The sequence below is a fragment of the Pleuronectes platessa genome, chromosome 7, assembly GCF_947347685.1.
Source record: "Pleuronectes platessa chromosome 7, fPlePla1.1, whole genome shotgun sequence".
NCBI classification, from domain to species: Eukaryota; Metazoa; Chordata; class Actinopteri; order Pleuronectiformes; family Pleuronectidae; genus Pleuronectes; species Pleuronectes platessa.
In genome coordinates, this window is record NC_070632.1 from 21,185,554 (window position 1) to 21,442,566 (window position 257,013).

The 257,013-nt window shown below is 40.5% G+C and overlaps 12 protein-coding genes, 3 long non-coding RNA genes and 1 other non-coding gene across 20 annotated transcripts; 12 read left to right on the plus strand and 4 right to left on the minus strand.

Moving 5' to 3' along the window:
- Window positions 1-20,865: 20,865 nt before the first annotated feature.
- LOC128444919 (uncharacterized) lies at window positions 20,866-36,898 on the plus strand. The gene is made up of 6 exons (XR_008339203.1): window positions 20,866-20,903; window positions 23,450-23,596; window positions 32,494-32,562; window positions 34,245-34,321; window positions 34,859-34,898; window positions 36,297-36,898. It is a non-coding gene; the product is annotated as an uncharacterized LOC128444919 (long non-coding RNA).
- A 1,073-nt stretch (window positions 36,899-37,971) lies between these two features.
- hsd17b12a (hydroxysteroid (17-beta) dehydrogenase 12a) lies at window positions 37,972-56,883 on the plus strand. 2 transcript variants are annotated; one of them, XM_053426527.1, is made up of 11 exons: window positions 37,972-38,282; window positions 49,439-49,485; window positions 50,013-50,088; window positions 51,545-51,652; window positions 52,516-52,580; window positions 52,843-52,887; window positions 53,247-53,281; window positions 54,078-54,159; window positions 54,343-54,408; window positions 54,957-55,106; window positions 55,483-56,883. In XM_053426527.1, the coding sequence occupies exons 1-11, from the start codon at window positions 38,105-38,107 to the stop codon at window positions 55,624-55,626; spliced, it is 996 nt and encodes a 331-aa protein (XP_053282502.1). In that variant the 5' UTR covers window positions 37,972-38,104; the 3' UTR covers window positions 55,627-56,883. The 2 variants fall into 2 exon arrangements, with proteins under 2 accessions (XP_053282502.1, XP_053282503.1); XM_053426528.1 differs by lacking the exon at window positions 37,972-38,282 and adding an exon at window positions 40,242-40,443.
- Window positions 56,884-58,036: 1,153 nt separating this feature from the next.
- Window positions 58,037-67,770, plus strand: alkbh3 (alkB homolog 3, alpha-ketoglutarate dependent dioxygenase). The gene is made up of 10 exons (XM_053426530.1): window positions 58,037-58,137; window positions 58,929-59,014; window positions 59,623-59,732; window positions 59,853-59,887; window positions 60,017-60,064; window positions 60,576-60,679; window positions 62,679-62,767; window positions 63,019-63,228; window positions 63,763-63,861; window positions 66,580-67,770. The coding sequence occupies exons 2-10, from the start codon at window positions 58,939-58,941 to the stop codon at window positions 66,703-66,705; spliced, it is 897 nt and encodes a 298-aa protein (XP_053282505.1). The 5' UTR covers window positions 58,037-58,137; window positions 58,929-58,938; the 3' UTR covers window positions 66,706-67,770.
- Window positions 67,771-84,048: 16,278 nt separating this feature from the next.
- Window positions 84,049-85,599, plus strand: c7h11orf96 (chromosome 7 C11orf96 homolog). Its single transcript, XM_053426531.1, has one exon. The coding sequence runs from the start codon at window positions 84,494-84,496 to the stop codon at window positions 84,872-84,874; it is 381 nt and encodes a 126-aa protein (XP_053282506.1). The 5' UTR covers window positions 84,049-84,493; the 3' UTR covers window positions 84,875-85,599.
- A 5,259-nt stretch (window positions 85,600-90,858) lies between these two features.
- ticrr (TopBP1-interacting, checkpoint, and replication regulator) lies at window positions 90,859-103,820 on the plus strand. Its single transcript, XM_053427869.1, has 21 exons — window positions 90,859-91,907; window positions 92,371-92,608; window positions 93,009-93,241; window positions 93,530-93,764; window positions 94,101-94,239; window positions 94,365-94,492; window positions 94,689-94,892; window positions 95,050-95,195; window positions 95,448-95,548; window positions 95,831-95,924; window positions 96,043-96,125; window positions 96,286-96,516; window positions 96,634-96,721; window positions 97,016-97,088; window positions 97,231-97,362; window positions 97,507-97,597; window positions 97,715-97,773; window positions 97,976-98,244; window positions 98,488-100,672; window positions 100,782-100,904; window positions 103,155-103,820. Exons 1-21 carry the CDS (start codon window positions 91,233-91,235, stop codon window positions 103,271-103,273), a joined length of 5,646 nt encoding a protein of 1,881 aa, XP_053283844.1. The 5' UTR covers window positions 90,859-91,232; the 3' UTR covers window positions 103,274-103,820.
- A 10,836-nt stretch (window positions 103,821-114,656) lies between these two features.
- LOC128444217 (creatine kinase U-type, mitochondrial) lies at window positions 114,657-127,603 on the plus strand. Its single transcript, XM_053426553.1, has 9 exons — window positions 114,657-114,931; window positions 118,230-118,428; window positions 118,750-118,845; window positions 118,936-119,157; window positions 119,766-119,851; window positions 122,439-122,562; window positions 123,980-124,114; window positions 124,814-124,939; window positions 126,718-127,603. The coding sequence occupies exons 1-9, from the start codon at window positions 114,783-114,785 to the stop codon at window positions 126,826-126,828; spliced, it is 1,248 nt and encodes a 415-aa protein (XP_053282528.1). The 5' UTR covers window positions 114,657-114,782; the 3' UTR covers window positions 126,829-127,603.
- LOC128444219 (uncharacterized) lies at window positions 116,775-118,890 on the minus strand. The gene is made up of 2 exons (XR_008339122.1): window positions 118,733-118,890; window positions 116,775-118,445 (listed from the first exon to the last, which is right to left on the minus strand). It is a non-coding gene; the product is annotated as an uncharacterized LOC128444219 (long non-coding RNA).
- LOC128444218 (uncharacterized) lies at window positions 124,164-130,724 on the minus strand. The gene is made up of 2 exons (XR_008339121.1): window positions 130,494-130,724; window positions 124,164-124,948 (listed from the first exon to the last, which is right to left on the minus strand). It is a non-coding gene; the product is annotated as an uncharacterized LOC128444218 (long non-coding RNA).
- Window positions 130,725-131,813: 1,089 nt separating this feature from the next.
- On the plus strand, window positions 131,814-139,455 carry pdia3 (protein disulfide isomerase family A, member 3). The gene is made up of 13 exons (XM_053426555.1): window positions 131,814-132,161; window positions 133,465-133,543; window positions 133,655-133,772; window positions 133,878-133,985; window positions 134,090-134,219; window positions 134,369-134,485; window positions 135,700-135,825; window positions 135,932-136,114; window positions 137,053-137,161; window positions 137,805-137,933; window positions 138,254-138,333; window positions 138,688-138,745; window positions 138,835-139,455. Exons 1-13 carry the CDS (start codon window positions 132,028-132,030, stop codon window positions 138,961-138,963), a joined length of 1,500 nt encoding a protein of 499 aa, XP_053282530.1. The 5' UTR covers window positions 131,814-132,027; the 3' UTR covers window positions 138,964-139,455.
- Window positions 139,456-140,625: 1,170 nt separating this feature from the next.
- Window positions 140,626-146,190, plus strand: isg20 (interferon stimulated exonuclease gene). Its single transcript, XM_053426556.1, has 4 exons — window positions 140,626-140,707; window positions 141,763-142,327; window positions 142,453-142,653; window positions 145,461-146,190. Exons 1-4 carry the CDS (start codon window positions 140,676-140,678, stop codon window positions 145,659-145,661), a joined length of 999 nt encoding a protein of 332 aa, XP_053282531.1. The 5' UTR covers window positions 140,626-140,675; the 3' UTR covers window positions 145,662-146,190.
- A 5,197-nt stretch (window positions 146,191-151,387) lies between these two features.
- rlbp1b (retinaldehyde binding protein 1b) lies at window positions 151,388-156,520 on the plus strand (the record flags this gene model as incomplete). The annotated part of the gene is made up of 6 exons (XM_053426560.1): window positions 151,388-151,522; window positions 152,366-152,570; window positions 153,339-153,517; window positions 153,850-154,008; window positions 154,129-154,239; window positions 155,647-156,520. Coding segments are annotated over 6 exons (918 nt in total), but the record flags the coding sequence as incomplete, so codon positions are not given.
- LOC128444222 (monoacylglycerol lipase ABHD2) lies at window positions 154,296-170,889 on the minus strand. 3 transcript variants are annotated; one of them, XM_053426559.1, is made up of 12 exons: window positions 170,778-170,889; window positions 170,511-170,660; window positions 170,102-170,160; window positions 168,620-168,853; window positions 167,612-167,787; window positions 167,122-167,289; window positions 166,626-166,809; window positions 166,341-166,433; window positions 165,357-165,458; window positions 165,199-165,268; window positions 162,457-162,541; window positions 154,296-159,648 (listed from the first exon to the last, which is right to left on the minus strand). In XM_053426559.1, the coding sequence occupies exons 4-12, from the start codon at window positions 168,832-168,834 to the stop codon at window positions 159,437-159,439; spliced, it is 1,305 nt and encodes a 434-aa protein (XP_053282534.1). In that variant the 5' UTR covers window positions 168,835-168,853; window positions 170,102-170,160; window positions 170,511-170,660; window positions 170,778-170,889; the 3' UTR covers window positions 154,296-159,436. The 3 variants fall into 3 exon arrangements, with proteins under 3 accessions (XP_053282534.1, XP_053282532.1, XP_053282533.1); XM_053426557.1 differs by having other exon boundaries at window positions 170,370-170,660; XM_053426558.1 differs by having other exon boundaries at window positions 170,335-170,660.
- A 5,073-nt stretch (window positions 170,890-175,962) lies between these two features.
- On the plus strand, window positions 175,963-201,897 carry mfge8b (milk fat globule EGF and factor V/VIII domain containing b). Of its 2 annotated transcripts, XM_053426551.1 has the most exons (11): window positions 175,963-176,143; window positions 185,875-185,997; window positions 186,113-186,244; window positions 187,055-187,087; window positions 192,918-193,031; window positions 193,366-193,547; window positions 193,792-193,947; window positions 194,336-194,480; window positions 196,152-196,336; window positions 196,426-196,581; window positions 198,804-201,897. In XM_053426551.1, exons 1-11 carry the CDS (start codon window positions 176,074-176,076, stop codon window positions 198,945-198,947), a joined length of 1,440 nt encoding a protein of 479 aa, XP_053282526.1. In that variant the 5' UTR covers window positions 175,963-176,073; the 3' UTR covers window positions 198,948-201,897. The 2 variants fall into 2 exon arrangements, with proteins under 2 accessions (XP_053282526.1, XP_053282527.1); XM_053426552.1 differs by lacking the exon at window positions 187,055-187,087.
- An 8,659-nt stretch (window positions 201,898-210,556) lies between these two features.
- hapln3 (hyaluronan and proteoglycan link protein 3) lies at window positions 210,557-217,678 on the plus strand. The gene is made up of 5 exons (XM_053426995.1): window positions 210,557-210,623; window positions 211,349-211,495; window positions 212,394-212,792; window positions 215,535-215,837; window positions 215,920-217,678. Exons 1-5 carry the CDS (start codon window positions 210,602-210,604, stop codon window positions 216,195-216,197), a joined length of 1,149 nt encoding a protein of 382 aa, XP_053282970.1. The 5' UTR covers window positions 210,557-210,601; the 3' UTR covers window positions 216,198-217,678.
- On the plus strand, window positions 213,773-213,911 carry LOC128445319 (U4 spliceosomal RNA). Its single transcript, XR_008339403.1, has one exon. It is a non-coding gene; the product is annotated as a U4 spliceosomal RNA (small nuclear RNA).
- Window positions 217,679-220,381: 2,703 nt separating the features above from the next.
- Window positions 220,382-238,979, minus strand: acanb (aggrecan b). Its single transcript, XM_053427579.1, has 19 exons — window positions 238,855-238,979; window positions 233,439-233,517; window positions 231,970-232,353; window positions 231,375-231,549; window positions 231,006-231,133; window positions 230,616-230,909; window positions 230,253-230,501; window positions 229,633-229,807; window positions 229,363-229,490; window positions 228,951-229,244; window positions 227,787-227,897; window positions 227,524-227,631; window positions 225,946-227,055; window positions 225,723-225,827; window positions 225,423-225,581; window positions 224,667-224,749; window positions 224,340-224,484; window positions 223,760-223,942; window positions 220,382-222,662 (listed from the first exon to the last, which is right to left on the minus strand). The coding sequence occupies exons 2-19, from the start codon at window positions 233,509-233,511 to the stop codon at window positions 222,571-222,573; spliced, it is 3,996 nt and encodes a 1,331-aa protein (XP_053283554.1). The 5' UTR covers window positions 233,512-233,517; window positions 238,855-238,979; the 3' UTR covers window positions 220,382-222,570.
- Between the last annotated feature and the right edge of the window lie 18,034 nt (window positions 238,980-257,013).

Consider the following 257,013-nt stretch of genomic DNA (forward strand, 5'->3'; position numbering starts at 1 on the left):
CTTCCATTGCAGTTCGCCTTCTTTGCGGGGGGAAGTGCGGCTGCACGGGCAATAACCAAGCATGGAGAGCAAACACATACAGTACACACACACTAACAAATTGGGGGAGAGGTGGGGGGCGAGCGTGCGTGTGTGCGTGCGATGCACATGTGACAAAGCGGTTCATAAATAATCAGCAGCTCTATTCATGCGGATCCCTCTCTTAGGGTGGTTTATTGTGTTCAGCAGGGCTCCCAACCAAGGATATGATGCTGAGCATGGCTGGTAGCCTATTGGAGGGGGAGGCTGGTAGGTAGAGGGGTAGGAGGTATGTAAACCTAAGTGGTGGTGATGTGTCTGTGTGTGTGCTGTGTAAAAAGGGGAGGGGTTGGGGTTCTATAAATAGCACTATAGCTCTGCTTCCATTGACATCATTTAGGCAGGAGAGATGGAAAAATAAATAGGGGGAGTGGAGGGGGGAGAGGGCGCAGGGATCCTTAATCTCGGCTTGAATTCAAACAAAACCTGGCCAGCCGTCCCTCTGTACATACTCTCAACAAAACGGTTCTACGACCCCGGTGAAGGTTCCTCTTTACCTGAGGCCTTCTCCAGCTTCTGTTGAATTCCTTTTTTAAGTGAGTGAATTATTTTATACAGCAAACCTAAACAAAAGGATTGACTTTATTCAATTTTATTATTCAGACAAAGCAATGATGGTTTAAAACACCAAGCGTCAACAATTTTAGATTAAACCAGACAAAATCCCGAAAGAAGACAGTTAAACATTTTGTATAATGATATCGAACATATTTATAGTAAACCATTCTATGTTAATTGGTTTTACTCATGATGGTTCATACCCTGGCATAGGATCCACTGATTCCTTCTTCTTAGAGTGTGTATGCTTTCCCTCATTCACTGGGGCCCAATAGTAAACATCAGACCAAAACACCCACTGTTTCCTAGAAGGACGCAGCCCACGAGTTGGAATGGAAAGCCACAAGGCACACGGGAGGGGACATCAAACAAATTAAAAGGACCTGTGTGTATACAACAGACAGACACACCAGAAGAGATCCAAGTGGAAAAGACCCTTGTACACCCAAGGCAAATGTTTTGGAGGATATTATTATTGTATTGACATGGTAAAAAAAAAAAAAAAAAAAGACAGGGCGGAGAATTGAAGCTCAATAGGGTGTACAGAGGCAGAGTTATTTTCATTTCATTATCAGGACTAACATATCCGCTCAAACAGGCTGACTGACTCATGTGTTTATGTTATTATGGAGGAGGAAAGCAGGACAGCACACTGTTTTTCCATGGTCGGAGTGTCTTAGTCACACCCAGGATCTATCTGTCTAATTCTGTCGTCAGCTTTTGCACTGACCTCTGAATGCTGCGTGACTTTCACCAGATGACGTCTTCTATGATACATATCTCCCCATGTGCGTCTCCCCCCCCCCAATCCTGCAATCACATGTCTTCAAGTCCGACCGTCTGTTACTGCAACAACGCTTGGTTACTTGTTATTGTTTGGTCTTGTGTTTCTCTCGCTTAATGTTCTCATTGATTTCTGTGATAAAAGTTTTCCCCCTCCATTCACAGAGGGATCAGAGGTCAGCTGCAGATATTTACAGTCTCCAGAGCAGGACTACCACAAGGTCACCTTATGAAAACCCTGACCAGTTTGACTGACATCTATTGTCCACAGTTACCTAAGGTTAGTGGTACAGTCATGCATATACGGGCATAGACAGAGCATCTTCCCTCTTTCTTGTTGATCACACACTCTATTCCCTTCTGCCAAACAGCACTCACACCCTTTCTTTAGTTTGTTTGGCTCATAATTCTCACAGCCAGAACCTGAAAGGTTTAGTGCTGTGAGAATTATGAATCATAACCATAAGGCTTAATTCAATCTTAATGGTGAAGTATTTTTCGTCTATTATTTTGTCTCTGCCTGTCACTCTCCCTCCCTCCATGTTATGTATCTCCTCCTTCCGTCTTCATTGTTTTTCTTCTTCTTCTCCTCATAACTCACACACCATTTCTTTGGAAAAGAAATAAAGAAAACTAAATGATAAACAAATGTCAAGTTTCAATTCAGTACCAAACATCTGCCTGTGTGTAGCTGTGTGATTGTTAATTCATGAAATGGAGACTCAAATCGGTTTACACTGTCACGTTATGGGGATTTGTCTTTCTTATGGAGACACAAATCAAATCCCCACAATGTACATAAGGTGAAGACATGTTTTAAAGTGGGGTTAAAGTTAAGGTTATGCAAGTAGTAACTATATGGTTATGGTTAGAGTAAGTAATACAAATTCAAAGTAAGTCAATGTAATGGCGTATGAAGTCATGGCGACACGGCCACGAGTGCGTGTGTGTGTTGGGTCGCCATGCAGGCATCAATGACAATGTGGCTTTCCTTTACGTGTATATTTTTGTATGTTTCACTTTAGCGGTCACCAATCAAGTAAACTTAATAGAGTATCTATCATAATTTATAACTACAGGTAAGATATTCCAGCAGAAAGATAATGTTTGAATATAATTTGTCAAACATCCTGTAGTGTAGAGCGTGTAATGAGATTCAGCACCACGGACAGCTCCTAAAGACGAACCTCAGCTCTTGACAGAACTCTTCATCTGAAACAGTTTTCAGACGATGTATTTATTACCTTAAAACATTAAATATTAATATTATTATATATAAATCTGAATGGCATCATTGGCATTGTCCAGTACATCATTATTCATCTATTTAAATCGTATAAATGTTCCAAAGCAGCAATGATAACATATTTTTTGATAAAGAACAATGTTGAGTCCTTTAAATCCATTTGTCCGTGTAGTATTTGTGAAGGGGTAGGAAGTAGTGTAAATTGGAGGACCGCCAGAGAACCCAGGATTTTTTTCTGGATGTCCTCATTATCAATGTCTGTCTGCCCGCCTATCTGTCTGTCTGCCTGTCTGTCTGTTGACAGGAGGCACCACAGAGAGACAGACAGAGACAAAGATGAACATATCTGACCTGTTTGCCCTGATTACTAAAGTAATTATTGCGTTGTTCTTTTATTCACATATCGATTTGTCTGGTCTGGCTCTCGACCCCAATCGGTTTGGAAATGGTGGCAGGGGGAGATTTGAGGAGGTTGTTGGTGGGTAAAAATCTGGGTAAAACATGCGATACACATGCACACACACACACACACACACACACACACACACACACACACACACACACACACACACACACACACACACACACACACACACATACACACCCTTCACCCCAAACGCCCGTAGAACACCACTCACAAGCCCCACCCCTCTCTCCCTCCCTGCCAGCTGAATTCATCTGATACTATTTTTGAAAGTCGGTGTCTCTAAGGGATACCTAATGACGCAATGACGTCAATGCAGGTCAATAGAACACTGCTGGATAAGAGGACCAGGGAGAGAGACACGCATAGAGAGGGAGATAAAGGGAGAGAAGGAGAGGTCTGGTTGTTGAGACACTTCTCCAAAGCGATCACTCTGTTGAATCGGGAGTGTTTCTCCACTCCCTTAGATTTCCACAATTATTTTCTTCAAATATGAATTAACTGTATTTCTCTGCTTTTCCGGTGCTTTTACTTTACCTCAGTCCTCGTTGCTTTTTAAATTACCCAAGGTTTTTATTTTTCGCTTCCCGGCTGCAGATTTGCGCCGATAACAAGCGCGGACCTTTTACTCGAGCTTCCCCTGCCCCATTCATGCTTTCCGTCTCAGTCTGGCAGTCATTCACACACGCGTGCGCGCGCACACACACACACATACACACACAGTAGAGTCGTGTGGCGCGCCTCCTCCCCAAATGCGTAAAGTCCCACTGATTTGGCGCGCTCTTTCCATCAGCTGGCTGGCTCACTTTTGTAACTCTGTGTACCCCCCCCCCCCCTCCTCCTCTTCATCCACCGCCACCTTTCCACTCCCAAACCCTGCACCCCCTCCCAGCACCACTACCACCCAACCCTTCTTCCATTTGCTCCCTGAATCCTGAATGGCAGTGCCAAATATTTCAGTCTCCGACAGAAGTGGGAGACGACGCTCATCGGACTGACCTGCTTTTTCTGTCCTGACGCAGGAGGAGAGGGTGTCAGCTGCCCTGCTCTCTCCCTCTGTCTCCACTGTCTGCCTGAGTCTGTTAAAAAGAGTTTAAAAAAAGAGGGAAAAAATCAAAAGGTAAGTGTGTTCTTTTGTAGATGATCGCGAATCCTGAGCCAGAATGTGATGTACTAGTCAGGGGAGTTTTACAGTTACACCATGCCTGGAAATTACCGCTTGATCTCTCAGGAGCAGGAATGCAGAATGTCAGGGAACGCGCACCCAAAGTCCGGCTAGTCTGAATACATGTCTTTGACCCAATGATCTCAATAATCTCAGCTTGTCTGTAATTTGATTGAAAAGCATACATGCCCGTTTGTGACAATTTTATCAAATAATATCTCCTATTTGCTGCCCATGAAACACACATGAGTGTTGTGGGACAAAGGGCAATCCGGCGTTTGCAACCGACCATGCTATAAACACAGCAGTGGGAACTGTATTCAGGAAGTTTTTTTTTATTGTGTGTGCGTGTTGGCATCGGAGGGATTTTGCAGACACTCCAAGAGAGCGGGCTGCGGTAATGCGTAGGAGTTTTCACGTGTTGGGGATCCTCTGCTTTAGGCTGCCTGCTCTGCTCAGATGCCTTAGTAACAACTATTGGAGAGACAGAGAGAGGAGGAAAGTTTGGGAGAATATAAATTATTTTGATTCTGCTTCCAGGCGTAAAATCGGTGACGTGTCCGGCTGTTATGGCAACACTGGTTTCTACCAGAGAGAGTGTGACAGCGCGTCATTCATGTATATTTGTAACAAGACAGAGCTCGTTCTTTAATTTCATGTGCCTTAGTTCCCCCCTTGTAAACAACTTTTTGCAGCGGACTTGTGTCAATCCAAACGTGTTGCCAGCCACCCAAGGGTTACATGTTATCTCCTTTTTTTTTACAAGGCAGCAGTGTAAGGTGCATTTCCAAATACTGTATTATATCCAACTTGTGTGGTGTGAATGACACTATGTTTTCAGTGGCAACGGAGGAGGTTGTGGACGTTAGAAACATCGACACAAAAGACAGACCGAGCTGTTCAGCACCACGGACAGCACCTCATGCGCATATCGAAGCCGAGTTCAGAAGAACTAGGTAGAACTTTGTTTTAGGAGTTCTACCAGTTTCACAGAAGAATTTATCCACAAAGTCAATTTATTCAGCCACCATCATAATGTAAAGATGCGTAGTTTCAGTGTGGGTAGTCTGTGTTCATCTGTGAGTTGGTTTGCCAAAGTCAGTGTGGTTCTCTGCACATCTCGTTCTCATATTTAGTTGTAATATGAGTCTTGTAGACTATTTTAGAGCTCTCTCGGTCTCAGATGAAGTCAGACAAAGACTTCAGTAATAAACAAGTCTGCTGCAACTTGATGGAGTCAGGAGTGCATACTTTTTAAAGGTGGTGTGGGTGGTTAAGGATGTAGAATAAGGTGGATCTCTGGCGGAGTTTGTCGACACCTGGCGTTGGTTTAGCGTTGGCTCTGAGGAACCTCGCCTGCAATTCCCATTGATACTAGTACTCCCTGTTTGGATGATTGTGGACTACTGGGAACAGTGATTGTGGTCACTTTCTCTGTGTAGGGAGGTTTGTGGGGTTGGTGCTTGTGCTTGTGTCGGTATATGAGATATTTGACAATCGTCTCGTCTTTTTGGCTTGACTGACTCATTGGCTCAAAAAAGAGCCAAACCAGAAGAAAGATAACTAAATATTTAGGGCATCAAACTGACCGTGTTCTCTTTGATTCTTAACTGTGGTGATTTGGTGTAGATGAGGACCTGCTCAATCCGCTGAGTGTGCGTGTGTGTGTGCATGTCCCTATACATGCACTCGCCAGCAGTCACGGACATACAGTTGGCCTACAGGCAGGGATAAAAATAGCACAAACCGATGCGTCGGGCGCAGCCCTTTCCCTCCTCACAGTCGACTTTTCGAGGCTGCCACTGATTGCAGTCTAACCAATTCCATCTCTAAAAATCCCTCCACTCCATCCTCCTCAGTGCACAGCACCCCATCCCATCCCGAAAAGTCTCATGAATCTCCACGCGGCACGAGCACAGATGGACGGCGTGGGGTGCAGTATGGAGAGGGACTTACAATAAAGGCGCTATAGATGTGAAAGGGGAGGTGGGGTGAGAAACGGAACATACTGTAGAGGGATGTTTGTTTTGTGCGCCTTTGCGTGTGCGTTCCCCGTGGGTCTATTTCCATGGATGAGCGGGGTCTAGTGCGTGGGCACGACCGAGTGAATACATTGGATGGAGGAGGCAGCGGCTCGGTTCGCTGTGTTTTCCTCTCCTCTCTCCCCTCGGCTCCAAGATGCAGTGTTGTGTTCGCCAAATGCAGTGGTTGCCGGGATAAAAAAAAAAAAAAAAACACATAGCCAGACCAAAACAGCACCAAGGCTTAGAGACAGGGGAGGGAAGGAGGGGGGTGGAAACCCAGATGCTAGAGGAGGGTTTTTACAAGGAGATAACCCGCTCCATAGATACACTTTCCGAGTCTACACCACCCTCTGTAATATCCTCCTATATTTTTGTCATTAATTTTTCTCTCCATGGCCCATTTTGCGAGAAGCTGATCACAGAGCGGCAACGTCTTTAATCAGGCTCCACGGGCTGTAAAGTGAGAGAATCTGAACGTGACGTCAATGCCTAGTAACTGACGCAGCCCTTCAACAAAAATGGCCTTTTTTATTTATTATTTTCTTTCCTTCTCGTCAGCAAAGCTTAATTGCAAATTTTCTCACAACGCCCCATCGGCTGAAAGAACAAATCGTTTTATGCGCGTTCCTTAGTATTTGGAGCTGTATGTCTTTTTTGCGTTCATGAGTTTCTCGCTGCTGAAGTGACACCGGGACGAGAAGCTTCTGATGAAGGCGACAAGACATCAGATAGTCGATGATACTGGCGGCGACGACGAGTTCCACACTTCAGATGTTTAGGAAGGGGGAAGTGTAGTGAGATTTCTGGGAGAGACGGAGGTTGTGGTGCGGCTGGTGGATGCACACAGGGTTCCAAAAAAAAAAATATGACTGCAATGATGCAACGGAGGGATATCGGGGCTCTTGTGCAGAGTTGGAGAGGCAAAATTAATCTCCCTTACTTGCACTTCACGTAACGTTTTTAAGCGATGCCGTTGTGAGTGTTTTTTCTTATTATTATTATCCTTCCTTTCACTGTGACCTAAAAATAGAAGCATAGTTTTGATGGTGCGCCAGAAATAGACTGACCGGTATCACTTGTATAAAAAAAGGAGGCGATCCCGAGAAAACTTGGACGTGCCACTGTAAGCCTACACATAATAACTAATGGAGGACTTAATCTGTTGCATTTCTGGCTCACTTGGCACTGAAATCTCAACCTTTTCTCTCTGTCTCTCTCGCCAGTCTAGGAAGAGGACTCGCTGCACCATGGTGAGTGAGACTCGTGCATATGAAACGTTAAAATTCCGTGTACTTTTGTGTTGTTGTTTTTCTGCGTATGCTGCATGCTTTTGCTACTCCTCTCCTGTCTCATGCACGCTAATACACATTAGACTCCCTGTCGTGCAGACGTGGGCTCTATACGGGTGTGCTTTATTTTTGACTGTAGAACTACAGCATATAGAGCAAACCTTCCTGCAGAGCAGGAATCATCCCTTTTGGTAAATAAGCAAGTGCAAAACTCCCTTTGTCTGTTGGCGCTGTTGAGTATCTATCACATATTTATTTATTTTTTGGTTAACCGCGAAAGTGAGGGGAACCCTTTTCTGATGAGTGCTCAAGGACTTCTTTCCCACCGTTTTCTTGTCTTTTTTGTTTATTTAGAGGAGTCGTACTGACAGAGGAGTGCCGCTGGATGAGGAGGAAGAAGAGGAGGAGGAAGAGAAGGAGAGACTGGAGTGAAGGAGCTGTTGCTGCAGCAGAGAACCGGCGCACCGCATCACGGGGGAAACCCAGGAGCTGTCCAGCAGCAATGGTGCTGAAACCACACCAAGTGGCGGTAGTGGGCTGTTACTGGTGATTGTTTTGGCTGTTTGTATGCATTTGCGTGTGTGCGCGCGTGCGAGTGGCTGCGGAGGGGGGTTGTTTCCTGGCAGGCAAAAGCTTTATTTACTCCTGTTTGGAAACCAACATGCATCTATTTCCGAGCGACTACCTCTTTTATTGAAGCGACGCCCGAGGAGACATAATGACGCGCCACCGCCTCTTTTATAATTGGAGGGGAGACATTTGGGACGAAAATTGTGTTATAACGGAGCCTTTTCCCGCCCGTGCAGTTTGAACAGAGAGAGTGAGAGAGAGAGACAACGATAGAGAGAGGGGGAGAGAGAGACAATGTTAGAGAGTGAGAAAGAGAGAGACAATGATATAGAGTGAGTAAGAGAGAGGTAGCAGCCGGACTGACTTGGATCAACTCTTCCTCTCCAGCTCACGTCAGTCCCGTAATTTCCTCCCGTGTCTGACCAAACCATGAAGGAATCAGTCTGATTTCTTCAGCCTCTCCAAAAGCGCGGCGTCTTTCCCTTTGCGCTAAAGTGTTCAGCAGGTGTCAGGTTTGTCGTACACGCCCGACATTTGCATAAAAGTAGTAAAAATAGCTGCGATGCTCAGTGTTTGAGCCCGACAAGACGTCCCGGACTCCAGTGTTGTTGTGTGGCTTTAGTTCCGAAGATCTTCCCACAACTACTTCCGTGCAGGAAACGAAAGGAGCGTCGGAGGAGTTTGAAGGATGGAGGCCACTCGTTCAAATAAGCACCAGCGGTGAATTGGCTACTTGGACCCAAGAGAAGATTGAATAGGCTGCAGGCGTTTGCACAGCTCGGCAGCCCGACTGGGACACATGGCGGACCTGCGCGCTCGCACCCTTCAATCCCTGTCTGTGCAGGTCTGCACGCAGGCTACGAGACTATCGTGCCAGAGGTGCATAGAAAATAAAAAAAACAATGACCACCTGTCTTATGATGTGCAAAATCCTACTTACACTTCACCTGCGATACACCCCACATACATACGCGCGCGCACACAAATAAAGAAACACTAAATTCCTCATCGCTCAAAAACAGAGCAAACACACCGACTCGAGAACGAAAACAAAGGTCTTGCTCAATAATTCAAAAGCGCGCGTGTAATTTCGGTGGAAACAACACGGATCCCCGAGTCGTGACTGCTAAAGTGAGTAATGTGCGCGTTGGCTGCGTCAGGAGAGAGGCAGTCACTGTGCAGTTCAGACGGTGGGGGGAGAATCGTGACTGACTGGGCTGCAAATGGAGAGACCACCCAATAATAATAATACTAACAATACAAATATATACATCCACAGTGGGGAGGGTGGGGGGGTGGGGGGCATAGCGGGATGGATAGGGTGGGGGTCGTGGAGTTCTAGGGTGGGCTTTCAGATTTTTGATAAGCACTAACCCCCCTTCAATCCCAAATATCTCCTTTCTTTTCCCTGGGCTTGTTATTTTAGTCCTGAGCCCTCACTGCCTGCTGGCACGCTGGCAGACCAACTAAAATGCAGACGAGTTTCATCAGTGACAGTGAGGCGGGGAGAGAGAGAGAGAGAGAGAGAGAGAGAGAGAGAGAGAGAGAGAGAGAGAGAGAGAGAGAGAGAGAGAGAGAGAGAGAGAGAGAGAGAGAGAGAGAGAGAGAGAGAGAAAGAAAGAGGAGGATGAAAGGAGGGAGGGAGGGAGCGAGGGAGAGGGGGATATATTGGTTCGACATCACACCTTGTACAACCAAGGGAGGGGGGTATAAGAGGGGGTCTTAATCCAGATCGTGACCCGGCCTCCACCTCGGTATATGTGCAATAAGTTGCAGGTGCAGAGGGGAAGTTGAGGCTTGTTTATATTATAGGAGGATGTTGCAATGGCCACTGAACTAAATGAATGGAACCGTTTTAGGGGGAAATCAGGTAAGTTTATTCTATCTATTCCATTATTCCATTGCTAAATTTGACTAAAGAAATCATATTAAAGATGGTTTGAACTCAGAGTGTGAGAGTGAGTGCTGTATGAACTCTCTTGACTGTGATGCTAAGTAACGTGTTGTGGTTTTTGTTAAGTTAAATCCGATGCAGCAATATGTTACTGTGATTGTGTTTGGTCTCAAGCTTAAAAAGCACCGGGGCTCTGGGCTGAAGTTGCAGTCCGGAGCTGGAGACCCCCCTGCGATATGTTTTACATTGGTCCCCTCCGGTGAACTCTTTAGGTGGCCAGGAGTCGCCTCAGATGCTTCTTGGTCTGTTGTGACGCGGGGTGGAGTTTCTGTGCGAAGCTTCCCACACTTTGCATTTCTGAATTTCAATGTCATATCATTTTCTTTGCTTGGATATGTTTGCATCTGCAACGAGGACAGAATAGAGCTCGTTCTTTGTGATGAGGTGAAAATGGCCCAATGTCGCTTTCCTAGATCTGTATCAGTATTTTCATACTGGCAATGAGTAATGTTGTGTTATTTATCACGATATAAACCGTTTTGAACCACGCTCCGTCAGCGCAGCCTCGCTTCAGACGCCCCCTGCAAGCGCGTAAAAAAGAAGAAAAATGTAAATGCATCTTCAGGAACAGTCGCAATAAACGCTGATGCCCCATATCAATGCACATAAGTCCACACTCTCCTGGTATAGAACACAATTTGGTTAGCGCTGTCTATTTTTTTTTTTCTTTCAAAAAGGGGGGTCCCTATATGAGCGAGACGCCGATTGGTTGATGACGAGGTTTGGTTTGCTCCAATCAGATCCCTCCCTGTTCTCTATTTATTGCCAGGAGTTTACAGCCTTGCTCCCTCCTCATCCAGAGCTCTGGAGCGGCTGCAGAGAGCCAGCACTTCACTATAGGGAGACACACACCCTCACGGACCAGGGAATATTATACACGGAGAGAGGGAGAGAGGGAGAGAGGGAGATAGGGAGAGAGGGAGCACACTGACAACAGAACGCATCGATGCACAGCTTCCAGTGATCACACGGGCTTTGCACACAACCGAGCGCGGTTGGATAAAAAACAGGAAAGGAAGAAAAAGCAAGGAGAGGAAATTATGAGGGAGAGAGAGGAAGCAAGTGTGGAGGGATGGATGAGGGAGGAGAGCCGAGATAGAGGAGAATTCAAACTGGTGAAGGAGTGGAGGAAATCAAAGCGCAAGGACCTTGGACAGTATCTCGGTTGCAGCGGCAGCATCCTTGGCACCCGGAGCCCCCCTTCTTTCTCTCTTTCTCTCCATCCTCCATCCATCCATCCTCTCCTCCTAGTGTGTGTGCGCGCATGTGTGTTGGAGGGACACACTCGCCTCGGGTTGCCGATGGCTGGAGATACAATCAACCGAGCTGGGATGGGAGATACGTTCACGGAAGCGAAAAGAAGAGCAGGTGTCACGGAGTCTCCGTCGGAGCAGCAGATGATCATGTCCTTCACGAATCTTTTTGCGGTCTGGGCTTGCTGTTCATAACTATTAATCTGGGAAGCCCTTACCCCAAAAAGCATTTGCGGAGGGCGCAATCGCCGAGACTTCGACATCGGTAGACGCGGCTCCACTCTTGGAATTTTACAACCTTTCATTTTCTAAAGGGCTTGTTTCCTTTTTCTGCTCGAATTTTATTTTTGAAATATTGTTGTCGTTACTTACTCTTGTCATTTCCGTCATTGCCATAGCAGGGGCGCTTTTGTCAGGGTTGTTTTTCAGCCTTATGCGTGTGTCATCTTTTTTTTCTTCTCGTCAACAGTTTAGGTCTTTGTTAGAAATTGTGGCACAGCTCTGCAGCCAAGTCGCACCCAAGTTTTTGCTCAAACTCTTGCGTGCCACAATGTGCAGAGGTGAAAAAGCTATTGTTTTTGGTGTTTATATCAAAAACAAAAAACATGTTGTCGGACCCAAAACTTGAAACAATGTGAGATTTAGTCATCAATGCAGCCAAATACACCCCCAGAACCCGGGAGACAGTGGCCCCTGCAGAGCAGAGCAAAGTGTAAACACGGGGAGACCCTTTTCAAGGCACACAAGTTGCACGTGGGCCAAACATGGGAGGTGTGTGTGTGTGTGTGTGCGTGTGTGTGTTGTTGGAGGGTGGGGTGCCACTTGGACGTCACGGAACCCCCCAACCCGTCCCCAAAATGTTAGAAACACAAAACACACACACACACACACACACACACACAGACACACACAAACACACACACACACACATACAGACACACACACACACACACACACACACACACACACACACACACACCTGTAAGGACGATATGCAAGGGATTCCCCAGCAAGGCCATCATCCTGTCATAGGGAGAGGATGAGGAACAGCTGCAATCGCTGCCTCATATGGGACAGAGTGACTCTATGTGTGTGTGTGTGTGTGCGTGTGTGTGTGTGTGTGGGTGCGAACACACACCAAGCAAACGCAAAAGTGTCTCCCTCCCAGTTTTGTGAATCCACCTCAAGCATCGTAACCCCCCTCCCCCCGCCCCAGACACACACACACACACACATACAGACAGACACACAGACACGACTTCGCCCGTTCACTCAATGGACTCAAAACAAAAACAAAGAGAGGAGAAGAAACCGAAAATGTCTGCAGCTTGTCGGTCCCCTCCATATAGTTCTGCGGCACAGCAAAAGCTGCCAGAGAGAGAGAGTATATTTGTGTGTAACAGCGATCTCAGCGATGAAAACAAAACCCAGAGATGAGCATTTCCCACTTTAAAAGACAGAGTAAAAAGAGCAAAGGGAGTTGCAACTCAATTAGGGCAAGAGAAGAAGAAGTGACGCGCAGCTTGTTGTAGATTCGTTGTCCCGAAACTGTACCACAGAGCATTAATGTGAATAATCATAATTCATGTTGCATTATAGGGCCAAATAGGAGGCTCAATAATAAATTATCTCCGGGGTGGAATATGAGCCCCCTCCCCTTTTACGCAGCAAGCCATAGGAGGTACAGGCCCTGAAGCTTGGCGAGAAAATATAACGTCATGACGGGAAAAAAAGTGCACGTCATGGAGCAGAAAGTGATGCCAATGAAATCAGAATAAGAGCGTGGTTAGATGGGTGGTCAACTCTGCGTTTTGGCGACGACGTAGAGTTTGCAGAAAAGACAATTGGAGAGTTAAAAAAAGGCGAGCAAGACGCACACGCCTTTTCTTTAAAGGAAGAAAATGAAAAATAAAAAAACCAACAGGTGTGTCTGTAATTTCCGCGAGTGACGTGGTGTAACCCAAGCCCTGACCCGGTGAGGTCCGCGCAGGCTGCAGCTGCGTGAACCCGCCTGTTCCACGTTGGTCACCGGGAGATACGCATCCACGCAAGCGTCCCAAAACGTATTGTAGCGCAGGACCACTAACGAGCTTTACGTGACAAAGCAAAACCACAGCGTGACCTCTGACCTGTCTTTCTCTGTGGCGTTTTTAATGCTTAAAGCCAGAGTTGCGTGCAGGTCACGGGAGGCTCTCTGTTTAATGACTGCGGTCGTGAGTTAACCTTTTCTGTCTCTTATGGTTGACATATAGACTCTTGGATTTACTGTATGGATTTGTACCAGTGCTGTCTATCTTTTCTGATATAGTTCCTGTTTGTGTCACACATGTGTGTGTGTGAGGTTCTTTTTCTGTATTACCAGCAACAAAAATTGATTTCACTGTTAGAAAATGAATCAACACGGGAGGTCCTTTGAAAAATGTATTTAATAACAGTAAAATACCACAGGATAAAACTAAACCTAAAACAAATGAAAGACAGCTATTTAAAAAATATATAAATACTTCATGGATAAATACAAAAGGTTTAAAAAAATTCATTTTAAACTTGTTGAAATCACTAAAATGTTCCCAGGTAGATAATAACCTGCATCACTTTAACAAAACAGACGATTGTTCTTGAAGTGGGGCTACTAAAATCCAAATGTCTTTTTTGGGAAATCGCACATTTCCTTGGTCACTTTCCTTTACTTTACTTATAGCAGCCATTTAACCCTCCTTGTTTAATAACGGTCTTCCCGGCCATTGGGCTGCTCAGGCTCACCAATGAGGGCTGCTGGTCCTTCTTGAGGGTCAGGTGGTTCACCCGGAGCTGGTTCTCTTGTATGTGCTGCCAGCGGCTGGGTAGAGCTCACGATCAAATCAGGAAGCCACTGACTGGGAGGGGACAACTGGTGTGGCTGGTCTGATTTGGGGGGTTCTCTTTTGACCACTAACGAGACCACCACGGCAGAGGTGCCAGCTTGGCTCGTTTGTTGTAACCTGCCTGATTCCTTTCTGGTCTGTGCTGTGAATGCTTCTTAGCTGTCCACAGGTAGTGAGTGTGTCTCCCAAAAACACCACATAGTGCGGGGTCATCCCTCGGGACAGGTGCCTTTAACACTGCTCTTTTCAGATGGTCAAAGGCTTGATGGCAGTCTGGAGACTCACTAACCGGAGCTGCCTTTTTCTTTGCATGTGTGGGGGTACCACGGGTCAGGGCATTTAATGGTCTTGCGATCTTGGAAAAAGCAGGTATGAAAAAGTGATAATACCCAGTAAAGCCAAGCAAAGATTTTCTGCACAGGTGTCGCGCATGAATTTTAAAATCAAGTGAAAACACAACAACATCATCCAAATAAATCAACAGGGTTTTCAAATTGCATCCGTTCAAGCTCGTACAGGCCGAAAGGTGTGGTAAAGAAAGTCTTCTCTCTGTCAGAAGGTAAATTCCATACCTGCCAATAGCTGCTTCCCAGGTCCAGTGTGGAAAACCATCTGGCAGCTTTGAGTTCAGTCAATAACTCCTCGATGCAGGGTAGGGGGTAGGCGTCCTATAGTCTACACAGAATCTGCAGCTTCCATCCCTTTTCTTGACAAGTACAACAGTGGCTGCCCAAGGGCTTGCACTCTCCCTCACCACACAACTGTCCAGGATGTTCTGCAGCAGGTTTGTAGCTTGGTATCTGGTGTCTCACAATCCCAGTGCGGTTTGAAAAACACTTTTGTCCAACGCTGTAGCAGGCTTGCCATCTACCCCTGTCGGTCGGGAGTCTGCTCGCTTCCTTGAAAAGACATCACAGGATGTAACTTAATGTAAATATTGACTCCCTCTGTGACCCCTACCAGCCTTACCCCTAACTTCAGTACGTCTGGCGCCACACTGTTGAGAATCAGCTCCTGTTCCCCTTGTATGTCAGCTGTAGCCATTTCTGTCACTTGGGCCAATGGCTGGCGCTGAGGGATCTCTACTGGTAAGGGATGGGGTTGCAGATCTAGATCTAGATTTAGTGTGGCGAGGGTTCTGTGGTTTTACTACGTCTGAAGATGAAAATTTACTTCAATTGGATCAGATTCTGCTGCAACAAAGTTTACCCCTGAGCCTCTAGAAGTGTTTTGTGGACTCAACACTTCACCCACCCCTCCATCGGCATAATGGTGAGACGATGATGAGTGAATTTTCTTTTAATCTGTGAACTATCCCTTTTAAAAAGCACACTTTTTGGTCAATCCTTGCATGAGGTCCAGATAGTCTCAGCTGTGTAGTGTAAAAACAGCAAACACAAAAACTACTTAGACCGTGCAACGTATGGCAACACACTTTCACACTGCAGACTGCATCTGTGCAGACGGTTACATTTCACCATGCGTCTTTTTGTTTTTTTCTGTCTTACAGGATGCAACAACAAGCAAAACTAAAACAGAAGGACAAAGGTGGAAACCTGGTGACTTGTGTCGACCCCGCTTCTGCTGCTGCTGCTGCTGCCCATGATGATGATGATGATGACGATGACGCCGTTGGAGCCTCCAGCTGTGCGCCTGAGGAGAAACATGTGGAGACCCGCACTTATGGATGTTTTCAACGAGGAGTGCACGGACAGAAAAAAAAGGACACTGAACTCCCCCTTCTCCCTCATCCCGACAACAGGTAATTTACGGCCCGAGATATGTAAGATAATGAGGAGGATGACGTCAAACCCGAATCACACCATAATTTGCACTTTGCGTATATAAGGCTCGTTCGTTGCATGTGTCTTGCGCAGAGGCTCACGGTGCTTGGATTTCCTAGTCTTCTTCTTTTATATCAACTTATCGCAGACCTAAAATGGTCTACAAACGCCATGAATTGCTTTGTTTCCCTTTGTTTAATTATTCTCTTTAACGTGGAGGATTGATGTCGCTGTGATGCACTGAAACGCTCTGTAAACTCATCCAAAAAACGATGCGTAAAGTTATAATAAAAAAGCCATGTAGCACACCTGGGAAATCTTGACAATTGTTGGTGGTGTGTGTTGGCGAGTTAAGTGTCCTGTCATGTCTGGTGTAATATCCACAATGAGATTAGTGTGTATGGTTTTTTGTTTTGTTGTCCTGAATCTTCAACACAACTTAACCATCAGAAAAATCAATACTATATCGTATCATATTTACTACACTATATAGCAAAAACATGGGTCCAGGCCCATGTTTATAATGTGTGAAATCAGCTAGTTGCTGTTAGATTCAGTGGCTGGCTTATTGAGCTGTGTCTTGGGTGTCAAAGATGGACAAAAGTGTATCCAGTGATTATAAATGTCTATTGGAGTGAGGGTCCGTGTGTGTGACTGACTGTAGCGTGCACTGTATTTGCTTTTGCCCTCTTTGGGTTTTGGCAGCATGCCGTAGCTGTAAAGTCTCCTCCCAAGTACCTGCTCTATCACTAGTCAGTGTGAGTCATCATTTCGTAGACGGGTCACGCCACACCTCATCACATTACCTCTTCTCGTCCTTGTCCCAGCACTGTCGTTAGGAGCACAGTCCATGTGGCTATTCGAATAATAAAAAAAATCCCTCCCTGGTTCTTCACGCGGGGTTTGTTCGTTATTTTCCATTTGCACTGTCGATTCAGCAGGGGAGATCAAATATAAGTGCATAAAAAATAGGATCATGTCGTTGTATGAGTGTTGATTTGATAAGTGTCATTAGACTTGACCTCTGCGGAAACCTTTCATTTGATAGTGCGTTCATGTGCTCCATGTAAGCCCCTGCCGATCGGTTTGATAATCATGTGCTCTTACTCTTTGCCCAATAACAGCAACTAAATTGATTTTCACATATGTTTTAGCATGTGTGTATGTGCTGTGTAGATAAAAAAAAACACCAGTGTAAAAGTAGTTAATAAACAGTTGGCTACAACATACATTTTTGTAACATAACACATATTTGAATTTTCAATCCACAACCCATTGTAAATATAAATTGTCATGACAGCAGGGTTGGGTCATATCTTTCTGTCCAGAAAGTGAACAGAGCCAAAGTTATGCTAAATTGTTTTCATTCACTATTTCTATACACATTCCAAGTTGGCTATCGACATGTAGAGTTTTTTAGTTTTTAAGTTTCCATCCCTGATATATTTGCCTTCATCCAAATACATCAGAGGAAATAATGGGTTTTTCTTTACATTTAAATGACCAGTGTCACCATTCATCAGGATAATCCACCAAACACAATGACAATGTAAAGTGTCAATTCTCTGGGCACATTAAGAAAATTCCATTTACCTCCACTGTGTTTGAATTGAGGCAAAAATATCTGAAATGGAAATATCTAAACCAAAACAATCTGCATTTCTACAATACACGTATGGTATTTATGAATAATCATTGTGTTCAAAACGATCAAAATAACTGACCACAACTGAAATTTCCTTCTGTTTGTTCAGAGCATTGACAATTTTACATAGAGAGTGCCCCTAATCATCAGGATAATCCACCACACACACTGTCAACAGATGTCACTGGGATTATTCCTTTGGTAGAGTAACGTTGCTGTGAAATTTTGAATTTGTTTTCTCTCCAAAGGCTGTAAACTAAACTCCAGTGGCAGAAATCTCAGAGTGGAGGTCAAAACCTGGACAGATACAATCAAAAATATCTACGCAGTGAGAGACCCCTATGAAAAAATGTTTAATGGGATATTTGGTAAATTAACCTTTTAAATGTACATAAAATAACTGGTTAGGTAGAGTCCTCATTTGCTTGTGTTTGTAGTCGCAGCACAAAGCAACAGTATTTTGTCTGTAGGCTGTAGGAGCTTTACTCAAATTATTTGTTGTTTATTTTGGTGTTTGCCTCATTGTCCTTACTCGTATCACTTCAGTAAGTATGCTCACGTCGTTGCCTCCCTCTTGTGAACTGCGCTCAGAATATTTCCGACATTGAATCACTATGATTCTCAATCAAACTGAGGGAATTGGTCAGAGTTTGTGTCCAACAGTTTAAGCTGCTAACCTGATGTTAACACTCTGGAATCATGTATCTGTAGTGAAATATTATACTGTTTATGCCTGCTTTAACTCATTCATTTAAACACTGCTTAGAGTGAGTACAGGTGAAGGCACAGTAAAACAGTGATTAGAGGATATACCCATAATCTAATCATTAAGCTTCCATTATGTTGTCTCATGACGTTTGACTATTTAACTGCTTAAACAGCTCTAAATATACCACATCAATAATTACTGTGAAATACAGCATTTGCTGGACTTTTAATTTCCCCTCATACCATCTAAAGTATATCACGCAGTACGTTTTACCTGAAACAAAGTGTTAAGCGAGCGTTTCTAGCCTGACGTCACCCCCACCTGCGTATGACAAATCACAGCATGTGCCTAAATACCCAGTGACAATCTTTCCTTCTTGTTCACAACAAGCTGCCAGTGCAAAGTTATTTATAGGGAGATGACATCACGGTTAAAACTGAGACCAACGGGCTTTGAAGCCGCAGGATGCAAAAAGTCAGAGTTACGAACAACACTGCGCGAACAATTCAGCGCACACAGTATACATTGAATATAGATAGTATTTATTCATGCAATTTTATTGATATTTATTTATGAATTTATCTTAAAGGTATATCTTGGGAGAGATCAGAGTGTGGCTTAACCGACTTTTTTACATCTGCACATGTTGACGCAACCACATATGTGGTTGACTTATTCCTTAAATTGATCAGAGATATCAGAGATAGATTTTTTGTTCCATGAGCAAAGCATAATTTGAAATGCAGTAGCAATTTCTTCCAATACAATTATTACTAAATTTCTTTTGCGAGGGAATCAATGTTTGCCCTGGTCTTCACCCAAGACCCACCACGTCAAGCCTCTATGTTGAACTGAAGTCGTGTTAAGATCAGATGTGGGCATTAATTGTTTGTGTGTGTGTGTGTGTGTGTGTGTGTGTGTGTGTGTGTGTGTGTGTGTGTGTTGGGGGGGGGGGGGGGTTTGTTTCATTTGAATTTAGTTTTTGTTCTCTAGATCGAGACAGGCATTGTTGGTGTGTGTAGGTGGACCAGAACATTACACAATCAACCATCCATTTTTTTTTGTGTGTGTGTGTTTAAGATATATGCGATCTACCATACCAGCCACAAAAAAACATTTCATTTTCTTTCTGGTGGTGAAATAAGGATATAAGGGTGTGATCATAAAGGAAGAGGCTGGGAAAAGTTTACATTTATCTAAAGCTCAACTTATATAATTAAATGTAAGTATCACTTGTATAGTCAGAGCCTGATCTATCTCAGTCTTCTATGTGCAGCCACAGTTTGACCTCTGACAAGCTCTGCAGCATTGGCAGATCTAGTATTTTTCTAAGGCTTCTTTCACACTACTACATCATCGTTTGAAAACGTTGCTACAGATGCACTTCCTGTCCACACTACTCCAGAGCTATAGAGCCGTTGAGAATTTTAGGTTTGAAAAAGCTTTTGGCCCTGTTTTTGTATGAATACACCAGGAAAGCATTTAAGTCTGGATGGGCAGAAACAGGGATGTTTGGAAACAATAACAAAGAAACTCAAAACGCAATTTTTTTTTGTCCTTCCAGTCCTATCAATGACCCTCTTTCAGGCGTGTTACTGACCCTGTTGTCTTTGCTAACAGCTGTTGTGAAGTTAAATTCTACATTTAAAAATGAACTCTTTGCATGCGTTGGAGACGAGCTATCATTCGAGCAATCTATAAACAATTCTGTAACTAACAATTAATTTAAATACTACTGGTGCAGTATTGTGTTGGGGCTTTTACCACCATGTCAGCCATGTACTCAAACTGCACGACCCAACTGAAATGACATGTGTCCAGATAAAGACCATAATGAGCAAAGTGAAAGTTTCAAGGATCTCTTTTAAAAGCCTGCGGTGAAGTTTTGGCCTTTTGTCCCCAGTGAGTTGTTTAAACAAGCTTCCTTTGGTGAAAACGTTTAACTCAAGTTACACAGAAACCGGAAAATGTTTACCCTCCTCTTAAAACTTGACAGTTGAGATGCACCAGGCTTAACATTTCAAAGAATAAAAAAAAGAAATTCATTTTCCTGATAGTAATCCTATAAAGATATTACAGCGGAACTTTTCATTCATTTTCTCCATTCAACGGACAGACTACTTTTTTATGGACTTAATAAAAAAAAAATCTGGGCTAAATCGACATCAGACATGGCATAGACGTATGCCAGTCTATGAACAAATCAATGTCAAGGTTTAGATAGATGCAGCCAATGATGACAAGAGGTACGCATGTGATACAAACGCATATTCTGCTCTCTGAATTTGAATGTGAAATCTAAAACCAGAGTTGGGCAAGTTACTGAAAATTAGTACTTAGTTACAGTTACTAGTTACTTCTTTTAAAAGTAATTGAATTACTTCACCAGTTACTGTATATCAAAAGTAATTAGTTACTAGGCAAAGTAACTTTTAAGTTACTTCTGTTATTTATTGTGAAAATGTTTTATTGTGAAAATGTTACATGATTTTATCTTGAAACGGTTCCGGTAGAGTCGCGGACATCCTGTGATGACTACAACGGCGCTACGGAAAAGGTTTATGTTTTTAGCAACCCTCCGAAGGTGCACAATGTCTTACGGTGTCCACGGTTGTTTTAAGGTGTTTCTAAGTTGTTCAAAGTTGTATTAAGGTGTACGGTGTTACAAGGACGGCTCAAATAAACGACCAGAACATCAGTTTAAGTCTCGACCATCTTTCGGGGGATCTGGTTCACTTGTCTTCTTGTCTGCAAGTGTTCAGTTTTCTCAAAAGAGAGTAACGCAAGTAACGAACTCATTTAAATTTCAGAAATTGTAACTGCGCTACTTGATTTAAAAAAATACTTCGTTACATGCTCATTACCGCTAAAAGTAGTGGAATTACAGTAACGCGTTACTTTGTAGCGCGTTACTCCCAACACTGTCTAAAACTAACCAGATCCATGTAATATAACAAAGACAAGAACCTTGGTTCGGGCTTTCTCGTGTGAAAACGCCCTCATTTACTTCATAAAGGTCCATAGGACTATAAAGTAGTGGCCTATTGTTTTGATAGGTAAGTATAATAGTGCGTCTGTCACAAAATACACTGTGTGTTGTGACAAGGAGGTTGAACTTTAATGAATCATTGCTGCTATAGTATCAGTGAGAAACACTCAAGTGAAATTACAGATCATAGTGACATATGAAATGATCAATACATGCAAAGTGTCTGTCTTTACTTCCCTGTGTATAACCTCTCTAAAGGCTGATGTAATCTAAGTTTCACCATATTCTAATGGTAATTGTGCAAAATGCAACATCAGGCATAAGTAGTATTTGTGTACACATTAGTTTTGTTGGTTACAATAATGCAGTATCTTTTCAATGAAATGCAGCAAATTTCCCCCGAGGGTCTAACGTATCTTTGGGGATTAGGGAAGAACCTGTCCAGGAATGTTTGATCATCACTGTCTTTAATATTGTAAAACATTCACGTTTTCACTGATTCACGTTTCTCTGACTTCTCAGGTCCACATGTAGGAAAGCCTTTCTGTTCATGCTATTTTTTGTTATATCTAAAGACCCTTTCTGCATATTATGATAATCTGTTTGTATTGAGACTTTATGTCCTCAATGTGTTTTGTGTGAATGCATGTTGGGGGGGGGGGTCTTGTGGAGTTTCTGTAGGTCTTCGTCTTGTTGCATTGAGAACTGGATTGTACTCTCCCTTTCACCATTTGGCTGGTGGAGTAAAGTTATGGTTGTGTGTGTGTGTGTGTGTGTGTGTGTGTGTGTGTGTGTGTGTGTGTGTGTGTGTTTGTGGTGTGGGGAGTGGATCGTCACCACCACTCCTGGTCGTGACTCAGAGCTCACAATGCTTTTCGCTCCTCTCTTGAGCATTTTATTTATTTTTAGCTGAGCAACGTTTTACACCCGAGCTGTAGGCCTGCTCACAAGATGAGACACACACCTGCATGGAGGCACACACACACTCACACTCACGACACCAAAACTGTTCATCGACACGTTCCTACGTTTTTTGTTTCCTAGTCAGAAAGGTCAAGGAATTATTTGTCATTTGCCTAATATTGCTTATGTCAAAATGTATTTGTCTGTGTGTGTGTGTGTGTGTGTCTGATCAGTTTGCAGTTTGTACACCTCCCTCTCACCAATCACCCTTGTTTTCCTTCTTACCCTTTATTATTGTTAAATGTTTTATTAACCAGCAACTTCTTATGAAATTGGAAGAGTTGGTTCTATTTGGTTTCACCCCCGAAAAATGAAGGTAAATGGAAGATATGATATATATAAGGAAACAGTTAAAACTCTTTTCAGCAGCCAATTTGTCAGAAATAACAGAAATTTCCAAAAATGTCTGCTGTCTTGTTTTATGGAGACATTTCTGATGAACAGACGTGATTGATATAGACTGCACTGACAAACACTCCAGTTGAAACATCAGCAGTAGCAAATCTTGGGTTCGAATTAGCAGCAAAGCAAAAAAAAGAGAGATAAATAAATGAGATAAATATAAGGTGAAAGTGGTATAAAGTGAACATTTGAAATTGTGCTGAAATAGACTAACAACAAAAACTGAGATATTTATAGAATGTAAACGCATTTAATGCACTATCAACCTGAATGGTACTCAGTGAAGCGCATACCTCCACTAAGGCCCAACACCCTCATAGAAATCAGTAACCTAAACATGCCTGAATTATGTCTTTTTTTAAACACCCTATCTGAAAATGAAAAAGAAATCCAGGATCCTCCTCCTGATCCAGATCTTACTTACAAACAAACCAACAACAAACAGAAAGGGTGAAAACATAACCTCCTTGGTGGAGATGAAAAAGGGGGTTTCATGAATCATTTCATATTATTACATGCACTAATACTGTACCTGCAACTCTCATCTGATTCTTTGTCCTAACACAAACCTTCTTGCTCCAATATTTTGTATAATTTCTTGCTATTTGTTCCTCTTGATTTTTTTCCTCTTTTTTCTTCATTTTCATCCTAATACCTTATCTCTCCTCCTGTCTCACTTGTGATTCCTTTCTTTCCATACCTCTCTCTCCGTCTTTATTGTCCTCTCACATTCACTCCGTGTCTCTCAGGGTCCTGAGGTGAGGATTGATGCAGGGGAAATCCTGACTGACTGAAACACGTCTGATGACGTCCGCTCTCCTTCCTCCTTCTTTTGCCCCCTGCCTCTTCAGTTTTCTCCTCCTCAGTCTCCCCTTCTCTTGTGCCACAGGATATAGGTACATCCACACTTCCCCCACAGAAACTCATTTAAACATGTAGGATGGGAGGCTTGATGAAACACACTCTCTAGCCTCCAATGTGATCAAACAATCATAATTAAGCACTTGCTTCAACTCCTCTGCCTTGCAAAACACCCCTATTATTACATTTGTTTATTCAAAACCAATTATGTTTGAATTGTGACACAAAGAGATTTTTGTAGTGATGCACAACATCAAGAGCAGGAGACAAAATTAGTAAAATGAACTAAATCCTTCAATTTAGCTGTGTTTGACAAAGTAATGGTTCAAAGACATGCTCCCAAAATTAGTTGTTGTACTTTGTATTTCTACAAAATAAAAGTCACCAGTCAAACTCAACTTGATTCATATCCAGTGTTTTTCTGTTCATTAATGTGACTAATGTAACTGGTGTGAGTTAAATTTAGATATTGTTGAGATTTCAAGCAGAAATGTTACGTCTGATAAATCGAACCGATGAAACCATATAAGAGAGGAACGCAGGTAGTCCGATGAAGCTCCTGTCATAGCGTCTGTCTTTACAAAGTCAACTGTGTTCAGTTCAAATGTTTAATTCAGTCAATAGTTTATGTTTAATATAGAGGTCATCTTAGAAGGTAAAGTGTCCTGAGACAAAAGGGCTTTCATTGCAGACACGTGAACATTTCACAATAGAAGTACACAGGAGGCTTAAAAAAGATACTTAGAAAACAGGACCCAATTTTTTAACCCATAAATTAAAGCACATCTTTCTCCAACATCTTTCTCCACCATCTTGTCACACAACTGGAAAGCAAGTAGATTTTATTTTTTTTAATGAAATATTTTACACCTTTAACTCTAGATCTTTGAATGTGAAATTTGTTTGTGTGGGTGTGGACCAGTTTGGAAGTCAATATGAAAAAAAAAGAAGATTTATATTGCAAGCACGTACTTAGACTGTATGATCCTTTCTTGTGTTTTATCATAATTTTATAGCTTTTAAAAGTTGATAGCATGCACAGATAATAAGGTATTTCTTTATATGTTGGTCTTTAAGTGTGTTCTTACCATGACTGCAGGTATGACTGAGGTGTTACATATGACAGATTATCAAAGATTTTTATTCTTGCTGATTGAATATTTCCAATTTCATTACAGAACTGCTGAATTGATTAGCTAAGTGGCTATTTTGTTATCAATTAATTGTATTAGTCATTTGTCAAAGGAACATATTTGCTGCTTTCAGCTTCTAAAATTCATCAAACTTACTGATCATCTTTGTGATATAACTGGGTGGGGACCCGTAATTCCCAGCGTCGTCTGATGTCAGATGGTAGTGATGATTAGCCTGGATGCCAGACGAACTTAGCCCCGCCCACAACATTTTAGGTCGGGCAGTTCGGTCTGGAGTCGCTCCGTTGAGGAAAAATTATGCCCGACCGGGCCAATCAGATTGTCAGGGCGGGCTTTATACGATGATTGACAGATGATCAACGGTAACGTAATCAACCACGTCATCACAGTGCCCTTGGGTTGAATTCGTTTTCAACAAACATGCCTGCCGCTGGCGAGCTGAGATGTGTAGATGCTGCCATTGAGTCTGTTTTAGAAGACATCGACAGCGCATTCAGTTTGAAAGAGGAACACAGAACGTGGAGGCTACGCCAAAGCACCGCGCTAATCCCTATCGCCCCGGCGCTTGGCTGTTCACACCGGACACTGAAGCGATGCTGAACAGCCGGGCAGCGCTAATAATATCACCCGTTGATCCAGTAGATCGCTGCACGGCTTTGTGCCAGTCACACCGGAGGCTGAAGCACCGCGCTGCGCCAAGGCTGCCTCGCGGTGCTTCAGCCTCCGGTGTGACCGGCACAAAGTTTTAACATGGGAGTGGATGGGAGCCAGCTGTTATTTAAGGCTTGGCGCTGCGCTGAAGCGTCCGGTGTGAACCCGGCGTTAGTAAATAACTCACAATGCGTTGCTTAGCATACGTCACATACTACGTTGCTCTGATTGGTTGTAGGTCTATCCAATTGAGCGAAGAATAATTTTACTTCCTGGTCAGTTGAAACACGCCTCATAATCACAGCCCAATGGAGCGGTCTCAGACTCACATTCTGACTAGAATTGTGAGTCTGACAACGTCAGGCTAAGTGATGATGATCTCTTAAAAACAATCTAACCTTGACTGGTTCTCGCAGATCCACAGCAATAACAAGGCTCCCTTGCTCTCCCATAATAATGTGTTATCAAAAACACACAAGAAACTGCATTCAAATGAGAAAATATTTTTAATTTGGCAATCTTGTTTTGGTTTTCCCACTCTTCTCCCACTGTAGCTTACTTATATTTAACTTTTTAAATTTTATTGTTCAACTTATTTATTTAATTTCACAGAGGAAACTAAAAACTGAGATGCCCCCTCTCTTTATCATAAGATATAAACTGTGTGTCGTGGATATCTTCCTCTGTCATAAAGCCCGACTGTTTGTCTAACTAGATACAGAGAAGATAGATGTTTTTCCAGTATTGCTGTCGCATGTCGTCTGCTTAGTGGATAATGAAACACTCTTATAGATCCCCTCTCCTTTACGTGGTGACAATGAGAATTGTTGCCGGTTTGTGGTGTCATTTCTTGCCTGGATGCTTTGGCTCAAACCTTTGTGTTAATAATTAATACAGATTAGCGCTCTCATTCAATGACTAAAGCAAACTCTGCCTTGTCTACATTTCCAATCAGATCACGCTGTCATTACCTGCTGAGGGGTTTGTCTGATTATTTTGTGACTACTAAAGGAAACTTCCCCTTAACTCGTCCACAAACATTGTGAACATGTCCAACTGTTTACTGACATCGCTGTCTTTTATCATTTATACATAATTTTATCCCATTCAGTAGTTTTTTGAACTATTTGAAGATAGCTAAATTGAATGCGGCAGCACAGTGGTGCAAGGGTTAGTACTCTCGCCTGTACCAGCCAGGGTCTTTCTGTGTGGAGTTTACATGTCCTCCTTGTGTCTGCGTGGGTTTTCCCAGGTTACTCCAGTTTCCACACACATGTAGATTGGGGTTCGGGTAACTGGACACTCTAAATTGCCTGTAGATGTGAATGTGTGAGGGAATAGTTGTTTATCTCTATATGATACGCTGGCGACCCGTCCAGGGTATACCCGCCTCTCGTCCAATGGCAGCTGGGATTGGCTCCATTTCCCCCTGTGACCCTTAAAGGATAGGTAGTATAGATAATGGATGGATGGATGATGTTAATTTGGTCCTTTTTACACACATATAACTCTCTAGTTAGAAAAGTGAAGTATGTTTAGCTTCCACAACCTATATTCAGGAGACCTTGTATAGATATATAGAGGAGAATGGGGAAGGAGTGTGTCCGCAATCAAACAAAGAGAGAGAGTGTTTGTGTTAAATTTAAGGTCAATTGTATTGGCTCCTGACGTAAGACACCAGCACAAATACATGCAAACACCCACAAGACAATAAACACATTAAAAAAATCACACACTTAGCCCATGCTCACACAGCGACACAGCTGAACGGGCTGCTTCGGTGGCCGTAGATATATATTATGAATCATCACAGCATCCAGATGATACACACACACACACACACACGCTCAAGTAAAAGTCCAAGTAAAGTGCAGAGCTGATAACTTAAGGTTATAGGAGCTCAAAACTATTGATGAGATGACACAACTTTTAATTTAGTCAGTTCAAACTATGAAGCCATACTATTAATGTACCTTCAGATATTTCAATGAAGACAACATAACTGTGATACAAACTTACACACACACACACACACACACACACACACATAAACATACACATACACACACACACACACACACACACACATACACACACATACACATACACACAGACACACACACAAACACTTATGTCAAGAATATACAATTTCACAACCAAATTCTCGCTCGTATGCTGACGCACTCGTGCAGACACTTAATGAATCACTCTCACACTTTCTATTCTATCTTGGTCCCTCTCTCTCTCTCTATCACACACACACACACACACACACACACACACATACACACAAACACACACACTATTTATTTATTGTCTTTATATGATTTTTTCTTTATACATATATCAAGCCAGATTCTCTGTGTATTATTTGCATGAAAAAAACATTTTATAAGAGCTTGACTACTTAAAGGTTGAAGAAGAAAACAAGCAAAGGGACCTAAGTGTGTGAAGTGTACTAAGTGAACCTGTAGGTACTATTTTCTATCAGTCCTTAATGGTTTAAAACAAGCAGAACAGAACAGATTTCTTTTTGAGTCGACTTTTTAGCATCCTTCTCTTATTTGAAGTGATCGTGTACACTATTTATTGAATGTAATCCTGCCAGTCGGCTGTTAGTGAAATCAGAAGCACATGCAGACATAAATATTGTAAAGATGATTTAACACAAATAATGTTAAATGTTTTGTCCAACTTGGAAATGATTCCAGCAGATTATCAAATATGTTTGTTTAAAGGAATTATTATTTCATTGACCAGTGACACAGATTTTTTTCCAGAATATATCTAAGTGCAAAACACAGAGAATCCTGATGGGATTAAGCCTTTGGAAAAGATTGTATGTCTGTTATGTGCTCAATAATTCTCACAAAAAATACTATAGTATAATGAAATAAAACACTATGAATAATAAAGTCGATACATTTATAGTCTTAACATGTTGAAATATAATAGTGACTAGTTTATGGTTTATCTCGAGTCTGTTCACACGTCAGTCTTATCAACTGTTGCTGCTTTTGTTCAGACTTCATCATTTAACATCTCCAGATTTGAAAAAGAAGGTAATGCAAAAACGTGTGTGTTATTGTCTTGTCACTTTTTTCAGAAACACATTTTAAACACAAGAACAGGATTTGACAAGACAACTTAACATTAACTTGAAGGAATGTTTACGAATGAACTTATCCTAAAACACACTTTACACCTACAAAGGAAGATTTCTGATTATTTACTATATTTATTATTACTTTACTTAAATTTATTATCTGTTAGATTTAGGAAGTTTAAACTTTTCTTCTCTTTAGATCATTGTATCCTCTTCACACCAACAATTATGGAGGTATGAAGTTGTTGAATGAATTTGAAATATGTTTTTATTCAGTTTTAAAAATCAATGAAGAAGCTTGAATATATATTATAAAAACGGTTATAGTCTCACAGCTATTCCATAACTTTTTCATTTGAAAAATCAAAACCGGAATATTATATGTATTTAAGATAATGTTTTATAGACACAGGTAATCAAATGTTGATTTAGTCCTGTTTTCCTTCATCTCACTTTTTCTTTGTTTTCACTTTGGAAAAAATGTGGAAAAGAGCAGTTCTGAGTATCGGAGTTCTGATATGTTAAAGTAAGAGCTGCTTTCAGAGAACATTGCAGAGAAAACTGCAGGACGTCTTCTTTCCAGGAAAATAGAAATGCACATTTGTTTTTAACCCGAAAATGGTGCAATTTTATGTGTTTATGCAATCTGCTCCGAACTTGTTTCATAAGCACATAAGCATAAAGGTCATATACGTTTCTCAGCCTCAAAAAGGCATTTGTATAAACAGCAACTGGGATAAAAACATCACAACAGTTTGAATTAGTACTTAAGAGTTTTCATGTGATGAAAGCAACAATCTAATACTAATACCGGCCCTGACACCACCCTGGGATACTGCAACACACAGATCCTTCACTCTGCCACATAGATTGTTCGGGGGAATGAGATATCTATTTCAAGTGTTTCCAACAATTAGTTTTTATTCTAAATATACAACAAAAATATCTCCATTTGGTTTGATTTGAAATCTGGAAAATTAGCAGAACACTGCACATATGTCCCTCTGTGGTCTTTCCACAACAACAGGAATATTATCAGTGCGGCACTGTCTGCCAGAGTCAGGTGCAAACAGAAAATAAAATAAATCAGAATCAGAATCGGAATTATTTTATTTGCCAAGTATGTTTGCACATACAGGAAATTGCTTTGGTGTTGTTTGTTGGTGCACTCAACATAAAACAACAATATAAAAACAACAATATAGTGACCAAACTTCCATGAAGTAATGAATGAAAAGCCTTTAATCTGTCACACAGATCATAATGATGGTCAATAACTAATGAAAGAACAAGAGCAAGAAAAGAATCCTACATCCTAATTAAAACAAAAATCCTTGTATCGCAATGTAACTGAGCTCATTTCGACATTAATCCAACTTTTGCCTTTCTTCTAGATACTGTTTTTTGTGGTAATTTATTCTCACAAAATAAATATATACAGTCTTAACTTTACATGTCACTTGCTAACATTACAATAAAACTAATGACAATTTGTTATTTTCTTATCTTTTTTGAGAAACACAATGTGCTTGAACAAGCAACAAATTTTAAACAAATTCAATAATATTATATAGCTGTAAACTATTTAAATGTGCAGCTTACTGAATCAGGAATTATGAATGAATGTTGAACATATAATTGGCCTCTTTGTGTAAATTGCGGCCCCTGATTTGGAAAACTACTATGTAGTTTCATGTCATTCTTGAGTGGTTGAGAACAATTTAAATGACACTGGTTTTACTGAGATCGTCACCAGTTTCTTTCTCAGCTTCATATTGTGATTCATGAATTAAAGCTTTTAGCTAATGTTTACATTCCCATTAATTTCCGCTTAGAGAGTCTTTTGCTGCATAAATATTTGGAGGCATTTGCCATGGACACTTCAAATCTTTCTAAGTGTGAGGATTTTAGTAGAAGACTTTAAAGAAATATTAACTTTACCATTATGGCAAATATCAAATCAGCTTGGACATAAACATAGACTTAAATTCTAAAAAGGTCTTATTCAATAACCGCATTTCATTGGTGTTTTTAAAGGCAGAAACCACCACTGATTAGCTTTATTTACTTTCAATGTAAATAGTTTAAAGCCAAGAATTTCAAATATCAGTTTCTCCTGTCCGTGTTTATCTAGTCATTCAACACGGATGTTTTTTCACCATAGGAAACAAAAACCTTTCGAATGAGACTTTCACTTGTGACATTTTAAATGGCTTTAATGTTTGTTTAGTAAGATCATATTTAGAGGAGTTGACACTGACAGGCTGTGTGCTCACCTGCTCAACAGCTACTTTGCACAAAACCTTTTGACAATTTTATTAAAGTAAAAAACAGTAGATTTTCTAAAATATTAAAGCCTTAAATTTGAGAAAGTCAAAGCTTCACTTTTTCTCCACAAACACATAAACGCACTGAGGGGAAAAGTTTAATTCTTCTCCTGAAACGTTTTTTCAAATTCTTATCTCCAGCTATTGTGAGTAAGAGGCCATTTTAAATATCCAGTGTTCTTCTTTGTGTGACTTAATAATTTCCCAATCCAAACAAAACGATGCTTTAAATATGTTCAGCCGCCCACAGCAGAAAAACAAGAGCTACAAACACAGGTGAAGTGAGGCTTGTTTAAACTGATATGTATGGTAATCCTTGAAGATGCACGTCCGCCATTTTGTTGAGACCAATGTAGTCAGGCATGTGAGGGCTCCAGCTCAGGGGTCACTGACAGATAAAAGGTGTTTATATAATAGTTCACATGTGTTTTCTCTCCACATGTCTGGTGTGTGTTGTGTTATTTAAAGCCCTGCATTCAGAGGCAGTGCAGCGTCAGTCAAGTCTCCTCATGTCTGACAGAAAATGGCTGACTGTACAGCTGAAGGCACAGAGCTCCGGAGAGGCAGAGCTGCAGCAGAACGCTTGTGTCAAAGAGGCAGATTTCAAACTCTCAAAAATCACAACTGATGCCTAAATTCACATGATTGAATAGGGAAATTATAGGCTGAGGAAAACTCACAGATTATCAACTTTGTGTTTGTAGAAATGTAATGCATGTGGTGATTTCCTTTGTTCATATGAAAGATTGAATTTTGGGAAAAATCAACATGTTTCACATTAAAATATCTACATAGCCAAGTAGCAGCAAAATAATTGAAATAAGAGAAAATATTACAAAAGAGGAAAATAAAATAAAAACATATTTTTATATTAGAATAGATCAGACACACTAGATTATAGTTGTATGAAATTTGTTTTGACTGGATCAATTTAAACACTTATAAACATAATGTGAAGATACACAGATAAAAAGGAAGGAGTTAACTGGTTTTACAGTGGTAGTTAGGTCATGTGTGGTGCATAATAACGTGCATCAATACCAGTGTGTAATGCAGTTAAGATAAATACAAAGTGCACGTTTTCATTGTGCCACACATCAGCTGTCGTGAGTGTCACTGACAAATAATGGTTGATAAGTACTGTTTCATTTAATGTACCATAGTTGTGTGTAAGGATTTATATGTATTTGACATTAATAAGATACCCAGTTGTGTGTGTGTGTGTGTGTGTAGATGTGTTTCAACTCACGATTTCTGCGACATCTCTTTTTGTGTGTGTGTGTGTGTGTGTGTTTGTGTGTGTGTGTTAAACACAGTTTGTTTTTAACATACACTGTATGTTTATATATATCTTTTTTTTCCGTGGATTTACTTTTGTGCAAGTGTCTGTGTGTTTCACCCTAACGTGGCAGTAGATGCAGAATCAGTCTTGTCCAAAGAGGAGAACTTTGTGCAGTCTGTCATGTGGGCCAGGGGAGTTGAATAGGGGGGGTTGACAGGTTGTGTGCTGTCCCACAGAGGAGTCCTCACCTTGTTACCTGCACTTACACCGACTGTCTGTTAATTACAGACACAACTGTCTGTATTTTTAGTGGCAGCTTATTTGTTACAAGCTTTTTTCGGATATTGTTAATGCATGCATTAAAAACAAGTGTGTGCTCTCTGCTGAAAATGTATTTTTTGTGTTTTCATAGAGCTGAAATGATAATCGTAAGAGTGGAGAAAGTGGAAACAGCACTGAGATCCAGGAAACGTCTGGGAAGGTAAATGTGTGACTTAATATTTATGAATATTGAAAAGAAATGTTCATCTTTTCACATGAAAACAAAAGGTATTCATCCCTCAAGCATTAAACTCTTCACACAGTTCTCACTGAAAATCAATTCACAAAGGTCTTAAACTAAAACCACATTTCATGTGATAGTTAGACACTTCTCAGGTAAATACAAAAGTGAACATGACTTGAAATTTCCAAAGCTATAGGCTCTATCTTTTCTGTCTAAATAGGTTAGAAAAACATCTGGTTTTAACTGGTTTAAACATCTTTTTACCCCTTGTAAGTTTATTTGACCGTTCAACCATTCAGCTGCTAAAGGAAAGCAGCAGAATAAGAGAATTTTGTGTTGTACATTTTGTGATTTAAAGAAAACCGATTTTCTGAATGATTAGTAAACCTAACTACAATGTAGTCCCCTCATCATAACATACAACAGCTGGGTAAATCTTTACCCTAGAAAATTGATTATTGCTCCTATATTTGTACAAATATCAATGAAAAGAGTTTATTTGACAATGTTTTTTTACAGCCTGTTCCAGTGTCAGCCTTTCTGCATTAAAGCTGCTGGTTGCTTAGACCAGTTTATTAGGTACATGCAGGTCAGTTGAATTGAACTGACATGCAATTAAACCTCTTTACATGAATTGAATCAAAACTATTACAGTGATGTTGATTCAAATATTTGAAGATTGTAATTTGTCCTGAAGATTTAATGTTTTAGCCAGAAATCATTCCTATAAACAGTGTGTAAAAAATAGAATAAAATAAAAAACCTCTCATACAATACAATTCAACAGCAGCACAAACATGTTATGAAGTTGAATCAACTCATCCACAATATTTTCAACAATCACTTAACATTAAAGCCTAAATGAAAGAACACTATTTACTGCTGCACTGTTGTATTAGTATAAGGTTTACCTAATAAACTGGCATCTTCACTTATGATTATTTTGATGGCAAAAAAATATAATATTAAATATCCCCACCCACAAATGCTTGTTCAGTCAGAAAAATTTATTTAATCTGAAACATATATATTTATGAAATTTAGATGAGAGGAGATGATGACAAGTTTGGTCTGTGTGACTACTTTGAAAACTGCTTCAGTAAAACCCTGTCCAGACATCCAGCATGTTTAAAACAGATTATGTTCACAGACTAATATCCAGTTTTAATTTAAAGACATATCAGACAACAGAAGTGTGTGTGTGTATGTGTGTGTTTGTGTGTGTGTGTGTGTGTGTGAAAGAGAGAGAGAGAGAAAGAGCGAGAGAGATTGAAATGAGAGACAGTACGAGCAGTGATATACATGTATTCTAAAAGCAAAATATGGAACAGTGTGTATGAATCTGTGGTCGATTTTCAGACACATAGGCTAAATAAATCTGTGATGCATATATGTACACATTCTCTTTACGTTGCATTAGGATTAAATCTCACTTAAACTGGAACAAAATTGTATGTAAATGTAGAGGGAAATATCTGACACAAATACTCACTTATGCCAACAAGCCACAAGGGTGTGAGTTTATCAGTCTCGTGTGTGTGTATGTCTGTGTGTGTGTGTGAGTGTGTGTGTGTGTGTGTGTGAGTGTTGATGACCAGGTCAGTTTAAAGTTGTTTTTTTATGTAATGTCTTTATTTATTTCCTCGCATGATAAACAGATAAGCAGGATGATGAGACAGAAGCCACTTGGGTGCCTGCTCTTAACAGGGCTACTGGATGTAACACACACATACAGGTGAATATATTAAATATTTCACGTTTTATTTCATACAACAACAAATCACAGTAATAAATTAAGTAAAGCTTCTTATACATTGGTATAGTTTTTGTAATTGATATAAAAAAATGAAAAGTCTCATGTGACCTACAGCTAAGCTAAACAATTAATAAAAACTTCATGTAAAAGAAAAATATTTTTACATATTACTCTGGGTCATTTCTCTGTTGCCCATTTAGTATTATTAATGTAAAAGTTACCAGTGATGATTTCCCAGCGCTTTACACGTTTGAAAGGCTACATTTTGTTTATTAAACTGCTTTATTGATGGAATTATAGTAGTCACCACTGATATTCTCTGTAATGATACTGTTATCATTGTGAGGCATTTTGAAAAGTTACAGACATGAAAATATAAGATATTGCTTTGTTAAAGGAGAACTGTATGTTTTTGCAGAGAATAATTGAGACTCATTTGGAGATGTGTGTGTGTGTGTGTGTGTGTGTGTGTGTGTGTGTGTGTGTGTGTGTGTGTGTGTGTGTGTGTTTCCATAGATGCAGCTGCTGTCCTCTTTCGGATCAATCAGGAATGTAGGTGAGTAAAATAAATGCCTGTTGCTATATTATCGGAGGCGGTTGTCAAATACTTGTAATGATTCTTTTGACTTGATAAATCGGACCTGTCACTCAGTACAGCTAAAAGAGAAGAGGTTATGTGCGACTAAGCAGTTATTCAGTTTGAGCAGATTTACTTAGTTTTCACTCCTGAGTATTGCGACTGTCAAGGCAATATTCTGAATGTGCAAAATGGGAATTTGGCTGTATATGTGCTGCTTTGAAGTTGATGGGATGCTTCGATGGATATTTATTTTTATTTACAAAAGCGCATGTTGTGTCACAAACGTTAATGGTGCACCAACAACAAACGAGAGACTGACAGAATGCTATTGACTGTGGGGTGGACAGTAAAGGACAGGGCAGGAGAGCTCTGCTCGCTGGTCTCTGTCATATTCGGGTCTGAGGCTGATACAGATGCTGAAACCGCTGTGCAGGGCAGGAGTCGATCATCTACTTATGATAAGTTAATGTTAATACTCAGGGGGCTTAGTTTCTGGTGGTCGCTGTCCACTGCTGCGGCGCTGAAATACGCATTTCAGCACCACGTCGGTGGACAGCGACACACAAAAGGCACAGAATTAAGTTAAAAGAAAACGGTGCAATTCAAAGTCTGCCAAAGTCTGCACTACAAAATATTCTTACAAAATCCCACTTAATATATAGTTTTTCTTAAAATTGTATTGTTGAAATCAGTGATGGTAGTCTGTGAGTCTGTTTAGTATTCTGTGAGATGAGAAATTAACAGTACGACTACTATTTGTTCGTTTCAAAATTCCAGTAATATTTGCTCACCTTAAATTCTGTTTCAGGATTATTAACATTAAGAAAACACGAGAAAAAAACAACCACTGAACTTATGGAATTTATGGACAAAGATGATAGTCAGTAACTATGATGGATGGGACAATTTGTCACTGCAGTGTCAGAGTGGACAGTTGGACTCGGCGGCGTGAAGGGAAAATTGGGGCAAGTGTTGACGCTGATATAGTGAAGTAGAGGGAGTGTGTGTTTGTGTGTTTGTGTGTGTGTGTGTGTGGGGGGGGGGGGGGGGCAGGAACTTTATGTGAGAAAAGCTTTGCGTTGTAGGATTTGGGGGAGCTGGTGTGTGTGCTCAGGGCCATCAATACTTAGAGGGTTAAATACACTTTTCAAGAGCACAAAACCTGAAACGAGACAACAGCAGAGGTGGTCGTTTCTGGTATTGTTGTGGCAAAAGCAGGTAGAACTAGACCCCAACAAAATATTATGCCACAAAATAATGTGATATAAGTAGTAGTGTGTAAAGGGATGCTTTAGTGAGCAGTTTGTACACTTTCTCAGGTTACACAGAAAAACAAAATTAAAACTTAATCTACATTTTCTCTATCGTTTTCAGCTGCTGGGCTGTGAGGACACGACATGAAGGTGGACTCACCAAATGTGTGTGTGTGTGTGTGTGTGTGTGTGTGTGTGTGTGTGTGTGTCATGTAAAAATGAATCATCTTTAATGTTATCAGTTCATACCCACTTTGAGGCTACGTTTTTCGCTCCAACATAATTCTTCTGGCTGTGTTACATTGTACTGTAAATGTTGTGTATTACCTATTTCGATGTGGAAATTCGGACAAATATTTCTGTGTAATAACTCGGCCAACATCACAGCCTGTAATTTGATAAATGTTTATTAACGTGGAGATTAATTTAAATTATTTTGTGCGTAAGGATATTCCAGAAATCTAAATGACTTTGTGTACATTTTATTTTGTGACAGATCACATTTTATAAATGTATTCTTACTTTGAATGGCTGGTCAGTGATCAGTTTCATTTTCATCCCGTTTGCAAATGTTGCACAAGTTACTGCTGCTGCCTTCCCCGGTCTCCTCCATCTCTCTCCACTTGTGTCAGAGAATCTGAGCAGCTGCATGACGACTTTCAGCATGTGGACTCAGTTTCATACTCTCCATCCTCTGCTGAGTACACGACAAGCTTTACTTAGTACCACACAGCCTCGGTTTGTCAGGATTTCATGTTTAGTTTCAGTGTGTCTTTGTGCACGAGAGAGGGGGGCAGGGAGAGGGAGCATGGCGGCACAGGGGGGAGCGTTGGAGTGTATTGCGCCCAGCCTCTCTCTGGGTCGGAGTGGGGAACCGAGAGCGCAGACATGAGGAGAAAGTCGTGACAGTGGGTTGTGCTGGAACAGCCGGCATCTGTGAACACTACTGGATTAATATAGTATGGATGTGATTTTTTGAATAGATGTGATATGAACATAAAATAAAGGGATGGAAATCCGCATGTCTGTCTCTGCGCTTATGTAACACACACATGCACAAATCACATCTCATCTCCCCCTCCTCAATGTTTTGGAAAGGGGGAACTTACAACTTCGATGGAAATCTCGCGAGATTCAAAAAAATAAATCGAAAGCTGTGTTGGGGATTGTAGTTTTTTTCTAGCCGTGTGGCCTGAATTTGCTCTTTGCAGCAGAGGCGAGAGTTTAAGAGAAATCTGGCCCAACACGAGTCAATCTATGCACCAAGATGGCTCAGTGCGCATTTCAGTGGTTTATCAGCAGTATGATGCAGTCAGAATACCTAAAATAGACGAGTGACTCATGTCTAGGTGGGAGCAGGCTGACCTCACAGACTGGCAGCATTTAAACCAGTGAACTGCCTCCAAACGCGCTCGAAGGGGCGGGAGGACGAGTGCATTTTTCACCAATAAGGGCATCCTTTCATTCATAAAGTGGTGTGGGCAGTTTTTTTTCTCCGAAAGCGTGGGTTCGGAGGGTTTCATAATCCTGACTGAGACTGACAAACCTGTTCCGGCCACAGCCAATGGCAGCCTCCGGATGGGAGCTGCCGTAAGGCTCACCCAATCGCTGCTCGTCCCGGTCTCCCTTCATACAGAAAGTCGAAGGAACGGGGGATGCTCCGAGCTTGATTGACGTGTATATGTGCGAACCGGCGGGGCGGATCGGCCGGGAGGCGGCCAGTGGGGAGCAGAGGGGGCGGGGCGGAGCGCGAGGTGGGCGGTGCACTTTAAATTAGGCTAGACAAGTGCTGGGGGAGTGTGTGTGATGCTACAACCTCCTTACAAAGGGACTCTCTCTCACGTTGTGGCTGGGAAATTAGAGCACATTGACTAAAAAATTGAGGTCTCCACACACACTCTCACGCACCCACGCCGAGTCACCGCAGCCATGGAGTGGATGAACGCCGAGGAGACGCTCCGCAGGGCCGAGACGCCTCTCTTCTGGGTCGGCGCCTTCACCGTGGCCTCCCTGGCGCTGTGGCTGCTCTACAGGCTGCTCTCAGGCTTCAGGATCTGGGTCCTGGGGAATGGGCAGCTGCTCTCCCCGAAGCTGGGCAAATGGGCAGGTGAGTGGTGTCACAGCAGCTTCCCACGCCAACCGACACGGTCACGAAGTAGACAGGTGGACTCGACGGCGATTGAGCTCAAACTTCACACTGGCACAGAAAGGGCTGCGTTTCTGGTGCGTAAATGAGTGGTTTAATTCAAGGGGAGGCTGCTGTTGCGTAACAGGCGCGGGTAAACCGCTGTTTGACCAGATAATGCTCCTTATTAGCTCAATTGGATGGGTTTTTTCTTCTTCTTCTCTGGCGTCAAGCATTTTCACCGTCTGCTGCCAGGGGCTCCAATCAGAGGTTTCACCCACACTTGGAGAGGTAATGGGGGTGGGGGGATTGCCCCACATTGTTGAGCCAGGAGCCAAATTGCGCAGGCTATGCGCACTTTTCTAAGAGAGCTGTTTAATGTGTGTGAGCTCCTAACCGGCGCACTACTGAACCACATTGACCCATCCGCATAATGTAGGACAAACCCTCATGCTCAATTAAAACGTGACCTACATCCAGATCATTTTCTCTGCGTCCGACTTTTTTGACAAATGTGTCACTCTAGGTAGTTTTTCATACTTGTGTTGAATCACGTTTAGCGTCACTTTGTCTATCAATATATGCAGGTGCTGTTTTTGTCATGCTCTGTGCTTGTTTCGTCGGTGGATCAACCCTTCCTCCCAGTCACATTTACCTGTCCCAGTCCGTTTGCCCCACATATTGTGAGATGAGATTACCACGTCATTCATCGGATGTGACTCACTATAATGTACTTTTTCAACGTGCTTGGTAAAATATCCCAGAGGTGCCATTCAGATCTGAGTGAATATTCTTTTTGTTTAGCGACTAGTCTCATAGGAATCGCCCTGCCATGGTTTGACCAACTTCTCCGCTCTCCTATTTTGTGAAGACCGCTGCGTCTGGAGCCTCCTGCTGCGCAATTTGTCGAGCACTCCCCCTTTTGCATCGGGATAGGTTGATAAAATCTAACAAAAATAAATATGTATTTCTTTAATGAACAAAAAACAGGCGATCCGGACCAAATTAATCCTTGTTTTTTTTCTCAGAAGCCATTTAGTTTGTCTGCTCCGCATCGCGACGCACTTTGCCTTCAAATCGTCGTTTTTTAAAGGTGTGTGTGTGTGGGGGGGGGGGGGGGGGGGTTTAATTGATGCCCTGGATAAAACGCAAGGCGCAACTATAAGCTGGTCCCTGACTAACGTGCGTGTTTTATCAGTGATTGTGCTGGAATATGCGGAGGAATACCAATGCACACCGATGAGTCATGCACTTCCTCCTCACTTCGTCATCCATTGGTCATATATAAATTGTGACGTCCTCTCTCCCCCACAGCAACACACACTCTCTCTACCTGTATATCAGAGGGTTAACCTAACCCTAACCCTACACTTTTCATAAGCAAAACGACTCATGTCCTTGTTGTTTTAGCAGAATCAGATTGTGATGCAGCTTCTCTATTACATCAACTATAATGGATAAATATGAAATATTCTGTGCTACATTAGCGCTAAGCATTAGAGTGTTGAGGATCCTTTTAAAGCGGTAGCAGTTTTAAATACCCATTCTATAAAAATAATTCACATTGGACTGGTATCAAAGCTCCATGGAAACTGTTGCACAACTCTTCTGCACCATACAGATTTCTTTTTCTCTCAGGTACCTTTTTCATTAAGCTCACATGCCTCTCCCAGAAACCAGTTTTGGCCCCCTGGCCTGTCGGTCGAGTCCTTGATTCTTATTTCTATTCACAGCAGCTGGGGCCGTGTGTGTCAGGGTGAGGGAGGGTGCATGGAGGCCAGGGATGAGGTGTTCTCCTCAGCTGGTTGGACCAGATGTGCAGGTCTGGTCAGGTTGTTGGCAGTGGTGTGACTCTCTACGTAATCACTTGTGTCAAATCACGGTTTACCCGTCTCCACCTTTTTAATAGGAGGACAGAGGCACATGTTGCGACAAGTTCGACTCCCCATACCACTAAGACCAGCTTGTGGTGTTCTTTATTCCAATTCGCAATCATGTGAACATGAGTGAGAATAGTATTGTGCCATTAACACCTTCAAGACAGATTTTTTAAATTTTTTTTTATTTTGGAGGATTTTCATACATGTTCTTCCACTTCTGTCCTCATTCAACTCTTTTCCTGTGGGGATGTACAGTTTCGTATGTAAGCATGTACCAACATTTTTTGTATCTAGACTTGTAAGGGAATTTGTGATGAGTGTGAAAAAACCAAAGCTAACAAGAATTAAAGTCATGATACCTATAAGGTTCTTAGACAGACACTCTTTTTAGACACGTGCTGCCTGCAGGAGACGGCTTGTTTGTCCTGCTCAGGCAGGTTTGTGAGATATGCGGTTGGGGTCTTGTTAGTCCAGTAAAGGGATAAGAAACAACTTCCTTTTTTGGAAGGTTCAATTACATTTGTCGGTATTTGATGTATTTTCAATCTTGAGTTTGAGTAGAAATTTGAATGTCACATAACATGCAGCCATTGCTTGCACAGCAGAGGAGAGCAGAGCAGAGAAGGGATTTCTCTGGAGTTTCTCTGCCAGTGAATGGTCTTTCCCTGGTTGGGACACCTAGTGGCACAACAGGGGCACTACAGCATGAGTCAAGGTGGCTTCCCCAGCCTCTCTTCAGCAGTGTGCGCGCACATCATCTCTTCTTCTTCCAGCCCAATATATATCTGCAGCTCAGTTTTTTGTCATTATGCCCTGAGCAGAGAAATGGCAGTTCCCTGGATCATGATGAATTTTTTTGGGTGCAGATTTTGGTAAAGAGAATAATTGATGCATCTGTGAGCCACAAACTGGCTTGTGAAGATATTCAACCATTGAATAAACATTTAAAGTCTTATCCCAATATTTCACAGTATCACTTTGCAGCACTTTTCTGATGAAGGGCTCAATATCCCTGCTTTTATTTCCAGTGGATCAGCTTTTCACTCTGTAGTGTAGTGCTTAGTTTTCTCCTCACAGCTCTGCTCCCTCCTCAACTCTTAGCCCCCAGCTCTCTCTGTCTCTCTGTGTGTGTCCAGCAATAAACATTTTTGGTTTGCAAATTTATAAATACAAGATGGAGGTTACAGGGCAACGCTGATTATTACAGAGAATAACTGTCCATGTGATTTTATGAATAGGGATTAGGCTTCATTCATGGTAAGGAAAATGCACACGTGTGTCTCCACTTGTTCATCCTTGTGAATGTGCTTCCCCCTAGTGCTTTGTGTGTGTGGGCGGAGAGAGAGAGAGAGAGAACACTGCTGGTCATGTGATGAACACGCTCTGTGACACGTGCCAGATGCTGGGATGCTGGGTTAAAAAAAAGAGCGCTCTCTGCATCTCCCTCATTTAAAGCTCCTCTTAACCCTCCCACTCTCACTCCATCTTACCATCCAGCCTGTGTTGTTTGTTTACCGATACTGCATCATGCAGTCTTTAAAAATGGTTTTTCACGAGCAAGTTCAATTTTTTTCTACATTTATCTATATTTTTTTATCTCACCTCTTTGTCTCACAAACGAATCCCTCCATCCATTAAATTAATAATTTCCATGAAATGATATCAGTGATGACCACTACTGATATTATTTTGAATTGTGAATATACACAGTAGAAGTTTGAATTGTAATTATGCTATTTATCAAGAAAAGAGAAAAAAACATTCACTCATTTTGTTATGTGACTTTAAAATCATTACACAGGTTTTTCTGGCCACAGCTGAGATTATCATGAACGATTTATATCGAGTAACTTGGTCATTATTTTTTAGTGCTTTTTTTTTTCAAAGCAAAGCAACGCATTAGTTAAATGGGCATGGGCTGCATCAAACAATAATGCGCATTATATTTAAGTCCTTCAATTGTTTTCTTGTGAAGGTTGATGTATAAAATATTCCTCTAACTACTTGTGAATCCCACAACGGACTAAAGCCACACTTATTGTCAATGAAATAACTTCTTAGGATTTCAGAGGTTGAGACAAAGAACCTTTTCGATATTGAACACTGGTTCAAAGAGTTTTATGATTATCAAAATAGTTGTTAGCCTAACTGAATAATCTTATCAGTAGAAATAGGCATTTAGACGCTTGAACTAGGAATTTGGAATTTTAAGTGATTTTTAGTGTGAGATATTAGAGCAACTCCTAATCCCAGTTAGCAGAAAGCTGCTTTGTTCTTGTGAATCTGGATTTCTGTATGTCGACGCCTCCAGCAGAAGAATGTAGTCATGTTGTGGTCTCATCTGTAAAACCACAAACATTCGTAACTTACAAATAACGGGCATTTCAAATGGTATCGAAACAAAAGTGGCCTAAGAGGTTTTCGATTGGGGGGGGAAGAGGTTTTTGATACTGACAGTTTTGGTCAACGTTATGAATCCTGGCTGACCTTTTGATTTTGACAGATAAAATATGTTCAGACGAGGTATCAGCCTCATAACAATCACATGTACAATGTGCATTTGTTTGCAATGGGACAAAATTTCAGTTTTATCCACCTGAGGAACTAGGTACTAGTTATTTTTTAAAGTATAATTTCCTTTCTAGAGAATCAACCAGTTTGAAGTTATTTTCTAAGATGCAGGGAGGTACGTGATGCAACATGCATTTTTCTGTCATGCATCGTGCTGTTCATGGATGTTGTCACCAGAAAAATTACGGCAGGTGATCTCACTGATAAACATCCTCCAGCCGGAGACGACTGACAGACTAATGAAGTGAAGGCAGCTGCTGCAGGCTTTGTCTTGAGCTGAGAACCTCCACAACCGTACAGTCTGTTCTCAACAATGGCACACAAGGCCAAACAGAGAAGTTTGTTCCCTGCCCAAGAATCACCTTGTCTCAGTGCAAGTAGTTGTGAAGAAGGAAACTATTGATTTTTGAACAAGGCATGTGGGAGGGAGGGAGGGAGACTATTTTTGCTCTGTACCCAAATATAGATGCCGGTTCTATCTTGAGCACCACTGAAGTACATGTTCTCCTTTTTTTTTCTGTCTCTCACCCTCCCTCCCTTCAGTTCTCCCTCTCCCCCAGGCCGATCAAGCTTTTATTTTTGTAGACTTTTATATTACCCATGTGACTTTTTATCCCCTGCTATTTAAAGCTGTGTGTGTATGTGTGTTTGAATATAGAAGGTGGGCGGTTTGAGAATGGTGTGTGTTTGGGTGAGTGAAGGGGGGGGGGGGGGGGGGCTGGATGTCTTTCGATCTTCTGCTGCATCCCTCCCTCCCTCCTATCTTTTTCCTCTTTCTTGCTCTCTCACTGAGGCGGGAGGGGCTGCTGCACGTTGATAGGCGAGTTTGGGGTGCGACAGATTACATAACAGTACGTAACGAGCGCAGGGCATACAAGGACCGCAGTCTCTCCTCACTGAGAATCTTAATTGGGGATTTTGGTGGTGGTGGGGAGGGCAGAGAGGGGAGGGTTTTGTATTTTGTCTGTGTGCATCCTCATTTCAGCACTGTCTTGCAGTCTCTTTGCATAGGAAGTGGTATTTTCCAAAAATCTTCATCCCCCCTGTGTGAAACAGAAGATCATTATAAACCTCTATAAACTAAGTAGTAGATGTGGCTGGTTTCCTCGTGTGCGCATCTTTTTATATTGACAAGAAAAAATTGGTGAATGAATAGAGATCTGAATCTTCATATTCATTAAAAATGATCTTTATAATGAGCTTTTCAATGAAGTACCAAAACAGAATTCCATCAACTTGTGTTGTGTGGGCATTGATATATGATTCAGATTCTTCTGATGCTTTCCAGGATGAACTATAATCAAAGATTTGTCACAAGTATCAGCAGATGTCTGATCATCCTTTTCTTTTTCCAATGCTCATTACATCAGTTTGCAGTACTGGTATGGGGGGTGTTAAGGTGGATGGGTGAGGATGCAGCAGCATCCTGGTCCTTGTCGTCGTGGTGATTGTGTGATGGCTGTGGTGGGGGATCTTGTTGGTATTCAGGTGCTGCGGCAGGCAGGCAGCTCCCAGACGAGGCAGAGCTGGCGCGCTGCTATTTTTACTCCTCCTGCTGCTTTTTTTAGACGCTCGGAATATAGTGAGCAGGAAGCAGCAGGGGCTGCTCCACTGCTGAGGGGAGGAGAGGGGAGGGGGACAGAAAAGGCTGGGGGATGTCAATACCTCTGGACGTGATGTGCAGCACCGAAGCACACTGGAGGAGCTGTAGTGCAAACGCGCCCCCGTCAGGGCGCTCGGAGAGTCAGCAGGGAACCATGTTCTCTATCTCAGCTCCGGAGCGTCAGTGCTGCGGTAATGAATGAGAGGCAGTGGAGCTCACATCCCCTCTGACAGTACACATGTTTGTACTTCTATCTTAGTGAGGACAATTCTTGACAACACATAACCTAAACCCCTTTATCACAACATAACAATCCAAATGAAATGCCTAAACCTAATTCTAACCCTAAAACAAAGTCCTAACCCTCAAAAAGCCTGAAGGTGAGGATTGGTCAAAATGTCCTCTTTCCAAAAATGGCCTCACTCTGTAGGGCCTATGATTCTAAAAGTAGAGGAACACGCACATTCATGGATCCACACATTCCAAATCCATCCATTACTTTTTTCTTTCTTTTGCACACTCTCATACGTGGGTTCCCCATCAACACACATTCACCTCTTTTGTGGCCAGTGCATGCCTGAGTCTTCTCTGAGCGTCATAGCTCTACTTTTAGTCACGTGCTTGCTTGCGTAGGTCTCTTTTTGTTAATCTGCATTTGTGTCCTAGATGTAACGTGTTACTCACGTGAAAGTCCTAATATGTGTGTGATATTGGAGGGTTTATTCTGCTTGTACACGAGTGAAAGAGTTACATAGGTGACTTGTTTCCCCTCATTTAAATTTGCAGTTGTATAAAAGTTCATAATTGAAGGGTTTCCAACAACTGGCATCAAATCGCGTCCTGTTGTACTGTAGGTGTGGCTGATCATGATTTGTAAGTCTTTCTCCCATAAATCCATAAATTATTTGGGTGACAGGCCTTTAGAACATCCCAGAATACTCCATGTTCTTGTATTTGTTTCACTAACGATGGATGTTGGCAACTCAAAAGCAAAACGCCTCTAACTCCAAAAGAACTCTGTGTCCTCATCCCACTGTACTCGGTCCTCCTGCCCCTAAACACACACTTCACTCCACGTTTATTGAGAAAATCGCACTATTATATAATGGGTGGGAGGAGTGTAGTCCTTCATAGGAAGAGGATTGGGGTGATGGGGTATAAGTCCTGGGGAGGTTTTGGCTGTGGGGGACACAGTGGAAACGTATATGTCCTCAAAGAAGTGGCGATAAAAAGTTCTCTGTTTATTCCTCTCCCCCCCCCTTTCCATCCACCTCCTTATGTTTCTCTCAAGTAAACGGTCGGATTATTTGCGAACTGTCTCCACTCCATCTTTCCTCCCACTCCCACACATCCAACCGACAAAGTCTCACTTTCGCTATTCCACTTTCACACTGTTTAACACCTTTCACTTTAATTCCTTTAATTTTACTCTTTTAATTCCATTGCACTGGTTTAGGTCATCTAGTTCATATTTTCAGTTGACAGCTCTGTTACACAAATATCTGTATTGAATCATTTGAAAGAGCAGAGTTGGAAAATGTTTTTTTTCCCACTTGAAATTCACCTTTGACTAATGAGAAGATTTAAGCCATCACCTGTTTTGGAAGAATTTACGAGCTTATGATGCAGAGGAGAGTGACACTTCATTTGCTTTCCACTATTCTGAAAATACACAGCCTGACTGGTTTCACTCAGAAAAGCATTTAACTGTCATGCTGTAGTTTAAAAGGTTGTGGACTGCATGCGTTTCAAGCATACAGGACATTCTTGCACATTCCCCCCTGATGTGGAAGTTCAGTGATGCTGCATGCATTTCGCCAGACAACACATTCTTACACGCAGGTGCAGCTATCAACCTGAACATCAGTCATGCAGGCCAGAGAGACTAGCATTCCAACTGCATGCCTTTTCTTTTGCGTATATATTAACTGAATGGAATGTGTTGAGTGCGCTGTCGTTCATTGTGCTTGCAAAATCAGTTTCCCCGTGTATTCAAATCGGGATCTTGACCCGCACCTATTTGCCATCTCATTTCTAATCGACAACAATTGTGCAGGCCCTTTTAAATTAGTGACATCAGATACATCAAAGCGCATGCCTGTTCGTTGTCATAAAAAAAGAAGCCCGTCCATATTGTTGCATTGTCTTTGCGGTCTCCCACTATCGAATAATAACCAGGCGTTACTCCATATGATGCAGAGTAGTGTTAACGGGGCAGTGAAATATAGCAAGTGATAGAAAAGCTCCAAAAAAGTTTGTGTAAAGGACAGATAAAAAAAACAAAATGAAATCAGAAGAAAATCCAGCTCATAACCGAAAAGAATAGTGATGTAAATTCTAATAAAGAAAACGGTGGGGCTCATTTTTTGATAATAGTGCAGCTCTACACACATTCACTTCTCTTCACTTAGTTTTACTCCTTCACCTTAAACCCTCATGATTTATCTTTTTTACAGTTTCTGACAAACTGCCATGTTCGGCTCAAATGACTGTTTGTTTGTTTGTTTGTTTGTTTGTTTGTTTTTACTGAGCTCGGTACATCCATTGTTTGTTATCATGCAACATAACATATGAAACAATCTGAGGCTCAACTTTTTTTTTTTATCCTGAGGACTGTTGAGGAATTTCTGACCATCCTCGCACATTCCCTCTGTACACCATTAGGAGAATAGAGCCTGTCTAATTCCACACATTCTCCCTTCTCTCTACCCAAGGTCAGGTTCTAGGTAAAGGGCCAACTAGCAGTGCATTGTAGTGTACATTGATGGACTTTCAAATCTAATTCACATGCCCCAGACAGAGAGGTACCAACTGTAACTCTTTCCTAAGTTTACACCGGTGGCAAGACGTTAGGACACAGTGTGATTTAGGAATGCATACTTTAGGCTTAATTATCCAATGGGATGCGAACACCTTCATGTGACAGAGATTCTAGACATTCATGTATGATGTGCTGTTAGAATGGGTGACGCAAGTAGAGGGAGATATACTGGGATGCTGTGGGAGACATCTTCACACTTGGAGGGGGTGATAATTGCTCGTGTTACTCTGTTCGCGTTTGTATATTGTATGAGAGTTCTCCTTTCACCAGCATCAAGAAAACTTCCATAACAAGGACAATTTATTTTGTACTCTTAAACATAATTTAGATGAATGAATGAATTTGAGAAACATTAGGTTTTCACCTGTATTTAGCCAAAATAGCATGTGTGATTTAGATGAAGCTTATTATTCATTTCATAAAGAACTGGCTTTATGAGGAAGTAGTTGCTGTTTCACCCACCCAGCCATTTTACTTTGCAGTGAACGCAGCCTCCTCATCCTCCGTCTGCCCCCACCTGCATTAGCAGAGAGCCTCACTTGGTACAGCCTGCGCCCATTGAGGCTTTTCTGCCACGGAGTCTTTCATTCTTAACACGGGGGAGGTTTAAAAATAACAGGGATTCTGCTCTCTCTTTTTATTTTTTCTGCTTTTGACTTTGTGCAACACTCTGTTTCTCTCTCTCTCTCTCTCTCTTTTGCACTTCCCTTCTCTCATTCACTCACTTGCCCCCCCCCCACCCCTTCATCCCCACTGCCATCTCTATTCTATCTGTTTCTCCTTTACTCGTTCTCTCGCTTTGCTCCAGTTCTATTTTTAGCCACCCCCAGGATCCCTCCTCATCCCCTCGTCTCCCCCCCTACCCTGCCTACCCCACCTCACCCTACTCCTCCCGCTCCATGTTCGTCATCGCTCCCTCCTCTCTGCATCCCCTCTCTCATCTCTTTTTTTTTTCCTGCTCTCCAGCTCTTTGTCAGAAAATGTCCTCTACCTCTATTAATCTTTCATCAAGCCTTTGCTAATAATATATTCATGATGCATAGCCATCCGTGTGTATGCTTGTACATTCATGTGTGCCCCCCTCTCACCACCACCACCACCACCTTTTTTTTGTCTTGTGTCTGTCGCTCTACCTCTCTTGTTCTTCTTTCTTGCACCCTCCATCTCTCACCAACCTCCCCCATTCTTCCGTCAGTCAAGCAGGGGTTGATGGGCAGTGAAGGTTTTAAAAATAGCCCCTGCTTTGCTTGACAAGGTGAGGAGAACTCTGAACACAAGACGAACATCAGTTCCTCTCCTTCTCCCCTTGCTGCTTCCTCTTTCTCGCTGCTTCTAAGAATTCTTTCCTCTTCTTTTACCAAAGTGTTGCGTTCTCTGTTTAGCCACCATTGTCTTTTCTCCATCTAAACTATAAAAACATGTCCGAATACTAAACTGTTAAGCGATTTGATGCGGCATTAATTTGCAAGAAACCCTAATATAATACCTCACCAGCTGCTCCTGTTGAGGTATCAGTGGTTGTGGGCGGCTTTCTGATTCCTATACTTTCTTCTGTCTTCATTCTGCTGTTATCTACATCACCTCATCTATTCTCCACCTCTATCTCATTTCTCTCTGTTGACTTTGTGAATCAGCCTTTGTGATTTCTCTCCTATCGGCACCATCTTGGGTTGTATTATATGTATCTCTGCTGTGAAATCAAACCGCACTTTGAGAATGAACACCCCTGTAGGCACCTCGTTCAAAAGAAAAACGTAATTTGACTGATCAAACGGTGGTCATTATTCAGAGGTTACTCGGCTCCATCAGAGCCTTTGCCAACAAGCAGGAGAATAGTATGCGGGGTGTGTCCTTTGCTTAACTTCATAACAATGATAACTGAAAGTGGACCAACCTGAAGCGTATGTGCGTCATAAGCCTCAGAACAAAGAGGTGCAGATTTTTGTGCGTTTTTATGTGCGACTGGTACAGGCTGAGATTTGTGTGTTTTATCTGTGACTGACATAATGGATACCTTGCATACATTATCATGTCTTTTATAATGAGTCAGACTAGGACAACTCGCTGAGCTCTTATGTAGAATTGGTAAACTGAAGATAAAAACTCAAAATCAAACAATAGTTTACATTTTTCATAAATCTGCAATGAATATGAGGAATTTTGAGCTTTTTCTTAACTTTTGGAAGATCTAATCATTAGGTAAACAAGATTTTGATATGGAACCAATACTGACCATTTTTTTTAAACTTTTCTTTCTCAATAGTTGTGACGGGAGCCACGGATGGAATTGGGAAATCCTATGCGGAGGAGGTGAGGCTCATTGACCCTTATTTATTTAATTTCTTTCACGGGAAAGCGGTGACTCATGCACACACACAGTGTTCACTTATAGGCCACGGTAGGGGAGAGCCCTTACAGGTGGTGAGAGAGAGTCCTCACATATGCACACACTTCAACACAGGCTCATACAGAGGTAACAAGCTCACGTTGAATAGGGGCTACCCTGCCACGTGTTGGGCTCACAGTGTGTTGCTGTTGGTGCTACCTCTTGCCACGCAATGGCAGGCCTCCATTACACAATGCAAAGTTTAAAATTTGTTTGCAGAAACACACCCGTTCAATGTTGGTATACCCAAAGATCAACCCGGCTGAGCTGAAGATCTCGTGTTGAATCAGCTACGTCACGGTCAAAACATGGCCAGAATGGGGTGAAAACTCACAAAGTCAACTCCTACACTTGAGCGAGTGGGCACAAGAAAAAAATTAGTTTTACCTGCTAATCATGTTCATGTGATGTGTGTGTGTATATATTTAATTTACCCTTTCTTCCGTCCTAGCTGGCTCGCCGTGGATTCGCCATGATGTTGATCAGTCGCTCTCAGGACAAGCTGGATGACGTGGCCAGGTCACTTGGTAAGTGATTATGTGTGTGTGTGTGTGTTTGTCTTCCCAACATCATGGAAAACTATTCTGGCTGAGAGCACAGTAAAGGGCTGATGAGGATGCATGATGGGCGGGCAGTGACGTGCAACCTCCTACCCAATCAGCTACAGGGTTTCCAAGGCCATGATAAAGGGGCGTATCTTCAAAACAAGTTAGAATTTAGTCACTCGAGCAGAAAAATATGTTCACAGAATCTGTTGTTTTGTGAGTAGTCTCATTTCCCTCTAAATCCTCAGGCTTAGTGTTTCACTCACTCACTGATTATAAGGACAGATGCATTATCTGGCCATATTTAGGAAACTGAGATATTTGTTAAAAAAGCATCAGACTTCCACACAAACCGAAGCATCACATAGGAAATAAGTGTGAAAAAATATCAACTTTTTTTTCCATCTCTTCTTTGCTGGCAAGACTCCAGATTCACACAGAGACTGAATAGTGACTGCCCCCCAGTCACCTTGTTTAAATAGTGCCCTCTCCCCGACACGCTCTCCCTCCATCTGTCTCTGATGTCCCCCACAGAGCAATTTCCCCTGTCGTGCCTCAAGTCCACAGAGGGGGCTGATGGGTTCAGTCACGAGCAGGTTGCGGCGTGCCAAACTCCGGCACTCCTCCCTCACGATTAGTCTGACAAAGCCATCCCTCCTTGGCACGTAGCTGGGCAACCGATAGTGTTTTTTCCTGTCTCTTTTGCAAACGTCTCAATTTTGACTTGTGATCACACCTAACTGGCAACCCCACAATACTGTACTTTTCCAATGTGGCAGCCTGAGCCCTTAACATCTGCTGCTTATTTGTCATTAAGTTGCTTTTATCGTTTTCTTTGACATGCACTAACAGTGGTGTGATGACTTAAAAAACCAGCTGAAGCGGATGTACTGTAGATTTCAGTTACATCTTTTTTTTTATTTTAAGTCATCCCATTTAGGTCCAATCTTTTATTTTAGTTTTTTCTTTATCAGGTATCCCCACTGACTCCATCACATGGAGACAGACACACTCCTGATCTCTGCTGAGGCAAATCCCAGCAAATATCCTCTTATAGCTCCCTCTGCCACCTATCAGCCAAACAAGTCTTTGGACAATAAATTCTAATTGCAGCAGAACGTCAAACACGATGAGGGAGGGAGGGAGGCAGTGGGAGATGGTTTCTGGGCTGGTTTGTTGGTACGCAGCGCCCCCTTCAGTCCGTATCTGGTTTCAGACCCTGGGCCTTATTCATTTGAAAGGATCCAGGTTTTTTAAACCCTCTGTTGTTGGGTTAGGGTTTTGTGAGTGTGTTCTGCAAGGGCATGACCGCTCATGACGGATCTTAATCATGAATCTATCTGATCGTTTCCAACTCTTAAAGTATGACCTTTCTTACACTTTAAAACACTTTTTGGGTCATTGTCAGTGTTAACGTGTTGTTTTCTCCTTTTCATAGAGGAGCAGTTTAAAATAGAGACCCGGACCATTGCTGTTGACTTTGGCAAATCGGACATCTACTCCAAGATCGAGGTGGGGCTGGCTGGACTTGAGATCGGTGTACTTGGTAAGAGAGGTTTTAATTTAGTTTTTTTCTTGCAGAATTCATTTTTCTAAAATATGTATGATGCAAGGAGTTGGAACATTCATCCTTTCTGTCCATATTTCAAGTCAAGTTTGGTTTTCCATCTAGTCTCCAGATTAGTAAACTGTGTATATGGAGACTTGTAATGTAATGATCAAAGGTAAAGCAGCAAGATCTATGACAAGCAATGGACTTTTGCCACTTATTTACAGTGTGTATATAGGTTGAGTCAGACACATTGAGTTTGCTGCAGGAGATGAAGAGATCTTTCTTTTACTGAGTTTTACTGTACAGTAGACATGACTTGTGTTATTCAAATGATCAACACTAATTCAATAAAAGTAGCCTATCTTTTTAACTCCATCAGCAAAACTGGGCGATATTGACTTATTGTAGACTGAGTTCATGTTTAATATCTGATTGGATTCTCATGACATTTTTGCAAAGGTGACACATTAACAGAACAAGAAGGCTGATTTTGTCTTTCTTTAAAAAATAAATCTGCTTTGTGTTAAACAAGATTTAAAGAAATAAGTGGACGTGCATCACAATAAATTGAATCCGCTGTTGGTGTGTGGTTTACATGTAACGATTGGAGCTCACGCTGTACTTTTTAGTTGAGCATTTAAGGAACTCTTTGTCCTTTTTTTTTTATGCCAATTGTGCTCTGCTGGTTGTAAGGTGTGGCTGTGTCTAGTGTGGCGTAAAAAGCATTTTATGAATCATTTGCTTTTGCTGCCATCCTGTGGTGAAACTTTAAGCTGGTTTGAGTTAGCCAGCTCAAGTTTATAAAAATATTATAATAATAATAATTACTATTTTTAACCCACCTTTGTTTTCGACAGTCAACAATGTTGGTGTGTCTTACTCCTACCCTGAGTACTACCTCAACATTCCTGATCTGGACAACGTGAGTTTTTTAAATAATTTTTTACAAATTGTCAATTTTGCCGTTGTAAATTCAGTTTGCTGCTAGTTTTCTATTATTTGAAGGAAAAAAGCATTAGAATTATTTTTTAAAAGCGTTTCTTTAACTCCTGCTCACTACTTTTGTAGTGGGCAGTCTTTATCTTGTGTATTTTACCGACGTCTGCTACTTGTCGAATATCTCTGTTGATGTGACATGCGCTTATATGCGAGTGTGTAGCTGACCGGTGCTTTCTTTGTTTCAGTTCATCACATATATGATCAATGTCAACATAACCTCAGTGTGCCAGGTAAGTTTGCCTCAGTACTGAATGACTTTTTCTCTTCAGAGTAAGCGTTCCACACACACTCTGTGGGATTAAAGATCTGTGGCTGTTTCTTTACTCACTTTCCCAATTTTTTGTTCCTCTCCTCCTCTTCTTATCTTTCTACCATGGTACCTGCAGTGTCTCAGTTGTTCCCAAAGCAACAGTGGTCTACACCAACGCTGTCTGTGCTCGCCACCCACGCAACCCGCTCTCCCTCTGTCTCTCCCTCTCTCTACCTCCTACTTTTGTATATTTAATTTTGTATAAGTCTTCCCAGTCCCCATGTTGTTTTCGTGTGATGCTTGACATTAACTGAGCTTGTCTTGTTGTGGTTCTTGCAGATGACCCGTTTGGTGCTGCCCAGAATGGCTGAGAGGTGAGTGAAATGATGGGCTTCCATGTTTTGCGACATGACTGCAGTAAGATACCAGTTTAGTAATTGAGGGATTTCGTTATTTAATAGACCTTTTTTTATTGTTTTTGAAACAAACTATGTGTGAGACAAGTGTTTTTTTTATAGACACTACTCTTTTAGCGAGGAGGGGTACAAGAAAATCTCCCTGAGCCTTTTCCATCACTGCATCTCTCTTTCCCTCTCCTCCTTTGTTCGCAATGCTGACAAGCTTTCAATTCACACAAAGTGCTCTTCCCACCCAATTGGCTGTTCTGTTCCCATGTGACTCATTCTGGCCAATAGCAGAGCAGGCACATTTGGTGCCGTGTGAGTCTGAAGCGTCGCTCCACTACATCACTGCAGCAACAGGCTGCCATGGCAACGCACACGGCCACTACCACACTATTAATGTGTGTGTGAGAGTGTGTTGAGAATATTACTTTGTGTGTATTTGTCAGCGGCCTAAATGTGTTAAGACACAGGGTACTTACAGGTATGGGAAATATGTGGATTTAAGGAGGAAATAAGGATTTAAAAACGCATGATAAAATACATTTTAAACTGCTGGCAGCACTGCTCCATGTCTTGTTGGAAGCCCTTTGATGGAGATTTGTGCTGTAGCAGCAGCATTGACAAAGATGATTCCATCAAACGTGATAGCTCCAGAGTCAGAGAGTTGGATGAAGTCACTGTGGATTGTAAATGCCACACCTCTTTATGCTGTGTTTGCATTACAGGCAGCAAAGCAGCTGCTAAATCTACCTTGTGTTTTTGTCAGGTCCAAAGGTATTATCCTCAACATCTCCTCTGCCAGTGGCATGTATCCTCTCCCTCTGCTCACTGTCTACTCTTCCTCAAAGGTTTGTGAAAAGTCTCCAGCACATGATTACTTTGTAAAGATAATTTTATTGTACGATAGTGGTTAGCATCTGCTTGTTTCCTTACGACAATGCAGCATTTATTTTGGAGGGGAATGATAACAGACTGTTTTTTATGGACCAACATGTTAAATTTGATTCTTTCCTCTTTCTCCCCGTGTGCAGGCCTTTGTGGACTTTTTCTCTCGTGGCCTTCAGGAGGAGTACAGACGTCAGGGCATCATCATTCAGGTGTGTGGAAGTTTTGTCTGATGGAATTGCGCCCTCTCCTAAAACACACATTGGAAAGTGCCAAACTTTTCCACCCTCACTGCTTAACGTTGGATTGTTTCTGACTTGACATAAATGGCAAATGTTATGGAATCTGTTCCTGATGCTTTCTTCTCAGCCACTCTTGCCAGAGGGCAAATGGAATAAATGCATGTCCATGAATGACGGGTCTGATATACCATTTAAGCCCTTTCTTGTCAGCAGAGGCAATGTTTGAAGATATGCTTTTCCACATCAGGCTTGTTCTGTTTTTAGCACTCTGCACAGTTCACTCAGGTGCCACCTGGTGGTTGCTGTGTGTACAACAGGTTCACCTCAGCAAACCCTGAGTGTAGTTTCACCTGATGAACCCAGTCCCCAGAGCAGTCTACAGCAAAGATCTAATGTGTATTGACAAAGTGCATCTTCCATTCAACACACGAGACGTTATACTTACGGGAGGAAGGAGCCAGGAATCTTCATGCTGTTGAAGCTAATTTCATATGTTCATATGTTTTGTCTTACTGCAGAGTGTGCTGCCCTTCTTTGTGGCCACAAAGATGACTCGTATCAAGAAGCCCACCCTGGACAAGCCCACCCCTGAGCGCTATGTAGCAGCTGAGCTCGCCACTGTGGGTCTTCAGAGTCAGACCAACGGCTACTTCCCCCATGCAGTCATGGTGAGAAGTGGAATTCATAAAATACTGAATCTATCAGGAGATTTGATGTAATAGTTTTAGTTATACATGTATTTTTTTTATGGTAATTGTGAGATTGATTGGGCGAGTAACACAGTTTTCATCACTATTGAAACAAACTCTCCCCATGGCATCAGACATTTGTTCACCTGATAAATTTGATGAATGAATTATTATTTACACCTTCTCTGCTGAAACCATGTTTAGTAGGTGTAACTAAATTAAACATACTTTTGACAAAATGTACTTTTTCAAGAAGTCTCTTTTTCAGCATTTTTGTTTAAATAATAGAGCAGCAATTCAAAATTTGTAAATGATTACAAACAAATGTATTTCATTTTTTTTTCTTTTCTTGCAGGGCTGGGTGACCACCAAGATTGTGCCAATAAGCATTGTTATCTTCCTGGGGGCCAGTATGAACCGTCTGCAGCGTTCCGGATACCTGCACAGGAGGAAGCTGCGGGAGCAGAGAAACGGAAATGATTTAAAAAAGATTGAATAGGAAGATGTCTGACGATACTGCCATCGGCCAAAACTGTTATGACCGTGTGCAGTATTTAGCGAAGAGAGATATCATCCATGTGCGATTGATCCTTCAGGGTTACCCGATATTTCACTGTTGTGCCTTTTATCAATTATGCACATCAGAGCTTATGTATGACTTAATGTTGAAAACGCTATTATGCCCTGATTTGTCTGGACAGAAATAGCCAAGGTTGACAAGAATCTAAATAATGACTGTGCTGCTCTTGGAAAATGACATTCATATTTTTTTGTCATTGACACTGATTGTGAAATTTATACAAACAAAATGTGTTAACCCTGCTGTTGTAAGCAGTGGAAAATGGTGGTGGGCATCTCTTGATATAAATTTGTATATTATTTATTATATCTTTGTATGAACACACAAGATAAACTGAGACTTTTTCCTATGATTTAGTGTTTAGCCTAGTCCAGTTTACAAATCAGTGAACCATTTAAAGATGGCCATTTCCACTTTTTATCATGTCGATTAACTTGTGGCCTTGAGCTGTAATCATCAAATCTTTCTTCTTTTTTTTCTATGATATTCCATGTTTACAGTATATTTAAAATGATGTTTTATGATTGGTTGCTGCACTAATGTATCATGTGTTCTAAACCAAAGTTTTTCCTAGTTTTCCCACATTTTTGCCTGAAACACAAGTGCCTTTTTCCTACTGATATTGATGCTGGAAATGGTCAGATTCACTGAGCAGGTATTGAGAAGTTAAGATGTACTGTAAACGGTTGCATTTCAACTGCTGCTTCTCCTATGCAAACTACAAAGTTACTCAAATCAGGCTTGTTAGATTAAAAGCCACCGAACTAAGGCCACCCAACCTCTGTTCATTTATTTTGAAAAGAGTGTTTTTTAAGGGGATTTCCCATGGATGGAGATAGATGGTTGTAAATCAATGTAGCAAATACCTATTCAGATGAAGACAGAACATATACACTTGTGCATTTTACATAGTTTTACACTCCAACTGGTTTACATACACCTTTGCTGGAGAATTGCACCTCTTTACAGTAGGTGCACAGTTGAATAGCCCATGTGACTTGACCTGACAAGTGCTGCATCTTGACAGCCTCGTCAATCATTCTCTTTTTGTAAAGAGTCTTAATATGGTTGTTTATGTAGAATCTGAATTCATGTGTAAAATTCAGTTTCATTTACCCTGCTGATGGCAACTTGTGTTTCCTACTATTTGTTAATAAAAGTTTTGGCACATAAAAATGCTGTCTTGCATAATTTTTTTTAATTTGTACTGGCAGGATAAAATGTCATCTTTGAAGACCTTTGTGCAAAAGCCTGACACTAATGTACTCAAAAGATGCTGTTCTTTAATCCTTTAATTAGGCTAGCCTGAGAGGAAACTTTTTAAATTCCAATAAAGTTAGAATAAATCGGAAATAGTTTATTGATCCCAGGGGGAAATTGTGTTTGTTGAAATAGCTCCAGGCAAGATTAGAAACATAAGCTTATAAAGATTTACAAAATCTGTTAAATGAAATATATGCCTTCTGTACATTGAGTATTTAGTATAAGCATGGATGTCAGATATTGCTGGCATTGTAATGTAACATAAATGTAAGGTACTGAATCAACATAACAGTTTTTTTCTGTTATGCCAATTTCTTAACTCATGTTTTTGCAAAAAATAAAAAGATGTCAGGCCTGCATGCGGTATTTACCTACATAGTGTTGGGGAAAAAACTTAAAAGCCAGAACCACAAGTGGAACCAATTCTGTCAACCGTTATTTCAAACACTTTGTTCAGATAAAATCTGTATGTTTGAGACCGGTACCACATGTACTTAAAAGTAGTGCTACCAAGGCTATTGCATTCCACAGGTGGGTGGTTGTATTAAAAGGATAAATACAGGACAGTAATGGAGGGAATACTCTGATTCTTCACTTCAGTAAAAGTGACAATAATACATACACAAAATACTGTTAAATACTGTGTACATTCTGCTTTAAAAATTAAAAGTAAAGTTATAATATAGCAGTTAAAAAAGTTGTAAATAAAATACAAACTATTCATTGTGCAAACTGACCCCTGAGAGATCGTATATATTGTACAGATTAATTAACATGAAACCAGCATTTTAAGCAGCTACTTGCAACTGCATGTTCTAACTACATAATTCCATGTTGGATGTAGTAATTAAAAACAGTGTAAAACACATGTTATATATTGTTCCTAGATGCCTATAATTCCCGTAAAAAAATAAGCTTAAAATGAAAATACCATATCTCAAACCTAAAAGTTGAGCTTAAATAATAAATGTGAAGAAATGCATTTAGTTACTTTGGACTATTTGAAGAGGAGATTCAGACGAAGAAGGGGTCGGAACTACAGTTTAAGAATACTGTTCCGGGTAGGCTTTATTTTTGTGAGACACTGCTGCCATGGCTGTCAAGCAGCAGGCGTCTCAGTTTATGTGAAGTTGCCTCTTGTAAAGTTGTGATTTAGCAGCAATTTAGGTAAGTATTTCAAAGGTCTGATTCAACAATAGTGTAGTGAGTGTTTTTTGTAAGTTGTGAATTTTACAGCGTGTTCATTTTAAGTAACTTTGAGTAGGTTGAGCTGAGCTAAGCTAGCTCAGAGACGAAGTAGCATCTCAAGCGAGTATTCTGTCACATTTCACCAGCGGAAATATGCGGTGACCGATTGTTCCGGGAAAAAACGGATAGAATCAGCGATTAATCCTTGAATTAGACCCCTTCCCTCCATTTTTATCATGTAAATAAGTGATACTAACAAGTTCTGAGCATTTCAAAAGCTAATTATTTCCATGAGCAGGTCTTGGATAGGTTTATATAAAACAGACAAACTCCAACGAAAGCACCATTAATGAAAATATTGTAAAACAGACACAATATTCTAACTTTACAGTAACATATATCATTAAACATCACAAAGAACTACAACAAACTTACAAATTACAAGCACATACACAGTGCACACAAAAGGAAACTCAAATACTAGAGGCTCTTAGCATGGACTAACAAATACAGAAAAATAGTTATAGCAGGAGAATTATAAATATAAGTTGGATCCTCTCAGTTTGAGATGCTAATCTCATCAGACCTGCAGTCCTTGTCACTGGGGCTGGTGTGTCTACATATGGTGTGGAGTTGTATTTTTTAAACACCACAGGTAGTATAAAATAAAAGACATAGATTTAGGTGAACACATGTCTTTACTTATGTTGCCATGAGGATAGTTGGATTCAGTAGTGATGAAAACTTGCTTTCTGTTTCTCACCCAACAGTTTTGATGTGATGTCGGACAAGCGTCAGCGCGCCAGAGTCCAGGGCTCCTGGGCCAAACCGCTGCCAAAACACACAGCACCTACCGGTAATTTAAGGGTCACTATGTATATATGATGTTGTGTTAGTAGAATGTGACAATTCACCGAATTAGATCATCATTACCTCCACCAATGAGGCTGTCTGTTTGTAAACAAGATTATGCAAAACTACCTGACGGATTACCACAAAACTTGGAAGGATGCGGTATGGGTCAAGGAGTTCTTCCTTGACCCATACTCCTTGCGATGCAATTTGGTCCAAACATGCAATTTTGGTGAGGATCGGATTCGAATTTTTTTGTCTCTTTCTCTAACAACGTGAGAGGGTTCGGTTGATTTCTCAGAGAACACGTCTGGGACCTTCATGAAAAATATCAGACATATTAAGGGGACTGATATCTACGAGTTTGTACAATTTGGTGCAGAACCAAACACAAACAGGATCTAGTGAATTTAAATGTGGTTTCAAAAGGGGTTTGTTGGGCCTTCGGTTGAGGTATGCACTCTACTGAGTGACATTATCGTTTATATATTTACTTACTTGTCTTGCTCAAATATATAAACTTATATTAAATATATTATTATATATTAAAAGCATTTTATTACCCTGCCTCACATGTACAAAACAGCTTCTTATTTTTGTTATTCAAAACAGGCACAGTTCCAAACAACCCTCAAACCAGAAATGCCAACCAAACCTCTACTTCTTGGGATTTGGGGCAACAAAAGACATCTAAGACATTTGAGTTTCATCAGCCCACTAAGGTAAACCTTTAACAAGTCAAAATAAAAAAAGAGCAATCACTGCATTACGGAGAATTTTTCTTTAACAGCTTGTTAAAATGAAGTGTTCCTTCCTTTTATCCTGATTTTTCTTCATTGAAGCCAAGTAGAGATGTTCCACCAGAGAGGGTGATTGAGTAAGTTGCACATTTCTGTCTTTACTTGATAGACTATTTTTGTTTTTTGTCTGTGGCTTGATATCTTGACCTGTCACTTTGGTTAGTGTGGTGCACAGGATGACTAACACATCATTGTGCTCTTGGCAGACATGCAGGCGATTATGAGATCAGCCATGTTCCGTCTGGAGTCTCCAGGTGAGTCTAAAGAAAGAATCTCCCATAGAGGGAAATTAACTTTTATGGGATAGAACCAAACAATTGTGTTTATTGTAGGGGACAAATCTGTGATAGAGATGAAATCCACTAGATGGCAGTAATCCCACAAGCAATACCACATATAGCTTGGTGAATACCATGCCCTCTACCTCAATAATGATATGATGCACATTTTAATAGCTACTGGATTTAAATTAATATATGCTGTAACTATGGTCATTAAAATGACAACCATAATTTAAACTAAGTTTGTTGATGTACTGAAAGGTGACGTTGAACTTTTGAGTCCAGTATCACTTTTGCATTGATGAAATGAAAAGTTAGTTTCCTGCTTACATATCTTTTAATCCAATTTTTTTTTATCATTTTGTGGGAAATGTGTGCCTTTATTAGAGAGTTGATCGAATCAGATATATATTTATATATCCATGTTAATTAAATAGGTAGTAAGTCTCTGTGTATTTGTGTGTTCTTTCGTCTGTCTGTCCAGACTGCGGCTGCTGCCTGGGTTTCTTGCCCAAGAGGAGGCTGACTGGATGTTCAGTAAACTGTTAGAGGAGCTTCCCTGGTCTAAGAAAACCAACTATAGACAGGGTGCGTACCAGGGTCTTGAGACTAAGCCGAGTATATAAATGTAAATTTGCATACAGTATAAATACAGTATACTTTGTATTGAGAAGATTGAAACTATGGGTTAGTAATCCTAGAGAACCATTTTAAAAATGCAACCGATACATCCCACCCCCTCCATTCGGCCCACTCATCATAATAATGCATCCAAAACACTTGAACGTGCACTTACTGACAAGTGCAAGAAGCTGACTTTTCCATGACTCACTCACTCACTCACTCACTCACTCACTCACTCACCTCTGACCATCATCTTTTGCTTGAGCGTTGTTCGTCTCCTTGGCCAAAGAGTCCGGTCATGTGCAGTGAGAGCATGGGCAGGGTGTGTGCAGGCAGGCAGGTCGGTTAGTGACAGACAGGTACGGCAGTGAATTATCTTGTTTATGGCAGTCCTGAACGGGCCACAGGCACGTTTTTTTATAGATGACTTTATACATTTACTGCAAAACTTAACCCTCAGTCCATATTTAACTAAAAACAGAAAGTGCAAGAGCGCTCTCCTTGCACTTGGTTAAGTTGTGCAAAGGATTAATTTGGCATGTACTCACTTTCATATTTATCCCAGACAGGCTATAAGCACTGAGACGGTTGAGATGCAGCGCCACTGCCACTGAATCAGCTTCTCTTCTCTCAGCTGGCTCTTGTCCATCTCTTGGCCATCTTGTATATTATTCTTTGATAGCCCATGAGTATACACACAGCTTGTTGAAGACAAGATGAGTTCTAAACACTGACCATAGAGACAAGCTGTGTTATCCTCTATCAAGAAGATCTCAGACTTTGTCAACAAAACCCTTGTGATGTATGGGTTAAAGAGGAAGTAGACGAAAACAGATGTTAACCTTTCATCAGTCACTTCTCTCACACACACACACACACACACACACACACACACACACACACACACACACACACACACACACACACACACACACACACACACAATAATGTCCGCTGTCTTTTCGCCTGCCTTGTTTCAAAACTCAGGATCCAGTGAATGGGTCAGGGTTTTGTTCTTATTTTCTTCCCTTATAGCATATGTTTTTTCGGAAGAGTAAAGCTCTTCATAGTTGATGAATGAGCACACATTTTTATAAATATTAGCTCAAGATGTCAGTGGCTTAAAAAGTGATGGCTGCGTGAGTAGTTTGCTTTGGTTTCATCATGTTCTCGTACCATAGTGCTGGCTAAATAATAATAATGGCAGATAATTGGTTCTTGGAAAGATCTAGTTGTTCCCAGAGAAAGAGAGAAACCCATGAATAACGGAGAAAGACAGACTGAGAAATTTGACTCAGATGTTTAACTTAAAGGGATAGTTCACCCTAAAATTTTAATTCACTCATTGTCTACTCACCACTATGCCAATGGAGGGGTGGGTGACGTGTTTGAATCCACAAAACAGTTTCAGGGGTAAACAGCGTTGCAGCCAAATCCAATACAATTGAAGTAAATGCTGACTGATTCATAGTGGTGAGTAGATAATGAGTGCATTTTAAATTTTTGCTGAACTATCCCTTTAACCGACTTATTGTTGTCATTCAGCAGAAAAGAGGAATTCATGAAAACAGACTCAATCCTTTCTCTTTTTATTTGACCCAGTTGCTAATGCAACACAGTGTAGAGACGCACTTGCATGCTTTTATTCTATCATTAAAACAACTATCCACAGCCATGCAACAGTGCGATTGAAGCCTGCAGGGCTGTTTGATACTTAAATTTGATATTCTGAAGATGGTCTTTTTTAATTTATCAATCATTAAGTCACCACTGCATTAATTTGGAGACATCAAGAATGGAAATGTGTCTAAAGTTGGAGTTTGAAGGAAATTTGCTTTGAATTTTGTGAACCAGCTTCTCTTAGTGATGGAAGCTACGAAATTATCTTATCATGGTTACCAAGGTTGTTGTTTTTTTTTTGTAAAGATTTGTCGTCTATGTGTGTGTGTGTGTGTGTCTCCAGGTGAGGCATACGGCGAGCCCAGGCTGACCTGCTGGTATGGAGAGTTGCCCTATACATATGCTAACTCCACCATGGATGCCAACACACAGGTTAAATATACTTATCATAACTGCAACAAGTCTTGGTTACACAGCCGCCTCTACATGTTAAGTCTCTGATCTTTGATTCTTCATTTCTTGAGCCACTTTTTCTTTTACAGATTATTTCTTTCATTGTTTTGTCACTTTCTTTTCTAATACAGAGCAATTTAAACAAGGTGACATACTAGCATTTGTTTTTTTGGTGTATTTTTTAATGTTTTTTCTTTCCCTTTATATCATTTGCTGAACTTATTTTTTAGTGGCATCCGTTGTTGTTAACCCTTCGTGAGGCAGTGGAGCAGGCGAGCAGCAGCAGATTCAACTCGCTGCTATGTAACTTGTACCGGGACTGCCATGACAGCATTGGCTGGCACAGTGACGATGAGGCCTCCTTGGGCGCCAAACCCACAATCGCATCGCTCAGTCTGGGGGACACCAGAGTGTTCAGCCTCCGGAAGCAACCTCCACCGGTGAGATGCTGCAGAGAGTGGAAATTGGTTTTCCCTGCTCCACTTTATGTTCACATTAAGAGTCAGTAAAGCAAAACAAATGTGTTGATCAATTATTAAGTATATTAGGTCTCAACAATGAAAGTCTTATTTAATGACTCTTACTCTTACTAGACACAGAACATGTCCTTGCTGTTCATTTTAAAAAGTGTTTTTAAAGTAGACACTGTATTTGACTTTTTTCAAATACAGTGTCTTCTCTTAGATGGTATGATTGAAGCATGTATATCATAGTTAGACACAGAGGAAAGTGTGTATAGACTTATCAGTATTTAGAAGCCAGTATTCAGTAGTTGTTTGTTATTTCAATCTTTAAGTATACACACTTCATAGGAGGCAAGTTCCATTAAACATGACGTTGATGAGTTGTATGTGTCAGTGATTTGAATGTAACAAAAATGTGCTGTCACTTTGTGACACTACATTGTGCCAGGTCACATGTGTTTGTTGTGTGTGTTATTAGATGATAATACATCGTGTGTGTTTATGTGTCAGGAGGAGAACGGTGACTTCACTTATGTGGAGCGGATTCGGGTTCCTCTAAGTCATGGGACACTTCTGCTGATGGAGGGAGCCACACAGGATGATTGGCAGGTAGGCTTAACCAATCAGATACAAGGGTCCATCAAGCAAACTCTATCAAGCAAACAGTCATGACATGTCACAATCAATTAATAACCACTGCATATCAGCAATATTAAAGTAAAACATGTATGTACATACCACTCAAAGGTTTGTGTGGCTTGCCTCTTATTATAGACCCTGGTACAATGCACTGTAACTGTAATTCTATTAACCCAATGTCACAGTTAACACAAACATAATGGGTTCCATCCAGTGAGTGATGACTAAATTTAACTTGGTTTTCCCATGAAATGATTTAGTTTTTTATACATTTGATACGTTACCATTTTGTACCATTGATACCATTACCTGCCTGCACAGAATCTATCTATTTATCCATCATTTTATCACCTTCACACTTGCTATGCGTATTTTTAAAAGCTCAAGGAAGAGCTGTGTCAACTTTGTGCTGAGCCAATCTTCATTGAATCTGGATAAACAGGTGAACAGCTCTTTGTGCAGCAGCTTCAGGGTTCTGTGGACTGAGTCCTGCAGCAGGTCTAAACTTGCTGCAGCTAAGCTAGTCCCGGTCACTTTTACAGTTTCAGGAAGAAAACTCCAACCAGCATTAATACAGGCCAAACAAACAGCCCATTCCAAACAGGCAGGTCTAAAACAGGCAGTGGTAGTTTTGGTTGAAGAATGTGGATTGAAGCATTGTTTTGTTAGGAGACTTACAAGGCAAGACTTGGTTTTAAGCTGTTGGTAAAACAGTAACCTTAATATACAGTAGTTACCTCTTTAATCCTTGAACATATACAGTAAATGGTCTAAAAGCCTCTTTTGCCTCAGCCAGGTGAGGTCAGGTGAAGCTTAACGTGACTCGCTCTGCTCCTGTGCATGTGTGTTTGTTTGTGTGTTCACTTACAGCTGTGTGTGTGTGTTTGCCTGTACATGTGCTTCTGACTGCACACGTGAGAGAATAGACCTGTGTTCAAGGGACCTGGGCTCCTTCCGTCATTTGCAGGATGGATGGAGTGGCCTGGATAGAAGAGCAGAGCTTTCGTCTAATGAGAGTCATATGTTTTACAATCAGGGACAGCGACCGGGTTTTTGCATGCATGAAGCAGGATACAAAGTGCATTCGTGCGTGCGTGTATAGCTGCTTTCTGGTCACACTAAGTTGACACTTCACTTCTGTCTGTCTATTTCAGTTTTGTTCATTCAGTGCAAAATTATCAATGATCCAAAACACCCGTGGACGAGAGAACAGGAGCCCTTTAAGCTCTCCAAGTGAAATGAAAAACACAAAACAACCATAAAAACTACACACAAAACAAATGAATATAAATATGTTATGGAGAAAACTGTGGGAAGGAAAGGTAAGGGGACTTAAGGGACATTGGAATAGATGGAAATATAACAGTAATTAGGCAGTATATACATTAGAGCTCATTTCATGACTATACTCCTCCTTACCAAATTGTGATATGAAGTTGACATTTTCACATCCGGCGCCAAATGAATGAATATAAGCCCTGGGGAGGTGGTAAATGTGGATGCCCATGCTATGTCACATATTATTTTTAAGTATACCAGACAATAATACAATGTTTAAAAACAAGCCAGTTTAATAAACAAAATATTTGGATGATGCTTAACACTTCCCTCACCCCTCCATCAACATAGTGGTGAGTAGATTATGAGTCAATTAATTTTTCGTCGAACTATCCCTTTAAGACTGTTTTCAGTAAAGGGAGGTCCCACCTACTGTTAGTAATGTGTTTCTAATAAAGTGCAATGTGAAAAAGTTCAAACAAGTTCCTGGATCTGGCCCCTGAACCGAATCCACAGCATCATTTGATGGTTACGTCCTACAAAAAAATACAGATGAAAACATAACCCCCTTGGTGCAGGGATAGGGGGATACAGGGAGGGAGGACTACAGAGATAAAGTCAAATGAAAAAAGGAGAAGAAAAAAGGAGAAGGTCACAGGTGTTTTATGGCACCACCTCCCTGAGTATCTGAACAAAGGTTTTGTCTCTCTTGCCAGGGAAAGAAGATCACACCATTTATTTTCTCTGTCACTGCAGTTATAGTCTCCTCTTGACTCAGGCAGAAAGGTTTGGAAGTGATAGATAAATATTTAACTAAGCCCGTCAATCCAGATGAAGTACTTCAGCTGTTTGAAAAAGGATACAGGGTTATTTCTGACTGTTCCGGACGCTTTCCATTTGCACCATTGTGGATAAGCAAACCCTTCACCTCCTTTTGAGCTTTGGAGGTGAAGGTGAAGGAATACTGTACATGAGACCTTTAGCCCATATGTCAAATGGTAAGAAAATGGTGTTTGAATGCAGAGGTCGGCTACAAAACAAAAAAACTGTTGTGCTGAAGGTACAGATTTTCTTTTATGGTGGCCTCATGTTTTTTGTTTTCTAATCTAAATTACAAAATGTCTCCATCAGTAAACCAACAAAGGTACTGGGTTTATTTTTAAAAACAACCTTATTTGTGTTGATTACAATATATGTTGTGTTAATATCTATGGATTAATGCTGAGAGTCCAATATTCATGTTAGCATCCTCTGTGTCCTTTAGTAGCCTCTTGTTAGAGAGGAAGACTCAGATTTAGCCAACACTTGCCTATTTTGTGGATAAAAGAATGCACATAAAATAACCACGAAATATATGTAAAAAGTAATGAAATGAAACATTATCTGTATCTGTGTCTCTGTCTCCACTAGCATCAAGTGGCTAAAGAGTACCACGACCGAGGCCCGCGCATCAACTTGACCTTCAGAACTATTCATCCAGAGCTTGAGGGCCACAGGCCGGGGACCAAGCTTCGCTTCACTGCCAAGCAACAGTAAACCCCCCTCAGAGTCAGGTACTTCAGGCTTAGGAGAGTGCAGATTTCAGCTGTTTGAGCAACTCGTCACTTAGTTATAGACCATGGTGTGAATAACAGCTTCCTCCAACTGAAACAGGGAGATTTGCAGCCTGGATTCACTTGTTGCATAAGTGAACTATAATAATACCTCAGTTGTGACCAGTGGTATTAATCAGATATCAGTGCAGAGAAGCTGCGTACAAGAATAGGGTATAATGAGGACTTGAAGGCTCTGAGAGACGTCAGCTCTGAATATTATTTTGATTTTATTTATTCTTTCAGAAGCTTAGAGAGTTGTTTCATTTCAGACGGAAACTTTAGTCGGTATGTTGGTGGCTGTAACTCAGCAAATGGCGCTGAGCATGGCACTTGATGCCACAATAACTTTTGTTGCCATGTTCAGTTTGTCGTGGGAAGCTCCTAGGTTGCAGCGCCTGAAGTCCACATCTTGGTATTTATTTGCCATACAACCATGGTTTTGGTTTTTCATTTGTCAAGCTTTAATTTTGCCTACAGGTTTTGAGAAAGCATAGATAGGTCAGGTGTGGTTAGGTCTGAATAATCATTGAGTGCATATCAATATTCACATGCCATGAAAATTGTCTGTAGGAAAATACAGTGTCCAGAGTGCTCACTGTACAGCAAGTCACTTCGGATGTGACTGTTGGTGTAATGCTGTGTGAAATGTAAACAGTGTATCTCATGGAGCTTTTGGAAAGAGTGTGGCTGCTATAAAAAGAGGAAGGAACAAGTAAAGTGGCCTCTTGGGTCAGTTCAGACAAATAAGACAAAAAGTCAAGACATTGCCGTAACAGATCGGACAACAGGCATATTAGTAGTAGATAACTACAGCAGATTTTTATGGAGATATTTTTTTTCTGCCTCGCTATACTGACGTCAGAAAATGCCCGACTTGAAGAAGTGCATGTCAGAGGGGGAAGATCCCATATGATAGAATGTTCTGTTTATTATGTAACATTAATACATGCAACTGTTCTCGATTGCTGTGTTTCTGAAATAAAACTTAATGTGTTCTCTGTCGAAATATTGTGTCATATGTTCTATAAACATAGTTTCAATTATAAATAATTTATTATACATAAAATAAGAAACAAGTCATAGTTGTTTGCGGCACAGCACTTCATCCAAATCTTATATGGGGCTGTTGAGTTCAAATAGAATGCCAGGTTGTGATGGAGAGTTTGTCATGAAAATAAATCTCAGAATGTTTGCAAAATACAACAACCACTGGAAGGTTAACCTCAGGGTTCCGGAGAGATTGTGTAATCATTGTTGTAATGTTACCCAAACAAGGGATAATATTGTTTAATGGAGACACTTTCTTGATCTGTGGGCCAAAGATTGTATCACATTGACTTTATATAATGAATATATGATGACATTACTTAGGTTGGTCTTACTTTGTTTCATTAGTTTTTGACTATAGATAAATGACCAGACTGACATTTACATTTACTGTTTGGCAGACATTTTTATTCTTACTACAAGGGAACCACACTGAAGCTCCTGTACAGTAGGAGACCTTGAAGAAAGTATTAAGTGCTAAATCTGTTCAATAAGACAAAGTGCAGGAGATCAGTTCAAGGGGTGTGGGCACAGTCAGTGCTAGTTAGGCAGATGATGTTTCATTAAGGAACGGAGTCCCTAAGAGGAAGCATGAGCTTGTATGCTTGAGTTCAGATAAATGAGCGCAGAAGCACAAGTCACTCTGTTGTCAAGTATAAGTGACCATGGTCACCAGTGAACTTTGATGAGCAGCTGAGTGTCCTCTGATTTACTATTCTAAGTCACACATAGTGTTGATGTTCACACCCTCATATTACAGCAGGAGAGCCTCCACGCCATAGCCATTGCTTCATTTTAAAATCGAATGTGTTGGAGTAAAGACCTCATTTGTCACTGTTCCAATACCTTTTGGTGTTCATGCCTTTTTCAGTGACAAACAGTTTAAGGATTTAACGTGCTATTCATGACGCTGGGTACAACTCTGTAGAGCTATTATGTAGTGTGAGAAAGAATACTTTCAGAGTGTTAGTAAACATAACTAGAGTATACAGGCTCAATATGAATGGAATTCTTATTTCATTAGAATTCTAATAATGTCATTTTGTTGTTTGTATTCAGCTTCAATTTTCAGGATAGTTAGTTATATATGTATTTTCTTAGAAATGGGGATAATAGACTAGGCCAGGCGTGAAGACACTGAGCCCACTCCTCTGGGTGATTCCTGGAGATGGATAACGTGTTTGTATTTTTGGACATTAGGTCAGAGGCCATGTAACATCAACTTGCTAATGCAATTCCAATCATACCGATGTAGTTTATTATTAGTTGTTTGTGTGATATGGGTTCCTCCAATGAGGATTAATCATAGCAAAATGATTCCTTGGTAAATACACAAACAGGCTTGAATTAACTACAGTGCCTTGCATAAGTATTCACCCCCTTTGGACTTTTCTACATTTTGTCATGGTATAACCACAGATTAAAATTTATTTCATCGTGAGTTTATGTAATGGACCAACACAAAATAGTGCATCATTTGGAAGTGGGGGGAAATATTACATGGATTTCACAATTATTTACAAATAAAAATCTGAAAAGTGTTGAGTGCATATGTATTCACCCCCTTTACTGTGAAACCCCTAACAAAGATCTGGTGCGACCAATTGCATTCACAAGTCACATTTGCAAGTCACATAATTAGTAAATAGGGTCCACCTGTCTGCAATTTAATCTCAGTATAAATACACCTGTTCTGTGACGGACTCAGAGTTTGTTGGAGATCATTACTGAACAAACAGCAGCATGAAGACCAAGGAGCTCACCAAACAGGTCAGGGATAAAGTTGTGGAGAAATATGAAGCAGGGTTAGGTTATAAAAAAAATATCCAGAGCTTTGAACATCTCTCTGAGCACCATAAAATCCATCATAAGAAAATGGAAAGAATATGGCCCAACAGCAAACCTACCAAGAGGAGGCCGTCCACCCAAACTGAAGAGTCGGACAAGGAGAAAATTAATCAGAGAAGCAACCAGGAGGGCCATGGTTACTCTGGAGGAGTTGCAGAGATCCACAGCTGAGGTGGGAGAATCTGTCCACAGGACAACTATTAGTCGTCTACTCCACAAATCTGGCCTTTATGGAAGAGTGGCAAGAAGAAAGCCATTGTTGAAAGGGATCCATAAAAAATCCCGTTTGGAGTTTGCCAGAAGCCATGTGGGAGACACAGCAAACATGTGGAAGAAGGTGCTCTGGTCAGATGAGACCAAAATTGAACTTTTTGGCCTCAATGCAAAACGCTATGTGTGGCGAAAACCCAACACTGCCCATCACCCTGAGCACACCATCCCAACAGTGAAACATGGTGGTGGTAGCATCATGCTGTGGGGATGCTTCTCTTCAGCAGGTACAGGGAAACTGGTCAGAATAGAGGGAAAGATGGATGGAGCCAAATACAGGGAAATCCTTGAAGAAAATCTGATGCAGTCTGCAAAAGACTTGAGACTGGGGCGGAGGTTCATCTTCCAGCAGGACAATGACCCTAAACATACAGCCAGAGCTACAAAGGAATGGTTTGGATTAAAGAATGTTAATGTCTTAAAATGGCCCAGTCAAAGCCCAGACCTCAATCCAATAGAGAATCTATGGCAACACTTGAAGATTGCGGTTCACAGACGGTCTCCATCCAATCTGACTGAGCTTCATCTTTTTTGCCAAGAAGAATGGACAAACCTTTTCATCTCTAGATGTGCAAAGCTGGTAGAGACATACCCCAAAAGACTTGCAGCTGTAATTGCAGCGAAAGGGGGTTCTACCAAGTATTGACACAGGGGGGTGAATACTTATGCACCCAACAGATGTCAACTTTTTTCTTCTCATTATTGTTTGTGTCACAATAAAATTTATTTTGCACCTCCAAAGTACTATGCATGTTTTGTTGATCAAACGGGAAAAAGTTTATTTAAGTCTATTTGAATTCCAGTTAGTAACAGTACATAATGGGAAAAAGTCCACGGGGGGTGAATACTTATGCAAGGCACTGTATTTGCTGCCAACTTTGATACAAGAGGATGGTATTATACGGATAGAGGAGCTTCATGTTGCAGTTTTATTGCCACACATAAAGTAAAGCATCACTCCCCCGATGAAGCCTTGTTGATCAGTATGATCAGTATGAACTATAGTTCAGTGCAAAGGTTGGTCTAATGTACTATAGATGCCTTAATATAATATAATATGTCAGGGTTGTCTTGGCTCTATCTTCCGTTAAAGCATGTTCCTAATCTCAAACTTCAATCGAGACTTCATTCAAAATGTCATACTTCAAATCTGAAACTAACTGTTAAAATAACTTTTCATTCAGCCATCCTTTAAAGAGCACACTACCAGAATGGCAGGTAGTAGAGATCATACCTTCATCAAGACTCTTTAGCTATAGAACAGGAAAAATGTTGGAAAATGTAAAAAAAAAACTCTTACATTTTTACAGAAAGTGAAAAATACAGTTCCCCCACCTTGATCCACACCAAAATGTAGTTTCATAGTTTCACTAGGTTTTGTGGAAATCGTTTTAGTTATTTTTTTGTAATGTGGCTTACAAACAAACAAACCAACTAACAGGAAAAACTTGTAATAAACTTAACCTTCTCATGGGGCTAATGAGGCATTTCAACCAAAACACAAACATTCATATAGCAATAGTTACAAGTAGCCCTAGTGATAAAGTCCACACTTCTGTCTACAGTTGCCAGAAAAGAGGAGTTGAGTAGAACATTACAGGGATGTCACACACAGTATGATTGACTAACTGAGAAAAAGGTGGATTTAGTTCTGAATTTATCCGCCGAGGAGAACTGTTAAAACTCAGCACCACTTGTTACTATAGCACTCTATAAACTCACTGCGGCCTTTGCTCAACCCAATTTTCCATGTTCTCTTTCATTAGTGCAGCAGTCACTGTAACCATGACAACTTCTTTGACTGCCCCATCAAGCTGTTGCTTTATTTACTACTTAGCTGCTGATGTTTTTAAGTCTTATGTGCAAGCCATAATCTTTTCAAAAACTACTGTTTGACAACTAGCTGACAATAAGATTCCTAATCATAGGCAGCTGTTTTTGATAAACACACACACACACAAATACAAACACACACACTCCTGTGAACATACGGGGTTGGGAACACGTGATAGTTGAGTGCAGGATGTATTTCTGTGCATATACAAAAGGATTTGGGGACTCGTGCTGTGTAATAGGTCCAGTAAAGAGCGTGTGTGTGTGTGTGTGTGTGTGTGTGTGAAAGAAAGTGAGTTAACGAGGAGGACCCACAGTGAGTCCAGTAGGTTGTGTAATAGGTCCGAGGCCCTTTAATGATGCAGTGCAGGTGAGAAATGCACCTTGCTGTGCCCAGCTTCAACCCAGCTCCTTGATGTTTGTCCTCCAGAGGCGCAGACCGGGACAATTTGTACCAGACAAGAACCTCACAGAATGTGAAACAGATTGGATTTGGTTCTGGGACAGTGCCTTGTGTTCAAGACAACAAGACCTTTGTGTTTGTGTTAATAAATGTGATGTTGGAAATGCCCTGCGCCTGCTCACTGACAACTTGCTGTTCTGCTGGCTTAAGAGGAATTAACGTCACAATTATTATCATAGTCAAAACATGGGGGGGGGATACAGTAAGTCCTTAAAATGTTCTGAAATATGGTCATTAAATAACAAACACTATTGTTCATAGGGGGTTTTCTGCAGTTTTGTACTTTGAAACATATTTAGTATCAAATATCTTTAAAGTTGATCTAATTTGTATTAGGGTTAGGATTCATTCAAATGTGGGATTTGAAAGTTGTTACTTGTTATAATGAACCCACAGAGGAGTATTGTTAGTATGCAGACTTCCTCAGCTTCAGGGTGTTTTAGTTGGCTTAGCTTTACATCCCCGATGTTTTATGCTGCCCTGAAGTGAAAGTGAGAGGCCTTGCCTTCCCAAAACTGTATTCTGAGCTTCTCTGATTCAAGTCTAATTTAGCTCTGTCCTGTTATTGTTGACTTTTTACCGTCTGCCTGGAAAGAAACTTTGCATTTGACACCATCCCTAACGAACAAGCTGCCAGTCAATCCTGGGTTTGGCCACTGTTTGCCTATTCCAGATCCCGACACCTGTTGTGAAGAGCTGCGAACACTTGGGCTTTACGGGAGCTGCATCAGACCCGCGGTTGTTGCTAGCTCTTTTTATCTCTCCCTTTAGCCACTGGATCACACCCAATTAGGCCTCAGTCCAGTGGCGTTCCTGTCTGGGCTGTTTAAAGTGGCAACCTCATTTCCAGCCACCAGCGTCTGTCATCTCACATTAGTATACAACTGAAACGTAAATCGACGGATCACATTGTAATTACAGAGCTTGAGAAAGGTTGCATGACGTAACGTTACAAAGCTCTGACAACAAGTGTGATGAAATTAATCCATTGGGGGAATATAGAACAATGTAAATATTAGGTACAGGTGCAACAGTAATAATTAAGTAACAATCTAACTTGCATAATCAATCTTAGATAATGTTCCAGCTGTTTGAGCATATAGTGCATATTATTTGAACATGCAGAATATGTTAAATAATCTGGCTCTGAACTGTTTGCTTTAATGCTCTGATCACTGTTAAATAGTCAATAGTCTAAATTTCGTTTTGGTAACAAAAGAAAACATTTGCCTGACTTGAGAGACATAAGAACTGCATATTCAGACATGCAGTGTACCAAATACTAGCAGTGAAGCAGCGGTGTCGTACAACAGGCTATGCAGTGTGGGCCTGTTGGTTGTTCCACCACTGAAATCTTAAATTAAATATTGGAGGAATTGCCATGAAAAGACATTTTAGGTTTCCCAAATGCTATTGCTAATGCTACTCACTTAAGGTCATACATTGTTTTACCCAATTGTTTGGTTTATTAAAAATTCCACTTCCATCACTGTGAATACATTGCTTTGGACGCATGCACACACATTTGTGGACACACCAAACCAACAACAGCATGTTGGATTTTGTCTTTAGCTCAAAGCAAAGCCTCATTAGCATTGAAGACTATGAACACCAGCGAAAGAATCCAAGTCAGTGCATTACAAAAGTGTAATGGTTGTAAATTTTACATTTGAGCTTTAATCTCATTTACCTTTTTCTTGGTTTTAGCCTGTGAAAGAAAATACTGCAGTGAAGAGAGTAATTACTTATTGGTAAAAACCTAGATTTAAAGGTCCATTCTCACAGTCGCTATAGTTTTTACTTTATTTGACATGTTTAGTTGTTGCTAATAGTTTTTTATCATTTCTTTTAATATCAAAAAATGGGTTCATGCATTTCGGAATAAGTCAAAAGATTGACAATCATAGGAGACGTTTGAAGTCCATCGTTCAATTCTTCAGCAGATTGTCATGTTTGTATTGAAAGATCTGGGAAACCTGAAGGTGTTTAAACAGTAATAAATTCTGGTTATATAGTGCAGCTAACTCATGCTCTACTTGGTTGAGCTAAATCCAAACGATAAACAGACTCTTCACAAGCTAGAAAGTAGAAAGTCCCTTTAGAGGAGGAGAGTCCACGAGCCTCTTCACATTCAGACAGGACGTGTCAATGACATCTCAGCACTACAGCCTGTTGCTGCTTTGTGAGAAACCTAAACTGACCTGCATCTTTCGCAGTGTGTGCGTGTGTGCGTGTGTGCGCGTGCGTGTGTGGGTGTGTGGGTGTGTGTGTTTGCAGTCTGAAGTCATGCTGTGTTTTGCTGGGAAGCTGCTCTGGGAACGAGCTGACCGATTCACTTCACCCTCTCAGCTCCTCCAACCTCCCCTCCTCTGGGCTTCATGGCTTCATTCCACTCTCTTTTACTGCACCCCTCCTCCTTGCCTCCTCTCCCCCCTCTACCCATAACCCTCTTCATCTTTCACCTCTACTTCCCTGTCTTCTTTCTGATTTCAAGTTGTTTAGCTGGTCATGTTGCAGTTCCATCTCTGGGATCGATCCCTGAGAGAGACGAATAGGTTTGGGTCCGGTCACGTAAATACGTTAGCTTGAATGTTGCCTAGTGGACTAGGGAGAAATGTCAGTCTTTCCCTAAAAATGTAATGGATTTTAAGGACTTCTAGTTTGTAAATTGAAACAAAGTCTTAGAAGATGTTTTTGACAATATGTTGTGGATTAGATAAGGTAAATAATATGTTAATTGAATTCATACATTTTTTTCAATAGGGTCTTTCCTCTTTTTGCTTTAGAGCTGTGGCATTCAGTTTGTCAGTAGATTCTAATTTAAGTTACTTGGAATCATGGAAAATATGACTTCAGCGGTTTTCCATATCCTGCCCCCTGTTCTGTGAAGTCACCTCTTTCCTGTGTGAGTTTTAGCCAATGGCATTAGACCTCATGTTGACAGACATGTCATTAACAGTGGCAGCAAGGCATCACCAATGTGATAACACATTACAAACTGATTTATTATTGCTGTATCATGTACAATATATTTCAAGAGACCATCCTGTAAGATGGATGGATCATCGTCAAATTAAAAGAATCAGTGGTAGAGAGAAAAGAACAGAAATGTGAACTTGGCTTCCCACCTGCAGACAAAGAAATTAGGTTTTGATGGAATTCATGGCAAAAGCCGCAGGTAGAGATAACAAATATCAAACCCCAGGTCTTTGTGGGGGTTGGTGGAGTCTTCACACTTTCACCATGTACCCCTGACAAAGTTCGTTTTGATCTGAATTTCTTGTTTTGGATGGTGGTCTGTATAATGAGTGGAAAAGGATTGATAAAGGAACCCCAAGTTCAAACAAACTGCGGTTTAAATCGCTGACAGTCCAACCAGCACATTAAACTGACACATGTTACATCTGGCAGAAGCTGGAAGCCTTCAGGTCTCATGTATGGTATGTATTCTGTTGTACATATTATCTCAGACACATCGACTTTCTCTCTAAATCAAACATTGAAATAAAACCAGCATAAAAACAAACCACAAGAGAGATTTAAAATATCAATTATCTAAGTGTTCATGTGGTCGTGTAGCATAAACAGACACAGTGTTCCTGGAGGGGAATGCTCCCTCGTCTCCAAGTCTGTCTATAAATAAACAGGTTGTCCCTGTGGTTCATACTGACTCAGTATCAACAGAGACCAGGGGAGCCAGACCAACCTCCACAACATGACGTGCTTATTGATTTATACCAGCATCACTTCGCTGCCTTCTTACGTAGATTCAACAGAACGTCAACACCATGAAAATCGTCACTTACATTAATAATGTTGATATGATGTTACAGTTACAGCAATTGTGCATACACAATGGTAATGATGCATCTCCCTTGTGAAACAAACCCATTTTCAGTTAAAGGTCTATGGTTGGTAATTTGTTTTATCTTATTTTTTTTAATCCTCTTCACATCCTCATCCTTAAATAAAGTCGGCCTAAATATCTTTTTAAATAAAGCTGGTGTGTGTGTCCCAGGAATGTAAAGCCATTCGCTTTGCAGTCCTCACAGGTTTGTATTGTCTCCGGCTCCGATCAGCAGTAATAGAAACATGACGCCCGGCTTAAAGCGCCAATTTCGCTTCTTTATTTTGGCAGTTAAGACATTGATGCTGCACTTTTTCTGCAAAGTATTATGACGCCCAATGAATATTTTTGATGAGAGGGCTGATGGGAGGGGGTGAGATGTATCAGTCAAATTTCCTTGGTAGCTTCTCCAGGATTACCAACCCTAGCATCTCATGTTTTGGTCAGTGCTCCGTAGGTGCTACAATCACAAACATTAGATTTCATTTATATTATTCCAATAACAATATTAACGGTAAATAACATTTAATTGAATTTGCATGTCTCAGACACAGAAACAACTTTACTGTGGCGATAATGGCGGGTAAAACCAGCACTGAGCTGTAGTCAAGATGTGGTTAGCATAGATGAGCATTATGAGTGGAGGTCGGGGTCAGTGTTTAACACATTTAAAGCAGACTTGTTTCGACAATATGAAAATAATAGTTAAGTGTTTAGTCACTGTATTTCTTAACAAATATTCATGTCGTGCTGAGCATCTTTAGTTGGACAGTCAGCAGGCACAAGTTTTTTTCTTTTTTTCTCCGTACACTCATGAGGTGAACCAACCTGTCAAATTTACTGGGACTACAAGACTTTGGGATGCTGTATCACAGTCACTGTGTCTGGAAAGAAAAAGTTTCAGCAGGTCAAGTCTCTGTTATAACTTGCGGTTGGATAGTGTTTCCTGAAGGAGGGAGAGAAGACGTACAGCACCTGAGCTGGTGTGTGACTTTACAAGATTTGCTTCTCCCTCCCCTCTGCAGTCCCATGACATTTGGGTTGCTGTAGTAACAGGGGGCGTCCCATCACGGTGGGCACGGGGTGATTTGCAGATCCGGGAATGTGGCCTGTGGTGTGTACCTCACCTCTTGATCCCTGTGGACCTGGATAATGTCACACTTTCTCTCTCTTTCTCATTTTGCTCACATAAGGTGGGAGCACAGTTCTTGAACATGCTAGCCAACAATTTTTGAGAGTACCTTCGCAAATTTGTGTTCACACATTTTACAACTTTGTGCCCAGTATTGATAGTAGCTGATACTTTGGGGACACAAGTCTGATAAAGTTATTTATAAACTTGAAGTGCAACTCCCACCTCTCACCAGATTCAAGATTATCTTTAATTTATTTCTTTAAAGAAATCAAAGCATAAGACAAATATATTTATGCATGGACGTATATTTTTCAAAATATACCTCCACTTTTCAGCTATGGCTGCATTGACATGAATATTGCTAACCATTTGAATGGTTCTGTGTTTACGAGTATACAAAGAAAATGTTCTGTTGTTTCTCACTGTGTGTGAATTTGTGTGCCCGTCTGATTGACACAAGTTGGGTTCTGATTGTACAAGTACAGGTTGAACTGCCAGAGGCCGCCGCAGTGTCGGCTGTTGCGATGATTCTTGAGGAGAGGATCATGCTGAGTGTTGGCTCTGGGGTTCTTGGTTCCTGTCTCTGCACTGTAAACGACAGATATAAACACTCTGTGATTTAAAGAACTGTTGAGTTCATGTGTGTCGCCATGACCACATTTACAGTCGACCTGAAATTGCACCCAGGGGGACTGAAGTGAAATAACAGGGAACAGTATGAACAGTTATAAATGAATAAGAATAAGACATAATAAGATCCAATTAGTTAAACTTCTTCACATGTCTGAAACACTGATTTTAGAATGTCATTCAGTAGATTGACTACCTCGCCATTGTTGTTTTTTTTGGGGGGAAAACAATTATATTGTTGAAAAACACAATGTCAAGTCAATTGGGAAACTGCATGCCTCCTGCTATGGATCCACACCAACATTTAATGGGTTCTTCTCTTACTAATATCTAATTATTCTGCCAGATATCATGGAAACATGTATAGTTGTTTCTGTGCAATTTTACAACAAGCTCAGAAATAAACCAACAAACAGACAGGATGAAGACATAACCACCTTAGCGGAGGTAATGTCAAGGAATGTTGCTCTGAGAATTTCACCTAAACTTTACTGTAGTACAATTTCCACATAGTGTAAATATATAACAATTAATGTAACAATGAAACCATATATTGCACAATCTTCGTGATTTCTTCCACTCTTACTCATCATGTAAATATGTATTTGTTTTAGTAGAGTTAGGGTGAATTCTAACTCTAAATATGGTTAACATGTGTCAAGATAATTAATATTATGAACGGCACCAACTCACTCATTCTATATTGAGACAAACTGTATTGGAAAATACTCACCATTGCTCAACTGGTGTGTAATGCTTGTAAAGTACAGTAAAGCCATACATTTATCCCTGTAACCTATACTACACATAGACATACAGTAACAGCACAGTGACCTACACACACTAATGAAGTGAAATCCAGGGTAAGATGAGATTGCTTGTTAATTACAATGACTCCATTTAAATTCTATTGCAGTCAATCCCCAACCATGTTTCGTAAGCAGAACTGGAGTATTTATGTATATATATTGTATCATTTAATTGCTTCAAATCTTAGTAAGATCTTATGTTGAATATGCTGTCATGAGCACCTTTCAGTATATCATAATTGAGTTCATGTCTATGTTATTTTATAAACACTGCAAGAAGAAAATAAAACATTTATCGATTTTTATAGCTTTTTTGCAAGCAGGGGCATGTGGTTTTCAAAATAAGAATCAATATTCCCTTGCTTAGATGGTTGACATGTTGCACAGTCAATTTTGGTGAGACTGAACAATGTTTCAAAGGTGCAGAGCGAGGTATTGTCTTGTGCAAGTTTGTCAGTGAAAACAACCTTTTTTGTATTACATGTGGTAATACATTTTTGATGATTAAAATATGAATTAGTCGAGTACAAAGAACATGTTGATACATACAGTCTGTGACAGTCTATTTCAAGCCCGTTTCAATAGACATGTGCTGGCGTATGTGTGCTGTTGGTGGTTGCAGTGAGACAAGAGTGGTGTAGGTGATCAAGGAAAGGATTTCAGGGGATTATTTCTCAGCTGCCGCGGCCCATGTTTCCTGATGGAGGAATACTCCTCGAAATGCCATCAGCTGCTGGGTACAGGATATAGGATAAGATAGAGAGAGGCAGGACCCAGGATGACCTATGGAACATTGTGGTTATAATTATCTGAAAGCGGAGGAGTAGTGGAACACTGAATCTTAAAATTTCATTGCAATAGCATTTCAAAATGTGAATGAATATTGTGGCCAAACCACTGGAAATCTTTAGATTTTTTAACCATTAATTTCAACTGATATTTTTTCTGTCCCAAAACACATGTTTATGTATAGGATTTACGTATACATAATAGTTTTTGTTTCCATTATTTCTTTTACAAACAGAAACATGTGCCAACTAGTTGTGGAAAGTTACTAAGTATATTTATTCAAGTACTGTCCTTAAGCAAAGTACAAGTAGCCTACACAAAACTGCACTTGACTATTAGTGTTGTTATCAGTTTATGAAATACAATGCACTATCTTGGATATCTTAGAAGTGAATGAAGAAGTTAATATTAGGTCAATCTTTACCAATTACAACATTTAAATATAGTACTTAATGTTAATATAGCACTAATTATGGTCCAATAATATTTTAATACAACACTAAAAAAGGCCATAGTGAGTTTTACTTTTGATATGTGTATTACATTTCAGTACTGATACTAGTGTAGTTTTAGATAAGTAAATAGAATGTAGGGAAAGGAATTACCTGTATTCATTACTTATACTGTGTATCATTTCTGTACTTCAGTAAATTACGACTTTCACTTCCATTCAAACTGCTGATAAACCTTACTTCGAGGTTTTATATTGGTGTTTTTGCCACACTATGTCCTTGTGCTAAGCTCATGCAACTTTGGCAGGGTCTTGTAGGAAAACTTGTCATCCCCAAGGACATTCACTCACACATACGTATGCAGCCTTTGGCCGACCAACTTCCTGCTCAATAACCCCTCGCCACCTGCCAACATGTCATGAATAACATGCACCAAATCAAATGGGCTATGATGGAAAAGGAAAAATAAAACATGTGCATGCGTGTATGCATAGATACTCCACACACACACACACACACACACACACACACACACACACGCTCATTTAAAATGGAATCAAAAATGTCATGTGATGTCACTCGGGTGGCAGCGTGATAGTGGCTGACCTTACATAGACTCAAAATAGAGCTGAGGAGGCATTTGCACGTTCAAATGCATGACTTACTACCTTGCTGGGGGTGTGTGTGTGTGTGTGTGTCTGAATGAGTGTTTGCTTGCAAGTGTGTCAGGAAACAGGATGCCCCGGTGTCTAACCCTCTTGGGGTGTCATCCATGGAATGCATGACGAAAAGAGCAGCCGTTTAGGCCACGCCGTCACTCATGAAAACTGCAAAGGATATCCCATGAGATTGGCCATTGATATGCAGGAAGCCTGTCACCTTAGAGCCACGAGCGTAAGATGCATGACACAGATGCCTCTCTTGGTCATACTCCAAGTTAATATTAGTAACTATGGATGACACTTGGGTTTGCTCTTGAGTTTCTGATGTTTGTGTTGCCTTGCCCACTGTGTGACACCTACTGCAGTAATGGATTGTGATATAGTTGGTAAGTGTGTGTGTGTGTGTGTGTGTGTGTGTTGTGTGTTCGTGTTTGGTGCGTGTGGCCTTGACTTATCTATCACTCGGCTTGGATGTAAGCCGATTTGAAGTCAATTTCACAAAACTAGATAAAGAATATATGAAGAGAAAAACACATTTTTTATTGTCCTGATGTACAAATTATTACAATCCTCCTTCAAGGAGCATAATCACATTATTTTGTAAATCTTCTTTGTTGAGTGCAATTTCTGAGCTGATCTTCTCTTTAAATTGTACAAGGTAATGATGACACCACAGATCTGTAAAAGGACATGACCCCTGGACCAATACTACCAAAGAACTTGCAGAGTAAGAGTTTGTGATAGACCCTCTTTAGACCTGGTTATAATATCCTTCCTGGGATATCCGATCACAAGCGGGCCGCTCAAAGTAGAAGACATTTCATGTCTGGACGTGTCTTAGTGGTGACATGCTGTCGAGACAATGATGGCTAGTTTGAGTGATAAAACAGTTTAAAGCCCATTCAAACTCCAAACCACTTGCAAAGAGGATGATTGAGCCCTCAGCACTGAAACCTGATTTATGCATCAATGTCTCAAGACAAAATGTCTCGATATCACTACGTTTTATTCTGATTGAAAGAAGCATAATACCTAAACAGAGTGGTCAAACTAACAAACGGAATCATTGAAGTTACAATGAGGAAGAGTTGAGTATTTCAGTGAACTATTAAATCACTCTGTTTCAGGCCTTGATGTCACCCATGACATTATTTTATGTGACAACAATATTACAATCAATGATAGTAGAATTCTCTGTATCTATTTGTTGTGATATTTCTGTCACATTTTTTGGGATTTGTTTCGACTGAGCTGAAGTCCAGAAACAAGAGTAGGTTTATTTGCACAGGAATGAATTTTTTTGTATTAAAGGAAATCAGTGTTTAAGATGCAAGTTGAGGAAATGGGTCTCCAAACAGATCAAAGAACATCTGGCCTGTCTCTCATGTGAGAGAAGACATCTGCATTGGCAAGATTGAGCTGCAGTGTGAAGGTACCCAATTGACATCAACCCTGTATGTACTGTAGCATAGTGAGAATGACAGAATATGTTGTGAGATGATGATGAGAGAAAGCAGAGCTTCAGTCTAATGACAGTAATTTGTTTTAAAGTCAGGGACAGTGACCGAGTTGGTCAGTGCATGATTCAGCTGCTATGTGACATCAGCAGGCATTGCAAAATGATTTGTGATGTCCTGAGTAACCTCCCTGAACAAATAGGCCACAGTGAAAAATGATTCATCACTTTCCCGGTCCCTTATGGTTTCAGTCAAAACAACAAATGCTGCTTATCTCACTTATGGCTCTTGTTGCTGTTTAGTTGTATTGACATTATTCTTATGAGACTTCTTGAGCTTGATTTTGGCTAATGTGAAACACTTAAGAATGAGACAATATCAAAACCCAGTCTATTAATAAGTTGCAAGTAAACATTGTTTATTAATAAATGTCTTTGGATATAGAATCATAGAGATGTACTTCCAGAACATTGCTGCCTACATTGTTTGTGGCTGTCAGTCAAGTAGGCAGATGTCAAATGTCTCATGGGAATGTTGTCTAACAACATCTGCAGCCCCATTAACTCTATTAAGGGCAGTTAAGGTCCTGTTTATAGTCTTTGTTCCCATTATACTTATTTGTCGATGACTTGTTCAACTTTTGTTGTATATTCTCTCAGAGTCTGTCTAATTTTCTCAGTTGCTCCAGTTTCCTCCCACAGTCCAGATACATCCAAACCAGGTGGATTTTCTCTCTTGATTATTGTGCATTCAGATTATGTGTGCATATACGTCAGTGTGGGTGCCTTGCTGCTCATGCACAAGGAGATGTCCCGACACAAGGACTTCACTATCGCTTCCTCACATTGTTTAGCCCTCCTGCAGCTATGTTTACATGAGCACAGTGTTAACACTGTAAGCAGAGCCACCAGCCATGATTCTCTTCAGACACACACATCACGGTGAGTCTTAAGTTACATAATTCTTATCATATTTACTTTGTCCGCCAAACAGTATTTTGCCCTGACAAAGCAATAGATAAATAACATAAATGTGAATTGTGAGCAACATTGATTGTGAGCATTGGATACAAAACAGATTTCTGCTTCTAGTATGTTAAAAAACATTTGAAATCTAGAATTCAGTAGAACACATACCTCTGCCAAGGCCCAAAAGTCACCTTCAATTTAATCAAGATCCACCAAATTATAAACACTAATAGATGTCAGTCCTCTAAAGTCCTCGCCATCCAGTGAAGTATATTTCTACTTTTTTCCAGATTCAGATAAGGTCACAGTGACCTTGACCTTTTGACCTTTGACCACCAGAATCGCATAAGTTCATCCTTGAGTCTTAGCGAATATTCGTACCAAATTTGAAGAAATTTCCTCAAGGCATTCTTTAAACCATATTCAACTAAATCAAAAAATCAGTTTATTTAATCTAGTTGAATTCCCTCAATTGAATACAATGTATGTTTGTCACAGGTTTGACCGGTTGTTATTATCAATCCACACAAACTGTTTCTCAATTTTGACTTACAGAGGTAGAAAAACAACATAACATGTTTGTGTAATGCAATAGTACACAAACATATCACAACCTTAGAGGCTCCAAAACTGCCATAGAGTTGAATCAACACCCCTGTTATATTTATTCTTGGTAAAGTAAATAATCTTTTCTAAGCTTGCCATTTTCCTGCCATATGGATCAGAAAATTGCACAATCTCTTCAAGGACTGTCCAGCACTTTGGAAAATGTAGCCTATAGCTTTGGAATCTTTCAACCTTGACTTGTTAGGGGAACCTTTCTCCCTGCCACAACTCTCTTCTTGATTTTCCCTCCTCTCTCTTCCAGTCATCCTCCCTGATTTTACCAGTAAATGTATTACACCGTTTAACTGTGTCTACATACCACCCCCCCTTGTATAAATCTGTCAAAGCCCCCTCACCCAACTCTTCTCATATGTTTATTTTGAGGGGGGTGACTGCTCTGGAGGCCGGAACCATGCATGACTGAAAGGGAAGGAGGAGAGTAGGAGGGACCTAGCGAGCACAGGGAGCAGGGAGGGAGAGAGAGAGACTGAGTGGGTGAGTGAGTTGCTATAAAAGAGAGTGTTGGAGCTGCTGGTGGCATTAACTTCAGCAGACAGAGATTCACACACTCAAAACAGCCACATCAGGAGCGGAAAGAGACATCAGCAGAGTTGGAAGAGAAGCTCTGACACGGAGGAGTTTGATCAGAGCTTAAGAGCAGTTGCATCTTTAAATTGTTGGAAGTTGGACTTGGAGGTTAGAGGAATCTGTTTGCCTTGGACTGACTCTTGCTTTGTTGCTCCTGAGAAACACGTTTCTTTGAATAGGACAAGGCACAGGAAACAACAAGGACAGACAACATTGAGAGTTTGTCTCTGAGCAGCTGACTGTCTTCTCTCAGCTGCTTTCACACCTAATTAATTTGATTCAAAGAAGATTTTCTTTTGTACCCTTCCGGGCTTCCTTTCAACCAATGGCTGCTGTGCGTCAGATGGTTATGGAGGCCTCTGGCTTCCATGTCCTGCCAGCCCACCTTATGGCCTCAGCCATGGAGGAGTTCCCCCAGCAGCTGCCTGTCCCAAAGGCTCCAGCGAGGGGCAAGAGCCGCTCACGCCGACCTCGCGAGGCTCGCTTCAAAACACAGCCTGTCACCTTTGCTGAGATTGCAGAGGTAGAAGAAGAGGGTTCCTCGCCCTTGGAGGAGGAGAGGGCACGGCGCTCCTTCCTTCAGTCCCTGGAGAACCTGCGGCGGAGCACGCAGACCCTCCACTGCCCACCGGCTGCACATCACAGCTGCACCCCTACACCCACACAGGCCAGCCTGGACTCCAGTGACTCCGACTCCACCCAGTGAGGGCTGAAACACGCCCACCTTCTCTCACCTGCGTTCCTTGCTTCGCCTTGACGCCGCTTCATATGGAGGCCAACTGAACTGAACCAAACTGGCCTGTTTGCCAGCCTGTCTGTGTGTGTGTCTGTACGCTGCTGCTTTCATACGAAAATCTGCATTTAATATGTACTCATACTAACATATCAAAACACAGAATATAGTTTGAAGATACACTTGATGCATATGTGTAAAGATGTCTACCAGTGCCAAAGGCTGGTTGTAATGAGTGTAAAGTTAGCAGATGACGCAGTGTTGAAGACACAACTCTTTAGATGAATTCCTTTTCTACTGTCGATGTCTGTGACAAGATTTTTCTACTTGACCATAAAAAGGACTGTTAAAAATGTCACTGTTGTGACTATTGGGACTTACCACACTGTAAATACTAAAGCAATGTACTGAGCATCCAAAGTGACCCAGCCGTCACTAAGCTTTGTCAAAAGCTTTGTCCGGTTTCACAATGAATGAAATCTCTGCTCTACGAATCCAAGCAATGCCTTTTTAAATGTCTTTATTTATTTTCTTATTTTTATCATAACCAAGCAGAGTTGTAGATGTGATATTTTATTGCTCTTTCTCACTTCTAAAGTCCTGACTTTCAAAGTAAATCATAACCTTTATACCTGTTGTACTTTATATATATGTTACAATATTTGTGATATATACTTTAATAAATATTTTTAACTATTTTGAGGTGTTCTCCTTTCAATTTGAGATGCAGCTGTGAAGAAAATTACCTTAGTGGGGAACGAGCTGTACTGTTTAATAATTCATGAATGAGAGATTTCTAATATTATGTGAGCAGAGACAGTAAGCCAATCTGATTTAGACCATTAGTCAAGGAACATTGGGACATCATAGGTGAGATAAAAAAGAAAACCCAATTAGAGAAGCTAGGGACAAAATCAAGGCTGCATAAAAGAGGAAGTTGTTGGATAGTGGAAAGTGATGCATTGCCTTTACTGACTGTCCATCACCCGTGTTATCGTTAAGACAATCAGATGTCAGTCACATGTGTAAACACTCGACCTAAGTCTGCCAAATGCTTACTTGGCTGGTGACGTACTTTCAGTAATACAAGGTTCTCATCATTAAGTGCAGCCACAGCAGCCACCAGCCTGCTGAGAGAGAGAGAGAGAGAGAGAGAGAGAAGTGGCCTCTGGAGTCTCGCAGTGAGCCACAGCAGCCATCCCTCCTGCTGCTAATAACCCTCTTCTCCTAATCCACTCTGTGACAAGAGTTACGTGATGCATGAGTTTCCATCTGAGGGCAAGTAAGCCGACAGAGACAATGCCACAGAGAACCTGTTTTGAGTTGTATGGGGACTCACTAAATATAATAGCATTAATAGACATAAATAATTAAATATAATTTGTAAGATGACATCACCTCCAACGTCAACAAAACCATTTGTTGCCCCTGTAGACATAAAAACAAATATACCTAGTTTCAGAATTGGCCTTATTGGCCAAGTATGTTCACACATTTGACTCTGGTTTTACATTGCTTTAAGTGTATTTACATAGAAACATACATACAGCTATAGGGACAAGGACGACACAAAACGGAACAAATGAGTTAAACAATGGTATAAAAATACTTAAATTATAGAGGTGGCTGAAATGTGAAAAGAACGTAGGAAAATATGAAGAATGGTGGAAACACTTATGACCGACACATCGCATACACACCATGACAGTATGTACACAAGCTGTGCAAAGTTGTTTTTATCAAACAAATGTATGGTACTATTTTCAGCTGAGAATTTAAACATGAGTGAACATTTATTTTTATAGCTAACACTGAAATGGCACAGAGGTTTAAAATTTTACAGGCTACGCAGGTGATACCTCTTTGAATTTATCGATTTTATGTCAGAGTCTTTTCATGTTACTGGTTGAATAAGAAAATATTAGCTGCCTATCTTTCAATAGTTATGTTGCACAACGATACAACATGGTGCACTTCTCATATTTTTACACAAAGCACTCTGCTCTGTAGGTGCATATAAGGGGGATTGCTTTTCTACAGCAAGCAAACAGATAATCATAAACTTATACACTGTCAACGTTGAGCTGAAAAAAAAGCAGAACTGCTCGTCTTTTTCACAGCAACGTCAACAACCTGTGATCCTTCAGCAAATAGGGAGGATGACCGTAAACCTGCTGGAAGCATATGGAAGGGTTATGCATATTCGTCATTGTATAGTGCTTGTAGAGCTGCCATACTTACCCACGTCCACGGAAGAATTACTGTCTCTTTTTATGTGTAACAACGCAACTCTTGCAGCATTTTACGTCACAGAGATTTTGGTGAATGAGTGTGTGACATTGCTGAGAGCGAGAAAAACAGGGGTGACAGATTGATCAATTTCGTGTCCCCACTTCCACCTCTTGCTCCACCAACCTTCTTTTAAACTAGAGGAGATTATCCGTGATCAACCCAGAATTTTTTTCTTTACCTGGTCAGGACATATCCCTCGGAGTTAATTTCTCTGTCTGATTAGAACATACGACAGATACTTAGTTTTCCAAGGAAGATAGCCATAACCTAACTTTGGCAAATAATTATGGATTTTTCAATTCATGAGGAGTCGGACAATCCGGTGAGGACTAATAATACACTTTTCTGAGATGTCAGACTTCACTTCAATTCAGCAAGGTTCAAATCTTCACCCCATCCAACATCTGTGATAGAAACCAGACCAAACTGAGCCCTAAAAGCAACAAGTTAAATCTTAAAATCAACAAGAAACCAGTGCAGAGGAGTTTATCGAGGGGTCATACTACCCTGTGATGTATCTTTGTGAACGAGCTGGCAGCAGACAAAATAGCCTAAAATGGGCAATCTTCAGTTAACAACAATCCAACAGACAGAACAAACTGTACAGACCCTAAGTTTGGCTCCAGCTAACAGGCAACATGACATGAAAGCTGAAGATTGACTGAAGAGTGCTTATGCTACAAACCCAGGATGTTATAAAGAGCCAGGGTTTTCTTCTTCTTAATGTATAGATAGAATGGCAAGATGTTTGAGTGGCGACATCACTGCTTCAAGTGCACTACTGTGATGTGTATTAGCTGGTGTCTGACTAGCAAGACAGTTAACCGATATATATAGCTTCCTGCTGCACACGTTTCCTGACACGTGAACATATTTCTCTTAAAACTAGAAGAAAAGCAAAGTACACAAAAATCTCAACCTGAAGGAAGCAAACAGTTCAAGTGAGTCTTTCCAGTATTAATTATCATATTGCAATCTGAAAGTAGATAAAAAGATGAAAACAATTTATGTGATCTACTCAAATGCAGAGGATTACAATTTTTAATCTGACTTTAGGAGACCTGTTTTGGTCTTGTCGCCAAAGTACATGAAGATAAGTAAGACACTGTCTGAAGTGCAGGTAAAAGAGGAACTTCCATCTTTGTGACTGAAGAACAGACAGTTATGATTCCTCAACAAGATGGGTGATCATCCCAAGCTTTGTTTAAGGTTAAAAGACTGTCGGTAGAAATATTGTTATGTAAAGAATCACATTCTGATAAACTGCATGTCCAGATAAAGAAAAATTTTCCAGGTACGAACTGTGGGCGTAGCCAAAAAATAAACAATAGTGTAACCTATTTATTTTTTGAAAAGGATATCCTGGTCAAAAGAGCAAATTCTTATTTTATCAGTTAATTAATACATGACTAATTCATTTTATTTTGTTAAAATGCTCTAATTTTACCCTGTTCTCATTACTCCTAAAAATGTCTGCACACACTTTTGAATGATAAAAGGAGTCTGCTACAATCTTTTTTTTCTATATTTATAATTTTTCTATGTTTTAAAAGTCACATTTGTGTCCAATATATTTGATTTCATTTGACGTCTCTCTCCTTATCATGTCCACGATATTTAATTAATTTGGAAAATGGTCCAGTTCTCTGCGGTTGTTTCTAAAATGAACAGGACACTGGCCTGCTGGGACACTATTGGTGTCACAAGAACAAGGATCAGAAAAGGTTTCCAAGAGGGCATAGGATGAAGACTGCCCCACTCCAATGACGTTTTAAAGACTTCATTGAAATCCTGGCAAGGCTGTTCCATTGATTCTGGCTGACTCATGCACAGGTCAGCATGAATAATGTCTGGTACAATATTTGCTTTGGATCAAAAGTCCTCCCTGCAAAGTCCAAAGCGGGTGCTCAGTGATTCCCACCACACAGAGCATTATGGCCAGCAGCCTGCTGGGGCTACTGTTTGCACTGTTTCTGTCTAAGAGCTCACATCCGCAAACCTTCCCGAACAGTTTTTGATTCATCTTTTTATAGCATTTACATCAATGGATGCATGATGACGAATGATTCATGTCCGTTGAAATGGAATTAACTTATTATTATACTAATGTTATCATAGGATGTTAGTTTTAGAGGTAAGGAGCAACGGAAAGTGTTATTTTAATGTTTTATCAAAGCAGTAGAAGAGCACTCAAGGTCACCTTACACGGCAGATAAAAACACAACAACATAAGAAACAATGTATCAAAAACATCAATAAAATAAATAAAATGAAATGAAAAGTGAATAATAAATGTGGCTGATTCTTTGACCCATTAAATCCATTTGAGGTGTTTATTTACCAGTGATGCGGCTGCAGACACGATTTATTCCTATTGAAGGAGATGGGGTCTAATGTAACCTGCCTGCTCTGATTACATCAGTGCACTTTTTCCCTCAGATTATTGATTTAGTTTTAAATATATAAAAAAAACACATAAAACAATACATTGTAAAAATATAGTGTAGACAGTTCAGATATTTGCTGGTGTATTTCATGGATTAGAAGTGAAAAGTACCTGCAAATAAATCTACTTAAGTAAAGTACAGATACATGTAGATACAGATAAATGTATTCAGTCACTTCCCACCACTGCTATTCATATTCATGTTTTTACGACTCTGTATGTTGTCTTTAGAGCTGCAAACCCCAGAGAGCATCCCTGACCTACATCCTTGTCTCATACCTTCAGAGACTTGGGACTCAGAAAGCAGCCTCTATAACCCTCAGCTGGATCCTTGGATTTGAAATAGAGCGTGCTCTATTTCAAAGCTAAGCTCTTCGTCTCCCCCTGGTGCGGCAGAAAAGAGGCGATTATGGATGCAAAACAGAAGGTGACCCACTTACCTCCTCTCAGTGTTCTGTTACCTTGAACCTCTCTTTTTTAGGTTTGCCCTCCAGGGCTGCATGGAGAGAAGAATAAATACGTTTTTTTATTTAGTGTATTTTTAAAAGGTTCTTACTTCAAGATTTGTTTCAATTTATTTCATTTCGTATTCATCATTATCGTTTGATTATTTCAACATAATCTTGCTAATGTTTCATACTGTTGCACTTTCGGCTCACACTGTATATATTCTGTTTACATTGTATATGTTATTTACATTCTATTAATACGTTTTTGTATTGCAAAAACACTTATTTACATATTTATTATTTTTACTTATATAGATTTTTTGACAGCCCTCTTTGCTGCTGCTGCTACACACGCAGTTTGTTATCTCCGTCTCTTTATTTCCAATTAGTTTATTTAAATATTAGTATTTTAGTTTCTCATATATGCAGTTATTTGTACACAACACAACAGCCAATGCCACTACTTATATTATTATTTCTGTCATTGTCATTGTTAGTCATTTCTTCGTCATCAAGAAGTGTTTTTACTGTTTTGTTTTTAAAAGTTAAATGCAGACGGTGTCCGTCAGTCATTTGTCCCTCCTGGCTTCTCGTATCATGTGACATATACCATTCAATACAGATTTGATTGATGGTGCGTTTATCCAATGAAAACACAACACTATCGACAACTAGCGTTTGCTTTATTTTTGGACCAATCAGATCGTTGTTGTCAGAGGCTGTAACAAATGACAGCAAAGGGGAGGGCTCTCGTTCAAGGAGCGCGAACGGTTAACGATGAGAAAATGGCGAACGTAAAGTTGAGTTTAGTGAATCATGTCACCGTCATTCTTAACCGTATTTGAATAGCTTAGACGCGTCTCCTTTCTGCGAGTGTACCGGTCACTTCAAGCTAACCGCGTCACGCTGAAGCTAACTTGCTAAACTATATTCTCGGTTGCTACGACAGCTAACTAGAGCTAGGTAACTTGTGTTGGCAGCTGTAAATGGCGTCTCGGTGCCCACACACAATGCGCAGCCTGTGATGAAAGCAGTGACACTGGAGTGAAACATAATTCATCGAGGCCGATCTGTCTTCATGGCATACCGTTGAGTCAGAGGCTCTGGGCCCCACTCTGCCTTTGTGGACTTTGCATTGGACGCAATGGCCTCACACAACTTGGTCTTTGTCATCGATGTGGATTATGGAGGTCGTGATCCTGGCGATCAGCTGGATGTCAGTAACCACTTAGTGAAACGAGGAATGTTGCAGATTTTGCTGCATTTCGGTTACAAGTACGGATTTGAGAAGGTGCGCTGGGCTTATAAATTCTTCCAGTCTAGGGGTGGACGTAATGCCAGCCTCATATCAAGGGGATCTGACTTCAAGGAGCTAAGACACAAAACCTTTGAGGACTTTGAGTTGGAGTTTGATGGTAAGTTTGACGTGAAGGATAAACCGTGGCCTTCTCGGCAGAAGCAGCAGATCTGTCCGTCTGCTTCAGTTCAAAACGCTCTCAAAGAAACCCTGTTAGACTTCCAGTGGGACAGACCAGACATCACCTCTCCCACCAAACTGTACCTGAGACCCAGAAGGTCGAGCCGAGCTGGGAAGCCCAGTGTTTCACAGGAGGAGGACGTTTCAAGCAACGGGAGGAATGTGGTGTTTGTGGTCTCTGAGTGTCCACGTACCAGTATGCAGCTGCTGGACTATCTTTCTTTGGGGAACCACGACATGCCTACAGATGGGGCAGATCACATCATATCCAGGGGTCTTCAGGACATGCTGGCTGAGAGACAGGTTGTGCTGCACTGGATTGATAGTACATCGCATGTCCAGGTGATTACAGCAGGCCACTGGGTAATAATAAAGTATGACAATGTTTATGATTCAGTGTTTCATAACAAAGGCACCTAAAAGTGGGTTGATAACAAAACTATTAGAATGGATATTGAAATTACGCACAAGACAGTCAAGTTGTATTTGTTATAGTCATTATACTCTAACACAGCTGTAATAACATAATTTAGTTTTTCTATTGAAAAGCTCAGGCTATAATAAACAAGCCTATAGAGTCAGTTTACCAGTCAGATTCTCTTGTGATTTTGTTGTAATCAAAAAATGATATAGATGTTTCAAATAGCATCACAGTCAGGAAATTCTTCCATATTTAACACTCAACCTTGTATCTAGTCGGTGTGAACCTTGGCTTTAAACATCTAACCTTCACTGACACCTGTCACAGAACCTTTTCACATTTTCAGACTGATATAAACAACTGCCACCATTTCTCTTACTGCAGGTGCTGAGGTGTGAGGACTGTCTCGGCTCTGATAAGCTGTGTGAGGTCCTGGCTCAGTTGGGTGGCAGAGTGATCCCTGTGGTTGCACTGCTGAACCTCTGCTGCGTTCAGGAGACCGACTCAGGCTTCAGGCCAGAGGCCTTCACATTCAAGTCTGGTATTGGATACCTGCTGTCCTCTGAAAGGCTTTACCGCCTGGCTTTCCCTGTCATTGAGGGTCTTCTGCGGTGGGAGCAAGGTTGGTAACATGGAGGTCAACTGTAACTATCACCAGTTATGACTTAAACATGTCTGTAATAGTACAACTGTTAAAACTGTTTATATGCACATCCAAAACAATCATCAACTTTAAACTGTACATCCCCTTAAAATGTCACTTTGGTTATTTGCAAGTATTTGTCTGGATGAAACAGATTGCAGTAAACATGCAGATGAAGGGAAAACCTGGTCCAGGGGCTGTATAACAATGTCCTGGGTCAAAAGAAACCAATGAAGATTATAAGGATTATTCTGAACATGATCCAAACACACAAAGGCTGATGAGATATGCAGAAATCACAAGCAAGTGAAATTAAACACAAAGCTCAATATATATTGCCGTTATACGTGTGTTTGTGTGTCATTCTTTATCCAACAAGGTGGTGTGACACAGAGCTGTGATCTCATGGTTGAGCCAGTGTCGTGCAGACAGAGACTTCTCCCAGAGTCGGTGGAAGTGTGTATGAAAGGAGTTCTGCAGGGCTGGGATTCTTCATCTCTGACCCAAGTGTCCACAGAGTCATGGGTGATTCAGTCCTCCAGCAGAAGTGACCAGGGAGTTGCTGCCTTCCAACATCTCCTTCTGGAACTATCTGCTCACGCTCTTCACATGGTGAGACATCCAAGAAGGACAGTGCTTCTTTGCATGAGAGGTTAAGGCTCTGATGCAGTGTAAACTGCTCAGAGCAGAGAATAACAATATAACTATACACAACAGGTGCTGGGGGTTTGCTTTCTAGTTCTGGCTATCTATTGTTTGCTATGCTATGATATCATTTGAGAATTTAATGTCTAAAGATAGCTGCAACATTTCCAAAGATATTCTGTTTGGAAATCTCTTTCTTCTTTTCTGTGTAAGTTTACTGATTCACTTCTCCCACTTGTTCACTTTGCTCTCCAGCTTGCGGATGTGATTGACAGCGGCCTGGTGTGCTCAGCCGTACTCTCCCCCATGTCACACTCTACAGCTCTGCTCACCATTCTCCAGCCGGGAGTCACTCAACGCGACACACTTCTGACCACAGAGAACATCGACCCTTCCCCAGCGGAGGCATCCACTGACCTGCCAGATGTTGTGAGCAGTGTTCTTGGAGTAGTGTATGACATCATGGAGAAGGATGGTGACATTGTCGATGGTAAGATTTAGACCTAGACTCGTAAATCGGCTAACCAAATATAGTATCTGTTATTGGTTTATTGCAGACAGAATTGCCAGATCAGATTTGGGATCAGTTTAAAACTGTCATCATTGCATAGTTGGTCCATGAGAAAGTATTGAACCTTTTTCTTTTTATTTCCACCAGACAATTCTTGTTAAAAAACGATTTTAATCAAGTTTGTCTATGTGATGTGCTTATATAATGTGCTGTATGTGTGTGTATGCCCTGATAATAGCAAATACTGAAAGATAAAAAAGTTTTTAATTCGTGTTCATAATTTGATTTCCATTTGTTTGTTTGTTTACTTTTCAGACAAGGTTAATGATCAACCAGTTTCTGAGTGGGCTCAGCGGGAAATCGATCATTGCCAACTGACTACAAGTGTGTTGGAAACTTGGTTTCCTCAATCAGACCAGTCAGGAGTGAGCTCTAATTTGATGGAATCGATCCGGTATGTGGATTCTGATTTCACAATTTTTCTATTAATAATTATAGTTCCTTTAAAATCAAGAGTGATATACAGCTTCACACAAAACACTCAATTGGTCTTGATGTTTTTCTCACTTTGTTCTGTAGACTGTTGCATGCAGTGCCAGAGCAGATAGAAGAGGAGGAGTTGTCTGTGCTGCAGCAGGAGCTGATCAGTGGTTTGGCTGAACTTTACCATACGTCCCAGGGTACAGACAACAAGAGGGGCAAAAAACGTATGCCAGCTTTATCTCTGTTTTTACGTTTATTTTTAGCTATTTCTTACGAAGACTGTTCGTAAAACCTTCACATTATCCTTTTAGACAACATTAAAGTAAATAAATGTACCATTTTTATATTTGTATTATCTTATCAAGATCTTAACCTCCAAATATTATTTTCTCTGTAACAATATTTATCTTCGATCTACAGGTGGTGCCCAGCGCACACCAGTGAAACAGAAGATGAAGACCATGAGCCGCTCCCTGCAGATGCTGAATGTGGCCCGGCTGAATGTGAAGGACCAAAAGAACCAAGCTGAGGCTGAGCAGTTGGGGGGAGAGAGCAAGGGGCCAGACAGAAAGGGGAAGAGACGCTCAAGTGACAGAAACAAATCTGTGGGAGCAAAAGCCATCAGTGAGTATCAGCCGTAGAACTTTACAGTGCAACTGCTCAGATTATCTCCCTGCTATAACTAATAGTCTCTGGCGTCAAGAAAGGAAATATGTTTTTCTGGAAGTGTTCAAATAAATGTTTTCATCTATCAAGTAATGTATCTTCTCGTTTTACCCAGGTTTCACTAGTGAGGAGGAGCTCCTGTCCCATCTGAAGTCCAGCTACGATAAGACTCTGGCGGACAGAGACTTGTCAATTGTCACCGCGGTCCAGCAGCTCCTGTTTGCTGTGAAAATCTTTCTTGGAGCAGAATCCAATCTGGAGGTGAGCTGGTAGATTAGATAAAGTTGTATTGCTCTGGATAATCATACATTGCTTTATCAGTTGTCAATTGGTAGATTTGGAGATATTGAAACATTTAAGTTTGTGTAAGGTAAATAACAATATTATGGTAACTGATGCTGAACCTCTTATCAGGCTAATGAAATCATTCAGTGCATCACATAAAGTACATATAAGCCAACAGCTCAACAGTTGCACTGTGTTTAAATTGTATGTCTCACATCTTCTTCACAGACGAAGATCTCCCTGTTTGTCCAGCAGCATCTCCTCAAGACCAGCAAATCAGTGAGGCAGCTCTATGGCACTGCTGCTGATGTTAATAGCAAAGTCAGAGAGTGAGTATTATCTAATCCAGAATCTTTCCTCGTGTTTTTTAGGCAGCAAAAAAAGTCTAAAACTCAGCTCGCTGACCTACTACTTAAACACATTGTGTTGGTTACACTCACTCTCTTATAAGTGAAATTGTGAACTATGTGTGTGTCTGTCTGTGGCTTCTTCCTCCTGATATCTACTATTCTTCCTTGATAAAGGTTCACACTGTTATTTATCCTTCAGTCAGTTTATTTTAATGTGCCAGTTTTGTTTAGGAACCAATAAACACAGGTTGTTCTGTACAGGTGCCAGCTTCAGGGGCTGTTGAGGTTAGAGTTGTGCAGACTTTCCTCCTCAGACCAGTCTGACTCATTGGATGCTGAACAGATGGCAGAAGAGGTAAGATGGTCCCTTTCGAGTACTCTCTTGGTAATAATTTTTTTTGTGTCTAAAAACAAAGATCAAAAAAGTAGACCTGCATGTAGTTTGTGCTAAATTCCAACCACTGTTTTTTCAGGTGGCTGAAATGCTCAGGATAATCTCTCTAACCAAGGACCCAGGTTGCCTGACAAGGTTCCTTCAAGATGAAGTTATTCCAGGGTAAGAACCTGATTCTTCCAGCAAATTACAAGATAATTAATAAAAATGCTAAAAGAAGAATCTCTAACTCTCCGGCGAATTATAATGGGAAGCATTGATTCAGAATGAGCCAAATATTTCTTATCTATATAATCTAACCAGCCTTTCTATGTCATGGCAGGTTCCTGACTGTCGTCCCCAGGGTGCTTGCAGACATTTACAACAGTCTGGGCACCCAGCTCCCTGAGGCTTTGGTGGCTGTTCTGCCTGCTGACTTCTTTAGCGATGACTCAGTTGCCAAGGACAGCGCTTCTCCTTCAACCTGCTCATCGCCCTTTTCCACACACAGCATGGTTTCAGATGGCAAAAATTGTCTGCAGGACCTGCGAAATCGCTCATCCAACAAGAGGAGGTGAGAGAACACATGGCCTAGACAAAAAAAAAAAAATATGAGTCATTTGAGTAAGCATGATGAATTTGCTCTTTGTATGTAATTGGAATTGAATCACAGTAGCTCTTTTTCACACAGGAGTGGGATGTTGACTCGTCATCGCAGCATGACTGAATCATCTCAGAGTCTTCGTCAAATAGAGATGCCCAAAAAGACTACAAGAGCTGTAAGATGATCCTACATAGTTTAATCACCTATAATATCTTAGATTGTTATTTGGGGGAATTTGTTATTACACTTGGGAAATTTCTCTGTAGTGGGATTAATAAAGGATTCTCCTATTTATTGAACCTTGAGCAGCTAGTCTTCTCACAATATCATGAAATGTTTCTGCTTAATCAAAAGTATTCTGAACATCACCCGATAATGAGACATGAGATAGCATTTGCACTTGTGTATTAGGGTTATTTCAGCTTTCTAATCAAATTTATCTTACCTGCACTTTTATGTTTTTTATTAGTCCAAGTCAAAGGTGTGTGTTGCCTTGGAAAAGCCTGTTGCAAAACCACAACCTCAGAAACAAGAAACACAAGGTAAGTTCTGTTTCACATCGAGTGTAATCGCTGTCGTGTGAAACTCTTGCCTGCCCCAGAAATAAGCTCTGAAACAATGGATTTAGCAGTATCTCCTTGCCATTACATTCCTAAATACAGACTATGTTCTGATTATCCACAGAGGTGACCAAGGTGAGAAGAAACCTGTTCAACCAAGAGATTGTTTCACCCTCAAAGAAAGCCAAGATGCCGAGGAGCCAGTCTGTCTCTGCTGTGGAAGGACTGAAACGCAAGCGATCTAATGAGTCTGACGGTAAATTGATAACAGAATAACAGATTGATTTAAATGAATACTGTAGTGAAGTTTACTATCAATGGAAGATAGAATATTGGCCGGGGGAATAAACCTTTGTTTTCAGTTTTGTGCTTTGCCAAGCAACTTGTTCCTCATTTTCAGAGAGACACAAACTTCTCACGAAGGAGGTGTGTGAGACGCCACATCACAAGCAAGTGTCCAGTCGCCTTCTTTACCAGCAGAAATTTGGACGGTGCGTTTGAGTTATTGACAGTTTTCCTTTTTGATACAAGTTTAGTTTAGACAAGAAATGTATAATGTAGTACACCTGTTGTTAATTATTGCAAAGTAAAATCTTCTTTTTGAACAGGAAATCTCTCCCAAATGAGGAGTGCATTGTGGAAGAGTCGCCAGTAAAACCTGCAGAAGGTATTTGACTGATTTACAGCATAAATGCATAAAAGCATGACCCATAAATCCCCCCGTGAGTCATGTTCGATGTCACAGAATGCTGAGTGTATCCATTAGCATTGCAGACTAATGTGAGACGTTGATTGGTTTCTGAGCAGTGAAAAAGTGACCTAAATTTACTTAAAGGTATGCTGATTATTTTATCTTTTTTTTGTATCAGATCTAAGAAGGAGCCCCAGGATAAAGAAGTTTGCTAAAAGATACTCAAACACCTTCTACTCAAGTTCTCAGCCTCGCTCACGCAACCTAGACAGGGCTCTCTCTGCATCCCAGCTGACTCTCAGTGACGGCAAAATCTGCGTAAAGTCAGTCCGGTCTCCCATGCGACTCCTTTTTGGGGCTACTGATTCCCCTTGTCATCTCTCTGACCAGAGTGGAGCAGCAAGAGCCACCAGATCACGACTGTACACAGACTCCAGTGTCTTTGAGGTAAGTTCTCCTATAGTAATTTGAGTCACTGTAATTTGAGTGCATGCACCTAAAGACAATTATTTCTTTATCCACTCTTCCTCTTGACATCTCAATATGTTGAAGCACCTCCTTTTATTTGCTTATTATACTTTTTCTCAATATAAGAATTGTCAGTTCACAAAGTAAAATGTTACAAAGTCTAACTTTGCATTCATGTTAAACGTGAGTTAAATAAAAACTCTGTTCCGTTTTTGTTTTTAGAGCCCAAATAAAACTCCAACGAAGTCGCCCAGCAAACATGGGATGGACATTCATGGGAACAGAACTCCGAAAACATCCAGGACTCGAGGAACCCCCAAAACACCACCTTCATCCAGGATCAGTGTTTGCTCTGTTGTAGATAGTCCTGCTGCTGGAAGCTCTCATGAGATTAGTATGGCTCTGAGGGGCAGTCCTTTCAGATCACCTGCCAGAAGGACTCTCGTTGTAGAGACACCAACTAAGGAAAGCCCTATGAGAAGCCCGCTGAAGGGTATTCTTAGGACTCCAGTCAAAGCCTTGGTTGAATGCAGTTCCTCCCATAGATCACATAGGCTCAGTAGCCCAGTTTTCAACACTCCCAAGAAGAGTGTCACATGGTCTCCATCTCCTCAGAAGTTTAGAGTCCTGGAGAACAGCACCACCTTCAAAGTACCAGAGTCGCCTGGTATGTCATCTCGAAGGTCTCCAAGACAGCTGAACACACCCAACAAGTTCAGCAGTCCTCTCAAACACACAAATACTAAAAGGGACATTTTCAAGACCCCAGAGAAGACTTGTCAAGTGAGTCTAGTGAGGGTTTCTGAAAATTTAAGTAGTGCTATTTTAGAACAGGAAACAGTTCACAACAGGATGAAGACACCTGAAAAAAATGGAACACTGCTGGCAATGCCTCCTCCACAATCTACTTCCCCTCTACACCACCTCTCCCCTAAACCAGACACCAGAGCTCAAACCAGGACCCCTAGTCCTACTTATCAAAGGATTACCCGCTCTGGGAGAACTCCAGGCAAAAGTTCAAACAGTGCAACCCCATGTAAAGTAGAATTAACACCTGCAAGAAGTAGTCCTGTTATAGAAGGATCAGATACTACAGTAAAGTCTCCAGCAAAGTCCCTGACAAGGAGGAGGTCGGGTCAAGGCGAAAGAACCACTAGACATAACTTAAGATCCCTGTCTGGTGAGAATGTTCAATCAGAATCTGCTGAGAACTGTGACTTTGTGGGAAAAACCATGCAGTCAGATACAAGAGCAGAGGCACAGACTGAACCCTCCCATTCCTCTGACGCTGACTCTAGTTCCCATACTGATTCACAGCAATTAGACTCTTCACGTTTTTACACTGCTACCACAGACGATGAAAGTATGGACATTGTTGATGCAGAAGTTGTAAAGACCCAGTTTAGTGGTGGGCTCAAGATGAACATAAGTTTCTCACGAAAGACTTCAAAATCAGGTGAAAACTTTCTGTCAAGCACAGCCTCGCCTAAACCTCCTGTGCTGCACCAAGGTACACCCGGGCGAAACTATGGCTTCCGGCAGACGCCTGACCGACAACAGAGGGAGGCTGCTGCTCGTTTGGGGTACGGAAATGATTCCCCTCGTTTTTCCACTCCGAGAGGCCCTGCAAGACGACAGAAGGGCCCAGGTACTCCAAACCCTCTTTCTTACCAAGTAGAGATGGAAATGCAAACATCTGGACTTCCTAAGCTCAAATTCAAACGCACAGATTCCATGAATGCAGGGGATTTGGCCTCAGATGGAGGTCCTCGACCTGGTACTTGGAGCCCTCTAGTTGGTGTGAAACCTTCTCTGCTGGACAGCCCCTTGGCTTTGTTTTCTAAACATAGAGAACCTGGATGTGTCTCACCATCTATCTGCACTCATGTCACTCCAGCCAAAAGCACACCTGGAAAAGGTGGAAGTGTCCAAACATACATCTGCCAGTCCTACACCCCTACAAGGCATCCTGGAGGAACAATGTCTCCCCCAGTGATAATTCCAGAGATAATCCCCCTGACTCCGTCCCCTCAGAGCATGGGGAAGGTGACTCCGGACAATCTCAACAGTTGGCCTCGCAGGAAGAGAGCTCAGGTTGGAGTGTTTGGCGGCAGAGATCGTGGCCTGAAGGGGGAGCCACTGCTGGAGGAATTGCTACAGGAAGCTGAACTTGGAGTTAGCAGATTACAGGACAATGACGACATGGATGAGTTTTCAAACAACAAAGCTACAATATTCGCTCTGACTTCCAAACAGTCACACCCATTCCCAGGGGATGCATCTCCTCCTTCTCCTCTGGTAGACTTGCAATGGATAGAGAAGCTGGCTGAGCAGGCTGACCGCACAGAACCTCAAAGAGGTGAAGAAGAAAACGTCCGGGCTGCTGCAAATGGAGGTGTCAAGTCAGGTAAGATACAGGCTCTGTAACAAAAACTAATCTCAGTAAATGTAAGTATTTAAGTTTGTCATCGTTGACAATTTTTTTTGAGATTCTGACCAAATATTTACTTTCATAGTAGCGACTCCTCCCAGCTCAAAGGTGACCAAACCAGTGACAGCGAGTGGGATTTTAGCTCTGACTCACTCTCCATTGTTGTTCAAATCTGGTTCTGCTGGTAAGAGAACACCAAATGTTAAAGGTAAGATGTGTTTTTTTTTGCCAGTTTAGCACAATTGATTATTCATATGTTTAAAAATAGGTACCCTCACATCTGCTACATACATTTAGGATTGAAAAGTTTATATATCTTAGAACTATGAGGTAAATCATTATAAAAATTGAAACTAGGTTATTTTCTGACAATCTAATAAGGTACAAATGCTGATCAGGTTGAGCTTTTTCTTGACATGTTCTTCTCTTGAACAGCATGAGTCTTTGTATATTTTGTAGGGCTAGTTTCTTTTTATCAATAAATCTAACGATACATTTTTATTACTCGAGTTATATAATAGTGCATTTATCAAACATGAAGTTTCCTCAAGAAAAGGTCCGAAACATCCCAATGTATCACATGCTTTATGATTCAATGTCATACATTTTGAAGTAGCATTGTAGATGTAACAATGTATGTATGAAGTCAAAAACTTCAATTAAATAAAGAAACACAATTCAATGGTATTTCAACAATTTTCTAATTCATTTTCACACTGAACTGGAGGGGACTTAATAATTAAATAATCGTTTCAAGTAAATAAGGTTTGCATTTAAAAACAAAATAGATAAATAGAGATCTTAAAAGGAAGTACCTAATTTTAGGAAACTTTTTTTTAAGTTTCACCTGTTTTCTAGATAAAGATATATATATATATATATATATATATATAAAACTACATTTCACAAAATTTTAACAAATATCAACAACTAAACATAATCAACACTACTTTTCTCTTTGTTCCCCACTTACTCTTGTTCAGTGAGAGAAGTAAACTCTAACATGTGCTGCCAGGATTTACTACCATAAAGATGAAAAAAGTTGTGCAGGTTAAAGTAGAACTTTCCGTCAAAAGCTAATAACAGGTCTTGGTCCATATAGAATGGGGACTTGGTACGGTCAAGATCTCGGTCCATCTATTGGTGACTTGTGCTTAAGATGATCGTTGGCGTTTTTATCCGCTTCAGCTTCTGCTTTGGGTGAATCCATGCTTTGAGATATTTACGTAATCAATGAAGTTAATACTAGAGATGAGCCGGATACTCGGCTGAAACGAGTATCCGGTACGGATAAAGCACTTTTGCCGAGCACGAGTATTATACGAGTAATACGAGTCAATATCTGTGCTCGGACTGAATGAAAATCCTCACACAGCGTCACAGCGCTCCTCCCCTTCACACACCGCTCTGCTCACTCACTCACAGAACAGCTCTCTGTCTCTCAGTCACTCAGGTTCGCGGGTCTTTTCCGTTAACGTTTAGGGTTTCTTCAGCTTGAAGTTTGTTTTTATTTCAGTTTGTACTTACTTATTAACCAGTAGAGTTCTGTTAAACGTGGGTTCGTTCAGACGTGGTGCTGGTAGAAAGCGACTCGCGTTGCGTCTCTGCCTGTCGGAGATTTTTTTTTTTTTTTTTTTTAAACAGTTTTTTTTTTTTTACTTTAACGGTTTAAACTTTTTTTAAACCGTCAGTTGGCTCTAACCAGTTTTATTTTACTTCACGCACTGAGTGTCTGACAAGTTCTAGGTAGTAGTGGTATAAAAAATATTACAAATTAAGCTACACACACACACACACACTCCCCCTCTCTCTCTCTGTCTCTCTCTTACTCACTTACACACACACACACACACACCTGGTGTGGAAATAAATTAAAAAAAATTCAAAGTTAAAAAAGAAAGTTATGTTGAGTATGAAAACACTTGTTATTACATTTCACTTCATAATTGCAACAGCATGTGTTGTATTCATTGTTACAAAACTTGTTCTGTAAATAGTTTGTTTGCTATTGTCATCAAAATCATTGATCTGAAGCTCAATGCTGATGCTGTCCTGTAATAGTTTTCTAATCAGCAATAAATATAACAATTTCTGATCAACCCATATCAATTGCATGCTTAAAATAACATACTGGTTAAAGCCCCGCCCATTTCAAGACAACCCGGCCCACTTCCGGGTTAAATCACACCCACTTCCGGGTTAGGCCCCGCCCACTCCGGATACGGATACAGATAATTGATATGGTTAACAGATACAGATACAGATAATGCTGTACTCGCTCATCCCTAGTTAATACGCTCTAATATTTCATAAATCACTCTCTAAGACTCCAGCCTCCAACTTCAGTCAACTTTTCCTGTCCACATAGTTTTGAACATTTAGCATATTTACTCCTGTCCCAGGTCTAGTACTTGGTGTCCCGTGACTAACAATCCACATTGTTTTCTAAACTTTGTAGATGAGGCTGCTTCAGGGCAGAGGCTAGAAGTGGATGGAGGGGATCACTCGCCCTTCAGCCAGCCAATCAGACTCTCAAACAAAGGGAAAAGCTATAGCAGGAAGAGACTGCTACACTGAACCACAGAACTGTCGGGCAAGCCAAGCAGAGAGACGGCCCATTTTGTGTTTAACTGTGAAGCTGTGACCCTTTCTTTACCTTATTTTGTCCAAAGGGTTTTTGATGGCAGATCTGAACCACTTTCAAGCACCACTTGAGTCTTTGAAGATGAACGAATGATGCTTTCAGTGTCCTCCACTTAAATTGATGACCCTCTTCGTGTGTATCAGTACTTTAAGATTTTACATTAGAAATATTTTTAACACATTTCTGCCAAGTTGTTAAAAACAACTTTTACTGTTCATGTTTCCTGTTTGGTCCTCTGTGAAGCTAAACCCTCAGGAAAAATTGATATTAAATGTCATCGTTTTTAAGATTTTAATCAGCCATTTACAATCAAGTTAAAGTTGTTGAAAGAAGTTGTATTCATGTCTATTTATTAGTTTGTTTGTTGTTGTCATAACATTGCTGTGAAGTCAAAGGGATGCCCTTCTGATTGATTCAGGTTGTAAATTTGTTGTCTGTTGCCAAAGTCTTATGTAAATAAATATCCATTTTCTTTATCAAGCTATGGAAAATGCCTTTATTTGTTTTTGCCAAAATGGAGAATAAAAAATTACACAGTACACTCAAACTAAACAGTTTACATTACTATGCAGCTCTCTTCTTTCTGAGAGTGACTTTTATAATTCTCATTCATCAACAGTGTTGTGCAAGTTCACACCTCATGAACTAGTTCAAAGTTCAGTTCATACAAGTAAACATGAATAGTTCATAGTTCACCATTTAAATTCTGAACTAGTTCATAGTTCAGTTCATTTCATAGTTTTAAGGTGGAGAGTGAGAATGAAAGACTTAACTTGTTAAAGAAAACCTTATCCATCACTACCCCTTGCCTTCACTGTCGGAATCTTTATCAGACAGTGTGTAAAAATCCCTCAGATAATAATAAGGGGCATCGGATCTCGGATGTAGTTGCTGAGTCTGCGTCTCAGCTTTCTCTTGCCATCTGTGTATGAGACCGAGAGCTGTTGTGTTGCAGGTATGGCCTGCCCCTTTAAGGAAAGTTTGAGGTGTGACGTAGGGCACCTGGGTATTGTGGGAAAAGACCCTAAAAGTGTGTGCATAACGAGAAGTGACAGACCTAGAGGTGATGCGAGTGTTGCTCCTGCTGTATATCCGAGAAATAAAGAGGCCGCCGTCCAAGTAAAGAAACATCTCTTCCTCTCACGGAGCGGTCCGGACGGCTGGTTACCGACCAGACAGCGAGCCAAGATAACCAGTGACAGGGGCGGCTCCTGGTACAGGCGACATAAGCGGTTGCCTAGGGCGCAATGTGCAGAGAGGGCAGCACAGGAGCGTAACTTATCATGACGTGACACATGCAATGTAAAACAATACAGTAACGTCACACCATCATTCTCTAACCCCGAGGAACGCACCGGAGGTAGAAGCGCTGCGAAAAGCAGTCCGCCTCCTTTCCTCGCCCATGATAAATACTTGGGGTGTTCGCACCAGCAGCGTAGTGCAGGGAAGAACCGGGAAGCGCCGCGGCCACACACACACACACAAGCACATCATCTCCTGTTGGGGGGTGGCGGCTACAGGCTTGCGTAGGTCAGTCACCTGTGAAGACCAGCATCATTTACCCCTGGACCAGCGCGGAGAGATGATGATGATGACGAAAAATTTAATATAAAAAAAATGTAATTAAATTAATTTTTTTTTTAAACTGCGCACGCACATCCTGCGCAGAAGCCCATTGCGCACATCCCGCGTAAAAGCCCACTGCACACATCCTGCGCAGAACCGAACTACGCACATCCTGCGCAGAACCGAACTCCGCACATCCTTTTTTTTCCTTTTTTTTTTTTTTTATTAATTTAAATTTACACAGTGTAAGATATTTTGCAATTAATAGGAGAAATCCTACCAATTTTAAGAGTTCAGTATATTGCCAGGTTGAAGATGGGAAAGAGCGGGGATTGAACCCAGGCCCTTCTTGTTGAAAAACGAACACTACCAATTAGGCCACACCACCTGCTGATTGCCATGAGGAACTAAGCACAATAAGAAGATTGACAAATTATCGTGTGTGTCCGTGTTATTTTATGCTGCTATTGATACACACTTCAGAGAAAATATTTTCTACTTTACTACATATATTTGACAGCCTAACTTAAAAGTTACTTTTATATTTTGGCTTTTAGATACTGGATGATTTAACATACTTTAAAAACCTATTGTAAGTGATTAACCCAGTGGTTTTACAACCTTGTCTTCGTACCCTTACAAGAACTGCTGCTTCTTGTTTCCATGTGATGTCCTGAGGCTGCCCCCTGATGGCTGCTGGGTTCCTCTGCTGCTCTAGCTTGGTTTGTGCAGCTTGTGATTAACTAAAGTTGTCCATAAAAGAAAATCTTTAATATCCTTCAAGGGCAACTTGATGCACAACCAGCGACCAGTGCACGACAAAAATAAACCAATATATACAATGTAAATAAAACACAATATAAAAACCCTATAGACTAAGTAGCAGAGGAAAATTTGCTTTTAATAAATTAATTGTCGACCAACAGAAAATTACCCATCCACTATTTAAATATTCTTGAAAGATTTCATTCTACTTTTAATTTCCTGTTGTGTTTCTAATAATTATTAATGTTGGTGACATTTCCTTGATAAATGGGTGGAGGTTTTATTACCTCTGCTAAGGAGGTTATGTTTTCACCTCTGTTTTGTCAGTCAACAGGTTTATGTAATAAACTACTGGACCAATAACCACACAATTTGGTAGAAGGAAGCTGCAGGGATTAGAGATGAACCTATATGGCTCTGTTGAGCTCTACTGAGTGCCAGTCTAGTGAATGAATCTGGAATCTTCTCTCAAAAAACATTTACCCCCATAGGGTTTATAGTACGAAGCTATTTAGGTGTTTTATAAAGATGTGATCGAAAACGTCAGACCAAGTGAATCCACTTTATTTCAGCATGAACAGAAAAAAAAGAAGGGAGTTTCATTTCACCTCACAATAGTTCCTCATAGCAGCATGATGCATACAAAGAGAAGTATAAAAACATTTTGGCAGCATAGCAGGGACATTTGCTGATGTCACCACTTGTGGCTCCGTGGACAGGCTAGCCAGCATTTAAAACACAGAATTTGCGCTTCCGCCATTTCATGAATCAAAAAAAGATTAAATTATCAGGTGCACAATTCAGAAAGCACCGCAAAGTAGAGGAGGAGAAGAAAGAACAATATAGAGGTAAGAATCACCCCGATTGTGGACATCATTAATGTTTATTTGTGCCGACATGATATGATATCAGAAAGGAAATGGCGGAAATCTGAACACCTGGACGACCTGCTCGCTTATCAGTCTCTTGTCTCCTCTTTTTCTGCCTCTATTTCCACAGCCAAAAGCACTTTTTACCAAACTGCAATTCAATCCTCATTTTCTAACCCCAAAAAACTCTTCTCCATCTTTTCCAACCTCCTCGACCCCCCCAGTCCCCTTCCTCCTTCCTCCCTTCTGCCAAGCCACTTTGTCAACTACTTTACAAAAAAGATAGATGACATACGCTCTTTCGGATCCTCCTTCTATAACCACACTTCCATCAATTTCATCTTCAGCCCCTTCGCTCTCCTCTTTCACCCCCCTGTCTCCCAATAAAGTTCTGACCTTGGTAACCTCCGCCCGCCCGACCACCTGCCCCCTTGACCCCATCCCTTCTCACATTCTCCAGTCTATTGCTCCTGACCTTCTTCCTTTACTTACCCATATCAACACTTCCCTGTTAACTGGCTGTTTCCCTAATTCTCTGAAGGAGGCAAGAGTAAATCCTCTCCTGAAGAAACCAACCCTCGACCCGTCTGAAGTAAATAACTACAGACCTGTCTCTCTCCTTCCCTTTGTTTCCAAAACTCTTGAGCGCGCTATCTTTAATCAACTCTCCTCCTATCTTAACCACAACCATCTTCTTGACCCTCACCAGTTTGGTTTCAAGGCAGGTCACTCAACTGAGACTGCCCTCCTTGCTGTCTATGAGCAGCTTCACACTGCTAGAGCAGCCTCTCTCTCCTCTGTCCTCATCCTTCTAGACCTCTCTGCTGCATTTGACACAGTGAACCACCAGATCCTTATTCCCTTCAGGACCTGGGTGTCTCAGGCTCTGCTCTCTCCCTGCTCTCTTCCTATCTCAATGGCCGCACTTATAGGCTAACTTGGAGAGGATCTGTGTCTCAACCTTGTCCTCTCACTACTGGGGTCCCTCAAGGTCCTGTCCTGGGTCCTCTCCTCTTCTCTTTGTACACCAACTCCCTCGGCTCTGTCATTTACTCAAATGGTTTTTCCTACCATAGCTATGCTGATGACACCCAACTAATCCTCTCTTTTCCCCGATCTGAAACACAGGTAGCAGCACGAATCTCTGCCTGTCTGACCGACATCTCTCAGTGGATGTCTGCACACCACCTGAAGATTAACCTTGACAAGACTGAACTACTTTTCATTCCAGGGAAAGACTCTCCCACGCACGACCTGACTATTAACTTTGACAACTCTGTGTTAACCCCCACTCAGACCGCCAGGAACCTGGGCGTGACACTCAATAGCCAACTCTCCCTTAATTCCAACATTACTGCAACAACACGGTCCTGTAGATTCATGCTGTACAACATCAGGAGAATACGCCGACATCTCACTCAGAAGGCGGTGCAGGTTCTTGTCCAGGCTCTGGTCATCTCACGCCTAGACTACTGTAACTCCCTCCTGGCAGGTCTACCTGCTATTGCCATCCGACCTTTGCAGCTCATCCAGAATGCAGCAGCTCGACTGGTTTTTAACCAACCTAAATTCACTCACACTGCTCCGCTCCTCCGCTCCCTTCACTGGCTACCAGTGGTTGCCCGCATCCGGTTCAAAACACTAGTACTTGCGTACCATGCTGTGAACGGATCAGGTCCAGTCTACATCCAGGACATGGTCAAACGTCACACCCCACGCACGCTCTTGTGGGGTGTAACGCACGCTCTCTCTGCTCTGCTTCGGCTAATCAACTCGTTGCTCCCTCACTGCAAGCTAAACACTCATCAAAATCACGACTGTTTGCTGTCCTGGCTCCTAAATGGTGGAATGAGCTCCCCATCGACATCCGGACATCAGAAAGTTTATACATCTTCCGTCGAAAACTAAAAACACACCTCTTCTGACTATACCTTGAAAAAAAATAAAAAAATATATACACTCCTGATCAAAATCTTAAGACCAGTTAAAAAATTGCATGAATTTGCATTTTGCACTGTTGAATCTTAGGAAGGTTCTAAGTAGAGTTTCAAAATGCAAAAAGAAGAAATGGGAACAAGAGACCAAAAGTTGTGAGCAGGCAATTTATTGAAAACAACAATTTAACTGAAGTAGGCTGTTCATCAGCTGATCAAAAGTTTAAGACCACAGCCTTTAAAAGCCAAAATCTGTGCAAAAATTTGGATTCCATGTCATTTCCTGTCAAGTAATCACACTGTGAAGATCTCTTGATGGCAAAGGCAAAAAAGCTCACCGTCTTTGAACGTGGTAGGATTGTTGAACTGCATAAACAAGGCCTCTCACAACGTGCCATCGCTGCTGAGGTTGGACGCAGTAAGACAGTCATTTTGCATTTCTTAAAAGATCCTCAGGGTTATGGAAGAAAAAAATCAAGTGGTAGACCCAAAAAATCTCACCGGTGCCGAGCCGGAGGATCCGAATGGCTGTCCGTCAAGACACGGGACGATCCTCGTCCCAAATTAAGGCCATTACTGGTGCTGACTGCAGCCCGATAACCATCAGACGGCATCTGCGAAGGAAGGGCTTCAAAAACAAGAAACGTCTTCAAAGGCCACGTCTCCTTCAACGCCACAAAATTTCCCGTTTAGACTTTGCAAGGGAGCACCAAACATGGGACATTCAAAGGTGGAAGAAAGTTTTATTCTCTGACGAGAAAAAATTTAACCTTGATGGTCCTGATGGCTTCCAACGTTACTGGCATGACAAGGAGATGCCACCTGAGATGTTTTCTACGCGGCACAGTGGAGGGGGCGCCATCATGATCTGGGGTGCTTTTTCCTTCAATGGAACAATGGAGCTCCAGGTTGTGCAGGGGCGTCAAACAGCAGCTGGCTATGTGGAGATGTTGCAGCGGGCATCCCTCATGACTGAGGGCCCTCGTCTGTGTGGTAACAACTGGGTTTTTCAGCAGGACAACGCTCCAATTCACAATGCCCGTCTGACCAAGACTTTTTTCCAGGAGAATAACATCACTCTTTTGGACCATCCTGCGTGTTCCCCTGATCTTAATCCAATTGAGAACATTTGGGGATGGATGGCAAGGGAAGTTTACAAAAATGGACTTCAGTTCAAGACAGTGGATGCCCTTCGTGAAGCCATCTTCACCACTTGGCGCAACATTCGCACTAGCTTTTTGGAAACACTTGCATCAAGCATGCCAAAACGAATTTTTGAAGTGATCAACAATAATGCTGGAGCTACTCATTACTGAGTCAGTTTTTGACACTTTAATTTCTGTTTTAGGAGTTTTTTTTTTTTTTTTTAGCTGTGGTCTTAAACTTTTGATCAGCTGATGAACAGCCTACTTCAGTTAAATTGTTGTTTTCAATAAATTGCCTGCTCACAACTTTTGGTCTCTTGTTCCCATTTCTTCTTTTTGCATTTTGAAGCTCTACTTAGAACCTTCCTAAGATCCAACAGTGCAAAATGCAAATTCATGCAATTTTTTAACTGGTCTTAAGATTTTGATCAGGAGTGTATATATATACTAACAACTTTTTAAACTAACACTTTAGTAGCACTTAAATGGCACTTACTTATAGCACTTTGTAGTTTTGTTTTATTTTTAAAGGAACTGTACTTTCTTGATTCTTGTTGTTCTTGGTTTGTACCCTCGGGGTTGAGTGCACTTATTGTAAGTCGCTTTGGATAAAGGTGACAGCTAAATGAAATGTAATGTAATTTAATGATATGCTATCAGTACAGGACTCTTTTGATATTTTTTATTGTATATTTTTATTGTTTTCTATAGCTTACAAATTTGTCTGCCTGTGTGTGCATCTGTATGCAGTCCAAAAGTTATTGGGGATGCATGACAGTTTGCATGTGTATGTTGGGGGGCGCCAATTTGAAATCTTGCCTAGGTGGCCAACATTGCCAGGGCCGGCCCTGACCATTGAGCTGAGCTCCCAACTACGGTTCGGAGCCGAGACACTGGCCAGAGAAGAAAACACTTTGGAATACGTTGCTTGTTTGGTCTGCATATGTGTGCCATGAGTGATGGGTAACGTGGTGCGAAGTCGAGTTAGTTGGTTTAGGTTAGGCTACATCGCGGACATTTTACGGGCACTGAGCAACGACATGGTGAAAGCATTCGATTTAGACAGCGTGTGACAGTTCTAGGCAAATAGCTGTAGGGTTTTGTGGGATGGCAGGCTCTCATTGGCTGATGAGTTGGCGTAACAAAGGTGAATGAGGAAGGGGAGTGAAGAATACAGTGGTGGATGATAGGAGTGTCGGAGTTACAAACAAGAAGTTGGACTTTAATAAAGTTGAAAAATGATCATATTTTTATTTATTTAAAAGTTTTTGATAATGCCAAATTTTATAAACCTGATTATGATCTTATAAGTAATGGAATTATATTGTATTTCATCAGAACTCTGAGTTGATTAATGGGTTACTTATTATATATCCTTGTTCCTTATAATTCACGAGATTAGCTCGGCACCGGTTGTTTGCTGTAAAGTCCGATAAAGGTGACACACCTCACATGTGCAGTTTGCCTGTTCACATAGCCAGCAAGAGCAGGTCTCCTGAAATGGAGAGGAGCTCCTCATTGTGAGGCATGCTGTGTCAGTGAAAAATGTTCTACCTCATTAACATCATTTTATTAAATCTGTTCTGAGATGTCAATTGAAAAATGTGAAATAGAATAATGAGTAAATTGCATTCGGCATGTTTGGTTTCAGGATCCTGGTATTGTTCACAATGGGTCAAGTTTGTTTTCCCATGTTCTCCCTGTGTTGCCCTCAAGCATCTGAGGTAGATTTGACTGTCTAAAATGCCTGTAGATGTGAGTGAGATTGTTTGTTTGACTGTATGTGACTGGATGGCAAACTGTTCAAGCTGCCTTTCACCCAATATCAGCTGGGATTGGCTCCGACCCCTGTGACCTTCAAAGTATCTTACAACACTCCAACTTTGTTGTACAGAATTAGGTGACCAATAATCAAATCTCACACCTTCATTACAGTCACTTGGTCGCCATTTAAGATGCTATTTTACAGCTCCCGTAGGAAACAGGGTAAATATCTATTCATAAAATATCTCATTGGAATAAAGGTGTAGAAATGAGCTTTATTGTTTGTGTTTATCTTTGAAACAAAAGTGTGTTGCTAATGTGCTTTTTCCAATAAAGAAAATCCAATTGAGACGAATACATGTTATAGGTACTGTAAACTTACCAAAGTGATATTTTGTCTTTGCTTATCTTTCAGATGGTTAATGTTCACCCGAGTAAAATATTTTCCAGTGGATTTGTCGCGCCTTGTTTTATATCATTCCTTTGTGTCATAAACTTATATGGCCATGGGGCCATTGGCACAACTTAAGATATGAATCTCAATCAGTCTATATGTAATCAGATATGTGAATACGTAAAAGAATCTCCAAATGTGTAATGACATCTGTGAATATGTACATGGATCTGCAAATCTGTATTTAGAATGTGTTTATAATGGGATTTGCAAATATGAACAAAAAAATCAGCAAATACATATTCGGAATGTGTGTGTGTGTGTGTGTAACTGGATTTTTCATGTATTTGCATGTTTATCTTTAAATATGTAGACAAATCTGTGAACACATGCATGGAGATGAAAGGCTTAAAAGTCTAAACATTTAGCTTCAAGAGCTGAAAATCCAAGTCATCTGTTTCCGCTCATTGGCTGTTTTTTTTTACACGTGACTTTTGCTCGTAGCGATCTGCAAGTAGATGTGGAGATTTGTCTTTTTTTTCAGGAGCTGCAGCCTTCATACCACTAGGGGACTGTAGCAACTCATAATTTTAAAGGTTCAATGTGTAGGATTTAGTCTAGTGGTGAAGTTGCATGTTGCAGCCCTTCACCCTCCCCTTCCAAACATGAAAGAAAACCTTTGGTAGCCTTCAGTTGTCATACAAACTTAAAAGGTGTTTAGTGTGGACGACTGTAAAAAAGCATGGCGGCCTGTGTAGAGAGGATTCACTCCTTATGGGGCACTCACCTTGGTGAATTTACTGTTTGTCAGACCACGAACAGCAGTTAAAATGATAGAGACAGCCAGAGCACAGTGTGTCTGTTTGCAGAACTTCACGACAATAATGGCCTAATTACAAATTTGTTTAATAGTTTTATTACAATAATGGCCCCATATACGGCTCTCTGCAGAACTGCAATGTGAACTTTGATCAGAGCTCTGTATTCCCACTATGTCTCCGTAATCCACAGATTACTGCATTTATCCTCCATAAGGAGCTCAGGACCTGAGTATAAAACAGTATGGCCTCTGTCTGATCACAAGTGAGTGAGGGGACACTGAAATGGTCAGACTTTGTTTTGGCCATTCATGAAAACTATTTGCCAAACATATAAATCAGCTATACGTAGAGTAGAAAACTAAGCTGAGGTTCCGATTCTTGAAACTATATGATGGCAAATTTTACTGGTCTGTGTTTTAAGGTTTCTTTAAACTATTACAGCTTGCTTACAGGTTTTTGTTATGTTTTCTTTCATGTCAGAAAACACATTAATGCGTGAGATCGATGTGCATATTGGCCAAGCTCTTTAGACAGACTTTATAAAAAAATATTTTCAACCATTGTATGCTAATATTGGTGATGGTATCGCTGAAGGTTGCTTAATGGCCTTGTTCACGCAGGTCATGTTACTTCTTGTGATTTGCAATATGTCATTTGGCAAAAGCACCTGATTCAAAGTCAAACCGTGACGCCTCACCATGAGGAAGTTGTTGCAGTACTCATGGTTCGAGCGACAGGATCAATCCTGTGATTAGTCGTAATGTGGCAAAAAAAAATGTTCTTGTTTCTGTTCAAACAGAAAGGATGAATGACATTACTGGGTGTTTTGGGACTTAGGAGAAACCCTGTGTTGTTGATCAGTGTGATGTTAAACCTTTCAATGCTACAGGCCTATTCACTCATGTCCTTCAGTATTCACACCACATGCACACACACACACACACACACACACACATACACTCACACACACACCACTCCACTATTGTCAAGTTTGCAAAGATGGAAATGTGACTTCCTGTACAAAGTGAATTTCACAATAAACACCTTAGTAGCCACTCCTCTGTTGAATTTAGTGTGTATAAGTGAAATGGGTAAAAAGGGAACAACGTTCTAATATATAATTGGAGCCTCTGAGGCTTTAGACATAATAGGTTACGTTTTTTTTTTATTCTTAAGCCATTTCAGTAAATGAGCAGTGCCTGAGTAAATAGAAGTAGAGAGGTATTACTGTAGAAAACTGAAAATAAAATTAAAGCTGAAAGTTACTGTGATTCAGCCTTTCTACCTCTGCTAAGAGGATTACGTTTTCATCTGAGTTTCTGTGCTATTAATTTGCAAGATTACGCTCAAACTTTAAGATGGATGATCACAAAACTAGAAGGAAGTGGCAAGGGTCAGGGAAGAACCCAGTAAATGATACTGCAGATTTTGATGAGGGGGCTGCTCCAGGATTTGTTTTCACCTTCTTAAACAAAGGTTTTTGTTGATTTATCAGCGAATAATTCATGGGTCTTGATTTTTAAAAAGAAGGCTTGTTAAGAGGACTGATCTTTATATTAGTTTATATTTATATTTTCTGTTCATACAGTCTATGAAAAGTCTTTGACAGAAAAAGCATTGTGAGAGAAGCTTGTAGTGAAAAGCTCTAGGCTAAATAAGTACAATCCATTTACCATTTCGATTTTACGTTTACATCAGTGACAAGCAGAACCTGCAAGAGCTACTTAAGATGTGATGTCACAATCTCCTCTTATTGGTGGTGGGATGGTCAGTGTGTTGGGAACACATCTGCATCTGCAACAGATATCTCAGGTTCATGGACATTTCGCCCCTAACCTGTGTATCTCACCTGAGCGGGGCAGCAAAGAAGAGTTCAGCCTTCCCTTGCAGACAGGTTGTTGTTTGAGTCCAACACCAGTCTTCTGCAGAAACTACCTCACCATATGTCATCAAACTCCCCCAGAAGTCACGTTCCCTGTGTGTGCTTTTATTTTGAAGCTGTAGCACCGGTCTGCTCCTGTGTGTCTCCCTTCATCTTGACGCAGCTCGGGTTAAATCAGGCTGCGCGTTTTCGTCTCTCCAGCAGAGCCGCTGCATCACCGACAGCCACCTGTCCCTCCCTCCGCCGCCAGCTTGGAGAAAAGACGTTTATTTCATTCATTATAAGTCACTGAGGAAAGCACCATGGCGAGCAGCTTCTCCAGGATCCTGTCCTCCAAACGACAAATCGGGATTCTGTCTCTGGTGGGAGGCTCCGTGACGGCTGGATACCTGCTGCAGCACCGGGACCATGTCAGCGCCGGGATGCCCGTCCGCAGGGTGTACCCCTCCAGGTAACCGGGCCCCGTGTGTCCCTCAACTGGAGCCATCAACACCTCACACACCACCACCATCATCATCATCATCATCATCATCATCATTTACCCATCTCGTTTATTCATCATGTTCACATCTGTGTTAATGTCATCCACTGATTAGAGGCAACAATGGTCTTTAATATTAAAATATGACTTAATGTGCAGTTTAACCAAAAATATCAGCGAGCAAAATATTCCATTGTATAAGAATGATATGCACCCACAGTCTAAATAACCTTGAAATGAAGAAGCCAGCCATCACATGCTTTATCAGGTGGCATTATCACATGTATGATGTATCAGAGCATGTCAGATAAACAACCAAATCATGAGTCATGAAACAAGACGGTTTATGGCTAGAATCAAACACACGATAAATCTAAGCTTGTGTTCAAAATTTATTTTTTATTCAAAGTAAATGTAAAGGCAGTAGAAACAAATAAACTTTAATTATAATCATAATTATATAATGCAGCAGCTCGACTGTTTTTTAACCAACCTAAATTCACTCACACTATTCCGCTTCTCCGCTCCCTTCACTGGCTACTTTGAAGAAATTGTATTCTATTGATTCTTGTCGTCCTGGGTCTGTACCCTCGGGGTTGAATGCACTTATTGTAATTCGCTTTGGATAAAAGCGTCAACTAATTGAAATGTAATGTAATAATCATAATAATAATAACTAAGACAAATTTAGGTATGTCCCACTAAAAAAAATCAAAGATGGCAATTGTATGGAGTTGAGGAATAAACTAGAAAGCAGATGATTTTGCACCCAACACTGCAGTGTATTGAAGAATGTATCACAGGTTAAGAGTCTGAGGAGGGATGTGTACGTGTTCCACCACACGCTCGCCAGGATTGTAAAGTAGTGCTTGTACATATAGGCCTCCGATGAATAAAACCTTATCTGCTGCTCAGATATAAAACCCTGCCCTGGACTTGTTACATTATGCACACATCACAGCAGCCGGCACAGCTCACCATACACCAAAAGGTAATCTATTACTTGACATATTTTAGTATTCATAAAAGTGTTGACATTGGTGAGGTGTACAGTGTGTGTGTCCTCAGACCTTTACTCTGAGGTCGTCTCGGGTGTGTCTCAGTGGTTAAGGTAGCCACGCAGTCACTGTAGTGTCTCTTATCAAACTGTATTGATATAGTGACCACAAACAACCTCATAGGTCACACACCCTCAATCCTACCATACCCACATTTACATTCGTTAACCATTAATGAAAAGATACAGGTAGAAAATGTGACTTAATGGTTACGCTGGTGAGTTAAGAGTATCGAGACCGGAGGATAATTGTGTTTTTTATATTAGAATTTAAAATAACCAATAAGCACTAATAACAATAAACACTCATATCAAATAGCTTATGTCTAAGGTTATATTGGCAGTGAAATACTCAGTTGACTTTGTCTTTGCTTACTTAAAAGTACAAAGGATTCAGCACTGAAGCCTCACAAGAAGCTTCAGACCTGCAGATTTGGTTTAGTTTAATTGGAGGCTCTAAATTGTCTGTGATGTGAATGTGAGCTGGATTGGTCGTTTGTTTCTGTAAGGTGGCGCTGTGATACGCTTGCCTGATGTCAACTGGGATTGGCTTCAGCTCCCCGTAACCCTCCAAGGATACACTGTATAGATAATAATGGATCAATTTACTGAGTACGAAAAGTTGAAGAAATCATTTTATATTATATTATCTTATTGGGTTATTATTAAAAGTAAATATAGGTTCAAGTATAACACAAATGCAGTTGAGTAAAATTAACAATATTTCCCTCAAGTAGCAGAAACAGGAGATGGTCATGTAACTCTTAACTTTAATAAGTATAATTCGTTAACTTTCTGAGTGATTAAAGGGACAGTTCACAGAAAAATGAAAATTCGCAAATTCAAGTTTTTAGCCCGAATTTTCGAGCCGTGGTCGCGCATGGATCACAGAGGACCTTTAGAATAAAGACATGGTGTGTATGACCTTGTTTCAAGTCAAATTAGATTTACGGACACTTGGATTTACGGACACTTGGAGGACACCACACCAAGTGTCCGTATGGCGTCATGATCTTTTTTTTCAGTTGTTTTCTTACATCTGAAGGATCAGTCATCATTTACTTAAATTGGATTGGAATAGGCTGCAACACTGTTTAGCCCTTAAATGTTATATAATGATATATCCTTTTAAGACCTACCACTAACAGCAATATCGATTCAAACTAGAATTGCACTCATTACAGCACATACCTCCACCAAGGCTGAATTGTTCCCTAATGAAACTAGACCTAAATTCACTAGATCCAGATTTTGATTTGGCTCTGCACCCAACTCATAAATATCAGTTCCCAAAACCTCTGATGCATCCATCCATCGTTCCTACAGGACAATATGTGCCATGAGCATCTTGTGTCATTACTGAACCCTGCCACACATGCGAATGTGGCCACCTGGGTTTTCCTGGCTCAGAAAACATTGTAATGGGTTTTCTTGGCCTCTTTCTACTTGTGCTTTCTGATACAGGCATAAATTGACGGCTCATTGAAGGTAACACTTCTGAATTTATTATTGTGGAGACAAGAGAAAATAGAAATAAGGCAAGAGGCCGCAAATATTTTTAGACTGTCTACCCTTAGTATCACCAGTACAGCTCTGCTGAGTCACAGTTACTATATTATTTAATTTTGAAATGTCTTAGCCCTCCTCATATCTTGGCAGGCAGCAGGAGGAAGAAATCCATAAGCTGCTTAGTCTGTGCTGTTTCTGAACTTTTAGTTTTTTAAAGATCTAAGTGTGTTTTTTGGGATTAAACCCAGTCTTTGACAGTGGTTCCTTTTGGTTTTTCCACATCAACCTATGCTGAGGCCTAAATAGTTTGTTTGAAGAGATAAGTGACTTTGTCAAGTCAGACTCTGAATGCTTTTTTATCCACCAGCACTAAACAGATGCCACTTTCAACATCTCATGAGGATTTAAACTACTAGTTTCATATATATATCCCTCTATGCTTTCTCACAATGCCCATATGAGTGATCACACCAGCCTTGTGTCCCTGTGTGTCCAATATAATTTTTTAGAGGTCATCTTTTTGTAGCAGTGTCCCATAATCAGACAGTCACAGGTTTAATTCCCAGTTTCCTGTGTACATGACATGTGGGAGTGTCGTTGAGTGACTCACACACTCTGAACCAGCTCCATCATTAACCTTATTCTCAAACTCTCTAAAAGATCAGTGCAACATTATGTTATCTTGCATTTGTGTTTGAACAGTGCGGAGTACCCTGACCTGCGCAAACACAACAACTGCATGGCCAGTAACCTTACGCCTGCAATCTACACCAAGCTGTCTAATAAGGCCACTCCCAATGGCTACACACTGGACCAGGCCATCCAGACAGGCGTGGACAACCCCGGCCATCCCTTCATCAAGACCGTCGGCATGGTGGCAGGAGACGAGGAGACTTACGAGGTCAGACATCACTGGACCTGTTCCAACACACCAGCACACACAAACAGTTCCATGGTGCTGAGTGAAAAGAAGGGCTAGCTCAACCCGTGTGTATCATACTGATGAAACTTAAAACTTGAGTCTGATGAAACTTGAAACAACAAAAAAAGGGAATGGCAGAAAATGACAGTTAATAAACGTGTTACAAAGTGGAAAATGACTCAAGACATTGCCAAATACATTCTACTCCACGCGCAACTTCCTGTACCATGACTCTGAGCTTATGTCAGCACAGAAAGTTGTCCTGTATTTTCATATGGTTCACCTCGGGGGGTTTTTCAGGTATTTGCAGAACTGCTGGACCCGATTATCAAAGAGAGGCACAATGGCTACGACCCCAAGGTCATGAAGCACCCCACCGACCTGGACTCCAGCAAGGTAACATACACAATGAATTGAAAGATATTTCATTCTATGACTTGAACTGACATACATATATGTAAATCTCCCTACTTGTCTTAATTGCAGATCCAGTCGGGCAACTTTGATGATCGTTACGTGCTGTCCTCCAGGGTGAGGACGGGCCGCAGTATCCGGGGTCTGAGCCTGCCCCCCGCCTGCACCCGGGCAGAGCGCAGAGAGGTGGAGAGGGTGGCGGTGGACGCCCTCGCTGGCCTGAAGGACGACCTGACTGGGAGATACTACAGTCTCACCGAGATGACAGACAAGGAGCAGCAACAGCTCATTGATGTGAGTCGTGCTGGGATGTTGCTGTATGCATGGGAAGATGTCGTACAACTTGTTACAAGTCCTTTTTTTCACCAGCAACAAAACTATTTTTAGATTTCACAAAGTAGGGTTCCTGTGTTAGATAATTAAAGAAAGAGGTTCTGCTTGACTGATGCAAGACTGGGACATTGCATCAGTCAAAAACATGACAAATATCTCAGTGTGAAAAATATGAGCCTTACAAGTAGAAGACACGGACAGAGATGTCAACTTGTAAAGACAATAAGATTCAGCTCTGTTCAGAAAGAGAACTTCTGTAGAAAGTCCAGACATTTTCCAAAGTTCATGTGAGAAAATGGCTATACACGTGAACAGCACATCTTTTTTATCAGAGGATGTGGTCACAGTTTCCCTTCAAGTCCTGGACTAGTACAAAAATTCAACAATAAAATACTAACTGTGGGTGGACTGTGTCTGCCATGGCATTTTTCTCCTTAACAAAGAGAAAGATTGGCCCGATTACTGAATTCTCAGGTCTCACACCCTAGTTTCTGTCTTACAATCTGAGATTTTGTTGCCAATCCAGTCATAACCATTGTTGAAACTTCAATTCTCTGTATTTATAACAGGACCACTTCCTGTTTGACAAGCCTGTGTCTCCCCTCCTGACATGTGCAGGCATGGCTCGTGACTGGCCAGATGCACGTGGTATTTGGTAAGTGAAAAAGACCTGATGGTACAAGTAGGATAATATTGACTGCATAGAGTTGTACATTTTAACACTAGTAAGCACTGTATGCTTTAGGTGTACAGTACAGCACCGAATTAAAAAGCCAGGAAAAACTGCAACAGCACAACACTAATTAAACTATTACAGGATATTTATGTGAACTAGTTTGTTAAAAGTATTTTTGAGAAATTACTGAAATGAAAATAGTAATAATTAGTAGAATTTAACAGGTTAATGCATGATATGATTTATTGCATTACTTAAAATATTGCCAGGTAAGCTCATGTACAAATTGAAAAACAGTGGTCCGAGTATATACCCTTGTAGAACTCCTGTAAAATTCGAAATCTACAAGATTCAATCTTTTAAGGAAACTAAATCTTTCAATCTTTCAATCAAATTATCATGACCAGCAGTGTCAATGTGTTGACAGCAGTGAGGGAAAAGCAAAACAGATGTACAAAATGTATTTTAAATGTGGGTTGATCCTAGGGTAAATAATTTTATTGTGTTAATCTGGGTTATTTTGTAAATCAGGATTTAAGGATATCTTTAAAAAAAATAAGAAGGACAGAAATAAACATTTTAGTGGTAACAAAGTTAACTGAGCAGGTGAAAGTATGAGGTAATCTTGAATATTTTCTGATATACATAATGACAAAGTACTGTATTTGAAAGGAAACCCCACACTCCTGTTTCTTGCTGTCTCATTTGATTGCTTTTGTTTTCATAAATGTATATTTATTCTCACAGAACAATTTTTATTTTACCCATATTAAAATGATATAGACACATATGTAGACAGTCGATTTTTTTTAAACTACGTATTATACATCTCAGAGAATATTTTTAGGTTGTTTTCCACTTTTTAATCAGTCTTTAAAAATTCTCCCAGTTCCATTTTTTTGTATATATTCTGAGGTTATAATAATGGGAAATAAGCCCATCAAATTAAAGGGTTTCAAACAGTGAAATCCACTTGGTATTATTTGAGTCTTTGCTCAGTTGCTGAAAACTGTCAGAGTTTTTTCTTTTTATTTATGTCTTTTTTTCTATCTTTATTATCTCATGTTAACAGCAGTATTGTCATTTCCCTGTTGCTGAGCTGTGTCGGTGTATGAGCGATGCGGACAGTGCTCCCTCAGTGTGGAGTCGTCAGCCGGCCAAAATCAATCAGCAGCCTCCTTCCTCTCTGCCTCTGCCAGTCGTATCAGCCAATCCTTTCCTCTCCTTAATAATTCACCCCCCACATCATCCCTCCATCTTCTCCTCTTACAGCTCCAATGCTAGCCTTTTCTTTCGCTCACTCTCTCCCCCACTTTCCCTATTTTCCTTTTATCCATATGTCATGCTCCACTTTCCTTTCATTTTCGCTTATCATCCTCCACACTTCCAAACATCCTTTTTTGTTCCACTTTACATATATGTGTTATTTTCCCCTGTGGTTCAGATATTCTATTGGTGCTGTATTTTTACTCTGAATCTTTATCTCTCCCTCCTAATTCCCTTTCTCTCCGCTTTGCCAAATGTCTCTCCCAGACCTGCTGCCTCCAGGACCTATATCCATTACCTTATTAGGGTTATTTAACAAGTTTACTGTTGTCTGATGTTGAAATTCTTCAGTCTGGACATTTATGTATGATCAATGAATAAATAGACAAACCTACTAGCATCACCAACATAAGCTGCCTTAAATGAATTTTGTTCACGTTGTTTGTTAAACCAAACATTTTGATTTTGGTGGTCAAAGGTCAAAGGTAACTGGAACCTTATAAATCATGTTTTGGGCTTCACTCATTAACATGCTAGTGTGACACGATTGAACAAATATATCTAATACATTCAAATGATAAGGTAATGACACTTATATATCCAAATTGTCTAAAGCCAACTTCCTTGTGCTGTCACACTGTAAAAACATGTTTCTCTCCATGAACTGGGGAACTAAGCAGAGATTGTGAGCATATTTCTTGTAACATCACTCGTTTGCGGCAGAGGGGACACAATAATTCTCTAGTTTTTCTGTTACTGACAAACTGCACTCCATAAGGACATATATAAGAACAAAAGTTCTAAATCAGTACCACAGTGCAGCGTTGCAGACCACTCTGACAAACACACGAGTCAATGACCCTCAGCAGAAACAAGCATTATCCTCAATGATGGATGGTTGTTGGCCTTCTCTCTGCTCACCAGTATCACATCGCTCCCTTTATATAGAAACCCATCATCTTCTCATTAACGTATCTTACACACTTCCTCACAATAGGCTTCCAAAATACCATCTCTGTATCGACTCAGCCTTTGAAAGAAAGATTCAGATATTGATTGACTGTATATATGACTACTGTCTATATTTGGACGAGTAAATGTATTGAAGTTGTTGATAAGGTTAAAACTGTCCACACAGTCTTCAAATGGAAGGAATAAAAGCTATGTGTTCAGGTTAACAGATCAAAGCACCAGATTATATTACTGTATTTCCACCCCGGATGCACCTTGTCTTTCCTCAAATAACCTCAACACACAAGGATCAATACTGTATAATCCAGTGTAACTTTCTTGTGTGCAGGCACAACAATGACAAGACCTTCCTGATCTGGATCAACGAGGAGGACCACACCAGGGTCATCTCCATGGAGAAGGGAGGCAACATGAAGAGAGTCTTTGACAGGTTCTGCCGAGGCCTCAAGGAGGTGAGAGTGGGATTGTATGTGTGTGGAGTGTTTAACATGTTAGAATGTACATGTGTGTGGAGTGTTCAACATGTTAGAATGTACATGTGTGTGGAGTGTTTAATGTTAGAATGTACATGTGTGTGGAGTGTTAACGATGTTAGAAAGTGCATGTGATGAGATGGAAAGATGTTTAATTTGAATGAACTCTTAATTGTCTTAATATTTTTACTCTGATATGAATCCACTATGTTCCCAATCAGAGTTTTGGCAGCATATTAAACATTTAATAAAGAATACAACTACGTGAATTTTAGGCCTTAAAATTATTATATACATTTAAATATTATGTGCTGGGTTTTAAACACCTTATGTTAATGTTCATTTAACGCTTCTTTCTTTCCACTGGATCTTTTTTCAGGGAGTTATAATATAAATATATAAAAGTTTGTTAATAAGCTCACTGTTAACTACATCAGCCCAACAAGGTAACTACACTCAGCTTGGCTATGGATACTCAGAGGCTACTGTCTCTGCCTGTAGTTTGAAAGGTGATGTAGTGTATCAAGGGTTATTCTCTACTAGGGTACTTTATCTTATCTGAAGTGTAAGTAATTCTGGGACCCTGATATTCCTTCATATCTGTCGTGTTTGACATCGGTATTAATTGATTTATTAAAAAGGTCTCATAAAGCCTAGGTTGTGGAAACCTACAGAAACACTACCAACGCTCCTCAGGGTGTCACACATAAATCAGGAGAATTCTGCATCACACCTGACCAGCCTGATGTGCACAGAAGCTCATGCACAATGGTGATAGTTGTGCCAGATTCAGCCAAGTTCAACCAAGGACACAGTTTTTTTAAGTCGGAGGCCCCAGCTGTAGCAGACATACATTATCCACTCTGCTGCCATCAGATGGCTGTAGGATGTAATCAGAGAAGAGAAGAAGAACAGAATATAATTAATAAAAGTGCTAGCAGAAAAAACAAACAGCTCCCACTAGTCTTTGCCCTGCTATGGATGTAAAGCTTGTAGACAGAGGGACAAAAACACACCGGCCAAACATGGCCAGACAAACATAAATTATTTATCCAAGCAGCCGCAGTTCCGCATTACAGAAAGAGCAAAGGACAAGCAGTGCAACATTTGGTATTGAACTGTTGCAACAACTCTGAGAGACACACCTCAGTGCTTTGTTTAAATCGTTTTTATCTCCCATACTATGCCAGTCCAGTCCAGCAACAGTCCATTGCAAGACGACAACTCTCAAGTCTTTACTTGTCAGCTCTAAAGAATGAAAAATCAACAGCGACCAACAGTTTGCTGTGTTTGAACAACAGTATTTGCACATCGATCAAACGTATCAAAGGTCAAAAGATTGTTGAATGAATGAAGCACACTGTCATTGTGTTGTGACTGATCCTCTCCCTGCAAGGTGGAGCGGCTGATCCAGGAGAAAGGCTGGGAGTTCATGTGGAACGAGAAGCTCGGTTACATCCTCACCTGCCCCTCCAACCTGGGCACAGGGCTCAGGGCCGGGGTCCATGTCAAACTGCCCCTGCTGGGCAAGGTAACTCAGTAGATGTAATAGAATGAAGACAAGGTGATACTTCAGTAGATAATGTGCGATCTTTTCACTCTTTATTCTATTTGTGTTACATAATGATAGTCCCAAATGAATGCATTAGATTATCAAAGATAAGGCCTCAAAAAGCATCAACATATCTAGTCTTCTTTATCTGTTTTATTACATCTTTTATTCACAAAAGTGAAGGATGAGAAGAACTACAATTGTACTATTAAAGGCTATTGAAAACCAACAAATAGATTTTTATTAAATGAAGTGGGAAATGTTGTTGACCAAGAGTTTAAATATCTGGATTCTGCTCATTTGGAAATAAGCTCTTAATTTATTTTCTATAAATGTTGCTATGAAGATTGTTAGTGATGGATGGATGGATAGAGAGGGGGGGATTTATCAGGGCATCACACTGCTAAGTGCAGAAAACTGTGGAGAGACAGTATTAATGTCATCTGGCCTCGGAACACCTCTGGACCCCATGAGGAAGTACAAACCATCACCGGGAAAAGGGACATTTGTTTTACTTTAATTAAACTGCTGCTTTCTAAACCAACCTCAGATGGATTGTGGTTAAAGTCTTGGTAATTCCAAATACCTGCGAGAAAAACATACAGATGCAGATGGATTCAAATGTTCATCTAATTGCATTGAAACTGTGCTGAGTAGCTTTTGTCCTCCACCTTCCAGGATATCCGCTTCAGTAAGATCCTGGACAACCTGCGTCTGCAGAAGCGAGGGACAGGTGGCGTCGACACGGCTGCTGTCGGTGGTACTTTTGACATCTCCAACCTGGACCGCCTGGGACAGTCTGAGGTGAGAAACCTGTGTACAAAAATACAAAGTATATAAATCTCTACCTTTTACCTGAAGAGCAGTAAATCTTCCCATTCAATCCACCATAATAAATGTTATGCACAAACAACTTATTTGGGGCACGAGGAGAGGAGAGGAGAGGAGAGGAGAGGAGAGGAGAGGAGAGGAGAGGAGAGGAGAGGAGAGGAGAGGAGAGGAGAGGAGACTTCTTGTACATGCAGTTTGTCTTTGTTGTGTATGTGGTCATGCTGTCACGCCTGTGTTACAGAGTCATTCAGTACAATGGAGCTGTTCTCTGTCGTTGTGAGTGTGTGGTTGAATATATTATTCTGATTACATGTAGGCCGGAGATGGCTCTTCACTGCTTCTGGGTGGAGTGCAGTGTACTAATTAACAGCCAGTTTGCTGCTGATTGAGACTCACTTATCTAATTTTCTTTCTGTTACATAATATTCTCTCCCTCTAACCTCCACTTCTCTTTGTGATGTGTGGATGTCCTTAATTCAGACGGATGAACACATCAGTGCTAGAAGATGTCAAAAGAGTTTAATGTATGACGGAGCAACAAACCGTTAGAGAAAAATACACAAGGACAATAATGTTGTAGCATGTAACTTTTCATGTTGAAGGAACTGTATTTTGTCAAACTTGTTAACCTCTAACAAATCAGAATACTGTTTATGTATATAAATAGCTTTCTACTCCAGATTTTGACAAATTTGCTGGTTAAGAAGATCATTTCTTCACCTCCAGTAGCCTCCCCCTGCAGCAGCGGCACGTGGCAGTGGATGCAATATAATCTGTGCGAGTGAGAATGAGACTTCTTGCTGAGCGAAACATTTATAGTGTTGCAAGATGCTTAGCAAAGACACAGTATAATCATTTGAGCTTTGATCGACAATTCGTAGATTGCCACTGTTGCCCCATAAGATTACATTGTAACCACTATGCTGTGTCGCTGCTGCCAGCAGAGATGATCTTCCAAACGTTTTCCAAGTAGCTTGCATTTACACACCCACATATATAAGATTTAAAAATGTCAGAATTCCCATCTTCACTTTTGTTTTTATCTGTACAAAAAGAAGTGCATTTCCAAAAATGTGAGGCTATTTTTTTTCAGAGAGGGACCTCTTGAATTACACACTTTATGCTATGACAAAAAAATTGAAATCACTAATTAGCTTTAAATGATAGATGCCAAATTTATCACCTAAAAGTTCTTGAATGCTAAACGCTCATGTTTGTTAAACCCCACAGCTCCAGTTTGTGACACAGACTGTCTGTTATAAATTTGTGGTCTTCATGCCCATGTAATGTTTGGAAGCAGAGGGTGATATAAGGGGTTGTCAACTGCAACATGCAACTTCACCACTAGATGTCATTAAGCTCTACACACTGAACCTTTAAGTCATATTCAGGGTCATTTTCTCCGGAGTGCAGGGAATCTTGTCGGAACGTGTCACTTGTTTGATTTCCTGTTGCCTGTCTATCTCAACAGTCACTGTAAAAAACTATGTTTTAAAGAAATTCTTCCTGGCTCAAAGGGTATTGAGTGGTATAGAGTTGCTTTCACAGGCTCAGTATTCTCCCCATGACTAGTACAGTGATCCCTATTATTTAAATTAAATTGAGTTTCATTAAATTAGGACTATATGATTATTATCAGTCAAAAGGATATTATTTAGAGTCGATGTTTTACATTATTTACCCACCATGGATTGTTTTTCTTCTCTGGACATGTGAAAAAAGTTTTAAAACCTCATTGGTCTGTCCCTCAGGTCCAGTTGGTGCAGACCGTGATTGATGGCGTCAACTACTTAATCGAGTGTGAGAAGAGATTGGAGAAAGGCCAGGACATCAAGGTGCCCGCACCCCTCAAGCAGAAGTAGAAACCAATCCCTGACGTCTGCGCACAACCCCCTGGGCACACACACACCTGCACAAACATCCCGCTCTGTGCCCATAGATAACATAAATATCTACGTCGTCGCCTCATTTATTACTACTGTTGATCTAATCCACCGTCCTTACCCCAAAATATATTTCTCTATAATATAATCAACATATATTATAAACAGTCCCAGAATACTGCTTAAGTGTGTTGTTGGTGCATATGTAGGGTTTTAAAGTTACAGCTCATATTCCCACCTGGCTATTAAATGAGGGCAAATATTAACAAAGGATGCACAAACTCTAGCCTGTTGTAATGGAGCAAAAATGGCTGCCAGTTTGCCCGTCTCTGCATGGCCAAATGGTATCTACGGCTCTGCTTCCAAACCACTCTTGAGCCCACCTAACACCTTGCTCTACCCCGCTGCAGCCTCCTTCCTGCTGCATGTCTCCGTCTCCTCCCCTTACCCCTGTTTGTCGATCAGCCATGACTATTATCTGGTGCTTGTATAGTCCATCCATTGTGGATTGTGAAAACATAGTTACCTTAAAAACCATTTTGAGTGGATCTGAATGTAGATTAACAGTGTGAGACTGAAGAGACTCGTGGATGTGGATGTTGGGTGACACGCTGGTGTCAGACTGCAATGTCATAACACACAGTGGCCTGGGCTGGGTTCTGTACTGTAAGCAACTGAAGCAATATCATTCCAGCTCGTTAATGAATGTCACACTGTTATGTATTTTATTAAAGGAATCATCTATTTAACAGTACTTACCTCTGTCTGTGTCTCTCATTGGTTATTAAAGTGTTTTTTTCTGGTTTCTACCAGAGCAACACATATTTTGTGATATCCATCAAGCCTTATTTTACCCTGGTAATCAAGCTGGAGGAGCATTATATGTCTCTATGGGAGCGTGATTGCATCATGTCATGGGACAATGTTAAGTCAGAGGCATAACAAAACTGTATTCTGCTGAATCTTTTAAATCTGGAAAATGTATGTTAAGAATTTATAAGTCCAATGTTCTTCCAGCCCAGGTAGTGTTTTAATGTAGGAGTCATATGTTAGATGATAAAGCTGGTAATATTTTTTCATCCTGCTGTACACACATCTATTGCACATCTGTCCATCCTGAAAGAGGAATCCTTCTCTGTTATTCATTTAGTTATTTTGGGGAGATTTTCCTTCTCTGAATGGAAGGATTAAAGACTGTATGGATTGTAAAGCCCCTTGCCGCTTTGGGTTATATGAAGAAAGTTGATTTGTTTTTTACATCAAATGAAAAGACCAAAACAACAGTGAATTGAGCCTGCAACACATATTTTCTGTATTTAAAATCCTGTTAAATCTTATTTCTCTTATAGCATATCGTTGTCCATAGTATTATATATCTATTAAAACATGTCAGTGAGGCTGCACTCATTACCATGAGCATGTGTTCTGTATTTCAGGTAGGTTGAGTTAATCCCGTGCTCTGGAAACACTTAGAGCTGTAACGCTCATTGGGCAATATTCATGACACAATTTTAAATTTGTTTGCCTTCATTACATACCTGTGAGGTTGGAAAGTATTAGGGCTGCAAATAATGAACTTTTTTTTTTTTTTATCATCAATTTATCCGACAACTGTATAGTAACTGAGGAGCTACAACCAGCAAGTATGGTGTATTTGTTTTAGAAATGACTGAAACAGCAACTAGTTGATCTAATGTTTTTTTGATTGACTCAGTGATGCATTGAGTTGCAGCTTCAGAAAGTATAAGACAGTAGCTAGAAGACAGAAGGGATGGTCCAGCACATTTAGTTTGTTTCTGTCTTTTTCTGTGATTTGTTGACAGTAACTAGAAAACTATCAAATATAATAATAATGATCCTTTATGATGACTCAGTGTGAAATCTGTCCGTGAACACACAACCACAGCAAAATACTGCACTTGAGAGTGAATATGAACTTAAATTTGTATCTGTCTTGTATTATACAGTATGTGTGGAGAAGTTGTGGAGACGTTAGTGTTTTCTGTGCAGTGAAGAAAGTCTACAACAAGTGCTTTGTCCCATTGGGAATGAATGGATGTTAAGAAGGGTCTGTTGTCCGGAATACATACACACACACACACACACACACACACACACACACACACACACACACACACACACACACACACACACACACACACACACACACACACACACACCCTGTCTCGTACAGTACTCAGAGCTTGTCGCAAGCCTAATGCTGGAGACCTCTTTTCTCCTCTTCTCTCCTCCTCCTTGTTCCACATATTGCTGAAGAGCAAGTGGGTTGCCATGGCAACTACTTTACGGAGGTAGTCAGGGATCTTTCTGTTGGTGGGGGGGGGCTTTGAGGGTAACAGAGTACAAATCTCTGCATCATAGGAGAGTGTTGCACTGCTACACGCCAAAATGAATGCAGGTATCGGGGATAAGATGGGGATAGAGTTGTGATGACATCTCTGTTGCAGATCGTGTTTACATATATATATATGTCTACATATACATATTAATCTACACATTAATTCATGGCTGAGGTGCGACCAGAATCCATAAACAACAGAAATTTTTATACCCCAAAAAAATTATGGAACATTCATGAGATAAAAAAACATACTGAAGTAACTTCACTGCCTTAGCTAAAGCTCATAGGTTTGGATCAGGGGTGTCCAAACTTTTTATCCCGAGGGGCACATATAGAAAAAAATACGAAGGTCTGGGCCACTCACGCCGCCATGCCCCCCTGCCCTGGAGCGGACTGTTGACAGTGGGGGGGGTGTGGCGGCGTTCTGAGGGACAGCTGCAATACAGTGGGCAATAGTCCATCACATGACATTTTATTCAAAGCGACATACAATAGGTGCATTCAAGGGTACAAACCCAGAACAACTAGAATCAAGAAAGTACATTTCTTCAAAAATAGAGCAAAACTACAAAGTGCTATATTTAAGTACCATTTAAGTGCTACTAAATTGTTTTGTTTTTTTTAAGCGATCCAATTTTATATGGATGGCGGGCCGCAGATGGCCCGCGGGCCGTAGTTTGGACACCCCTGGTTTAGATGCTTCAAGACTGTGATAATAAAAAATTTTATATCACACAAATAAAACAACAGCTTAAAAGTGACACCAGATAAACTAGTCCTGCCAAATGCTAACTACTATCTCAGGAGTCATTCATGTGCTTAAGCTACTTTAAAATCATATTCAAAATGCAGTTAATTATAGATGAAGTCACAGAATGGAGACAAAAAGAACACATTTTGTTTGTAGTTTCTTCCCTTTGTCAGGTTACTTTAGTGTCTAAATGTTAGGTTTTACTTAAAAGGTTTTGTACCATTTCTGCACTATCTTTATTATAAAATGCAAATTTACAAATTGAGAGTTTACATCTTATAGGCTACATCTGTATACACACCTTGTTTACTCAGGTTTCTAAACACAGAGCTCTCTGCCCTGTACTCAAAGTGTGTTCAGAGGTTATGCTGTAATGCTTGTGGGTGTAATCAATGTCCTTCAAATGTTACAGATGTTTTATAAAATGCTGTGTTGTGCAAGATGCACAATGGATTATATGAACTCTATTGTACTGTACGATCACTTAAGAAGCTTTTATGTGTCGAGCAGTGTTGAGTGCTGTTGTCTTACTTGTTATAGTCGAAATACTCCAGATTCTCCAAATTCCAAATTTGTATCTCTTCAATTTTCAGGATTTCATTACTCCACTATATTTGTCTCATTCAAACTAACTCTAACACTAAGCAGTATTATTAAGAGACAGTCAGAAAGGTAAGAGGGATGTATATTCAAATGTCAGATGTGTCCCGAATATCAAAATGTGGTCATTCTCTTCAATCAGAAATAATTTGTTGAATGATTTACCAGCCTACTGAGTTCAGAGTACTTTGGACCAGAGATTGAGGGATGCTCAAAGAGCGCCTTCTGCTGGCATAGTTGTATAACAGCAGCTTTATAAAGAGGGAAACATTTCAGTTCCTACAGGAAGTACTTTACTTTGAGGTAATAGTAATAACAAACAAAACAAAAACAAACATGCTGGATACCACAGATATCCTTACACCTGAGCAGATTTCATGTTTTATTTAGTCTGATCCTTCTGTTGAGATTTTTCAAGATAGACTTAAGAACAATTCAAACTCAGACAATCGCACACAAACAGTGCACAAAACCACACAAATCATTCCAGACGGATACAACTGACAATTATTAGAAAATAGAACAAAATTGAATAAACCTTCAATGAAATTATTTTTGAAATGTTGTATCTGTCTATCTATCTATCTGTCTATCTATTTATCTGTCTATCTGTCTATCTATCTATCTATCTATCTATCTCTCTCTCTCTCTCTCTCTCTCTCTCTCTCTCTCTCTCTCTCTCTCTCTCTCTCTCTATCTATCTATCTATCTATCTATCTGCCTATCTATCTATCTTTGCTTTAGATAACATCTTCTTCATTTATTTTGTATTCTTTTGAACTTTTTTGAGTCTAGTGTAATGTGCTTGGATACAATAACTGATAATGAGAATATTTTCAACACAATCTGAACATTGAAACCATTGACTGATTGCAGGACAGCTGTATTGGACTGCCTTGGGTTTAGTTGTGTGTATCTAATAAACTGACACCACAGCTGTATTCTTATGAGAGAAGATCTGAACTCGTCACCACATGTGTCAGTGCTGCAGGTACTGCTGTTGTCTCGTAGGTGGACACTCGTGTGTAAAGTAATAAATAACTGTTATTGACCCATCCATCCGATCATCAAAGTTGTATTAAATCGAGCAGTGAAGATATAACACGATCCCTGCGGGCATGGGAGTGAGGAGTTTGTATTTTGTCAAATTGTGATTGGTCCTGTGATACTGAGGTCTTATTCGCCTGCCTGTCATTGGCTGACCGAGGCCGATTGACGGGCTGCGTGGACCAATGGGCGGCTGCCACACTGTGGTTAGGAGCGGTCCCCCTGCCTGAACGTCTCCGGCGCCTCGGTCTCTTTCTCTTTCTCTTTCCGACCTGTCTTCGTGTGTCAGCCCGAAGCTGCCCGGGCCCGCACACCTGAACTCAGCTGAAGAAGGGACTGCCTGCCGCGGACACACTTCGCCTTTCCCCCTTTGTTACCAGAAAGAGAAGGAGGCTGCCTTTAGACAGCGCCGTGTGCCATGTTGAGGCTCATCTTCTTGGCCGCGCTCGCCGGCTTCTCACGGGCCAGTGATGTGCTGGATTTCACCGATGACGATTTCGACAGCAAGATCGGAGACCACTCGATGATCATTGTGGAGTTCTTCGCTCCCTGGTGAGTCTGTCCACGGTCTGTGCACAGTAGCTGACGCTTTAGCTAAGGTTAGGTGAGCCACCTAGCTAGGTGGTTAACAGGTCAGCTAACTGATTTGCAGAACATTCAGCACTCTGGATGCTAGCCAGTTTTTTTTAGCACTTAAATCACCGTGCAAATAAAAATGTATCTGACAGTTTTGTTGTATGAACAGGATCGATGGTGTCTTAAGTGTTTGTGGTTCATTGGCCAGGTACCAACGTTAGCACGTTAGCTACGAGCCCGGAACAGTGTAGGCTGTTAGCTGCAATCAAATGTGATTTTAAAGAGGAGCGATGGTTCAACTACTGCCACAGTTTGACTTTTCACTTGTATGTGAGCTGTTACTCGATTGGTGTCCATCTGAAGTTTATTTAAACTGCTCTGGAATCGGTTTGATCGACAATACGTGGGAAGTAGAGCTATGAGGAAGTTGGAGGCGTGCCTATTCGTAGTTGTAACGAGGTGATTGGCCAGGGAAGTTTTGGTGGCCGTGTTTGATTGGCCCAGAGGAACTGTGAAGTATACCCACTGTGCCAAACTTAAATATAATACAAGTAAATCCCCTTTGAATTTATAAAACCTTAAACACTTCCGTCGACAGAGAAGTGTATGTTTTGTTTTAGACAAAAGACAGATTTACTGCCTCCATCGCCTGGAATGTGAATATTTGTCAAGAAAAAGACAATTAAGAGACTAAGTTAATAATTTGATGGGTTTAAAAAAATATATTTTGAGGTATAGACCAGGGCATATAATAAAGGGTTGCTTTTATATGTCCCATTGACAACGTGTATCATCAACCACCAACTGAATGATCATTCAAAACAAACTTTTGCTCTTTTTAGCTTCTCATATCTGCAGATTTTATGCTATTATGCAATAGATTATAATACATGTAATAAGTACTGAAGTCTGGCCTGTCTGTCTAAAAACATTTAAAGTTGTTTTGGAATTATACAGGCATTTCCATTATTTTTATAATAATTATACATTAAATGAATTGCATGATGAAAAGATTAATCACAGTAACTGGTATAAAAATACTTGAAGTATTTGTCAGGTTGCAAATTGTTTTTCTGTTTTCTTAACACTACTTGTATTGTTTGTGATTTTTTTTGTATTTTACTGACCCTATTGAAATACCATGGGGGTTTCCAGTTACACTACACACACATAGTGTGAAATCATGATCTACCTCAGGATATTTGCTGAGCTGACACTCAAATACAGCTCATGTGTAACTTGCTTTCCTCTGACTGATCCAAATCCTCCTGTCCATTAGGTGTGGCCACTGTAAAAGACTGGCCCCAGAGTACGAGGCAGCCGCCACACGTCTGAAAGGCATCGCATCTGTGGCTAAGGTATTGCATCATGAAGTTCATGCAACTTTGTTCACTTATGTGTGGAATTGTGCACTCGGAACTCAGGTGCTCTTTGTATCTTTATAAAGAAATCATGTGTTTTCCTTTCAGGTTGACTGCACAACCAGCAGCAACGTATGCAGCAAATATGGGGTCAGTGGCTACCCAACCCTGAAGATCTTCAGGGATGGAGAAGACTCTGGTCCCTATGATGGTCCCAGAACTGCAGGTATGTGACTGTTTGTTATTCATGTAAACCTCACATTTGTATAACTAGTTAATATATCTGTTTTCTTACCATATTCTTACTGCATCTACTTTCTCCCTTTTTTAGATGGGATTGTTAGTTTCCTTAAGAAGCAGGCTGGCCCATCTTCTGTTGAGCTCAAGGGTGAAGCAGACATGGAGAAGTTTGGTTCAGGCCCAGATGCAATTGTTGTTGGTGAGTTGACATTTGGATTTTAGTGAGATGCTAACTTGATTGCGGCTGGTAAATTTGAGGATTTAGTCATGTTGGTCTGAATGAAATTCATCTTTTGCTCCCAGGTTTCTTTGCTGATGACAAGAGCACATCGCAGGCAGAGTTCCTGAAGGCAGCCAGCGCCCTGAGGGAAAACTATCGCTTCGCCCACACCAACTCTGAAGCTCTTCTCCAAAGCCAAGGCATCGATGGAGAGTGAGTGGCTCTTTTTGCATTCAGTGTGGTTCTCTACCGTTAAATAACTGTCATTCTGACACACCTGATGTGACAATCAACTCAGTAGCTTAGCTCCTGTTGATGGAGAAGGCTAGGAATTAACAGACCCTTCCTTTGTTGGTTTACAGGGGAGTCGTCTTGTTCCGCCCACCACGCCTCAGCAACAAGTTTGAAGACAGCTCCGTCAAATTCGCAGGGGACAAATTCACCAGCGACAAAATCAAGAGATTCATTAAGGAAAACATGTGAGTGTTGGTTTACTTGAGGTCCTCTCAGTTTATCCTGTCTTTTCATCTAGAAACTGAGAGATTTGTTCATTTTATTTTCAAAGCACAATATGTTCACAGTCGCTAAAATGGTTGGCAGTATTAAAACGTACAATTGTCTTTCATTGTAACAGTGTTTGCACACATGGCCAAGTGCCAACAGGACATTGTTTTGTTGGTGAGTTGTCCAAAGCAAACATAGACATGGCTCTCACTCGGTTCTTGTTGTGTGGCTTTACGTTGTTCAGCAAATACTGGATTTTATTATCTGTCTTTCATTTGTGGATCCTTGGATTGTAGTCAGGTCTGTTAGGAAACCCACAAGTTAGATGTAATGTGAATTATGTGCAAATCAGCCTGAAGGGATAAACTGCTTTGGCAGACCTGCTGCTGTACTGATGAGACCATAGAGAATCTGGGTGATCCTCATGTGAAATAGTGTATAATGAAAAATAATTGATTTGAAAAAATTGGTACCTGTTACAGCATTTAGCCTTTTTATTTATACCAGATTTTGATATCTAAAAGTTGATCTAAGCAGAACTGAGTAAAATAAACACTCATGTTTTTATGTATAACACACGCATGGGCTTGATGCTGAAAGTTAACTAATTTGCTCATTACATTATTTTTATGTGCAAAAGTAGACCGCATTATAATTGTGTTTCGACTTGAATTCCATTCATTATTCATTCTAAGTATCGGTTCACTTGTATTGGTTTTGTGGTTTTACCAGGAAGTAAATCAGTAAAGTCACTTATGTTCTTCAAACATTTGTTCAATGTTCAACATACCTTTTTAGATAAAACACAGCACAGATGTACAAATGTCTCCTACATGTGAAAAGTCACATGACAAAGGCCACATTCACAATGTGAACGTGTGATCAGATTGAAACAATGTAGATGTAAATACAATTAAATGCATTTGTATAGCACATTTAAGGTTAGGACAACATGTAAAAGAAACACAAGATAATATAAAATAGGATTTAAGAATGATTAAAGGCTAAAATCTGAATGAATAAATAAATGAAAAGGTAGAAAGAAATATTAGTAGAAAATATGAATAAATGTTTCCTAACAGTTTAATTATTTACACTTTTTACCCTTCCGTGAGTCATAAGGTAACCATCTTTGAGAGTAGCATTTTGCAGATTTTTTTTTTTAACTAATCGATTCTTTCTTCCTCAGCTTTGGGATTTGTCCCCACATGACAGACGACAACAAAGACCAGCTGAAGGGCAACGACCTGATGGTGGCTTATTATGATGTTGACTATGAAAAGAACCCCAAGGGCTCAAACTACTGGAGGAACAGGTAGGTGTTTCTAAAACTGGCCCCAGAATTGTTTCTCTGTTCAGCTCCATGCGTCGAGCTGCTACTTTCACCTTCCATTTTCAAAAACATGACTTTTGTTTCACAGGGTGATGAAGGTGGCAAAGAGCTTCCTGGATCAGGGCAAGAAGCTGAACTTCGCTGTGGCCAGCAAGAGCCTGTTCAGCCAGGATGTGTCGGAATTCGGTCTGGATGGCAGCTCGGGAGAGTTGCCCCTGGTGGCCATCCGCACCGCCAAGGGAGACAAATTCGTCATGACGGAGGAATTCACGTAAGTTGAGACAGTTGTCATTTCTGTGTTTTGCCACAAAGAAATTGAACCACACATACCACATATATTATTCTATTGTGTGATATTTTAATATAACTACAGCCCTTGTGAGCCCTCACAGACTAGGATGACATATTTGATCCACTACATTTAAACCTGATTTGTTTGAAATGATGCCACAATATAAACCCTTATCACCACATAATGATCTATACTTTTCTTCAACGTGTCAACTCTTCCTTCATAGCTGTGCATTCATTCATAATTCAGCTAGTTTGTCACACACTCACACACACAAACAGTGTGATGGGACACTTGTCAATTCAGACTGGGTATAAACAGAATTTGTAAATTTAGTCAATGTATTGAGAGCTGGAGCTGATCACAGCTCGAAAGGGTTGGCACAGTGTGCAGCACAAAGGACACAGAGGAGCAGTAAATTCCTGACGGAGCCGGTAAAATCTGTAAATAAATAGCTTTTGTACGGTCCACACATGTACAAAAAAAAACAAATGATGTAAGCAGACATAGTGGAGATGTGCATGGCTCCCTGGGTGTCTGCGTTGGTGGCGCTGTGGCTGGGCTTTGACCTGGTGTCATGCAAGGCTCGGGCGACATTTTTGACTCGCCCTTATTTATTCTGCTGAGAACGGTGCGCGAAAAAAACCACTGTTCTCTAGAAGAGAAGTGAAGATTCTGCGGCTCAACCACAGCTGAGTAGCACCGTACCAAGGTCTAGTCTGGTAACATGGGCGTTCAAATTAAAACCAAGGTGTTCCGATGCCGTTCCCCATCCAGGGTTAGCGTCGTTAGATGAAATTAACAGATGTCTGTGGACGCTGCTTGAAGTTTGTGTGATTGCAAATTTATTAATAACTGAGTATTGTCGTACTCTAGGTGTCTCTGACTTGAATTTCTTTTCTCTGTTCTCACAACAGTCGTGATGGAAAAGCACTGCAGAGTTTCCTGCAGGGTTACTTCGACGGCACAATTAAGCGTTACCTTAAATCCGAGCCCATCCCAGAGAACAACGATGGACCTGTCAAGGTGGGTCTAAATTGCTTCTTTCTTTCTATGTGCTGTGCTTTGCAATGGGCTTTTATGCTGTTTGTTTGAGCTGAATGTGACACCTTGTTTCAGCATGTTTCTGACTTAATTCCTTTTTAATGTGTAACACTTACACACCCGCTGCATAAAATCAAATATAAAAATAGGAATTATTAGGAGTAAGAAACAGGAATAAAAACGTATATCCACGATCCTTCAATACAACCAGATTGTATTTTGCCCATGTTGTGTTCAGGGGTCAAGACCAATTTGTCTCATATTTTTAAAGGGCAGCTATAGAAACTGACATTAGTGATTAAAGCCTTGTAGTCAAATATTCCATCAGTCTGTCAGTCCACTATCTGGAAAAAAATATCTGACCTAAGCTGAATGTTTAATAACATTTTGGGAGAAATCTAATTTATATATATTTTATTATTAGTCAGTCAATAAATCAGTAAGTAGTGACTTGTCATCTGTATTTAGACATGAAACACAATTTTAACATTTTATTCTGCCGCCACGTCTTTTTAATGCATTTTCCGAATCAGACATGATGCTTGTTGAGGACCTGATGTGTGCAATTTCTACTCATGATTCATCAGTGCCTTTCGTAATGAGTTATCCACCTTTTTATCCTCAGGTGTTGGTGGCTGAGAACTTCGACGACATCGTCAATGACGACAGTAAAGATGTGCTGATCGAGTTTTATGCTCCGTGGTGCGGACACTGCAAGACCCTGGAGCCCAAATACATCGAGCTGGGAGAGAAGGTGAGAGAAGGAACACCTAACCTGCTGCTTTCCCTATAATTCTCAGAATAAGACAACACTCTTGACCTATAAGCAGCTTTTTAATGAACAAAACTGAAGCATTAGTTCTGAATTTGAAAAGACCAGGTTAAACAACTTGACACACATTTTGAGGTTTAACAGTGGAAGGAAGCTAGTGTTCTCACACTTGAGATGTTGACATTTAACATTTTTTCAAGTTAATTATTATGATCATTTTCATTACAAATATTCTGGCGTTTCAGTAATTTCAGCTCCTGAAAAAACTGATGGTTAACACTTTCTCTCCTCTGTTCCTGAAGCTGGCTGACGATCCCAACGTTGTTATTGCCAAGATGGATGCCACAGCCAATGATGTGCCATCTCCATATGAAGTCAGCGGGTGAGTCAAAAATCCCCTAAATGTAATATTCGACCTTCACCTAATAATGTGGAAAGCACTAGTATAAATAGGAATAATTACAGAAAACAATCTGCATACAGACACCTGAACATTATTATAGAGGACTTAAACACTGTCTTCTTTTTAATGTTTTTAAACTGCAGACAGCTGATATAATATTGTTGGATTTTTTTTAAACTCCCAAATGTCCACCTCAGATATCCTGTGTCATCTAGGCTTTTACTCTTGTTTTGTGTGTTTGATATCTTTTATATGAAGTCTGAAGGATAACACTGTCTGATGGTACATTATTTAATTTATTCTTATTCTTCCCCTTAACTTTTGCTTTTTCAGTTTCCCCACAATCTACTTTTCACCAGCTGGAAGTAAGATGGCCCCAAAGAAATATGAGGTGAGTTTTCAAATTGACTGACAATGAAACGGAGCCAATTCACATCAGGGCTTATTACTCATTGTCTTGTGTCACCGCTCGTGTTCCAGGGAGGTCGCGATGTTGGTGACTTCCTCTCTTACCTGAAGAGGGAGGCCTCCAACCCCTTGGTGATGCAGGAAGAGCCCAAGAAGAAGAAGAAGAAGAAGGATGATGATGATGACAAGATCGAGCTATAAAGGCTCCACACAGGAACTCAAGACCCCCCCACCATGACAGGAGGAGGATTGGGGATATCCGTGCAGAGAAAGAACTAAATTATATTCCACTCTCTTAGTGAACTACCGAATGCTCTGAAGCCAAGTCAAAAAGACGTGGCCCTCCCTTTTAGGTCCTCCGCTGCCCTGGGGAAACTGTGGAAGGTGGAGAAGTGGTGGCCAGGGCCTGCCCGATGTTTAAAAACAAAAACAGATTTTTAGGGAAGTGGGGACAGCTTTTGAAATTTTTGAGATTTTTATTTCCACCTGGTCTGAATTCTACACCTCAGGCGGATGCACTTTGGTTCGTCAATACTCCTGTCATCTTTCGCTTTTGGTTTATGTTGTCGTTGTCACAGGGGATAATGTTAAATGGTGAATTCCTTTTTCTTTTTTTCGTTGATTTTGTTTCATGTCTTTGTTTTTGTACATTTGGAAGGATTCTGAAATAAAAGGCCCACAAAACCAAAATGAGCTATATGATCTCATTCATGAATATAAATGTCTAGTAACTGTCAGCTGCTTTTCAAGCCTCAGTCAAACACTCCGTTTGACTGTTTGGAGCTACTGAGATGTTCAACCCTGGAGAACCTGGTATTTGATTCGAGCTACTATATGACAAGGGCAATCCCTCAGTTGTCCTTCATGGTTGAAAAATAACATCCTTTTATTGCTTGCTTGTGAGTAAAGTCCATTTCCACCAGAATCCAATACAACATACAGCATAACCCTCTAGTGCCAAAGCGGTCATTATAATGATATAGACAAAAGTAATTTCAAACGTTTTGGTTTAATGGATCAACAAACTATTCAGTTATTAAAAAATCAATCACAATTTAGTTATAAACTAAAAGATTTACTCCCATCAAAGCACCTAACTGCAGTAAAGGTTTCTACAACTCAAAGGCAGGTAAATGATACATAAACAAAACCGGAATATCAAACAGGATTTTTTTGTGGAAAATTAGACTGAGTTAAACTTAAAGCTTTTTGACAATTGGCTTGAAATTAGCATTACATTTATTGTTTGCGTTGAATATATTTTTGTTAATATAAATATAATAACATCTTCAAATGCCTTAAAACTAAAGATACAAATCTTATAATGATGAGGAAAAAGAGGCAATTTGGCTTAAACATTTTCAATATGTTTGCTCAGTAGATTAATTACTAGTTATTCCAAATGGATGAATGGCTAATTATATGTGATCTTCAGAAAATGAATACTGACTTTAGTTTGGTATTTGCAATGTTTTTGTAAATGAATGACAATGACGATTATTCTGACAAGATATGACTTCAATGTTCCATAAACTTTTTATTGTGTCTCCTCTCTGCGGTGTGTACCTTTGTACTATAATAACAATAATTATAATAATCAAACTACTACAACTAATAATACTACTAATAATAAATGTTATTTCTATAGCACCTTTCAAAATTCAAGATGCTTCACAAAATGTAATATAAGTCATACATTAATATTAATATGAAATATCAAACCAAGCAAGAAAGGCCTAATCATACTCGGTAATAAAACAAAACAGAAAAAACAGAACATTAAAACAATCAAACATGTTTTTTAGTGGCATTGCCGCACCAGGGCTATAGATGGCGCATGTGCTGAACACTTCCTGTGAAAAGAAGAAGAGAAGCAGCAAATCATATGTCAAATAGAAGGGACTTGCTCTGGCATGTCCGGTCTATACACGTGCTGCCTCCTAAGGTAAAGGCTTAATTATCTTTATTTTCTGTAATGTGTCGTTCTTAAACAACATGTTTATCTCTTGACAGCTAAGCTAAACGTGTATTTGTATGAATTGTGCTCTGGTGTCTTGCTTGACGTGTCTTTCCTCAGCTAGCGTGGTGTTGTTTCCAAGAAGTAGCACCAGACTCCTTTGGACTATGTGGCACTTTGAGGTTCTGTCTCAAAAACCTCGAAGTTAAACACTAGACTACAAGGAACCACTCTATGATATTCACTCAGTGTTCGCTTATATACCACTAACAAGCAACCACGTCACTGTATGTAATGCTGAATCGTGGTGACGTCAGCTGGAACTTCACCTTGATTTGTTTTATATTTCCCACTCAAGTCCAGAAACCGTCTGTGAAGGAAACATAAACAGACACGTGCACAGTGTGCGGGAGCTCTAAAGTTTCTAGTTAGCAGAGGTTGTTCGTTTACCCGAGGAACCTACTTTGCAAAGAACAGCTTTGACTTGATTACCATCTTCTTTTTAGCTATTTTCTTGAAATGGTGTGTTCGTTTTTTTTAATCTGCCGTTTTGGATTTTAGATTGTGTATTATATAAAGTGCTGCCTGTTATTGTAAATTACATAATTTGCTTCTTGTCTCATTTTTATTCAGCTGTTTTGAAAGGTGCTATTTATAGATAGTTACAATAATTGTGACTATCATAATTATTCACTACCGATAGCAAACCTAAAAGGCCTTAGTGTTGTACCTGAGTGGCTGATTTAAAAGTCAGTATTTTTTATTGGCCAATTTTAATTACACTAATATAAGCTAATTTGTGTAGCTCCTTTCAGAACACAGGTATAAGGTGTTTTACAAGTTAAAGAGTATAAGTAAAGAGATAAAATAAGACATAAAATAGTTGTTCAGATCAGAACTAGGAGAAAACCGAGCTTTTAAAAAAGGAGTATGCCAGAAACCTGTGGCAGTCACATTCATTAAGGGTCTATTTCTCCTTTCAAGATCAAATCTGTATATTTTATGTGTTTTATAATACCTTTTTTTGTTGTGATTTATTTCAGAAATGAATATGCTATGGAGAACGCAGGAGCAAAGACGATATATCAGAAGATAATTGTTAATATGCGGAGGAAAAGAAAAGACAACCACAGTGAACCACTGGGTACAAATAAGTTGGTTAAAAAAACAAAATGGAGAGATACAATGCAAGAATGTCAAAACACTCAGATCTCGGAAAACAGGAGGACTGATGCAGCCAAACCTGGACACTCTGTGTTTGTACCTAATACTGCCGACCACCACAGTTTAGTCACAGCCCTCAAAGACAGCTGGGAGGTGGACAGCGGCTTCTCCGAGGCCAGTCCTCCAGCCAGCGGTCGGAGTTCACCGTGCCTTAGCTCATGCCCAACCACAGTGGTGGCTTTGGACTGTGAGATGGTTGGGACAGGACCTGGCGGATGCTGCAGTGAGCTGGCCCGCTGCAGTATCCTGGACTATCATGGCAATGTCCTGTATGACAAATACGTCCAGCCATGTCAGCCCGTCACAGACTACAGGACTCCCTGGAGCGGCATCCAGAGGCGGCATCTGAGAAACGCTACACCCTTTGTTCAGGCCAGGGAGGAGGTGAGATCAGCTTCACGTTACTATCTACATCTGCTCTTTGATTCTGTCATCTACTGTCAATCATTCCTGATAACTCTTTATACAATGAATAAATCTGACACAGTTGTGTGGTCTCTCTTCTGTAGATCATGAGCATACTTGAGGGCAAAGTGGTCGTGGGCCATTCCATCTACAACGACTTTGAGGCAATGGACATTCTCCACCCATGTCATATGGTCAGGGACACATGTTCTACACGTCTCCTCAGCCGGTTGGCCGGTTTCCCCCGAAAACGCCACCCTTCGCTCAAAATTCTGGCCGGTAAGCTGCTAAACAAGAAGATACAGGTGAGACTTGATGCTATTTTATACATTGAAATCATACGGATATAATGCCAAATTTCTAATAGAAATAAAGTTCCATATTTACAAAAGTTTTTCCCTGAATCTACAGCTAAAGACTGTAAATATGTTTTAATGAGCCTACAACTGATGTGAGACACACATCTAAAGACTTGGTGTTCTAGAGCAGTGACTTTCAACCAGTGTGCCGTGAGAGATCGTTTGGTGTGCCGTGGGAAATTATCTATTATTTAGTGTTGCACCGAAGTATCGGCCGAACATCGGTAGCGGCAGATATTTGCCTCGTTTACCGACATCTGCACATCGGTAATAAACTTGACTTTCACCGATATCATTGGTATTTGTGGTTAAACCGCTGGGCAGGTGCCGCGGCTGGGGGAGCAGTCGCCCTCCTCTCCACGACGCCGGAGACTCGGCGTGCGGCACGCCTCGACGTTTTTTTATGGGGGGGGAGGTCCTATTCCGCTGTGCCTCATGGCGTCAGTGGTACGGGGTGCTTTCTTTCTCTTGGACCGTGGGGCGGTGTCCATCGCCGGTGCGGAAGGCGGGCCGTTGGAGGGGACCGGGTACGGCGGTCGGCGGCGGCGACTCTGGACGCGTGTCGGGCCCTTCTCGCGGATCACCTCAGCCACGGCGCCCGCTGGGGGAACCCTCCGTTCCCGCGGGGAGCCCCTTCCGGCGGTGCGCCTCGGCTGGCGCCTAGCTGCTGACTTAGAACTGGTGCGGACCAGGGGAATCTGACTGTTTAATTAAAACAAAGCATCGCGAAGGCCCACGGTGGGTGTTGACGCGATGTGATTTCTGCCCAGTGCTCTGAATGTCAAAGTGAAGAAATTCAATGAAGCGCGGGTAAACGGCGGGAGTAACTATTGGCACTCATAACAGGTCAATCTGTTTTGGACAGGGTTAAAAGGTCCTGTTTTAAATGATCCTTGTGGTATTTTGACCAAAATATGTTACAGACATTTCATTAAGATCCCAAGGAACCATATCAAATGTGATAAAATGGGTATAATATGTCTCCGTTAAATAAAGTTTAGTTAAATCAAAGATTGTTTCATAAATCTGATTAAATTTGTGCTCATTGAAGGTAAGAGTAAGAAAAGGCTGAAATAATTTAAAATAGTGCTTTTTAATACATTTAGAAATTATATTACTAACTATATGTATTATATGTCCATACAGTGTCATTTTGGTTGGTGGTGTGCCCCAGGATTTTGTAAATGTAAAAAATGTGCCGCGGCTCAAAAAAGGTTGAAATTCACTGTTCTAGAGAACTCTTAATGCTTTTTACCAGCTTTCTTTCATCTAACTAGAAACCTCAGTACATTACATAAACCATTAACGAGTGAAAAATAAAAAATTGGTAAAAAAGCACCTCTACTGTTTGTGTTAAAAGAAACCAATGTACAGAATGCAGCCCTGTTTGGGTAAAGTCAAAGGCATTAGGAGAAATTAATTAATTAGTTAAATCAATGTGAAAGGTTAGAATCGATTGGATATGACTGAGAAAAGGTCTCTGTTAGTGGATGATATCCAAACCTTGGCATTTCCTCCCATATGTTAGAAGATAAATGAGAAGAAACGCAGCACAGAATGATCAGAGACCAGGGTGATGACATAACTAGTGTTACTGTGATGTTTGACCACTAGAGAGCACTGATTAGTTTATTTCTACCTGTGACAAGCTCTGCTTCAGTACAAATCAAGAATCTGTCTGTTTTCTGATTATCTTGACAACCGCTCATCTGATCGACTTCAGTGTGCGTCGCTGAAGAGCCACAGCGGTGCAGGGTCGACTGATGTTTTAGATGAGCATTTGTTGAGGAAAATCAACAGGTTCCTTCATTTATTCTAAACCGTAAACAGCATATGTTGTTGATCCTAGAAACCATGTTTAACGGCCAACCCTTTGCTACTGATGCCATCAAAGCTCCGGCTCACCATTCATGTCACTTGTTCATTTAAATTTTAACATGCACTTTGTATTACCATGGTAACAAGTTTAGACACAACAATATGATGTCACCAATTAAAATCAGTCAGGCTGATAAGGGAGGATAAAAATTGTTAAACAGTTTGTTAAAGTTGTTAAGACCGGATGCGACATCTGTGTGTTTCTTCCTTTTAGACCCGGATCAAATGCATTCGCATCATCCAAGAAGTCTCAGTTTTCAAAACATGTGACTGATGAAATAAATCGTGATTCGCCTAAGGGAAAATGTGTTATGGGATAAGTAGTTTGTTTGTTTGCTAGCGCTCTTGGCCGGTCGCGTTTCAGAAATGATCTGAACAACACAAGCAATATTTAAGCAGATTAGAGCAGTGTTTCATTGACGAAACAAACAAACGATGAAATTAAAAAAGAGGATTCTAGGGAGAGGGGGAGGGGTGTCTTGGTGAGATTGCTGGATTTGTTGGCTTTTGAAAGAAAATGACAAACTTTAGGGAAACGGCAGTGATTTACAATCAAAGTCAGATGTCAGATGTCAAATGATTTCATTTCTCTATCTGCTTTAGAGGCTGAGAAATCAAGTTTTTATTGACAATTCTTTTAACTCTTAAGAAAACCCTTAGGTCTTAAGAGGTTGTTTTCAAACAATGTTTAGTTTTCAGAGAGCATTTTCACTCTGTGCCTTAATGGTTTGATAATTTTTTTTCCCCTCCCAGTCTTAAGATAAGAAGAGTAAATTTTCCTCTTTCTTTTTAATAACGTGTGCACTGAACTGTGCCTGGTATGTGGTCTGACTTGTTGTGAACCACGCTGAGTCGGTCTCTGTTTCTTTGACCAGGTTGGGGGGAGAGGTCACTGTTCGGTGGAGGATGCTCTGGCCTCACTGGACCTCTACAAGCTGGTGGAGGGCGAGTGGGAGCAGGAGCTGCAGACCAATCTGAGGGACAACAATGCTCCGCACGAGCCCAGCTTCGCCTCCTCTAACCACTACATGAAAGACGAGTACTGGCCTGATGATGTCACAACTGACAGCCAATGAGAAAAGGGTATTCATAAAATTATCCTCATAGTCTCATATGAGAAGATGTGCTGAGTAACTTCTGGGAAAAATATTGTTTGAAAGCAAACACTTGTTAACATATTATCGTTGAGCATGTTAAACATGGTTGCTTATACCAACAGCATGTTTCTGCTGTGATACAAAAGATTTGACTGCAGAGTTGATATTAATCAAGTGGAACAGACATGATTTATTTTATGAAGTGTTTGTGATCTGTAGAGTTTTCAACAGTCTTTGCTCTTACGTGGGAGTGAAAAATGTAACTTAACAGGGCATGAGACTAGACTGTATTTTTCAGTTTGTTTGTATTTTCTCGAAATACCTCTGTTCACAACATGTGACCATCTCTTGATGTGAAGATATAGAAAACTGAAAAAGTCGCAGCTTTTCAGATGTTTTATCAATTTCATGTCAAAAGGAAAGTTTACAAAAATATATAAGTGCTGCAAGTTACCTCATTGTTCCTGCTCCTAAAAGTCCTAATAAAATGACATCATTTTTAAATCAAGCACTGACTTTGATTAATTTCAGTGAGTGAATGTGACAACACTGTGAAAACATAATTTTACCTTCTTCCCATGAGGACCAGATCCATTTTTATGAGGTGCTTACAGAGCTGCGGACGAAACCACAGCTCTGAAGATGTTAAGAAATATTCTAGCATGTGAAGTCATTGAATGGCACCATGTATAAATGGGTTACAAGATTTAGTGACACAAAAGCACAAAGATTTTCTCCAATCAGAGCGTTTCCTATTAAATCCCTATAAGTAAAATCCTTGTGAGTCATTGAGCCTCATGTGGAAAGTTCTAAAGACGTGATATGTGAATCATGATCCGTTGGAGGGTATAATATCACTTGGACTAAACACACAGTACAGTGAGCTGCAGGTGGAGCTGTACAGCTCTGTAAATGGCTTTGTCCCTGTGTCTCAACTTATTTGTTTCCTTCTCAAAACACACACACACACACACACACACACACACACAACTAAAGCCTAAACGTGGACCTACAGCTCAGGCTATAGGGAGTAAACACAGAGGAGCATTGTTTGCCCAATCCATCTAATTTTGTTTTCCTAATCACTTTCTTGAGCAGATCAGGCCCGATTTAGAAGATTACAGGTCGACTGCCTGCTCATTCATCGTTGTATCAGGAGGTCAAAACGTGTGCTGGTGACGTCAGCGCTGCCTGGGCGAGAGGAAGGAAAATGCATAACTTCCAAATATGAACCGACACAAACGAGCAACCCGCTGCAGAGGTGATGAGACCCGACACTGTTGGATGAACACAGACCTTCCTGATGAAGAGGAAAAGATCAACAGAACCTCACATTGAGGATAGAACTGCTGTCCAACTGGTGCACAGAATTGTCATGTGTGTAGTGACAATTGTTAAACTTTGGTGAACAGTGTCTTTAACACGGCTTCTTGAATTATAATGCCAATAATACCCCAGTAAAATAAAACATCATTTAGTCCATAACTTTTCATACAATGGTTACCTCAAGCAAGGAGGTTATGTTTCCATTCATGTTTGTTTGATGGTTGGTTTCTGTTTTGTTTTTTTTATAAGCGATTTTTTTATTTTAACATTTTCAGTATTATCCCAGGGATCATAATGACTGGATTTTAATTTGAACAAATTCTTACGCATTAAGGAAACTGATATCTATGAGGGTGTGAATTTTGTTGCAGCTTGATTTAATTTAAGGCGACTGTTGGAGGCATGAGCTCAGCCATTCCAGTTCATAAATGGTTCATGTTGCTGATTATTTAATTGTTCTAGGTTTTTCCTTTGCAAACCTAAGGCTCAAACATGCTTCACTGTTCTGCAATGCTGATTTTTTTATATGTTAATAAATAACTATTAATATTGTGAAGCACCTCCCATTTGTCCCATTTTATCACATCTGGCACAAACATTCACTTGGACTCAAGAATGAACTTAAACCTCACAAAGCACCTTTTGTGTGTGATATGATGAAGAGCATACACACGCACACAACTACATTCCAATCACGGTGACTGACACTTGCACAGTGTAGTTATGTTCTGCGCACTGAGGGTTATTGTTTATGTGAGAACTAATCTGATCACAGGTTCACGTTTAATAATACAAGTCTATACCTAAGTCTTTTCGCGAGAGTGGTATGTGTGTGTGTGTGTGTATATTTCTTATTTATGAAAGCCCATCTCTTCTCCTCAGTCACACAAGGAAGGTTTGTGACTTGTCCGATGATTTGGGAGACCTTTGGAGTGACAGCGGCTATCTCAGAGAAATTCAAGCTTTGGCAGTTGGATGCCACTAAGACTAGATTCTGCTGAATATAATTACTTTTTTTTTCTGCAATAAGCGGACAGAGGCCAGCGAAGTTTATTATAAACTGTATGACATCTGTTGTTATTGGGTTATGTTTTTATTACCTCCCTTAAGAAGCTTATGATTTCACTCCTGTCGGTTTGATTGTTTGTTGGTTGGTTTGAGAGAGATTACGCCAAAAACCACTGAACAGTTTACCATGAAACATCATGGAAGGATATGGTACGGATTAGTGAATAACCCATTACATTTTTAAAAGAATTACTTAACTAAAAAATAATGTCATAGTGATCATATCTTTGAATTAAAGAGAAACTTGGATGCTATTTGCAGTTATAAAAAGTTTTGCCTGCTGGCTTCAATAAAAGAATCCTGGTGGCTGAGTTAGGAGCATGGCCTCTAAAAAGATTTCCACTATCGTGCCTCTATAAACATGAGAAACCCACACATCTGAATCCAGACTCCACCTCTCCTCTCACCCAAGTGTGTTCACGTGGCAGAAATCAAACCGGGAATCAGCCATTACAATGGTCACTTTTCTCTCCATCCAAGTCTCGTTGGAATGCGATCAAATCCGTCCAAACCCCCCTCCCCTTTAAACCACCTGTTACCTAAAGTACATACCCAGCATTACATCATCCAAAATGTGCCCTGATCCTTTCCCTGTCATCATGGGAGCACCTTCCCCATTGGTCTTAAAAAAAAACATCACCCCCCTGCGTCCTCCCCCTTCTTCAGCACCTTCAGCACTTTATGCTGATCGAAAAGAAAAAGAGAAATTGTTGGGTGTAATCTGGTGTGACGCCACTAATCCCACAGCTACAAATCACCGGTCCCCTGCACCCTGCTCCACACAGACCGTTGCAACCACCTGCCAGCAACTTCACATTTGCCTCAGGTAAGACTATCGAATGATTTCCTAGTGTTCTGCCTAATACTGAAACTGAGGAGTAGAGCTTCAGCTGGTGATATTTATGTTGTTTACAGTTTAATGAAACCACAATATGTGTATATATGAGTGTATTTGGCAAATTTCTGTTTTATAACGCTACTTTTTCCGTTTCTTTCTATCTGTATGTGATATTTCAGTGTTAAATAAAATCTGTTGTGGGTAAAACAAATTGCATGGTAGATGCACTTGTAAATGGGATGACCATGGTCTCTATTAGTCGGCTATACAAGTACAGCATGTCAGGCAGAACAGGGTTTAGTCTCTACTAACCGATAGCATATTAAAAATGATGCACAAGATTTCGAAGTTTGTTTTTGTCGCAGGGCAAAACTATCACAGTGGATTTGAATATTGAGTGTTGAAAAGTCTTGAGTATTGTAAATTAGGTTAGTCAAACAGAGGATTGTTTGCACGATAGTCATATCCCTGTTATTTCCCAATTTCACCAATCATAATTTCTCAAGGTCAAGTGTAACATTTCAATTTGCTTGTTTTGTTTGACCAACCATCCAAAACCCAAAGATAATCAGTTTCCTGCCACATGTCCTGGCAGATGAGAAGCTGGAATTGATAATAAACGGAAGTTTTGCATGAGGAATTATGAATCCATTATCAAAATAGTTACAGATGAATTTTCTTGCTGTGAAATACTTGATAATTCAGCTATTAGAATAAGAACATGCTGCAACAAACATGAATCGTTGATGTAATTAATGTTAGGTTAAAAGGAAAAATATTTGAATGGTTAAAAGATTGAAAGAATAAAAACGGTGAGCGTGAGCGTGTTGATTAGGAAACAATAGAGTGCCGACCCTAAATCTCCTGATCAATCACGCAGGAAAGGGCGAGTGCCAAATATAGCACAGAGAGGCTAGCTTGTGATGGGAGAGAGGGTGAGATGAAGGGGGATTAATGTGGACTATACAATGTGTCAATTGTCTTTCTTCTTTTTCTTACTGAAATTCATTTTTTTTTTCTTCCAGTACAAAGCTGATTCAAAGAGCAGAGGACATGGCTGTGGTTGTAAGTACTAGCACTTCTACTCATTTTAAAACTGCTTTACCAGTGGCGTGGAGGGATGAATGGGGTTGGTATTAAGTAATACGTCCATCAGGCAATCGCCTTCTTCAGCACAAATACCAATTCATCCTCAGCTCAACATTTCTCAACACCAAAGCTCATTGTTGTGGATGCCGTCTACAGCTACAGTAGCCTTAGCCGCTTAATCTCTGATCCCTGCTTCAGGCCAACGGGTATTCCTTAACATGAATTTACAAGCTTTACTGGACTCATGTGAGGGAGATTAAGCAAACACTGAGGCCCATTCATTGTGGACCTGGAACACCGCTGGACAGGCATGTTGCTTCACGTGGATTAGACCCATTTTAAACAGCACAAGACTTTGTTTTTGCACTGGCATAGCAAGGCATCAAGCTTTTGACTAAAGAAATATGCAAGAGATAAAAAACAGTCAAACAACCACTCAGCAGTACGGACTACAGGCTAAATAACTTAAGTGTTGATCTGTACATACAGAAGAGTGTGGATGTCACTATTCCCACAATGAAGGGATAATAGAAGTAAGCAATATGCAGCATGGTTTATTCTTTTTTTTTGTTGTAATCTACGAAAAGCACATTACTAACATTAACGATGCATTTGTTCCATTCTTTTTGCCGCTAGGTCAGTGAGCTATGTCTCATGTTAAAGCCCTGGACCCGGCACAGATAAACAGAAGTCATTTATTATTAATGGTTTTTATTACACCGATGCTTTTCTATGGTGAAATGTCATCTGTAAAAATGACACATTCAACAGTGTAATGTGAGCTTAATGTCCATAGAGAGCTGAGGAAAAATAGGGATTGACATCCAATTTTATAAATTATATTTAGTTGTCAGTTCAAGATAACTGCAGGGACCAGTCTTCACCACCAGGACTCATTTGGTCGAAGTAGTTGAGATTTTTCCTGCGATTAGAGAAATGTGTTAATTAATAATTAATAATTTAAAACTATCTTGCTTTCAGAAATTAACTATTGTAGATCACAATATGTTCAATTCTGGAATTGATTAAGGTATAGATCTTCTTAGGTTTAAACAAAATGTAACTTATGAGAAGTTCTGCTGCATGAAAGAGGATATACGTGATGTGGCTGTAGAGGTTGACAAGCCCCTTGAGATGAATTTGTGACTTGGGCATTATAATATATGAATAATATGACTTGACTATCCTACAATTATGTGATTCCTCAAATGTATGGTGTTTTTGTTATAAAGTGTAATTAAAGTTATTTGACAGATAATATTATCATTAGTTAAACCAGTGAATTGAATAAAATATAAAACATGTCCATGATGCCAACCAGTATATAAGTTTGACCTGCTGTGTTTGTGTTTTGTGTCTGTTGCATTAATGTTGTCTCTTGTCTCTTCAGAGTGGAACTTACCGTATGGTGTCGGAGGAGGAGCAGGCTCTCAGGGCTAAGCTGGAACGTCTCACCGTCAAGGACCACGGGCCAGTGTTTGGATCCTGTGCCAGTCTGCCAGACCACACTAAGCAGAAGGTACTCGAACAAACAAACGTTCAGAGACGTCACCAAACAGCATCAGACATCAGGACATAGAACAGTTCTATAGCTCCCTGCGCACTCACAGTACACTTTTCTTTGCCTGATTCGACTTCCTTCCAGGAGTCTGTGGTATATCTGACTTCCTTTTTATTTCACCTGCACCTTTTAAGAATGTATGACTTACACCTTTATCATTGCAATCAATTCTCAAATCTAGTTCTCGTAATTCGTAGCTTAATTCGTCACAAGTTTGACACCAGGAGAGGTCTGAATTAGGCAGAATACCTGACAACACCTGTGTGTTAGCAGGCTCTTTTTAACAGTTCTATATGGTTGATATATTAAACTGCACAAAACTATACATTAAATATATCCAGAATTATAATCTTTATTTTCTAATCATTAATATTAGCAGACACAGGGTGTTTTAGACACCTCGGCTATGCAGGGTAGTTGACATTTGCAACATGTTAGCTTCCAGTAGCCTACAGTTGTACTTTCTCTTTATCATAACAGATGTTTAGTTTAACATATATTCTTAAAGGAAAACAGTACAAACATGAGGAAAAACATGAGAAGAGGCCAATAATTCAGCTAACTTAAGTGAGCCAACACACAAACACTAGCCAGTTAGCATGACTACCTTACCATCTGTCTGCTAATAGAATCCACTAGCTCTGTCAAGAAGGAAAAATTTGGCTGTAGCTAAATTTAACAGACTTTGATAAACAATTTCTTTTATTTATGAAATCTTCACCTTTCTGACCCTGTGGTGTACACAACCAAAATACTGAGCAAAGAATGTGAGCTTACCCTCTGGCCCGGCTCCCCCTGCAGGCAAAGGATGAGCTGAACGAGACAGATGAGAAGCGGGTGGCTGCGGTGAAGGAGCTGCGAGGAATGATAAAGGAAAAGGCGGACGCAGGCGATGATCTGGCCAAGGGAGTGCAGACCACCTTCGGGGAGAAACCCGACACTTTGCTGGTCCGCTTCATCCGTGCCAGGAAATACGACGTGCCCAGAGCCTTTGAACTTATGAAGGGTAAATTTAAGAAAGTGTTGAAAACAGATTAAAGTGCCATTTTTTTTTTACATATTCATATCATTTAGCTGACACTTTCATCCAAAGCGACTTCCAATAGGTATTACGGTTAATTTGGGGTTCAGTATCAGTATCTTGCCCAAGGACATTTCAGCATGTAGTTGGGAAAGACTGGGTTCAAATAGCTCACCTTCTGATTGGAGGACGACCGCTTTACCCCTCAGCCAAAGCTGCCCTAACAAAAATAATTATTTCCCGGTTTATCCGTAACAAATGTAATTATGTTTCAAGTAGTGAGAAATTCCTAATCTCCACTATTCGCTCTTGTATAGCAACGGTTAATATTGTATATTTATTCAAGTGTCACATGGTTTAATGGCTGATAGAGCACCAATGTTGATATAATATGAACAATTAATTTGGTAGTGCTCTTGTGTTTCAAGATATTTGTCTTTGCCAGGGTGAAACAGCATATAGAGCATCATGACACACAGGAACTCTGCCTGGTTAAATTGTTTCCATTGCAGTTCCAGTGCAGCTGAGTGTGACCCAGTCAAACTTTTCATTAACAGAATACATTTTATAATTTGGGTTTTCAATCATAAATAAATATATAAAAGTGTAATTAAATCAACATGAAAACAAGTATTTCACAGTGTAGCTGCAAGAAGGACTTCTATCAAATTGCCAGTGGACGACAGGACCAAACAGGACGTGATCACAAAAAAAACTCACAAATTCTCAAAAGCTGCTCCTGTGTCTCTATAGGCTACGTGCGATTCAGGAAGGATTACCCTGAGCTGTTTGAGAATCTGACCCCGGAGGCCGTACGCAGCACCATCGAGGCCGGCTACCCTGGCATCCTGCAGAGCAGAGACAAGTATGGCCGTGTGGTTCTGCTCTTCAACATCGAGAACTGGGACTATGAGGAGATCACTTTCGATGAGGTTAGCAGTGCTCACTTTTCATTCAAATTCTAGATTAGTTTGTTATTTGATGCAGAAATCTGATATTGCCTTAGATGTTTTCTATATCATATACTGTTCAGAGCCTGGAACACTTTGGCCTGAGTTCTACTTTCGAAAAGTTTTAATCTTTACTGGACTTTACTTTGGCTTACTTGAACATACACAAAAGTTAAATAGTCGACATGAAAAAACCCATTGGTCTCTACCATGTATATTGAAGGTACATTATTTGTGACCTTGTGCACAAGAGTTGGGATGTCTGTTTATCAACTAAGCAAACAAGCATGGTGCATGTCTGTGTGTGATTTCAGATCCTTCGTGCCTACTGTGTGATCCTGGAGAAGCTGCTGGAGAACGAAGAGACTCAGATCAACGGGTTCTGCATCATCGAGAACTTCAAGGGCTTCACTATGCAGCAGGCGTCAGGAATCAAACCCACTGAGCTCAAAAAGATGGTGGACATGTTGCAGGTTGGAAAACCCTTTCTTACCCTGGACTAATTGGTTACTAAAGACAGTTAGAAAGTTGTTGCTGAAAATATTTATTCTCAGAAAGTCACTTAATGTTCTCTTAATTTTCTTTTCCACCAGGATTCATTCCCTGCCCGTTTCAAAGCTGTGCACTTCATCCACCAGCCCTGGTACTTCACCACCACCTACAACGTGGTCAAACCTCTCATGAAGGGCAAGCTGCTGGAGAGAGTGAGTCTGACAAAGTTGATACAATACTAATGATAATAATGACTACACTGTAACAATAACAATATAACCATTTTATTAACATCGCACATTTTAAAACAGTTACAAAGTGCATCACAATAAAATGACAAAGAAATTGGAAAAAAAGGCATTTTAAACAAGCCAGTTGTTATTCTTTTTTGTTTTGACAGTGATTAAAAATACAAGTCATCTCTGATCTCCTCAGACAAAGGTTCTGTCACCTTTGTATATCAATGGAAACAATGACAATTAAAAGCAGCGCTTCAACATAAATCAGTAACAAATCTGATGAATAACATGGGGCTCTGCCTCTCTGGGTTTAGCAAGTAAAACCTTAAAATCAGTTCTAAAAACAATAGGTAGCCAGTGAAGAGAAGCAAATTTGATAGTTGACATATTATCACAATCCTTAGCCTGAGTTAAAAGTTTAAGATGAGATGGAGACAGGGAAGGGATTTTTCTTTGGTACCAGAGAGTAGTGAATTACTGCAGGGCAATCGACTGGTTTATAAAGCATGAAAAACAGTTTATACTTTTGTAGCAGAAAATATGTGTTCTAATCCCTGAAATCCTTGTGAGAGGATCAAAACCATATTGAACCACTAATTTGTCATGTTTAATTAGAGTGAGGTTATGATCAAAGTTGACACTGAGGATTCAGCAATGCTGAGTTATGGAATTAAATCGTGGACCACGACCTCATAATTGGGTTGTTTTCACTATCCTGACAGATAATTAAAATCTGAATATCATCAGAATGAAGCTGCAAAAAATTTGAATGAAAATCAAGGAGACAGTTTAGCAGTGAGAAGTGTTATGTGAGGAGTTTAAGGGTCATCAAATAATAATTATAATCATCAAATCAAGTGCATTAAAAATAAACAGCAATATAACTGTAGCTACGGCTGTTTCTTCCCAGACCCTTTTGGGATGCAATAATGATGGAGGGAAATTTAAGTGCAGCACTTCCACAATAAGATATAAATGCAGAGTCTACCTGGTGTTGTAACGATCATGTAATTAAAAACTTGTAAGGTGAGAAAAAAGGAAGGTAACATGAGTTAAAGTAGATTTTTACTCCAGATTGGAGGGTCATGTTTTCTGGTTTGGTTTAAATAGCTTTCATGTGACATTGCTTGATAATGCTGGATTTTCGCATGCTAATATTAGTGTCACATTTTTCTTTGATTAGCCCAGCAGTCTGGAGGCTGCCGACTCTAATAATCATAAGACCTAAACTACCACTTCAAAATTGTACCAGTCTGTTTATGGATTTTTCCCACCTCACGTTTTTATAGTTTTAAAAATCTAATTAAATAAAAATTATCACACTTTTACAAACTGAATACACAGTCTGAGATGACTAACAGATTGTCGTCCCTGCCTCAGGTGTTCGTCCATGGAGATGAGCTGGAAAACTACTACAAGGAGTTTGACGCTGACATCCTGCCGTCTGAGTTTGACGGGAAAGGCGCCAAGTACGACGGCAAGGCCATAGCTGCCAAGCTGTTTGACTAAACATCCTCCATCGATCATTAAGATATTGCAAACTCCCATAGACTGTGGAGACTAAAATTCTAGCTGTGTGGTTGTAGAGAGAGAAAAAAATGAATGAAATTCAAAGTCATGAGTGTGTGAGTGATGTTGTTTGCCAGAGGTCCTGACAAGGCACAGGAACGGAGGAAAAGGCGGCGCCTCTGACTCTCAACCTTCAGTCATTACTCCACTCTACAGTATTCTGTATATTCTATATCTGTTATCAGTAGCATTGAGCAGCATACTGAGACGCTGTTTCTTGCTCCTCTGTGAAGTTGTGCTTTGTTCACACTATAGCTCATCCACACAGCTTGTTGTGACACTGGCAGGCCCCAGATTACTCAGTTTCCACTCTCCACTCCCCCCAGTCTCTCAATGAAAGCTGATATTGCAACTTTTAGAATGTTCTTCAATATCACTATTAGTTACAAGTTTTACCCCTTGCACCAATAAGAATGTCAATAAATGTACAATAAACTGTATATAAATATAAGTTGTATTTGTATCAATCTAAAAATCCATAAAAAAAAAAGAAGAGATACCCTGATCAGGTTAAAATAAACAAACGTAAATGTTTGTGGAAAATATCAATAAATGGGTGTGCTCAAATAAAAAAACAATCAAAACACATTCATATTACACCCATATAAGGATACACATTGTCATACTGTACAAAAGAACTGTAGAGGCAAGTAAAGTGCAGGCGAAAGAGTCTATACCTGTAACAGGCAGGACATACTGTACTGTACATATAGACAGAGGAGTGCTGCTGCCGCAGGTTTTAGGATTCAGTTCAGTTTAACATCAAACACAAACCATAGACACTTCTCAAAGTCATGAAGAAAACGACCAAAATAAACCACAGAAATAAAAAAGGAATTCCAGCACAGAAAATTCTGCTCTTTTCCTCCACCAAGGAGCATGTTTTACCCCTCTCCGTTTGTTTTTTTGATTTTGTACGCATGATTACACAAAAACTACTGAACAGTTTACCTCTAAACTTTATGTATGGATGTGGTACGGGTCAGTAGAGAACCTATTAAAGTTTAGTCCGGATCCAGATACAGGGAGCAGATCCAATTTGTTTTACTTAATTTAACATTGCGAAAAAGGGTCTATGTTTTGTAATTTTATGCAGATCCAAATAAGAATCTGGATTTAGTGAATTTGAATGTGGTTACATAAGGGGAGTGTTACAGACTGTCACTCTACAGAGTTCTAATTATACAAAGTGATGCCAGCAATGCAGTTTGTCTTCTAGTCATCAATCAAGCAGTGCTGTTTAAGTCTTTTAGCAAATATTCTAAATATTTGCATGGAATTTGGCAGAAATTCCAGTATATATCAACGAAGCTCAGATTCAACTCGCTGGAATTTCAAGTACAGAACTATAATGTGCTGTGTTGTCGTTTTTTAAGATTTTCACGGTTTTCTCAGGGAATAAATCATGGGAACAGGAACTGATCTCTATGAGATTGTGAAATTTGGTGCAGCTTGACTGAATATAAGGGGTCTTTTGAGCCTTGGTGGAGGTATGTGCTCAACTGAGCCGTTTGACTGACCTCTTATTGTATCAACACATTACACATGGAAATCTACCAAACCATGAGACACAGCTAAAGTCTGTCCCGTGTTTTAAATGAAATAAACATTTTCACTCCTCCACTCACGATATTAACTATGTATACATCATTATTTTACACAGCAAACTCCAATCTTTCTTGCATGCAGCAATAAGCAGCTTAATACAAAACCTGGAAACTGGAAACGTATTAAAACTAGTAGTTAGCCTTTGTTTAAATATTGTCTTATAGGAGAACTCCACTGTATTTGAGGCAAAGTCATATGTGCTGGTTATGTGGCCGTAATGCAGTAGCATCATTAAAAATGACAAAGATGAGCTGCTTTGTATTTAAAGTCAAAAGTGCTTTGGTCCATTAGTTTGTGTGTAAGTGTGTCAACTGAGAATCAAACACTACATTTTAAATTTTATACACTGGCTGTTTTCGTCCCAGTCACACACTCTTCTCTCCTTCCTGTTGAACTATTCGTAAACAAGGTTTGATGCAGCAGCCATTTGCTTCAGTTTATTTTCTGACAATCTGCTCTGGTTTGTAAATGTGTCAAAGCTTATTTTTGTCGTTATAACCCAAAATAAATGGCATCATTTAGAAAATTTCTTCCAACCCCCTACAACAGGAGGCATAAGGGTTCAAGCAGCTGTAGTTGGGCCTGTGGGACAAAAACTGAATGGCACAAGCTGACCCAGACACCTACACTGTTTGGAGTGCAATGTTAAAGGTAGTTTGTATGTAGGGTCCATATTTCCATTCAACTACACAAATCATTAAAAATGTTATTAAATAGAAACCAATACAATATCTTTCTGACTGGGTTTTTGTAACATCTTTTAAAGCTGATGTGACCTGAGTCTTTTATTCTGAAGGTCAGGAGCAAGAATGCAGCTAGATGATCCGTCACACACCATTGTAACGCAAAGAAACTGGGCAGCAGTGTCCAGTGAGCAAAATGAAGCCTCAAACTACATAATCAAACCAAACCGCATGTTGTTTAACAGTAATTTGCTGCAATAAAACAACAGGATTGTCATATCTAAGATTTAAAATGCAGCTTCAGGAAATAAAAATCCCAGTTTGAGGCCAGTTTATATTATACTGAGCCATAACAACAGTTGGAAATCCCCACTGTAAACCATAAACCATGTTGTTGTGGTGCTCATCAGATTCAAGAAGCTGAAACTCAAATATGTTGAAGCTTCAGGTATTTTTGAAATTCTTCTTCTTAAGATTTCAAGACTTCAATCTGTTGCCTTCACACTTTCTCTAAGTGAGTGAAGTGTGTGTGTCAACTGACTGATGGATATTCAAGTATAGAGCTTAACAGTGACCACCCACTTTGAGAGCAGTTCTCTAGAACAGTTCTGGTACTCATTTTCTCCATTGATGTTTCAGAAAATCGTTATAAAAAAGTTTTAAGCCTGGAATAAGCAGGCCGAGCAGCTACGAGATTGATCATGACCACAAAATATTTGATTCAGAAAAAAAACACTGGATAACGGAAAAAGGCAAAAGTACAAGACTGTGTACATAATAATAAAATAATTACCCCTCCCATCACACATGTTCAAAAGGGAAATCATGGTTTCATGGCTAGTAAACGTAATGTAAAGCTGAACAATCTGATTGTAGCTGATGTGATTTTCATTGTTATGGTTAACATTTCCATGGATACTGCTTTGCTTCACAACCTGGTGGCTGGTGGTGGTACAGCTACCTTGAATGGTTAAATGTTATGGCTGATGATAAAAATCTCTACTCCGAGGGGGGGGGGGGAAACTTCTTTTGAGCTACCTGCAGGGGGTGAACTGTTGCTGCATTACAGATGAAGTGAGATCAAAAGGGGATGGTAGGGGTCATATTATCCTCGAAGGTTCTATTATATCTGTAAGTTTGACTTTTCACTTAGTTTTTACTCACCTCCATCAGCCTGTTTTAGTTAATCTAGCTGGGTTAAGGCCATTAGTACCAAAGTAGCGCAGTAGCAAAGGGCTGTGTGTGTGTTTGTTATGGTCTTTTGTCTCCAGTAGCATACTGTATGTACAGTATGTGTTACCCACTAAGGGTTACCCTTGTGCTTGCAGGCAGGGGTTCATGTCCTGATGGCTGCTCCTCTGGCAGGCTGGCTTGTTCTTCTCCCAGCTGCACATGGCGTTTGTGTACTCCACTATGACCTTGTCCATCCAGGTGAGCGGCTGGGGAAACAGCACGGCTCCCTCGAAGAAACCCAGGTGGCCTCCGTGTTGGGTTAAGGCGAATATCACATTGGGCATCTTCTCTAGAGAGGACGACAGATAGAAGGAGGGGTAAGAGTGTGGTGTGGTGGCAACTTATTTAGTGCCAGCATTTCATACTTTGAAACACCAGACTCATAGAAGTACAGAGTCTATTAGAGGGAAAACAAGTTGGGATACTAAAATAGTGATGACATGATCCATTAGAGCTAAATAACACATTTGTCCATTTGTCCATATGTGTCATGTTTCACTTCACTGACATGATTGAGTAATTACATATTTCCCTAAACACAGAGCCCTGACAGACTGTTCAACTGGTTCATCAAGTTTAATTGACTATAAGGTTGGAAAAGCATCCAGAATAAGTCCAATATTTACCCTGGTAGTTCAGGTTTGGTTTTCGTCAACTCTTGACAAACTGATAATGGTAAATTCAAAGTCTATGTAAAGAAAAAGAACAAAAATATGACACAATTCTAAGAGCTGCAGAGAGCTTCAAACTGACTGCATATTCTCAATGAGACCTGAGACCATTTCACAGATTATATAGTCACTCAATTTGTGGCAATTCATCAAAAGCGTAGAGTAGAACCAATAAATCCTAGACATGATGCACTCCCCAGAAGGACATCCTCCATGCAGATCATTTCAAACTCAGCGGAATTTCTAAACGTTTTTCACTTTGTCGTGTCACTCTGATAAGCATCTCCAGGCATTTGTTAATTAAAGGCGTCCTGATCTTGCTGGTGGGAGGGTAAATAATTAAACCCTCCCTCTACTTAGAAAGAGATGGTATCATTAAAATGGTTCAGTGACTCCCTGTGAGGTCAGGGGTAAAGACGTTTGTTTTTCCACACAGACCTGCGTCCTCTTCCTTTCCCTTTCTGTCATTCTACACCATCGTCACACTCAGACCTATTGCTTTTGTAGACGCACATACACACCTGCTCATACAGAAAAAGGTTCTCCCCAATTCAACTACATTTTATAGAACTAAAAAGTGAAGCAGTAAAGCCTACACAATGGCCTCATGCCTCTAGATAATAAATGATTATCACTAAACAATTCTTAAAAATCTATTGTCGAAGATTTACTTTGTATACATATGTGTATAAATCCTTTATAAATGGTGCCTTATGAGAGAGTGGTAACAAAACATTACCAAAACTTGAGATCATTACTTTGATATTTCCATTATTATTAGGTCTTGGGTCTCTTCTGAATAAATTACATTATTATGTAAAAATTCTAAAGCAAATGTTATCAAGTAAAAAAAATAAGTAATGTAATGTAAGGTTAAAGATAACATGTTCTGCCTGTGTAGTTTAATCCACTTTTATTTTGGTTTGAGACATTAAGAGACGGGTTAGTCTTCTCACATTCTCTTAAGAGCTTAAAGATTTGTTCCTTTGTGTGCAACATAGTTTTCTGAAGCTCACACTCAAATGTCATTTCCTGAAAACAAAGGTACACGGTTTCTAGGACAGCCATGACGTTACTGATAAGGTAGTTAGCCATAACAAACAGCCAGCATCTCTGTGTGTCATGGTCAATGAGTCTCACTCACTGGGTAACTGGGATCTACTACGTCAGTCTGTTAACACATTACACAGTGTTAATGAGCAGCAGAGCAAACGTTAAAATCCTGAGTAACCACGTTTCCTTGAAGTACAGGGCGAGTTTAGTATTTAATTTGTCCAGGTCTCAGTCTTCACACCCACTCATTTACACACACAGGGTCAGTGAATGTGACCTGCAGACGTAAGACAAGACACAAGCCACACACACACACACACACACACACACACACACACACACACACACACACACACACACACACACACACACACACACACACACACACACACACACACACACACACACACACACACACACACACACACACACACACACACACACACACACACACACACACACACACTTGCACCCTGCTCTATATATATAATCCAGCAGCCTGAGCAGATCACATAGCCTTGAAAAATTCAACAAGAGTGTCTAGGCTCGCCGCTGCTGAGTAGGTAGCTCCAACAAGACTTTATCAACAATTAAGACTCTGGCTCGAGAGTCCAGCTCCAAATGGAGGACCATGGGTTCATTCACTTCACATTAGTCTGTGCTCATGTCACTGTGAGGACAATGCTTCACTGTTGCAGTCATTGCTCTCTAGGAAACACACAAAATAGACACAACCAACACAACCGTAGTTTACCACAAGTAACTACACATGTTGTTGGATAATTATATGTGAAAAATACTTTCTTATGGTAAATGGACTTTGCTTATTAGGCACATTTCTGGTCAAAATGCCTACGGAAAATGCTACTGAAAAACATATAAAAAAATATTTAATTTGATGACACAATATCTAAATACAAAATATAAATATGAAAATACTGTGTGTCTGTCGGGCTAAACAAAACATAGTGGACTCCTTTTTGGGGGGGGGGGGGGGATTTCAGGTACTATGCTCTTTGATTTAGGTGTGATAGTGGGAGAGAGTAGGGGAAAACATCAGACAGCAAAGGGCCTGGAACTGAACCTGCGGCCACCGCAGGAGGCCTCTACAGGGTGAGGAATTGGGCCATCCAAAACACAACTATGCACCAATGACGATGACTTAGACATAAGGATTTGGTGAATGTTATTTTTCACTATTTAGACCATAGATGTTCTTTTCCAAAATGGTCACTGACAAAAAAAATGTGCTGTGTGGAATTATGACAAGCCAATACACAAACAAACAACATATTTGATAAAACTGTATTTATGTATGACAAAAGAATAAGGTACCCTTAACATCCAGTGATGAATGAATCTTAACCACAAACCTGCAAGTGAGCGAGGAATAGCCAGTAGTGACTGATGAATCAGTGGGTCGTCTGAGGAGTTAACCAGGAGGAGAGGCACAGTAACCTGTGCAGAAAAAAATCTGATCAAAAACAGTTTGTCTAAAAATCACTTTGTAAGGCCTAGTTACACACTGTAACTGTATTTTTATCAGTATTCACAGAAGATGGTTTACTGGTTGTTAAGTCAGTGTTGAAGTTGTAGAAGCAGTGTCTGTAGTTGCGGTAACAGAAGGAGTGGTAGTATATGTAGAAGTAGCGGTAGTGATAAAAGCAGTATTTGCATATGTTATATTATTTGGACATATGTCTCTATTCAAATTAATTCAGGAATAATGCTTATTCACATTCATTCTGAGAGTTTAATGTGCAGCTAACTGAGGATTACTTAAGCCAAGCATAAATAAACAGGTGGGAACAGCTCGCCCAGCTCTGCCCAAAGTAAACATATGTTCTCATCTATTCTTCTGAAGCTCACTAAAAATAACTTTTTTGAGTAAATGTGAAGCGAAAGCAACAATTTGTGGCTTGCGGGATAGGACTAGGAGGTTGCTAGCCAACGGATTAAATGTTTCCACATATAAACAATAACAAAGTATAACTTCCCCTAAAAGCACAACTTGACTTCCTTAAATCAACTTTTGTTTCAAGGCTACACAAACATAATTACAATGTGCTCCATACTATTCATAAATTTATGATAGCTTTGTCGATATTTTCGTCTAAGTCTCTGATAGAAAGCCAATAATTATTACACTATTCCTTCAAGTTTAACGAATAATACATTAAGCCAAATATTAACCACAGTACATGCATTTGGATCTGCTCCAAATTACACACACTCTTAAATATCAGTTCCGTCTGCCTGCATTTTTTATCAAGATCCATAAACTTTCTTCATTGGGTCATACCCCACTCCTACACACAATTTCATGGAAATCAGTTGCATAATCCTTATATCAATCAATTCTACAAAGTAGACGATGTGCTGGGTGTTTGAACAGAGTATCAGGTCTGGTCTTAGGGTGGTAGTAACTATATGTGATGGGACTGTAAACCGCAGGTCTCTGTCTTACTCCAACTGACCACTCCTGTTCAGTGGAGGAAGCCCTCTCTGTCCCTCTCCCCCTTCTCTGACAAATTTTGTCCTTTGTACAGTCTTTGATGTTTTGGATGGCAAAGCATTGGTCGAAGTTTTCTTTGTTTCAATTGTTGCTGCAAGGCATTTGACCACCTGGTGGTGTCTCCATGTATACCTATCTTGGGGGAGACGTATTATACAACCAGTGAGGATATGCCTGAGGGTAGCTGGAGTTGAGCACAGTGGGGAGGATGGGTCTTCGTTCAGTCACTGCTCTAAACAGGAAGCTAATCCTGCTTGCTTCCATTCCCAACAGGTCCTTCCAGCTGATCTTTCTTTTCTCTATGCTTTCCCATTTCATCCACTACCCCTGTATTGCTTGAGTGAAAACCCTTTGCACATCTAGCTGCCTCTTCCTGATGCCAGATTCCCAGGCCTGCCCCTCAGAAGGAGTAGCCTTGTCACACAGGGGTCTACTCTGACCTAGGCCCAAACCTCCTCTTCCCTGATAAACATGGCACACAATGTCAACGTGCTACGTGAGGGTCATCTCCAGCCTTCTGTTGGTGCATTTAAACTCCTCTACAATACTTGAGATAGGCAGCTTGAGAATGTCGTGTCCATACAGGCCGATATCGCTCAGATATCTTGGGACTCCTAACCACTTTCTCACATTCGTGTTGATGATTCTCTCCATGTTTTCACTCTTGTGAGGGAAACGTTGACTACTGCAAGTGGCCACATAATGTAATGCTGTTTTGCTCCGCTCTCTGGAGTGGACGTGCACAGGTGAGGACATTTTTACAAAACTAAAAGAAGAGGGACTATCTTCAGAAAACTGTATTAGTGTGTCTAGGGACAGGGCAGGAGCGATGCTGGGGGAAAAGGCAGGACTGAAAGCGAGTGTCTTACAAGTGGAGCCGCACGTAAATTTCACGCACTGTATTATTCACAGAGAATCTCTTGCAAGCAAAACACTTGAACCAGAGCTTAAACATATTCTTGACATTGCGATAAAAATGGTCAACGACATAAAAACACGTTGACTCAATATCAGACTTGCTCATGCGGGGAAATGTGCTGAGCCGCCTGTACGAACTGCGGGACGAGGTGCACATACTTTCTCAGCCCTGACATACATAAAGAATAAATACAAATCGCAGCTAAACGTGGAGAATGATCTCCGAGTCGCCGTCTCCATAATAAAGTCGAGAATGGAGTTGCTCTGCTCCATGCATATTGCCCACCTATCTCATTAGTGAGTTTAAGAAATGAAACAGTCTGGTGCTGTTGTGGTCAGGGTTGTCATATCGTCAATATAGGCCCTGATTGGTGTTAATCGGACCCCCGACTTTTTGTCACTCAACACCAACTACCCATTTTGAAGCTCTGATAAATAACTCGATCGCCACGTGAATGCTATTGGGGAGACGCTGCCATATGGTGGCACATCTAGTGTGGTGAAGCAGAATTGCAGATCTTCGGGGTAGGCTTTCATCAAATTTATGATGGGCTCTGGTACTTTGAAGAAGTCGAAAGCAGCCTGGAGGACAATATGTGGTACTGACCCACATGTATTATCAAGATGAAGGAACAATTATATCCATCATGGTTTCAGTAGTAAAAATACACTTTTCACTTACTTTGTTGATGTAGTGCACACAGCTGTCCTTGTCGTAGTACTCCTTTAAGGAGCTGTATCCATGGAATTTTCTGCAGTGTAACATACACACAGATCAGTTATAGAGTTTGGAGAAGATATTAGTGGCCCTATTAAAATCCAAATCCAAGAAGCTTTCACCTCATAATGCTGTCATCTATCTGCATCAGAGAGGTGGCTGCACACAGTTTGATCAGATCTGCATCACCAATGCAGCTGGAGCTCATTTCCAGCAAACTGCTCCTGTTAAACAAAACAGTAAGGGTTATTTAGTCAAATCAGGCCAGGAGGTTGAGTTGTGGTTTCGCTGGCAAACCCTAACACCCACCTGTCCGCTATTTATAGCAGAGCACAAATAATTTAAACAGTTTAATCCAGAGCTTTACACTATACATTTACCATGATTCTTCAGCATATATAAAATTTCTTTCTGTCTGTAGACAAGATAGTCAAGAATATACTGCGTCCAATTGATGTTAATTCAAGTGTGTTGTAAATCAGTTTGTTTTCAATTGTTTCTGCAGAAAGATTTATGTTCACACGCAGAACACACACAGGAATTCAAAACACTTCTGCATTTGATATTTGCAGTGGTAAATTTGCTTATTTATAAAAAAATGATTTACTTAAATAAGCTTATTTACTGTATTTAAGTACATTTGTTACAGTACATTTATTATCTGTACTTTACTTAAGTAGATCTATTTTGAGGTACTTGTCCCTTTTACTCCACTTCATATATTATCAAATGTGTGTTCTTATATCTGTACTTTCTAACTTAACAATGCATTGTATTATCTATTATCGTTGTTTTCATAATTTTAGACCCCACCCCCTTCGACGAGCGCAACGCCAAGACTCAGCTATATTGATGTACACTCTGCAAATAGTTTTACTTTGAATACTTTTACTATATTTAAAAGTGCCTATGTTTACTAAAGTTGAACATTTTATGTCTATTTATTTGTACTTTCACTTCAGTAAAATGTTCGAGTACTTCCTCGACCACTGGATATTGTTTCGTTTACAGCTTTTTTCATACACAACTGAATCTAAACAATAAATATGTTTTTTGAGCAGCTGTAACAGTTAAATATGCAGACACTGCATGTTGTGTTTCTGAACCTGTGTGACAGGATGAGCTTCTTCATGTTGTCCGCCAACACAAAGTTGTAGAGCCTGCGGCCCTGGTCCCACTGTAAGAATGTTTCCTGAGCACTGAACACAGAAATGCTTCAATGAACACATAGAAATACACTATTGGAGAAAACACAGGACCAACTTTATGATACTGGCGCTCTAAAAACAAGCTTCACGGTGAACTCGTTTTCTGATATATATCACTCAGGTATTCTTATCAATACATTTTCTGTCATATCCATATTTAGTTTTTCCTTTAAGTCCACCAACCTGAGGGCGTTGTACCCCTGACACACGCTGACACAGCACAGCACGCCCTCCTGGTTTGATAGGTTCTCACCGAGGAATTTACAGACAATGTTCCCCCCAAGACTGAAGCCCACCACCACCAAGAGCGTCTGGGGGAAGGCCCGTCTGATGTAAGCCACCATTGCTGCATACTCCCAGGTGCAACCTAAATGAAAGACAGACACTTTTACAACTGAGTAGTACTGATTATTACTTCAGTTTGACATCAAAATCATAATATGTTGTATTGTGTTCAGTTTCTCCTACTCCCTTCTCCCAGTCCTTTCTCCACACAGTCATTTAGTTAGACAGTTGTATGTCTGTCTCTCATTTCTTTTGTTGAATTACTTTGTAACTGTTCAAAAAAATCCTTGACAAATAGAGATGTTTAGAATTTATTTTATTTTATTTAAAAAGCCCAAAATCTAAAATAAGATGTTAGACTAAAGCTTGCAATCATGTGCTGTTCCTACTTTACCGTAAGTGAACATGCGAGGCGACGTGAGCTCCATGTTGGGCAGCGCTCCCAGGTGGTTGAGGACGGCACAGCGGTAACCCTGCCGCTGGGAATGATCAACAAAGGTCCGAATGTAGTTCTTCTCGCTATGGTTACCGATCCCAGGGCAGATTACCATGGTAACATCACCTGACGGACAACATAAAAAAATGGAGTCACGTGTGTAAGGGTGGATATTGTGTGCCTCTGTGTCTGTTGTTTTTTTCCCAAGAGGGACATCATTAGCGTGTATACTGTAGAATGAGCTGCTTGTGACTTGATGCTGAGCCACTCATGATCCAAACAAGCACTTATGACTCAATAAACAAACAAACAAACACAAAAATGGTAAACTGATCACTATTGTGTTATCTCAGCTATATACCATCAGCAGTTGTGTGACTGGGTGATTAACATACAGTAAATCGAAAGCAGACTGCTTAGGGGCTTGAACTAGTATTTGACCTCTGACCTCCTGTGCTGTGATCCCCTAGGGCTTCGAAGAGGTCGAAACTCGCCGTGGCTCCGTCCTGCATGGGGAGGAACTTGCGGACCCCGCAGGGCGTTGGTGTGTTGACACGTCCCATCTTGCCATACAGGGCCGTCTGGAGATGACCACTCTTTCCCCACAGCAGGGGAGGAATGTATCTAAAGAGGAGGAGAATCATATTATATAAAATGCAGCAGCTGTAAAATCTGCCTTAAAGATGCTTCAGCACAGTCTTTGGGAAGTTTACCAGCCCATGACAGCAAGACATACCAGTCCAACCATAGGAGGTGGCAGACAAATATGCCGGCATCGTGAGCCGTTTCATTGACCAGCACTGTATGAATAGATCAACTGAAAAGGATCAGCTAATGACGCTGCAGTGTTACCCCATGTGAGAGTAAGAATGGAGCAGAGAAAACTTTGTCTTCAGGACAGATCAAAAGACGAGAAATTAAAAGAATCCAGATACATTCATCAGAATCAGAATTCTTTTTATTGCCATGTATATTTGCACATACAGGAAATTGCCTTGGTGTGTTTTTTTTTCTTTTTTTTCTTCAGAATCAGAATTCAGTGTGGATTGAGATAGAAGTGAGGTTACCCGAGCTCAGTGTTCAAATGTGAATCTCAGTCCAGTGCTCGGAGGTCATATCTGAGGCAGGATCGTGTCTGAGTGTCAAGGTCATGTGTGAGTTATTAATGTTATGTTAAGTCAGTCGCTGAGTCAAGAAACAAGTTCTAGCTCAGCTCAGAATCATATTATTTCCTAACAGTCAATGAAAATCCAAACAAGACGCAAACAGAATCCCTTCAGTTGTCAGAATCTCAAAATTAGAATCTATTAGTGGTTGTAAGCCAGAGGTCAACTAGTGGTCTTTTATTTTTATCAAACCAGTAAACCAGTAAGTTCAATGTTGATCAATGTTTCAGTCCAAGTTTCATTAGAAAACTTCAAAACTTCAAACCAGACTCTGATAAGTAAACACTCACTCTTTGGTCAGCATGGGGCAGGACTTGAGCAGGAAGCGGCCGAGCGCTGTGTCCTGGTACACGATCTCTGGTGGAGATGTGGTACTCTTCAGGTTCAGACAGCGGACGATGATGTACAGGGCTGCTGCCACCGCTGCCATCTTCATGCCATCAAACATGGCAGGCAGCTCGGAGCAAAGTGCGTGCAGGTCACCGCCTGCCTCGAGGGTCGGCATTGTAGGTGCGAGAGAGGACCTGAAACGGGAAATCGATTAAGTCGGGAGCTCATAGAAGTAGAAATATTTACACAATACAACTTCTAAAACCAAATTTAGATTAATATCAGTTTGCCCATTTCTGCCTTTCTGATTAAGACTCTCTGTGTCTCCCTCTCAGAATAAACTGTTGTAATTAGTGATAAATGCAAATCAGAACCCATCTTTTTAAACATGTTTATCCTTGTGTGACCATCTAATTTTTACTATTGTTGATTTTAACTTATTTCATCAGCCTATTACTTTGTGTTGTTTGATTGGTGTCCTGATATTTTGCTGGGTTTTGATTGTTGTTATATCTGTTAGGTGGTTTGAAAGGTTCCCATTACTATAATGGATTATTATTGGTATCTTTGTGACAAGGGCAGAATAAAGGTAAGTCTTTAAAGCAAGTCCTTATAGACAATGATTCACATATAGGTATAACAAATAATAATTCCTTTTGCATCTCTCTTTTCCATTAAGAAAAGTGGCAAGAGTCCACATAAACACATCAAAATGTCCCATTCTGCCTTCCTCAGCCATTTAAGAGCTGTTGCTACCGGAAAAATGTCGTTAGTCTGGTTTTCTCCTGATCATCAAGAGAATCTGACAACTTGTAAACAGACACTGAGGCCCACTTGCAATCCCAGATACAAGATTTAGAAATATTTGCTCGTGGTACAAAACATCACGTGGTGGATGATTCAGTCCAAAAGTATGCTGTTGCTAATAATGATCATTAGTGCCTTTGCATGATACATGTCCGATTGTTTTTTGTATGTACAGTGCACCAGCCACACTAAGGCTATTTCCTGTATGTGCAAATATACTTGGCAAATAAAATTATTCTGATTGTGATTCTGATCCTGAACTGGGACCATGGGGGCTCTGCCCCCTGCTGTAATCTGCCTCTTGCCCTGTCAGTAGTCTTAAAAAAATTAGCCACTAACCTACAATACTAACCATAAATATGACATTTGTAGGGTTAAGATTTTTTGAAGTTCCCAATGTGCTTAAACAGGGAATAGTTTTTAAGATATGTTTAATTGTGTGTGGTTTTGCTCAAAGCTATAGAGCTAAAAGAGTAAACAAGGAGTTTACATGTGCACCTTACTGAATCAGGTAGTTGCATGGATGTTGGACATATAATCTCTGTGTAAACGGTGGCCTCTTCATAGCCCCCTGATTAAGAAAACCCCTAGATCCGCCCCTGGCATGATGACCCCTGATGAAGAGTTTTACTCACCTTGTTGTGTGACTTTGAGGAGACTGATAGGCTTTCAGTCTGATGATGTTGACTCAGTGCTGGAAAACACAGAAGAACAACTTCAGGAACAACTTAACAAAAGCCTTGATAAGAAAAACAAAATGTCACTGGCTTTTTTGTCCCATTGGCACACATGTTTAACACATGAACGACAACACTGGAAGAAGAATACAGCAATACGCTGTGTTTGGAGGACTTGAACAAGGACAGACCTGGAGCCACTTGTCTGCTGGATACAGTTTCTTACTTTCTTTTGTTTTGTCACTCAGGTGAAACTGTGAGACCGAAGTGTTTCCACACTTCAGCAAACGGGTAAACACCGCACGGAGTTTAAACCGCAGCTCGGGCGGTTGTTTAAAAAGTTTAGATGGAAGTTTCCAGGCGCTACCATCGTGTGAGGCTGCTGTGAGTCCCGGTTCTGGTCGGATCCACCCAGACTTCAGCTCCGTGTCTGTCACCGTCACTTCGCAGCACAGGAACTCACGCTGCCTTCACAGGCTCTCACCAGGCTCCGACAGATTAGATCTGAAAGTAAAATCTACCACCCCCATTCGTTTGGGCTACTCGTTAAGTGAATTTAGCTCTCTGGTTGTCACAAAGATACAACATTCGTTATGCTATGTGTATATTGTTGTTTAATATATTAATTACAAACCTACTGGTGGCTTATTGTCCACTTCCGGCTTTGTTCCTTTGACATTCTTGAAAAATTTGAATATCCTACAGCACCAAAAGGCAGCATAACAAGATGCGGTTTAGTGTACTTCCTCATTCTGTCAAACCAACAGCAATGACTTCATTATAATATGATTGTGTGCGGTACATTTCACAGAATGACAAACAACCAAACCTAATTTCACAAGATTTCTGTGTGGAGTTAAAGAAAATGTCCAGACTTTACAGCCTGTAGACTAAAAAAGTAAAAACTGTCCAAAATTCACAATTAACTTTTCAATGAACAATAAGAATTTTTTTATTTCTGACTTATATCTATGTTTGTTTATTGAACTGTACTGTCACCTTTGCTCAATATTTTTGTGTTGAGCACATATCTGCAATGTTTGTTAATAAAGTTCTTCAAAAACATACACACGAACAAAAACAACCAAAACAATAACACAGCACTAGTGATTCCATAATAGTTAATAATAACAGAAACATCATCAACACAAACATAATTTATATATAATAATAATTTAAACATGAATAACACCAATCTATAAGCCGCGGTTATATCTAAACTCATTGCACAAAAGACGGCTGTCTGTAGTCATACATTTAATAATGACACACAAATTGCTAGGGTGAGGGTAAAATATCTCAAAATAAATCTCAAAAGACACTAAACATTCACAAAATGTTTACAGAGATGCAACATGATAACAAGGCATCACAATAATAACCATAAGAAAACAATATATGACCACAAAGAGGGAAAAAACTGCAAAGAGACACAGGATGAAATGTATAAATTAATGTATTTTTCAAACTTCTAAAACCTTTTTCACTAGCCACACTTGTATTCTTGAATTAAGGTCATTATTTGGATAACTATTTTCAAACTACTTTGCATGAATACTTAAAATATTGTAAATTGAGCTAACTTTTTTCTATTCTTCCCTCCTCTAATCATATATTAACTAAATAGAGGAAACATCAAACTGTGCAATATTATTTTAAGGAATAATTATTTATTATAATCTAGATTCATCTGTCATATCAAAAAGACCGGGATATCCAGTACACATTTTCTGTCAATATAAACATGATAGATTTTAAAAGATGGCACGGATTAACGTGACACCATTAACAATATACAAATTTACAATACAAGAGTATGATAATTATAATGATATATAATGATTATCATTCGATAAACACTTTCATGATGTTTCAAATTGTCAGTAAAAAAAACTTTATTTATTTATTTTAACCACTGGAGGGCGCCATTTACTAATGAAACATATAAGTGGGAGTGAAAATTCATTTATATACTGACTTAGTCACACTTTAAAGTGTTTTTACGTACAATAAACTACTGATAAGACATTATAGGTCAACATACAGATTAAGACCCATCACATTGTTTATTCGGAGATACAAAACTGCTAATAATATTGTCTCACACCTGAGAATGCCTAAATAAAGATTATGAAGTGAAATTGAAGGGGGAGTTTGGGTGGTTTGTGTTATAGCTTCAATAATATTTAGCTTCAAGCCGATTTAAAGTGATGATGATGCTTGCTCATTTCAAACTATCATAATTTCAAAGAAAATAGTGCACTGAAAAAAATCTGCTGAAATTTGATTTATTATTAGAGTTTATTATATTCTTTTGCCATTTCACTATGCTCATGACCATCCACTGTACATGCCTCTGAGGCCCAAACACAGCAGTGATCCTACACGTGGCACAATCCCATTGAGCTGTGAGCGAAAACAGATGCGTGGATTATGTATGTGAAAAGAGGGTTTCAGATGAACCATGGCTCGTTTCCTTCCGAAGTAATGAAACCACAGCAACCAGCTACATCTTCAATCATCCCCTGCTGCATATGTGACAATGTTGCTTAGAAGTGTAACTCCTCGCTCTGATTCCAGATGGGAGGCAGAAGTGAAACAGGGCTGGATGGATTCATCGAGTTTTTGTGTAGGAGACGGAAGTGAAAATCCACTGGATTGTTTCACTTGTTTCATGGGCGGTGTTCCCCTTGAGCAATACCACATGTTCACGAGGTTTGAGTTGACAGGATTATGCCACGTTCTGTTTTGAGGATTAGGATCAAACAGACTCATTGAAGTTCCATTTAACTCACATTTAGTCATAATGAACCTGGTCTGACACAGACTTACTCAAATTTGGTCCTGAGAAGAAGCTTGGTTGTTCAGAGGACGCCTCCATTGTGGACCATCACCACATTTGACCCCTGCTGTGCGTCAGCCAGCCCACAGCACACATGACCGTCTGATGTGTACGAGTTGTTTTCTTGACTGTAAGAAGCAGGTTTCTCTATCTGCCTGTTGAGTTTTATAGTTTAGGGATTTTGATGACACAGTTTTTCCTGAGCCAAGAGAGGATTAAATATGTTTTTTTTCTGAAACACATTTCAACATGATGAGAACATTTGGGATTTTAGGCATCAAAACATGGACACTGTTGCTGCAGGAGAGAGGAAATCGCATATGCCTGCATCCTGGATCCTGCATCCAAGCTACATACACACCAGTAAATGGTTCTAACTCATATAGATAGATGAGAAGTAAAGTCAAATGCAATACACACACATGTTAATGCCATTTCATCCAGCTCTTTTTTTTAAATACACATCATAATCACACATTGAAATAAAAGATACAGATCATAATGAAAGATCGAAGGCAGTTTAGAAAAGGTGCGTTTTAAGTAGTGTTTTGTAATCGGACAATTTGGTGTGATCTCTTTGGAAAAGAGGTCGGTCTTAATTAAGCATCTCTTGATTACACATTTTTCATTACACATGTGAACAAACAGAAGCTTGTACGGTTGGTACTTTAAGTTTATGAAAATACCTCCAAAGACCCTCATCCCAGGATAATTTTACCCCATACAGAGAAAGATGTACTTTAAATTTCTCATTTGCTTGTATGTTCATTGTTTTATAGGTGATGACGTCAGGGATTCTTTCAATTCCCACAGTAAAGTCGGTTCAGCCCCTCTTTGACCCATACAGCTCATCAAACTAATGAGTGGGAATATAGGAGGAAGTCGGTCCATACAGCCGAGGACTTAGCTTTGATGTTAAAGGGTCATCCAGTGGAAGGATTTTTTTCCAGCTTGGGAAAAATGCCATAGGTTTCACAAAGAACTTTTCCAAGACTGAACAATCTCTACGTTTACAAACGTGTTTGATCAAAAAGTGTTTGAGAAGACAGCGATAAACTGAGCATTGAGACGTGATGAAAACAGACCATCAAAGCGCAGCAGCCTTTCTCCTCTGTGTTAGAACCCAGCGTCGAGCGTGAGATCATTTTAAGCTGCATTTAAATCACTCTGGCTTGTTACTAGGCTACAGAAGGGTGAATTTTATCCTGCCAATCAAAGTGGGTCGACTTCATCTGAGAATATTGTTGCTGCTGAAGTAGCATATGTCACATTTTGAACCCACTTGCAAGGAAATGTAAATGTGATGGCTAAGAATACACTGCCTGGCTTATAATAAAAATAAGAATTATTTTAGTTAATTGCCTGTGTTTGTAGGCTATATACATAGTAGATTTAGTGCATACAGATTATAGCAAAATCATATCCATCCATCGAAGAGGAATGAGACATAAACAATGCAAAGACCGAAAGGGTCTAACACTATTGGACACTGCTCAAAGTCACTCCCATTCAAAACTATTCTTCACTTCACGCCCACTTCCACTGACAGCATAAAAATCTGCTCTGACCCACACTGCTGGATCTCGGCTCAAGAAACACCCACGTGAACCTTTCAGCTTTCCTCAATATAACACTGGCCTGAAATCTGCATTACAGAGGGGGATTTCATGCTTGGCGCCATCATGGGAATTCTCTCAGAATTGAAGAATTTGACGACAATACTGACCATATAAGCTCAATCAAGAAATGAAATTACAGATTTGAAGATACCTTGACGTGATTAGCTTGTGTGATCAATTTAAACAGAGTAAACCTGCAAAGTCAGACTTATTCTACAAGTGTTAAAAAAAAAACTGGCTTGTTCGTGTTCGTATATTCACACACCTTGGTTACATTTTCCAAATAGTACAGTGTGTAGACTATTTTAAGTAAAACAAAAGTGATTTGTGTCACAAGCACAAATCAGAAACTGTAATTAAAATGTTTACTCTTGCCATATTTATCCCAAAGAGTACGATTTTTTTCTTCTCTTCCTGTCCACATTACCCATCACACACGATGCACAATAGTCCATAAACATTTAGGTGACATATGTGGCTCTGGTTTTTCTGTGTGCTGACATTTTGAGGGGGTTATTATGTGAAGGGAAATAATTAAATGCAGTTTGATTTCGGGACATTCTCTTTGTCAGCATTAGCTAAAGTAACAACAACAATAATAATAACATAACAATGACAATAATAGTAATAATAAAACACATAAAATAGAACCATGTAGTCTTAAACATGCAGCTTTCTGTGTTATTTTCTTTCTCGCCTCAAGCAGTCAGTGGGCTTGTTGGTCTGCCGTTAGAAATAGTCCCAGGAAGATACAAAAAATAACCAAAATTAGTCACAATACAATTACAGAGGAATGCAAAAAGGACTGTTAAGAGACCAAATTAGTCCAAGATGTGCAACAAAACCACAAGAGGCATGAAATGACCATTGAGCCACAGCAACACAACCAAAGAGACGTGCAAAAAAACCATAAACCGACCTCAGCGGACATGGTTGTACATGGTTTGTTTTGTCTCTCCACCAGTCTGAGGGTCTTGCAGGAGGGATAGGTGGGAGGGTGTGGGGGGGGGGGGGGGGGGGGGTCATCAGTGGCCCATTGTGTAACAATCTCTCAATGGAGACAATAAATTAGGTCAGTCTTAAATGTAAGTGCAGCTGACACAAATTGCAGGGAGGCATTCATTATCTCTCAGAGGGTTTCACATTAAAGATCTTAATGAAGACGTTTCCATTTAATACAAATCATTAGCCATAAAAGCTGTCTTTTGTTTCCATGGTAATATATTGCCCTGTTGGTCTTTTTTTCCTCTTTTTTACATCAACAACAGCGAGGGGGAGGGGGCGGGGCTACACTTAAATGCCACACCGCGATTGGCTGAGGTCGCAAGCGCACGTGCTCCCTCTCCACGGCTGCTGCCTGGGACAGAAGAGGCGCACAACGAGCGCGAGCTTCGGCAGCAACGAAGCGCAGATCCCCACTGTCCTCCACCGACCTCCGACAACTCCAACAACCCACAACCACAGCAGCCATGACGGAACACACGCGTATTCTCATGTGGCTGCAACTTTTGGCGGCTTGTCTGGTGTTGGCAGTGAACGGTAAGTTGGCTCGTCCACGTTTGTTTACAGTTTAAACCGTTAACGTCCCGGGAGCGGCGCTGGTTTCTGTTGAGTTGGTGGTTTCTCTCTCTTTGTCTCCTCTTCCCGATCGAACCCACTCACTTGTCATGTACTTTGAGCTCGTGTGTTTGCTATGTGAAGGTGTAAACCTGAGCCTGGCCCCCGGTCACTTCATCAGCAGTGGGACATGTGCAGCCACACAAGTTCGAACCCTCCCTGAGTGAGAGCACAGTGTGGGAATGTGAGCAATGAGTCATTGTCCGGCTTGGATTCTACAAGACCACATTAGTTATAAGGATAATCAGATAACTTATCTTTAAGAAATATGGCTGCGTGTTTGAAGGGTTTTCCTGTTTTTGCCTCTTAAGTCAGAATGAATGTTTACCTGAGGGCATTATTAAACATAATAACCATAAAACGGGTCACATGCACTGTGACCCCTTTAAAACAGCACGGCAGATACAGGCTGGTTATTATGTTTAACCTCATGCCGTTGGCGTTTGGCTTTGTTTGCATTTCCATGCATCAAACACATTTAGGGCGATGGACAAAGGGCAAAATGGCTTCATTCTCCTGCCTTCTCTTTTCCTCACAGACCTACAGGGGAAGACTTCACATGTCACATGAGCCCTTGGTATGATGATGTATTTTCCAAATGTGAAAATATCCCCTTTTCCACTGCGTGCAAACAGACAAGGAGGTGAATTCATAAGTCGGGTGGGTTCTATGTGAAAGACAGATTGTGGTTTCTCCTGAGACATTTAGACTCTTGACCCCTTTCGTGGTGACAAGTCAAGCTTTGACGTTTCCTCCACGTCTCAGGGATCAATGCTTGTTTCCAGAGGTCTGGCTTTTTCCACTCATTAATAGATTTATGCGGAAATTTTGCATAAAATAGTTAAACAGTGAACTGAAGCAACTGGTAAGTTGTAGGCCTATAGACGAACAGTTTAACTAGTCCCCTTTGCTCATGTATAACTTTCTTGAATATAAATATGGCATCATATCTGCTCATCAAACCCTCAAGTGGTGGTTCTAGGATTTTTCTAAGTCTGGGCCCACAATTTATACAGATCTAAATACTCTATAGCTTTGACCGACACATCATTAAACATATATTTGAAAATTGATTTTCGTTTAACACATTGAGAACTTCAAAAAGCTTGAAAATAGAAATTCTTAATACATTTAGATATTTATTGTTATTAAGTGACTGTTTTTTAGATCTTTTGACAGAAGGGTCAATCAGCTGTAGTACTTAGTAATTTAAATTTGTCAAAGTTTAGTTGCCAATTTACTTTCTGACGAATGACTATTAGATTAAAAAAGTAATGGTTTCAGCTTTACATGGGACTTAATGCGGGTGCTTCTTAAAAATGATTCTACTTAACTTAGATTTGGCCAGTAATCACATTCTGTGTACTGTAACATTCGCATGCGTTACTGCCAGGCTGCTACGTTTCCCCCGGTGCAACACTTCCATAAATGTTTAATACACTCCCTTTAATATCGTTTTGTTCTAACTGAAACTAGAAACATTTGCATCCTGAAGAGAAGCAAATAAATCCCAGCTTGTTTTTTCCTCAAAGATCAGGGGCTGGACGGCCGTATAGAGAGAATAGGTGTGGTTGCCCCGACCAAAGCGTTGAGTCACTTTTCCCGGACGCAGCAGCCAACACAGACATGCCAGTGAACTTCCACCCTCATCAGTCTTCACTGAGACCTTTTCAACGCTCTCAGGGAGTTTGGGGGGGGTGGTACTGGACTTGTTGCTGCGTGTGTTTTATTAAATTTTTTCCCCTTTCGTTTTACACAGTTAGGCTCAACTCAGCACTTTGTGGCTCATTGGTCTTCTCTGTGAACTGCTTAGAGGACAGAAGTAGAAACCTGTCTTCTGTCTAAGGACTGAGGATGTCTTCAATCACAGGGCCACTTGAGAGTGAGCGTAGGGAACCCACGCTAAATATAACCAGATGCTGGCCCAATGGCGTGGCAGGAGGGTGTAATATGTGGATGCAGTCAGGTTCACTGAAACACTGCAATTAGAATCTGTGCAAATTCACTTGCTGGAGTAAAATAGGGTTCCTGGTCAATATATCAGGCAGTCATTGGCCTCATTCAGGAATTTAATTTCCTGCTAAAGTGAGGGATGTTCTTTGTCACATCAGATCATGCAATTACTCTTTTGCCTGTTTAATTAAGGGTTTTTTGAGTTCATTTGATACATGAATTAAATCCTTTTTTCTACTTGCGCTATTTTGATGAATGAGGTTTTCCTTATCAACAGACTGAACAGGTTCTGGTGCATGAATACTAAGTTTTTAGCAATTTAACCCTGACAAGGGCTAGACTCTTGCCTTTTTTTCAACGAGAATAAACACTACAAAAACAACACACTACCAAACTAATGAATAGAGTAGAGCTGAAACAATCAGTGGGTTGATCTATAAATTGACTGAAAGAAAATGAATCTTCAGCATTGTTGATAATTGATTCCTGGGTTTCTAATGTAAGGATTTGATGCATGAAAATCAAGTGAAAGTCTTCAGGTTTGTTAGTTGAAGAAAACAAGACATTTGAATAAAATTTGTATTTTTTCACATATTTTCCACATTTAAAGAAATATCCTGTAGATGAATCCATAATCCAAAGATTATTAATCGCAGTGAACCTTTTATTGGTCAAGTATCTATACCATGACTTTTTGATTCAGAAGGTTTGTGAAAGTGCGTGAGAGAAAGTTGAATGTCTGTGCGTTACTTTGTCAAATCCAACTCGTACCATCTGCATGAGCTGTGTCCTCCCTTTAGGCGTTTGTCTTCTTCAGCTCTGATGACTTTATTACTTTCCCGCTCAAATCTCTTAGAATAGCTTCCTTAATCAATGTTTCATTGCAATATGGAATATCGTCTAATTTGGGCCACTTCATTATTATCACTCGTCCCACTTTCCAATCTGCCATGTTGAATATTTTACGCACTGTCATATGAGCTAAAAGATTGAGCCAATGACAAAATAGTCACTACTTCATTCCAAGAGCATGAAATGTGTGAGTTCAAGTGATCAGAGCTCAGAAACAGTGTTGCATATTGGCATCACATTCTGCTAAGACTGTTGTTGTTGTAGCATTATTCCAGTACAGTTCTTCAGAGAAAAGCATGCTGTTGTGTTGATGGTGCGTGACGTGTGAGTGTATTTTTAGCGGCTGGCTATCTTTGTTTTTATTTTTTCTGAGCGGCAGCAGATGGCTGTGCTGCTCTGGAGTAGCACTTGAAGATTACACAAAGCTAACCTGCAGCAGGAGTCCTGCTGATCTTCATATTGACAAAAAGGTTCAGGGTTATTTAAGGACTCAGAGCAGGCCCGACCTTGATAAATCCACCTCCATGTCCAGGTCTTCTCTTTCTAATGTCTCATGCACTCAGTGGTGCAATTTGGCAATCAGACTTGATGAGCACTCTACAGGTCTCAAGCCTTCTTATTATGCCTCAGCACATCCTTAACGGTTTTAACAAGGGCTGGACCTGTGTCTTTGTGTGTGTGTGTGTGCGTGTTTGACGCGGGTGGCTCTCCTTTGCTTTCTGGAACACAGAGTTCCCACACTGGCCTGCCAGCCTATATGCTCCGGCATCCCAGTGTGTGTGGCAGAGCGCAGAGCGTTACTGTTGTCAGGCTTCAGGACATGGAGCAGTGACGTAACCACACACACTTGAGCATGCACACATGCACAGTATATTCAGGCTTATTCATGTGTATTTAAGGTTCCTACTCCGTCAGATATGGAGCGGATCATGAGGGTCAACCTGGCTCTTTTCACAGTTCCTTTTTAAAAGCTAATTCCTTCCAATCCCTCTTTAATTGTCACTGCGCTGCTAATCTTCATGTCATCATTAATAAGAGTAATTCAGATGAAAGAGGTTTTTGGCCATGGCTGTGGACTCTGTATTTTCATAACAACATGCTTGTTAAGGGAATTTTCTGGGAAATAAAGCCGTTATGTGTTTTTTTCTATGTTTATTCATGAGCGTGGTCTTTCAGTTTGAGAGCAGCACTTATTGATTTGTAATGCTTTCACTGAAACCCCTGTGGTTGCACTGAAAAAGCCCCTGATAGTGCCAAGATTTGTTTTGCTTGTGCTCAGACTGTGCGATTGGCCTAATGACCATACCTTCATGGAGCATAAGTCCAGTAGATCCCTGGTCAACCTGGAGCGACAAATTCAAGGAATTGAATAAAGAAAATACTCATAAGCAGTCCCTATAAAAACCTATTAATATTCACAAACGCTCCTCATGTTAGGTGACATTCCCCCAAAGTTGTATTTTATCTCCAAAGCCATCAACTGTTTTACCAATATGGGCTGCTGTAAATGTCCTCAGAGAGTTCACTCCCAATACTTGTGGACTGTAATGGCTCCTTTGTCTTCATAACAATTTAGCAAAGCCCTTAAATGACTTCCTCCAGCTGGTTTTGTAAAAGGGTACCATCCATCTATCCATTAGCTGTACCTTTTTTATCCTTTTAAAATGGTTGTTTCCTTTTTTTATTTCATTCACCTGTGATCTAATACAGTTTGAGAGGAGATGTGTTGACTTAGATCAGCAGTCACTAATATAATGTTAGATGTGAGCCTGGTTTTCTTAAAGTTTATTTAGCTATAAGAGAATTGTGTCTCGTTCCTCGTTGGTAGAGTGGGATTGTAGGAATTGCCACGACAGATTCAAGTATGAAAATGAAATAGTCAGTAAAGGCTTGCTCTATTGATGTATGGACATCAAGGAGCTGCTGTCATCAGAACATCCTGAGATACTAAGTTCCGTGTTACAGGATATTTAATGTCTCCCAATGTTTGCAGTAAGAATCTCGCTACATGAACCGATATGACAAACACGCGTGTTGAGCTGTGTCCTCATATCAGAGGCTCAAGCTCATATACCCCTTGTTGGCGGGTCTCATTGATGACTTAATCATTGTGTTTTGCTCTGTGTTTTTGGTCTGGTATTTGAAACTCATTCTTGCACCGAGGTATCATGGGAAAGGCACAGACTATGACTCATAAGGACTGAGAGAACTACAATGCCCGGTGGAAATGGCTTGTTCTGCCAACCATAACTCCACATTCCTTACTAATCTGTCACTGGGGTTAAGTTAAAGTGGGACACGGCGCTGGGTACACTTAGCACAGTGGTGTCATTTGTGCAAATGTATTTAATGAGGTGCATTGGAAGATGCTGGGAACTTCTAACTTTGATTTATGAGGGAGAATATCAGCGCTTTTCAAATAATTACAATCAACAATTGATATTTTACAATTCACATGTTGCCTGTGAAGGCATTGTCTGCTCTGAACTTGTTCTAAACCTGCCTGTTTGGAATGGGCTGTTTGTCTTGCCTGTGATGATGCTGTTTGCAGTTCTCTTTCTGAAAAAGTGACCTGCAGTAATTGAGCCACAGCAAGTAAAGACCGACTGCAGGACTCAGTCCAAAGAACCCTGAACCACTGCTGCACAAAGAGTTGTTCACCTGTTTATTCAAACCCAAACTGGAGAATGGTAGTGCCCAGTGTCCTGGACCTGTCCCTGCCAGTTTGCCAGGGCCTGTTTAACCCGTACTGCAGACTGCCTGTTAAGGCACACTACACCACCCCCACAGACTGAAAGGCTCTGTTTACATGTTGATTCAAATTGAATTAATATAGAACGTATAACGTGTCCAAATCGCACCAAAGTCGACACTGCACTTCCTTGGGTCCATGCCAGGTGTGTAGCTGATAAGACAAGAAGGGTCTCCTGAGATACATGTTCCACAGACAGAAAGACATGTCTGGAATTAGTAGGTAGATATCTTCAGGTTCAGTCTCATATTTAATTGAACATCAAGATGCTAACATGCCTAGACATGTTTCCGATCCCTTCTTACAAAGGGATTTAGGAGTCACTGCTGCAGCAGCAACCTTTTTTTAGTCACATGCAACCAAACAGGGTTAATATAGATCAAAGTCAAAGAGACAAACAGCACTTAAAGTGTTTTGCCCTTACTTGATGTATTTCTGGACAACTACAAATACAAATACACAATATAATATGTCTTGTGCTTTGAAATAGGGCGGAACTGACCCTTTAAATTGAGGTGAGTGAAATTGGAAGTGCTGAAATCCAAACCTTTGTTCCATCAGCATTTCTCAAGAAACAAAACTCAGAGCCACAGATTTATTTTTTAAGATTAAGTTGTGTTTTTATGAAACAGCATTTGTCAGCTGTTCCTGTCGATTAAGGAGAAGAACAAGTTTGTGGTTTCCTCTGAAACAGAAGCAGAGCTTAGGGAGGAAACCCAGACAGCTACTTATTATATTTTCTAAATGGTTGAATTCAATGCCAGTTTTTTCTTAAAGCGGGTCTTGTGATCCTATCCCTTCATAAATACACTCTGGATATGTTGGAAAAATAAGCAGTTTTCTTTATTACTGTGTAATTTAATACCATTGTGGTTTTTACTGACAGTGGCACCACTTAGGGGATTTTTAAGAAGTCTCTCATGGTTTGACCACTGTCTCGTCACTGACCACCTTGACTAATACATCGCTCACTTAATTTCCTCATAAAATCCTGACAGTCTCCCAACTGCATTACCCTTCTGTCAGAGCAGACCACAAGCAGCGTTTATAGAAAAAGTTAAACAAAGTTTAACTCTACGGAGGAGGTTATACTTTCATCTGCATTTGTTTGTTTGTTTGTTTGCAGCATTATGCAAACACTACTCCAGTTTCCATGAAATGAGGGGGCGGGTGCATTGCCTAAAGAGAAATCCATAAAACCAACATTTTCTTGATTTGGACAAAAAATCTGGAATGTTTGACGGACTCATTTTCTGTGTGTGTGTAATTTGATGCAGATCGGATAAAAAAATCTGGATCTCGTGAATTATAATGTTGTTTCATAAGGAGACTGCTGGACCTTGGTGGAGGTATTCATGCCCTTCTAGTGAGTGTATCAGTCAGATTGTTCCAGTAAAATATTAGATTTAGTCTTTTCTCAGGAGGTCGTTTGTTGTTATTTTATCTGCACTGGGGGAGTTTCCTGTTGGAGCGGTCTGCCCCTGAAGGAAAAGAGGTTGTGCTCCTTCCCTAGAGATAAACAGGCAGCAACATTTGGATAAGGATGTATCGGCTGTGCCAGTTGCATGAGATTTGAAGGCACTTGAAGGCCATGACACTGGATACAGCGCTGATAACACTTGACGTCCATGAGAAGTGCAGTTCAGTGGATAAACAGCCAAACGGATGTTTGCAAAGTGGATCTCTTTCGTTCTTTTTTTCTTCCTCCCCTAGTGGTGTAACAGATCTACATTACATTTCCTCCAATGGAGAATGGAGTCCAAATTGTGTACATTAGTGGATAAAATTGAAGTGGGAAAGATGGAGAGGACACAGGATGTACGATCAATAGGAGGTTTCAAGTGTCTTCGAAATGTGTTTCAGCTATGGCATTGTGGTTGTTGAGAATTATAGCCTCAGCTGGACTAAACATTGCTTTAGTGCCTATTCCGTGGGGGAATCGGCACCCTAAGAAGGTCATAGTTCTTTTTTAGCCTATAGACCATCACACTATGGTTCTTAAACCACCAGTGTCACACTTGGGTGTCAACCACAGTTTCCTCATCAATTATCCAAATGCTAAATGTTAACTTGGTAATGTCATCCCTGCCCTCTCGGGGGTGTTAAAAAGCTCCCAAATGATTTACACTCTCCATATTTAAAGTGACAAAATGGGGTAATCAGGGTATAATTTAGAAGTTCATTTCCGCAGTGTTTTTACGAGGTGTACGTGCAGGAAACTGTAATTACAAGTGGTTTGTTGTTCAAACCATATATAGAGCCTAGTTTGGTATTTTTGATACATTCTATGCTATCTAGTTGAATGAATCATATTACTTTTCAATCTTAGATGTTTATTTTAAATATATAGAGTACATACACTGACAATAAGTCATTGCTCTTGCAGTCTTCACTGTACTCCCTGGCCTCTTCATTCCTTTATTTTCTCCACCCAGAGCTGGGTGACATGATTTCCCTCATGCCCCGAGAGCTGCCAGATCGTCAGGTTCTGGCAGAGCAGAGGTGGAGCTGGTGGAAGCATCCAGTGCCCTTGTTGTGTTTACAGTGTTGTGACGGCTTACTCAGCTGTTCAGTCGAACACATCCAACCTTCAGCAGGCTACTAGGGGGGGAAATGGCTAATGTAATTGTAATTGAAAATGTAACTGTCTGCTCTACCTTGTATATAATGTTTTTCTACTCCATGAACTTCAATTTGCCTTTTGTGCATGAACCTCCCTTGACCTTGTAAGAAACAAGATGAACTGCGACCCAAAGCACTGACACTGAATCAGTGCTGATTGCAGAGTGTGGGAGCTGGCTGAGAGTTCCTGGATGAAAGTTTTTTTCCTTTTCTGACGATAGTGGTTTGACCAGAATATCATAAATATCCAAAGGATTGAACGCTTCTATTTCAGGCTTCTGCATCAAGCTAGGATGTTGAGAACTCTGTCTTATTAAGCTGAAAATAGACTCTGATATATAATGATAAATTCTTGATTATATTCTTAGATATACTCTATTGTTATTTTTCTTATATTCTCTGTTGTATTTTCTGCTACAAGAAATTCACCAAACGCAGTTCGATAGATGAATTCTTATTTAATTTCTCTCACCAAAAATTTCCACCACAGTAATAAAGAAAGAAAAAATGATTTGAGCCCTTGCCTTGAACCTCTCTTAAATGTTTTACTCTCAGATAATGCAAAAAAATAACGACTCATCTAAAACCACTGACAAGTCACAACTGCTGCAGTATCTGATCGTCCTCTTCCTGTCCTGAAATATGGGTCTGGGGATATCAGATGTTTATTGACAGGAAACGCTGAGCTTCCAGGCATTTAGGAAATTTAAATGTGGAAGACAAACCCCAGTCAGATCAACCAGTTTTTATAGTATGCTCCACTTTTGCTGCTTCGATTTTTTTTATTTTTTTATTTCCCACACAATGAAAGTAGCCAAGAACTCAATGCAATCCAGTAAAGTTTGAATTGTTTTCTAAAGCTCAGCTAACATTATCTTCAGATATCAGATGTTCTTTCAAATCACTTGATTTACTACTCTTCTCCACTACAGCTTTATGAGATCATTATTCCATATGTGCATTATCCCTACCACTTATCCCTTTTGGGGTTGGGGGTGTATCAGAGGGAAAACGTGTATATGCAAGCAACAAGTCATTCTCACATTCACAGCTATGGTCATTTAAGAGTCCCCAATTAGCCAAACCCAATTTGCATGTCTTTTCACTTTTGGAGGAACCTTGAGTACCTGGGGAAAACCCAAATGAACATGCAAACTCCACACAGCGACCCAAGCTAAACATGGAAACTTGCTGTGATGCAACAGTGCTAACCACTGCAGCACCGCGAGCCACCATAGTTTTTTTTCTTTTAATCTAATTCTAACTCTTTGCACCAAATCAACATCTTTTGGGAAAGTGTTGCAATTTGAGCGGGTACAAATGTTTTTTAAATGGTTTACTTTCTGTATTCATGAGGTTCCTTAACGCAGACCTCTGTTCTTTACAAGAGACATTTCTGCTGCTCTACTTTAGCTGCTTGTCACTGTTTGAAATGTCTGTAGCAATCACCCTGTCTTTCTACCTCTGTGTGCAGGTGATTACTGTGAGGTGAATAATTGCAGTAATGGTGGAACCTGTGTTACTGGAGCAGGAACTCCGTTCATCTGTATCTGCCCTGACGGCTTCTCTGGAGAAACCTGCAACGAGACGGAGACTGGTAAGTCATTTATCCTGTCCCAGTTCCCGAAGAGTACATGTTCATTAGAGGTTACAATACACAGTACTGCTCAACTTCTGTTCAACTCATGTATGTCTTTCCTCTCCTCAAAAAGGGCCCTGCAAGCCTAATCCCTGCAAGAACGATGCCATCTGCGAGGTGACGGGCCAATCCCGCCGAGGTGACGTGTTCAGCGAGTACGTCTGCAAGTGTCAGCCGGGCTTTGAAGGTGTCCACTGCCAGAACAGTAAGTCTGTGCTCCCTCTTCAATAGATTGATCAGGATTACATCAACAGTTGTTCAGCGACTGAACAATATTCTCTGTAAAGTTGTGCTTAACTCTGAGATTTTGAATAACAGTCTCCTACTAATTCAATCAAGATTCACGGAAAGTTGCTCAATGTTTTTATTTCCAGGCATTGTTGTTCTAGCCAGTTTAAATGTTTTTTTTGTATTTACATTTTGTCCATTTTCAAGTCTTCATTGTAGTGGAAAAGACTAGATTGACTGTGAATATTGAACGCATCTCATAACAGCATTACTGTGTGTAAAGATCAGTAGGTAAGTCTTAGGTTCAACCTTCACACACACAACATCTATTGAGCCTGTTTGGTTTATACTACAAGTGTAATTAAGATTTGTGGACGTATTGAGAGCACAATTACTACTCCCAGTCATTCCTACGTAACCATTTGGCCAAGCTGAGGAGGTCCCTGTTTATCTGTCTTACCCGGCACTCTATCTTGGAGACAGCTGTGGTAAGTGCTGGCCACCAGACGGTCAGCTGTGGTCCTTATGGGAGCTTCATTCACACGTCACTCAGACCAGGTTGGTTCAGTCAGGGTCAGGCCTAAGAGAGGGAAACAACGGTGGGAACATGTGCTGCCCTCCTCCAACAGCCTCCGGCCTCGCAGACAGAGACAGATGGCTACTGTTTGCACGAGAAGGCGGCAGAATAACAGTAGGCCCGTGTGCAGAAAGAACTAATTTAGCAGGAAGCTTTTAGGAAAAGCCTAAGTGCATTCTTTGTTTGACCATGTATGCCTTTTTATCCTAGGTGTCCAAGGAGCAGAATTAAGTTCTCAAAAAGGTAAAACTGGGATTCATGAGAGAACGGTCTGTCAGTGTGTGTTTTCCTTCTTTGATCCAGGTGCTCTCTGTGTCTTTGGCTGCATGTGGAGGCAGAGGAATTCCACAAACACTCCCACTCAAACATAAACACTCACCGTGCATGCACATGGACACTCTCTCCCAGGCGGGGAAGTGTTGAGGTCAACATTATCTCTCCTTGTTCCTGACTCAGGTCCAGCAGAAAATGTGGCATTGGGAGTGAGGTCAGCATTAGATACACCACCACACTTTTTTTATCAGTTGTCCAACCCTGAAAAGAAGACTTTCCTTCATACTCATAGATTAGTTGCTTAACTCCTCAACCTTTACTGAATGTATGCATATGGCTTCAAGGCCATTCTTTTGTTTTCTTAAAGTTGGCATCTATTTTAATCTACATTTCCCCCGCCAGTGTTTATGTTCCAAACGTACTCATTTTACTGAGTACAGTCCAAGTTAACTGTTCTGTGTTTTACTTTTAACCCTGCGAACCACAAATCACAGCTCATAAAAATCCACATTTATAAAAGGGCTTCAAGTAAGTAAGCTGTCAGAGTAGGAGCCCTCTGCAGAGCAGGCATTTACGTTGTTTACTAGATAACGCCTCAGGGCCACACTGATGAGGGGGATTCATTTGACCATACTGGTTATTAGAACCCCTCCATTCACAGCTACTGATGACTGTGTTGTGACAGCTTAATTGTTCTTGTGTGTGTGCACTATCCACTAATATTCACTTTCAGTTACAGAAAACAAGTAGAAAAACAGTAATAAATGAGTTTCTTTAATGAATGTTTTTAAAATGTATAAAATGAATTGCTGAATATTTCCCCCCCCCCCTTAAAGACAAAGATTCCTTAGAGAAACCAATTTTGGCTGAAATCAAATCTCTAATGGACAATCCTTAAATCACGTGTGCACTGCACGTCCCTTGTGAACAACCCCACACGGCCCATGATCTCATATACAGGCTGTTTAGTAAACACATACACACACAGTTTATCCCTCGTGCCGGTCTAGCCAACAGAAAGTGGCGGCCCACACGGAGCGCTCACAACGTCAGCACTGCTACTGTTGCCGGGCGAAAACAGTGAAAGTGGAGGCGGAACAGTGAATTAAGTCTGCCCTGCTGACAATGTCACACTCACTGCTCAGGTCTGGCTCCAGCACTTGTGACTGTCCTGTCAAATTGGCCTAAAAGCCTCTATGAGTGGGTGGGGAGGAGTGTGGAGATGCAGAGAAAATATAGAGAAAGGTTAATGGCATTTCTCTTTTGGCTGAAGCAGATGGAAGGAAACAGTCAGGGAAGACGGACTCCTTTTCTTTCTTACGTCTCTAAATTCCAGATTTTCTCACCAGATAAACGCAGTTATTTGCTGCTTGGATGTTGCCAAAGGGTGTGCTGCTCTCTCTGTTGAGTTTTCAGCTCCTCCCATGTGGTAGTGTGGGCAGACTGGGCTCCATGCCCCTTATGGAGTGAGTGTGTATGTGTGTATTTTATATATCTATATAAAGTATGTTTGTATCAGATCTGACAAATTTTTACATATAGTTCTCTTTGATTTAACTGAACTTGCTCCTCTCTGACTTGAATTTCCTTGTTTACTATTGTCTCCATTTAACAAGCTACATTTAACCTACTAGATCTGCTTACCTGGAATTACAATTTTAAGTAGCAGAAGCAGCTGTCAGGTGTTTAGACTGGATGGACTGAACGTTCACGTGTGTTAACAGTAACCGACTCATGACAGCTGTAGCCACAGTTAACCACAGTGGTTGTTTTCGTTAGAGTGAAACCAGTACAGCTGGTTGGATAGAACGGTTAGACGGTTATTTCATGGAGACTAAAATTATATTTGATGAGGAGCTGGTGACAGTTGAGACTTACCTTAAGTTCCTTTTTTTTTAAATCAATCAAGGGGAATCTTGTTGCAGAGATTTGATGACGAAAACATTTCAAATTCTGTGGTACCAGAAAATTACGAAGAAATATTTATTTGATTAATAACAAAGAGAAAAGTAAAGAAAGAATGTTAAGTACTGTATATTCACATCCGTCACTCCTATGCCATTGACCACACTTTGCAGATGGGGGTTGAGTGCTTTGTGTGAGCTCCTTCAGAAACTCCAATAACAACATGCTTTATAAATATGTCATCACAATGTGGAGTTCAGTCAGGGGAAATCCATTGTTTGTCAACATCCATGGCACTCCCTTTTGTAACCATCCAAGCCACAAGGACATTTAATTCATGACTTTTTAAGTTTGTTGACAATTTATTTCTCTGCCTAAGATCTTTTTTAAGGTCCCTCTGTATGTTTGCTATAAAGAAAAGGTCAACAAGTGTAGCCTACATTTAGTATAGGAAAGCTGATCTTACATTAGAACTGAACTACAGATGTGCAATAATTGAGATGAAGATGTTGCACCTTTAAGAACCACAGCTATTATTTACCAGTGCACAGGATCTGATGTCACCATACCTTGCTCTATTCAGAGGGGGTGCTTAGAGACACAGCTTTAAATAATATGCTCTGTAAATATAATTTATGACATCAGAAGTTTCAAGTCGGCTCTGCATCCCTCCAGCAGACACCTTGGCAGACGTCCAATTCAAAGCTATTCCGGGTGCTGCTGTGGCGCTCCCTGGTGTACTAATGCTAGTCCAGTCCACTCAGTGCACAGCAAATGACACATCTGGAAACCTTTTTTTCTTCATCAATAATCCCATTGTGGTCTTGTCTGGTGACCATAATGTTTTTAGTCTCCCAACCATGGTTACATAGGAGTGGTGATTAAAAATATGTCATTTCCTTATTTTATGTTAGTCTAACTTAACTATTGTGCAAACTTTCGTCTTCAATTTTCTCCCATACACTTGAGTATTACAGTATTTAGTGACACTTCGGTAAGGACAAATGTTTTTTGACTTTTCTTAGTTTCACTCCTCACACAGTCACTGTAGCAAAGTGTCGTTGTGGAACAAATAAAAGTCACGTATGGTTTTTACTTTGTGGGTTAATGCCTCTCACTTCGAGGTTTGTGAGAACGTGACACCAATAACACTTAATGCTCAGCAGTAGAAAAAGCAGATTCTGGCTGACAGACACAGACTTGCACCTTGTGTTTAGCCCCATCTCTGACTGGCTGCAGCACAGACGGACACAGCTTTGCTGATCACCACACGCACTGTCAGCTGACCTTGACTTTTTTTTTTTTTGCATTGATCAGGGTCTGGTTTCAGATCAGTTTTGTATTGGCTTTTGCTTCATGCTGAGACAGATATTGACACTCTCTGTATTGTGGTAGTGAGCGGTTTCTCTTGTAAGCTATAGGGTTTGTTGGACACTGGCCATGCACATGCCCCTACTCCAAAAATCTATAAGTGCTTAGTGGAGGATGCTGCTACATACAGTATGTACAACTGTTGTGTTATTTGTCTTGGTTGAAGTAGTTCCAATGTCTTTACCCTTAGGCATGTTTACAAGTAATGAGCACAGCGTATACATGTAATGCATGCAGCTCTGACTGGTAAATAAAATACACCCACCTGTTCTGTGGCAGACACTTCAGTTGAATAAAGAGCAAAGTCAACTGTGTTTCTTCTGTGAGTTTAATTCAAAGCACACATAAATATTTGAGACGTGCCATTAGCACACAGGGAAGGTCGTGTCACATTATCTTAAGGTAAGTTGAACAGTGTCAACACTTGAAGGACAGAAACAGTGTCTTTGGGGAATGCCGGCACAATTCAGGCCGTCTTGTCCCGGACTTGTATTGAGACAATTCACTGTGTTACATGCACAGAAAAACTAAGTAAAACATAGAGTTTCTTCTCCTTTTCTGTTTAGTCACATTAATTCATCTGTTGGCTATACGTCAGTGGGTAGCAGCGAACTACCAATAGGATCTAGTCATTTCCAGCACAGTTCTCATGGATGATGCGTGAACCTCAGCCCCCTCTGCCGTTATCTGGTGGTCACATGAATAGATTAAAGCCTGAAGCTGAATAGACTATATTGTCCTTCTGCTGCCCAATCCTCTTACTGGGGAGGCGGCCACAAGCTGACCTATGTCACAGCTTGACCAGAGTGTCTGTCAGTCGATCCTCAATTAGTGATTCAGGTCTCTGGCTTGCACGTGTGGTATTCTCATATAAAATAAAAACATATGGTTGGCTTTTGTGAGGTAGTACATTGAGATTTATAACATGAATTTAGGAATGTTTATAGATAAATTGAGCTAACTCATAAGTCATCCACTATTCAGCAAATAAATGATATTTGCGTCAAAATATTTGCTCTGAATACGTCAACAAATCTTAAACCAGCTTTTAAAATTCAAACCTTTTTTAATTGAACTTAAATATATAATTATACATATATAACACACAAGAGTTAGTTTAAACCTTTTCTGGTGGATATGGCTAATTCTCATCTGCCTTGACTATATTTGTTTACCAAACACATTTAATACAATTTGACCTATCCAAATAGATATTTATTCTGTCTTCTAACAGCCTTGCTTCACACTTCCTGTTATATAATTTGCAATACCTAAAAACTTAGATTTAAGTTGCACATTCTCCCAGTCAAACCTAAAATAACCTGATGTTACGAGTGTATTTTCACATCTGGATACAGACGGGGGTAGCTGCTATCAAATTGCGCTGCGACACTTATATGATCAAAGAGGTTATTTACAGTGTTTGGAGCTTGATGTTTAAAATATTCAGCTGCTGCTGCTAGAAATAGTCTGTTTTATGTGATTTCGAGTGAGCTCCCAGACCTAGAAGTGTCATGACTGTGGACTTAATCATTCAGATGTTAGGGATGCACATTTCTGATTGAGTCCATTCCTCTTCAGTCTGTTTGGGGGGGAAATGAATGTTTGAATATGGAGCTATTTATAGACCCTGCATGTGGGTAGGGGGGTTAGTGCCATGTGTGTGTGTTTGCTGGTTAAATTCCTCACATCGGTGTGCTTGGATTGTTTGTCTGCATATTAACAACTTCTAGGGCTAAAAGCTTCAGAGATTGACTGACATCCCCCTCTTGGCGCGCAGTCATCTGTACAAGCAGCTAAATATGAACCTTGACTAGAGCTGGTTTAGTCACGCTGCAGTTCTCGAGGGGGCGAGATACATGGGAGTTTGAGTTTATCCCTGTATGACTCTGACGATTCTTTGGCTCCCCGACTCATTGAACTCACACTCAGAGCTGATAGTGTTTGTAAGGGTGCCATCGAGAGGAAATTCAAAGAATTACAAGGAATCTTTTAATAGACTGAAGAGCATAAAAATTGCTTTTATGAACTCATTCACTTTTTACTTCAGCTGATCACTTTTTATTTCAGCTGATCAAAACATGTTGCAAGGCTTCAAAACTAAGTTTTGAAATTCAACCTTTAAGAAAAAAAATTATTCACCTTTAGCAAAATGGCGTATTAATCACATGGCATGTATAATAAGCAGTTTCATAAATCTTCTACAGGCACCCAGCATTATACATTCATTTCTGGAAGCCTTCCACTATGTACTTTCACCCTGACCTCATGATCTCCTGGTGCAGCTGCTTCTTTGACGCAACTTATCTTGAACAAGGCTACATTGACTGTAATGACAACAACAAGCTCCTGTCAGCATGGCTTCAGCTAACCTCAGTCTGAGAAGTATTCAAACTTAATTCTCCAGCATGACCTGATCTGTACTCACACCTAACTGTGATCTTTGTCCAGACGTGATGATTAAAGTTGACCGGTGAGCTGTTTATGTTCGAACACAGTGATGACAGGGTCTATCTCCCTGTAGATATAAACGACTGTGCCGGCCAGCCATGTGAGAATGGAGGCACCTGCAGGGACCTGGAAGGAGATTTCAAATGCCACTGCCGTTCGCCTTATGTGGGCAAACACTGCCAACTCCGTAAGTGTTACCAGCCACAAAAACATGCTCTCATGTGAGGGCCAGATGGCTGCAAAGATCTGTGAAAATGTTGTAAAGATAAGAGATATATTAGACCTGACTATGTAACTGTATAGTCACACATGGCTCTTTCTTGTCATTATTAGTTGGACTAGCACTACTCTTCTTCAGTTGTTCAGAATTTTTTTTATAGTAGTGGATTTCCCGTTGAGTTAACCTTCATACAGGAACCTTGCAATCAGGTGTCTGAAAGGTTATTGTAAGCCAAACTTCCATTAGGGAAATGTCAAGCTGACGTTTGAGTCTGCCCCCCCTCCACACTTCTTCTCCACAGGCTGCATTTCTCTGCTTGGCATGGAGGGAGGGGGCATCGCTGAATCCCAGATCTCAGCCTCATCAGTCCGCTACACCCTGCTGGGCCTGCAACGCTGGGGACCTGAGCTCTCCCGCCTCCACAACAAGGGGCTGGTTAATGCCTGGAGCGCTGCTGCACATGACAGGAACCCATGGATAGAGGTGAGATCAGGGCTTCAGCAGATATGTACAAAATTAATACAGTGGGTAGATTAGGACGTTAGTCTTAAATTAGTATTAGTAGTCTTAAGGTCTTTGTTTGTGTGGAAATGTTTCTCATCTGTTATATCAGGCTAATTGTATTTTTTCTTGTGCAAGTAAAGATTTGGAACACTTGACCTTTCAGTTGAACGCATGTATAGAAGTTCTATTAAAAAAGAAAATGAATCCCTGTCCTCAATTCCAGATGAACTTGCAGAGGAAAATGCGTTTCACAGGTATCGTGACTCAAGGTGCCAGTCGCATCGGAACAGCAGAGTTCATTAAGGCCTTCAAGGTGGCCTCCAGCCTGGACGGCAGGACATTCACCATGTACAGAACCGAAGGACAGAGACAGGATAATGTGAGGAGACGCGTCAGGGCACTTCAGTGCACTAAAGCCCACCACTCTTATTTGAAGCTGTTTTTTGTCCCCTGCGACACATTGAAAGACATTAGTGTGAACACACAAACCAAGCCTTATTTCCTAAAGATATAAATGAACCACTAGAGGGAGCGTGGACTGTTCTACAAAAACCAACTGCAGTGTCTGGTCACATTCTACGGCAAATAGACTGCATACTGTCTTTTGGTTTGACAAATTACACCACATTAACGCATGTGAAACAGAGGATTTCTTTAGGGAACTCATAGTTTAAGGAAAATATTTATGATTTTATAAATATTATGAAATGACAAATTATTAACCATGCACTTAATTCTATTTGCTAACCCCCCTACCTGTGTCTTAGGTATTTGTGGGAAACGTTGACAATGACGGCACCAAGACCAACTTGTTTGACCCTCCAATCATTGCCCAGTTTATCCGCATTATCCCTGTGGTGTGTCGCAAGGCCTGCACCATGCGCATGGAGCTGGTGGGCTGTGAGCTAAATGGTAAACTTACACACAAAAGAACATATAACATAAACACTCTGCATGTACACCCACAAACCCACAGTGTTCAGTTCACTGTTGTTTGTTAGTGACTGAAACAATGTTGGAAACAATACTGGTATCTCTAACTCAGCATTTACGTCCTGCTCTTCCTCACTAATTATTTTCAGTCCTAAACTTCGTAGGGCAGGGTGATATGACTTCCAATCAATATCACATTTATTTCAAACTATTACCTCGATTATGACTAGTGTATGCTTATTTCAGGCCCCCCACAGTTGGTGAATACAAGAACTGGGGAACGTATTAACCGACATGAGCAAGATTATGTTGGTGACAGGTTATAAATGTTGGGTTTGAAATATTTGTTACTAGTTGCCCAGCCCTACTCAAAAGATTACACAAATGCATAGATTCTGTTGAGTGTATTGCAAGAGGATCCCTGGAGCTCTCATCAAAACCATGTTTAATCACAATCATTTCTTACTGTAATGATGGCGACACGCGTGCATCAAATGCTCATGATTCAGAGACATTTGTCACATCTATCATCTGCAAATGGAATGTCAACCAACCAGGCAAAAATAATGCTGGGTTATTTGTATTCTGTACAAGAAATGCCTTATTTAGCTTTTCTTAGTTATCATGAACCAGTGTGTGTTTATTTATTTTTTTACACATTTAATGTTGGTTGTGTCACTTCTCCGTCAGTGTCTGTTCTTCTTGCATCTTGCCATTTTTTGCATGCCTGCAAAACTGCTCAATCTGCCATCTGTAGCTTGTTGGTGCTGAGGTCACCTCTCAGTCGGACAAGAGAGACTTGATTCCACTTTCTTGGGTCAGTCCAGTTTAAAATGATTTCATGAAAATGATTTTGAATGAGCTGTTACTTTACGTGGTGCCTGGCAACAACAGTTCAGCTGACGTTGTGAATTTCTTCATGCAGCTTTCGCTCTCTGTTCATCTGACCTGCATGCCCTGCTGCTTTACTAAGCCACTCTCATTTAAATGTCTGTTACAGCCAAATAACGAGCTCCCCAAGTTTTCTTCATGATTAAAATTCTGTTCATACTGGATATATGAATTGATACAGTGAGTATTAGAATACTGCAAACTTGTGAAGGATCATCATATAATTTAATGATGTGGGAGTATAATGGCCATGTTGAAGTTTCGAGATTACAGTCACCATATTATGAGAATAAAGACGGAATATAATCAGAATAAAGGTTTAATTTTGCGGGGAACTTGTATTATTAAGAGAAATTTATTTTCTGGTTATATTGTGACTCTGTTCTCCTAGAATGAGACTATTCCTGAAATCTCCGAATATTTTTTCCTTCATCATGGCCCATAACTTACTCCACAGTTGGTAGACACAAAGATTTGAAAGAGTGCACTGTTAGATTCCACTTTATTAGCTCAGCTACAGCTACATATTGACCTGTGTGTCAAATCTATGCCTGCTGTATCTGCTAATCTCGTCCGCCACCATCATCACATCTAAATGTCCATTGGCTGCCTCACATCACAGGCTGGCCTGGGCAGCTTCTTGTCCGTCCCCTGTCTATCATGCTTTCTTTTTCTCCCTCTTTCCATTCCTCTTTTTCTCTGTCTCTTCCTCTGTTACTCTGCCTGGTCTCACCCCCACAGTGTATTCAAACACTTCAGGTTGCTCTGAGCCGATGGGCATGAAGTCCCGACTGGTGTCTGACCGCCAGATCACAGCCTCCAGCACCTTCCGCACCTGGGGCATCGAGGCCTTCAACTGGCACCCTCACTATGCCCGACTTGACAAGCAGGGCAAGACGAACGCCTGGACCGCCGCCTCAAACAACCGATCTGAGTGGCTGCAGGTACAGCAGGAGAAGAACAAGACAAAGCTGCACGTCGCTTTTCCCCCCAACACTGCTTTTTTAACGTGTAGCTGCTTTTGTGTGCTCAGGTGGACCTCCTGGCTCCCAAAAAGATCTCAGGAATCATCACACAGGGGGCCAAGGACTTTGGCGCCATTCACTTTGTAACGGCCTTCAAAGTGGCTCACAGTGACGACGGGAAGTCCTGGACCATCGTGAAGGATGAGACCACAAATACAGACAAGGTAGGTCCCGCTACCAGAAACGTGGTCAGGAATTTTAAGTCAAAACAGTCGGTAACGTGAGCAAAATTGAGAATTTGTTCCGGAAAACCTATTTCGCTTCTCTGTTAACCCAATATCAGAAGAAAAATACTTTTAAAACGGCAATCATGCTGGAGGCAGTGTGTCCATACAAATGCAAGCTATACTCTTATATATCTGCTGGAGTTCCCTGATGATTGTACCCTTCTGGGACAATGTGAATTTGGTGCTGAACGAGATGCTTTGAAATTTAATTCCCATGAAGTGCTGTATTTTCTACTTGGCTAATATAACTAATGTGATGCAGGAGGAAGATTAGCGTCTGTTCAAAATTCTGCCTCCAGCCAAGGAAACTGGATTAATGTCTATATGACCACACCCAGTCATGGACAATGTTATAACTATTACTTTAAATATATGTGAGGAATAGATTTTTTATTGTTCAAGAGTGAAAGAAGATGGATTTACCAGAAAATAGGAAATGGATTAGGTTTAGAGATGAAAACGTCATGTCTGCATTACACTATTATCAATACAAATTATTGGATAAAAACACTGCTGCTTTTAGTTTGTTTCATATAAAAGTATAAAGGCAATAAAGACTAAAGGGGAAAAAAACAAATGCGATATGAAAATATAGTATAGGATAAGAAAGATGTACTTTAATGATATTAATAATAGCTTTACTTAGTTGTATCTGACGTTCTCGTTGACACACATTGAACCAATCTAGTTGATGCTGTGCCTTATTTGTTAACTGTACGCATTCCATCATGATGCATTCACAAACCCATTTATCTGCCAGATGGACCAAACAGAGTCAATAAATCAAGGCGGAGGAGCTCTGATTTCGTCTGCTCTGACTTAATTCATGAAATGTTTATGACTGCAGTTTATGAATTTCCATTTGATGGGATGATGTAGGCATTTGTTTGTGAGGTTCTTTCAATTGCCAAAATTCCTTTGACGTGATTTTAATCTGACATCTTGTATACAGTCAGATAAAAGTCAGATTGTCTGCTTTTCCAACTCACACATGGGGAATCAATTGGAATACATATGCTCATTGTTAAACTCTCATTGTGAGTCACAAGTCATCCACAGGAAGTAATCACTTAAAATATACATTTACCACATATACCTTACCACATTTATTTCCATACATGTTTAATAATGATAATAATAATAATAATAATAGCACTTTTCTTGATTCACAAAGTGCTACACAAAAGGATAAAACAACAGTAAAATTAAATTCACACATAGATAAAAGGTTAAGAAGGGATTTAGAAAGCAGTAACAGATGTAGAAAGTACTATATCAGCTTGTGAGTCACTCTAGAGTTCTGTGGCCTGTACTACAAAGACCAGATAACCTGTATTTTTGTTTTTGGACAGCAGTTCATTTTAAACCCTGTTGTTTTCAGGCTCTAATCGTGAAAACAATGTTTATAATGTCTGATTATAATGAGTAATTGTAATAAAATGAAGTGAACAAAGTGTTTCAACACCTGAACTCCAATCTTTTATGAGTATAAAAGGGATAAATCACAGAAAAGGGAAAATTCATTAATTATGTACTCACCACTGCCGATGGAGTGTTTGAGTCCACAAAACACTTCTGGAGCCTCAGGGGTAAACAGTGTTGCAGCCAAATCCAATACAATTTGAAGTCAGTTGTGACCTCATCTTCAGACATAATAAAACAGAAACAACTGAAAATGCCTCTATACTGCTCATGTTGTGTCGTCAAAGTGCCCGCTAGCCCCTATATTCAAATTAGACTAAGTTCACGTACCCTTGGGTACCGCAGGGATGCGCTTTCGTGTGGCTACGTCCACTGGCAGACTTTTAGGCTTAAAACATGGTGTAAATGACACAGTTTCCAGTCTAATATGAATGTCGGTGCTTGCTGACACTTGGATGACACCACACAAGCAGAATGGAGGTGTGTTGTGTTTTTTGCTGTTTTATTACGTCTGAAGAAGAAATCACTTTGGCTGAAACACTGTTTAACCATGAGACTCCTAAAGTGTTTTGTGGACTCAAACACTTCACCCACCCCCTCCATCCGCATAGTGGTGAGTAGATAATGGGTGAATTATCATTTTTCGGTGAACTATCCCATCAAGGAAGGTTGCAGCATAAAAACATATGTAGTTATTTCAATGTTTAAGTGGCTCTGTGCTGCTTTTCTCTGTCCAGATCTTCCCCGGCAACAGCGACAACAACGTTCACAAAAAGAACATCTTGGAGCCGCCGATCTACGCTCGATATGTCCGTATTCTGCCGTGGGAGTGGCACGAGCGCATCACCCTGCGAATGGAGCTCCTGGGCTGTGACGAATAACTCCGCCATATATCAGTCTCTCCTCTCCTCTTCCCTTCGATACCCCTCTCTACCTCCCCCCCATCACTTCCTTCCTCCTCCCACCTCTCTCCTCTTTCCTCTCTCCCTTGTCACTCCTGAGCCACACCTGCACTGCCTTGCTCTCAGCCCTAGGGGGCAGCAAACACCAGAGTAGCACCTCACCACCCCCACCCAGAGGTGGGAGACGTTACCCCTCACCACTGTCACTGGGGCCTAGAGTTTAGCTCCTGTGTCCCTTCATTTTTCGTTAGCTGAAAAAAACCGGAGCAAATATGTGACGACTTCAAGAAGTGTCCGTGTCTCTTCTGGAGTCAGATTCGTTTTTGTCTCACCTACATGCTAAATGAAAGTTGATCCCTGTGTCAGAGGTCAGGGGTAACACTACTGCTGCTGTATCAGTTGGTGCTGCCTGATCCTACATCAGTTCTACCTGAAACGTTGAACCTCCAAGACCCACGGCTGGTGATGTACATAAGCTCCATTTAACCGCTTGCACACTTGATCCCCCCCCCCCCAACACACACAGAATATATATTATCTTCAGATAATACAGTACATTGATGCTTTTGATTGATTATTGCTCTTGTTGAGACAATTTCTGTGTTTGTTGAGAAAATATAATACACAAAATATTCTGGTCCCTGCAGTTCATATTCTCTACAACATTAAAGGTTAACAGTGTTAGAGTTGGTTAAACATATACTGTATGTGTAGTAGCCAATAACAGAATCTGTCTAGATTCTACTTGTATTTGTACTGAACCTGTATGTGAATCTGTGGTCCGGTTTTTACAAAGTTACATGTGAATGACTTTGTTGCTTTTGGCCTCATCAGGGTGAAGTTTTGTGCCAAACACACCCTCGTTTTTTTTTTTCTTCCTGTGGGTTTCTGTAGAAAAACACTGCACTGATGTAGATCCACACTAAACCTAAAGAAGAATCGACTACATTCATTCATTATGTGGAACATAATCAGTCAATGAACCATCACACCCAGTCGAACCATCACACTCAGTCGAACCATCACATTCAGTCGTTTAAAGAGTTTCAAATCTTTAGTGAACAAGTTCAAAAGAAATAGAGATTTCCATGTGCTGCTGCCGTGAGTTGTGAGATCTTCAGCCCTAAAAAGACATTTAAGTCTTACATTACTCATTCAGAAAATTACTGTGCATTTACGTGCTCCTTGGAAGGTCCAACTTCCAGAGTTGTGAAGTTGTTCTCCCAACTGCAGTGTGTGCATGTGTTTGAAGTTGGAATGTTGAAAAAGCATGGACGCTGTAAAACAAAATGTGTAGTATCTATATGCTTTGAGCCTTTAAACATTATCGCGGCACCTAGTTCCAACATTTAAATCATAACGCTGAGTGCAAGCCGTGCAAGCGACAAAAGTGTAACACTTGACAAGTTTGACAAACTAGAGCCCACTGTTTAAAGCTGATTGTTAAATTATGTTAATTGGGTCTTAAGTGATGAAATTGGCCACTTGGTAACTCTTTTTCCAGTGGATAACCAATGTTTCTGATTATTCCATTTCCAGAATAACTCAATTATTTCACCTTTGTTTGGCAGTAATTTAAATTTTCGTCTTGAGCAGTATGTTTGAAGAGGAGTGACCGTCACAGGAAGCTCGTGTTGATCTTTCTCACTTCACGTTTGATCTGGCTGACAGGATTTCTCAAATAACACGTAGCACTCATGGAATAATTACATTAAGTCGATACTCTTCCAACAATTCCTCGTATGACCCGCTGGTTAGCCTCATAAACTGAAAGTTAACAAGGCTGCAAATTGGAACATGAAACAGTGGATGACTTGGCTCAGTGCAGATCTGCTCCTCATGTACAGCGAATGCTACTGAAACACCACTTATCCCCTCACTCAGCTGTGCTTCTAGTTGTGTTCACCTACTTTCACTTTTTTAAGGCACTTTGATGTTTGTGTTTTGATATTTGAAATATATGAAAACCAAAAAAAAGAAAACTGTATTGTGTACATTGAAGAACGAACCGTAAACATAAAACATAGTCATTACAACATGTAAAGGATAAAAAAAATTAAGAGACGAAAATAGACTTGCTGTTTCTTTGATAAACTGAGTTTTGAAAGTCTAGTGATTAGTGTTAATATGTGACATGCATATACACAGTACTTTAGTACAGGAGTGTGTTCATATTAGATGTTTGCTGCCGACCATTTATTTAGGGTCCAACACTTAGCCTCCGGTTGAAAGCTGTGGTCCTGCTGATAAGACTGAAAGAGAGAAACCAAATTAAAAGCGATTTTTACGCTTCCACCGGACATGTGACATGAACCGCCCTATCATCTGCTTCTGCAAGCAGCCCCCCCCCCCCCCCCCCCCCCCCTTGTCACAGTATTCTAAACCGCTCCACCCCATGAATTATGAATTATGGGCTTGTGCAATATTACACTGTTAGTTTCGATAACAATGAATATTAAATTAGAGATCTTTAAAAATGCATGAGGGGATAGCGGTGTCATCGAGAGGCTGGGATGGCTGATGGTGTCAAACACTGTACAATATTTATTATTGTCGCAGACGTTTCCATGAGCAGCCACCCTTGTTATCCACGACTGCATGCTTTCTATTGACTCGTGATGTGGAGCCCATCTGAATTTATGGTGACACAGCTTCATTTTTTTCTAGATGTCCATCAACATACAAATTATTGTACTTCTCTTGTTTGTCCGCTCTTCAGGTTTTCTATGATGGATTAAAAAAAAATTGAAAATTTATGACGCTGATGTGTTATGGTATTATATGAGTTTGTTTCTTGCTATTTTGACTGTTAACCTTACAGAATTTTGCTTGAATTTTTTTTATTCCAGTGTTGTGTTTCTAAGAGGATTCCTTTATGTTTGGCCTTTGTATCTTAAAATGAAGAATAAATAAAGAATTTTGAAAAACAGCTGGATATTTTTAATTGACTCTGCTTCAACGATGGTCTGTACTTCTGTGTAGATCAGAGATTAAATATTTAGTGAATATTATTAATTATAATGCTGAATTCATTGGAGCTGCTTTCCATTTAAAAAGGTGGAAGATCAAAAGGTCTAAAGCACTGAGGGTAGTTTTGCCTGTTTAGCATTTAAACAGCCCAGGGGCCTAATCTCTCTTTATAACACACAATCTTCCAAAGGTATCTTCACTGGAGGAGGGCTCATCGTCTTCTTCTCAGCCTCATTACAGTCTGTACAGAGGTCACACTGAAGTGGGGATCCCTGCAAGCTTCCAGCCACACAATCAAATGAAAATACATTCATGCTGCAACACTGTGAAGGTTATTTCTGGTAGATTCCGCACATTTGGGTGGGTCGATGTTATTGCTCAGGGAACCTGGCTGTTGTTCCTCCACATTACGTCCCTTCATGTGTTCACTTAGTAAATACCAGCTAATTATCATTATCGTCCAGTGGCCACCATCCACAGTGAACCAGCTGTCGTGTGTTCTTTTTTAAGCAGTAAGTCATTATTGGTTCTTCTCATCCTTGATGCTCTCATGAGAATTAGTCATATCTTAAAATAACAATGTGAATCATGTCATCATTTTGTCCCAAAACTGCATGATTCAAATAAAATACTTGTAAGAAACACGTACCTAAGAAGTACATGATGTTTAAAAACCATGACAACATTGATTGATTATACAAATTTGACAAACTCTTGAATGTAAAATGATACCCCTAATAATGAGATTGCAATTTCAAAGCCAATTTTGTGTTTATGAAGCAAGTTACCAGAAGCGTCTTTATCAGAGCTGCAGTCGATCAAAAGAAAATGAATTGGCAACTATTTGTATAATAGATTTGGTCGTGATCATACGAAGGGAAGTGCTGCTTTTCTTTGACCCTAACCCTGAAAGTAACACTTTGGGTTTAGGTCTTTTGGCACTTTGAAGTCTTCACCTTGAACTATGGGAAACTGTGAGGGGCTTTAGTTTCTGTAATTGTTCAACATGTTTGAGGCCAAAACATAAACTGTTCAATCAAGAAGACATTGGGCAGATCTGTCAATAGTTGTTGCAGCTTTAATCTTTTTTACCCAAGTGTTTGTTGGTGTTACCCATCAACAGCCATATTTGCGCATGGCCATTATCAGTGTAAATAACATATACCTTTCAGAAGTGTCGTGGAAAATATGAGGAGTTTGAAAGAACAGACAGCGCTTCTGTCCGCATAGGGTTCCTCTGTTTACTTTCCTGGTGTGACAGCTGGTCACGGACGAATGCAGGCTCAGGCCAAAGCAAGCAGGAAACTGGAGGCACCGCAGCGGCTTTGAACAGGAAGAATCCACTCCTGAAAACAACTATTTTAAATCAGTTATGTACCAACACAGACAACATCTCCAGGGACGTCACCTCAAAGAAAAGAAAACGTGGTGATGAGTGGCTTTTACGCTGGGATGTTTAGCAACTATGGCCCTTGTTTTGGCATTTTGAATGTGTAGTTAGGTTTAAACTTACATCAATGGCTTAAAAAAAGATGGAAAATGTTAGTGTTTATTTGTTATTACAGCTCATTTGACCTTGTATCTTTTAATCAGGGTGGAAACCTTCACCCCGAGTCCTGCAGTTCACTCTCTTGTTGGTCTTTTATTGGTGCTGTCCTCTCTAATCACTACAGTCACACTGAATGCACTCTCACACACCTAGCACCTAACTTTATAAGAGGACTCTCTGCTAATGACAGCGTGTGACACGATCAGCTGCCTGGTTCTTCAGTCAAACTACACAAACACACACAGTCTTCTCTTCCTCTTTCATGTCGTCTCTCTGGACTCCAGGGCCAAGCTCCGCTCACCTTTCCAGGCCTGGATGCGGCTGCCCTTGCAGAAATTACTCCACCTACACGGTCATCCAGCAGTTCACAGGGCCGGCTGGTATTTGGGGCCCCAGGCCAAAACCTTTCATCTGAGGCTTTGGGAAGTGAACCCACGTTGTCTCTCTTCAAACACACTGGGTGATAATGGCTTAGAGACACACAGGGCGGGGATGTGGCTGTCACAGAGGCTGAGAGCGGGGGCTGCTGCTAACTGACTCTGAGGGGAGGTTTCAGGCTTTTATGAGCTTGTAATGTTGATGACCACTCATCCTGCCTCTTAACATTTCATTAAGTTAATTTAATTTGGGAATAAAACTACTTTCCTACTTAAATGGAATTCATACATCAAATATTGGCTACTTGTGGTCCACATGGCAGACTGCACTCTTGTCTTGTAAGCACTTTTATAAAAAACTCTCTGAAGACGGACAAACATTTTTAGACATTACTGAAAAAAGGAAACAATGGGGTTTGGAGCGTAACTCCGAAACACAAGCGAATCACGCTTGTTGCATGACTCTGTGGTCTGTCTGTCAGTCTGTCAGGCAATCCACCGCTTTGCTCCAGACTGAAATATCTCATCAGTTACTTGGATGGATTGCCGTAACATTTTGTGCCAACATTCATGCTCCACAGAGGATGCAGACTCCAGTATTTGGTGATCCCTGAATTTTTCTGCATTGGTCTGATTTGAGCAAAGGATCCATTAATCCTGTGAAATATCTTGACAGGTGCTAAATGGATTGCCTTGAAATTTGAAATCAAGAACATCTTTAGTTATCGTTTGACCTTTGTAACATAGCGCCATCATCAGGTCAACAATTATCTTATTGTTTGGTCTTTGAGAAACACAAAATAACATTTCCTGCAGTCTCTGCTGATATACTTCGTCCTCTTCAGGGACCATAAGGCATCAGCTCTCTATCTCCATCTAGACCTCTCCTGGTCTACGTGTTGGGGTTCTCCAACATGGAGACCCATCTTCTCACAGTCCGCTGCCATGTTGTCTTAGGGAGACCTGTTTGCATTTTCCAGGTGGCGTCCATCTTAGGGCGGTTCTTGGTGTGTATTTGCGGTTCTGGTCCATTCTGAAGAAAACATACCCGACATAGGACTGAGCACCACACTCTTGTAAAGCTCTTCAAGTTAGATAATTTTAGGCCAGAAGATGCTGCATATCTTCCTGAGGCCTACGTTGTGGAGGGGCGTTGATCTTGCTCATGTTACCTTTTACTACCGGCTGGCATTCAGGGCGTTAAAGGAGAGTGTCTGCTGTGCTTTGTGCTTCTTGCAATTTCTCAAATTGTCTGCATGCTAACACAACATGGTGAACACAGATACCAGCTAAATATCAGCAATGCTGTCGTCTGCCTCACAAAGTTTGAAATGGAAATCCCAGGAGAGCTCTTTTCAATTTTCATTTTCAATTTTCATGACCCTGTCCAATGATTGGAATGTAACATAAATTACCACGTGTTAATTAAACTGTTGGTTGTGGTGCAGGTCATCACAGTCTTTACAGTGCTGGACAAACAGAAGACAGTGGATGTAAGTTTGTGAAAGTAAAGAGCAGAAGAAGATGGCCACTGAGGGTTAACTTAGGATTTCCACTTTGGGAAAACCACAGCTGATGAGATGTTGGTATTGAAATCCGGATCTGGGATTCTTGCCATAATAGACAATTTGTGTAAGTGTGTCTTTTCAAGCCATGTCTGTGACCTTAATGTAGCTGTGCTGTCTGCAGGGTCACATAAACTCAAACTGAGGTTAGAATTCCTTTGGAATTGTTCAGCTTTAGTGAGGGTTTGTGCCTTGGCCGTGCTAAAACCTCTGATGATGGCAACACTGGTCCGTCCAACACATCAGAATATAATGTCTCAACCACTACCGGATGGTTTGCCATGATATTTTCTAAAGGTATTTATGATCCACAGAGGACGAGGCAAACTGACTTTGGGGATTCATTGTCTTTTTCTCCCACGTTATAGGCTGGTGGATTTTTGTTGTTTTTTAGGAAGATGCCACAAGACTAAATGGATGGACTGCCCGAATGACCCGAAACCGAATGACTTTGGGATCCCCTCGTCTTTTCCTGAGGTGACACCAGCAGGTCATAGTTTTCACTTATCCAGTGACTCATCTCTGTATCTACTGGATGGGTTGGCACACATTTATGTACAGACATTGATAGTTCCCTGGCAGTGAATCCTGATCACTTAATCGTGTACCATTATTACACTTATATTTGTGGTGTGAATAGAATTACCTGCAATACTTGCGGAATTCCTTAATTTACTCTCTAGCGCCACCATCATGTCAATTTGAATTTCTCCTGAAGTTGGTTTCCACCCAAATACCTGCAAGAAAGTCCCCTTCCCATGAGACTCAACTATACACTGTGCTCAGTGCAAATTGGCCAATGTAAGCATGTTAAGATAGACTGAACTAAGAGAGTGAAATCTATACCATCTTAACAGCAGATTGTTTGCATTGTGAGAGTGTTATAACGCCATTATTAACATGTAGCTCAGTTCACTGCTGTGGTCTGTACTCACAGAGTTGCTTGCATGGCTGTATTACCACACTGGAATAAGTATTTGGTGAAACTTCATGTTCCAGTATGTTACATGTATCATGGCATGAGTTATGTCAGCCTGCCCATTCCTTTATATTTTACTATAAACTGAAACCCTGTGATTGTCTTTCAGGAGATTTGTTTTTATTCTTCAACCTCCCACTGAAACAGTGGAGGTCTTGGGTTTTTCTGTCAAATCACTTGAAAACATCCGGGGCTGTAGAGCAGCTGACCACAGAGGAAAACATTGCGTGCAGGACTCAGGGAGCATCAAGGCTCTTTAACTGGAAGACTGGATGCTCTTCAGAGGATGGCAGTGTTGTGATAGACAATAATATTTAGTAGCACATGAGCGTTCGCTATGTGCCAGTGTCAAGAGGGCAGCTTCCATCTGCACCGTGATAATCACCCATCACTCAGATATTCGGGCGATGGTGCAAGAGCAGCACATTCTCAGGGCCCCAGCGGAGCAATGGACTTACTGTTGTTTTCCTCTTCTGCTGCTACCATTTAAGATAACGACTGAAATATGAGTTTGTGTGGCAATATTTGCTGTGTTACTTGAGGGCAAGCAAACACGGGCATGAAATATGCTCTGTCAGGCTCAACATACCAGCAGCACAGAACCTGGCAGCCCCTGACAATACTTCTATTTCAGACTGAACAGGTTTTAAACTTCACAAAAAACACCTGCCATAAATTCACTTATTTGATGTGGCAGATAAAACCTGCAGCTTTCCTTGGTTATAGATCTTATCCGACACATGTATTTTTAGATTATGTAGTCAAAGGATCTAAAAGTATTTTTGGATGAGATCCATCCCTCCTCTGTATTTTTAAACTCCAGACGCAGAGGGTCAGAGACAGGCCCTGGTATACCATTGATGGAAAAGGTCATAAAATACACCTGCATTGTTAAATGTTAATGAGGATTTTCCTCTGCCTCTGAACGGACTTACAGCAAGGAAATAAATCACAGACTGTAGGAATAAAAAAAGAACGCACACTCTCACACAGGACCGGACCTTTGGAAACATAAAAACTAGAGCACGTTGAGGTTGTATATCTGTACTTTGGAGGCTGTAATGTGCAGCCACAGTTGCCATAGAGCATAGAGCAGTTGGGCTTGAGAAGGATTTTAGTGGGATGACATCAGGTCAAGAAAGGGGTCAGCAGGGTTGAACCCCCATTCATTTTAAAGAGTGATGCCAATAGCAGTCAAGCTCCATCTGTGTGCAAGATGAAGTGAAGTGGCATCGGTACATGCATTTGTATTATACAGTGCCTTGCATAAGTATTCACCCCTTTTGGACTTTTCTACATTTTGTCATGGTATAACCACAGATTAACATTTATTTCATCGTGAGTTTATGTAATGGACCAACACAAAATAGTGCATCATTTGGAAGTGGGGGGAAATATTACATGGATTTCACAATTATTTACAAATAAAAATCTGAAAAGTGTTGAGTGCATATGTATTCACCCCCTTTACTGTGAAACCCCTAACAAAGATCTGGTGCGACCAATTGCATTCACAAGTCACATTTGCAAGTCCCATAATTAGTAAATAGGGTCCACCTGTCAGCAATTTAATCTCAGTATAAATACACCTGTTCTGTGACGGACTCAGAGTTTGTTGGAGATCATTACTGAACAAACAGCATCATGAAGACCAAGGAGCTCACCAAACAGGTCAGGGATAAAGTTGTGGAGAAATATGAAGCAGGGTTAGGTTATAAAAAAATATCCAGAGCTTTGAACATCTCTCTGAGCACCATAAAATCCATCATAAGACAATGGAAAGAATATGGCACAACCGCAAACCTACCAAGAGGAGGCCGTCCACCCAAACTGAAGAGTCGGACAAGGAGAAAATTAATCAGAGAAGCAACCAGGAGGCCCATGGTTACTCTGGAGGAGTTGCAGAGATCCACAGCTGAGGTGGGAGAATCTGTCCACAGGACAACTATTAGTCGTCTACTCCACAAATCTGGCCTTTATGGAAGAGTGGCAAGAAGAAAGCCATTGTTGAAAGGGATCCATAAAAAATCCCGTTTGGAGTTTGCCAGAAGCCATGTGGGAGACACAGCAAACATGTGGAAGAAGGTATTCTGGTCAGCTGAGACCAAAATTGAACTTTTTGGCCTCAATGCAAAACGCTATGTGTGGCGAAAACCCAACACTGCCCATCACCCTGAGCACACCATCCCAACAGTGAAACATGGTGGTGGTAGCATCATGCTGTGGGGATGCTTCTCTTCAGCAGGTACAGGGAAACTGGTCAGAATAGAGGGAAAGATGGATGGAGCCAAATACAGGGAAATCCTTGAAGAAAATCTGATGCAGTCTGCAAAAGACTTGGGACTGGGGCGGAGGTTCATCTTCCAGCAGGACAATGACCCTAAACATACAGCCAGAGCTACAATGGAATGGTTTGGATTAAAGAATGTTAATGTCTTAAAATGGCCCAGTCAAAGCCCAGACCTCAATCCAATAGAGAATCTATGGCAAGACTTGAAGATTGCGGTTCACAGACGGTCTCCATCCAATCTGACTGAGCTTCATCTTTTTTGCCAAGAAGAATGGACAAACCTTTCCATCTCTAGATGTGCAAAGCTGGTAGAGACATACCCCAAAAGACTTGCAGCTGTAATTGCAGCGAAAGGGGGTTCTACCAAGTATTGACACAGGGGGGTGAATACTTATGCACCCAACAGATGTCAACTTTTTTGTTCTCATTATTGTTTGTGTCACAATAAAATTTATTTTGCACCTCCAAAGTACTATGCATGTTTTGTTGATCAAACGGGAAAAAGTTTATTTAAGTCTATTTGAATTCCAGTTAGTAACAGTACATAATGGGAAAAAGTCCAAGGGGGGTGAATACTTATGCAAGGCACTGTATATGAAAAATAATAATGAAAAGTAATATTCTTTAATTTTCTATGGACATTTGGATGATTAGTGTTTGCTTTCACATCATAACTGATGGTGCTAGTGTCATTGCAATACTTTTTTTCTTGCTTATTTCCCATAGCTGTTTATAGTTTACACTGTGTTGCTGTATTCCGCCTGTTCATGCTGAACTTTAACATAGCATCAATGCATTTTCAATTAATTAGTGTTTTAGGAAACAAAAGCTATAGCCCTCTGACTGCATAAATACATCCAGAGGTTTATCTGATGCCAACGTAGAGCTTCAAGTTGCTGTATGTTTGATATAAAATCCTGTCTTGTTGTGACAGTCCCTCCTCTGCAGGGAAACACTGCCCAGGGAGACTGAACAAGGAATTTTCCTCTAAAAACAGAAAGATATCCGGTTGACTTGACTCACTAGAACCTTTTACCAGCTTCAGATTCGGGATCTGTTGAGAGAACAAGGACTGTGGATCATGTCCCCTGAAATCCCATCAGGAGGAGACCCAGTAAAGTCCTGTATGAACCAGAGGAATGATCACAGCAGGAAAATACTGTTTTAATGGACATGGTTCTTGACTATTGTTTTAAGACTTTAAATTTGTTAAGCTTTCCTTTAGATATTCGTTTAAGCCGCCTGTTCTTGATGATGCTCCCAGTGATTTTACTATCGGCATAAATTTCATTTTACTTCCCTACACACCTTTTTGTCTCATATACATAACAACTTCATTTGCAAACGTGTATACATGCAAACATTGCATATATGTGCTCAACACAGAAAATGTCTAGCTAAAGTGATAGTACAGTTTAATAACGAGGGGGAGAGTTTCTTCTTGTTCATTGAACATTTTATTGCAAATTTGAGCCGTTTTGTACATTAATCGTCTTTTTGGTATAGAGTCTTGATCTTAAATCCACATAGAAATCCTGTGAAATGAGGAGAATTGTTTGCTATTCAATCATTAGGTGTTTAATGTCAATGTAATAATTCTCATCTTTGAAATGTGTAATAACATACAGTCATACACTAAGATTAGATTAACACAATTAAGTCATTGAATGCACACAATGGAAAAATAATAGACAATAACTGTCAAAGATAATAACTGTCAAAGATTCTGATTAAAGTGTGTATGGTGCGACTTGTGTGGTGACGCCACTGTCGGGGCTTCGCTTGACTTCAGAGGATGGGGGGGGGGGGGGGGGGGGGGGGCTTGTCACGTGACATCGCCCCGCGCTCCAGTGAACGCTCTGCAGTGAGCAGAGGATGAGGAGATGAGCTGAGGACGCGCTGGATGGACGGAGCACTACTCATCTGTGAGTCTGAAACACTTAGCTTCTAACAACGCACGCTCACAATGTGGATTCGAACCGGAGATACTTAACGAGACCGATCTTTATGTTTCTGACGGGAATGAATTTGACTGCGATGAGGATAAAATAGCTGGGAAAGACAAAGTCCTGGATTTTACGAGGCGGCATTGGATTAACACGAACTTTATTATATGCTAAATAGTTTTAATAATGCAGGGGTGTCCAGTGAGTGAGGTTTATCCTGTTTATGCAAGAAACGTTGATCTATTTCAACATCCTTCTTCGTCCCACCACGCAGTTTTCATAGATTTGTATTCGGCATTAAATGTGGTGTGTCTGTGTAAATGCATTTAGCTTATATCCGTTAGATAATAAATCTGAGGTCGACATTTTAATTGATTTATGATAACTAAATAACTAAAAGATGTGTCTTCAGTGAGCCTTTAAATGTCCTGTTGTATTACCTGCTGAACTGCCTTCTAACCCCGTGTCACTGATTTTATTAAGAACACACAGCAGTCAATAGAGTAGTGTGATTTGAGTGTGATTTGCTATTTTGGACGTTTAATTGTTTAACTATTTAAATTGCGACAGTTTAGTGCTTTTGTTAGTTGAAGCACAGGTCATTTACTACACTGTGAGCTAACCCTGTCTGCCTGGTATTTATGACAGTTCTCAGACAAGGGGGGGGTTCTAAAAAAAGAGGACTGCTTTTGTTTTTATTGCAGCGGACAACGTCATGCTCAGTCTACTGCGCCCCCTACTGGTCACCTGCTTGTACACGCTGCTGCTGCCCGGAGGTCAGGGCAGGATCCCCGGGTACAACAACGGGTTCCACTACCAGGACATCAGCAACGGCAATGGCAACGGAGAGAGTAGGTGTCCCCCCCAACCCCCCCCCCCCCCCCCCCCTTGTGTGTGTTTGTGTGGTGTGTGTGTGTGTGTGTGTGTGTGTGTGTGTGTGTGTGTGCGTGTGTCTGTGTGTGTGTGTGTGTGTGTGTGTGTGTGTGTGTGTGTGTGTGTGTGTGTGTGTGTGTGGTCGAGGTATTAATCATGCTGTGTGAACCTGAATCTGTTTAAAAAGTCAAATTATGGGAATTTATATCTCATTAAATTGTAAGTCAAATAATGTATAATGTAATGTCCTCTGGTCATGGAGACAGGCCTGCGTATGTGTGTGTGCGCACCCACATATGTGTGTGTGTTTGCTGCACTTGTGAGACACGGATCAGTTACATGCATCACTTGTGTACACGATAACACAGCTGGCAGGAAGTCACCTGGATGTGGAGAGAGGAAAACTATAATTCACTGAGGACAGGCTTTCAGCGGAGTTATTAAAACAACACGTGTGATCGATGTGGGTCTAAGTTTCTATTCGTCTCTGTGTTTGTGATCCTGAGCAGTTTTTCAAGAACTCAGCTTACGTCTACTTAGGTGAAGTTAACATGTGCATATGTTGCCTTGAACGTAATTATTTTGGTTGGATTTGATTCTACATGGATTTATACTATGTAGTGAGGTGACAGAAAGAAACTTTAGTTCACACGTAAAAGAAAGTGCACATTTAGACTTAATCTGTATTTAATGAACCACGTTTTTGGTTGATATGAAGAGACATGCCAGATTGGCTGAAACTAGGGATGGGTGTTTGTTCAATTTGATCATAAGTGTGTTGAATCAAAGGCCTCAAACCTTGCTTTCCCTTGATGAAGTATAATTAAGGTCCCACTGACTGAAACTTGTGTTCCTGGTGATTCGTGCCGTTTCTAGTCTATTTCGATGGGGTTCGTCTCCATGTGGAATCCCCGCAGCATTCAGTGTCCGCCTCTAGAGGGAGCAGTGTCACCCTTCCCTGTCACTACCACTACGAGCCTGAGATCGCCACACCACGCAGAACCCGGGTCAAGTGGTCCTGGTTGCCTTCCAACACCAACACTGCACCATCTTCCCCTGAAGCCCTCGCCAGCGAAACTGAGGTGATGGTTGCAATGGGGAACCGTCACCGCAGCTATGGAACCTTCCGGGGCCGTGTGCGCCTGAAACGCTCCGCACCGGGGGACATGTCTCTTGTGATCAATGAGCTGCAGCTTAATGACACAGGAAGATATCGCTGTGAGGTGATTGACGGCCTGGAGGACGAGAGTGTGACTGTGGAGCTGGAGCTGCGAGGTGAGGAACACCAGTAGATAGATGTCTATCTTTTGGCATTGATGGACCACTATGTTTTCCCTTCAGAGAGATCTTGTGAAACTGATCCACTCGTTATGAGTTCATTAACAAAACAATCCTCACCACCTTTTCCAGTACTACAGTTATTTCTGTGGATTTTTTTTAGACTGTATGTCATTTTTATGTGTTCAGTATCTTGCCAGAGGGCACTTCGGCATGCAGATGTGGTGACTGAGGATCTAACCGCCTACCTTCTGGCTGGAGGACGACCGCTCTACCCCTCAGCCCCATCCAGCCCCTCAGTTAAATTTACTTGACTTTAGCTCATGAGCTAACTCACTTCCCAGTATTACCAAAAACATAGTCACTGGGCCTGTGATACAGATTTTGCTTGCCCGGTATCACCACATCTGAACGGGTGTCCAGTACAATAATATAGCACGTGAGCTAAATCACTTCCCAGTGTTTCCCAAAACATAGTGACTGGGCAAACATTGAAATAATGACTCCCACCTAACAATATCTTATCTCATTGAGTAATTAGACACCTATTGTTTTTGTGGTTAATATGTAATATAATTAGTCTGAATCTGTTTGCATGTTGATCCACTGGAGACCAGTCCAGGGTGTACTACACCTCTTAATCAATTCACATATGATATGAAATGCAAACGTTTACTTTCCAGTGTTGCCCAAACCATAGTCACTGGAACAACATTGAAATAATAAGTCCCAACTACCAATCTAAGCACAATCATTTAAAATAATTAACCATATCACTTTATCCTACTTAAACAGCAATTAATCTCTATCTCAATTACATTTTCTTGACTATTAATGACCATACATTAAGAATAACAGTATAACCCCACCATAACATAACTGGTTACACTAACTTTGAGGTCCCAGTATTCACTGATAAACCCTAGCATAGGGTTGTGTGGATGTTTGGGACCTTCCCTCTCTAAATTTGTCTCTTCATCCTTTCGCAGTGGCAGTATTGTAGCCTATGAGGTCAAACCAAGGTATGATTATTGCTAGTTGAAACATTAACCAATTCCCGCCTTAACGACCTGAAATATAGTCGGGAATGGCAATTTTTGATGGTCTCCATGGAGACTGATAATATTGGGGATGACATAATGGATGAACCAGCCTGTAAGCTTGTCCAGTAATACGACATTCGACTGTCACTAGTACAATAATAAATAATGAACAATTCACATAGGAGACTATAAGCCCCTCCCCCTTTTTGACCCTCAAAGAATAAGTGGTATTGATGAAGAGTCCTCACCTGCAGAGTAATCAGTATAACATGAAATGAATGTACACATTTACTTTCCAGTGTGGCCCAAACCATAGTCAATTAACAACATCGAAATAATTAGCCCCGGCTACCAAACTAAGTACAATCACTTAAAAATAATAAACCATATCAGTGTATCCCCCTTAAACAGCAATTTATCTCCGGCTCAGTTAAATTAAGCTGACATTTAATGACCAAACTTTTATAGTAACAGTATAACCCCTATAACAAAACTGGTTTCATTTACCATTGTCTGTTAAATGGTAGGACTGTTTATGATGTCATCTGTATGCTCACAGATGCACATGTGCATGCATGAGAACAAACAGAACTAGCACCCGATCCCAAAAATCTGTATTAATCTGCTTTGCATTAATCTATAATATCGAGTTTAGAGACTGCATTCAGTTAAGGGAGCAAGAACCAAGACCTTAATCTCTTCAGACCATTTTAAACCACTTGCATTAAACTTTTACTGAGCCACATATTCCCCTCAGGATTGGAAGAGATCGATAACAGATCCAAAAGTGAATTTTTTACTTTTATGAACTAGTTGGACACATGATCAAACATGACTAACAATAAATTATTATGTCATATCACAGGTGCTGGATGGGTAACTGCTCGTTTATATGTTTGGCATATCAAATCAAAAGATAATAACATTTCATTTTACTCATAAGTCTTTTGCTGCCCCCCAAAAAGACAAAAAAATCACTTATTGTAGCTTGTAATAAAACAACAGAATGCCTTAATACTACTCATTTGGTGTCCTCCAAGTTTCCACAAACCCTGACATTCATATTCGACTTCGAAACAAGGTCATTTACACTGTGTTTTTAGCCTACGAGGTGCCATCAAAGACCCTTGCACACACCATTGCGTGGCTATGTCTGCTAGCTTAGCATCTTCTGGTGCACTTTTAGGCTTAGAACACAGTGTAAATGACCTTCATTAGACTCGAATATGAATGTGATTTTGATTCTGATGACACAACATGAGCAGTATGGAGGCATGTTTTTTCTGTAGTTATATTACATCTGAAGTTTAGGTCACCATTGACTTCAATTCTATTGGATTCTGCTGCAACACTGTTTACCCCTGAGACTCTAGAAGTGTATTGTGGACCCGAACACTCCTCCACCCACCCCCATTTGCATAGTGGTTAATAGATAATGACTCCATTTTTATTTTTCTGTGAACTATCCCTTTAATTTCGATTTTTACCACTCACCATATCCTATCATTCTTCATATTAATGTACTACATGCCAACACTAGTTCCACCATGTGCAAAACAAATGTGAAAAGTATATTTTTACCATACAGCATGCAATCAGGATTTCCACTTTCATGTTCAGACTGGAGATGCAACATCAAACAGATTTCAGATCTGATGTATTGGACTATATTGAAACCCTTTTCCTCTATGTACAGGTGTGGCGTTTCCCTACTACTCTCAGAAAGGACGCTACCATTTTAACTTCTTCGGGGCCAAACAAGCTTGCCAGGATCAGGATGCCACTCTAGCTACATTTGAGCAGCTCTTCGTGGCCTGGGAAGAGGGATTAGACTGGTGTAACGCCGGCTGGTTGGCTGATGGTACAGTGCAGTATCCAATCACAGTACCACGAGATGGCTGCGGGGGCATGGACTTAGCTCCTGGTTTGAGAAGCTATGGTCAGCGCCATCGCCTCTTCCACAGCTATGATGCTTTCTGCTTCTCCGCCTCTGTCAAGGGTCAGTATAAAGATTTGTTAATTTTTTTTGGTTTTTCTGTAAATGTGACAATGTCTTCATTTATATTTCTCTTCGGCTTTAGGAAGTGTGTACTTCTTAAAGCACCTGACCAAGCTTAATTTCACTGAGGCTGTCCAGGCATGTTCCATTGATGGAAGTCAGATTGCCAAGGTGGGCCAGCTGTATGCCGCCTGGAGGCTGATGGGGTTTGACCACTGCGATGCTGGCTGGTTGGCTGACGGGAGTGTGCGTTATCCTATCACAAAAGCCCGGGCTAACTGTGGCCCGCCTGAACCAGGGGTGCGTAGTTTTGGGTTCCCGCCTCTGTACCTTAAGTTTGGTGTCTACTGCTATCGGTAGATGCTCTGACTCAACAGGAGACAAAAACATACCGTTCTTACAGCACACTGGTTTAAAGCTCTCCTCGGGGGTGTTAGCATTAGCTGTAGACTGGATGCAAATTAGCAGTTAATGTCTGAGCTGTTTTAAAGCAATTTCATTGGGTTAACATTCTCCACCTCCATTAGACTGAAACTCATGTTCAGTATTGAACTTAAGGTTATCAACTGTTTTTGCACTTGTGCTTTGGCATGGCCACACTATATGGCCAAAAGTATGTGGACACACATGTGTTATAGCTGAATATCTTAATACTAAAACAGAGGGCATTAATATGCTGCTGTAACAGCTTCCACTCTTGTTGGAAGTTTTCTCTAAGATATTTTGGATCCTAGCTGCAAGGATTTTCTTACTTCAGTCACAAAAGCATTACTTAGACTTCCAACTGAAGTTGTGTGATAAAGCCTAGCTCAAAGTCAGTATTCCAGTTAATCCCATTACTTCATGGCTCTTTTTTGTACAAGTTGTATTTTCGTGTTGAAACTGGAAAGGACCTTTCAAAAATTGTTGCCGTAAGCAACACACTACTGAGCATATTCTGTATTTTTATAGTATAATTAAGATTACCCTGAAAACAATCAAAGAGGTCTATCCTGACAATGACAACAGCCCCAAACAAGGAGTACGTGGACAGTAATGTCTACATACTACTGGCCATATAGTCTAATCAACTACAACAATCTGAAGAAAAAAACATGGTTTGCTTTTGGCCTTCAGTTATTTGGGCTGCAAATACCCCTCACAGATCAAATCAACTCCTTTTTTTTGGTAACCATTTGAAATATGACTTCACGGCTTTGACTTTTCTCCACCAACAGCACTGACTTTAATCCACATATGATTGATTTCAAACTCAGGGAAAATATTCTAATAAAAAACACTCTCCAACCACACCTAAGTCCTTCACCTTCCCTGTCTTTATTCAACAAGAACCTTTTCCTGGTCTTTAGCTGTGCCCTCCAGAACACTGCAGTAAAACAGTAACAAACATTAACACTTTCAACCTTGGTACTGCATCTTCAGAACTTTGTGTGAAGTGCCTTGCTAAAGGGCACCTTGATGGTGAAGGAATTGGAGAGTGTCTTTCATAATTTTTGTGTCAGAACTGTCGTCTTGGTTGCACACTCACTAACCATAGTTCACTTCCACTACACACTCTCTGTCTCTGAGTATGTACTTCGTAAATGTTTGTGTATCTGAGTTCATAAAGTATAATGCATATCTTTTTCATTTTTCTGAGGATGATTAAAATAGTACTCTGTGATGGAGAAGTTAGGAGTGTATTGTTGTAATATTTAAACACACAAGTACCTTTTTTTTTCATTATATACTGTATGTCCACAAATTTGTACTATTTTCTACAGATGAATAAAAACACATTCTGAAGTGACAATTTTATATGAGATACATTTGTTAGAGGCCCATAAACACGATAAATGATGGTGGAGTAGCGTCGTGGTATTGATGTTTAAATAAAAAAAGAATATATAAAGTTTGATATATTGCACTTACATGTAGCACTTGTAGGTTTTTGAAGGTAATGTACTTACATGATTCCTGCTGTTCTTGGTTTGTGCCCTCATGGTTGAATGCAGTTATTTTAAGTTGCTTTGGATAAAGGCATCAGCCCAATGATATGTAATGTAATGTAATTTCCCACTGATACACATGCTCAACCAATTGCAAGTTAGTCTCAGCTGTCAATCTTAATGTTTTATATCATCAATTAACTAATGAAACCAAACTTACCAGACATAGCCTTAAACAAACATTTGTATAATAAGAACTGATGAAAATGTCAAAAATGATCAAAACCATCAAAGTTAATTTGTATAATTTTACTATATACTTTTAGTTTGGCCCATTCACTGGCATTGACACAGTAGGGTTTATGGACTATACTGCAACCAGCCACCAGTTGGCAATCAATATGATTTCCCTTAAATTTATGTAGCTGGCGTGTTGTCCATCTTAGAAAATGTCTATTGCTGCATTTCAACCCAAATTACCCAAAACTATCCTTTCAAAAGAATGAAAAGGTTCCTGTAGACCATTTTATTCACCAATGTTTCCACCGTGGCCTAGAGATCAGGAGATAGTTGACAAATTGACCTCCTGATGTGTGATCAGCTGAGGGCTACAACATGCTGTTCCATTCTAGTCCACCAGGTGGTAATAATGCAGGAGACTATACAACAACTAACTCCTCAGCAAAAAATACTCCAGAGGGCCTGGACTTTGTTGTTGGCCCATCTGTCGTAAGATTTCTTCCATGGCTCTATAATAGTTGTACATAAGAACACCATATATATTTAAAGACATTTTAAATGTAGCTACAGGTTTTTAAATATTAAGCCTGATATAAAATGCTGGAGTACTCAACCAAACAGATACGCATAGCACTGCCTAAAGGTTCCGATAAGTAGGCCTACCTAAAACTGACTTTTGATCTGTTGAAAGATTTACTCTGAACTTTATTTAGACCCTGTTACCTGTGGTGGAAACGTGGTTTCTAGTTGTACTATGTGCAAGTTGTTCTAATTACTCCGGTCATGTGCAGTAAGAGCACGGACAGGGTGTACACATGCACGCAGTCAAGTCAGGGTGACAGACAGGTACGCCAGCGATCATTTCATTTTCCTGCATGGGCCGCAGACACCATCTTTTTTTTCACCTGATGGATACTAGGATTGAAAGAGTATTTCAAAGAATGAGATAGGAAATGCTTCAGACACATCTTACTAACCCTACCCTACTAGTAGTGTAGAAGAGTAGAGATATCTGCCTCTGAACTGTAGTAGAGAATAAATGGAAAGTAAATATATAAATAATGTAATGTAAATAATGAAGGACAACTTGTCAGGTTGACATATTGAGCATGACCTATAGTTCACTAAATTTACTGTCCAACATATTATCTGGGTTTGCGACTCTTTACTTGATGATACAAATTAAGAAATCCTAAGTGGCCCTATACTTCTCACCACTGAGTAAACTATTGAATGTATTATATAGGGTAAGTGAACAATTAGTTATTTTGGCCGCAATAATTTTTTTGAATAACTGGGATGTCGGTCAACCAGACCACAACTGAAGGGTTTGAAAAGTGAAAATCTTTAAAGGACGGTAAATCTGAGGGAGCATTATTATCAGCTTACCTACACTTTCAAAAAAAGACAATCCAAAGATACTAATACTTAAATGAAAGCACTGACACACAGATATTATTATTGGGTCATGGCTGGAACATCATTAATGCTCATTAAGTAAATAGATGACATGTTAAGAAAACCTGCTTCACTCCTGAAATAAATTTATCAAATTTATCAAATGCATTTCTGAATCACCGTTTACCGACCCGTACTCACAAGTTGGTACAATCTCACTCACTGTTCAGACAGGAATGCCAGGGTAGAGAGGTGAGATGGGTGAGTGACCCACACAGAACAGCCACTGTATGTAAAGCTAACACGCGCCACTCTGTCTGGGTGCGCTGCACTTTCAGATGAGTGGAGTCAAACACGTCGCTGCGCCCTCCTGCTTCCGCATGCAAACAGACGTCCCAGTGATTATATGGCCTGCAAGTTTTATAAACATCCTATTTACACCTGTTGGCCAAACACGAGTGGACACACACACATCAACACACACAGTGATTTACAGTCCTACACACACTGCCACATACACATTGGATTAATATGCAGAGGAATGTACATTATGACTGCACAAACACACCACAGAGACGTATATACACACAAGACCACATATGTACTAATATACATGCAGGGCTGGTATTCCTGTTACGCACACACACACACATACACACACACACACACATACAGACAGTGTAGTGATGAAGGTAGTCACTGTAGAGGCTGATAAAGGTGCTATTTACTGTGTGTTTTTTTCCCGGCTGGCTTCCACCAGGAAGGTACAAACCAAACTAAATACCAGGTTTGTTCCTCTGGCTCTGAGATTTTCCCTCAAATTAAACTGCTCCAAGCAAAGATGGTGTTTCCAGAGAGCTGAGAAAAATGTGATTTCCATATGTCAGGTAATATACAATTCTGTAATGCTTGATACCAAGTAGCTAAGGAGTGATGAATTATAGTCTTGTTCACTACAGGACAATAATTTCAGAAACAGATGATTCCAAGTTTTATTTGGCCCAGCACAGTACATGTATACTGTATGTTCACATCAGGATTCGGGATCAGCACAAAATCACAACAGAGGTGACATCAACATTACACACGTTTTAGGTTTTCTGTCAAAAAGCATTTTAGTTTGTTGAATCAGGAGATCCCATAATCAAACAGTTTTAATTTCGAAATACCTTCACCGTTACAGCACATGTTGACTTCATGCTGAAATTTGCACAAACCAAAAACGTTTACAAATATTTGAGCAACAATACACTTTTACTTTGTGGCAAATGATCAAATTCACTGATTTAAGTCAACATTTGGTTGTACGTTCACTGAATTATGAGTGTGAATTGCTGTTTCAGTGTTTCTGAGTTGGTCTGTGAGAAGTCAGACATGGACACAAGTGTCTGCTCTCCAAGTTGAAGCTAATCTTGACCTTTAAAAGGTCATGGTCAACATTTATAACCTCCTCTCCCTCTTCTTAGCCCCTTCTCCATCTCCTTTGTCATCATTTTAAACACACGCCACTGCTTTCACAGCTCCTTTTCCCTAAAATGTCATTTGTCAAGTACTTTTCATTCGATCAGTCACATTAAACACAACCAGAAACCTCCACAAAGACGTATAAGGCTTAAATATAAAATCCAGATGTGTTGTCACATGTGCAGTCGGCTGTTAAATCAGTCATGTCCATTTGATATTTATTTAAACTAACAAATCAACAATGATGAATTCATGAATTAAACTGTTTGCTCTGTGCAAGTTATCAACAGATCCTGCTGTTCAGAAAGTTGTGAGAATATTTACAGTGAGGAGCTCATCATTCAAGCTCTGTGATTCACTGACGACCTGTCCTGAGTGCACCCCACCCCTCACCTAATGTGAGCTGCGATTGGCTCCAGCTCCCCTCCGTGACCCTCAGTGGATAAGCGCTACAGAAAATGGACGGATGGATACTCATTATTCTGCAAACCCTTAATCTAATAAAAATATGAGACAGTGCTGACATAGATGATGGATTGCTCTTGAGTTGTGAATGTAAAAATGAAATGATTTGCAACTTGAAACGACCTAATGAGGTGGAGTTTTGCACCAGTTCAGTGTCCTACTATAAATCTCACTTGTTAACTTAGTATAGTTTCCTTGCCGTGTGTCAGCTACAGGTGATTTTTTTATTTATAATTTTGATTACTATTTAAGCTGCACTGGATTCAAATGATTAGCACAGAAGTGACTGAAGAATCCCAAAAGTGCATGAGTTCTGACTGTTTCACTCCAGGTTTGTTGCAGTGACTTTAATCACGTTTTGAACTTTTTATTCATCATAAAATGGAACAGCACAATCGTGACAGTGCGTCATATCACAGCGGTTCTCAAACATGAGGTTGTGACAAAAACAAAATGTTTCTCCTGAAAGATACTTTAATGGTTTAAAAAAAATCTATTTCTACCACACCAATATATTTTGAATGCACTTCTCATCTGCTGTGACTGTGCTTTTATACAATCTTGAGTTGCTGTGAGGATCAGAGACTCGTGATGAATCAAGTTAAGCAAAACTCATCGCTGTCATTTCAGGAATCACAACCAAAAAGTTTGAGAATCATTGTCTGGACCTGCAATGTAAGATACTTTACTTTAAGTTATTTTAATTCCCACCAGTCTAGCAGTTGTAGTTCTACGACCCGATAAAAGAAAAAGGAAGATATGCTAACAAACACAGATCTAGAAAAATACCCTAAGAATTGCTAAAGTCTATGTAACAATGTGTCAGAGAATCCAGCTGCAATTGAAAACACTTTTGTTGGACTGTTTTAGACCTTGTGTGTGTCACTCTTGTTTCACTGTTTGACAGTGTTTAATCAACCTCACCTCGTGTGCAGGGCTGGTAAGGGATTGCAGAAAAATGTCTACTTGTGCATTAATGATGCTTGAGAATACTGGATCAAAGCTATAAATTAGATGCTATAAATACGAAGAAGAAACTGCCTTCAGAAGGTGCAGAGTGACACTCAAACATCCAAAACACCTGTCAATTACACTACCAGTGTCTAAATGTGCTTAAGTGTGTGTATATACATAAGAGGAGAATGTTATCTTTTTGGTCGGGCATTTGCATTGGTGTCCATGCTTCTTTGCAAAAGGGGTCCTTTGTGGCTCTCTGTTGTATGTCCTTTCAGTCCTGCTCAGAGCAGCTTCCTCTTTTCCTGTCGGCTGCTGACCGCTTTACTTCTTCTTCTGAGGGATCTTTTGTGTAGCCTGTTACTGTTGGCGCCGGCTGAGGAGGGAAAAGGTACGCATACTGATGATATCATGTAAACCGAAGGACTTATTAATTACCCTGAAGTGGCTAAAGGACCCGTTTGATTTGCACAGACTTTGCTATTGGCAAATACTACCCTTGGTGCACTGATACTTATTTTAATGCATTTACATTTTTTTCTAAGGTTTAATCCTCAAGTAACCTCAGGGAAATTTTGATCCTTTGAAAACCTTTAAAAAAAATGGAAGGGTTGAAGTCACCAACATTGAATAGATACTTCACACTAATGTGGTTTAAGATAAGATGCATTTATTCGTCCCAAACACATGCACAGCCATGCAAAGGCACACTCATGCAGGTAAGGAAATTTAATCTCTGCTTTTAACCCATCTGGTGCAGGACACACAGAGCAGTGAGCAGCCATGTACAGCGCTCGGGGAGCAGATGTTGGGGGAGTAAGGTGCCTTGCTCAGGGGCACTAGACAGGGTAGGGAGACTCTTGGATTTTTGGACAGATCAATCCAGGTTCGTCTTTTGTTGTCTCTCCGTGGAGTCGAACCAGAGACGAACCAGAGACCTTCTCTGCCCATAGTCCAAGTTTCTGCCACTAGACCACCGCCTCTCTACTTTTATATTTATATATTTATGTTTATATGGTTAATATCACATTATTGCAGAATTTATAAAAAATAATCTACATTTACGAGTTGAACATGACTAATAACGCCACCTAGTGTGTGCTGTTACAGGAGTTTTCACTCAAAGCTAGACAACCTAAACCTACTTTTAGCAGGCTAATTGGATTGTCGTATGTGTGTGTGTTTACGATAAATGTGTGGGGACCGATATTTATGAATACGGGTATTTTTTTGCAGCTTGATTGAATTTAAGGGGACTGGTAGAGGGCCTAGTTATAGTATATCATTTTGCTTATAGTGTTTTTTTTTTCCTTCATTTTACACTGTATCGGGTCTTTTTTTGTTTTGTTGTTTTCTGTTAAGCCTGCAAAGTTCAGCTTTGGTGTGACTTACACTGATGTGCTTTAGTTTCAAACATTTCTCCATTGTAGATTTTAAATTCATATTTCATGTTTTACAACGTGCAAACCTCACCATCTGTACATTCCACTTGTGGTTCCCCCCACTGTCCATCTGGCATACAGCGGATGACAGGCAGGTGGCGCTGTGTATAGCCTGCATCACAGTGGTAGCGGACTATAGAGTTGACAGGGTAGCGGTCTCTGCTGCTGCCCATTGGCCGGCCATGTTCCACGTCAGGGGGAGCTCCACACATTACTGCAACATCGTGACAGGTGAAGGTTAAAGCTTGTCTTGACAGAGGTAACTGGTTCATTTTGGTCCCATGGCCCTCTGCGCTTTGCCCAAACTAATGTGGATAAACCCTTTCTCTGTGCATTTGGGCCTCTCGTCCACATGTAAACAAGGCTCTAAATAGAGATTTGACAAACGCCTTCCAAAGACTTCTGTGTAACCACGTGTGCAACGTAAACCAGAGAATTTGGGAATTTAGACATTACAGTTTAACTCAAGCATGCCCACTCTTGCTTTGTGTCATGGGCATTTGCCAGAAACAACATCAATGGCGGTTATATAATGGTTTCTCTACCCCAAAATCACACAGTAGTGTAGACAATGTCTTGGTTCGACACATGTTCCAACCCAGTGAGCCTACCTGGTCCAGTCTTGCAGGTGAAGGGAAGGTGGTAGTTGCAGGGCACGTCATTCCACTGTCCGCCCTCATGCCAGATCATCACAACACAATTCTCCTCAGAGTTGAAGTAGTTATCTGGCTGGTTTGGCCTCCAGTTCACGAAGGTCTGAACATTGTAATATTTCAGTCGTTAAGCAAATACTTGAAGTAAAAAATGACAAGTCTACCATGAATATGTGTGTAGAGGCAATTAAGAAAGTAGTAAACCTCAAACGGTAGTGGTAGAAGTTCAACCTCCACTGAACCAAATCTAACAGACTATGAACAACAAGCTCCAGCCACACTCACCAGAGGACTTCTGTCTGTCCAGCGGAACTCATTCTGCACATCTTTGTCATTAAGCCCGATCCACTGGTAGTCCTGACCATTTGCTGTATCACAAAGACAGAGAGCTTACCTTCAGCACCAATCAAACATGTTATCCCCAGGAATTATGCTACCTTTTCTCATGATGACAGTGAGACTAAAACATAATTGAAACTAATCTTTGAAAACCATTATGTCACAATATGTTCGTTCAGCCAATACAAATTTAATGATAGTATGATGAATGGACAAACTGTAGCCTAGCTCCTAATTAGTAAAACAATATCTCCTACTACCTTTGTCAGAAGTGGATTTATCTGTTTTCTACATATTGGTGTATTGCTGTTATAAGAAATATGTAGTTGGGACAATTTAAATCTTCCTCTGGATTTTCACAAAATATACATATAAATATATCTAATTATCAAGGTCAAGTCTAGAGTCAAGTCACGTCTAGAGTCAGTCTAAAGGCCTTAAAGTTGATACCTATACTACATAACAACATCGACTGTTGACCTATGGTTGGGGGAACCTTGTTGCATCCCTTTACTTTCAGTATCTCTAAATCATGACATGACATAAACATTTCCTTAAACAAAATTTAAAAAAAAAGTTTTTCGTTTTTCTTGGCAACAATTAGGCTAAAATAAATTGTCCCTCAAAGACTAAAGCGAAATCAAAATTGGGAATCAATACCAACGCTGCAGATCAGTGGTTGTTTCTCAAACAGCTACTCACAGTTGACAAACTCCTGCTCTTCCTGGGAATTGATGCTGACCAAGTTAGCATTGAGCACCTGGCAGCGCTGCTCGGCCTCAGTCCAGGTATATCTCTCTGCAAAGTGCAGGTAACAGCTGCCACGGAACTCCAACCAGCCTTCAGCACATCCCTGCACCGCTACACACACAAACATACACATTTGGACACAAAATATGGACACAAATGAATGAAAAAAGGTTGAATCTCTGTAGTCTACTGTATTCCAATAAAACTTTGGTGTTTCAGCTATTTGGCTGTGAGTGGTTGTTGGTGACTCACGTGTTGAGCAGTCTTCACCAGTGAAGCCGTTGGGACACTGACACACAGCGATCTCTCCCTGCACAGAACAGGTTCCTGAGCCACAGGGGTTTGGATCACAAGGATCTACCGAGCCCGACAACAAATGGAAAGAGACTTAATAGTTCATCCAGTTTATATATAAAAGTATATGACATGGTGAAAGCAGATGAATTACTGCAAAGTCAACACCTAAACAACTTACTTTCAACAACATCAGGCTCCTCCACTACAGCAGGGGTTGCTAATGACACTGATGGTGCTGTGGTCGGGGTGGTGTAGGCTGCGTCTGGAGTCACAACATAAAGTGTGCGGCCTTCTCGTTCGTCCTCCCCAAGTCCAGATTGAGCAAGACTAGCAATGTTCTCTGAGTAAGTCATCGTAGAGTCAGGCGGCAGGATGCCAGAAATCTGCTCAGTCGTTGGTTTCTCATGAGGGACACCGCTTCCTGAGAAATGCAAGCTTTGCTCCAAAGTGCCGCTCAATTCATGGTGCATCCCTGACCCACTTCCCGACCCGCTAACCTCCACCACCCCCCGGCCCTGCTGAGGTTGGCGCTCCAGTGGAGATACGGTCACTTCAATCATCTCATCATCTGTTACATAAATGACATCATCACTGTGCTGGAAAGCATCTCCAGAGGCAGAGCCGCTGGCTGAAACACCGGAAGGAAAGCCACTTGGAAAGCCACTGTGGAACCCTGATCCAAAAGGACGATATCCAGAAACCTCCTGCTCACCTGATGGCTGAACTGTCAAGTCAATGGCACTGTGGTCAAGAAATGAGATGCCAGAAAATCCACCAGAGCCCGACCCAGAGACACTTCCTGATCCGGATGCACTTGATTCGATTATCATGATGCCCTCCTTGCCTAACAACTGTTCATCGGGTCTGTGCGTTTTTGAAACCTCCACCATCTTGCCATCAACCATGATGATCATCAAGTCTCCTCCACTGCCACTGATGCCTCCACTGCCACTGATGTCCCCACTGCCACTGGTAAAACCTGATCCTGATGCCCCAGAACCAGATTGTTGTCCATCAATCAACTCTCCAGATGCAGACGCACTACCCAGGTCACCAGACGAGAAGGTGTCTGCGCTTCCCCTTCCTGCCTCTTGGGGATCTCCAGAGGCTGACTGGTCTCCAGAGAAGACGTCAGTGTGTCCGCTGTAGGTGATGTCTCGTCCTGAACCAGAGGCGTCACCACTGGCACTGGAGATGCTAGATTCCCCTGAAGTCTCACCGCTGGCTGAGTGGTCAGCGGAACCTGAGCCTGACACATCAACAACGACTGGATATACCGTGGCCATCACTGCAGGATACAATCAGAATATGGTAAAAAGGACACATTAGCCATTGTACTTTATTTTGTCTTGTTTAACAAAGAGATATGTAGGACTGAGGTTGGCGCTCCAGTGCAGATACTGTCACTTCAATCATAATTATGATAATTATTGGTAGCCTCTTTTCCGCAGCATTTTCCAGAAGGTAACAAGTTAAGTGGCCAAACCAATAACAGGGGTTCTCACCACCTGGTAACTTAAAAAGCTGTCTTATTAATACCTTATTGATTTTCTATAAAGTATTAGTTAATGTTTTATTAACAATAACGTGGCCATAATTCCAATTTATAACACCTAATATTTGTTATTAGAAGCTGAATTGTTTCATTACATTTGTCACTTTTACAGAAAAAACATACATTTCGATGATTTCAAGCCATTAACAAGGATAGTAAAAGACTAAGACAATTTCATTTACATGTCTCTGGATGTCTTACCAGGAGGAACACCTTGGTGAGTTATGATGGTTGTCTGGTTGATAAATTCCTCTATTTCAGTAATATTTACACTGTATTCCGTTTCATTGTAGACTACAGTAGTTTCACCTGAAAATAAACACATGGGTGTTAATACTAACTTGGTAAATAGGAAAATAACTGACTTACAATGATAATGTTAAATAACAAAGTAGTTTGGTCATTAGAACCATTCCCAGATATTACAGTAAAAAATAAAATTATATTGACTGAATATGTCTTACCAGTTGGTGCAAGGTGATCAATTGTAGCTGTTGTCTGATTGATAATATCCACTGTCACTATTGTCAGATTCACACTGGTTTCAATTTCACCGTGAACAACCGGGAATTCAGCTGAAAAACAGACAAAATAGGATAAATACCACTCGTTAAATCAGACATCATCATATCATTGTGAAAATTATTGTATTAAGTAAATAATAAGTCACATTACAGAAATGACTTGTAACATTTTTGCTGATGTATCCCAACTCTGTCAAAGCAACTTCACCTTTATCAACTACACGTTTAATGTTGCAATGTGTTATTCAATTTAAAATGGTTTAAAACTGAGGTTGGTTGACACCAATGTTGGACATTGTTAAGTTTACAATTGTTGTACTTAATCTGGCAAATTTTCCCATCTATTTTCCCAACACATTTTGTACAAATTATGTCAATCAGTGGTGCGGGCAGACATTTAAAGTAGAGAGCAGCATTAAGTGGGAGAAGGAGCAGGGTTTTTTTCACAGGTCTGATAAGCAGTCAACACATTTTTCAGATCAATATTCACAACTTTTCAAAATATAAGCTCTTTAATTACACACGGTATAAAGCATTGCAGCAACAAATCAAACATTTAGCTTTTACTTAATTGCCAAACAGAAAGTGATTCTATGAATGTTGTTGCAATAATGGAGATCAGCGAGTGATTTGAAGTTGTGTGTGTATGTTATTATGTCTGTGCATCTATCTGTGTACACATATGGGTGTATACATATGTATAGCCTATGTGTGTGTACAGTATGTGCATGTTTTATTATGTTTAATAATAAAAAGTAATATAGTGGTATTGCGTATGATTATATAAATCATTTGGTGAATTTGTCGTTTGGGAACCACAATGTTGGCAAATATGTTTTATGTGTGTAACATCTATTTAATTTTACTGTATAATGTAAACAACCAGTATATATGCATTGTACCTGTTGAAGTTTTAGTTGGGTAGTGAGACGCTCGTCCAATAACAACTCTGATTGAATGTGTATGCTTTTATAGCCTTGTATAGCAACATTTCAATATCCAGAAATAGTCAGACTAATGAAAGGCTTCTTTGTATCAATTTAGCACTTGATGATGATTTAATAATCTTAATAATATCTTGAATATAAAATAATCCATCCCTACCTTTGAAACAGTATGCGTCATAACGCGAGTGCTCATCAGGGAATCCTGTCTGGTTGGGGTAGGCGTAGATGATCTGAACCCCCACATTTCCGCCTCCACAGTGGGACCTGGGGGTTGTGATGGGGTAACGGACACTGCGGTCCATCAGCCAGCCGGGACGGCACTTGTCAAGTCCTTGGTTCCAGGCGGCGTACAGCTGCCCGGTGGTGGCCAGACTGGTGTTCAGTTTCTGACAGTGCTGGACGGCCTCATCATAGGAGAAGCTGTCATAGTCACTGGTGAAGAAGACCTCCCCTGAGAGAGAATGAGTATTTAGCAGCATCCACAAGAGTCCAAACAGGTCAGATACGATACATATTAAAATAATAGTTGACAATTGCTGTAGGGTGTGAGAACGGTTAATGCTGCTCACCTTGCAAACGTTCCACGTAACAAAATACATCATAATTTTCGTTGGCTGGCCTCAGGCCATAGGACCTTACTCCTGGAAGATGTGGCAGATTACCTGCACAGTTATCTCTGGGTGACACAATTGGATACCTGGTAATAAAGGAATATACATCATGTTAAGGCTTTGTGTTGTCGTATATTTCTTTAGAGATTGACTTTAATATACAAAATGGAACCATTTCCAGTTCCAAGTTCTAGATGTTATTCCCTGAAGTCTATTGATCTGTCCCACCTGACAGTCTGATCACGGAGCCAGCCTGCATCACATTGGTGAAGGCCTTTCTCAAATGCTGCCTGCAGCTGCAGAGGACTGGCAATGACCGCACCAATACTCTTGCAAGCCTGGTGAGCCTCCAAAAAGGTCAAAGTGTACCGACCAGTGATGGGTCGATAGTGGAACACCACACCTGGGAAAAGCGATGGAGAGAAATAAGAAAGTTGGTGGTGACTTAGAGACATGTTGTCTTGTTTTATCTGACAGTATTTTATTTCTCTTTTTTTACTAAGCATTACCAGTTTAGTTACATATTTATGCATATTTCCTGATGTCGATTGTGGTAATTTATTACATAGAAATAATGGGTCTGGCAATAGACAGGCTCAGGGCGTGCATTTGATTTTTATTCTCCTATTTTGGCCACCAAGTACCTTGAATGGTTCAACTTGGCAGTCTCAATCCAAAAGCCCATTTTAAGCATAAAGTATCTAAAAATCGACTCTAATACCAGAGCCAAATTTCCATATACTCTTTTCGTAGTTGTAAACTTTTTCTTGTACTGCTCATTTTTTTCCTATGCTAAAAAGACAGAAAATATTACAACGATTTTGTAATCGACCACAAAACCCGCTCACCTGTGGGAGCCATGGCAGCATCTAGGCCTGTCAGCTCAAGTCCAGGCACACGCACAACAGGAGTCACTTTGGTGTATGTGTCTATCACACTGGGGGGGATGGGCAGTGGGGAGAGTGTGTCCACTCCTGCGCCCCTGATCTCTTCACCCCCAGGTGAGGGAGACAGGCCTGGGTACACCCCAGGGGCGGGTGTCATTCGGATGATGTCTGGAAAAGGCGTGGTCCTTATGACATCTTCACCCAGACCATCTGAAGAAACCAGATTGTAATGACTCACATGTTTTGTTGCCTCATTAGTCAGAAACTTAATCGAGAAATTCAATATAGCAATGACCAAATAACTATTTCCCATAAAGGATTTACCTTGGAAGCAGATGGCATCATAACGAGAGTCTGGGTAGGGGTATCCAGTCTGGTTTGGGAAAAGGTAGACAGTTCTCACACCCAGAAGCCCCCCTCCACACTGAGGCCTGGCGATGTTAATTGGGTAGCGCACACTCCTGTCGGCCAGCCAGCCAGCGTTACACACATCCATGCCAGCTTTCCAAGCCAGGTACAGTTCTCCAGTGGTAGCGAGCCGAGCACCAAGTTTGGCACACTGATCTCCTGCTTCGTAGAAAGTAAACTTCTCCACAGACATTGAGTAGAAGACTCTGCCTGGGAGGAGAGACGTGCAGACAAACAGGTTTACATGACAGGGAGCAGTGGTGAGTACATTATAGAGGTTTCACGTGGGCCTTGTTTGATGAGTACCTGATATCTTCTCGGCAAAACAATACACGTCATAGGTCTCGTTGACATCTCTCACTCCATAGGTTCTCACACCAGGGAAGTTCTCCTTGTCTCCAAAGCAACGTTCGCGGGGCTCATGGATTGGGTATCTTGAAAGATTAAGAGGCCGGATTAGCTAAACCTAACTCAAAGACATAACACTTTTAACATTAAAGTCTGCAATCACATTAATTATTTTATTCTTTTCTATTTCCTCTTGTGTTTGTGTAGCTTTTCTCTCACCAGGTCAGCTGGTTTCCCCCTATGTGAGTGTGAATTTCTTTGACTGCAAACTGTCCACAGTGACCCTGAATGAATACGTAGTTAAGTAGCTGGAGGGGTGAAGATTACCTAACAGTTTGATCAGAGAGCCATCCAGCATCACACTGGTGGTATCCATCATCGTAAGCAGCCAAGAGCTGGGCTGGAGTGGCGATGGTGGCACCGTTTTGGATACAGGCTGCCTTGGCCTTCTCAAATGTCAGGGTATAGCGGGTGGTGATGGCTCGGTAGTGGAACACAATACCTGTGAGATACAGAGAGTGAGCAGAGGACAGAAGAACTGTTTTAAAATATTTGCCATTTTGCCAACTCTTTCCAGAGGTGGGGGGTTTGAATATACAGCCAGTTGATCTCGATGGATGGATTTTAGATAATTCAAAGGTTTCTTTAACCTTATCTTTTTGTCAGAGGTATTCTACAGATTATCTTAATCAAAAGAGAAACATATGGCTGTGTAAGATTACATATTTTGTTGTACATGTTCATAAAGATCATTTTCTGTGAGGAAAATCTAGAATCGGTCGAAATAGTTTGCAATGCTTGGACTGGAAAAAACACTGAAATTTAGCTTACTTTCAGTCTGGACAAAAAGAGATAAAAAATACTACTTTAATTTTGTTTGTAAACTAAAGTGAATAGCATTGTTTATCTTTCTGTAGCATACCCTGAACCAGGATGTCCACAGAGTCGTAGTTATCCTCGATACCGTGCATCACCTCGCAGCGGTAAGTGCCAGAGTCTTTGGACCTCAGCTCTGTTATCTCCAGAGAGGCATCAGTGGGCACCAGGGGATAGTTGACCATCGTCACTCTGTCCAAATACTCTGTCTCCACCTGAACCTTTCCCTCTGATGCCACCAGAATGGTGGTAACTTTCTCCTTGGTGATATAGGACCACTTGATGCGGTGGGAGAGTGGGGCAATGGTTGGGGCTCCAGGGTCACTGACGGTGTTGTCCTGGAAGTAGCACGGTACCACTACCTTCGCTCCCATCAGAGGACGGAGAGGCACCTCCATCGGGATGCTGACACGCAATGTGCCGTCCATGTCTGTGAAAATGGTATTTCAAGGTTTAATTCAATTTTTTTTATGAGGATACAACCTAATTCAAGGTGAAGATTTATGTTTTGGCAAAGTCTCAGCCTTAGTAGGACAACGCTGGATTTTAGTGTGACCTACAAACACATTCACAAACTAATGATTGCAGAACTTACAAACAAGGCAGGAGAAAACAGGGGTTAAGGGTTTTTGATTAAAGACAAAAAGAAGCCAGGGATTGATCCACCTGCTACATCTACTATATATGGATATATGTGTTCTACCAACCGAAGAAAACTTAAATATTTATTTCTAACATCTATTTTTTTTAGGGGGGGGGGGGGGGGAGTATTTCCTATGGCTTTGAATAGTCTATGCTAAAATTATCAACCATCAGGCCAGAGGGGCATACAACACCCTGGAAAGGTCAGCAGCGTATCACAGGGACAACATACAGATACACTGGTACGATTGAGCTCTATGTTTAGTGCAAATTACCAAACTAAGATGGTCAAAAAGCTCATGAGTCATTGTCAGACATGTCAGAGGCAGGAGGTGACGTAATAATTCTGCTTGATTTGTTCTACCAACCGAAGAAAACTTAAATATTTATTTCTAACATCTATTTTTTTTAGGGGGGGGGGAGTATTTCCTATGGCTTTGAATAGTCTATGCTAAAATTAAGGAAGGAACAAAAAAGACCGGACTGATGAATACAAGAATGACACGTCTTGATATTAGTTTCTCAATGTCTTCAAACTACACAACTTTTATATTTAATAATAATAATATAGTTTGGAGTTTTTCTATTTTCATCTCATTTGTTCTAGATTCTGTCTTAATGCTTATCAGTACTTCTTAGTACATTTCCCCTTGCGCTGCTACTTCCTTGTGTCGCTCTGTCAATTTTGAATTTCCCCTATGGATGATATAATAAAGACCCATCTTATCTTTATCTTATCTTATCATATTGTTTCCAAGGCATCTGGAGAGAAGTTGGTATTTTTTACAAACAGATGAAAAGGCAAAGACTTAGTTTAATAACACAATCAAATGCAATGAGTGCTAATTAATTATTATTATTTTTCAAACTTACCATCATGATTGTCAAATGCTATTGTTGCCTGGATGAGGGGCAGGGACACACACAGCAGAAGCAAGGGGGTCATCGTTACCTGAAAAAAAAAAAGTTGAATCAAGTAAAACTTTTTTTTAAACTGAAACAAACTTTCTAACCTATCTTCACCAGAAATGCTCATTGAATGAACGCTGAAGCGAATGTGTGAATGAATGAATGATTTATTTATGCCTAAGTTCTCTCCATCCAAGTTTTTTAACATTCATTATCTGTGGTTTCCAGCGCATTTGGTGATTACGTCAACCTCGTTAGCTAAAACAAATAGGACGTCAAGGGTCTCTTGTATCATTTGGAAATATCATACATGCTTGAAGAGGAATGAAAGCCCCTCTCTGTCTCTGGGCACAGGAAATGTCTTTAATGCTAAAATAAGTTCAGGCAGCGAAATGGCGAGGTATGATTCATTCACCTGTAATGCTTTTCCATTTGTTAATGCAAAATGACTGTTGAAGTGAGGTTTAGTTTTCCAGCGTCCTAACTGTCCTAGTGTTTTTTGTTTGTGTGTGTTTGTGAGTGTGTGTGTGTGTGTGCGTTTGGGTGGGTGTGGGTGTTTGCTTGAGTGGGCACAGTGCGTCTTTGTTTCGGTGTTGACAGTATATTTACACTGCGTGCATACAGGGTAATGCTATATGCTGCTGTCAAATATAACACGATTTGTATAAATTTAAATACACCATACAGGGTGGCCTTTGCCATCCACTCTGACTGAGACTGAGGATCCTTCCAAAAAAGAGTAAAAACCTGCGCTGAAATTTAAATGTCATTGTCTGCTGTGTTGTGTCTGTCAGTCCACAGCTTTTATGCACAATGAAATACTCTTAGAGCTATTGTGTTCATTTTAGTGGAGTCTTGTACAGGTATCCATGGTACCAACACAGAGTCTCAATCCTCATCCCCTCACTTTTCTTTCATTTTCTCCATGTCAGAATTTAAATTTGCTGAATGCATTAGCTTGTGACCAAATAACGGCAAAACCAACAACAGTCCTATCAGCCAGTTGTGCTCTATCCTACATAATCAACCATCAGGCCAGAGGGGCGTACAACACCCTGGAAAGGTCAGCAGCGTATCACAGGGACAACATACAGATACACTGGTACGATTGAGCTCTATGTTTAGTGCAAATTACCAAACTAAGATGGTCAAAAAGCTCATGAGTCATTGTCAGACATGTCAGAGGCAGGAGGTGACGTAATAATTCTGCTTGTTTTTGTTTACAGCACATCAACAATGGTATCAGCTCTAGTCACCACAAATTCTCTTGACAACTTCTACGTGTGTACCACCACTGTTTCGCTCGAAGATATTTGTTTTCTTTTGTTGCTTTTTTTTCATTTTGATGTTGTAAAGGACGCATTGGAAGAATGTGGGCAGTGATGGTTACATCATTTGAAATGGTCATGTGTCTTTTCTTACTTGCAGCATAAATGTGTCACAGAGCTGCTACAATGTTGCCAACACCAAAAAAAAATTATTGATCAAGCTTCTATATTCCAAATGCTGCCTCTGAAGGATTTGTTTGTCAAAAAAAGTTTCTTCCTCAAACTATAATCAGAGTCTGGCAACTTGAAAGCAAAAAGTTTCAATATCACAAACCCACAACTGTCAAGCCCAGATAACCACATTGCTTATTTTCTCTCAACTTTCCACTGCTGTGACGTGCAGAACAGTCAAACACTCCAAACCATTGCTGAAGTCCCAACTGAACACTCATTGTGAGGCGTTCATGAGACCTGGGGCGGGCTGCAGTTCATTCCTAACAGCCACAGAGAGACCTTTTGAATCAATAAGCCTGAAGCTCACAGTTGTAGAGCATATGCAGTTACTGAACTGAGGTTGGCAGGCAACGGCGGTGAAGGTCCAAAGGAGCTATTCACTAACCCCTCAAATTCCGCAATAAAAATCACCATCAATGTGTTTTGTATTTAACACACAATCAATCAGTCAAGCTTTATTCTAATGTTGTCTTTCATACAGGTTAATGTCATTCAGACAAGCTGATAATATGGATACAAACTGTTTCCACATGGTTACATTTTTATAGTCACATTCATACGTGTGTGTGTGTGTGTTTGTGTGTGTGTGTGTGTGTGTGTGTGGGCTGCTAACATTCTTAGAGTTCCACAGATCCAGCATACAGTACAGTAGGACTAATATTTGCGCTGCTGTCTAAGATGTGCCTGAGTGTGAATGTTGGACCAGTTTAAGCGGAAACATAAAATACTGCAAAGTATGTTTAGACAGAGAGAGAAATCCACCTTGGAATCCTGTAATATGTTTATTATCACACTGCAATGTTCAGTCCAGTGACTGACATTGTTGTAACTTACTGAGGATTCCAGATTTTTTTGCCTTTTCTGGAAATTTGAGAATTAAAACAAATCTGTCTATTAGCTTTTTAGTTTTGAGCCACTGCCAGTGGAATGCATGTCATCTCTGGATCTTCAGTTTTGGACTTCTCTTTGGATGATTGATGGAAGTGCTGCATCCGTAGGTTTATGATTTTAAAATGATATGAAATGTAATTTTCCTTTCTTTTTTCCACTTTCTTTGTGCAACATGAAACTATTTCAGCTATGTGAAAAATGTCTTGACATAATGTGTTTCGAAATAGAAGCAATCAATATCTAAATGTGCAGCCAACAAACGGAATATATAAAGTTTATCTTCACTGAATGGCTGGACTGGATATCATTTTTATCAATCCTGATTTTACTTGAACACTGACCACCCAACCGACGATCAGTCATACTGGGTGTGGTCAGATTTTAAAATTTCAACCAGAAAGTGCAGTGAAACTGCTTTTCAGCCAAACATGACATTTTCCAGCAATAAAAGTTAAACAAATAATAAAATAATTGGTTAAATTCGAATATATCACTGTTTATAAAAAGGTGATTCATTCATATATTTTCTTGCTGTGACCTTGCATAAAAAGCCCTACTTTCACTGGGCCTCACCAAAAAGGGATAAAGACGGTAAAAATCTGGCAGTCAATCAAACTCTGCTCACAGAGTCCTGATACACACAGAACGCCAGCATAAGCTTCCCCCGTTTCTCTAATCAAGCCAACCAAAACCTCCTCATCGCTCTCTATCCAATCATCGAGCAGATCCTCGACTCTCTTTAATTCATAATTTAAACTGCGGCAACTTCGCTATGTGCACCAGCATTCGTGAGCAAGCCACGCCAGGGCAGGTCAAGCCAATCAGCCCTTGCTCCACAGTGTGCCCATTTAGTTCAGTGGGATGGCTGCAGCTCCCCTGTTCGGTCGCTGTGGTATGTTCCGCTCCCAGCTGAGGAGGACAGCAATAAGGCCTTGGTCTGTTCCAGCAACGGACAGGGGCAGGGTCTTGAAGGGGTGCAACTCTGCCAAGGTAAACACAAGGCAGGCATCCAGGGGAGCCCCCTCCACCCTTTACCACCACCATCACCTCACTAACTCCCCCCTCCACCCACTCTCCTGCAACCCTCCAAAGTCCCTGAGCAGCAGAACAGAGTCGACATTGATACACACACACACACAGGAACACAGACCAACACTCATGGATCACCAAGGGGATGTGTGGGAGTGCACGTCTGATGCCCCTGGTAAAGAGAGAGTGTGTGTTCATATATGAGCAGTGACACACACTGTAAGGCCTGTATTTAAGAACACACACGGACGACACTTGTACAGTCAGATCGGTGGAGAGGAAAAATCATATTCATAGATGCTAATGGGATCATTAGTACAGTACATGTCTTCTTACTTGCTCAGCAGACTACGGCTGGAGACATCCATGATCAGCATTACTCAGTTAAATGTATCAAACATGCACAAGTAGACACACACACACACACACACACACACACTGATTGATGCAACAAGTCTATTTAAGCTCTCGCTTGAGAGTTAATTCTCAAAGATAGTTTAGTTATTTGCTTTGACTGACACCTGAGAATTACAATTCTCCTGAGAATTACAATTCTCAGGTGCTCACACAGCCTGATGTTACCATGTTCGAGATGTGACTTTTGAAAGAAGTTGCCTATTTGTTTTCTCAAAATGAAACACCCCTTTGTACCGCTCAGGTGCTCCACTCAGAATCTGATTTCAAAATGAAAATCATTATTTTCCCTCCTTTTCAATTTAGGAAGGATGCCAGATCTCTTTCCAATGGTGTATGTTGGAGCTTGTGTGACAATATATGATCAGAAAAGCAATGACTGAGCTGTATGTCTCATGTTCAGCTCAGTCATGTCATGCAGGGTCTACTAAGTGTTGAACCTACGCAAGGGGTAGTGAGATAACTCTAGCAGGGTTGTTAGATGATTATGATGTAAGAAAGTAGAACAAACATATTCTGTCATACAAAATATTTTTCACATTGCTGGATAATTTGACCTTTCCAAACCTCAAAAGATCATTCAGAAAAAAGATTAAAACCCCTCGCTGTTTGGTTTTAGAGTTATGGGGTTAGGGTTGCAAAATAAGTAGACATGTTGAATGCAACCACTGACAAATCGACGTTGCATTTTTTACAATTTTACTAATCGAAAATATTGTGAACATACGATCGATAAATGAGAGTATTGTCATTATCTGATCAGTTGTCTTGTACAAACACATTGAATTCAGACACTGATTTATCATTTGTATTGTCATGCAGTGCCATTAATGCCACTAATCATCCAAAGAAGCCATCCAGAAAAACTGACCTTGTGAATATGGAATCATTTCCATGTTTTACCTTTACTCCTCTTATTTTAGCCTCATTCTACTGCACATCTGAAAATCACCAAGGATACTCTCCCTGGCATAATTATGTTTTTTGGAAATTTGACCAACAAATCAAACATTGACAATTAGTTTCAAACAAAGTGGATTCTATTCATCAAATCAACGCTGCCATACTTAGAAACCAAGTGAACTTCCTCCAAGTAAATCTCCTATACCAGTGGATCGCAAACTTTTTACAGTCCCGTACCCCGTCAGACATTCGATCTCCAACTAAGTACCCCCCGCAGCACGTGCGATAGGACACGAAAGATGGTGAGCTATGCAAAACGCACATCAACTATTTTCCCGCGTACCCCCTGAACCACTTCGCGTACCCCTGGGGGTACACGTACCCCAGTTTGGGAACCAATGTCCTATACGATAAAATGTCCACAAAACAGTCAGAATACATCAAACCTGACTTCCATTTGTTAACAGGTAACTTCCCAGGGAACAGAACTGCTTGATACTGCAGAAGAATTTTCAAAAGTTACCTTTAGTTTGACAAAGTACCTGAATCAATACCTGTCCACCAAAGCAAAGGCTGGAGACTCAAAGTTTCCCCCTGAAACCCAGTCACAGTATTCCTCCAGTGGTGAGTCGTAAACGTACCGTTAATGCTCCAAAGCTCCCAGTGCCAGCGACTCCACGGGCCTCTCACTCCTGCCTGGGTAGGAGAGCAGAAAGAAGCTTTATTCAAACTCCGCTGCACATTTAGATGTTGGACAGAGACACGGAGGGGGAGGGAAAGAGAGAGAGAGAGAGAGAGAGAGAGAGAGAGAGAGAGAGAGAGAGAGAGATGTGTTCCTCTCCTGCCAGTTGGTGAGGTCATACAAACAGCCTCCAATATCAGAATGCAGAACCAGAGAAAATCTGAAGAGGGAAGAAAGGATCTAATTATCCCAGTGTTGCCACAGTTATTGGTCACTCTGGTTTAAATTATGGTTGGTGTTGCAACACACTCAGAACGAGTGTGGTAACAACATAAAACTGTAGTCAAATGTCGAAGTCAAAAACCTTCATGGGTGGATGTGCATGTTTCAAATAATTTATTACAGATTTATTATCAGTGAAATCATTTAAAAGTATTATTAACTCATACAAGTGGGTTTAACATTTCGAGAAAAGGCATTTTTCAAAGTTTTCACCAAGACATTATCTTGAGATAGCAGATACTATAGATAACATTTCCCGTCTGCACTGATAGAACAATGGCGGTCCTCCTTCTCTACTGTTCTACATCATCAAGTTGAAATACTTATACATTTACAGTGCTGCAGTTAAAAAGTGGTGCTGTACATAAAACCGATTTAATAGTAACTTAATGCACAAAACCCCCCAGCAAATTTAAAAATAATATTAGAGAAAAATGAATTGTGTTGATCATATTGTCAAATATCATATCTCAAGAATGTGTATGTATTTGCGTGTGTGAACACTGTGCTTGTAAGTTCCACATGTGTCTGCTGCTGGTGTCTGTGCATTCATTTAAACATGCTGATGTTGACCTGAGGTTGAGGAAAGGCGTGTCTCCTGTTCGTCTCCCACCGAACTCCATTCAGACCCGTAAATACTGGCTGTGTGCTCCGTGCACTCACTGACGCACAGCCACCGTCCACGTCTTCAAAGGGGAAAGTATTAAGAGACGATTTACTCTAATTTTGTGCTTATTTGCAGACCTGCTGTTTGTTCAGCAGCTGCACACAGATGAAATAGAAACACCAGGTTTACTCACCATCATTCATGGCAGTCAGCTGTTGCTGGGTAACGTATCTCAAAGAGTGGCACAGAAAGTTAGACGCCAGATTATTTTTAAACCTCGCCACCTCCAAACATCTATTTTATAGATTTATGCTGCAGCTTATTTTACACATGGAAAGTTTGCCTGGTAGCACATGCCCTTTATTATCAACATTCATGGTTATACAGCCTCTACAAGCACAGATTTCTATTGTTTGTTGCTGAGCAGCTCCACTGGAAAGCTGCAAGGCGGAGGTAAGTCACTGTTTCCCACTGTTCAAGCCAAAAGTTTGGAGATTTAAACCAGTGATCTGCAACTTTAGGTCAAAACCTTTGACATATGAGTCAAAACTCCCAGAAACAATGTCTCTCAGAGAAATGTGTGACATTCACAGTTTTCCTACATGCAGGATCTATTAATAATCACAGAGAACCACACATTTTATGTTGCTGTGATCTCAGACAAGCATGTCATAATTTGTTTGTAAGCATTTGTCTCTCTCAAGGTATAGCCAAGACTCGCGTTGAGTCAAACCCTGCAGCCATTCTGTGACACAAGAAACTGTATGTCATACAAAGGAAAAATATCAAGGCTCTTTCTACACGACCATTTTCCACTTCCACTTCATACATCGTGGAAAAACGAAGTCCATAAGTTTCTCTGAAACAGGGAGAGCTATTCATCTTCTCAAAATCTGACTCAGAACGTCAACATATCAGTAACAAGGTTGTGTCTATGTGTAACGGGGTCAACTCTTAATAAAGCTTTATAGTTTTAGCAATGTTATTTTCCCTGTTCTGCTGATATTTTAATCTACCTAACAGCATGGTGATTCCTATAGGATGCGGGGATTTGGCGACATCTATTTAGGGACACCGTAGCTCTCTCCCCCCCCCCCCCCCCCTCTCTCTCTCTCAGTAAGTTCACTGAAAGTAACTTTAATTTTAACGGAGATCACGCAGAAAACGTTCCGCAAATATTAACCTTTATTCTGTCCACAGAGCCAGCGTACAGCTGTGTGAGTGTGTGTGTGTGTGTGTGTGTGTGTGTGTGTGTGTGTGTGTGTGTCAGGACAATAAGGAACGGCGTGGGTCCCTGCGTTATCTTAATGAATTAAGGGTATGACATTATGATGTGTTTTATGTTCGTAAATGTTTTTAAACATTTTGATAAACTGGTTTAAATTGTGTGACCTAAATATAACATGTTTGTTTTATAGGGCTGCCTCCAGCAGAATATTTACGGTCACTGTTTTCTCCCACATTTAGATTTCATTTAGATTATTTAGCCTTGTTTAGATTTAGTTTCTACCTGATTAATTGGTTTCTTTGTTTTGTTTTATTTTATTTGGTTCTATGGCAATGTGCAATCTGGTCGACTGGTACTGTGCAATACGGCTTTAAGGACTTGAATATTGATGAGTTATTGGTTCCAAAAACTATAGGCCCTCTTCTGCCCTTTTCTTGTATCATATCGCTTGCAGTGTTTCTTGCTGTGTTTTTTTTTAATGCATGATATTTTAGCGTTGTAAAATTGGGTCTGGAGCCTTTCTCTCTTTTACTCTCTAATTGTATCAAGTCCAGGCCAGTACTTCAACCTTTGCACTAGTCACTATGCTGTTTGATCAGTCTTTTTAAATCATTTGCACGAATTAAATAAATTGTATATTTCTGATATCTCAGCCTCCCGTCCCGTCTTATTCTGGATATATGTGTTGAACCAAATAGACATTCACTGTCACTCTAAGTGCTTTCTCATCACTACATATGTAAGAATTTCTTTCACTGACTGTTGGAGTATAGTCATACCAATTTCATAAAACAAAAGGACCAATTCAAGCCGACTCCTCAGAGTAGGATTTGGACTTTACTGAGTCATTTAGTGCTCGGTTCTGCTCACAATATTACAGCAGGGTTTAGATATATACTGACATTTTTCAATCAATCAAGCAGAATTAAAGGTTACCTGTCTTCTTCCAACCGTAAAACTATTGTGCAGTCCACCTTCATGTCCACCCTTGACTACAGAGATATTCTGTGTTGTCATGATGCCCGATCAACACTTCAGTATTGTGTATCACAGTGCATCACGCTTAATAACTAATGACAAATGTGGTACTAACCCGTGTTTCTGTACCAGAAGGTTGTAAGAATACATTGCCACCTAATGTAATTCATTTAGAATTACTTCACATTTAGTTCTACAGTACAGGATCCAGTAATGATCTATCTCTAGATAATGTGCGCACAAAGATTGGCAGATTGGGTGTTATGGAAAATAACACTGACCAGTGTCTAAGGTTGTGGAAATCCCCTGACTAGGTGTCTCACTGCTGTGACCTTGGTCAAACAGGCCGTTTGCTACAGCAGACGGAAACAGCATATAGACACAGAGGAGGATTTTATATCTTTTTTTCATATTATGTGTTATGTAACGCCTCCTTGTATAAGTTCTGGCTTTTGTGAACTTGCGGCCAGTTGTTCCATTTTGAGCACCCGTGCTTGTTGTGTAAACTCTGCAGAGCCTACTATCATAAAGACTCAATGGCAACTCCAGTCTGAGAATTTCATTATTTCAAATCTCAAGATGAATTTCCATCACATGGGTTTCAGGTATTGTGCACGGTTTAAATGTATTGAGCTACAATCCACCCTCATAACAGAGTCTCCCATTCCTCTTGGCTTTTTTCTTATTAGATGTATTACTATACATTTTTTTCTTCCTGTTTGTGGTGCTGTTTTTGTTGCTGTACTGCCTCATAAAATGCAAAATAAATAAGATGTCAACCTAAATCCAGAAGTGAGATGATAAACCTGTATATTTTTATGAATGATAAGTTTGCAAAAATGTTATCTCTGACGTAGAATCCCTGTTGCGACCTCTCACACGCTGCTTATACACTCCATCACAGGAGCCGTGACCCACAAGACTTAATGGCATTTGAGGAACTCATTGCTTTCTGCTAGCTTAATAAATGGTATTTTTGAAAATGTTGAAACTTGAGTCTTTTATTTCACTTGGACACTGTGTAAACCTTAAGGGTACTTTAGTTTGTTTCCCTCGTTAATGCTAAGGCCTTAGGACAGGACGAGATGATAAACGTGTGTGGACAGCTGCTGGTCAGAAAACCTGCTACATACAGTCACATAGGAGTCCTCCCATTTTGTCCTCTGATCAACACATTTATTATATATTCTGTACATGACATTTGACAGTGACTATTTCAGATCTGCCATGAAATGTACTTCTTTTGTTGCCCGGACGATGAAAGGCTGTTGGCTGTGTTCGTTCCATGGTAACAACCACCCACAGAACAAACTGTAACATCTAATGAGGCAGTAGGAACAAAAAATTACTCAGTATACTTGCTTATTTATGTATTTCTATGAAACTTTTGTTTAAGTGTCAGGAACATCACCGCCTCTAACCGTCACTTAAGCTGTTTTCACACTCTGAAGAGTTGGGTCTAAACTTCTCCACAGTTTGCCTTTCACACATGAAGAGCAGGAGATTCAGGGGAGGGGTTTTGCAGCAAGCAGAAGCAGGAAGTAACGTATTCATTCTGCTGCAGAGATCATATGATTTTATTTACAGCACATCGACACCTGTGTCTGCTCTTAACACCACAACTCTCTTGAAATCTTCATCTGTGTCGCTTATATGTGCATGGCACCGCTTTTGTATTCTAAGATATTCGTTCTGTAGTTTTTTTTGTTAATTATTGAATCTGTTGCGTGTTAGAAACGCCATCAATGCAACCACTCACTCGCTGTGAATCCCCTCTTACGATCTCCTGCTGTATTGTCACATAGATTCCTTTGGAGTTTCTGCAGATTCTATACTTTAGGGGCGAAAAACGCAGCAGGCTCTTACTCGGACATCCGCGTTCACACATTCAGCTCCGAGCAGCTCAATTGTGCTTTAAGTTTTTGGTTTTGTCCATTAAAAATCCGTTTTCAACTTGATTCTGGCTCAACATTACTCGGTTTTTCCACCTGAAACATACAGTGTAATTTAAGACTAACATCTCCTCCAGTTTGTTTTTTGATATGACCAATTACCAAAGTAAACATTTTGAAGAACTGAACCGCTCTTTTGTTCTGTATGTGGCGGCATGAGAAACCCCTCCTGTATACATTATAGTATCATTGGCCTGAAATTGCACAGAGGTTGTTAAAAGTGTTGAGTGTCCAAGCTCTATGTGTTGGCCGTACTATATATTTAGGCACACAAGGAGTCTCTAGAAAATGTGTTTTCACAGTCTGGGTCGTAAAGTGATTGTGTGTATGGATACAGAGTAAAGCTGACTCACAAAATCAATACTATTCCCTTTTAAATGGCTCCTGTTACTCACTGGTTTATATATAACTAATTAGATTGACCATGAATACCCCTTTGTTGAAAAAAAATGACATCACACTATTGAGTTAAGCTCATCTAAAATAGTTCATTCTGTATTTGTGTGTTTATCTGTGTCTTTGTGGACACACCTGAACCGTTGCTTGGAGGAACTGGATTCAGCTCATTAACAGTCTCTGTGAGCACAGACCCAACTTGCAACTGGAAGCATTACTCAGTGTGCAGTGCGCCTGAAAGACCTCTCAGAGTGGACGAGGGAGGTCAGCACACAGAGACACTTGTTTTCTCTCCTCTCAGACTCAAATTATCCAAATATGAGCAGCCACAGGGTGGAAAGCTGCTGAAATATTGCTGACACAGGGCGCTGGAAGGGAACTGGAACCACACTGAAGCTTTTTTCTTGCAGGGTGACAAATTTCAAGCTCTGAAAAAGTGCTGAGGTGTCTCTGTCAGAGGATGGGTTGATGCACTGTCTGCTCAAACAAAGACTTCACACACACTTGCATGTTCTATCCAGTGTGCTGATCTGGGATTCTTCTTAAAAAAAAGTGTGCCCCCCCCCCATTTGACAAATTGACATGATCTTTAGTACAAATGTTGATTTCCCCACAGGATGAAAACTGTAAACGGGTTCAAACTTTTGAATAACTAACACTGGCAAAACTATCGACATTTTTATCATCCTCAGCTGCAGTTTGTGTTATGTTAGACCCAATTAAAAAGTGTGTCCTGTGCTATAATACTAAACTGAGATGGGTCAGCATTCAGCTCAAAGCACCACTGTGCCACTGTGCAGCCTCATAGAGCTGACTCTTATTTATTTTCTGAAAATATAATTCTTTCTGATGTAATTTAACACAATGAGGATTACAAGTCTGGAAATGTAAAGACATACTAAAAAGAAACAAAAAAGAAGACTTACTCTTACAGATTTAAAAACTACTGTAAAGTAGTACGTATAAACCTATTGTAATATACACAACCAGTATCTAGTAGAAATGCAAATGTATATGTGTACACATACACTAAATTAGCATTTTAAAATATTCTGTCATTGAATGTATGACTTCATAAATTTCAGTGGTCTGTACCTCAAAACTTGTGATGCCTCCACTGCTTGCAGAGTCAAATTTGTGGAGCCTAATTGGCACGAGCTTCAGACTATAAATCAGTGCGCAAACACACACACACCGACAAACACGCACGCACACACGTACACACACACACACACACACAGTCGTATCTCCATAACTTCAGAGGACGTTACATTGACTTGAATTAATTTCCTGGAGACCAACTTTAACCTTAACCATAATTGCTACTTACCTAACCCTAACCTTAACCTAAACTGTCTTTACCCTAAAATTGAATGATTTACTTTATGGGGACTTTCTTTTTGTCCCCATAATGTGACTGTGTTAAGAGATTTATGTCTGCACAATTTGAGTAATAATTGGACCACACTCACACATACACAGGCACATGCACACGCGCAAGCACAGAGAGAGAGAGACAGATAGACAGAGAGCGAGAGACCAAGAGAGATGACACATGTACTTACTGTAGCCGCAGTTTAAATCCTTTAACATGCCAGGTCTCAGTAGAATACAGATACAGGCTTGAGAACCATTTGGAGTTTCTGCTCACTAACCTAATATTTGTAAGTACATATTTAGTAACCCCCACAATAACGCATGGTTCCAAAATCTTCCCCCAAAGCCTTCAGCTGAGTTGAGATGCGGTGACTGCAAATGTCATAAAAGGTATGATTCACATCATTTTCATGTACTAATACCCAGTCAATGACCAATATCTGTATTTTTTCTTTGTGATATATCTTATTGTAACAAGAGCCCAGAAAAGATACAAAGCACTTACATAAAAAGCTAGGAGTTCCAATGAATCTTCACTTCTATTAAAATTCTTTAGCCATGACTATGTATCCTGTAAACAATTTTTTAGTCAATCGTGCAAATTCTACCCTTGACCTGAAGATGGCCCCAACTCAAAAATATAAGGTGGTATAAGGTTTTCGCTTTCTTTACACAGCAGGGCGGTGGTAACAGAAGTTATTTATATGAAAATGAGTTCTGGTTGTCATTTAATATGTGTGTGTGCACATAGTTGTGTGTGCATGTGTGTGTTGTGTCATAAGGTGTCCTTTCAACCAGTCCTGGATCAGCATTTCCTGCTAACCATTAAGGAAGGTAAGTTAAGTGTGTGTGTGTGTGTGTGTTTGTGTGTGTGTTTGTGTGTGTGTGTGTGTGTATGAGAGATTGTACGTGTGTGTTGACACAGCCTCTCGCAGTCTATCCTAAGTGGGGAGGCTGCACTGAAGTGAATAGCTGCTTTATGGCCGTATAATTATAAATGTGTATATGTGAAAAATGTAAGCTATTTACAGAAGATCGCCTTCTCATCTCTCTTTTATTGTCTAAATGTAGTTGATGATGTTTTATGATGTTGGGAGAAGACATACAAACTGATGACTCACTCGTTTGCAAAGCAGGTAAACCAGTCAACCGGGTGGCTGTATATACGAGTATTTACTGTGTATGTGTGTTTATTAACAAAGATTCATTGTACAATTGAAGCTGCAGGTTCTTTATTCAACAGTGAATTACTATGAGGCTCTACTGTTTGTAATAGAAAAGTCAATTTTTTGGATTGGAGCAGCCTGTCCCACATGTTGGGATGTTAACCTGCATTGACACATCCCCCATGCATCTTTTGTTCATCTGTTATTTAACAGGATTATTCAAAACTACATTTGGACTTGAATCAGTTGATGGATCCAGGACTTCTTTCGCTTTCACAAACTTTGTTTTTCACCATTTTTGTTGATTTCTCAGACAATAATTCGGGGCTCTTGATAAAGAAAATCAGGCCTGTTAAGGGGACTGATATTCATGAGTGTGTGGAACTTGGTGTGAAGTCCAGAGAGACTCTAAATTTAGTTTGTACATAAATGAAGTGAATGTTGACTGTTGTATGTATGTGCTTTCTTCTTGCCATTCTAGTTATTATTATGATGACATTTCTTTTTCTGATACATGGTAGACGATACTTAAGATCATTGTTCTGCATCTCTGTCAGGCAGCAGCTATTCTCTGCCATGAGAAATATCAGTGTGATCTTGTATATCAATTGATCTTAGTGTCATTAAGTGTGGCAGAGTTGACGATCCAAAATAACAGCAAAACCTCTGGGAAGAAAGTTAGAAGAGGAGGGAACACAGCAACACATTTGGAGAACCTGTTCACCTCATGAGTGGATGTACACATATTTCAGCTATGTGCAGGAAAAGTTTCATTTTAACAACGCCCTCTAATAAGTAATGTGACTGTTGATAATCTTGTTTGTCTAATGTTACACTGACTGCACACTTTCCACAATGTTTCCTCTCTGTTTCTGTCCAAGCTGAATGTGACTTAGAGGTAATGTAAGGGCCTGTTTGACAGCAGCCGTTCAAATTCCAAAATGGCCGTCGATGATAGTGTCCCCATTGAATCAGTGGAGACAGGATGCTTCTGGGAGCATTTCAATTTATTTTTTAAATGTATTACATAATTTCAGGTGTTTGAAAAAAAAAAGATTTTTGGATGCTGCATAGGTGGTGAGAGGGAGGAGATGAGGAGAGGGAGGGGAGGGGTGGTTACTGGTTTAATGTGAACACTACTTTCTTATACTGCAGCACAGACCGGCTTCTCATGTCCTGCTGCATGATGGGACAGAGAGCCGCTCCACACTCTCTTGACAGGTTGCCAGACTCTCAGCCACACCGGGCAGGTCTGATGCTGGGAATGGCTCAAAGGGAAGCAAAGGGAACTGTGGGAATATGGAAATCCATGTGAGGCTTGTTTATATAACTGCGATGACTGTTTGTGGTTTCTGTGTGAGACAGCAGGGCCGATGAATAAATTCAGCTAATGAAAGAAAAAGGTTGCATGTGTTATATTCTTCAAATGAAAGACATTTGATTAACATTTGATGCTGTATATATATGAAATATTTGGTAGAAGCCCCTATATAGTTGGGTTAGGCTTGACCATAGTATTTTATAGTATTTTATTGAATCGTCAGGGTTGATTGTTTGTGACCTTTTCCTATGTGTTGCTGTATGTATATATGCATATTTATTTCACTTCTTATTTATTTATTTATTTTCTCAATGTATTAACCGCTCATTGTACCCTCAGCACCATTGTAAATGAGGGTCTTATTCCTCAATGTGTTTTCCGAGGCTTAAATAAATAATCAATCAATATTAAGCTTTCAGTAAATGCAATCAGTGCCAATCATTAATTATAGAATCAATATGTTTAAAATCCCAGTGTGTAACTTGACAGTTTTGTATTTCTTGTCCAAACTGTAAATAATTATCAACCTGACTCTGTAGTTATTCTTATGTCAACAGATCATTTTTAGGGTTTTGGAGCTCAGTGTTTTGGTTCCATGGCTCCAACTTTAGCGTTTTGTTTTTCTTTCAACAACATAATTTCCAGCAGCAGCAAACAGTAAAAAAAAGTTCACAAATCCTCTGGATGGCAACACTGAGCAGCAAACATGGGGTGAACGCAGCAAGGACCTTTAGCTGCTAAAGAGCTAGATACTCCCTCAAGAGGTGGTGGAGGCCAAAAATCAGAGGCAAGAAAAGAAATGGTGGATCAGAAATCCTTGTCTGCTGGATAGGTCTGCTGTTAACGAAGCATCAAATTTCCAGACCATCAACACTGAAAGCAACCCAGATTAAAGAAGTACTTTAACAGGGTTTAGGTTAAAGGTTCAGTGTGTAAGATTTAGGTAAAAGGGATCTACAGGCAGATATTGAATCTAAATTGTATGAGTTGTAGTTTCCTTTACCCTAGAATTGGCCTTTTATATTTAAATACTTTATATCAACATCGGAGCCATTTTATTTACAGTAGTCCACACTGGACAAACACATTTAAAGTTCTTATGACAACTGAAAGATACCACAGGTTCTCTTTCATGTTTGGAAGGGGAGGATGAGGTGAGGGGTATTAAGCTGCAACATGCTACTTTACCACTAGAGGTCACTAAATTATACACACTGAACCTTTAAGGGGAACAGAGTAGGTTCACTGAGTTCTGAGCTGTTTAAATGAAGTAAAGAGTGGGACTCTGTTTTCACAATTGATTGAAGAGCAACTGTGGCTGAGGGGTAGAGCGGTCATCCTCCAACCTGAGGGTTCAATCCCCAGTTTTCCCCATCTGCATGCCAGTGTCCTTGGGCAAGATACTGAACCCCGAATTGCCCCTAATAGAAAAATAACGTGCTGCTAATAAATTGCACTGTATGAATGTGTGTGTGAATGGATGAATGTAAAACTGTACTGTAAAGAGCTTTGAGTGGTCATCAAGACCAGAAAAGCATTATATAAATAAAAAAACATTGAAAATGTAAAAACTATCAAACTAAAGTTGAATTCCACAAAATCATGGTCAAAATCCAACTGTGCCTGACATAATATATATACCTACTACCCCATTTGAAAGACATTTGTGTAGAAACTTTATTTCAATATATTTCATGATTCTTATTCTTTATTCTAACACTTTTTGTTTTTTTACACACAGTTGTTGCCCTCTTACAGCCTTCTCCTCATTTATCCACTGGCAGCCACAGAGACCATGGCTACTTTATTGAACATAGAGTGCATGTGGGAGGTCTACAGTCTGCAGCCTTAAGATTTCACCCAAGGGAGGGATTTTAAAATAGAACTGAACCTCTTCTTATAGATTGTGAACAAAAAATGTAAATGTAAAGGGCTTGTGTACAGTATGTGGTCAAGTCTGCATCCTGAAAAAAAGCAATCACTTTTATTTATTTAAAATGCTATCTCCCCACGCCTTAGTAGCTTAGTTTAACAGGGCGGAACATCAAAGATGGCAATTAAACCTCAGTATATATAGAAAGAGTTGTGCTACAGGGATTAATAAATGCACACACGTTATTTTTTCTGAAATAATGAATTATGGTTTGACACTAAAGTATTTCCATTTTATGAAACTCTTTATTTTATTAACACATATGTTCATGAATAGATTTTACAGGGGCTCAAATGATATGTGTGTTTGTGTGTATGTGTGTGAGAGAGAGAGAGAGAGAGAGAGAGAGAGAGAGAGAGAGAGAGAGAGAGAGAGAGAGAGAGAGCAAGAGAGAGAGAGAGAGAGTGTTAGGAATTCAATATTTAAGCTAGTGTGTCTGACTGAACTCTATGCAATAAAGTTCAGATGGGGGGGTGGGGGGGGGGGGGGGGGGGGTATATGAACCGTTTGGGCCAGATAAATTCGAACAAATGATTTAATAATAACCTTTTCCTTCCTAGTGTTTAATCTTGAAATTAGAATGTATGTGTGTCACATTGTTGTTTTGGTTTAGTTGTTTCGAATGTCTGTACAAACAGAACGTACAGCCGATATAACAGGAACATTAAATTCTTTACTCCAATGGACAACACCACATGGCGTCAGCTGTGTCAAGGCTGTCATGAAGAGAACATTTCGCCAATGATACATTGTCTTCATTGACATAATTCTATCCTCACTAAGATAGAAGTTCAAACATGAGTGTGTGGTTGTATGTGAGGGGTCCTGTAACATATTAACCTTTAGTATTTCTATCTATCTATCTATCTATCCTGCTATGCACGATCTCGACCGCTAGATGGCAGTAACGATGCGGCTGTGAAAAAAACGTGTTTGAAAAAAACAACAAAAGAGTAGAAGAGAAAAGAAAAGGAAGGAAGCCGTAGCAGCCGCAGCAGCAGCAGCAGCAGTACCACTACTACTACTACTAGTACTAGTACTAGTAGTACTTGGACATGACCTTCAGCTGTTGCGTCACAACTTTACTGTTCCACACAACCCCAAGAAGAAGAAAACAAAGTGCAGCAACGAGCAGCAGCTTCTCTACAGAGCAGGGTCTGGCTCAGGAAGTGAACAGCTGAGTGACTTCACTTTGTTTTCCGCTGGTAAGTCTCCTCCATTTGTGGACATGTTGTCTCGTCCCCGCGTGGATCTGAGTCCTGGGGCTCAGCTTTGGAGTCTGTGGAAGCTTTTAACGTGTTCTAACTCACCTGCGTGTCTCTGTGTGCGTGCGTGTCTCTGTGGGTGTGTGTCTGTGTGTTTCTCACTGGAGCCGTGTGTTCCTACCAGACCCTCCATGTGACTCATTCATTGTGTGTCAGTGATTTGAGGCGGTAGTTCTGTTTCTATTAGTCCCCAAGAGAACAGGAGGTCAAGGTGTGTTTAGCTGCTGTGAGTAATACTATTTGTGCCCCCTTATTCCGGAGCTAACAACTTCTAACAACATTTCAGACTCATTAGAGCGGAAACATTAATCACAGTTTATCCATACACAAATTAATGTTAGCCTAACCAGAGATGATCTGACAAAAGGCTCGGTGTCTGTTGTTTTAGGGTTAGGGTTAGGAAAATAGAGGAAATGGAAGAAAGTAAAAAAGTGTTCAATGGTTGAATTAACATTACATTTTCAGACTACACATCACATGCTATGCTTTACTATGGCATGATTTCATCAACGTGGTCAGTGCACACAGGCCAGTTGGATACAGCTGGTAACGTGATGAGACAGTTGTTTTTCATCTCTTTCGTTGATTGTTCAGATAAATATTTGATCTTGACTTTTGGATGGAACTGATATTTGTATTTGTATGAGATCAAAGTAAAATCTTGAAATTAAATGTGATTTTTATAAGAGACTGTTGGGCCTTTTTGGAGGTATGCCCTCTAGTGAGTTCCACTCTAGTTAATTTATACATAAACTGCTATTATCTAGTCTCTCAGCGCTTTCAAAAATTGTAACTACAACATTCAGGTGATGAAATTGTCCCTTTGAACTATATTCATATATAAACTCAACAAAGTTGTATCCTTGTTTATATTCCACTTTATCCTGGTTATCCTCTGTTTTGTTACTTCTGTGATTGGGTATTATCTGCTGCTGCTGCTGCAGCTTAGCCTTTCCAAAGGGAACCATTCAAGGAATAGTTCACCCAAAAATGAAAATTCATTATCTGCTCACCACTATGCTGATGGAGGGGTTGGCTAAGTGTTCAACTCGAAAAGGCTAAATAAAAATGGTGTAAATGTGATGTTTCGAGTCAAATTTGAATGTCAGGGCTGACTGAGACTGGGATGACACCACATGGGCAGTAGGGAGGCATTTCGTCCCCCCCCCCCCCCCCCCCTCTTTAAGTTGATTGTAACCCTGAAAGCTGTGTGCTTGATTAAAGATATTAGACGCTCTGAGTCAGGTGATTAAAGTTATGTATCATTACACAATCCATAAACCATCTCTTTAACCTTACAGAGGTCTTGTCTTCTACAAGGAGAGCTGTTTGCATTGATCAATGAGAAGAAGTAGTAGGCCTGTGGTCGACCAGCAGGCTGATTATGGCCTATGTTGTATCTGCTAACAAAGCTAATTTCTTGAGTGCTCAGTACATAATAAACCTATAATCTTGTAGAACCAGCTGTAGCTGTTCTACCCCGATAACATCACCAGGATGTTATCTGATCATTTATAGTCGTGGCTACTGTTTGTGTCCATCCTCGATAACTTTGCTCACTGTAGCATTAAGTTTTATTGCTCAAAATTAATTTGATAATGATTTAATCTCAAACTCTTCATTCCAATAGAACAGATGGGAAACAAAACAAAAAAACGTCTTGGTGGAATTTCTATAACAAGCACATTGTGCTCATTATTAATTTTTCTTATTCAGTCCACCCCATCAAGTGTGAATCCATAACAGAAACACTGGCTGTTTTCACACCGCGTGTCGTCTAGGGTCTCATTTAGCATTTAATCAGTTAAAGGGTGATGGTTTAAAGGATCTAATTAATGACTCCACCCTTCATAAAGGTGAGGCAGGTCTCCTGTGGCAAACAGTTTCAAAGGTTAAAAGCTTTTTATTAGTGTTGTGTTGTTGATCTCTGGCTCTGCTGTGATGAGTGAGGTGACTCAGCGTGGACGAGGTACTGCAGATGAAGATTCTTAAATCAGCCTGCTGATTTATTAATGGTGAACAGGGTTTTTTTATTCTGGAGGGTACACACTTTAGCCTCGCACAATCAATTCATGGCTAGTTACTCTGTTTCTCTCCTTTCTATTGGCCTCAGTGAAAGGGACATTTAGTAATTTTGACATTAGTCAACATTTGGTGACATACACTAAATGCAACATCACTACTCAGCCCTGGGCACAGCTCATGTTCACCTATAATGGACATAAAATGTGAAAGTTATGCTTTCATTATATTACTTTGACATAAAATGTTGTAGACAACCATTAGCAATAGTGTGAATATGGAATTTTAATTTGAGAAGCTTGACATATATATTTATAAGGCCAACGCTGATATTTTGCAGTTAAAAAATCATACTACTATATTACGACGGATACTAATGTTTTTCATAAATACAAATCATTACCAACATTCCTGATGAGGATCCCCCGACCACTGAACTGAAAATAATTTATTAACTGATCTACAGCTTGATATTACTCTTTATCTTGCCAGGCCTGATTGTGTAAATTCAAGCTGCGACTATTAGTCAGTTACACACGTCTCACAGGAGATCGTTCCCACTCACCAAAGTTACATAGAAGAACAGACACAAGGGTGAGTAGTGGGAATGAATACAGCCCCATTGACTATTATAAGTCAATGAGGGATTTTTCAGTTATGTTCTGAACAGTTGAAAAATTAACTTGTCAGTGCTTTCTAGTTGACTACATGGCGAAAAAGCTTGTAAATAACCACAATGAACCTATAGTTTTTCTGTCGTCTACATGTTGGGACAAATATTCACATTTACACCAATATGCATCTGCAGCACATCTACAATTAATTTGTTTCAGTGCACTAGTGTGTAATGCTATTTTACCACATGCTGCTGTATAAGAGCCATGTCAATATGAAATATCTAATAAGAGGAGAACTTCAAGTCGGTGAATGTGACCGAGCCTTCATTGTTAAGATGTATGACAGTTATTAACATATGATTATATGGAAACAATTTTGCTGAAACCTTTATCCTTCACACGCAACAGGCAACTCTTCAGTCATTTTAAATTCTATTGGAGATCTGTAGGTTACACTGTGACCGTTCACTGCGTGAAGAGACTGTCTCTCCACCCAGATACATATTCCATATGTACGGGGAATGACACAGAGATCGTCTCAATACGATAGAGAACCCAAAGTTTCCAAAGATGCCAAATATTTCATGGCTGCGTTTGGCCGGGGTGTGTCTTAAATAAATGAACATGACATGTAGAATTTTTCCGTTAGATTTAAATACCAGGAAATATTGCTTAAATGCAAAGATGAGCCATGTGCAATTATAAGGCTTTTATCATGACACTGTTTCCTTTTCATGCAGTATCGGTTTATCCTGTATGCAGAGTAAAGGTTATGTCTGCGTAGCTACGCAGCAGTTACAGGTGTTTTTTTCACGAGTTTATCTCTTTTAAGTGTTCTTCAACCCCGGCAATGCAGCCTGTCATCGCCTCAGGGGTTAGTAATGATAAGTTGTATTTGTCATCCAATACCCGTGGCCTGGCTCCGCCCCATCCCCTAACGTAGCAGAGGGCACAGTTATTTCTGGGTACCAAGGTTAATCTGGGTCGTATGTGAGCCTTGGTTAAGGGCATGTCCTGGCAGAAAGGTACAAGATGGCCTCGTCTGCTCTTTAGCTGCCACAACGTTTTATGGGGCCAATCAAATAATCTGCACTGGGTGTGAGTGTAAGTGACTTTGACTACGTTCTTGCGGTCGTTCAAAGGTAGCGTGGAGAGCACGGTTGCCTTGTGGGCCGTCCTTGAAAGGTGATATGATCTGGCCATCTGTTTCTGGATCCTTGTCCCCTTTAGTCAGCTGTTGTGTGTATGTGGTGGTGGAAGTGTTTTTTGGAGGGGGTGTTGGACTATACTGATGACAGACGCATGAACAAGCTCTGGCTGAGTCTACTGTTTGAGGACAAACTAGTTTACAGTAGCAAGTTGCTTCTCATGTAGCCGGGCCACATTTCACGCATCACTATTAGGCTTTGACTCAGTTACAAGAGAATGACATGACAGCTTTGTTTCTTTATTTTGTGGTATCAGATAACCGATAAGCAGCGGCCAAACTCACCCATTATATTAGAGCACCAGGTTTGCAAATACATGGTGAAATCTGAGCACACTTCAGTTGACCATTTAATTATCTCACCTTGGAGCAATTTGTATCTACTGCTTTGGTGAGTGTGATTATTTACAGTGTTATGTTGCATAATCTTTTCACTCCTAGGGAAATTGATTCAAGGAACAGTGTGTTTGTAGTTTTTTAGAAAGTCGTAGCTGTATTTCAAAGGTCCATTATTTAGGCATGATATTTCACTGCTCACACAGTAATACAGCAGATGTATCACATAGCATAAATTGTTTATGGCGTGCTATAAATGTGGCGACGCCGGCGAGCTAGTAAGATGTATACATCATGTGACATACATCATGTGACATACCTCAATCTCCACAACCATCTATAATATACACCCACCTTATCAGGTGGTCTATTTAACCAGAGAGACATTTCCCATCAACCCCTCTTGCTCGCACTGCTGCTGCAGTATTGCTACCTGTTGCTTCAGCCCCTCCACCACCCCAGCATCCACCTGTAGGCTCCAACAGGGGGTTACTAGTATTTGGTCATTCCTCCCACTGTGTAATCATATGGGGGAGTGTTTAAGTTGGAGCCTAGACACCAAACACTAAATATGTTGTAATAAATATATTACATGATTCAACGTGAGATGTCTGACTGAACTGGAAAACCTGAGAGGATAAAGACAGTGAAAGAACAAAACTTTGTTGTACATGGACACAAAGGTTATCAATATGTTTGCAGATAAAGGTAATAAATAAATTGACTGTAAGCTAAACCCAGAGGGCAGCCCACTATGATGTAATGATTATGTTTTAAAAAATATATCAATAAGACTGTGTCATTCAAGGATGTTTCATAAGTGGAAAAGCAAACCAGAGTAATGTGAACCTCTCTCATAAACATTCAGGACACAATAGGTAAACAGACTGGCTCCTCTTCTGGTACAGTTGCCATTGCAACGACCAGCAGCATGGACTCTTGTGAGAATTAAATGTGCTAAGTCAGCAGCAGGCTAACGAACTCGAGGAGGAGAAGATGATGATATGTATAATAAAGTGGTTTAGTTGGCGATGATGAGGATTGATATTCCTGTGAAAAAGAAGTGTGGCTGGTCTTACCTGGAGGAGCTGCAACCTTAGACTAACAACCCAATTAAAGTCCAGTCCTGCATTTATAAGTGACATATAAACCTACAATCCTTCACCTTTGCATCTTCTATCCGACTTATAAATAAAAGCTAATACCCGTGTTTCCTCAAGAAACTAAAGTTTTACCTATATTTTGTGGCTCATGTCACAAACCCTGACATTTATTTCACTCATAGTTAATGAGGCACCACTGCACCAGCACTGATCCAGACATTTGTACCAGTGAGCTCACACAGCTTTAACTGTTTCATGTCTGTGCAACTGAAAACTGTTGTTTAACTTGTAAACATTCAGACTTAAAAGGGATAGTTCACAGAAAAAT

Excerpts from the sequence above, each read along its gene's own strand:
- hsd17b12a (XM_053426527.1), top strand. The coding sequence starts at position 38,105 with ATGGAGTGGATGAACGCCGAGGAGACGCTCCGCAGGGCCGAGACGCCT. Across the intron at positions 38,283-49,438 it reads GAAGCTGGGCAAATGGGCAG|TTGTGACGGGAGCCACGGAT; the intron begins GTGAGTGGTGTC and ends CTTTCTCAATAG. Across the intron at positions 55,107-55,482 it reads ACTTCCCCCATGCAGTCATG|GGCTGGGTGACCACCAAGAT; the intron begins GTGAGAAGTGGA and ends CTTTTCTTGCAG.
- alkbh3 (XM_053426530.1), top strand. The coding sequence starts at position 58,939 with ATGTCGGACAAGCGTCAGCGCGCCAGAGTCCAGGGCTCCTGGGCCAAA. Across the intron at positions 62,768-63,018 it reads CCATGGATGCCAACACACAG|TGGCATCCGTTGTTGTTAAC; the intron begins GTTAAATATACT and ends CTTATTTTTTAG. Across the intron at positions 63,229-63,762 it reads TCCGGAAGCAACCTCCACCG|GAGGAGAACGGTGACTTCAC; the intron begins GTGAGATGCTGC and ends TTTATGTGTCAG.
- c7h11orf96 (XM_053426531.1), top strand. The coding sequence starts at position 84,494 with ATGGCTGCTGTGCGTCAGATGGTTATGGAGGCCTCTGGCTTCCATGTC.
- ticrr (XM_053427869.1), top strand. The coding sequence starts at position 91,233 with ATGGCCTCACACAACTTGGTCTTTGTCATCGATGTGGATTATGGAGGT. Across the intron at positions 95,925-96,042 it reads CTGAACAGATGGCAGAAGAG|GTGGCTGAAATGCTCAGGAT; the intron begins GTAAGATGGTCC and ends CTGTTTTTTCAG. Across the intron at positions 97,089-97,230 it reads TCAGAAACAAGAAACACAAG|AGGTGACCAAGGTGAGAAGA; the intron begins GTAAGTTCTGTT and ends GATTATCCACAG.
- LOC128444217 (XM_053426553.1), top strand. The coding sequence starts at position 114,783 with ATGGCGAGCAGCTTCTCCAGGATCCTGTCCTCCAAACGACAAATCGGG. Across the intron at positions 114,932-118,229 it reads CGCAGGGTGTACCCCTCCAG|TGCGGAGTACCCTGACCTGC; the intron begins GTAACCGGGCCC and ends GTGTTTGAACAG. Across the intron at positions 124,115-124,813 it reads AACTGCCCCTGCTGGGCAAG|GATATCCGCTTCAGTAAGAT; the intron begins GTAACTCAGTAG and ends TCCACCTTCCAG.
- pdia3 (XM_053426555.1), top strand. The coding sequence starts at position 132,028 with ATGTTGAGGCTCATCTTCTTGGCCGCGCTCGCCGGCTTCTCACGGGCC. Across the intron at positions 133,986-134,089 it reads CCCAGATGCAATTGTTGTTG|GTTTCTTTGCTGATGACAAG; the intron begins GTGAGTTGACAT and ends TTTTGCTCCCAG. Across the intron at positions 134,220-134,368 it reads AGCCAAGGCATCGATGGAGA|GGGAGTCGTCTTGTTCCGCC; the intron begins GTGAGTGGCTCT and ends GTTGGTTTACAG.
- isg20 (XM_053426556.1), top strand. The coding sequence starts at position 140,676 with ATGTCCGGTCTATACACGTGCTGCCTCCTAAG. Across the intron at positions 140,708-141,762 it reads TACACGTGCTGCCTCCTAAG|AAATGAATATGCTATGGAGA; the intron begins GTAAAGGCTTAA and ends GATTTATTTCAG. Across the intron at positions 142,654-145,460 it reads TGCTAAACAAGAAGATACAG|GTTGGGGGGAGAGGTCACTG; the intron begins GTGAGACTTGAT and ends TTCTTTGACCAG.
- LOC128444222 (XM_053426559.1), bottom strand. The coding sequence starts at position 168,834 with ATGCCGACCCTCGAGGCAGGCGGTGACCTGCACGCACTTTGCTCCGAG. Across the intron at positions 167,788-168,619 it reads TGCCCCATGCTGACCAAAGA|ATACATTCCTCCCCTGCTGT; the intron begins GTGAGTGTTTAC and ends CCTCCTCTTTAG. Across the intron at positions 167,290-167,611 it reads AGGGGATCACAGCACAGGAG|GTGATGTTACCATGGTAATC; the intron begins GTCAGAGGTCAA and ends GTTGTCCGTCAG.
- mfge8b (XM_053426551.1), top strand. The coding sequence starts at position 176,074 with ATGACGGAACACACGCGTATTCTCATGTGGCTGCAACTTTTGGCGGCT. Across the intron at positions 193,548-193,791 it reads ACAGGAACCCATGGATAGAG|ATGAACTTGCAGAGGAAAAT; the intron begins GTGAGATCAGGG and ends CCTCAATTCCAG. Across the intron at positions 196,337-196,425 it reads ACCGATCTGAGTGGCTGCAG|GTGGACCTCCTGGCTCCCAA; the intron begins GTACAGCAGGAG and ends TTGTGTGCTCAG.
- hapln3 (XM_053426995.1), top strand. The coding sequence starts at position 210,602 with ATGGACGGAGCACTACTCATCT. Across the intron at positions 212,793-215,534 it reads TGTGGAGCTGGAGCTGCGAG|GTGTGGCGTTTCCCTACTAC; the intron begins GTGAGGAACACC and ends CTCTATGTACAG. Across the intron at positions 215,838-215,919 it reads CTTCTCCGCCTCTGTCAAGG|GAAGTGTGTACTTCTTAAAG; the intron begins GTCAGTATAAAG and ends CTTCGGCTTTAG.
- acanb (XM_053427579.1), bottom strand. The coding sequence starts at position 233,511 with ATGACCCCCTTGCTTCTGCTGTGTGTGTCCCTGCCCCTCATCCAGGCA. Across the intron at positions 229,491-229,632 it reads CTCCGTGATCAGACTGTCAG|GTATCCAATTGTGTCACCCA; the intron begins GTGGGACAGATC and ends CTTTATTACCAG. Across the intron at positions 227,056-227,523 it reads TCACCAAGGTGTTCCTCCTG|TGATGGCCACGGTATATCCA; the intron begins GTAAGACATCCA and ends TGTATCCTGCAG.